This window comes from Callithrix jacchus, chromosome 12 (assembly GCF_049354715.1).
Source record: "Callithrix jacchus isolate 240 chromosome 12, calJac240_pri, whole genome shotgun sequence".
In the NCBI taxonomy this organism is placed as follows: domain Eukaryota; kingdom Metazoa; phylum Chordata; class Mammalia; order Primates; family Cebidae; genus Callithrix; species Callithrix jacchus.
Window position 1 is genome coordinate 57255161 of NC_133513.1, and position 227986 is coordinate 57483146.

Below are 227986 nucleotides of genomic sequence, written 5' to 3' on the forward strand. Positions count from 1 at the left end.
TGTCCATCAGGAGATAAGGATTCAGGCTTACTGAGACTGCTGCTGCTGACTTTATTTATGGTTGTAGAGGTCACTCAACCTCTTGGTGACTCTGGAAAATCAGGAAAATACTGATCATCTTAGGTTCAGAAAGAATTACTGAAATGCCTAGTTTTGAAATGTAGGCTTAAGGAAGATAGCTTAATTTGATAATATTTTTATAAAAATGAGTTTTAGAATTAAAAAGCTTCATACCTAGAAACAAAGGAAACATAGTTGTTCTGGTTTTGTTTTAAAGAATGAGATGCTATCCTTCAAAAATTGAATAAGTATTTATTGTTCCAGAAGGTACATTGCTTTTTATACATATTTCATAAATGATACAGGATTTTACACATGTTCAATAGTTGGCTATTTGTTTAAAGACTTTTCTCCATGTCCTCCCCTCCCTTGCCTCCCACACACCCCGAAAAGATTTGCTCATCGCACTGTGCTGTTTCTTCTTAAAAATCCTAAGCACAAACAGGATAAATGGTTTAAAAATAATTCACACAACAAAAATAAATGAGGGAAGGAGCTGATGACTGGGAGTGGTGGTGGGAGAAGGAAGTGGGCAGAGGGTGAGGAAGTGGAGACATGCATCCTTTCATTCCATCATGCCAATGAAAGGGGTGGTGGCAAGTAGCAGCAGCAGCAATCCTGGCTGGCCTTCAACCTTTGCAAGGCACCTGGAGTCTGGGTTTGTCATTTAAAGTTTTTCTTTTCATATACAATGATCCCAAAGGAGGAAGAAAAAGAGAAAGAAACTCCTTGCCACAATGAGGAAAAATGAATCATGTGAAAGAAAAGGCCAATCAGTGGTGTGGCAGCCCCCATCATTCTTTCCATCCTGCCCCTACAGCAGTTAAAAACAGGATATTAGACACAGATTCCTTTGACTCTTCAAGTGCAGATGTCATCTGGAAATATGGTAGAGAACGTTTTGACAAAGTATAAGATTAATTTTCTTTCTCTCAATTTAAGATAAGAAAACATAGGGTGAAGAGAGTAGGCTGAAGGAAGCCCTAGAAGTGTATTCCTGTATAAAGATAAATTGCACCCTTTGAGATCCACACACTTGATTTACAACAACTGAAGTTGTGGAGGTGGGAGGGCTTCCAAACAGTGTGGAAGTGTGTGTCCTTTGAGATGAACAAAGCCTCCAGACAAGGCAGTGCCATCTGGCTGGCCTAGAATGCTGTCACACAAACAGATTAGAAATAAAATGATTTGGGTTGAAATGGCTACAGAGCCATGATTTTTAGCCAATTTGTAAACCTTACATCTTCCTGATTTGGTAGTGCAGCTGAACGCCCCTCCTCTCTCTGACTTGTGTAGTGGAGGGAGAGGGGATTATAATAGATATGCATATAAAGGAGGGCAAATTTTCCTCCTGTGAAAGACTAATTAATAGAAAAATGAAACCAAACCAACAACTTCATGCAGTGTTGCCAATGATTTTTAGACACTGATCTAGAGCACTGGGCTATACAGACATTTAAGAAAGTATTAAGAGATACAGTATCAATTATTAAACAGTTGTAAGTTGGTTCCAATTATCAAATGGAAAAAAAATGAGTGTAGCCAAGAGGTACAGGTAGGTGGTCAGTAAAGGGGTGCAGGAGAGAGAGATTCCTGGTAACTCCGCAGAGACTAGGTCTGATTTAAAATAAATGCTAATGATATGCACTCAGTTGCCATCCACATTATCATGAGAATTTGCTTTTCTGGTATATTTATTTACTCCTATGTCAAAAATAGGGAAAGTTAAATTAAAAAAATAGAGCAGAGTGGGTGCTGGTGTGTTACTGTTTTGCTGACTCTGCAGAGAAGATGCAAGAAACAAACACCCCCAGTGTCATTTTCTCTTTATGAATCTCTCAACTATATAACTGCATCATTTTCATCCAGAAAGTGAGATACTTGGTTAAGACAATATTCACTAAGCCCTTTGATCTTATATTCCACAATGCCTGATCCTCAGATTTTAACATTTCCTTCTTCCCTCAGATCCTTTCTGTTTTTGTTTTATAATTAAAGGTAAAAATGCTCTACACCCACGTGGCTCCCAGCTTCCACCTGCAATGCTTTAATTAAAAAGGCAAACAGGTGTTCCTTCTGCTGGGATTCAGAGGCTCTTTGCAGATCAATCTTTTTCACCAATTTGTCGGAGAGGCAGATGTACTTGTAATGGGTCTCTCAGTCTCTTAAGGTCCATTTCTGCCTAAAATAGAAACAAAAGGTGAGAAAAACTGGCTAGTGAAGCTTTCAATGATATTACTGTCTAGTGAAAAAAAGGAAACTGTCTGTTCTCCATTACTGTGAGTCAGAGAGATCATCTCAATTACTCTCAAAATAAGAGGGCCTTGAAAGACAAAGCACTTTAACTCATGGCATAGGATGACAAAGGGTGAATCCAAATGGAAGCTGTCCTTGGCAGTTTCAGATATCAACAAAGCCTCCAGAAAAAGCAGCGCTATCAACAGGGTAGGACTCAGGGGCTAAGAATGTAAGGAGATCTGAGACATACATCTTGATAGTACCGATTCTACTATCAAGCATCTTGATGGTATTTTTCCAATGAGAAGCCCTTTTACAAACCTTTGCCTGGAGCCAGAACTTTATGCTACTCAAGATTTTAGTTATTTATCCAGTATCTGTTTAGTTCTTACTTAGCCAGTGAATTTTAAAACAGCGTGTGTAGTCAATTGTAGTACTTTCAAAACTCACACGTGCTTGGACTTCACCCTGGAGGAGTTGGACTAATGAGCAAGCCTAGGGTGAGACTGAAGCATCTGTAGTTCTAACAGCTCCAGAGATGATTCTGATGCATTCCCTCCAGTTTAGAGCCACCGTACACAGCAAAGGAAGACAGAAGTTCACTTAGGCCAAAGCAGGAAGATGGATTAAGCCTATTCAAAGCACAACCTCATCATCAAGAAGAGACAAGAAAGGCAGAGAAGAGCAACTAAACATTAAAGAGAATGGAAAAGCTTCTAGAGATTGCTGAAAAATCTCTAAAGTCACAAAGACTACAGAGAAAAGGAATGCGGGCTTAGTTACCAAAATAACAGAGTGAGGGAAGCACATACAGAAATTTGAAAGAGGTAGCTTTTATGAAAAATAAAAGGTATCAATCTTTTCCAAAAGCATTTTCTAGTTTAATAATCTCTAACCTGTCCCTGGCAAAGATTTCTAGCAGTCTTTCCCTCTTACCTGAGTTTTACTTTTCCCCACTGCTACCACACATTTATGTGAAAAATCTTAGATCAATTATTATAGAAATAATCAAAAAGCAGAGAGAAAAGTAGAAACAGACAACTATAAAGAAATAAAATGAAAAAAAAAAAAAAGGAAAAGTAGGCCTAAAAATGTCAATGTGCTGGTGTTAACAGGATAGAGTGAACCCACCATCTTCTCACTTGCTTTTTATAAAACTTTCTAGAGAAATGTCTGTGTCTAAAATAGTTGCTGTAATCAACTGAGGAATAATTTATACAAGAAGAAGGTTGGAACATTCTTTCCGTTTCCTCATTTGAAGAACTGTGGCTGTGGGTAATAATAATAACCATGCAAGATGGGGCCAGGATTTATTTTAAATTTTATAAAACTTACCTGAGCAATTGCATCCTTGAGTTGATTGTATTTCTCTAGGTCAAAACGTGACTTTTTGGCTCCTTTATGGAAAAATAATAAGTATTGTCTGTCTCTGGCTTCTGGATAAACATACTCCTAAAAAAATAAAGAAACTGAATTATTAGTCCTTAGCATACTATCGCCACAAAATATCTAACTGATGCTTAGATTTAATACATATGTACGCCCATGAGCTGACATGTGCTGTGTGAAGTATTTAATTACTGCCTGAACATTTCTACTGTGAAACATACAGAACAGTACACACAAAATGTATATCACAATGAACATGTTACTCATCACCAGATTTTATAAAAATAGAACACTGCCAACAATCCAGAAGCTCCCTCCTGCCCCTTCCCAATTACTCACACCTCTTTCCCCAAAGTAATCACTATTTTGACTTTTATGGTAATTGTTTTCTTGCTTTCTTTATAACGTACCTCCTTAAGCACGGATTCCTAAGCTTCACAATTTAGTTTTACCTGTTTTATGAAGATGGAGTCAAATGGTATATATTTACAAGGCTACTTTCACTCAATATTATGTTTGTGAAATTCACCTTTTGTGTGTAGCTGCAGCCTATTCATTTCCATTATATTATATTGTATGACTTCATCATAGTTTATTTAACCATTCTACTATTGATAAACTTTTGGGTGGTTTTGGTTCTTATGAATAATACTGCCAAAAACATTTCTGGATTTATCTCTTCTGTTGGAGATATACTTATGAGTGGAAATCTTAGATCACAGGGTATGCATGTGTTCAAATGTAAGAAGTGATGTTAAACAGTTTCCAAAATGGTTGTACCAATTCTACTATCAGCAGGATATGAGAGGTACCATCATTTCACATCCTTGCCAATACATGATATTGCCAGCTTGGAAAATGTTAGTGATTCTGTTGTGTACGCAATATTATCTCATTTAAAAAAAAAAGCTTTATTGATATATAATTCACATACCATAAAATTCACCCAATTAAAGTATAATACTCAATGGTTTATAATATAGTCACAGAGTTGTACAATCATTACAATTTTAGAACACTTTCATCACCCCAAAAAGGAACTCCATACCTTTCAACAGTCAATTCTCCTCTTCCCCAAAACTCCCAGTTCTAGGTAACTTCCAATTCTTTCTTCTGCCTCAATAATTTGTCTATTCTGGACATTTCATGTAAGTGGAATCATACAATATGTGGCCTTTTGTGTCTGGATTCTTTCACTTAGCATAACATTTTCAAGGTTCATCCATTTGTAGCATGTATCAGTATTTCATTTCTTTTTATTGCCAAATAGCATTCCATTGAATAGTTATGCCACATTTTATTTATCCATTCATGAGTTGATAGCATTTGGATTTTTCCATGTTGGGGCTATTATGTACAACCCTGCTGTGAACACTTGTGTATAAGTTTTTGTGTGGATGTATGTTTTCATTTCTCTTGGAGATACACAGCATTTTCCTGACCACTAAGAGGCTGAGAACTTTTCATTTAATATATTATTGACCATTTGCATATCCTCTTTTAGAAGTGCCTGTTCAACTCTCTTGCCATTTTTTTCTGGTGGATTGTCACTTTCTTGCTGATTTGTAGAATTTGTATATTCTGGATATAGATCCTTTGTTGGGTATACATACTGCAAGTATCTCCTTCCAGTCTGTTTACTCTCTTCATGGTGCTCTTTAATAAACAGATGTTAATTTAATGTAGTCTAATTTATCATTCTTCCTCTTTTGTGAGATGGGATCTTGCTATATTGGCTGGCCTTGAACTCCTGGGTTCAAGCAATCCTCCCATCTCAGCCTCCCAAGTAGCCAGGATTACTGGCACACACCACAGTGCCTGGCTTACTTTATCATTCTTATCCTATATGGTTAGTGCTTTTCATTCTGTGTAGGAAATCATTCTGTAGTCATTAAGATACTCTTATAGGAGCTTTATTACATTACCTATCATATTCAGATCTATAATCCACCTGGAATTTTTGTTTATAGTATAAAATGGGGTTATTTCATTTTTTAATATAGGTATTCAACTGTTGTAGCACCACTTATTGAAAAAGACTCTCCTTTCTTTGTAGGGTGGCCATCTTTGTACTCCAAGGCTGGAGTACAGTGGTGCAATCATAGCTCACCACAGCCTCAAACTCCTGGGCTCAAGCAATCCTCCCTGCTTGGCCTCCTAAGTAGCAGGTACCCACAGGTGCACACCGCCACACTCAACTGTGGCAATAGGGTCTCACTATGTTGCCCAGGCTGGTCGTGAACCCCTGGCCTCAAGTGATTCTCCCACCTTGGCCTCCCAAAGTGCTGGGATTATAGGCATAAGCCATCATGCCTGACCTGTCAACTTTTTTTTTTTTTTTTAAAGTGGTCAGGCGCATTGGGTTGGGCCTATAATCCCAGCACTTTGGGAGGCCAAGGAGGGTGGATGACAAGGTCAAAAGCTTGAGACCAACCTGGCCAACATGGTGAAGCTCCATCTCTACTAGAGAACAAAAAAATTAGTTGGCATGGTGGCATGCACCTGTAATCCCAGCTACTTAGGAGACTGAGGCAGGAGAATTGCTTGAATTGGTAGGCAGAGGTTGCAGTGAGCCAAGACTGCGCCATTTTGCTTCAGCCTGGGTGACAGCAATACTTCATCTCAAAAAAAAAATCAGAAGTTCATTTTTATTGGGTCTGTTTCTGTACTCTTTTATTCTACAGGTCTATCCTTGTGCCACTGTTATTGGAATGTTATAACTAAAGCTGTAGTCTTCAGATCTGATAGAGCAAATCCTCTTACCTGGTTTTTCTTCAAGAGTTTATTGGCTTGTCTTAGTCTTTTACACTTCCATATAAGTTTTAGAAGCAGTCTATTCAAATCTCTTCCTTAATCCCCAAATCTGTTGGGATTTTTGGCTGACTGGGATTGCACTGAATCCAATGGATCAGTTGAGTAGAACTAACATTTTTGCATAGAGTCTTATACATTTTTTATAGAATATATTTCTAGGGTTTTCCCCTCACTGCTTTGCCTTCTATTTGTGGTCTATGTATTTTTTAAAGTAATTTTAAGGTGCAGCTTTAAAATATTTTCCTTTTTTAAGCATTTGTTGATAACATATAGATATGCAACTGATTTACATACACTGACCTTGTATCCAATAACCGTATGAAACTCACTTATAGATTCTAGCCAATTATCTGTACATTTCTGCATTTTTTCAGGAACAAAATCTGTAAGTGTCAGTTTTCTTTCTTTCCAATCTTTACATTTTTCATATTCTGTTGTTCTTGCCTTCTACACTGGCTAGGGCCTCCTGTTCAAAGGTGAATAGAAGTGGTACTTCCACCCCCAGACAATGAAGGGATACTAGAACATTTTAAGTCTATTTACCTGCTCCAGACATATATGTCATTGTTGTTGCATATTTTATTTATTTGTTTGTTTGTTTTTGAGACAAGAGTCTCGCTCTGTCACCCAGGCTGGAGTGCAATGGTATGATCTTGGCTCACTGCAACCTCCACCTCCAAGGTTCAAGCAATTCTCATGCCTCAACCTCCCCAGTAGTTGGCATTACAGGCATATGCTACCATGCCCAGCTAATTTTTTTTGTATTTTTACTAAAGACAGGGTTTTGCCATGCTGGTCTCAAACTCCTGATTTCAAATGATCTGCCCGCCTCAGCCTCACACAGTGCTGGGATTACAGGTGTGAGCTACCATGTCTGGCCTGTTACTGCATATTTTAATTCTATATCTTAAATTCCATAAGAATTTATTATAATTGTTTTATACATTTAATATTTGTTTAGATTCATCACTCACAGGTTTATCATTTTTGTTGCTCTTTATTCCTTTCTGCTTTTCTGACTTTTTGTATGTGATAATCTTTCTTCTGCCCAAAGAACATCTTTTAGCATCTTCTTTAGTGCAGATCTAGTGGAGACGAATTCTGTGTTTTTCTGAAAATGTCTTTATTTTGGAAATATTTTTTTGCTGGGTATAGAATTCTAAGATGACAGTTATTTTCTTTCTAGAAATTGAAGATACTATCCCATTGTGTTCTGGCTTTCATTGCTGCTATTCAGAAGTCAGCATTCAGTCTAACAGGGACTCCTTTGAAGGCAAACTTTCTTCTCTCTTTGGCTGCTTTTAAGATTTTTCCATTTGGCTTTGGCTTTTGAAGTTCTACTACCGATGTGTCTAGAAGGAAATTTCCTTTTTAAATTTAAATTTAATTTAATTTTTAAATGCAGAGTCTGACTCTGTCACCCAGGCTGGAGTGTGGTGGTGTGATCTTGGTTCACTGCAACCTTCGTCTTCCAGGTTCAAGCGATCCTCATGCCTCAGCCTCCTGAATAGCTGGGATTACAGATGTGTGCCAACATGTCCAGCTAATTTTTGAAAGAGGCACTAACCATAGAAAAGAACAACCAGTACCAGCCACTCCAAAAACACACCAAATGGTAAAGAGCATCAACACAATGAAGAAACTGCATCAACTAAGAGGCAAAATGGCCAGCTAGCATCAAAATGGCAGGATCAAATTCACACATAACAATATTAACCCTAAATGTAAATGGGCTAAATGCACCAATCAAAAGACACAGACTGGCAAATTGGATAAAAAGCCAAAACTCATCGGTGTGCTGTATCCAGGAAACCCATCTCACACACAAGGATACACAAAGGCTCAAAATAAAGGGATGGAGGAAGATTTACCAAGCAAATGGAGAGCAAAAAAAAAGCAGGAGTTGCAATTCTCATCTCTGATAAAATAGACTTTAAAGCAACAAAGATCAAAAGAGGCAAAGGAGGACATTACATAATGGTAAAAGGATCAATGCAACAAGAAGAGCTAATGATCCTAAATATATACACACCCAATACAGGAGCACCCAGATATATAAGGCAAGATCTTAATGACTTACAAAGAGACTTAGACTCCCACACAGTAATAGTGGTAGACTTTAACACCCCATTGTCAATATTAGACAGATCAACAAGACAGAAAATTAACAAGGATATCCAGGGCTTGAACTCAGACTTGGACCAAGGAAACCTAATAGACATTTACAGAACTCTCCACCCCAAATCCACAGAATATACATTCTTGTCAGCACCACATCACACCTACTCTAAAATTGACCACATAATTAGAAGTAAATCACTCCTCAGCAAATGCAAAAGAACGGAAATCATAATCAACAGTCTTTTAGACCACAGAGCAATCAAGTTAGAACTCAGAATTCAGAAACGAACTCAGAACCGCACAGCTTCATGGAAACTGAACAACTGGCTCTTGAATGTTGACTGGATAAACAATGAAATGAAGGCAGAAATAAAGATGTTCTTCGAAACCAACACGAACGAAGACATAACATACCAGAATCTCTGGGACAAATTTAAAGCAGTCTCTAGAGGAAAATATATAGCAATAAATGCCCACATGAGAAGCAAGGAGAGATCTAAAATCGACACCCTATCGTCAAAATTGAAAGAACTAGAGCAGCAACATCAAGAAAACTCAAAACCTAGCAGAAGACAAAAAATGACTAAGATCAGAGCAGAACTGAAGGGGAGGGAGACACAAAAAATCCTTCAAAAAAAAAAAAAAAAATCAATAAACCCAGGATCTGGTTTTTCAAAAAGATCAACAAAATAAGACAGACCACTAGCCAGATTAATAAAAAATAAAGGAGAGAATAATCAAATAGATGCAATAAGAAACGATAAAGGGGATATTACCACAGAAATACAAACCATCATCAGAGATTATCACAAACAACTCCATGCACATAAAATAGTAAACCTGGAAGAAACGGATAAATTCCTGGACACTTGCATCCTCCCAAGCCTAAACCAGGAAGAAGTCGAAACCCTGAATAGACCAATAACAAGGGCTGAAGTTGAGGCAGCAATTAAGAGCCTACCACACAAAAAAAGCCCAGGTACAGATGGGTTCACAGCTGAATTCTACCAGACATACAAAGAGGAGCTGGTACCACTCCTTCTGAAACTATTCCAGAAAGAGGGAATCCTTCCCAAATCATTTTATGAGACTAACATCATCCTGTTACCAAAACCCAGCAGAGACTCAACAAGAAAAGCAAATTCAGGCCAATATCCATGATGAACATAGATGCAAAAATCTTCAATAAAATACTGGCAAGCCGATAGCAACAGCACATCAAAAAGCTTATCCACCATGATCAAGTAGGCTTCACCTGGGGGATGCAAGGCTGGTTCAACATATGCAAGTCGATAAACGTAATTCACCACATAAACAGAACCAAAGACAAAAACCACATGATTACCTCAACTGATGCAGAGAAGGCCTTTGACAAAATTCAACAGCCCTTTATGCTAAAAACCCTCAATAAACTACATATTGACAGAATGTATCTCAAAATAATAAAAGCTATTTACGACAAACCAACAGCCAATATCATACTGAATGGGCAAAAACTGGAAGCATTCCCTTTGAAATCTGGCACTAGACAACGATGCCCTCTCTCTCCACTCCTATTCAATATAGTACTGGAAGTTCTAGCCAGAGCAATCAGGCAAGAAAAAGAAAAAAAGGATATTCAAATAGGAAAGGAGGAAGCCAAATTGTCTCTGTTTGCAGATGACATGATTGTATATCTAGAAGACCCCATCGTCTCAGCCCAAAATCTCCTGAAACTGATAAGCAACTTCAGCAATGTCTCAGGATACAATATCAATGTGCAAAAATCACAAGCATTCCTATACACCAATAACAGACTTAAAGAAAGCCAAATGAAGAATGAACTGCCATTCACAATTGCTACAAATAGAATAAAATACCTAGGAATACAACTAACAAGGAATGTAAAGGACCTCTTCAACGAGAACTACAAACCACTGCTCAATGAAATAAGAGAGGACACAAACAGATGGAGAAACATCCCATGTTCATGGTTAGGAAGAATCAATATCGTGAAAATGGCCATACCGCCCCCAAAGTAATTAACAGATTCAATGCTATCCCCATCAAGCTACCAATGACCTTCTTCACAGAACTGGTAAAAACCACCTTAAACTTCATATGGAACCAAAAGAGAGCCTGCAAAGTCAAGTCAATTCTGAGCTAAAAGAACAAAGTGGGAGGCATCGCACTACCGGACTTCAAACTATACTACAAGGCTACAGTAATCAAAACAGCATGGTACTGGTACCAAAACAGAGATATAGACCAATGGAACAGAACAGAGGCCTCGGAGGCAACACAACACATCTACAACCATCCAATCTTTGACAAACCTGAAAAAAACAAGCAATGGGGAAAGGATTCCCGGTTTAATAAATGGTGTTGGGAAAACTGGCTAGCCATGTGCAGAAAGTAGAAACTGGTCCCCTACCTGACACCTTACACTAAAATTAACTCCAGATGCATTAAAGACTTAAACATAAGACCTAACACCATAAAATCCCTAGAAGAAAATCTAGGCAAAACCATTCAGGACATAGGCATAGGCAAGGACTTCATGACTAAAACACGAAAAGCATTGGCAACAAAAGCCAAAATAGACATATGAGACCTAATCAAACTCCACAGCTTCTGCACGGCAAAAGAAACAGTCATTAGAATAGGAAAAACTTTTTGCAGTTTACCCATCTGACAAAGGGCTGATATCCAGAATCTACAAAGAACTAAAACAGATTTACAAGAAAAAAACAAACAAGCCCATTCAAAAGTGGGTGAAGGATAGGAACAGTCATTTTACAAAAGAAGACATACATGAGGTCAACAAACATGAAAAAATGCTCATCATCACTGGTCATTAGAGAAATGCAAATCAAAACTACATTGAGATACCATCTCACACCAGTTAGAATGGCGATCATTAAAAAATCTGGAGACAACAGATGCTGGAGAGGATGTGGAGAAATAGGAACACTTTTACACTGTTGGTGGGAGTGTAAATTAGTTCACCTTTGTGGAAGACAGTGCGGCAATTCCTCAAGGACCTAGAAATAGAAATTCCATTTGACCCAGCAATCCCATTACTGAGTATATATCCAAAGGATTATAAATCGTTCTGCTATAAGGACACATGCACACGAATGTTCATTGCAGCACAGTTTACAATAGCAAAGACCTAGAACCAACCCAAATGCCTGTCGATGATAGACTGGACCGGGAAAATGTGGCACATATACACCATGGAATATTATGTAGCCATCAAAAACGATGAGTTCGTGTTCTTTGTAGGGACATGGATGAATCTGGAAACCATCATTCTCAGCAAACTGACACAAGAACAGGAAATCAAACACCGCATGTTCTCACTCATAGGTGGGTGTTGAACAATGAGAACACATGGACACAGGGAGGGGAGCATCACATACTGGGGTCTATTGGGGGAAACAGGGGAGGGACAGCAGGGGGTGGGGAGTTGGGAAGAGATAGCATGGGGAGAAATGCCAGATATAGGTGATAGGGAGGAAGGCAGCAAATCACACTGCCATGTGTGTACCTATGCAACAATCTTGCATGTTCTTCACATGTACCCCAAAACCTAAAATGCAATAAAAAAATAAAATAAAAAAGAAAAGAAAAAAATTGTTTTTTGATACTAACTGAGAAAAGATGTAGATAGTTTGGTTATGAAAGAAAGTAAAGTCAGAGAGGAGAGGTTGAAAACACAGGGAACACAACAAATAAACTGGAATAAGATTCTAGGAGGAAGGAATGGAACTAAGAGCATGTGGAAGGGCTAGCCCTAAATAGGAAAATGTCAACTCTTCTTGGAATTTGATGGATATAGTGTGAAATTAGGTACAGATATAGTTGCATTTACAGAGTTTTAAGAATTAGCTACTATCTGCTAACTTCAATTTTCTAAGAGAAGTAGGAGGCAAGGTTGAGGGTGGGATGGGGATCTTGATACGAAGTCTTAGAATAACTACTGTGGGGATATGGGGGAAGAAAATTTAATTAGAAACCACAAGCAGTTCTAAAAGATGACACGATTTTTCTCTAGCACTATTTAATAGCCTAGATGTAGGATAAAGTGCTAGATTAATCCAAGATTAGGATTTTGTAGAGTACATATTATAGAAAAACAAAAGGGCAGGGATGGAAGGATACTAAAAAGAAAATGGTGACACAGTTCAAATTGGAGGGAAAGGAAGCAATGCAGGAGGAAGCTGATAGTGAAAAGTTAAGAGAAAGATGCCAGTAGCTTAAAGGTCTGTGTGAGGTCAAAGGAGAAAGTGAGTGAATAAAAGGTCTAGAAAGAAAATAAATTATCAGAAATTAACATACTAATTTATATCATAAGAGGGACAGTTCGGCCATTGAAGTGGTTTGCTGGAGTACAATATAAATGACGGTTATTGGAACTGAGGAGGTAAAGGATATTAAAGGCTAGGTCAGTATTTATCAACACTTTTTTCATTATTGCCCCCCTAAGTAGCCTTTTAAGGCATTTTTTCCTGATTGCTCCTCCTCCCCAAAGGAGGTTTAGTTTAATATACTGTTTATCTGTTTATGCATTATAATATCTGATAGTTTTGACTCCGCAAGAATCAATGCTCACTCCCGTGAGGCAACATCCCCTCCACTGAAAAGGCATGGGCCGGATGGTGGGACGGCTAGTCCACGTGCACACTGACACAACTCCCACAGGCAAGTCTTACTGCCAGACTCCTTTTCCATATAGTAGAAATCAGTACTCAGGTTCTACTGAAATATTAATCAGCAAAACCCAATATTCCATTTGATTTTATGATTTCAAGGAACTTGCCATCTTAAAAAGATTCTTTGGAACTTAATATACTATTGTGATATATTTAGGTTGTTACCAAGTGCAGCAACTCAAGTAACAACAGTTTAGAAGAGTTTAAATGCCATTGAACAGGCATTTGCTTCAGGCATGTTCAAATGGATATAAGTTAGTAAAAGAATATTTAACATGAGAAACTATTTACATTTTATTTGATCACTGTTTTCCTAGTCAAAAGTGAATAGTGACTAAATTGTTTACCACTGCTATTTTGCAACTTGTCACTTGGGGGCAGCAAGACTATTTTGGGACTCAGAATGGAGCATTTGACTAGTAGGACAGGCAGGGCATTAAAGATTCTACAGCGTGAGGAGAAGGCAAAAAAGTGGTAACACTGTATTCAAGTCTAATACAGAAAACATTTACAAAACAGCTTTTTGCAAGCAGTAATTCTTCAATATTTTTTAATTTCTATTCTCTATTCTAATGATAGTGTTCAGAAGTTACTCCTCATAAATAAACAGAAGGCAGCATAAATTGAGTGGAAAGTGAGCAGCCTACAGAGCCACACAAATTTGGGTTCAATTCCGTGTACTAGATATAATGTTTGGGCAGAGTTTATTCTCTTGGAGACTCAGTTTCCTCATCTACGGAATGGGGATATATTAATACTTACAGGTTCAAGTGAAATATGTGAATATATGTACTTATAGATATAAAATGCCTGACACATAATTAGGCTTAGCAAACGGTACTTTATAGTAATGACCAAGCAAAAAGGATGGGTATCTCACAGTAGAAAGAATGCTTCACCTAGTAATCAAGGAAATGCAAAGTCCACAAGAAAATACCACCATCTTCTACCCAATTAATTAGCAAGAGATATATCAAGGGTGCTCTTTAGATTCAACGTATGACTGGAAAAATATTAGTGTTTGGTTGAAAACATGGCTGTTATTTATCTATTTACTTATGAGACAGGGTCTTATACTGTCACTGGAGAACAGGGGCATGATCATAGCTCACTGTAACCTCAAACTCCTGACCTCAAGCGATCCTCCTGCCTCAGCCTCCCAATTAGCTAGGACTACAGGCATATACCACTACACATCTGGTTAATAAAAAAAAAAATTTTTTTTTTAGTAGAGACAAGGTTTTGCTATATTGCCCATGCTGATCTCAAACTCCTAGCTTCCTCCTGCCTTAGCCTCCAAAAGTGCTGTACCATTTATTTGATATGTTCCGTTTACTCAGTCTTTTAGATATAAGGCACATGTTCCACAGTGATTTATATCTATATTCTCTTAGGCACTGTGTAACATGTAGTAACTTAGACTTAAGTCTTTTAGATCTTAGAAATAAAAACTGAATAAAATCAAATGTCTAGCTTTAAAAGATATTAGTCTAGTATAGAGAAAAAGACAGCATATAATAATTATAATTCAAGGTAGCATGGGATGAGTAAAATGAGAGGCACAATGTGGGTAACCCCCCTTCTGGGCACTAAGCAGACCCCGGCACAATTAGTGCTTGAAGAATAACTTACTGCTCATTTATTTCCTTTTATATAATCATTTTATAAAATCATATCTTAGTTTGTAGTTGGAGCAATGTCAAGATCAGACATGATACAGAGCATGAACTAGGGATAAAACAGCCATACCAGGACAAAAATCAATGACCCATGTGGTAGTGCCCCTGCCTGAAAGGGCATGCACTACATGGCAGGCTGGCCCAGGCAGCAGTGTTTAGTATTGTAAAGATACCTGCTGTATGGCAGGCTTGGCACAAGAGTCACTCCTCCTGTAAGGGAGTTGTAGTATCTTGCATCCAGTTCTTGTGGAAAGCTGGCCTCAGGCTGGCAATCCCGTGAACTTCGGAGGGCTTAAAACTCCTCTGGTATAATCATGCCCGCCTTGGCTCTATTCCTCGTCAGCTATCTTGCTATTGTGCTGACTCACAACACCCTCCTATAGAAAACCTTAGAAGTTGCCTGCCCCTAGATAAGAGATGTTGCACACTGCACCCTTCTTGCTGCACACTGCCCACCTCCTTGCCTCAGTGATCTAATGGGGATGGACCCCTTGTTTATTACTCATGTGATTGTCTTGACCCTATCATTGTCCTTAAGATGACCTCACTCACTACCCTTCCCCCAACCTATACCTAATAAATACAGCCTGGATGCTCGGGGTCTTGCCCATCTCCGCTTGTAAGTGGTGCTGGCCTGCTGAGCCCAGCTGCTCTTATCCAATCCTTTGGTGTTTTGTCTCCTTATTTCTCGGATCCAGCGCCTCAGCACAGTGATAGGGGACGCCCCATGACCCTACTAGGGTTAGACCCTACACACAATATGTTATAGGAATTTAGAAGAGGAAGTGATCAAAGTTAGCTACAGAGACTTGGTCAAATGTTCATGAAAGATAAACATTTAAGTAATCGTTGAAAGACGACAGGTAGAGATCAACAGGGAGAACTTTCCCAGTTGAAAGAATGAAGTGAAGTAAGGAACAAACGAGTGGAAAACTCAGGACGCTGTGTAGAATACAGAATATAATTTGGCTTGTTTAGAACACACAGAACTTACACAGAGGAGTTGAAACACATTTGGAAAGGACAGATAGCAACCAGTTATAAATACCCAGGGTAAGGAGTTTCGACTTAAATCAGTAGATAAAAAGAAACCATTAAAAGTATGCATCGAGAGAGAGAGAGAGAGCATAAGAGAGTCAGTGCTAAAGACAGATTTTATATATATATACACACACATAGGGAAAGAAATGTCACAGACAGACAGATGTAAGCCATGCCCAGAGTGGTGATCAGATAAGAATGAGGTGGCTGTTCAGTTCTGTTCACAGTGACGAGTATGAACCAGACATGCTACGAGGTGCTAAAAAGTCTGGACAAGCAATTGTAGGACATAAAACAGTTTACTTTTTTCTCTACTAGACACATTTGGGAGGCTAAGATAAGTTAAATAACATTCTTGTGCTGTCATTTTCCCAAACATAAATAGGCTGTGACCACTGATCTAACAGAAATAAAATGCATATGTTCAATAGCAGCCATATAAACATATGAGAAGCAACTCTCAGCTTTCTACTGATAACTAAGAAAACAGAAAAAAATTTTTCCTATGTCTGAGGTATTTCAAATATTTGATATTGAAGGAAGTGCTAGGTTGGACCTGTGGTGGTACATTATAATAATAAGTGAAAGTAATGATTAATCTTCATATTTTCTTTTTTTTCTTATTTCACTATACAGAAAAGTCTTCTGCCAGATAATCTTCATATTTCCTAAAGTGATACTGGAATACCAAGATATTTAAAATAGCATTGACAACAAAAATTAGTTCTAGATACTGGTATTCAATAAAGGAGCCTTGGTTGATAAAGAATAAACCAACACTACCCTGAACCACATAAACATTTGATACATTCCCTATCAAAATACCAATTACACTCTTCACAGAAATAGAAAAAACATTCTAAAAATTATACAGAACCACAAAAACCTTGAATAGCCAGAGCAATCCTGAGCAAAAAGCACAAAGCTAGAGGCATCACGCTACCTGATGTCAAAATTTAATACAAAGCTACAGTAAGCAAAATAGGATGGTACTGGCATAAAAACAAACACACAGAGGAACAGAATAGAGAATCCAGATATCAATACAAGCATTTATAGCCAACTCATCTTTGACAAAGGCACCATGAACCCACATGGGGAAAAGGTAGCCTTTTCAATAAATGGTGATGGGAAAACTAGATAACCATTTGCAGAAGAATGAAACTAGACCCCTATCTCTCACCATACAAAAAATATCAGATCAGAATGTATTAAAGACTTAAATATAAGACCTGGACTACAAAACTACTACAAGAAAACAATGGGGAAACGCTCCAGGACATTGGTCTGGGCAAAGATTTTTTGGTTAAGACCTCAAAAAAACAGTAAACAAAAGTCAAAATATACAAATGGGATTACTTCAAACTAAAAAGCTCTTGTACAGCAAAGGAAATAATCAACAGAGTGAAGAGACAACCTAAAGAATTGGGAGAAAACATTTGCAAACTATACATGTGACACACGATTTATATCAAAATCTACAAGGAACTCAAAACAACTCAACAGCAAAAAAATAAATAAACTATCCAATTAAAAAACAGGCAAAAGATCTGAACAGACATTTCTCAAAAGAAGACATACAAATGACTAATAGGTCTATGAAGAAATGCTCGGAATTGCTAATCATCAGGGAAATGCAAACCAAAACCACAATGAAATATCATTTCATTCCAGTTAAAATGGCTATAATAAGAAAGAAAAAGAATATCAAATGCTGGTGAGGATGTGGAGAAATGCTGGGGATGTAAATTAGTATAGCCATTATGGAACAGTAGGGAGCCTTCTTAAAAAAAAAAACAACTAAAAATAGAAATATCACACGATTGATCCGGCAATCCCACTAGTGAGTATACATCCAAAGGAAAGGAAATTAGTATGCTAAAGATATACCTGCACTCCCATGTTTATTGCAGCACTATTCACAATAGCTAAGATACAGAATCAACCTAAATGCCTATCCAAAGATGAATGGATAAAGAAAATGTGGTATATACATATAATGGAATATTACTCAGCCGTAAAATGAATGCTATCCTATCCTTTGCAGCAAATGAGCCTGGAAGACATGATATTTAATGAAATAGCCCAGAAGGACAAGTATCACATGTCGGCACTCATATGTGGGAGCCTATAAAAGTTGATCCCACAGAAGTAAAGAGGAGAGTAATCTTAACCAGAGGCTGGGAAGGGTAAAGGAGAGAAGGAGATAGAGAAAGGCCAGTTAATGGTACAAAATTGTAAGATGGGCGGAATAAGCTCTAGTGTTCAGTAGCACAATAGTTAATGATAATTTATTGCATATTTCAAAATAGCTAGAAGAAAGGATTCTGAATGTCCCCAACACAAGGAAATAATACATGTTTGAGGCAGATATGCCATTTACCCTGATTTGATCATTACACATGTATATATTGTGTACATGCACACACACCCCCAAAAATATGTACAATTAAAAAAAGAATAGACGAGTATAAGTAAGTAGGTATCTAATTATCAGCTCTCTTCCTTTATAGGAAACAAAAACAAAACCTCTCCTTTCAACATACTTAGAAGTAGTTTGGAGTTTAATTTAAGTATTTGATTACATAAAAAGCCAAGCAACGCAGCTGAACAAGTTATCCTACAGCTGACTACTCTACTCCTTTGTCCACTTATTGTATACCTTACTGTAGTATATTTTTATGAATTTAATGGATTTGTGAGCTCCATGAGGGTGGAAGCCATGTCTTATATCTACCTCTGTATCTACAGCACTTGCTTAGAATATTGCCTAATACACAAATGGCACGTGTGTGTATGTGTGTAAAGGATGAGTACTTAAAGAAAACTGGCCTGAGAAGATAAGAAAAAAAAGAGAACTATTTTGACAATCAAAACTTTATTATTATCTCATAAAAAGCTACTTGAAGAGGAATTCTTACCTGGCGTGTCATTACAAAATATGCATACATTGCCATGGCACTTCCATAAGTGATGAAGTAGGTGACTGGCTCCATGATGTCCCAGGAATACTCCCACCAGGTAAGCCGGGCCAAAATGCCAAACTGTGTGGCCATATAGGCAAGGCCACCCCATAGCACCAAAGTGGTCCTCTTCTCAGCTTTTCTGCTAATCTCAATTCTTACCTATTAGGCACACATAATTGATCGTAAGGCGTTTTGACATAGAACCAATTTTAAAATGCTTAAACTGTTCTATGTTCACTGAAGAAACAGGGCCCATAATCAAGACACAAGGATCAATTCTAGTAAACATAGCTTGTCTTCCTAAACAGTATTTGTAGTTTTCACTAAAAAAAAAATCTTAGGCTGGGTGCGGTGGCTCACATCTGAAATCCCAGCATTTTGGTAGGCCAAAGCAGGTGGCTTGCTTGAGCCCAAGGAATTCAAGGCCAGCCTGGGCAACATGGTGAAATCCCATCTCTAAAAAACACACAAAAATTAGCAGGGCATGGTGGCATATTCCTGTAGTCACAGCCACTCAGGAGACTGAGGTGGGTGCATCACTTCAGCCCAGGAAGCGGAGGATGCAGTGAGCTAAGATCACACTGCTGCACTCTACTCTTGGTGACAGAATGAAACCCCATCTTGAAATAAAATGTATACATATAACTACTATTCATGGTATTTGTATTTTATGTTTCACCCTAGAAGTAGGTGAAAATATGGGTGTGAATAACTCAGTTTTAACAGGTCTTCATCCAACCACAAGATAATCTTTGAAAGAGGGAAATGAGGTCGGACCTGGTGGCTCACACCTGTAATCCCAGCACTTTGGGAGGCCAAGGCGGCAGATCACCTGAGGTCAGGAGTTTGACGCCAGCCTGACTAACATGGTGAAACCCTGTCTCTTACTAAAAATAAAAAAATTAGCTGGGCATAGTGGTGGGCACTTATAATCCCAGCTACTCAGGAGGCTGAGGCGGGAGAATCACTTGAACTTGGGAGGTGGAGGTTGCAGTGAGCTGAGATCACACCATTGCACTCCATCCTGGGCAACAGAATGAGATTCCATCTCAGAAAAAAAAAAAAAAAAGAAAAGAAAGAGGGAAATGAAAACATACCTATATTCTTTCACTGCTGCATATGTGATTTAATCTATTCTCAGTTTTAACTCCAGTGGTATACCAGGGGCAGAACATGGACTCTGGATTTAATACAGTTCAGTTCAGAGCACTGATCTATGAATCAGCATTAACTTCATTATAAAGGTTTTTCCGAAGATTAAATAAGAGAATATAGGTAAAATACTAGCATAATTCATGATACATAGTAAATATTTTATAAATGATGAAAATTATTTTTCAGGAATCAGGAAATGTAAAATACTAAGAGTATTTGTTCCCCTTGTTATTCCTTATAATCAGATGTCTTAAGGTTGAAGTATCATAGGAAAAATAAAGGTTAACATGTTCACTTTAAACATTCAGAAAAGTGTAAAGAAAAATCAGTCATAATCCAATTACTGTATTTGTATTTTGGAATATATTCCTTCTGATTTCTTTCTCTGTGTGTGTATATATATAAACGGGTATATGTATAACACATTTAAAGATTGGATCATAATATGCACACTATTTTATAATTTGGTTTCTATAGCAAATTAAATGTACATAGTCACTTTAATAGTTGCATAATATTCTACATGCAGTTTTCTCTTGGTATCTGTGGTGAATTGGTTCCAGGATGCCCCCTGCTCCAAGATACAAAATACACAGATGCTAAAGTCCCTTATATAAAATGGCATAGTATCTGCATATAACCTATGCATATCCTCCCACATGCTTTAAATCATCTCCAGATTACTTATAACACAATGTAAATGCTATATAAACAGTTACTGGTTTTTAAAATTTGTATTTTTTTTTGTTGTTGCATTTTTTTTTTTTTTTTTTTTTTTTTGAGATAGGGTCTCGCTCTGTTATCCAGGCTGGAATGCAGTGGCACAATTTCGGCTCACTACAATTTATGTCTCCCAGGTTCAAGCAATTCTTGTGCCTCAGCCTCCTGAGTAGCTAGGATTATAGGCATGCACCATGACACCCGGCTAATTTTTATACTTTTAGTAGAGATGGGGTTTAGACATGTTGGCCAGGATAGCCTCGAACTCCTGACCTCAGGTGATCCACCTTCCTTGGCCTCCCAAAGTGCTGGGATTATAGCTGTGAGCCATCACATCTGGACTTGTTATGTTTTATTGTTTTTTTTTCCCTCAAATATCTTCTATCTGAGGTTGGTTAAATCTGCGAATGTAGAACCTAAAGATAACGAAAGGCCAACTGTAATATTCATTTTTAACTTGATTAAAATCATTATCCACTATACTTAAGAGCCTTTCCTGATCAGCAATTATTCTGATTTTAATTTTAAAGGTGGTAAATCTGGTTAAGGGCAATACATTTAGACCTGAAAGCTCTAAGTCCATCATCAAGGCTCCAAACGATTCCTTTTTAAGCTCTTTCTTAGCTTTGACTGAAACTTTTTTTATGGTTAAGTTCTATAAACTAAAGAACTAATTTGATTGACATGACTCAACTGCATAAAACTTAGAAAAAAAATCAGAAACATACATGCTCTGGAAAAAATACAGGTCAAGTGAAAAACCTGAAATTTGAAGTTTTACCTTTTCCAGGGGAGCCAGTTGCTCTTTGAGATCCTCTAGTCTTTCAATAAGCTCCCTTTCCTTGTTTAACTGGTGCTGCTCAATGCACAGTGTGGTATATAGCTGCTGGACCAATGTCTTTACATCATTCAGCGTTGCTGCATTTTCGTGACTTAAGAGGTCTGAAACAAAGGAGTTACATTTTTAAAAATGTATGCCTTATATGAAGAGTTGCTATTCCTGGGACTATCAAATGAGGCAGATTCATCTATTATAGGTATTTCACTTTCAGTGTTAAACTGAAGGAAAGTAATAGTTTTGTTTTGTTTTGTTTTGTTTTGAGACAAGGTCTTAACTCTGTTACCCAGCCTGGAGTGCAGTGGCATGATCTTGGCTCACCGCAGCCTCCACCTCCAGGGCTCAAGTAATCCTCTGGCATTAGCTTCCCAAGTAGCTGGGACTACAGACTACAGGTATGTACCAGCCACCATGCCTGGCTAATTTTTGTACAAACAAGTTTCACCATGTTGCCCAGGCTGGTCTCGAACTTCTAGGCTCAAGCGATCTGCCTGCCTTGGCTTCCCAAAGTGCTGGTACTACAGGCATGAGCCACCATGCCCAGCCAATAGTTCTTGTTAAAACAAAAAAGTTGTCCACAAATGTAAAAAGTAAATTCATATTTGGGTAACGTGAAAAATTTGAAACAAATATCCACCGTTATATTCCTAGAAATCTAACTGCTACAAATGGGGATATAATTAAGGTAAACATTAAGAAAAATAATACAAATAGCAGTGATCTTCATTAGATAAAGACAAAATTAAAGCAAATGTTAAAAACTAGTGGAGAGGTTTAGAATCAATCTGATTATGATGTTTATTAAAATGGTGATCTATAATTTATCTATAGTCCCTACTATTTTAATTGATTTTTTTCCCCTTAGTAAGTCCTGAGGGAAAAAGATATAGATTTCAAATTTGCAAATACAAAGGCATAAATAAAATTACCATCATCCTAATAGTCTTAACCCTCATTCTTCTTCTCCCTAGCATACCAACTTTTATTCATTCCTCTTGAGGAAAGACAGGGAATAGCTATATGGGCCTCAGTATCACCGTCTAAAGGATATGAAGTGATGAGAATGACTGAAAGGGTGAAACATTAAATTCTTTCATTCAATATCCTCTATTGTGAGTAGCACATATTTCTAGAAATCTAAAAATTATGTTTTCAGAATCAAAAAAAAAAACTCTGCTGACTACAGCAGAGTTAAAATTTTTTTTAAATTTAATTTTAATCAAAAAAAATTTTTTAAAGCACAAGTCAAGTTTTCATTTTAGAATCTTACTAACTTTAAATATTAGGTACAGCGTAAGGGTAGCCATCTTCTAAACTGAAACAAGCTACCGTCAGATCAGAATTAACCATATATTTCAAATATTCTTTAAGAATGTCCTTTAATATAGTTATCACAGAAGTTCAATCAATGAAAAAATTAAAATGAAGGTAGCAAATTGGATTAGAGAATAGCTGATACAGTAAAATGGGATACAGCACCTAGCTGGGTATCTTCTATGCCTCAGTAAATGTGTGCTGAATTGATGGGAACATAAAAGCAAGAGCACTTTGAGTTCCTGAAGTCATCTATGTCAACAGCGTCTTCCTTGTACCAAAGCTGCTGCCCACATTTGTATATAGCTTTAAACTGTCCAAAGTTACCAGAAGAAACTGCACTCTAGGAGGCTGAAGTAACTTGTCCAGAACATCACAATAAGGTGTAGAGTCCTGGTCTCCCGATTTCTAGGCCTGGAGCTTATTACAGTGCTTCTACTATACCAATATTAAATTTTTCTTACAAGCTCAGTCCCCTTTCAAAAAGTTAATTCCTCAAGTAGGCATAAATTACCTATGACCAATGAAACCCTCTTATATACATCTTCCCATGTTATCCTCAAGATAATAGCATGAGTAAGCTTGGTGCTCACAATTTATAAACAAGTATTTGAGTCCCAGACAGACAAGATTAACAAACACTTCTGTACTGATCTAGTTACCATAGAAGGAAAATAAAAAACCAAATAAGAGTTTCTCTCCCTAATGAGGTCTAGTAATGATATTCAAAAAGTCACAGAGATATTAAGGAGTGAAAAAAGATCTGGCCAGTGGGGTGGAAGAATGAGTTTCTGCCATCACACCTGACTAACCTTTTTTTTTTTTTTTTTGGTAGAGACAGGATCTTGACATGTTGCCCAGGCAGGTCTTGAACTCCTGAGCTCAGACAGTCCACCCACCTTGGCCTCCCAAAGTGTTAGGATTACAGGCATGAGCCACTGCGCCCAGCCTAGATTCTATCTTTTTAATTTTTACTTTGAATTTTAAATTTTTGAGACAGAGCCTTTGTCTGTCACCCAGACTGGAGGGCAGTGGCACAATCTTGGCTCATGGCAACCTCCCCCTCCTGGGTTCAAGCGATTCTTGTGCCTCGGCCTGCCAAGTAACTGGGATTACCGGGTATGCCACCATTCCCGGCTACCTTTTGTGGTTTTAGTAGAGACAGTGTTTTACCATGTTGGCCAGGTTGGTCTTGAACTACTGGCCTCAAGGCCTCAAGTCATCTACCTCCCTCAGCCTCCCCAAGTGTTGGGATTACAGGCATGAACCACCGCACCTGGCCCCTACACTGAATTCTAAATGAATGAGCCCTGTACCCTCAGTGCCTGGTGGAAGTGTATGAACTTAAGAGTTTATTGATAAACAACATTCATAGAGAATTTTTAGTTCTAAAGTGCTATCCATAAACAGGGAAAATAATAAATAGGAGAGAGAAGTGAAAGTTAAAGGCGGTAAAAAGTGAGGAGAAAAATTTGTGTCAAAAATTTATAAATTCTCCTAGAAAAGTTTTCTTTCATTAACTATTCTATTAGATAAAGCAGATTTGTTCCATCTTCCCCATGTATATGCAACATGTATATATAAAACCCTAGTATTAGCCTAGCGCTGCCTGTAATCTCAGCACTTTAGGAGGCCAAGGTGGTCAGATCATGAGGTCAGGAGTTTCAGACCAGCCTGGCCAACATGGTGAAACCCCATCTCTACTAAAAATACAAAAATTTGCTGGGCATGGTGGCGCACACCTGTAATCCCAGCTACTGGGGAGGCTGAGGCAGGAGAATTGCTCGAACTTAGGAGGCGGAGATTGCAGTGAGCCAAGATCACACCACTGCACTCCAGCCTAGGCAGAGCAAGACTCCGTCACCAAAAAATAAAAGAAAAAACCCCTAGTATTATTCTTCTTTAACATCCCGAACCTAATGCTTTCTATTTCTTTCCCCCATTTCACCTTTTCACTAAAGCGTTAAGATGTAGGGCAAAGGAACATGCTTACTCAACGAATGGCATCCCTCTTAAATACAGAATTTCAAACCACTCTCTTACTTTAGTCAACTGAAAAAGAGTGGGGGTACCTTGGACGCCCGCAATACCTTCCTGAACCAGGTAGAGAAAGATACATGGTAGAAACAAAATTTGAGCCTATTTTGCATTTTATCAAAAGAAGAAAGAAAGGTACTCTTTACTACGTTTAAAAACCAGTCTGGGAAACACAGGGAAACCTCATCTCTACAAAAAAATAAAAAATTTGCCAGGCATGGTGGCATGTGCCTTAGTCCTAGGTACTTGGGAGGCTGAAGTGGGAGGATCTGCTTGAGCTTGGAAGGTCAAGGCTGCAATGAGCTGTGATCACACCACTGCACTCCAGCTTGGACAACAGAGTGAAACCCTGTCTCAAAAAATAAAAATATATTTAAAATAAAACAAAACAAAGTGTTTATGGATTTAAAATCAAATTGAGATTCTGTGAGAGATGGTAGCTGATGGCATAACCTTTCACTAGCGAATAGCAGAACTAAGAGAGCTCTGTTCTGTGCATCTGAACATTAAAAAGGTCTTTTGAAATTCTACACCAATGCTGCTATTGAGCTACTAAAGTTGACACTTCAATTTATGATTATTTGCATGAATTAAAGATTTTTGACCCTTGCAAGCTTCATACCCTAGTTTACTTCTAGAGAAGCAAGGTAGATATTCCACAGTTCCTGAATACAGAGATAAAGGAAAGGGTTGTTTTTGGTTGCCAGATCACCAGGTAATCAAATAAAATCCCCTGTTTTTCAATTTCTACCTTTTCTTATTCAATTTGAGAAAAGTTTTAGTTTTTAAAAAACAAACGCTCATTTCTGCTTAAAAAATAGAGTTACTGGCCTGGCGTGGTGGCTCACGCCTATAATCACAGCACTTTGGGAGGCCGAGGCGGGTGGATCACGAGGTCAAGAGATCGAGACCATCCTGGTCAACCCTGTCCAGGATGGTGAAACCCTGTCTCTACTAAAAATACAAAAAATTAGCTGGGCATGGTGGTGCGCGCCTGTAGTCCCAGCTACTCGGGAGGCTGAGGCAGGAGAATTGCTTGAACCCAGAAGGCGGAGGTTGCAGTGAGCCAAGATTGTGCCATTGCACTCCAGTCTGGGTAACAACAGCGAAACTCCATCTCAAAAAAACAAAAAACAAAAAAAAACCAGTTATTACATAAATGGTTGGTATTTATTAACTGATTAAAATACCTTTAGTTTTTGACAATATAATATATGGAAACTCACATCTTAACTTTCCTGACTGTTATACTTAATATAGGAATATATTAGTCAACTTTCAGAATGTTACCAAAAGAAAATAAATAGATGAACTCCCTAGGTAATTCACACAAAAAGATACTAAAACAGAACCTGTACTTCTGTTATTTTAAACAGACCTTCTAGCCTGAGAATCAGGGACTAAAGAAGAAAAACATATTAGCATAGCTGATATATGGCTGTCTCTGGTCTACATGTTTCATTATTCCAACTTAATAAAATCTGATTCAATAATGTCTGACTACAGTTGACCAGTGAACAATGTTGGGGGGGGGTTTGGGGCACCATCACCTACAACTTTTAAAACCTCAAAAACTTAACTACTGGGGTCCAAAGTGGCTCCTGCTGGAGGTCGTGGCGCTTGCGAAGGTGAGGTCATGAGTTCAAGGCTAACCTGAGCAACCTTATAAGCTCAAACTGATTGTCAGAAAAAAAAAAAAAACTTAACTACTAACAGCTTATGTGGACCAGAAGCCTTACAAATAACCTAATTAACGAATGCTTTGTATATGTATTATATATAGTATTCTTACAGTAAAGTAAGCTAGACAAAAGAAAACATTAAAATCATAAAGAAGGGAAAATAGACAGTGCTATACTGTATTTATCTATATTATAAGTTTACATTGTCTGTTTACAAGATGAATCATCTCTCTGAAATGATGGGCAACCGTAGCTGCAGACCTCAGTCTATGGTACATATCAAGCAATCCAACTTTTCCTTGCAATGTCATGAATTTTCTCTGCTTCTTGGGAGCATTTCCAGTATCACTGGTAGCACTTTGTATGGGTCCCATGGTGTTATTCAAGGTGCACTAAACATAAAAAAAATACTCAAGAACTGCAAGAAATCACTTTTTACTACAATAAAGACAATTTACTGGAGAGATGAACTATCCATGAAGAGACGATTAGCAACACAGTGTTTTAAGCTGATATTAGAAACACTTGAGTTTACCACAATAGCAACAAGAGGTGGCCATGGAATTACTAGAGTAGTACACTATGTACTAGAGTTAATTTTACGTAGTTATTAATACTGCATCTTTACATTTGTTTACATTTCTCTCAACTGCAAATGACATAATATATGGTCTGTAAAAGTGTGCATAAGTTTTGATAATTTTGTACCACTGCATTCCAGTCTGGGGGACAGAGCAAGATTCCATCTCAAAAATAAAAATTAAATAGACTCATATCTATTTTATGCATTCATGACATACTTAACTTTTTCTTAATTTTTTTGATATATCTAGGTTATGTGGTTCATTTGCAAGTTTTTTGAAACGTGTTTTATTCAACAGTAAACTGTATTTAAAGAATATCTTTCCATTCTTACTATTTAAGGATACTTTTCTATACTTTCCCCCAGCTAGCTCCCTCTCATCTAGCTTAAAGAAAGTGAATATGGCCTCTGCACAATCAAAATGCTACCCAGTGAACACATTTAATTCACTCCATATAGAAGGAATCAGTGGGGAATACAAAATCACAGTGCCTTCCCTCAGAACATCTACAAAGAAAAAGACTAAGCAAAATTCAGAGAAGAGATTAACCATTTTTGGTTGGTCAGGGGTCAGAGAAAGAATATGATCATTAAAGGCTTACTGCAAGAGCCAATACTGACAATTTTGACTTGAGAAACAGGGGCTAGGAAGAAAGGCATCTTAGGCAGGAGAAAGTGAGCAAACAGTGAGATGGAAAAGAAAGGGGCATAGTTCAGGACACCATAAAAGAATACACAGTGGAGAAAAAGTAGGCAACGTGTAGGATGGAAAAAAAAAAAACATTTTAAAAGGTAGATGGGGACCACATTATAGAGGAATTTAATAACAGGGTTTCACTCAGAACTTTTCTATGTTAGACCCAATTCTTTATTTTTTTCTTTTTGAAAGATGTGTTGTCCAGGCTGGGTGCCACTGTGTTACCCAGGCTGGTCCCAAACTCCTGGTCTTAAGCAATCCTCCTGCCTCGGCCTTCCAAAGTGCTGTGATTACAGGTATGAGCCACCTTACCAGGCCTAAACCCAATTCTTAAAAGCAGGATCAAAAAGAAGGAATGTCCTACAGTAGTGGTCCTCCACCCCTGGCATGCAAACCAGTACTCGTCAGTGGCCTGTTAGGAACCGGGCTGCACAGGGGGAGGCCAGCAAGTGAGCATTTCTGCCTGAGTTTCACCTCCATTCAGATCAGCAGCAGTATTAGATCTCATAGGAGCACAAACCCTATTCTAAGCTGTGCATGTGAGGGATCTAGGTTGTGTACTTCTTATGAGAATCTAACTAATGCCTGATGATCTGAGGTGGAACAGTTTCATTTCAAAACCACCACCCCTGCTCCTACCCCCACTGTCAGTGGAAAAATTATCTTTAACATAACTAGTCTCTGGTGACAAAAAGAATGGGAACTGCTGTCCTATGGGGCTGGAGAAGGGAGTGGTAGAAAGGGCATTAACAACAGCAGTGAGTAACAATGAATATTAAGAGCAAACAGAGAAACAAGACCAAAAAAGGCACAACTCAAAATGCTATTTTAGAGGGCTACTTAGCATTGTACTTTGCAGAGCCGTAGGAGAGCCCAGGATGAAAAGAAATATTAGTAACATGGAAAGAAATATTAGCAACTCTGTCTTTATTTAAAATTGTGTTCATCGTGCATTTTCTGCATTAACTTTGTTTTTTAATAATAGTACATTAAAATACTATTTATCTTGCCGGGTGCAGTGGCTCATGTCTATACTCTCAGCACTTTAGGAGGCTAAAGTGGGTGGATAACTAACTTGAGGTCAGGAGTTCAAGACCATTCTGGCCAATGTGGCAAAACCCCATCTCTACTTAAAACACAAACTCTCTCTCTCGCTCTCTGTAGCCTGGCTGCTGGGTGCAGTGGCTCATGCCTGTAATCCCAGCACTTTGGGAGGCCGAGGCAGATGGATCACCTGAGGTCAGGAGTTTGAGACCAGCCTGACCAATACAGTGAAACCCCATATCTTCTAGCTTGAACCAGAGAAGCAGAGGCTGCAGTGAGCCAATATCATGCCACTGCACTCCAGCCTGGATGACAGAGCAAGAATTTTAAAAAAAAAACCTCTTTATCCTGAGTTTTTTGGTGCCTTCTTAAAATTCCTAGCCTATATATGCTTTTATGGGAAAAGGTAAGGTGCTCACCTCAGCACCTTACCTTTTCCCATAAAAGCATATATAGCCTAGGAACAGTGGTTCATGCCTGGAATCCCAACACTTCTGGGAGGCCACAGAAGGAGGAGTGCTTGAGCTCAGAAGTTCAAGACCAGCCTGAGCAACATAGACTTCATCTTTACAAAAAGAAAAAAAAATCTAGGCATGGTGGCACATGCCTGTAGTCTGAGCTATTCCAGCTGCCCGGGAGGATAAGGTGGTAGGATAACTTGAGGTCGAGGCTGCAGTGAGCTGTGATTATGCCACTGCACTCTAACCTGGGTGACAGAGTGAGACCTTGTCTCAAAAAAATAAAAAAAACACGCAACATGTCAGAAGTTCCTAAGAACTATTACTATTGTACAATAATTGACTTTCAGACTGCTGACCTTGAGCCATTAAAAAAAAAGTGCAATACTTGTTACAATGCTTAAGAGAACAGAGAAGCCTATAGCTTATTTTAAAAAGATATCCCCTGTAACATTATTAAAGTAGTATGTCTTTTGGCCTTCATGAAGGGAAGGAGCTTAAGTTATGTAGGACATTCATTTATGTGAAACAGAATGACAATGTCAGATAATAAAGCATTCTGGAATCTAGGCAGAATCTAAGTAATTTTAGTCAATGTACTAGCCAAGTGCCAGATACTCAATGAGCTCTTCAACTGAAATAGTGTCATCTGCATGTAAAACTTTCAGTGGTCTTTGAATATTGTCTGTTTCTTAAGGTTACCCAAGGAAAAAAACATAAAGTTCTTTCCAAAAGCCCTTCCCACATTTCTGTGACCTTACCAAGGTTACTATTTTACCTCTTTTTGGTGGTCGTACGTGATATGTTAAGTCATTAATGACCAGCTTAAAGTCATCAAGGAGGAGGAGATCTATCCCTGTTGAAGCAGCAACGCGAACACCATCTGTGAAAATTTTAAATGAAACTTGTCATATAGGTCCATAATTATTCAAGAATGGTTGGGAAAATTCAATCTTCAAAATCATTTTTTAAAATTACCTCTTCCCTTTTAAATTTCAGTTAACTTTTGGCCTCATTTCCCAGTTCTATTCAAACAAAGTTTAGGTTGTCTAAAACTCTGTTTTTAGGCCTCAAGTCTGTGAAGATTGAACAGCTTTTCCTGTTGAACTATATGAGCAAATGAAACAATTAATGGTCATAGTTCTATAGGTATACATTGGAAATCTAGGGTCACTGGGAGAGCTGTATGGACTCACATTGTCTATAATGGAAGCTGGTTGAGTCAAAAAAAAAACCAACAACAGTATTTTCTGACATAGTACTTTTCAGTATAGTCACTGATTAGTTGCCAATAATTCAGTAGAGACAGATGCTGGGGTTAGCAAAGTATTATACATCCACCATGCTGGTCTACTAATTATATTGCCAGATGAGTAGAAATGTGGTAATTGTTAACTTGTGAATCCAGGTGAAGGGTAAATAGGGATTTATTGTACTAACCTTTCGAGTTTTCGGTGGGTTTGAAAAAACTGTAGGTTGGGGAAAAAACTTAAGGCACTTAAAAAATAAATAAATGAAATAAATAAAATGGTAATTTTAGTGCCTTATTTTATATGCTTTTCAAATAATATATTTCTTTATTTTAGCAACCTCCTTTCCAGAGATGAGGGTTTAACTACTGAAGTATTTATTCTACACCTACTATAAAGATAGAAAGTCTCAATAATATATAACGTGATTAATTGTTCATCCTTGCCCATGGTATCATATGTGAGCTGCTTTTGAATAAGACTCCCTGTGCACACACATTTGCTAAAACCAATCAATTACATTCTGAGTATCACAGGGGGAGAAATCACTTTCTCTCCTGGTAAGTGCTAAGCAAAGGAAAAAAGATTTCTGAGGGGTTCTTTTGTAGCTATGTGTGTGTTGTATGTATGTGTCTAGGAATGGTGTTGGGTGAAATGAGGGGTAGATGGTACTTAATGATGATGATGACTATACCTGGTGAATAGACGGCAACTCTGTCAATTCCCCGATCCTCTTCTTGCAGTTGTCGTAAAAATACACCAACAGAGTCAGATATAGGCTTGAGTGTGAACTGACAGCGTTCACGCCGGGATGGTAGCCTCACAGATATCACAGGTAACCCATTTTGATAAACCACTGTAACATCTGAATGAAAAAGACCCACATACATAAGAAAATTGGATTTTGATGTAAGTTAAAGTCACATTATTACTATTCTTGCATGGGGGTCTATTTTAGTGTGATTTTAAATGTTTTCAAAGGTTTAAGAACATGCCCTTTAGCTTTAGTTGCAGGTTATTCTGGGAACTGGCTTATAAAAGATCAAATGGATCACATAGCGCATTTTGCAGACATTAAAAAAACAGGCAAGGAGCTGTCTTCTGAGTGGGTCAAGGAGAGGTTTTCCCAAAGATATCAGATGAAGTTCTTGATATTGATGAATACAAACCCTGGTTTCCATTTAGCAAGATTTTATTAAGCAGTCAGAGATTGCTGGGCCAGACTTTATAGCCTGTAGGACATGGCTCTCAAGATCCTGAGCTTTCAAAAAGTACACTAATAAGTGAGATTCTTATTCCAGGACAGTCAATTCATATATATATAGTACAATGTTATATCCAAACTGATAAGTGAGAAGCAAAAATAAAATCCTAAGCTCAACTGACCGAATGGGCCCCTTCTTGGCCAAGGGGACTCCAGAGTAACCTTTAAAGCTAAGTTCTCAGCCATGACAGATGGGAGGTCAGACACAACTCATTATACGCTGTCCTTGCTAGTAACCATTAGGCATTCTTTCCTAAGGGCTTAAGAGAAACTAGCCCTTTCTAAAGACTCCACCACTGATATTAACCAGTTAACTGCACAACACTGTTGGGAAAAGCAGCAAAGGAGAAAGGACTTACAGGGTGCCTACATAAATTGGTTATGAGTTACACATAAACAAGGAACAACAAACTGCGGAAGGCTGCAGGAGGCCTCTGAGGAGGAAGGCCTCTCTATGCCTCATGTTCTGGTGCAGGGTGACGAAGACTCTGTTACCATAAACATTGTGCTCAAGGACATGAAACCCCTTTGTAGCACTGCGCAGCCAGACTTGTAGGCTCCTTTTAAGGCCCACGTTCCATCAACTGCACATAGATAATAAGCTAAAGATAACCATATGTTCTTGTTTTGTGAAACTCCCAAACCACCACTGTTATCAATCCTTAGAATGACAACCAGTTCCGGCTCACTGATTCAGTTCCGGCTCACTGATTCATTCCACCTTCACCCTCTCCCCACCATCACTCCACCCCTACTACCCTATAGATCAAAGTGATTATAACCAATAAATAGTGTGGATGCTTGAAGATAACTTACAGACATTAAAGAAAAGAAAAAAACAACAGTGTGGATGATCAGAATTCGGGGCCTTCACTGTCTCCTCCAAAGTAATGAGTGATGGCCCCCGGTCCCATTCTATCTCTTAATCTGTCTTTTTCTCATTCCTTTGTCACCACTGAACATGGGGTACCCACAGGTGATGTAGGGCTGGTTCCCTACATTCTGGTGCCCAATGTGTGGGGCTCATAAATCCCTACACAACACTGCCCCTCTTTTTTTGCCTGACAAGAGGCCACCCACCATGGAGTGGTTCTGGCCAGTCTATGGAGAATGTGCAGTGAGGGTTTTCACACCCTCTGCTTCATCTTTTGACACCAGAGAGCTGAAAAGTCCACCCTCAAATCATGCTGATGCAGCTATTTGTATACACAAAACCTATGAAGGGGCATGAAGCTCAGTTGTGCATACACACGTTTCTCCTTTCGTAAATATTCAAGACCTCTCCTATAGTGTACTGAGTATGTGGATTTGGCCACCCTGCTCAGCATGCATTCCTGTTCTTTTTGCGTCTTCCTCAAAGTGTCTGTTTTTGGCTTCTGACTGGAGGCTACACTTCCCAGCCTGTCAGAGTGGCCACCCTGCAGGCTGCAACCTTTATGAGAAATAGAGGTCTCCATTCCAAATTTATGAACTTTGTCATTCTTCAGTTGTCATAAGTTAGTATTCTATCAAAAGCAATTCATGTTCTCTTGAACATCTTCATGAACTTGGCTAGACAGAACCCAAACTCAGTTGTTCAAGATTTTATAACAAAATATTATGAAGGGAAACATTATTAGGAGCTACAAAATAGAAGGGGTCATCTATAAAAGTATAGCATAGAATGCCTATTTCCTTATTTTTTCCCTCAGTATTCTTGATTTATAGGGCCCTAGTAAAACAAATATCAGAATAACCCTCTTTTGGAATAATGTGCAAATACATTTTTTAAATGCAGTTTTAAAATCAATTTTTTTACATAAGCAACTAATGATTTAAAGATGTTAGCACTGAGGGAAAAAACAGGCTTTGGAGTCAAATCTGGGACTGAATCTTGGCTTTGTAATTTTGGGCGTATTATGTAACTTCTCTGAGCCTCACGTTTTTCATATATAAAATGGGTTTAATCCCTAATTCATAGAACTGTTATGAAAAATGAATGAAATAAATAATTTAAAACACTTAGCACACTACATGATACATAAATGATAATGTTTCCTTACTAGCATCTTTTAAGAGTCAAAAGTTGGTCAGATGTGGTGGCATCTGTCTGTAGTCCCAGCTACTCAAGAGGCTAAGGTAGGAGGATTGCTTGAGCCCAGGAGTTTGAGACTACAGTGAACTATGATTGTGCCACTGCATTCCAGCCTGAGTGACCAAGTGGGACCCCACGTCTAAAACCTTTTTTTTTTTTTTTTTTTTTTTTGAGACAGAGTCTTGCTCTGTCACCCAGGCTGGAGTGCAGTGGCGTCATCACAGCTTACTGCAGACTCGATCTCCCAAGCTCAAGTGATTCTCCTCCCTCAGCCTCCTGAATAGCTGGGACTACAGGAGCGTGCTACCATGCCTGGCTACGGTTTTTTTTTTTTTTTTTTTTTTTTTGTAGAGACAGGGTTTTGCCATGTTGCCCAGCCTGGTCTTGAACTCCTGAGCTTGAGCAATCCACCCGCTTTGGCCACCCAAAGTGCTGGGACTACAGGCATGAGACACTGTGCCTGGCTTTTAAAAGCAATTTTTAAAAATAAAATAAAGAGTCTACGGGAAATATATGAGATTAATGTTTTGGAAATATATGAGATTAATGTTTTGGAAATGCCAAATGCATCACATTTTCCATAGCTGTAGTTGTAGACATTTACATCTTATTTCCCTGTCTATTCTAGTAATTTATAAGGCCTACATTATATACAAAAGCTTCACACTGAAATCTTTCATAATTTGAATTTTCAAGAAATAACCCTAACTGAGGCATAGTTTATAAATAACAAATACATTCTTATTTAAAATAAAAATTTGATGAGTTTTGACATAAGACTCAAAGAACATTTCTATGATTCCCCCAAATTCTCTGATCCCCATCCCAGTTAATCCCTGGGTAACCATTAATCTGATTTTTGTCACCACAGATTATATTTGACTTTTATAGAGTTTTATATAAATAAAAATCACACTATGGGCCCTTTTGTATTTGGCTTCTTTATCTTGGCATGATTATGAGAGTCATCTATGTTGTTAGTAGTTCATTAACTAACTACTTCATTAGTAGTCACTCATTTGTATTGCTGAGAAGGGTGTCATTACACAGACACACCACAATTTGTTTACCCTGTTGATGAACATCTGGGTTGTTTCCAGGTTTGGCAACTATAAATAAAACTTTTATGATTATTTACTTACAAACCTTTGTGTGACCTGTTTTCATGGTATATCTTTCCCTATCCTTTTACTTTATCCATGTTTACTTGAAATGTGTTTCCTGTAGAAAGCTTATGGTTGGTCTTTTATCCAATCTAACAATCTCTGCCTTTTAATTAAAGTGTGTATATCATTTGTATTTAATGTGATTGTAAGTATGGCTAGGTCTACCACCTTACTACTTATTTTCTATTTGACCCTGCTACTGTTCTTTCTTCTGCTTTTCCTTTATTCTTGCCATTTTTTTAGATATACTATCTTTTAATCTCTTTAAAAAGATTTTCATTTTAAAAAAAGGATTTTTTCATATAATAAATGTGAATTTAATCACATTCATTATAATTTAATCTATTTTTTTAAACTTTTATTTTTTAGGGACAGGGTCTTAATCTGTCTCCCAGCCTGGAGTGCGGTGGTGTGATCACAGCTCACTGCAGCCTTTATCTCCTAGGCTCCTACCTCAGCTTCCTGAGTGGCTAGGACTATAGGTACACGTAACTATTCCTGTGTATATATATAAATTTTTTGGTAGAGACTGGGTCTCACTATGTTGCCCAGGCTGATCTTGAACTCTTGGTCTCAAGCATTTTGACACCTCAGCATCCCAAAGTGCTGGGATTACAGGGTTGAGCCACAATGCCCAGGCTAATCTCTGTAATGACTTATTAAATATACCTTCTTATTTTATTTTTATTTTTATTGTTTTAGTACCTATAATTCCAACTATTAGGAAGGCTGAAGCAGGAGAACTGTTTGAACCCAGGAGGTTCCAGGGGTTCTTTTATAGCTATGTGTGTGGTCTACGTATATGTCTAGAAATAGGTACATACCACCTACTGCACCCAGCTAATTTTTGTATATTTAGTAAAGATGGGGTTTTACCATCTTGGCCAGGCTGGTCTTGAACTCCTGACCTCAATGATCCACCTGCCTTGGCCTCCCAAAGTGCTGGGACAGCTAATTTTTTTTATTTAAATATTTAATTTTAATTTTTGTACAGATGAGGTCTCACTATGTTGCCAAGGCTGGTCTCAAGCAGTCCTCTTGCCTCAGCTTCTGAAAATGCTGGGCTCATAGTTGTGAGTCACCATGCGCCCTCTGCTTTTTAACATTTTCCTTTTATCACTGGTTTTCAACAATCTGACTGTGGTGTGCTTTTTTTCTTTATGAATTGGTTGAGTTAGATGTTTTAGATTTGTGGGCTCATGGTTTTCCTCAAATTTGGAAAACTTTTGACCCTTATTCAAGTATTATTTTTTTTCTGTCTCCTACCCTTTTGGGATTCCAATCACACTTATGCTAGACCATGTGATACTGTTTCACAGGTCACTGAGGCTTTCTTCATACATTTCAGGGCTTTTTCTCCCTCTCTCAGTTTGATTTTGGATAGTTTTAATTGCAATATACCTTAACATCATGGATTTTTTTTCTTCTGCAGTGTCCAATTTCCTGGTAATTCCATCTATATAGTTTTTTTCATTTCAGACATATTTATCACCTCTAGAAGTTCTATTTCTTTTTATATCCTCCATTTCTTTTCACATTATACTTAGGTTTTTCTTTTTCTCTATGAGCATAAGGATCATATTTATAATAGCTATTTTAACATCCTTGGCTATTTATTCCATTATCTCTGACATTTCTAGATCTGTTCATTGACTGAATTTTTGGACGGTTTATTTTTTGCTTCTTCATATGCCTAGTAACTTTTGATTGGTGTTGAGACATTTTTAATTTTACATTCATGAGTGCTGAATCTTGTATAGTTAAATTACTTGCATGTTAGTTTGACCCTTTCGAGACTTCAAAAAATTCTTTTCAGACAGATCTAGAGAATCCTTTATTCTAGGACCAATTTGTCCCTACATCTAAGGTATGGTTCTTTTGAGAATGTCTATCAAATGTTCATGTGTTCAAGTGTATCTCTCTACTGAAACTAGAGGAGAGTAAAATCATTCATTTTATATTATTGGCAATAGTTATTTCCTAGGAAGTTGTTTCTAGCCTGGTCTTGCGGTTTAGAATTCAGCCAAAGCCTCACAGGATGCCTATGCAGATTTCTGAGACTCTTCTTTCTCTTCATAGCTCCTCCTTCGGTAAATCTCAATCTCATAAATTCTAGTTGTCTTGGCATTTACAAACTCTGATCTCTGTTTCTTCATCTTAACTAGATGGCTAAGCTCTGTTTCCCCTCTCTGTGATGCAGTTTAAAAGCTGCCTTAGGCTGTAAACTCAACCAATGCAGGGTTCAACTGATTTGTTCATCTTATCTCAGGCATCCCAGTCCTGTGTGCCTGCAGTCCAGTATCTAAAAACAATTGTTTCAGATATTTTATCTGGTGTTCTAGTTGTTTATAGCAGCACAGTAATTCCCACAGCAATTAATACTTCATGGATGTATGATTTAAATTTTTACATAAAAACTAAAAGGCAAAATCAGAAATCCCTATTGCCTTTTTCCTTCCAAAAAAAAAAAAGTCTATGTTTCCTAAGGAAAAGAGGTCAAAATAGTAATTTGAATTGAATATATAGCATGTACTATCTAAAGTCTGCAATAACAAAAGATATTTTAAACATCTGTCATATTCCTTTTTTTCTTCTTTTTTTTCTTTGGAGATGAAATCTCACTCTGTCGCCCAGGCTGGGGTGCAGTGGCGCCCAGGCTGGGGTGCAGTGGCACCCAGGCTGGAGTCCAGTGGTCCGATCTTGGCTCACTTCAACCTCTGCCTCCGGGGTTCAAGCGATTCTTTTGCCTCAGCCTCCCGAGTAGCTGGAACTACAGGCATATACCACCATTTCTGGCTAATTTATGCCTAGCTAATTTTTATATTTTTATAGAGATGGGGTTTCACCATATTGGCCAGGATGGTCTTTTGTCAGGTCTCCATATGCAAGCCTGGAGCCTTAAAGTCTGAAGTCCTGCACACCTCAGCTGATCATCGCCCACCCCCAGCCTGCCTTCGCCATTGTCCCTAATTGCCCAGTGGAGCTTCCTGGACAAGCCCCTCACCCCACCCTGCCATCTAACTGTTACTATGATAATACTCTTACCCCACCCGCCATTGTAAACTGAATTTATGGTAATGTATACTCCTTGCCCCTACCCCCACCACTGTAACGGATTTTACTCTGTAACTTTCCACTGCCCACTCCAAACCTATAAAACCAACTCCTATCCCAGTGCCCTTTGCTAATGCCCTTTTCAGCCTTAGCCTACCTGCACCCAGGTGAATAAACAGCCATGTTGCTCACACAAAGCCTGTTTGGTGTTGGGGGGGGTCTCTTTATTCAAAGTGCGTATTTTTCAACGGTCTTAACTCCTGACCTCATGATCAACATCCCAAAGTGCTGGGATTATAGGCATGAGCCTCCATGCCCATCCCATCTCCGATATTCCTTTTCTTTTCTTTCTTTCTTTTTTTTTTTTTTGAGACAGAGTTTTGCTCTGTCACCAGGCTGGAGAGCAGTGGTGCCATCCTGGCTCACTGCAACCTCTGCCTCCTGGGTTCAAGCAATTCTTCTGCCTCAGTCTCCCGAGTAGCTGGGACCATAGATGCATGCCACCACGTCAGCTAATTTTTTTGTATTTTTAGTAGAGACAGGGTTTCATTGTGTTGGCCAGGATAGTCTCGATCTCTTGACCTCATGATCCACCCACCTTGCCTTCCCAAAGTGCTGGGATTACAGACGTAAACCACTGCGCCTGGCCTCCTTCTTTTTCTAAAAGAATTCTTAGCAATTAATCTATTGTTTCCTTAAGTCAGCACCACTAACGTCAATATTTCTATGTGTTCTATAGGCAGTAATGATGATGAGGTCATTAAAATTAGTAACTTATCCAGTTATCCCCTTTCTATATGTGAAAAAGAGTAACCACAGATCAAGAAGTAGACAGTTGAATTTAAATAAGATAATCTGTGAGTCTGAAATACATTTGGAGGATCTTAAAACCGTCTTTGCAATAATTATAGAAGTGAGAAGATTATGACAGTGAAAGAGACCTGATCTAATCACCCCCATATTGTCTTTTTTTTTTTCTTTTTGAGACGGAGTCTCGCTCTTGCTACCCAGGCTGTAGTGCAGTGGCATGATCTCAGCTCACCGCAACCTCTGCCTCCTGGGTTCAGGCAATTCTCCCGCTTCAGCCTCCCGAGTAGCTGGGATTACAGGCACGCGCCACCATGCCCAGCTAATTTTTTGCATTTTCAGTAGAGACGGAGTTTCACCATGTTGACCAGGATGGTCTCGATCCCTTGACCTCGTGATCCACCCGCCTCGGCCTCCCAAAGTGCTGGAATTACAGGCGTGAGCCACTGCGCCCCGCCCTCATATTGTCTTTAACCTCCAAACTGCCCTTGGTCATGGACTTGGCCTTGTTAGCTTTGGGAGAAATTTAGTTTTTAGTTTAAATAATAGGCCTTTCCCCCAAATAAACTGCCTTCACAAAACTAATGAAAGAGTGCCAAGTTAGGAAGATGGGAAGAGGCTGAATTCTGCTAAAATACAAGTGTAAGAGATTACCAGCCATTATTCCAGAGGTCACAAGATTTGCAACTTCCCGACACTCACTCTTGCAGATAACATCATGGTTGCAGAACCTAAGATGGCCTTTTGAGATGTCCTTTCAGGCTGTGGCTCCCACCCAGAAAAGGACTCAGCACATGAGGATCATTTTCCATACCCTCATGATTGTATCCACAACTAATCAGCAGCAGTCACTCCCTTAGCCCCCTGCCTGCCAAACTATTCCTTGAAAAATTCTGGCCTCCAATTTGGGAGACTAATTTGAGTAATAAAACACCAGTCTCCTGTTCAGCAGCTCTGCAAGAATTAAACTCTTTCTCTATTGCAATTCTCCTCTCTTGACAAATTGGCTTTAACTGGACAGTGGGCACAGAGAACCTGTTGGGCAACTACAAATGCACTAAAACATCAGTTTCACAGGTAAATGCTTAGGGGTTACTGTTTTAAAATAACTGAGACAAAGTTAACAGAGAATATAAAGGTCTTTCGGACCCGGTTTAACTTTTTCCTTTAACGAGCATGATGCTTTTTTCAAGAAAATAAAATAAGAAAGCTTTTGAGAAGTTCTACAAGAAATAACACATTTCAGAGATGACAAGCCTTTATTATACTGCTTTTGAAATCCCAAGCTAGCTTCTTTCCCACACAGATTATAATGTCCACATTAGATTTCTTAGTTTGCAGCTCAGGAATAACAATTACCAAGGTTCCTCAGGTTTCACGATATAAATAAAAACAGCTGGTTATAGTGAAGTCACAATGGGTATTCACAAGCTAATGACAGTTGTCAGGTACTATTACCTAGAGACAAAATATTATTTTAAAGTATAAATTGTATCAAGTGGCTCTTTGGTTGGATTTTTTGATCTTTCGTTTTGATTTCCATGTGAATACAGTAAGAAATAATATAAGTATGTTCCAGAGCAACGTGCTTCAAAAAAGCCTAGAAATTACAGAGCATTCAACATGACTATTTAGAGCCAGAACATGATAACAGATTTAGGCATAAAAACAAAAAGCTATGGAATTGTGCAGACTAAGAAGATTAGTACAGGAACTACAAACGATTGCATTTGAAGAAGGAATACATTTAAAAAAATGCCTTTGAGGCATCAGAAATTGAAAAAGTCATAAAATATAAATGCTTATTATTTGGTAAAATACTTTAAGAATGCTTGTAAAAATACATAGTATGAAGTTTGGCTGGTGTTCAAAATGAGTAAAATCTCCACTAAAATAAATCACCTGTATATATCTTGAGGGCTTATTATGCAAGGGAACTGGTATAGTAAGGAAGCACATGTTGGGATTTTTCTGCAAAGCTACTTGGAGTAGAACTATAAATGATTTCAGGGGCCTATGATCTTAACATTGTCAATTTCCTCCCCACTTTCTGTAATATTCTGCAACATAAGTATGAGATATAATCATAGAATTTCAGTGTTGGAAGGCCAGAGAGATCATACAAACTAACACCCTTCTTTTGCAGCTAATAATAATAGAGTCTAGTAATGTTAGATAATATTCCTGGGCTGGGCACAGTGGCTCACACCTGTAATCCCAGCACTTTGGGAGGCCAGGCAGGTAGATGACCAGAGGGCAGGAGTTCAAGACCAGCCTGGCCAACATGGTGAAACCCCACTTCTACTAAAAATGCAAAAACTGGCCAGTGCGGTGGCTCACACCTGTAATCCCAGCACTTTGGGAGCCCAAGGTAGGCAGATGATGAGGTCAGGAGTTTGAGACTATCCTGGCAAACATGGTGAAACCCCATTTCTACTAAAAATAAAAAAATTAGCTGGGCATGGTAGTAGGCACCTGTATTCCCAGCTACTTGGGAGGCTGAGGCAGGAGAATTGCTTGAACCCGGGAAGCAGAAGTTGCAGTGAGCCGAGACCGTGCCATTGCACTCCAGCCTGAGTGGCAGAGTGAGATTGTCTCAAAAACACACTCACTCATGCACACATGCACACACTCAAAAGTAGCCGCGTGTTGTGAAGGACGCCTGTATTCTCAGCTACTTGGGAGGCTGAGGCAGGAGAATCACTTGAACCCAGGAGGGAGAGGTTTCAGTGAGCCGAGACCGTGCCATTGCATTCCAGCCAGGGGGACAGAGTGAGACTCCGTCTCAAAAAAACAAACAAAACACACACCAAAAATTAGCCAGGCGTGGTGGCAGATGCCTGTAATCCTAGCTACTCGGAAGCCTGAGGCAGAAGAATTACTTGAACTCGGGAGGTGGTGGATGTTGTGAGCCACAGTGCACTCTAGTCTGGGAAACAAGAGAGAAACTCCGTCTCAAAAAAAAAAAAAAAAAAAACCACCAAAGAAAAACATACTATTCCTGAGGTCACAGCAGTTCAATCCAATGCAATACCCTCTTCCTCTAGGTCACACATGACATTAGGTTGCTAAATTCAGTAGAGATTTTAGCTTTTAACTTGCTTGTTTTAGCAGCTTCTAATGACATTAATGATTCCCTCACTGTGTAAAAAGTTTTCCCTTTGGCTTTTACAATGCTTCTAGTTTTTCTTTCTGTCTAGACCTTCTAAATTTCCCCTCATGAGCTATTCTTCCTCTGTTCATCCCTTAAACGTTTCTAAGCACTTTGTCCTAGGCCTCCGTGCTTCTCAGTTCACACATTCTCTAGGCAATCTCATGTCCTCCCAAAGTCTCATGTAAATGCTGATGATATCCCAAGCCTATATTCAATTGTCTGCTAGAAATCGGGTCTCCCACAGCCATGACTCAAACTCAAAAGTCCTAAAAGTGAATCCATCTTCCCTAACCATCCATAATCTCAACCAATAACACCACCATTATTTATTTTTGACCAAGCCAGAAAATTACCTGGTATCCTTGACTATTCTTAGAGCCAGAATCTGACATTCCTCATATATAATCAGTCATCACTCCCTTTCACTCTATTTTTTAAATATCTCTAAGACCTCTGATACTCTCTACATTACCACCATTTTAGTCCAGGCCACCACCATCTCTTTCTTCTACCAGCTACACTGTAATTGGAGTCTTCATTACAGCCTTGCTACAGTTCAATTTTCTACACTGAAGCAGGGTGATCTTTTTCCAAATGAAGCCACTATCCTGAAATTGGTAGTTGGTGTTTTGTACACACACACACACACACACACACACACGCAGATACATATACACATGCACAAACATATATCTCAATACACAATATTTAGTATTGTGATAGCTGTCCTCCAAGAAGGTTCTCTATAATCCATGTCTGTAGGTATTTGCTATGGTTTGAATGCCTCCTCCAAAACTCACCTTAAAATTTAATTGCCATTGTAGCAATGCTGAGAGGCAGAACCTTTAAGAGGTGATTAGGTCATGAAGGCTCTGCCCTTCGTAACTGGATTTTTGCCATTATCACAGGAGTGGGTCAGTTACTGGGGGAGTGGGTTCCTGATAAAACAAAAATGGTTAAGTTCAACTCAACTTCCCCTCTCTGTCTCCTGTGTATACTTCCTCACCATGTAATGCCTTCTGCCATGTTACAATGCAGCAAGAAGACCCTCACCAGACGGACTCCTCAATTTTGGACTTCCCAGAACTGAAAGCCAAATCAGTATCTTTTCTTCATCAATTACTCTGTTTGTAATTGATACAGCAGTGAAGAAATGGACTAAGATGGTATAGATGCCTCTTGACTTGTAAGATTACCTCCTGTTAAACCCACTGTAAGTTAAAAATACATTTAATACTCCAACAAATCCATCGTAAAGTCAAAAAACCATAAGTTGAACCATCACTAAGTCAAGGATTGTCTGTATTCATGCCCTTGTGTATCCACATTAAATCAGGGCTGGTCTGCATAACCAGTATGATACAGCTGAAGTGATAATGTGTAACTTTTCAAAACTATGTCATAATACACTTTATAGCTTCTGCTTTGGTCTCTTGTACACTTGTTCTAGGGGAAGGACAATTCTGCAGCCCTATGGAGAAGTCCACATGGAGTGGTACCTTAAACCAAAAGTAAACTTGTCAACCATATTAGTGAGTCATCTTAGAATCGGATCTTCCAGCCTCAGTCAAGCTTTCAGATGAGATTAAGTCCCTAGCTGACATGGGGCTGCAACCTCATAAGACTATAAACTGCTGAGCCAAACTATTCCTAAATCCCTAATCCACAGAAACATGAGTGATAATAAAAGATCATTTTATGCTTCTTTGTTGTAATTTGCTATACAGTATTAAATAACCAAATACAGTATGACTTTGCATGTATTTATAATTTATAGTAGTATCACCTATCCATGGAGGATATGTTCTAAGACCCTCAGTGAATACCCAACTGCAGATAGTACAGAATCCTGTACATACATACCTACGATAAAGCTGAGGAACTGCCTATTTCTGGCTTCTGACTGGAGGCTATGCTTCCCACCCTGTTAGAATGGCCACCCTGAAGGCTGCAACCCTTTATGAGAAATTAAGTTCTCCTTTCTAAATGTATAAACCTTGGCATTCTCCAGTTGACATGATTGGCCTATAGGGATGGGATCTGTAAAGAACTCCAGGTTCCCCAATCCGAAATCAATATACAGGCTGGGTGCAGTGGCTCATGCCTGTAATCTCAGCACTTTGGGAGGCCAGTGCAGGCAGACCACTTGAGTTCAGGAGTTTGAGACCTGCCTGGCCAACATGGTAAAACCCGTCTCTACTGAAAATATAAAAATTAGCTGGTGTGGTAGTGGGCGCCTGTAATCCGAGCTACTTGGGAGACTGAGGCAGGAGAATTGCTTGAACCTGGGAGTGAAAGTTGCAGTGAGCTGATACTGTGCCACTGCACTCCATCCTGGGTGACAGAGAGAGACACCATCTTGAAAAAAAAAAATCAAAAACTTGTTTATTTCTGGAATTTTCCATTTAACATTTTCAGACTGCAGTTACCTCTAGGTAACTGAAATTATAGAAAGTGAAATCACGGAAAAAGGTTGGAGGAGACTACTGTATATAAAGATCACAGTGTATATTACCCTCTACACTTGCCTTTTATGATAATCATTGCTTTGAGGTTTATCTAAGTTGAATCATATTTATGGAAATACTTAAACTCCTACATATAAGGAAGTAGTAAATTAAAAAAAAAAACTTCTATATAGAATTTCATTCTATGAATACATTGCTTAACAACAGGGCTACATTCTGAGAAATGCATCATTGGTGATTCTGTCACTGTGTGAACATCATGGATGATAATTATAACACCTAGACGGTATACCCTACTATACACCTAGTAGGTATCTAGGTATTGCTCTTAGGCTACAAACCTGTATAGGCACTTTGGAAGGCAGTTTGGTGTTTTCTTACAAAAACAAACATACTGCTACCAATCACAATTCTTTGTATTTACCCAAAGGAACTGAAAAATGCCCATATAAAACCTTGCAAACAGATGTTTATAGTAGCCTTATTCATAACTGCCAAAACTTGGAAGCAACCAAGATATCCTTCAGTGGGCAAGTGGACAAATTGTAGTACACCCAGATAACAAGACTATTATTCAGTGCTAAAAAGAAATGAGCTATCAAGCCACGAAAAGACGTAAGGAAAACTTAACCATATCTTACTAAGTGAAAAAAGTTAATCTGGAAAGGCTACATACTGTATGATTCCAACTATAAGACATTCTGGAAAAGGCAAAACTATGGAGACAGTAAAATCATCAGTAACTGCCAGGAGTTAAGGAGAAGGGAGACATGAATAGGTAGAGCACAGGGGATTTTTAGGGCAGTGAAACTCCTCTGTGTGATATTATAATGCTGGACACATGTCATATATACATTTGCCCAAAACCCATAGGATGTAAAACACCAAGAGTGAACCCTAATGAAAATTATGGACTTGAGGTAATAATGATGTGTCAATGCAAGCTCATCAGTTTTAACAAATGTACCACCCTCATGGGAAGATGTTTATCATGGAGAAGGTTATGCAAGGATTTGGGGGCAGGGAATATATATTTCTGTACCCTTCTCTCATTTGGAATGTGAAGCTAAAATTGATCTTTAAAAAATAGTCCATTTTTTAGTATTTTTGGTTAATTAACCTCTTTGAGAATCTGATAAAGCTATGGATAAACTTGTTCCTCAACCCTATTTCCTGAAGAAAATCCAAACAGTTTAATACATAAAAATTGTAGATATAATTTAGAAAAATTATTTTATTTATAATATCATAATTATATTTTTTATAATTTATAAAAGTATTTTATTCTAATGCAACAATAATTGTATTGGAAACTGATTTTCTTCATAGTGCCATATTTTAAAAATAAATGTTTATAAAACCTGAAGGATTATTTCCCTAATTTTTGAATCAAAATTAATGGCCATTTCCTGTTTGTTAAAAAGAAATAAAGTATACAAATTAAACAGGAAATAAATGTTAATTCAATAGGAAAGAACATGTAAATTATAAGCTGCTATTGTTTGGTTAAAGAAGTCACATACTGCCCTAGTTTTGGAACACGATAAACTGAGTATTATATTTGGTAGCCAAACGTTATACACTTTCTGTTTTGATGAAAAGTAGTACTGAAAACTCCGAGAAAGGTATATGGTAACAAACAGAATCACAGCTCACTTTGCCAAATGATGCTAGGTTAGGCTTGTGCAAGGAACCCAAGAATTATCTGAGAATTGATTTCATATCACTGCTTAATACAATACCAAAAGTGAAAAGATTATAAATCCAAGTTTCAATTGTGAAGTTTTTGTGTGGAGGTAATCTTTAAGATCTCTACAGTTTTTATATATGCTTTCAGAGAAACTGACAAAACTTTTCATTCATGACTAGCCTATTCCAGCAGTGGAAAATTCACATGGTTGTCCATTTCTTTTTTCTTTTTGAGATGGAGTCTTGCTCTGTCGCCAGGCTGGAGTGCAGTGGCGCAATCTCGGCTCACTTCAACTTCTGCCTCCTGGGTTTAAGCAATTCTCCCGCCTCAGCCTCCTGAGTAGCTGGGACCACAGGCGCGTGCCACCATGCCCAGCTAATTTTTGTATTTGTAGTAGAGACAGGTTATCACAATGTAGGCCAGAATGGTCTTGATCTCTTGACCTCATGATCCACCCACCTCGGCCTCCCAAAGTGCTGGGATCACAGGCGTGAGCCACCGCACTCGGCTTGGCTGTCCACTTCTACAGGACTACAGGACTCCAGATGTATGCCACCATGCCTAGCCGATTTTTTGTATTTTTAGTAGAGATGGTTTCACCATGTTGCCTAGGATGATCTCAAACTCCTGGCTTTACCTTACTTAGCAGTAACTTGGCTAAGAGTTTACTACTTTTCTGCCAAATCCATAACAACTGAAAGACCTTGAATTAGAGTACTCATTCATAAAGCTCCAAATATCCCCAAGTAAAAATCAAGCCATGAATAAACTCCTCCTGTACTAATCTTTCTTTTCTCTTAAAAAGCAAAACTCTTGCCAAAAATTTAATCAAGCAAAGGAGAATTTTATATTTTTATCCTTTTTCTTGATAAAAACCTTGTTCTCATGAAATCGATTACTTCTGTGGCAGCAGGCAAAACTTTTAGGCCTTTTGGGAGAGTCTTTAAAGCCAGTATGCGGCAGTTAAAAAAAAAACAACAATGCATTATTTCAACCGGTGGAGCTGCTTTCTCCTCTGAAGCAGTCTAAGTATGCACATTGCTAAGTCTGGAAGATGCACCATCTGTGCGGAGTACTAAGATCTTTGTTATAGTCAAAAAATTTTTTTGGCCAGGCACGGTGGCTCAAACCTGTAATCTCAGCACTCTAGGAGGCCGAGGCGGGTGGATCACCTGAGGTCAGAAGTTTGAGACCAGACTGGCCAACATGGAAAAACCCTGTCTCTACTAAAAATACAAAAATCAGCCAGGCATGATATAATTCCAGCTACTTGGGAGGTTGAGGCAGGAGAATCACTTGAACTGGGAGAAGGAGGTTGTAGTGAGTCAAGATCACACCACTGCACTCCAGTCTGGCGACAAGAGCAAAACTGTTAGAGAAAAAAAAGAAAGAAAGAAAGAAAAAAATGCTAGTGGTTATTTTGGCAAAGAAATTTAAGTCTGTCAGAGATGCTGGCAGTATATTAACAGCCTTTGCAATTTCCACAAGAGACCTACGTATTAGGATTTTTTCTTTAATTGTGTCAACATGCATGCTAACCGACAAAAACTAGGAACTAACTGCTTTGAGCAGTATGAGTCATTTCATCAAGTTGCATTCTGGAGGAAAATGGGATAGTTTCCAGTTCCCTCAAAATTCACTTCAAAATATTGGAAAAAATGATGACAACCCTGAAGAAGATGGCATCACCTTAAATTTGACATAGAAATAGTTCACTGTCAGCACATAAAGCTTACGAGTCTTTCCCATTTCATGTGGCTTCTTTTCTTGGTAATGTAAAAGTCAGTCTTGAAGAATCCTTCAAGAAAAGATTCCGTGATGGAACAAGTTCATCCACATTTTGGTAAAGTTTCAAACTGTAACTACTACTTACAAAAAAAAATCCGAACTGTTCGATATACTTTTAAAATAAAAAAATAAGATGCTGCTGTTTTCACAACTTTAAGTTGGTGAGGCCTCTGCCACATTAAAATACTTAGGCTCTGTGCGCTATAATTTTTGGTGTGTAAGTAGCTTCAATGCTGTCATTTCTTTTTTGTTGTCAAATCTTTTTAAAGTTGGAGTGAAAGATATATAGTCGTGGAGGGTATAGTGGTGGGGTATGTGCCCTCAATGCAATGATGACAGAATTTCCAACTGTGTATAACAGTTAATAACATGACTTGACAAAAAAGTCATTAATAACATTTGTCCCCTTTCCCTCAAAACTATTTTAGAAACTAACAGGAAAAATTCTGGACTACATAAAGAACCCTTACAACTCAATAAGAAGAAGATAAATAGTCAAATGTTTTAAAAGATACTTTGAATAAACACTTTACTAAAGAAAATACATGAATGGCTAATAAGCACATGAAAAGATGTTCAATATCATTATCAGTGAAATCTAATTTAAAACCACAGTGAAGTAATATTACACATCCACTAGAGTGTCTACAAGCAAGACTGATTGTATCAAGGTTGGGAAGGATGTAGGGAAACTGTCACACTGATGTACTGCTGGTGGGAATGCAAAATGGTACAGCCACTTTGGAAAACAGTTTGCAGTTTCTTAAAAAATTAACCATATACTTACAATATAACCCAACCATTCCATTCATAAGTATCTATCCAAGAAGAATGAAAACATGTCCATACAAAGACTTACAGGCAAATGTTGGCAGCAGCATTGTTTTTAATAGTACAAAATGGAAAACAATCCCAATGTTCCTCATTTGGTGAATGAATAAACAAAATGTAATATTTCCATATACTGGAATACTACCCAGCAATAAAAATACGATATTATGAATACACAATACAACATGGATAAGCTTTGAAAGTACTGTACTGTGTAAAAGAAGCTAGATGCACAAGACTACATATTATACAAGTTCATTTATATGACATTTTTCGAAAAAGTTGAATTACAGAGACAGATTAGTGGTTAGCCAGGGTTGAGGGTGGGAGTGAAGATTAGAACTGGGGAACTTTAAAAAAAAAATGTGCTACCCTATCAACTGATTAACAAGCAAGCAGTCTAAAAAGATGGATTGTTGTGGCTGGCCATGGTGACTCATGCCTGTAATCCCAGCACTTTGGGAGGCTGAGGTAGGCGGATCACCTGAGGTCAAGAGTTTGCGATCAGCCTGGCCAACATGGCGAAAATCTGTCTCCACTAAATACAAAAATTAGCCAGGCAATGGTGGTGTGTGTTTGTAACCCCAGCTGCTAGGGAGGCTGAGGCACGAGAATCACTTGAACCTGGGAGGCAGAGGTGGCAATGAGCTGAGACTGTACCACTGCACTCCAGCCTGGGGGACAAAGTGAGACTCTATCACACACACACAAAAAGATGGATCGTTGGGATGGGTAAATTTTATGGTATGTGAAATATAAATCAATAAAGCTTTTTTAAAAAACTAAGAGCTGGGTGCAGTGGCTCATGCCTGTAATCCCAGCACTTTGGGAGGCTGAGGTGGGCAGATCATCTGAGGTCAGGAGTTCAAGACCAGCCTGACCAACATGGAGAAACCCCCGTCTCTACTAAAAATACAAAATTAGCCGGGTGTAGTGGTGCATGCCTGTAATCCCAGCTAGTTGGGAGGCTGAGGCAGGAGAATCGCTTGAACCTGGGAGGCGGAGGTTCAGTGAGCCGAGATCGCGCCACTGAACTACAAGCTAGGCAACAAGAGTGAAACTCCGTCTCAAAAAGAAAAAAGTAACAGGACAGAAAACAGAGAAAAAAAGCTGGGGCATATATCTGGTCCCCCAAACCACTCACAGACCGTAGGTTAAGAATATTATCTATTACTTGGGTTGACTAAACAGACGATTGTTTATTATTAAACAGAATTTTCAGATAGTTTCATTATTATTTGCCCTCAAACAATTTTTGTAGGGAAATCTTACATCTTTTGTTAAGTACAAGATAAACATAACAATTCTCTCTCTCTTGCGCTTTTTATTTTTGGTGAGACAAGGTCTCACTCTGTCGTTCAGGATGGAGTGGTGAGTTGGCAGGATCCTAGCTCACTGTTGCCTTGACTTCCCACCTCATTGCAGCCTTGACCTCCTGGGCTCAAGCAATCCTCCCACCTCAGCCTCTCAAGTAGGAGGGACCACGGTCACATGCCAACACGCCCAGTTAATTTTTGGTTTTTTTTTTGGTAGAGATGAGGTGTCTCTATGTTGCCCAGGCTGGTCTTGAATTCCTGAGCTCAAGAGATCCTCCCACCTTGGCTTCCCAAAGTGCTGGGATTACAGGCATGAACCACCATGCCTGGACCTAGCAATTCTTAATATAAGGCAAATTGAGTAGGATTACATTTCTGAATAAAGAAAGAAAAGCAGCTAGATAAGGTTATTTTTCTTGCTCTTTCTCTAGCTCACCTTTCACACTTTCCCAATAGCTAAAGTGAAGATAGCTCCTCGCCTATGTTATTAAAAAGTTATCAGGCCTTTCACTCTCAAAAGTGTTCTAGGTTGGATGATGATAAATTATACAGTCAAACCGGCTATAGCATAATTAACATGAAGGGAAACACCACTAAATAAGTATAGACCATATAACCATAAACACTTTACTATTAGTCATTTTACAGATGAGGATCTGGGGCACAGATAAATTAAAATAAGAAATCCAATACCACATGTTTTAGATTTGGGGTCTTTAACATGACCACAACCACTCCTTACAGAATAAGCACTATTTCTACATTTTTCTGTTGGAGGTATTAACTATTACTATCTACATTTCACAGATGAGAAAACAGGCTTTGATTTATTACTTGCCTGGGGTTATAAGGAGGTTAGTGGTAGAACTGAGATATAAACCTAGGTCTGCTTGACTCCAAAGCTGGTACTCTTAACCTTTTTAGGCAGAATGCCTGTCATAAAAGGGAACATGGGTGTGAGGATGGGTATGTGTTTGTTCCATGTTCGGTCAAGGGGAATCTGTATCATTATAAAATTATATGTAAAATTTTCTGTTTATATAAATTCTTCTAGAGAAAGAGTCTAGAGCTTTCATTAGATTCTCAGAAGTATTTACAATATTTAAAAAAAAAACCTCAAGAACCTGTTAGATTGCTTTGCTAGGGAGGTAAACATTTAAGATAATTTACCTATTTTATTAGCAGCTGTTACTGTCATAACCAGATTTGTCAAATAACATAATTAACAAGCAATTACTGAAAAGCAATATATATAGGTATACTTACTAAGTATATAAATATCATAATTGAAGAATGTGATATTTTAGATCCTGTACTTTAAAAACTGAGGGTCAAGTCATCATTTAATACTGAAGATGACCAGCAGTTACAACAAAGAGCAGGGAGTGATGGCAGAAATTTCTGTTACTGGTGACCAATCTCTACTTATTGGAGTAGCTGTGCATTAAGCAGTTTCTCACATGCTATACTGACCTGAGGTAAAATTAACTTAGAAGTACAAAATTAGAAAGACGTATAATTTGCGGATAGTAAGGACCTCAAGCTCTATTAAATCAAGTAACTGTGTGCTTTTATTTATTGATAACTAATATGAATTCGTTTTCTTAAGAAGGATAAATAGTGTTGGTAAGAATTTGGGGAGACACTCTTTCTCTTCTTAAGTTGATATCCTTCTAGCTTTTGTAAAAATAATTGCCTTCAAATGCGCATAATGGCAACCTATTAGCATTTATGTCCTCTGATAACATTTAGCCAGATACCCCAGTATAAATTACTGAAATATCCTCATATGGATAAAATACAGGTTATGTATAAGAGGATAACAGTAACTGTAATAAGTAGCAAAATTAATACCAATTCTAATATGAATTCATTAGTTCAAATTAATTGCCACTAAATATCATAACTACCAGTGGGACCTGACCTTCCTGATGTGGTATAACATGTGACTTGGTTGATATTAAGTATATATAACTTTATGAATAGATATTGATATGTTTTGATATTGAATATATGACAATGTCAAACAAAATCATAAAGACTAGAAATGTTTGAATGAAATAGTTCAGCAAAAGCTGAGTGGATTCAGCAATATAGACAATATTTTTTTACAGTGGGAGAAATTCTTTTTCTGGTTTTTTTTTTTTGAGACAGAGTCTCGCTCTGTTGCCAGGCTGGAGTGCAGTGGCGTGATCTCTGCTCACTGCAACCTCTGCCTCCTGGGTTCAAGTGGTTCTCCTGCCTCAGCCTCCCAAGTGGCTGAGAATACAGGTATGCACCACCACCCCAGCTAATTTTTGGGTTTTTTTTTAGAGATGGGATTTCACCATGTTGGTCAGGATAGTCTTGATCTCTGGACCTCGTGATCCTCTCACCTTGGCCTCCCAAAGTGCTGGGATTACGGGTGTGAGACACTGTGCTGGGCAGAGAAATTCTTTTTATTCAAAGTATCTAATGATGGTACCCTGCAGTGGTAATGAAATAAGTCAGAACCTGGGAGTGGTGCTGGCGTAGATGTGGACAGTCACCATTTGGCTATTTAATGGACCAAGACAGTGTCAGGAGGAAGAGAGATACCCACCCACTGCAATGAAGGAGCTTAAGGAGGGAAAGGAATAGGTAGCATAGCCAGGTGGCATTATGGTCCTCTGGCTCTTGGCCACGTAGAAAGTACTGCTATCTGGGTACATAGTGACTCTTAACTGGGGCAACATGGCTACCTTTCTAGCCACAACACAGTGCTAAATGCTGCTTTTTAATTTATACATTAATTGGTAGTACTTTATTAGTTTTTTGTCTTTAAGAGACTGGAAACAAAGAGCCAGCTAATGTTTTCCTTATTTTGATTTTGGTCTATTTTCCCCTTTTTAACCTTTCCATGTTGCAAATGAGTAACCACAAATGGATTTTTCTTCCAAATTTAGAAGATTTGGCAAATATGAGCACACTGTCCATAATTTCACAAAACAGCTTTCGGAGGTGATTCCGATAAAACTGCAAATACCTATACTGACTAAATGCTGGGGGATTCTAGCACTTTCATGATTCATCTTCTGGGCTGCTTTAGTTTTAGGCACACTTATAAATTTGCAGGATGTTCTTTCAATGGTTATACTTATCAATTAATGTTTCTAAGGTTGAAATCAGAGCTCTATCAAACTAAACTTTACACAGAGGAAACATATTTAACAGTCAACTCTTAAACTAAGCAAGCTAAACTGTAAATACACAAAATCGAGTAAAAGAAATGACAATAAGAGTTGTAAATACATCTCCCGTCACTACCATAAAAATAACCAAGGCTTGGATCCTGTTGCCAGGTTATAGCATCATAGACATTTACAAAGGATTGCATGTGGTCCCGAAGCATCTGTTTATCCCTTCTCACATCAAAGAAGAGTACTGCAGTCCTGTGCTTAAGCGGGGGAAAATACAAGCAAGAGCAGGAGGTCTCAGACTTTGAGTTCCTTCTGGCTAGGCTCTGGTACAAGAGGCCTGGAGTGTTTGATCATCATCCATAATGTGAAAAACCAATGGTTAGAAAACACCAAAGACGGGTGCTTCTGTGATCTTCATATTAACTATGTCACTAGTTTTAACAGATAAATGAGGCTGAGTGCAGTGGCTCACGCCTGTAATCCCAGCACTTTGAGAGGTTGAGGTGGGCAGATCATGTGAGGTCAGGAGTTTGAGACCAGCCTGGCCGACATGGTGAAACCCTGTCTCTACAAAAGATATGAAAATTAGTCAGGCGTGATAGTGCTCGCCTAGTCCCAGCTACTCAGGAAGCTGAGGCAGGAGAACTGCTTAAACTCAGGAGGTGGAGGCTGCAGTGAGCTGAGATCACACCACTGTACTCCACCTGGGCGACAGAGCAAGGCTCCGTCTCAAAAATGAAAGATAAAAGAACATTCCGATGATAGACTGGACAGGGGAAATGTTGCACATATACACCATGGAATACTATGCAGCCATCAAAAACGACGCGTTCGTGTCATTTGCAGGGACATGGATGAACCTGGAAACCATCATTCTCAGCAAACTGACACAAGAACAGAAAATCAAACACCTCATGTTCCCACTCCTAGGCGAGTGTTGAACAATGAGAACACATGGACATAGGGAGGGGAGCATCAAATACTGGGGTCTGTTGGGGGATAACTAGGGGAGGGACAGTACGGGGTGGGGAGTTGGGGAGGGATAACATGGGGAGAAATGCCAGATATAGGTGATGGGGAGAAAGGCAGCAAACCACATTGCCATGTGTGTACCTATGCAACAATCTTGCATGTTCTCCACATGTACCCCAAAACCTAAAATGCAATAAAGTAAAATAAAATAAAAAAAGAACATTCCATAACCTATGAAGTCCTGATGGATCTTAAGTGTTTCTTTTTGGTTTCTCCTCTAAGTTCACTAGATTCTCATCCAAATTGTATTTTCCTTCTCTAGCCCTCCTTTCTCTCTCAGACCCCTAAGCCCACCTTAAGTGGAAGAGTATAATTTATAAATTTTGTATCAGGTAGAGAATAGGAAACACTGAGCTAAGAGGGAAGTAATATCAGACATAAAAGATGGATTTGCTGAAACTCACCATCAGAGGGCACAACAGTACTGCAATAAACAACTCTCAAATTCTGCCAGGAAGAGAGCCTCTGGTGTACCTAGAAAATACAGGATACATCTACTGTCAGAACGAAACAACAAACATATACTTATGTGTGTGTATATAATAAATATATAAATATGATTACTTATACGTATGCTTTGTAGAAAACTTTAAAAATACAGATAAAAGTATTTCAAACTTCTATCATCCTAAAATAATAATAGTGAACACTTTGTTATGTTTTGAAGATTTAAGCAAACACATTTACAAATACAAGTATACATGTTGCATTAAACAAAATTATAATTATACAAATCATGTTTTAAAAACACTTAATATTGATGCTAGGTGCTATCAGGCCTCAAGTAAACTTTCTGGCCTTTTTTTTTCCTCTGGTTACCTTTCAGACCTGCATCTTCTTCATATCTTTTACCAGGTATAAGATAGTCATTAAGAATTTACTGTTATTGGGTAGACATCTGGTCTTTATGTTCACTCTCCTTTTTTAAAAACTTGGACAGTCAACCTTACTACTTGAGTCCTTAATCTTGACTGCTTCAGTGTTAGAAGAAATCACTCACACTCACACCCATCTCTACTACTTCCTCCAAGAGCAATGTCACTGTGGATGTGGATCTGGAACTTAGGTTCTCATAACTAAACCATGTCTCAAAATGAACACTGAATTCATTTCTCACTTGCCAAATGCTTAATTTATTCCTTTGTATCTTTTACTTTCCTAGCCCCAAAAAGTATCAAAGGAAGAAGGGCCTCAGGCATTAACTGAATAAAATCCAATATACCAGCTTCAGGTCTGACATATTCCATTCCACCAGCACAGAGAAAAATCATTTAGGACTCTGTGACAGTGCACACTTTAATATAGCTTAATAGAGGCACACTTACAGCCTTGATATCACTATCTTAATTTCCATCTCATTTCAACTTGAGAGAGCCTGAAGAAAGGTAAGACTGACATTTATAAAAAACGTAAATAAATCACTTAAAATTACTTGAGACTTGGCTCACAGTTAGTTTAGTTTTAAATTTTTGATTCATTAGGAATTACTTTTAGTCAAAGTTAGTAAGCAGAAATCTAACTTCCCTCTAATGACAACATAGCTGTCCCACACAGTGAATAATACATCTTTTCCTTTCTTATTGGAAATGCAATCTTTATAATTTTTCAAGTACTTATATGAATTTGGATCTATTTCTGAACTTCTATTCTGCTCATGCTCTAGTGGCCACATTGTTTTAACATTCTAGTCTTACCATATATTTCAGTATCTCGTAGGTTGGTTTTTCCTTATTACTTTTCTTAAGAAATCTCCCAGCTATTCTTATTTGTTTCTCCATGTGAACTTCAGAGTTGGTTTATCTACACACACACACAGAGCTATTCGTTTCAAAAAGCAGTATTGTGTAGCGGTTAAAAGCACAGAATCTGAAATAATCTTGCCTGAGTTCATATTGTGGTTCAGTAACTTTAACTGCAACTCTTGGGCAAGTTATTACCTTCTTTTTGCCTTGGTTTATTCACTGAAAAATGGGCAAAAAGTGATACTAACATTACCCATATAAAGTAGTTGTGAGGACTAAATGAGTCATACATATAAAGTCCCTAGAACATGGCTGGCATAGAGTAAATTCTCAATAAATATTAGCTTATGTCTTGTTTTGAGATATTAACTTCATGAGATAAAAAAAGGGGAAAATAACTTTTAAATGATTTTGATTTTTGCCAAAGAATCTTGTAAGTCTTTCCAGTTAAGTCTCTATTTGTATTTCTGAGAAGCACTTTAAACTTGTTTACATGCAGATCTTGTAGGCTCTTTTTCCGCATGCAATGATTTTTGTACAGTCTTGTCCAATGTTAGGAACGACCCCTGCACGTTTCAGTGTGCATATGCCTGTTCTTCAATTTTATTATTCTGAGTTTCTTTGCTTTCATTTTCTTAGTAATTTGATCTTGGAATGTTTTATAGAAGAGTTAGTCTATTTAATATAACATGCATATTTAATCTCTTATCAGTTATGATTTTATGTTATGCTTTCTAAAGTAAAAATAGTTTACTAGTGGCTAGGCATGGTGGCTCACGAAGGTAATCACAGCACTTTGGGAGGCTGAGTGAGAGGACTGCTTGAGCCTAGGAGTTAGAAGAAGCTGCAGTGATCTATGATCCTGTCACTGAACTCCAGCCTGGGCAACAAAGTGTGAGACCTCAGCTCTTAAAAAAACATTAAAATAAAATTACTGAGTGATTTGTGCATGCTTTTAGTTATGTATATATTCCTTCTGATAATAAGAAAGGTTTACTTTTTTGTTCTAGTAGATAGGTCAGAGTAAAAGTCAAAGTTCTTTTAATGGCCTTTGAAAGTTCAATATTCTCTGATACCCCATTATCTCTGACTTATCTCTTACCACTCTCCCTCCTATATTACTGCTTTAGCCCTTTAGACTCTTCCCTGTTTCCTGAACCCTGCTACGTTTTTGCTTCAGGGTCTTAGCAACAGCTACTACCTTTGCTTAGAATACTGTTTCTCTAGATAGCTGTCTGGTTCCCTCACTTCCTTCAAATTTTTGCTCAAATTTCATTGTCTGACTAAGGTCTACTCTGGTCAACCACTTCAAAAAAAAAAAATCTCATCATTGGGTATTCATAATCCTTTCATGCTGTATTTTCCACCCATACATTTAACACCTCTTAACAAATTATTTGCTTATTATTTTTGTTTCCTCCAACTCATGAAGCAAAAATTTTCATCTGTTTTGGTCACTGATTATGCTTGGCAAATAAGTCCTGATCAAACACACATTAGGGGAAAAAAAACCCTATATAGTTTTTTAATATTATAACTAACTAAAATTTTATTAAAAATATGCTTTAACATATAAAAATCCTATATCTATTATCAGCAATGATGAACTAATACAGTTATGTTTCTCTTTCTTTCCCTCTACCATTCGGTTTAGTTTACTATTTCTCGCAGTGATTACCTTTCACTCTAACCTACATATCTATGTATCAACTACAGACTCCCCTGCACTCCAATCTTAAGATTTTACTAGATTTATTGATTTCAAATGACATCTTTTGACAGGTTGTTATAAAATATGACAACATCATTTATTTCCTCTTTCTGACTTTCATTACTGCACCGTCAAGGTTTTAATGATTCATACTCTGCTCTGTAAATCTAATTTCCACATTTGTTTTAGTCTTAATTCTATAGATCAATGGACTCTATGTTCACTGCTAATACTTAGCTGTAGTTTCTCCTTTCATTTCTTGGTTGGCTGCACTTCTTCCTGTAGAAGTAGGACTCATGAGAGCTAAATTTCCTGCAGCTTGGCATGTTAATTTATAAATTAATCTTTCCTTGAGGATTTGAAAGTTAAAGGATCAGTGTTGAATGCTGCTTTGGAGAAGTCTGAGGTCGGCAGCTTCCTCTGGAGAACTGTGCTTGGCTGGCTTTGTCAGGGATCTGCAACCATAGGTGTCATTCCTCAGGGTTTTCCCACACACCTCTACTTGACCTTCACTGGATCTGGCAACCTTCCATTATATAATGTGTTTGGAATTGCAGAGATCTCCATAGTTGTGCTGAAGATGGGACTTGCATTTTTGTCTTATTTTCCTTCCTGTTCTAAGATGTGAGAAGAGAAGGGACAAACTACTGCCTTTACTGGGCCATTATTTGTTTAAATATTAACTTTTAAATACTGACATCTTCAAACACACACAGTAGAAAGCATAGTGTGAAGAAATCCTTTGAACCCATCATCTGCTTCTATATTTATTAACATTTTGTCAAATTCAGTTCATCTATATACCCAGTTTTTTCCTTTCAGTAGATCTTAAAAGGAAATCCCAACCATCATTATCACCTAAATATACATACAACACTGTTTTCGTAAATTATTCTTAACAATAATAAAAGATGTTTTTGTGGGGCAGAGAACCACATCAATGCATGGCTGCTTATGAGTAGTATTTGTTAGATGATACAGAACATGGGTTGGCAGGCTGGCTGCCTGTTTTTGTATATAAATTGTATTAGAACCTAACAAAGCTCATTCATTTACTTACTCTCTATAGCCCACTCAACTACTTTCACATCACAACAGCCAAATTGAGTAGTTGGTATATAGCTGCAAGAGTTGAGTCGTTCCAACAGAGACAACATGGCCCACAAAGTATCAAATATTTACAACCTGGCCCTTTAAGAAAATGTTTGGCTGGGCACAGTGGCTCATGGCTATAATCCTGGAACTTTGGGAGGTTGAGGGAGCGGATCACGAGGTCAGGAGTTCAAGACCAACCTGGCCAATATGGTGACACCCTGTCTCTACTAAACATATAAAAATTAGCCAGGTGTGGTGGCGCACACCTGTAGTCCCAGCTATTTGGGAAGCTGAGGCAGAAGAATTGCTTGAACCTGGGTAGCAGAAGAATCACTTGAACCCAGGTGGCAGAGGTTACAGTGAGCTGAGATCCACTGCACTCCAGCCTGGTAACAGAGCAAGACTCTGTCTCAAAGAAAAGAAAAGAAAGGGGGAAAGGGGGAAGGGGAAAAAGTGGAAAGGAAAGGAAACGTTTGCTGATATTTGCTTATAGAACAGTTTCTGTAGTTTTGGTATAATTCACTTTCCCAAAGTCCTTCCCACTCACTTCTGTAATGGCATTGGCAATTATAAAATACTACATACTAAGTGTTAGTAAACATATATACAAGTTCTTTCCTTTCTTTAAACCTTCCAGAAGCTTAGAGTCTAATAAAGACAACAAAAACAAACATTATTCTGCTCTTGCCTGTTTTCCCTGAAATATGGCAACAACAAACAAAAAAAACAAAAAACCAAGAAAGCAATTAATAAGAGCTCAAGATCAAAGAGCCATTGCTGTTCTAAACTCTTCCTTAAGTCCCCTAAATTGAAAATATTTCATGGTTTAAATTTTGTATTTTTAGCATATCACAAGAAAATAGTAAGTTTTTAAAAGTTTTTTTCCTTTACTGTTTAGGGTTTTCTTTTTTTTTACTCTTTATTTTCCTTGTATGCTTTCAATAAATATTTGACTGATGCTGAAAGTTTGAAAAATACATCAAGAAGTTTAAAAAAAGAAAAGTCAGCAAAAACATTCAGACAAATGGTGTGTAATATTTAAATATTTAAATTTCATAGGCAGATACCAAGATTAAAGTTAAGCAAAGTTAATTAAGTTAAATCTTGGCAGATGCAAAGATTAAATTATTTAGAAAGTATTTCAAAAATTATCAGGGAAAGGGAATATCTCTAGGAATTTTTTTTTTTTTTTAGACAGTGTCTTATTTGGTCACCAGGCTAGAGTGCAAGGGCACAATCTTGGCTCACTGCAACCTCCACTTCAAGCGATTCTCCTGCCTTAGCCTCCTGAGTAGCTGGGACTACAGGCAAGCAGCAACTATGCCTGGCTAATTTTTGTAATTTTTAGTAGAGACAGGATTTCACCATGTTGGCCAGGCTGGTCTCAAACTCCTGACCTCAAGTGATCTGCCCACCTTGGCCTCCCAAAGTGCTGGGATCACAGGCATGAGCCACCGTGCCCAGCCTCCCTAGGCATATTGGTGCCAAATGAATAAGGTGATTTGGTGCCGAGTCCCTTGAAAAGAAAGTTTTCAAGGCAAGTTTATTCTTTTGGTAATAAGTAACTTTAAGGAAGAGTAGGGGCTTGAAACTAAAAGAAAGTATAACGTCTGCCCTAGTATTATAATCATTTACCTGTAATCTTAATCCCTAGTGTTACCAATTTAGAGTCAGGCTACAAAACACTGTAATTTTATTTCCCCAAATCATAAGATTTAAACCAATAAAAATTAAACTTTAGAATGATAAAAAAGATATGCCTCAGAAAACTATTAAATTCAAGTCAAAATTTACTTTTAAATTCCTTACTATGATCATAAATTATTCAACTATATCTAATTCATCTTTCATAGTTCAAAAGAGCAAACTGAGCAGTATATTCCTTCCAGAACTTGAGAGGATTGTCAGATCTAAATAACCTGTCAATAGCCCCAAAATATTCACAGCCAATTAGACATCAGGCTAAAGGAAGGGAAATGGTGCGGGGGAGGAAAGAAGGGAGGGGCAGGGAGAGTGAGTGAGAGAAAGAGAGAGGGAAGTTAGTTCCTTATTAACCTAGTTCCTTTTAAGAAAATCTTGGGATCTAATTTCATTAAGAAACAAACACCTATTAATTACATCAAACTAAACTATATTAACTACATCAAATATCTTTACATGGAATAACTGTATCTATATACTTGTCCATGGCTAAAATTTTATTATAAATAGCCTTAGTATGCCTCAAGTTTGGGTATGTCCTGTTTGTATCTCCCTGTTATATTTCCCTAAACACAATATGGAATGCTTATAAAAACAAACCCCTTTCAATAATGTTTCAAGAATTTCCTTTCTAAGACCAGACTACCCATGTTTCAGCAACATTGCAAAACCTGTCTCAAAAATTCAGTGCTTATATGCATACTCCAATTAGCAGTGTAAACTATTTCAGTTTGGTCTAAAGCAAGATACACCTGTAACAGCTTCCACAACTTGGGATCCATTTTTTTTCATATCCCTGATACAGTAAAGTATTGAAGCATCATATTGGCAACATTTACTACTTCTAATCTACCAACATACTAAAATAAGAACTGTGGCTTTAAACCCTGGAGATTGGACAGTGGGGAAAAACACTGGAGTGGGAAGACTTGGGCCCACTTCCACAACTCACAATCTTGAATTTCATCTTTTAAGTCTCTGTTTCTTCATTGGTTTAATTAAAAATTATATAACAATGATAACAACACAACAATTTCACAAGGCTGATTCCACTTAAGGAAAGTGACAATATAAATGTGATAACACTTGAATGACTAATATTCTACAGAAATACAAACTCAAAACCAACCTTCAATATCCTTAAAAGATTGACTCAACATAAAGAATTTAATAAGTATAATACATTTCAAAAACCACAACTATCTCTAACAGAGGTAATATATATTATAAACATCTTATGATGTTAAAGGTAGAAATCTGAGGTTTTAAAAGAGTAACTTTGCAGATACCAACATAAAAAAATCTGAAAATTTGTTTTACTGCTAAGCTAGTCTGATAAATAAAAATTATGATTTCCGTAATCATTTTTTGATACATTCAGAGTACAAATTTCTTCTTATATATTAAACATCTGTTTTATTTTTGACTGATGTAGGTATAAATGCATTCCGTGTTGTGTTGAGATGGTCATTGAATGAATTGTTCATCATTACTTTTTAAAAACTATAAACCTAAATGCAAAGATCTTAAAGGACTCACTGTCACATAAAACCTAGCATTTGTACCTTTTAAAAATCAGTTATGCAATTCAAAGCAGCATATAGATTTAGACACAAGGGAATAAAGTCAGAATGTGAACTCCATGGGAACGGAAACTCTAAGTACAGTATTCTCCCGTTATCTGTGAGGGGTACGTTCTAAGACTCTCAGTGGAAGCCTGGAGCCACTGACAGTACCAAACCCTACGTTTTTCATATAAACACATACCTTACAACAAAACCACAGCTCACAGGAAGAAACACACACACACACACACACACACACACACCCCTATGGATAAAGTTTAATTTACAAATTAGGCACAGTAAAAGAATAACAATTAATAAAATAGAATAATTACAACAATATAGTATAATAAAAGTTATACAAATGTGATCTCTTAAAATATCATATTATACTGTACAAGGGATGATTTATGTCTTGGGTGGGACAAAGCAGGCCAGTGTAGGACAGTGTGAGATCTCACCACACTACTCAGGACAGTGTACCATCTAAAACTTAATTATTTCTAGAACTTTTCACTTTATATTTTCAGACTGCAGCTGACTGTGGGTAATGGAAACCACAAAAAGTGAAACAGCAGGTAAGGGGGAACCACTGTACTCTATCTGTTAAATGAATAAATGTGGTTGGCTTGAAGATGTTTTTATTGAGAGTAAAAATGGAACTTATTTGGTTGCTTGTTTTGACAGACAGTTCAGTTTGGCAATGGTTCTTTTCATTACCTGAATTCATATTTCCTTCCACAGTGCCATTAAAGCCTGTGAAATCTCAATGCATTTGTTGTCATAACAATATTGGGGAAATAGTCGCATCTGTAACAAGATATGGAGATAAAACTTCCTTTTAAAGTGCCATTAAAAGTTAGGAAAATACAAAGAACTTTTCAAAATATTTTATGGATAAACAGGTGTTAGTTACATTTGTCTCTATACCTTTTGGAACTAAAATAGCTTATATTTTTCAGTGTTTTTTTCTCCTTTGACGAGGCCTAGGGCCTGAGAAATCTGTTTGTTCTAGAAAATGGCTACTCAAAATGTAGACCATGGATCTGGGGCATCAGCATTACCTGGGAGCTTGTTCGAATGCAGATCTCAGGCCCCACCTCCGACCTACTGAATCAGAATCTGCATTTTAACAAGGTCACCAGGAAATTCACATGCACATTAAAGTTTGAGAAGCACTACCACAGTTCATGCAAATGAGTTCAAAGGGATGCATCAGTTAGCTAGGAACAGTATGCTCAGACCCTTCACCATTCTCATTTATCAAGACCCCAACATAAACAACCAGGGCTCACAGAGAAGAAACATGACATTAGCAGAAACCAATGCTTTGAGTTTCAAAGGCTAGATTTTAGTCTCATCTCTAGTTGCATGACCTTGAATCTTACTTCACATCTGTAAAATCTATGGGTTATGCAATATACATTGTAACCCCTTCGAACTCTGAAAGTCTACTAATTCATAAAAATAGATACCAATAGATTTTTTTCCTGACACGCACTATAAAGTAGTCTAGAAAAATGGTTCAACCATATGTGACAGAATAAGAAAGTGGGCCTACTTAATGCTATGGGGCCTTGTCTATCAATCACTTTGTATTTATTTGGTTCGAAAATCAACTTCTATCTTTGTTTTCCCAATTGGTTTCTGGAAGATGCAGAGTGGCGAATAACTTAGGAAGTGGGGGTTGCTATTAATAATTTCCCTCACTGCCTCCTCTGTTCTTGAACACTGATAAAACACAGGTAATAGGAGTCTGGAAAAATCAAAAACAAATTTTGTATTTTGTACAAGAGGATGCTATTGTTCTTAGAAAAAACATGGCTGAAATATTTAGCAGTGAAAGATTATGATGCTTGACATGGTTAGTAGATCAGGAAAAAATAAATAATATGCATATGTGTACATATACATGTATACGCTCATAGGCAGAGAGAAATAAAGCAAATATGGCAAAAGATGAGTAACTGGTTAGTCTAGGGAAAACGTATAAGACTGTACTTTATAGTCTTTCTGCAACTTTTCCGTAGGTTTGAACGTTTTCAAAATAAAAAAATTAAGGGAGAAAAAGAATTACAAATATCTACTGACCCAATTGTGCTCTGTTGTATTCTTCTCTTTTTTAAGGTGAAACATAACAGACTTATTTAATTTTCTGTAACCTTTAAAAGGCATCAGAAAAGCTAGGATAAAAGAAAAAAAGATCAGTATAGAGCACATTTCAGTAATCTACACTCCCATGTTGCTACTTTATTTTGACCTTGACTTACAGACTAACTTTTTTTCTCAGGTAAGGCTAAAATAAAAGGGGGGGGGGGGGACAAATGGTGGCGAGAATTCATCTCAACTCTCCTTTGAATTAACGAAGTAACAATTCAAACTAAGAAGTATGCTTTGTGTGACTTTCATTTTTGCTCTAGTTAATAATAAAAAGAATGCAGTTACCACTCACAAATATAAATAACTTTAGGCCTCTTTTATTCCCCTGCAATCAGAGGGATACAACAGCTGCTATAAAAATCACTCTCTACCCTCCCATGTGTTGTGTGAGTGTGACACTCATACCATGAAAAGAATAAAATATAAAAAGAGAGAGTTATAGCAAAGGAGCTGGTTTTATTTTAGAATTCCTTTTCCATTTACTGCAAGTTATTTTACCTAATTAAAAATAAAATAAATATGCTACCTGCATTTCTATCATAACTGTCTCACTTAGAAACCTCAAAACTAGAATAAGAGTAATAGAAATCATGGGCCAGGTGCAGTGGCTCATGCCTGTAATATCAGCATTTTGGGAGGCCGAGGAGAGAGGATCACCTGAGGTCAGGAGTTCAAGACCAGCCTGCCCAACATGACGAAAGCCCATCTCTACTAAAAAAAAAAAAACAAAAACCACACACACACACACACACACACCAAAAAGTAGCCGGGTGTGGTGGTGAGTGCCTGTAATCCCAGCTACTCAGGAGGAGAATTGCTTGAACCTTACTGTACTCCAGCCTGGGTAACAAGAGCATCTCAAAAAAAAAAAAAAAGAAATTATGTACGAGCTGACTAATAACATTCCTTCATTTCTTCCAGATTTTATCCAGTAGGAATACCATAAGAATAACAAATCACCTTTCATTAATTGGAGATTTTAAGGCATTCATAAAGCCCTTTTATGGGGGTATAAGAGGGTGGGGGGGGGGACAGGGTCTCACTCTGTCACCAAGGCTGGAATGCAGCAGTATGATCATAGCTCACTGCATCACTGACCTCCTGGGCTCAAGCAATCCTCCTGCCTCAGCCTCCTGAGTAGTTGGGATATGCCAGGTTTTTAAATTTTTGTAGAGATGGGGTCTTGCCTGTTGCTAGGGCTGGTCTTGAACTCATGACCTCAAGCAATCCTCCCAACTCAGCCTCTAATTAAAGTGCTGGAATTATAGCCCTAAGCCACTGTGCTGGTCCTTAAGTCTTACTTGTCTTTAACTCTTTGGCTTCATACGAATACAACAATTTTGACAGTTTCTATTCTTTCTCTACCTTTAGCTAATGGGATTTATTTTTATTTGCTTGATTTTTTTTTATTTTTTTATTTTGAAAGAGTCTCACTCTGCCACTCAGCCTGGAGTGCAATGGTGTGATCTCCACTAACTGCAACCTCCACCTCCCAGGTCCAAGCAATTCTTTTGCTCCTGAGTTGCTGGGATTACAGGTGCGCACCACCGTGCCCAGCCAATTTTTTTTTTTCCTTTTTAGTAGAGATGGGGTTTTAGGCTGGTCTTGAACTCCTGACCTCGTGATCCATCTGCCTCAGCCTCCCAAAGTGCTGGGGATACAGGCCTGGCCACACCACCCAACCTATTTGCTTGATTTTTTAAAAAAATACCCTTAACAAAGCCATGCCAAAGTGTAACTTCACATAATGAACACATTACTTAAGATTAATATCAAAGAATAATAGTTATTAAAGGTCTTAGTGCAGTATAAAGGGGAAGATCAAATAAGAGAGTTAAGATGATTCTCACAAATAATTCAAAACTGAAAACACTCAACCCAGAATAGTACTCAGCCCACTCTGCCTATGACTCCAGCTGATTTCTCCCATCTCTTTAGGGTTCATATGGGGACCAGTCTCTTAGCAAGCAATTCTAAGTCACAACTTTACAAGTTGAGAGACCAGCAGATGCTTATTTACATATAAAGAAAGAATACCATTACTAACATCACTACCATCTTCTGCATTTTCTAAGCATGCCCAGGGCCCAATTTGTGGTCTTTTTGTGACTGGTGTCTTTCACTTAGTATAATGTTTTCAAGGATCACCTATGTTGTAGCATATATTGGTACTTAATTCCTTTTTACTGCCAAATAATATTCCATTATATGGCTTTATGACATTTTGTTTATCCATTCATCAGTCAGTGACCATTGGGTTGCTTCCACTTTTGGCTATTATGAATAATGCTGCTATAGACATTCGTGTACACGTTTTTGTATGAACATTTATTTTCCTTCCTCTTGGACAAATAACTAGGAGTAGAACTGTAGGGTGCCATGGGAACTCTGAATTTGACATTTTGAGGAATTGCCATATTATTTATATAAAGTGGCTGTAATATTTTACATTACATTTACTTTTACAGTGAGGGTTCCAATTTCTCTACATCCTTACCAACACTTGATATATATATATATTTTTTGAGACAGGGTCTCACTCTCTTGCCCAGGCTGAGTATGGTGGTGCAATCATGGCTCACTGCAGCTTTGATCTCCTGGGCTCAAGCAATCCTCCTGCCACCATACCCAGTCCTATCTGTCTTTTCAATTATAGCTTCATTAGTGGATGTTAAATGGTATCTCATTGTGGCTTTGATTTCCATTTCCCTAATATGTAATGATGTTGAGCATCTTTTCATATACCTACTGACCACCTTTACATTTTCATTGGAAAAATGTCTATTCAGAACCTTTGCCCATTTTTAAATTGGGTTGTATTTTTATTATCACTAAACCTGTCGGTTTTTGGTATGTCATGTTACTCTAGGAATTTGTCCATTTTGTGTGAAATTTTAAATTTATTGACATAAAGTTGTTCAGAATACCCTCATAACTTTTTAATGGCCATAGAATGTATAGTGACATTACCTTTTTTTGTTGTTCCTGGAATTGGTAAACTATGCCTACTTTTTCTTTATCTGTTAAGTCTTGATTAAATTATTTATTTATTTATTTATTTATTTATTTTGAGATGGAGTTTCACTCTGTCACCCAGGCTGGAGTGCAGTGGCATGATCTTGGCTCACTGCAACCTCCACCTCTTGGGTTCAAGTGATCCTCCTGCCTCAGCCTCCCGAGTAGCTGGGATTACAGGAGTCGGCCACCATGCCTGGCTAATTTTTGTATTTTTAGTAGAGATGGGGTTTTACCATGTTGGCCAGGCTGGTCTTGAACTCTTGACCTCAGTTGATCCACCCACCTCAGCCCCCCAAAGTGCTAGGATTCCAGGTGTGAGCCACTGCGCCCGGCTATTATTTCTTCTTTGATGCACATTTCAAATACCAGATGATTTTCCAGTGAAAATGTAATTTCTGGCTGGACACAGTGACTCATGCCTGTAATCCTAGCACTTTGGGAGGCCAAGGCAGGCAGATCACAAGGTCAGGAGTTCAAGACCAGCCTGGCCAGCATGGTGAAACCCCATCTCTACCATAAATACAAAAATTAGTTGGGTGTGGTGGTGCATGCCTGTAGTCCCAGTTACTCAGGAGGCTGAGGCAGGAGAATCACTTGAACCTGGGAGGCAGAGGTTGCAGTGAGCCAAAATCATGCCACCACACTCCAGCCTGGGTAATAGAGCAAGAATCTGTCTCAAGAAAAAAAGAAAAAGAAAATGTAATTTCTATGTTAATTTCACTGTGGTTAGAGAACATACTCTGTGTGATGTAAATCCCTTAAAATTTATTAGGACTTACTTTATGGCCTAACTGTGGTCAGCTGGAAAACGTTCCATGTGCACTTGAAAAAAGCAAGAACCCTATGACATGTCTTTGTTGGATTTGAGATTGTCATGAACTTTTAATGCCAGCTGAGTTGAAGGTGACATTTGTGTATGTGTGACAAAGGGCTTACCTTTGTTTCTTCACAGCCTAGAGAGATGATATATCCTTGTAAAGTCAAGATTTTCAAGAAATTGTTGTGAGGAAATTTCTAAATATAATACGCTGCCACCCTAAATGCTGTAGAATAAAAGTTATGCAGAAAAACATGCTTGTTTGTTTCCTTTTGACGAAGAGATCAATTTCATGTTAAGAACTCAGGCATGCATATCAATCTTAATGAGACTAGAAAGAAAAATTGGACTGGGTTATTTTCATTCTCTAGACTTACATAATCCAACTGGTTTTTAAACCAGTTTTCTAGAAGGAATACATGTTCTTCAAAAACTTTCTCACAAATAATCCATAATATTTAAACATCACATGAAATTTAAAATTTGCTGACTACTTCACTACATTTTATATGAAGGACACATTTCATTACGAAAATGTTGATCCTTGTGCTACATTTAGGTCTCGAAGACCAAAAGTTTTAGTTAAAAAAAAAAATTAAGTCTTAAAAGCCTGTTTGACTTTTGTCATGGTCTTTGTTCCTTTTCTAGTTTGTTCCATACAATAGAGGAACCCATCACTTCTTTTAGCGAGGAGTAATGATCACAAAGAAGTTACAAAGTTAACAAAAACGGGACAATGCTTTAGAGATAAAGGAAAAATAAATTTCACTTAGCTGAATGGGCAATGAATCTAGGGATAGAACTGGAAGTCCAACATTCAAGTCCTAGTCTCAATTCTGAGCTGTTAAAGCGCAGATTATTCTGTGGAGTCTAGTATTATGTCACCAATTGGGGGGGGGGACCCAAAAACAGAAAGGGAACACTATGGAAAGTGGTAGGGAATAACTACTGACAAAAAGCACTGTTAGCTTCATTTTGTTATCCCATTAAAAAATACTAACCAGGCTGATGAAGAAGTTCAGCAGGATATCTGTGTTTCTCTTTCAAAGCAGAGCCAAAACAATTTTGAAAAATAATCACCTAAATGTTTACCCCACAGCAATTAGGAGCATGAGGTCAAAAGTGAAAAGAAATACCAAACTATCTATTTCCTTCCAACAATTAAGCTGGGAAGTTCATGTGTATAGCTTGTAGGATAGAAGACTGAGAAAAATTATTAAGAATCAAATCCAATAAATAGTTCCTATGGTACCTGGCACATACTTATTTTTTACTGACAAAATTATCTAGAAATGTTTGCAAGCAATAATGACAAAAACATAAGGTATGCAAATATATTAAAGTCACATGCACAGCACGAATGGAATATTCTTTGAAGCACAAATGTAAATGGACATTTTGTGACACATTCTCATTGATGAAAGATCCTTACTTCTACAATGATTATTTCTTCCTGCCCTATAACAGACATATATCACTCAATTTCCCAGAATAAATGGTACACACTTTTCCCTCAGACTTTTCTTCAATGGCCAAAAATGTATTTCCCATTGAGGTAGACAGAAGAAAAATTTTCCTTGAGTCAACAACTATCTCACTATATTTTTCAATAGACTATAATTTAACTATCCAATACTATCAACTAAGATAAATTTATTATGTATAAAAATTATATTATGATTATGTAAAAGAATGTCCTATTCATAGGAGACACATTATGAACTTTTTGTGAATGAAGTGTTGATAATGGCTCAAATGGCTCAGTGAAAAAAAAAAAGACTGGAAAAATGTTAACAACTACTGAATCTAGTAAAGGGAATTTAGATGTCAACTGCATTATTCCTTCACTTCTCTATATATTTGAAAATTTTCAAAATAAACAGAAAGAAAAGTATTTATTAAAAATCCAAAAATACTAAGGTTGATGAGTTATTACGGCCTAGGAAACTGAAAGTGAGACTAAGAATATGATTGTAAGCTCCTTTAATGTAAAAACTTTCCTCCCGCTTTATATTTAATAAGAATGCTGCTATCCAAACTTACTGAGGAAAAATAAAAAAATAAACTTACGAATGAGTATTCAGCATGTTGGGGTAGAGGGAATGTTGGGATACAGAAGTAGCAACAATTAATAAAAGGGTTGGCCAGGTGCAGTGGCTGACCCCGTAACGCCAGCACTTTGGGAGGCTGAGGCGGGTGGATCACAAGATCAAGAGTTCGAGACCATGCTGGCCAACATGGTGAAACCCTGTCTCTCTACTAAAAATACAAAAATTAGCTGGGCATGATGGCATGTGCCTGTAGTCTCAGCTACTCGGGAAGCTGAAATGGGAGAATCGCTTGAACCCGGGAGGTGGAGACTGTAGTGAGCCAAGATTGCACCACTGCACTCTAGCCTGGTGACAGAGCGAGACTCCATCAGAAAAAAAGGTGGGGGGTGGGGGCTAACAAGTTGTGTCTTAATTGTACGTGTGTAGCTGTCTTTTCTCACCCTTTTTTTTCTCTATTTCTACTCTGCCTTCTCACAAAAATGTCAGACTTGCCACAAAAGCTAATTCCTCAAAGTAGCACACTATGTTTGACTTTTAAGTCATAGGCTGTCCCTGGCTCACTTAATTTGTCAAAATAAGGAAAACTGATCTAAATCCCTTTCTCCTATTGATTTTAGAGATGTTGGTCAATTTCTAGACACCATTCTCCATGGACTTCTCCCCTGAAAATTTCAAATATCATTCCACAAAATATTTTATCTATTGTTCTGCCTTGCTCAGCAGAAGAAAGTATTAATAGAGACACAACAGAATAAAAACGGGCATCTCTTTATATACTGAATTTTATGTTTCTTAAAAAGGAGGGTTAAGAGCATTTAGAGTTAGAAGTAAGTTTTATTTCCAGAGTGTAATACTGAATGCCAATATGTTTAATGTCATTTAATAGACAATGTTGAGTCAGTACTTTTTTTTTTTTAAGACGGAGTTTCACTCTTGTCGTCCAGGCTGGAGTGCAAAGGCACAATTTTGGCTTACTGCAACCTCTGTCTCCTGGTTCAAGTGATTCTCCTGCCTCAGCCTTCTGAGTAGCTGGGATTACAGGCATGCACCAGCATGTCTGGCTAATTTTTGTATTTTTAGTAGAGATGCGGTTTCACCATGCTGGCCAGGCTGGTCCTGAACTCCTGATCTCAGGTGATACACTTGCCTCAGCCTCCCAAAGTGCTGAGATTATAGGCGTGAGCCACCACATCCAGCTGAGTCAGTACTATTTTTATGTCTTGACAACACAAGCTCTTTGAGAGGATGGCCACCTTCTTCATATTTAGATTCAATGCTACTAAATAATTCACTAATTGATCTTCAGTAACAACTGCCATAAATAAAAACTGGTCAGTTTTACCATCAGGGTGTGGTAAAGGAGTTCACGTTTCCAAAACAGAAATCACAGAAGTCAAGAAGGCCAAAGAACATCGGTGGCTTCTTCGAACAGTACTTTCTGCTTTCTTTTCATAGTATGAGTTAGCAAAACACTGTGAAATCATTATTAACCACAACAGAGCAATCATGGTTTGACCACACTTAGCCTCTCTCTTCTCACTAATCCTAGCTTTGAAGCACATGAAAATCTGAAATCACAGGTGACCTAGGTTAGAGAGGAACTTTTCATTTTAAATCACATTTGCAATCTAATATAGTCAGAAGACTTGCTTAATTATAAACTGTTTAAACTTTTAAGTTTTATGACTTAAACTTTCCTATCAACTACTTCTTTTTGAAGAGGGAAATGTAACATTCAGTTTTGCTTACTTTCAAGTAGCTATTTTCCATTTTACAAAATTCTTAACTGTGTGAGTCAAAATATTATTCACACTTAGACGTTAGAGTTAGTACTTGATTGGATTTTGTTAAAGTACTTAGTACATGCAAAGACACTCAATAAATGTTAATTTCCATTGGGACAAAAATCTTAGCACTCTCTCGGTCACTGAAGTCCATTAAAGTCTCTACTATTGTCTCCTTATTACTTTACTAATATAAAATGAGACATTTATAGTTTTACTAACATTAAAAATACTTATTGAACTAAACTGGGTGTGTCAGCATACTCTTCTAGTCCCATCTACTCAGGAAGCTGAGGTAGGAGAATTGCTTGTGCCTAAGAGTTTAAGTCCAGCCTGGGCAACACAGTGAGACTCCATCTCTTAAAAACAACAATAAAACAAAAATTTGTTGAACTAGACTGTAAAAACAGGAGCAGTGCATGTACTTCTATTAATGCTCATAGTAACCACTTAATAACTGTCATCTTAAAGACAATAAAATTCTAATGCCCAATGACCGTGGTCACTGCAAGCAAAGTCTAAAGAATAGATTCACCTGTTTATTCAAAATAATATCAAGTTTCCTTATACAGTATAGCAAACTAGACTACCTCAGGCTACCATTAAGAAGGAGGTAAGGTCAATAAAGTAAAATTGGCACTCTGCAAGGAAAGAACATGTGATGAGATGGAACTGACTGAAGGGTCCTATTATTGTATTGTGTCAATGGTGCCAGGTAGATAGGTAAAAAAACAAATATATCTCTAGGCTTTGACTCAGAACAGCTGTTTCAAAACATATTTATATATTAAAAATATATATAATATAAAAATAAAAATATATATATATATATAAAACTCTCCTCAGATATATATATCTAAGGAGAGTATATCTGAGGAGAGTTTACTCTCTTCTCCAGGGCAGAAGCTTGAAATTACTCTACTTGAAGTGTACATAGACATAGAGCATTTGCTTTGCAATACAGAAGTCTAATATTTGATACCATAGAAATTCCAGAATGAGTAATAGGTGAAAGGGAGACCACCAACCAAAAACGATTCTCCTGAATCCTTCTGGATTACATTAATTTTAAGGTGCATGTCAGGGGAGGAATATGAAGGAAACTAAGCCCAATAAGTAACTGTAAATTACTAGTAAAGAAACAGAAATACATTAGTAGTAAGTCTGCTGTAGAACACTTATTAGTCAATTAAGTTGTTAAATGCAACTATTTAAATAATGACATAGTTGCCATCCCTCATCACCTTTATATGAACTTGCTTGTTTGCCTGGCTGTCCAGAAGACTATTTTGTAATGAAGGTAACTGTACCAGGTTATGTATTAGTTTTTATTTGTTTTGTTCTGAGACAGTGTCTCCTGTGTCACTCAGGCTGAAGTGCAGTGATGCGGTCCTAGCTCACTGCAGCCTAGGCCTCCTGAATTCAAGTGATCTACTGTGTCAGCCTCTGGAGTAGCTGGTGATGCTTGCTACCACCCCAGCTAAATTTTTAATTTTTTAAATAGAAATTAAGTATTTCTATGTTGTCAGTGCTGTTCTCAAATTTCTGAGCTCAACAGATCCTCCTATCTTGGCTTTCTTAAGTGCCGGAATTATGTGTGAGTCTCTGCGCCCTGCTGATGTCTTAGTCTTAATCACTGTGTGTTGGCTATTTAAAACACACACACCAATTGGCTATAAAGGAATAAGTTTCAATTACTGAAGATCAGGAAGCCAGAGGAAACTTTCTTTTACTTAAATGATTATTGAAACTTTTACTGTACAACTGAATAAATCTCATCTTTGTTTTGCCCATTCCTATATGTTATTTAAAAAATATTTTAAAGTTGAAATAGTAGAAGAAAAAAAATCTGCTGTAAAACTAGACTTGTTAATGAGTGTTGAATCATATGACATACCAGTTCCTAAAAGATCCCTCCAGAGTTTATTATTATCATCATTATTATTATTATTATTATTGAGATGGAGTCTCACTCTGTGGCCAAGCCTGGAGTGCAGTGGTATGATCTCGGCTCACTGCAACCTCCGCACCCCTGGATTCAAGTGATTCTTGTGCCTTACCTCTGAAGTAGCTGGGATTACAGGTACCCGTCACCATGTATTTTTTTATTTTTAATAGAGATGGGGTTTCACCATGTTGGCCAAGATGGTCTTGAATTTCTGGCATCAAGTGATCCTTCTTACTATGAAGGAATGACATTTATACCTGCCTTCTACACCTGATTTATGCAATGTTTATAATATCAAGTTTATAAAGTTATAACCTATTCTGAAAGTATAATTTTCACTGAGGCATATTAGCTCTGTAATGAAATGAATTTAATTCTTATCACTGTTTTTTAAATCAGTTTATTTCTTAATTCTTTGATTCCTCTTTTGATTAAGTAGGTTTTTAACATGATATAATCTGTCTGAAAAAGATATCATGGGTATTAGATTTCCTGAGCTTTTCCACGCTAGAGCACATCTGTGTATTAATATTCATGCTTAAAGTGTTTCACTGGTTAAAATCCTGGGTTAACCTCAAGACATGGTCAACATTCCTCTATTGTTTTCTAACATTGTTTCTTGCTAAAGAGAAAGCTAAGCTAAGCCCAAGTCCTGTCCCCCATCCCACTACCTACCATGTCCACCAAATTCTTTATCCATTTAAGTTCTGTATTTTCACCAAGATATGCCTCGATATTAGTTGTTCTATATCAATTATTCCTGGACTACAGGGTAGTAGTTATTTTTGATTCAAGGTTTTAATTATTTCAGAAAAATTTTTCTCCTATTATAGCTCTAAATATTACTTCAGTTCCATGTGTTATTTTTCTCAAGAACAAAGGTCAGTGACCAAGATTGGGCAAAATCTGGCCCATTACCTGTTTTTGTAAACAAAGTTTTACCAGAACATAGCCATATATAGTGTATATGGCTGCTCTTCTACTACAAGAGGCAGAGCAGAATGCCTGCAACAGAAACTACATGGCTGCAAAGCCTAAAGTATTTACTCTAGGGTCCTTTACAAGTTTGCTGACCCCATGCATAGATGTCCTTTGTTTTCCCTTATCATCATCTCTATAATTTTTATATCTGTATTTTCTTAAATTTATATAATTTCCTCAAGCCTCTCAGCCATGTTTCTGATTACACTTACTTGTTGTTATTTCTGATGTGGTTTTCACTTCTCTAATGCTTTTATTTTTCTTTTATACTGCTTTCCTAAGGTTTTCCCACTGGTTTTTCATCTCCTATTGCCTTATTATTTCTTAACACTTGTGTTGGACAGATTCTTATTTTTTATAACAGATCATGTCTATAATTTGAGTCCATAAAAAACTAAATGTCATAACACTATAATAAAGATTCTCTGGTTAGACCTTTAAAATACCTTAATACTTAATTTTAGAGGAATCAGTACATTGCTTGGAATTCCCAGGAGGGGGTTCAGCAGCCTCCTATATGTGGTCTAGCCACAGTATGTATTAGGCAAGTTATGCTTTCTTGTTGGTATTTTGGGGCTTAGCTTTGTGCCTAGTTTCACTAATAATGGACTTCTTTTCTATTTTCCTGTCTTGTTTTTAGTGAGTTTCAAAAAAGAAAGGAAGAGTAAAAATTCCTTTATTCTCCTACTTGTAATTGAAGTCTCTTTCTCACACATTACATTTTAAGAGAAGCTAATCTTTAAAGAAAAAAATTATAAGTTTGATTGGTTTTAATGCACCAGGGAATGAAAGATATATATTATATATAAACCCCAACATCAGCAGTATGAAAGAATTGCTCAGAAGAATCCTGTGCCAGGAATAACATTTGTTTGGAGATCCGTTGCAGCAGCCGTGCCAAATCAGTTGTATCACTTGGATTCAAAGCAGTTGCAGAATGCTGTACTATAAAAGACTTCCATGGCATGCTTACAAATTAGGTTTTTACCAGTTTACCAGGATTAGGATTACCAGTTTCACCTGACCGTTACTAAAGTCCCTTGTTGTACTCTGCCACTTGACATCTGTTGACATATAACTAACTGCCTTTCCTTTTCCATCCCCTGACACATGGATTCAAATATCTCCTCCAATTTCAGAAGGTTAGATTAGGAGATTTTTAAGGTTTAAAATTCTTTGGGTCTAGGTATTTGAAATATCATGCTGTTAGGAGTTACAAAACACAATGTGTAGCAAGAACCTAAATCATGTTTTAAAAATATATTATGTATAGACTTGAAGGACATAGACTAAATAGATCTGCAGTTTATAATTTATGTATAGTTTCCAAATTGTTTACAACAATCATGTGTTGTTTCATGGTCAGAAAGAAAAATCACAAAAATATGCTATCCATAGTGCAGACATCAAGAGAGATGGTATTTGCTGGGTGCAGTGGTTCACACCTGTAATCTCAGAACTCTGGGATGCTGAGGTGGATGGATCACTTGAGGCCAGGTGTTGGAGACCAGCCTGGCCAACATGGTGAAAACCCATCTCTACTAAAAATACAAAAATTATTTTTTGTATTTTTACAGGTGTGGTGGCACATGACTGTAATCCCAGCTACTCGGGAGGCTGAGGCAGGAAAACTGCTTGATCCCAGGAGGTGGAGGTTGCAGTGAGCCAAGATCATGCCACTGCACTCCAGCCTGGATGATATGGCGAGACTGTCTCAAAAATATAAAAAGAGAGAGAGAGAGAATTTAAATTAACAGATCCTCTTACACTTTTTTCCCAAGTTTTACCTGATTTTTCATTACCTTCTATAATTAAAGGGTTAGGTTTCTGCAGTCTTCAGAGTTGTTTATAGCTGTGAATGTTATTATCAATTGTTGGTTGATGCCTTTGCCCATAAAAGGACACTGACTCTAAATGTTAATTTCCAAGTTGGCTGGTCAGTTATTGCTCACCAGGAGTCTGCAGCTAGCTGTACATCATTTGAATTTATGTTCCAATGGGTTCTACCTGCCTTGCCAAAGGCTTTTAATTCAGCTTCCTATAGGGAATCTGTTTGAGCAGACTCTTGCCATGCATGAGTCATCCTCACAGCATATATAAAAAAGCCAGAATGTTGGGCTAGTACACTGGGCTAGGAATTAAGACTGTATTCCAAATACTGGCAGCAAGGAGCCCTCATGTTATTTAATGTTTAGTACAGCTTAGAAAAGACAGTGATGAAAGTGATCCAGGAATCAGAGGTGACAGACAGTTAAAGCACATCTTGAAGCACTAAGCCACAGAGATGATTAACTTGTCAAGCTGCATATTTTGAATTTATTCAGGGCTGCATGCTCTTCTCCACCAACTTCCCACAGAACACTAATAACCAGACAACATAAAGCCAAAGCATTTGACAAAACAATACATAAAGCAGTAATGGGAAGAAAGCTTACTTGCTCTTTACATTGCTTTGCAACAACTGACTTCTGTAATGATAGAAAGTTATGTCAGAAAACAGCCCCTCCTTCTTGATGCTATTTTAAAGCATATCTCAGTAGTGAATACTAAAGATTACTCACTAACGACCATCCCTGAGGTTACTTTGCCCCTTTGCATCATGTCTTCAACCACTAAATCTCTTCATAGAATTCTGTTCTCTCTGGTCACTTTTCTTCCTTTTGTACTGTCTCTTGCTCTGCCTACTATTTCCAACTCCTGTCGATAACTAAGTATAAGAAATCTTGAGGCTGGGTGCAGTGGCTCATGTCTGTAATCCCACCACTTTGGGAAGCTGAGGGGCAGATCACCTGAGCTCAGGAGTTCAAGACCAGCCTGGCCAACATGATGAAACTCTGTCTCTACTAAAAATACAAAAATTAGCTGGGCGTGGTGGCAGGTGTCTGTAATCCCAGTTACTTGGGAGGCTGAGGCAGGAGAACTGCTTGAATCTGGGAGGTGGAGGTTGCAATGAGCTGAGATTGCACCACTGCACTCCAGCCTGGACAATAGAGCAAGACTCCATCTCAAAAGAAAAAAGAAAAGAAACCTTGAAATTACAAATTAAAAGCAATCTACTTTCCACAGGTTAAAAAAAAAAGTACTATAAACATCCAAAATGAATAGGTAAATATTGTTTCCTAAAATACGTTCAAATAGGAAACTGCTTTCAAGTGTATCTAGTACATACATGACAAGGAACACAGGGTTGGCTGAATAAAATTTATTTTTCAACTGAACAAGAAGGAAGACATAGGGAAATGTAATGAAAAAGAAAGACAGCATTTAGAATCCTATGTATATGAAAATAAAACTGAAAAACCCAGTATGGCCTTTTGGTAAAATTCTTTTCAAAACAGTTTTGTTATCTTGAGAAATTATCTTTTATGTTCAAAGATAAGTTAACATCAAGTTTATTTTGCAAAAAATTCAAAACATTATCATTATTTAGTCTTTTAATACAGAGACAGAAGGAGATCATTAAATGACAAGCTCAAAGATAACTCACACATTTTAATTAAGTGGGCCTTTTCAATCAAACTAAACTGAGTGAACTATTCCTTTCCTCCTGCTCTGGAATTCTGATGCGATCATTGAAAGAAAAGCAAAGAGAGATTGTGTAACTGCCTAGTTAAGAAAAGAAAATCCAACGTAAGAATAATCTGAAGGGACCCCATAGGTCTTACAAAACAAATCTTACTATTCAGATTAGTAGAGGGCCAAGTCTATTGGTTATATTGGCCCTCTTCTCATTGAACAACTACAACAGGCAGAAAAAAATGTTTATGTCATAAAAATGGCAACTCAGTTCAACAAAAAACACACATGAATACATTAACAAGGTCACAACAAATTTTACTTTGGCTCATTGAGTCTAGAATGTAACTTTCCTTTAACATTAATAACCTTTTTCTCAAACCACCACCACCAGAACCAAATTGAAAAGGTAATCTAGGCTTAAATCTCATCATCAATTATTTTATACCCTAATCTTTCCTACATTATAAATTATGCATTTTTGTTTTAAGAAACTGGCAGTAAAAGATTTAAGTTTCTCTTGGTTCAAAGGGTGACCCCAGTTGGTAAACTAATGATGTATACACTGAATTAGCTGTTTCTAAAAGCATGCACTGAACAGGTTTGAGGTTTCTTACTGAGTATAACCAAAAGAAGTTATCAAGTCTTTTCAATATTCTCCAGGGCTATTGTCCTTTCTCTACTACTATCTTTACACCCAATATAAGCCTTATTTTAACTGTGTTCTCTAGCATTTTGGCTTCCTTGACCTCCTACACCTACTTTGCCAATCCTTACTTTCTGGTAAATGTATTTCATCAACTCCTACTGTGGGATAAAGCAAAGCCTATGACAAAAATACAACAAAGGCTGAGTGGGGTGGCTCATGCCTGTAATTCCAGCACTTTGGGAGGCCGAGGCAGGTGGATCACCTGAGGTCAGGAGTTCAAGATCAGTCTAGCCAACATGATGAAATCCTGTCTCTACTAAAAATAAAATAAAAACTTTTTAATTAGCTGGGCGTGGTGGCAGGCTCCTGTAATCCCAGCTACTTGGGAAGCTGAGGTAAGAGAATCACTTGAACCCAGGAGACAGAGATTGCAATTAGCCAAGATTGCATCCAGGCTGGGAAACAAGAACAAAACTCTATCTCAAAAAAAAAAAAAGGCAACATAATTGTCTTAACTGATGCCACTACAAAATCATGTTATCCAATCTCAGCCAGATGACAAAGTTTACTTACAAATGCTTTCACATATGTCAGTGGACTCTCAGACTTCTTCCCTACAGAAGCTGTTTGGAACTGTTTCCTGACTCAGTAGAAGACCTTACCTCCTATTTTACTGAAGCCAATAAAACAGGAAATTTCTGAAATTCACCCCCATAATTTCTCTCTTCTCCAACACAAAGTTTCTCTCAATTTTCTCTTCTTTTATTCTATCATAGAAAAAGAAGTCTCCCCACTCCCTTGCAAGGTGAATACCTTTAGTTCTTCAGTTAGTTCTTTTCTCTTATATCTTTAATGTCTCCAACTTTAATAGCTCCTTTCTCCAACCTTAAACATGTCTAGTTCTACACTATGCCCACCCCATACAAATATACACACACACACACACACACAGACATATACACACATGCACACACAAGCATGCCTTCACTAATCCTACTTCCCACTGACATTTTCTCGTTTCTCATACTATTATACTTTTTTGGAAACATCTGATACTGCTGACTACCTCTTCCCTCTTGAAATTATTTTCTTTGAATTCTATGACACTCTAGGAATTTCTGAATTTACTTCTTACCCTACTGTCTTTGACCACTTCTATGTCTTTTTATTACTCTTGCTCTTCCAGCTATCTCCAAAATACCCATCAAGGCTTATTCTTTCCCCTTGTCTTTTTACACTTAATCTGTTTGAGAGCTCAACCATTCTTAGAATTTCAAGTTATTATCTCAATGAAAATGTCTTACGTGTTATTTCTGTACTGATTTTCAGATTCAAATTTGCAACTGCTTATCAGAATAGCTCTATCAAATATACCTCTAAGTCCCTAAAGCAAAATATGTTCCCAAACCTGCTCCACTCTGGTATTTCCTATTTTGATTAATTATAACTGAAACTTTTTGGTCAGTCTCTCAGGCTTTAACAACAACCAGAAAATTCTTTATGGACAAGCAATTGCTGAGAGATTTGTCTCACCAGGCCTACTTTACAAGAGCTCCTGAAAGAAGCACTAAACAAGGAAAGGAACAACCAGTACCAGCCACTCCAAAAACGTACCAAATGGTAAAGACCATCGACATAATGAAGAAACTGTGTCAACTAACGGGCAAAACAACCAGCTAGTATCAAAATGGCAGGATCAAATTCACACATAACAATATTAACCTTAAATGTAAATGGACTAAATGCCCCAATCAAAAGACAGAGACTGGCAAATTGGATAAAAAGTCAAAACCCATCGGTGTGCAGTATCCAGGAAGTCCATCTCACATGCAATGAAACACATAGGCTAAAAATAAAGGGATGGAGGAAGATTTACCAAGCAAACGAAGAGCAAAAAAAGCAGGAGTTGCAATCCTAGTCTCTGATAAAATAGACTTAAACCAACAAAGATCAAAAGAGACAAAGAAGGGTATTACATAATAGTAAAATGATCAATGCAAAAGGAAAAGCTAATGACCCTAAATATATATGCACCCAATACAGGAGTACCCACATACATAAAGCAAGTTCTTAATGACCTACAAAGAGACTTAGACTCCCACAAACTAATAGTGGGAGGCTTTAACACTCCACTGCCCATATTAGAAAGATCAACGAGACAGAAAATTAACAAGGATATCCAAGACTTGAACTGAGAGCTGGACCAAGCAAACCTAACAGACATCTACAGAACTCTCCACCCCAAATCCACAGAATATACATTCTTCTCAGCAGCACATCACACCTACTCTAAAACTGACCACATCACTGGAAGTAAATCAATCCTCAGCAAATGCAAAAGAATGGAAATCATAACAAACAGTTTCTCAGATCACAGTGCAATCAAATTAGAACTCAGGATTAAGAAACTAACTCAGAACCACAAAACTTCATGGAAACTGAACAACCAGCTCCTGAATGTTGACTGGATAAACAATGAAATGAAGGAAGAAATAAAGATGTTCTTTGAAACCAATGAGAACAAAGACACAACGTACCAGAATCTCTGGGACACATTTAAAGCAGTGTATAGAGGGAAATTTAGAGCAATAAATGCCCACCAGAGAAGCTAGGAAATGTCTAAACTCAACACCCTATCAAAATTGAAAGAGCTAGAGGGGCAAGATAAAAAAAAACTCAAAAGCTAAAAGACAAGAAATAACTAAGATCAGAGCAGAACTGAAGGAGATAGAGACAACCCTCAAAAAAAAAAATCAGTAAATCCAGGAGCTGGTTTTTTGAAAAGATCAACAAAATAGACCACTAACCAGATTAATAAAAAAGAAAACAGAGAAGAATCAAATAGATGTAATAAAAAATGATAAAGGGGATATCACCACTGACTCCACGGAAATACAAACTACCATCAGAGATTACTACAAACAACTCTATGCACATAAACTAGTAAAGCTGGTAGAAATGAATAAATTCCTGGACACATGTACCCTCCCAAGCCTAAACCAGGAAGAAGTCGAAACCATGAATAGATCAATAACAAGGGCTGAAGTTGAGGCAGCAATTAACAGCCTGCCTGTTAATTGTCCAAAAAAAGTCCAGGTCCAGATGGGTTCACAGCCAAATTCTACCAGACATACAAAGAGGAGCTGGTACCACTCCTTCTGAAACTATTCCAAAAAGAGGGAATCCGTCCCAAATCATTTTATGAGAGCAACATCATCCTGATACCAAAACCCAAGAAAACTTCAGGCCAATATCCATGATGAACATAGATGCAAAAATCTTCAATAAAATACTGGCAAACCGACTGCAACAGCACATTGAAAAGCTTATCCATCACGATCAAGTAGGCTTCATCCTGGGGATGCAAGGCTGGTTCAACATATGCAAGTCTATAAACATAATCCATCACATAAACAGAACCAAAGACAAAAACCACATGATTAACTCAATAGATGCAGAGAAGGCCTTCAACAAAATTCAACAGCTCTTTATGCTAAAAACTCTCAATAAACTAGGTATCAATGGAACATATCTCAAAATAATAAAAGCTATTTATGACAAACCCACAGCCAATATCATACTGAATGGGCAAAAACTGGAAGCATTCCCTTTGAAATCTGGCACTAGACAAGGATTTCGTCTCTCACCACTCCTATTCAATATAGTACTGGAAGTTCTAGCCAGAGCAATTAGGCAATAAATAAATAAAATAAAGGGTATTCAATTAGGAAAAGAGGAAGTCAAATTGTCTCTATTTGCAGATGACACGATTGTATACTTAGAAGACCCGTCATCTCAGCCCAAAAATCTCCTCAAACCGAAAAGTAACTTCAACAAAGTCTCAGGATACAAAATCAATGTGCAGAAATCACAAGCATTTCTATACACCAATAACAGACTTAAAGAGAGCCAAATCAAGAAGAAACTGTCATTCACAAGTGCCACAAAGAGAATAAAATACCTAGGAATACAACTAACAAAGGATGTAAAGGACCTCTTCAAGGAGAGCTATGAACCACTAATCAAGGAAATAGGAGAGGACACAAACAGATGGAAAAACATCCCATGCTCATAGTTAGGAAGAATCAATATTGTGAAAATGGCCATACTGCCCAAAGTAATTTATAGATTCAATGCTATCCCCATCGAGCTACCTATGACCCCCTCTTCACAGAACTGAAAAAAAACACCTTAAACTTCATATGGAACCAAAAGAGAGCCCGCATAGCCAAGACAATCCTAAGCAAAAAGAACAAAGCCAGAGGCATCACGCTACCTGACTTCTAACTGTACTACAAGGTTACAGTAATCAAAACAGCATGGTACTGGTACCAAAACAGAGTTATAGACCAATGGGAGGCAATGCCACACATCTACAACCATCTGATCTTTGACAAACCTCACAAAAACAAGCAATAGGGAAAGGATTCCCTGTTCAATAAATGGTGTTGGGAAAACTGGCTAGCAGTGTACAGAAAGCAGAAATTGGACCGCTTCCTGACTCCTTACACTAAAATTTACGCCAGATGGATTAAAGACTTAAACATAAGACCTAACACCATAAAAACCCTAGAAGAAAATCTAGGCAAAGCCATTCAGGACATAGGAGCAGGCAAGGACTTCATGACGAACACACCAAAAGCATTGGCAACAAAAGCCAAAATAGACAAATGGGACCTAATCAAACTTCACGGCTTCTGCACAGCAAAAGAAACAGTCATTAGAGTGAACCAGCAACCAACGGAATGGGAAAAAATGTTTGCAATCTACCCATCTGACAAAGGGCTGATATTCAGAATCTACAAAGAACTAAAACAGATTTACAAGAAAAAAACAAATCCATTCAAAAGTGGGTGAAGGACATAAACAGATACTTTTCAAAAGAAGACATATATGATGCCAACAAACATATGAAAAAATGCTCATCATCACTGATTATTAGAGAAATGCAAATGAATACCATATTTAAATACATCTCATGCCAGTTAGAATGGTGATCATTAAAAAATCTGGAGACAACAGATGCTGGAGAGGATGTGGAGAAAAAGGAACACTTTTACACTGTTGGTGGGAGTGTAAATTAGTTCAACCATTGTGGAAGACAGTGTGGCGATTCCTCAAGAACCTAGAAATAGAAATTCCGTTTGACCCAGCAATCCCATTATTGGGTATATATCCAAACATTTATAATAAATAAACAGTTCTATTGTAAGGACACATGCACATGAATGTTCACTGCAGCACTGTTTACAATAGCAAAGACCTGGAACCAACCCAAATGCCCATCGATGATAGACTGGACAAGGAAAATGTGGCACATATAAACCATGGAATACTATGCAGCCATAAAAAACGATGAGATTCGTGTCCTTTGTAGGGACATGGATGAATTGGGAAACCATCGTTCTCAGCAAACTGATACAAGAACAGAAAATCAAACACTGCGTGTTCTCACTTTTAGGCGGGTGTCAAACAATGAGAACACATGGACACAGGGAGGGAAGCATCACACACTGGGGTCTGTTGTGGGGAAACAGGAGAGGGACAGCGGTGGGTAGGGAGGTTGGGGAGGGATAACATGGGGAGAAATGCCAGATATAGGTGATGGGGGGGATGAAGGCAGCAAACCACACTGCCATGTAGGTACTTATGCAACAATCCTGCATGTTCTGCACATGTACCCCAGAACCTAAAGTGCAATTTTATTTGTGTGTGTGTGTGTGTGTGTGAATAAACATCTTACTTTTCATCTAATAGCTATCTATACCATGGATATTAAGAATGTACCAGAAAACAATATAATTTCAAGTCAAAATGGTGAAATATTTCTTTGGATTCTGCAATCATTACATGTTCCGTTGAACAAACTTCTACAGTAGACTCGTCTAATTTCAGGGCAAAGATTTACTTGAATCTGTTCTCATTTGGCTGGTAATGAGATCGGCATCAGAAGCCAAAGACAAGAGAAACTGGCTGAGTTTCAAAGATAGCAGGTGGAAGAAAAGGTAAGCCAACTGCTGAATATAATGATAAAGGAAACCTAATATCCATTAGTGGTGATAATATGGCATTGTAAAATGTAACTATTCTTTAAATTCAGGTTATTCTTTTAAAAAGTATTTCTTACAGAAATCATTTATTTACCATCAAGAAAAACAAGCTTATGAAAAGACTGCTATAAATTGTCCTATTTCATGTTGCTTACTGACTAGATTGCATTTAAGTGACTGCTTCTATTTGGAAAAGTAATTAGATGTTTAAGTAAGTAAACCGAATCTGGACAGAAATCAATTATTTTCCTTTATACTTTTTTCTGTTTCCTGCTAATAATTTGCAGGAAATACATATTAAGAGAATACATCATTTTATGAATAATAGATGTTCCTGGGTGAGAAAAGAAAAAAGATTCTCAGTGTCCTATTTTCTGTTGGCCATCCCCTAAAACAGCCAGTCAACACTGAATTAAAAAATACAGCATCAGGTATATTTTCTGAGCAAAGTTTATGTGTGTGGGAGAGAAGAGAGGGTGGGTGTGGGTGTATATGATGAGAGGAGTACAAGGAAGCAAAACAATCAAAGTATTAGATTCATTGTTCCAATGAACTATTTAGAATTGAGTTACCTGGAAGCTAAACTTTGGAGTTTGATTATACTATGATGACTAGCCTCCTTTTTTAATAACAGTGACAAATAAAAACAGAACTCATTGAACTTCAGCAAATTTCATTAGTTTTCTTGGCTTAGACCACATTAAAAGTTGCCATTTCCAAGAAGCACCTTTATATATATATTTTTTAAGATTTCAGAAGAAGTGTACTTGGCACAATAGGAAGCCATTAAAATGTTATCATTAACCTTAGGTAATATGCTCCTCAAAATTCTCATTCAAGTTTTAGTGCAGTTGACTCTACTAAATAACTAAATTACTGTCAATGCATCTTCTTTCCCCCTTCATTCTAAAGATGTATCACCTTATAAGTTTTTGTGGACAATCGGGTTTTCAAGCTCAGCTAAACTTCCACATAATAAAAGAAAATGCTACTCCTGAGTGTGAAAAGTAGTATAATAAATATTGTTTCTCAGCGACTTAAGGAACCACATTTACTACTAAAGCAAATGTCACTCTTCAGAGCTGTGTTATTTTGTGACTAATTCTATAATATGGTTTTATAGGTAAATGTTAGCTGTATGCCTCTCCCAACCTTATTTTGTAACTCTGACATCCTTACTCTTTATGTCACAGCCCATTGTCTTCTACAGTTACTTGAACTAGCCAAGCTTGCTTCTGGCCTCATGGCCTTGCATAATTTCGTTTGTCTGCCTGAAGTGTTCCTTCCAAATATTTTTTTTTTTATGATTGATTCCTTCTCATCATTCAGGTTTCACTAAACAACCCTTTCTCAGAAAGACCCTCTCTTTCCATTCAATCTAAAGTAGCTCAACAATCGCTTTAAACACAAGACTCTGCTTTATTTTATTGTTGGCACTTCTCACTATGTGATTCTTTCTTATTGATTTATTGTTCCCAACCTCTTCGCAGCTGCCTACACCACCACTAGAATGCAAGGTCCATGACTGATTCTGTATCTTCTGGCACCAAGAGAAGTGCCTGTCACATAAGAGACACATTCCCTCAAATAACCACTGCATATTTGAATGAATTAATGAATCAAAGGCCTCCACATAGCTGTCTTTAAAGCTCTTCATGGCTATTCCCTACCTATGTATTTGACTCCATCTCACATCAGCATTCTCTCTGTCCTTCACCACACTGGCTTTTTAAATTCCCTATATTCTTCATTCTCCTCTGTGGGCTCCAGGTCTTCCTGGTTAGAGAAAGATCCCCAGGTCACCCCTTCATCCAGTTAATGCCTACTCATTTTTGCAGACCTCATTCAATTACCACCTCCTTGATAAGTGGAATAGGTCAAATCCCTTATGAAATGTTCTTAAAGTTTTCTTCACATCTCTCTTCTAAGTGCTTATCAAATTAAAATTCTATATTTAATCGTGAGATTATTAGTGTCTGTTTATCTGCTAGACTATTACTCTATGAAAGCAGGAATGAGGTAATCTTTACAGTGCCTGTATATAACAGACTCTCAATAAATATTTATTAGATGGGTAAAGATCTAGGGAATGACTAGCAAATTCCACAGGGACTTTCTATAGCAGAGTTGAACTGGTTTATTCAACAAATAAATGGCAAGGGGAAGAAAGGGGGGTAAACTGTGAGCAAAGCATTGGGTTCTCATTGACACCTTAATCAATATTGAAGTTCTCTGTCATCAGAAATATACCGGGGCGGCTGGGCACGGTGGCTTACGCCTATAATCCCAGCACTTTGGGAAGCTAAGGTGGGCGGATTGCCTGAGCTCAGGAGTTGGAGACCACCCTTAGGCAACATGGTGAAACCCTGTCAACACTAAAATACAAAAAATTAGCCGGGCATGGTGGTAGGCACACGTAGTCCCAGCTACTCGGGAGGCTGAGGCATGAGAATTGCTTGAACCCGGCAGGCGGAGGTTGCAGTGAGCTGAGATCGTACCACTGCACCACTCCAGCCTGGCTGACAGCAAGACTCTGTCTCCAAAATAAATAAATAAATAAATAAAATTTAAAAAGAAATATACTAGGGTCGGGTGAGGTGGCTCATGCCTGTAATCCCACAACTTTGGGAGGCAGAGGCAAGAAGATCACTTGAGTCTAGCAGTTCGAGACAAGGCTGGGCAAGCCAGCAAATCCCCATCTCTACAAAAAATAAAAAATTAGCCAGGCTTTGTGGCACATACCTGTAGTCCCAGCTACTTGGGAGGCTAAGGTGGCAAGATTGCTTGGGCCCAGGAGGTTGTGGCTGCAGTGAGCCGTGATCACACCATTGCACTCAGCCTGATTGACAGAGTGACATCCTGTCTCAATCAATCAATCAACCAATAAATAAAAATATAGATATTGGATAACACATGGACACAATTACAATGCAACATATTTTTTTCATTTTTGTTGGGAATCACACAAAATAGAACTGATACTCTTCTGTTTGTAGTAATACTACAATGACTGCAACTGTGTGTGAATTTGCTAGTTTTTTTGGTATATGAACTATCTACAACAAAAAACAAATTTCAATCAACTATGCTAGGGAAAAGGCTGAATTAGGTTTATTCTCTATAAGAAATTATATTAGAAAGTCTTTGTCATATGAAGAAATGATCAAAGAGTATGAAGACAAAAACAGAAGGAATAAAAAGTATTATAGAGGTGTATCAGGTAATTAATTAAAATGTTTTATTTTTCTTCTGGATTTTGTGGTATTTGAGGCATTTGTTGACTTTAAAAAAAAGGTAACTTGGCCAGGTGCAGTGGCTCACACTGCACCTAGAACTTTCAGAGGCCAAGGTGGGCAGATCACCTGAAGTCAGGAGTTCAAGACTAGCCTGGCTAACATGGTGAAACCCTGTCTCTACTAAAAATACTAACAAACTTGCAAAGTGTGGTGGCAAGCACCTGTAATCCTAGCTACTTGGGAGGCTGAAGCATGAGAATCACTTGAACCCAAGAGGTGGAAGTTGCAGTGAGCTGAGATTGCGCCATTGCACTCCAGCCTGGGCTGCAGTCAAAAATATTTATGTATATATTGTAAATTGTTGGCACTCTTATATGTTTACTCACATTTAAAAAAAAAAAAAGAAGGAACCTATAGGTTAAGAAAGAATAAAATGTTTGGTCCTTGTTTGGATTCTGTTTAAAATGAGCTAACTATAAATTTATGGGACAATCAGAGAAATTCATACAATGACTAGACATTTTATGATATTAAAAATACTGTTAATACTTTTAGATTGGATGATGGTACTGTGGCTATCCTTATATGTCAGAGAAATATACTGAAGTATTTACAGGAAAACAATATAATAAATGATTTGCATTAAAAAAATCCCGTATTCTGCATGTGTGCAAAAAAAATGAGTGGGGGTAAAAATAAAATAAGATTGGCCATGTGTTAGTAACTGATGAAGTTAGGTACTGGGTACGTGGGATTCATTAAACCATTACTTCAACTTTCATAATAAAATACTAAGAAGAATAGAAAATGGAAGTTATTACAAAAAAATTGGAGAATAGAAACTGAAAAGTCTTTAAAAACACGTCTTTTCACAGACTTTACAGCTTGTATAAATAAGTTAATAGCAGAAGACACTACTGCAGAACAAATTAAAGAGGCCAGATTCATGAGTTTGAAATTTTTTCTTTTTCTTTTCTTTTTTTTTTGAGACGGAGTTTTGCTCTTGTTACTCAGGCTGGAGTGCAATGGCGTGATCTCGGCTCACCGCAACCTCCGCCTCCTGGGTTCAAGCAATTTTCCTGCCTCAGCCTCCCGAGTAGCTGGGACTACAGGCATGCACCACCACACCCAGCTAATTTTTTGTATTTTTAGTAGAGACAGGGTTTCACCAAAGTTTGGAATTTTTTCTATGTGACAAGCATTTGTCAACTGTTTCAATTTCTGCATTTTAAAATGAAAGTTCTGTAGCTCCTTAGGTTCACTGAGTATCACAATAGGTAAGCAGAAGATAGAGGAAAATGAGAGCCAACTGGATGAAGAAATACAAGAAATATATAAGGAGAATTGTTGCTGATTTTGTGAAGAAATGATTTCTTAAAAAAAATACAAGCAGAAAAAAAAAAAAACAACAAACAATCTACTGTATGAGCTATATTCTCCTCCACAATAATAAAAGCCAAAATGGATTGCCCAGATAGAAAAACCCACGTAATTTTGCTCCCCAAAATTATTCTGTTTTAAGCCTATCTTCTCTTAGAACAAAATCCACAAAGAAGAAAGGGCGGAAAGGAGTATTAGTCTATTTTAGGTGAAATACAGAAAAGTGATTCATGAGAAATACATGAAATAAGATGGAATTCTTTTGGTACACAATCTGATGGCTATACTGGTAATGAAACCACTATAAGCTATAAGCTATAAGCTTATAGTGGTTAAGCTATATATATAATGAAATGCTACTCAACACAATTACTCAGGAGTTATAAATATTTCAAAGTAAGTTTGAGTGGTAATGTTTTTGTAAAGGATTTAACAGATTTACCAGATCACCTTTCATATAGAATACGGGGAAATACATATAAACAAATATTGTTTTGGTCATAAAGCACAAACCAGAAAGTGAAACTTTAAGGATTATACAAAGGAATAGTATTCTATTTGCCCTTTAAAGCAAAGGTTGAATATTTTGTATGTATATACACACTGAATATATTTGAGCAAGGCAGGCTCTGAGAGCTGTGGCTATCCAACGGTCTACAATGGATAATTATTTACCTTTACCATAAATTTCCTTTTGCCCAGTTTCTGATGAAATTACAAATTTGTCAGACTTGTTCAGGTTCTTGTCAGTTTCACTGGAGAACTTTTAAGACATCATTCAGAAGCTCTGGCCAGAGTGGTTAGCTCTGAGTCGCTCATCTTTTCTTTTTTTTCACACTCAAACAGAGCTCATCTATATTTAAATTAAGTACAATTTTTTTTCTTTTAGAGACAGAGTCTCATTCTGTCACCAGGCTGGAGTGCAATGGCTCAATCTTGGCTCACTGCAACCTCCACCTCCCGGGTTCAAGTGACTCTCCTGCCTCAGTCTTCGGAGTAGCTGGAACTACAGGCACACATCACCACGTCCAGCTTATTTTTCTATTTTTAGTAGAGATGCGGTTTCACCATGTTGGCCAGGATGGTCTCAATCTCTTGACCTCATGATCCACCCTCCTTGGCCTCCCAAAGTGCTGGGATTACAGGTGTGAGTCACCACACCCAGCCCAAAATTATTTTTAAATAAAAATGAGGCCAATAAAATTTGTCTTGTTTATTCTTTATCCCTACTGTATACTTTATTGAGTCAAAAGACTCACTGAAAATGCTAAAGTTACTGAAGCAATGATATATGATTGTTTAAAAGGAGGCAGGGAAAGTACTCAGGAAACACTTCGAGCCTGCCTCTAGAGCCATGTGCCTCCTGAAGAGGTCCAAGTTAAACCTAGAAGGACAGCAGGAAATGCCTATTGTCGTTGAGGACAGAAAGGATAAGCCTTTCAACAATGGAAGTTTCCATTTTTGTGTTTAACACTTGGTAACACGATTTCTCAAAGGCCACATAAGTGGCTTAAAGGAAATGCCACACATGTAAAAACAATTAAGAGTTACCTAGGGCTGGGCACAGTGGCTTATACCTATAATCCCAGCACTTTGGGAGGCCAAGGTGGGTGGATCGCTTGAGCTGAGGAGCTCAAGACAAGCCTGGGCAACATGGAGAAACCCTATCTTTACCCAAAATACAAAAAATTAGCCAGGCATAGTGGTGTGCATCTGTGGTCTCGGCTGAGAGGCTGAGGCAAGAGGATTGCTTGAGCCTGGGAGATAAGAGGTTGCAGTGAGCTGAGATCACACTACTGCACTCCAACCTGGGTGACAGAATGAAACTCCATATTAAAAAAAAAAAAAAAGAAATACTTAGAACTAATTACCTAGACTCGTCAGGAAACAGGATGTTTTCTATTATCTATTTTTAGAATGAAGTAGCAATTTTCAAGACAACAAACTGGCAAAGAATTATCAAAAATAATCTGAGAAGTCTGGATCACAGTCAGTCCAAGCCTTTCAAAAGGAAGTAGGGTTACTGGGAAGAACATGAAACTAGAGTGAGAAGGGTAACGTTCTAATGTTAGCTCCAGTACTGGCTGGCACTTACATTCACTACACTGTACCTATAAAATCAACCAACTTTTGAAAATTCAGCAAAAAAAAAAAAATTAAACTGTTATGAGTTAATGCTACCTTGGAAATTACCTAATCAATGAGAACCTCTCATCATCTCCATTTCTACAGCACTTGAACCGAATAGTTACCTTAATAGGTGATAGAGTATAATAACATGAAAAGTAAAAAAATTAAAAAATTTTAAAAATAAAGTAAAAAGTACTACAAACGTTCTAGAGAACACTGCCCAAAGTATTATGAATATGGCTGTTACCTATCCCCTACCCCCACCAAATTAGTGAAAATATACTAAAATTTTTAGTTTCTCATTTTAGTGAAACTTTTTTTTTTTGAGACAGGGTCTCTATTGCTCAGGGTGGAGTGCAGTAGTGTGACTGATCATACCTCACTGCAGCCTTCAACTCCTGGGCTTAACTTAAGATCCTCCTATCTCAGCCTCTCAAGTAGCTAGGACTACTGGTATGTTCCACCATACCCAGGTCATTCAAAAATTTTTTTGTAGAGACAGGGTCTTGCTATGTTGCCCAGGATGGTCTTGACTTCTGGCCTCCCACACTGTTGAGATTAAAGGTGTGAGCCACTGTGCCAGGCCTCAGTGAAACTATTCAAAAAACAATCCAACACGTTAGATTGTGTATTTTACTATGTGTAAATTTTATCAATTAAAAATGCATGATGCAAGGTTTAAAAAGATCATTTAAACACAAATGAATTCAAAAATTTCTTTTTTTTTTGAGACGAAGTTTTTTGCTCTTGTTGCCCAGGCTGGAGTGCAATGGTGCGATCTCGGCTCACTGCAACCTCCGCCTCCTGGGTTCAGGCAATTCTCCTGCCTCAGCCTCCTGAGTAGCTGGGATTACAGGCACGTGCCACCGTGTCCAGCTAATTTTTTGTATTTTCAGTAGAGACGGGGTTTCACCATGTTGACCAGGATGGTCTCGATCTCTTGACCTCGTGATCCACCCGCCTGGGCCTCCCAAAGTGCTGGGATTACAGGCTTGAGCCACCGCACCCAGCATGAATTCAAAAATTTCTTTAGAAAAGCACAGCTTCTCTTTTATTCGGTATTCTGTTAGAGCATGTTTGCTTTTGTTATCAGTGATTCACAGCCTTTCAAATTGAGAGAAAAATTCAGAGGCTGTAATCTGTAGACAGGGTTTTTGGAAGATATATGGACTCATTAAATCATTCAGTAAATAAATCTTGATATATGTATGAGCAAGAGGCTTTTCCATCTTTTTTTCCATTACGGGTTGAGTATTACCTATCCAAAATCCTTGCAGAGGTTGCAGTGAGCCGAGACTGTGTTACTGCACTCCGGCCTAGGCAACAGATCAGGACTCCATTAAAAAAAAAAAATACAGTGGGTACCTTTGGGTGTTGGGATTATATTGTATAACTTTATACAATATTATAAACAACTTTGTGCAAAAAACAAAGTCTGTATACATTGAACCATCAGAAAGCAAAGATTTCAACTATCTCAGCCACCATGTGGACAATTTGTAGTTGCCTGGCATCACCATCATGCTGTGCTCGAAAAAGATTTAACTGGAGGGCACTAGGGGGTGGGGGGGAAGGTCTTTTTTCCCTTGAGATCGCTGGATAAACTGTGTGTTGTGCGCCTGTGTTACACGAGGTCAGGTGTGAAATGTTCCACTTGCCATGTCATGTCAGTGCTCAAGAAGTTTTGGATTTTGGAGTATTCCAGATTTTGGATTTTTGAATTAGAGACATTGAACTTGTATTTGTCAGACTGATTATTAAAAAATGAAATCATAATAGAAACTATAATCATCTAACCAAGTATTATATATCTAATATGTTTCAAAAGCAATGTATTATTACTTAACATATTATTTGTAATCCTTAAGATAGGTAATTCATAAAATAAGAAATACAAATGGCCAATGGCATTAAAGAAAAGCTTAATCTTAATAATAGTGACAATTATTAAAAACAATGACAAGAGTTTTGTTTGTCCTTTTCTTCTATCAGATGAGAAAAGATGAGAGAGATTTAGCAGTATCTATCTAATGTGAACTCTTAGCCCCACAAATTCTGCTTTCAAAAAATGTTCTGACTTTGGCATAGTGGCATGTACCTATAATCCCAGCTACTCAGGAGGCTGAGGTGTGAGGATCAGTTGAGCCCAAGAGTTCAAGTCCAGCCTGGGCAACACAGCGAGACCACATCACTTTAAAAAAAAGTTATATATTGAAATTGTCACAAGTACACAAAACTAGGAGTGCTTACTACAGAACAGCTTTGTGAAGGCTGAAACTTAAGATTTGTTTACCACAGTTTTCAACACCAAAAATAGTGCTTGGCACACAGCAAGTAATCATTAAATATTTATTAAATGAATGAATGTTCAATATAATACTATTAATTATAGTCAAATATTTGGAAATCATCTAATAAATTATGATATATCAATACAATGAAAACTATATAGCTTTTAAAAAGAATGAAGTTGATCCACATATACAACTGTCAAAGTATATTACAGAAATCTTAGGTATAAAAATTAAGTTATAAAATTAAATATACTTTGAAATATACAGTATGATTCTATACTTGAGCTTAAATTATATCCACACATTGTATACGCACAGAGAAAAGTCTGAACAAATGTATATCAAACTGCTAATGGGAGGGCTTTCACTTTTTGCTCTGTAACACTGTAATATTTTAATTTATAAACATCAGCTATTACTCCAGTAAGAAAAGATTTCTAAAAAATAATTTAAAAATCACTAAATGCATCTAAAAAAAAAAAAGTCCTGAGAGGAGCATAAAAATACAGTGGGGGCCAGGCACGGTGGTTCACGCCTATAATCTCAGGACTTTGGGAGGCCAGGGCAGGCGGACCACCAGGTCTGGAGTTCGAGACCAGCCTGGCCAGCCTGGTGAAACCCCATCTCTACTAAAATTACAAAAAATTAGCTGAGCACAGTGGCGCACACCTGTAATCCCAGCTATTAGGGAGACTGAAGCAGGAGAACTGTTTGAACCCAGGTGGCAGAGGTTGCAGTGAGCCGAGACTGTGCTACTGCACTCCAGCCTAGGCAACAGATCAAGACGCCATAAAAAAAAAAAAATACAGTGGGTACCTTTGGGTGTTGGGATTATAGTAATTTTTCCCCATTTACACATTCAGTTTAGTTTTAAAAATCCCACTGATTAATTTTCTGCCTTTATGTATTATGTATAGTTTTCTTTTCCTTTATATGCATTATAGGCACATTTTCCCCTTTATGCATTTATGTATTGTCCAAATTTTATACATCGAGTATGTATTACTTTTCTAATAGTAGAGAATAATTAAAACATTTTTAAACCTCAACATATTGAAGTACATGTTAGTACTGTTTTTTGCCAATCTGAAGCTCATAGAAGTTAGATAATATACAAGGTCTCACAGCTATTAAGGGGATATCTAAACTGTCCCCCTAAGAGGTATGATTCACAACTAAGATAGAACAATTGTGAATATATATGTGTCAAATAGCACAGCTATCGGGATGGTGCAAAAGTAATTGTGCTTTTTGCTATTACAAGTATATTATGGCCGGTCACAGTGGCTGACACCTGTAATTCCAGTACTCTGAGAGGCCAAGACGGGCAGATCACTTGAGATCAGGATTTCAAGACCAGTCTGGCCAACATGGTGAAACCCTGTCTCTACTAAAAATACAAAAAAATTAGCTGGGCGTGGTGGTGTACACCTGTAATCCTAGCTACCCAGGAGGCTGAGGCAGGAGAATCACTTGAACCCGGGAAATGGAGGTTGCAGGGAGTCGAGATTACGCCACTGTACTCCAACCTAGGTGACAGTGTGAGACTTTGTCTTAAAAATAAATAAATAAATAAAAAATAAAAGTATGTTATAAAGTAGAAACAGAAAGGGGAAACATCTATAGAAATATACTAGAAACAGGAGACTTCTACTTCTGAGACGATAGCAGTTCATGTAGACAAAAATAATGAGGCTATTTAACCTAGTTGATAAGCTACAATATCATGGGTGCATTCTGTGGCCTAAAATTAAAAAACAAAAATATTAACAAATGTCCATGGAACATTTATGAAAACTGAACACTAAGTTACAAAAAAAATCAATAAATTCTAAGAAGTAGCAAAAAATTTTTTTTAATTCCTTAATTGGCCAGGCACGGTGGCTCATGCCTGTAATCCCAGCACTTTGGGAGGCCAACATGGGTGAATCACGATGTCAGGAGTTCAAGACCAGCCTGGTCAACATGGTGAAACTCTGTCTCTATTAAAAATACAAAAATTAGCTGGGCATGGTGGCACGTGCCTATAATCCCAGCTACTTGGGAGACTGAGGCAGAATTGCTTGAACCAGGACCCAGGAGGCGGAGATTGCAGTGAGCTGAGGTTGTGTCACTGCACTCTAGCCTGAGCTACAGAGTGAGACTCCAACTCAAAAAAAAAAAAAAAATTCCTTAATCGTATTGAAATAAAACAAAATCAGAAAATAAAGTCATTCCACCTGGAAATTTTAAAACTCTGTTAAATAATTCTTGGTCAAGGAGGAAACAGAATTATTTAAATTCATCTGTTAAATGCCTGTAATCCCAGCACTGTAGGAGACCGAGGCAGGAGGATCACTTGAGGTCAGGAATTTGAGACAAGTCTGGGCAACATAGCAAGAGCCCATCTCTACGACAAACAACCAAACCAAAAAAAAAAAAAAAAACCTAAAAAATTAGTCAGGCATAGTGGTATGCACTCAGCAGGCTGTGGCAGGAGGATCACCTGAACCCAGGAGGATGAGGTTGCGGTGCACTATGATCATACTACTGTACTCCAACGTTGAGTAACAAAGCGAGATCTGTCTTTTTAAAAATAAAAAATTAGGCCAGGCACAGTGGCTCATGCCTGTAATCCCTGCACTTTGGGAGGCCAAGGCAGGCAGATCACAAGGTCAGGAGTTCAAGACCAGCCTGGCCAATATTGTGAAACCTCGTCTCTACTAAAGATACAAAAAATTAGCTGGGTGTGGTGGTGTGTGCCTATAATCCCAGCTACTCAGGAGGCTGAGGCAGGAAAATCGCTTGAACCCAGGAGGCAGAAGTTGCAGTGAGCTGAGATCGCACCACTGCACTCCAGTCTGGGTGACAGGCAAGACTCAGTCTCAAAACAAAAAGACCCACAAAATTAACAAAATAAAATTTCCTGTTAAAGCTCTGGCTTCGTATTCAATAGAATAGGATATCTCTTTAATTGTTGTTTGAAAGGTTTTTGTTGTTGTTGTTATTGTTGTGGTTTTTTAGAGACAGAGTCTCACTTAGGTTTCCAGGCTAAGTACAGTGATAAAATCATGGCTCCCTGCAGCCCCGAATTCCTGGGCTCAGCCTCCCATGCAGATAAGACTACAGGTGCATGTGACAACACACAGCCAATTTTTTCTATTTTTTGTAGGGACAAGGTTCCACTATGGTGGTCAGGCTGGTCTCAAACTCCTGTCCTCAAGCCATCCTCCCACACTCATCTCCCAAGGCGTTGGGGTTATAGGTGTGAGTCACCACAACTGGCCTGTTTTAAAGGTTTCTCTTTGAGAAATGTTAAAGTATGGCATGCAGTTTAAGGCAATGGTTCTAAGACTATGGACCTGGGTATCCTGGTGTTTTGTGAGAAACTCTTGGTGGATCAATGAGTGGCATTTTTTTTTCCTTTGAATGTAGTCTTGCTCTGTCACCCAGCCTGGGATGTAGTGGTGCAATCTCGGTTCACTGCAACCTCCACCTCCCAGGTTCAAGCAATTCTTCTGCCTCAGCCTCCTGAGTAGCTGGGATTACAGTCAAGCACCACCACATCCAGCTAATTTTTGTATTCTTAGTAGAGACGGGGTTTCACCACATTGGCCAGGCTGTTCTCAAACTCTTGATCTCATGATTGCCTGCCTCAGCCTCCCAAAGTGCTGGGATTACAGGCATAAGCCACCACACCCGGTCCCAGAATGGCATTTCTAACTACACTGTTCATTTGTGCCAAGAAACAGACACCACATAATAGATGCCTCATCAGAAGCCACCAACATTTTCAGTCATCAGGAGCTACGATCAAATTGTACCCATACTCCATTTCCCCCACTAATACATTGTTCCGATGCAAGTCCCAGAAATTACATAATGTTATACACTAATATTTTAATAAAAGATAAGATTTTTAAAAATCACCATATCATACACATATACACATTTCAAATTTTTGGCCGTTTTAATGGAAACATTTCCACAATTTACTCATTTTTCTTAAAGCATACTGAATATGAAAGAATTTTAATTTTAACCTGATAACCCAGAGTCAATATTCCTGGAAGTGGGGTGATCCCATATCAAAAACCAGAAATAGGTGGCACTGATAGAGATGGGATGGCAGGTGGAGGCAGGGTGGGCCTGAGGAAGGTGATGATGAAAACTTACAGGAAAGTGAGAAAAATTTTACTGGAAGCTTGAGTGGTGAAAAACTTGGCAATATAGTCACCTATGGTAATGTGGAAAATAAGAAATATACCCGACAGCTCAATGAAGAGATTTTAGGACAGAATTTTAAAGGTACTATTTGTCTTCTTCTAGCTGTCTATAGTCAAACAGAAGTGGAAGAGAGATGGTATAAATTTTAAAAACTCAATTCCAAGGAAAATTTTAAGGAAATATAAATAACCTAGGATTTTCTGGGTTTGAAAAATAAGCATTTTTTTTTCATTCAATACAGAAAGCAAACTATTCTCAAATGAAGAAATACATTCTGAGCAAATATAAAATCCAGAATGAACCTTTAAAATATTTTGTTAAGACCTCCGGGAAATTTACAGATCCTTTCAAATGGGAGGTAGGGGGAGCTATTTAAAGATCTTAGGGGCATGCCTCACAGGCACTCTCCATTAAACAGATTTCTAAGAAGTGATCTCACAGGGAACTCAAGGTAGACAGGCTTACCTTTTAGAAATTTGGGGGTGTCCGTTTGTCTCATGAAGTGAATTGATAAACTGATTCATAAGAAATCCACAGTGATTTAATAGAAATTATACCAGCTTGGACCGAAAGGAACAGAAACAGAACAAAATGAAGAGAGGCTTTTGGACTTCCCAAACTTCTGTAGGCAAGAAATAGGCCAAGAAAATAACTCAGCAGTAAAAACAGGTTACTTTTATATAGAAGCAAGGATGACTCAGCAAATGAAGAGCACAGAAGGCAGAACCAAGAACCTTAGAAACAACTCCCTAGACAGAAAGACTGATCCCAATCCCCATGTGTTTGGCTGGATTCCAGAAATGCTAACATTCAGTAACTGCTATGAATCCCATTTTCCCCCTTTTGAATAGGAGGGTCTGTAGTAGTGATCCTGTTTTTCCCACCACTGTACCTTGTGTGTATGTGGGGCAGGTAACTTACCTTGTTAGTTACAGGTCTTCAAATCAAGAGGAATGACTCCCAAGAAACTGGATGAAAGGAACTGCAACCGAGGAGCCTCAATGTACCTTGTGTGTATGTGGGGCAGATAACTTACCTTGTTAGTAACAGGTCTTCAAATCAAGAGGAATGACTCCCAAGAACCTGGATGAAAGGTACTGCGACCGAGGAGCCTCAATCACACATGGACTTTATTTTTCTAATTAAAAAAATGTTTAACAACACCTGCTAGAGTGGGATGGACTTGATTTCGATGATGAGATCCTAGACTTAGAGTTGATACTGTAATAGAATGTAAATAGGGAGTATTGATAGAGGTGCTGAATGTAATTTGCATATGTGAGAAGTGTGAATGTTTTCTAAAGATGGCCACCACAATACACCCCACGTCTCACATGCATGTGCTCAATAGCACGTCAAAATATGAAGCTGTTATTCCTCCCTTCAAGAAATGGATCTTGAATCTGAGTAGGCCCGTGAATATGAAAGAAGTGATGATATAACTTGTGAAGCTAGGTCATGAAAAGCAACATACCTGGATCTTTTGGGATGCTTACCCTTGGATCCCAGCCACCATGCAGTTAGGAAATCCAAGTCACACAGACCACATGAAGATATATTTGAGCCTACAGCCCCAACTGGGGGCCCAGCTCATAGTTAGCCTCAGCCAGATCCATGTAAGGAAGTCCCAGCCATCATCTGATTGTGACCACATGAGATATTCCAATCAAGAACAACCTTGGTGGGCCCAGTCAACCCACAACACTTTAAGAGATAATAAAATGATGGTGGTTGTTTTAGATACTAATTCTGATATGTTACAAAGCAATAGATAACCAGAACCCAGTATATCCCTGCTTTAATAAATGAAACCCTCATGTTCACAAAGGCATATAGGGCTGTTTGCCTATACAGTAAGTGGTCCTAAACTACTGAGTTTCTACAAAAATATTTTAATAGTCCTTCCACTTTTTCCTTTTGTTGGTTGCTCTGTCTTTTTAAGTGGTTTCAACATCTGACTTCTCATCTATGTCTTTATTTGCCTAAGTGAGGATCTGAGGCAGGCTCTCCCACACTTTGGGGACAATGCTTATTTCTAAGTACCTAGCTATATTGTTGCAGTAAGCCTTGAAAAGCAGTGTAACCAGGCCGGCCAGGGTGGCTCACACCTGTAATCCCAGCACTTTGAGAGGCCAAGGTGGGCAGATCACCTGAGGTCAGGAGTTTGAGACCACTGGGCAACATGGTGAAACCCTGTCTCTACTAGAAATACAAATATTAGCCAGGCATGGTGGCGGGTGATCCCAGCTACTTGGGAGGCTGAGGCAGGAGAATCACTTAAACCCAGAAAGCAGAGGTTGCAGTAAGCCCAGACTGCGCCACTGCACTCCAGCATGGGCAACAGAGTGAGACTCCATCTAAATAAAAAATTAAGAAAAGAAGTGTAATCATTATTGCCACAAATGTCTATTGGACACTAGCCCTATAATGCACCATACCTTACATGTATTCATGTCATTCAATCTGCAAAAACTGATGAGGAGGTCTTAACGTTATTAAGATGGAGCAGGGAGCCCCTTTTGGGAGAGCCGGTGAGAATGTGGGGGGTTGGGAGGAGAGTTATTGTGGGTGGGGCAAGCATAAAAATAAATAAAGGAAAGCCTGAGTTCCTTCAAGGGAAATTCCAGGTACCTGGCCCTGAGATGTAAATAAGTAACTTGATAAACAAGAAAGTGACAGGGAGGTTAGAGATGTTTGGTTTCCCTACAGAGACGGAAGATAACATATTAACACATGTCTCTGAGTTGTTTTTCAGAAACTCGGAGACCCACGGAGGACTCCCAAGGAACTGATCCACTGGCAGGTAGACCTCAGATATGAAAGAACTGAAGGCTGAACTCTGACCACCATTCTTTGTTCTAAATTTCTCCCTGAAAGGCCTTGAGGGAATCATCCCCATGAGCCTGTTAAACATTCTTTTCTGCTGATTCCAAATTTTTAAACAAAGCTTCTCTTCCTTAATCAATCACAAATCTAAAACTTTTTGACTCTACCTATGACCTGTAAGCCCCTGCTTCAAGATATCCTATCCTTTTAGGCCAAAACCACTGTGTACCCTCCATGCATTGATTTTTATGATTTTGCCTGTCGCATCTGCTTTCTTGAAATTTACCCCTGACTTTAAAAACCCTTACATGTAAGCTATCAAGGAGGTCAGGATTTAAGCATTAGTTGCCTGGTCCTCCTTGCTTGGTGCCCTGCAAATAAATGCCTTCTTTTCTGCCACTGCAAAATGTCCATGTGGATATCTGGTTTTACTGCTCCAGGCGAGTAAACCCCAGTTCGGTTTTATAAATTATTTTTGTATTCACATGGAGATACTGAAAGACTTTACCAAGGTCAAACATCTAGGAAGTGGAAGAGACAGGATTCAAACCTGACTTTAAAGTCCCCCCTCTTTAAAATCACTACACATATGCTGCTTTTGATAAAAGGAACTGAGGTAGCAATCTCTTCTGGATAGAATCACTTAAAAATCTTTTTAGTTTTTTGGCATTTAGAAAGAATTTCCTACATAAAACATGTTGGGGAGGGAAAAAAATTAAAAATAAATTATGTAGTTAATATTCTTACATAAAGATGCAGAAATAATTTTACAACCAATATACCAGTACTCAGTTACTAATTATTCAGATTAGTTGCACCGGTGATTTGCAGCATTTCAATAACTATGGGAAAGCACATTGGGCTGAAAGCCTTCCTGGGAATAAAAATAAAAAAAACTTCTCCTACATCTAAATTGGCAATATAACTAAGATTAAACCTCAAAAAAGAGAAAGAAAAGGCATAGACTTTTCAGCACTGTTTCTTGAAAAGAGAAACATCCTCTAAAGAGAATTCATCCAAGGACTAGCATAAAAAACACTGACATTCTTCCCCTGGACTGGGGCATAGATAGGGATGTTGTGAAGAGAGTAAAAATCAAAAAGAAGTGAAATAATGAATACTAATGGTTACCGTTGACAGTCTATACATGACATTAAAATTCTGTTTTGTCCTTTTTTTTTTTTGAGACGGAGTTTCGCTCTTGTTACCCAGGCTGGAGTGCAATGGTGCAATCTCGGCTCACTGCAACCTCCGCCTCCTGGGTTCAGGCAATTCTCCTGCTTCAGCCTCCTGAGTAGCTGGGGTTACAGGCACACACCACCGTGCCCAGCTAATTTTCTGTATTTTTACAATAATTTTACAATAATTTTTTGTATTTTTAGTAGAGACGGGGTTTCACCATGTTGACCAGGATGGTCTCGATCTCTTGACCTCGTGATCCACCCGCCTTGGCCTCCCAAAATGCTGGGATTACAGGCGTGAACCACCGCGCCCGGCCCGTTTTGTCCATTTTACACAACTTTTTAACTATGGTAAAAGAGAGCCAGCCAGCAGATGAGCTTTATACATTTGCTTTTAAGACACTATAGTCATTCCATAATTTAAAGGATCTAAAATGATATAATAATCATTAATTAGAAAGTGTTGGTAACAAGGCAGGGGAACAAAGGTAAAATGTGCCACCACTTGTTACCTTTTAACAATGAGAAGATGACTTTACTTTAAATTTTAATACATGTTTGCCATCCCTCTCCCCAACTTCTAAGACTATCAAAAATATAGAATATGAACACTATTCCTTCTGGGGAGAATCACACATTCTAAAGAATATCTACTAATTATATATGAAGAGAGCAAGGCTTTCAAGATTTTGAAATGCTTCCAAAATATCTGATCTGTCTATCTTTGTCAGACCACAATATGTTTCTTTGTTTCTTAGTTCTCTATAATAAAAATGAAAAGCACTATTATGATTTAAAATAAATACTGGGTTTGAGATTCTAGAAGATTACATTTTAACTGAAGTGGTGTTATTCACAAAAGAACTTCTGCAAAGCTTTCTGAGCACAGTGGCATAAAGCGTGCCTAGTAGCTTTTATTATATAGCACCAGTCTTCCCTAGATACAGAGCTATAAATAAATAAGTACCAGGGAATCCCAAGAATATCCAGAGTTGTTTCATCAAGCTATCAGATATTCAATTTAATAGATGTATATTTCAACTCTATACCATTTGTATCATCATCTCCATTCATCTGCAAGATAATAGAATTAAAAAATAAAATATATCAGAATTATGTTGCAGTCTTTTTCTTAATACCACAATTTCTAAGAGGAGTAAATATGAGTCACCTTAGATTTAATTCCACTCAAAATCTTTAGATGTTTGTTTAGGCTTCTGGGAGTTAAAAAATACATACAACATCCATGCAGTTTCTCCCTCAACCCCCAACTGGGGGTGGAAGAAGGAAGACAAAAGGCACTGGAATTACCTGAGAATCATTTCCTTTCTTTTTCTATAGAATATGCCAATATTCAGTGGGTACACACTCAGGGAATATCTTTTCCCCCCATTTTCTTTGCTAAATTTTGCAACATGAAAGATAGATTCTAGACCTACACCAAAATGCTGGTGTTGGGACTTGAATGCTGTAAAGTTAAGAAAGATAGAGTTCAGAATTCTGATGTGTATATCTACAGTTTAAATGTTCTATGATGTGCAAGGCACAGAACATGTTCCATATTAAAGTCTGCTAAATCAGACCACTGTCTGAATTAGAAACAAAGCCAGCAAATATATTAGAAGTGTATAAATAGAAATGGCTAGTGGACCATGTAGTGAGAAGAGGAACTGTCATCCTTTTTGAAGGTCTTTGATTATGCTAGGTGTTTTTCATATTTCTTTTCCTGTGCTCCATATTGGATGGTGTGATTTAAATGGCTTGAAATCTGAAATGCCTTTAAAAGAAGATACCTATTTTCATGCCAGAAGGTAGATTATAGAAATATGAATCTAATTTCAGAATCCCAGGAGGGTTACAAAAATTAAGATATTGATAGTCTTTTTCCTGGGTAAATATTTGATGAAGAATAATGAGGGAACAGGTCTTAACAGGGATTAATGGAGACAGAAAGGGCAAGCTAGGAATCCTGGAGATAAACTTTACCAATCTTACATTTGAGGTGAGCAGAAGAACTAATCTTGTGTGTCAAACATGGTTTGACCTTTTTTATCTGGATGTAGCATGAAAATGGCGCAGTTTCCCATAAAAGAAAAGTGAAAGTTGAAACAAGTTGATTAAAGAGTTGAAGATGATTAGACTACAGATGATATAAAGCTAGCATGATAAATTCTTATAAGCTCCTATACTTAACATGAAACTAAAGCTAAGGTATCTAAACATAACACAGAAGCTACAGACATTTTGGAAATGCTATATTACAATTATATGTAACAGCAACCACTCAAATTCAAGTCATATGACTCTGTTAGATACTAACCTGTATACATACTACCAACAAAAAAGCTTTGATTGCCTAACATTATTTATACTTAAAACATCTTGGCTGGGCGCGGTGGCTCCTGCCTGTAATCCTAGCACTTTGGGAGGCCAAGGCGGGCAGATCAAAAGGTCAAGAGATCGAGACCATCCTGGCCAACAAGGTGAAACCCCGTCTCTACTAAAAACACAATAAAATTAGCTGGGTGTGGTGGCACACGCCTGTAGTCCCAACTACTCGGGAGGCTGAGGCAGGAGAATTGCTTGAACCCGGGAGGCGAACGTTGCAGTGAGCCGAGGTCGCGCCACTGCACTCCAGTCTGGTGCCTGGTGACGGAGTGAGACTCTGTCTCAAAAACAAAACAAAACAAAACAAAAATCTTACTACCTATTGTGCTAAGATTATATTCTTCAAGTACCTTAGATGTTTCCAAAATCTCTAGCTCATTTTCAGAACTGGTCAAGTCACCCAGGGAAAAGGAGTTAGAAGTTATAAGCCAGCCCTCAAATTTTCCTCATTTAATACCCCAAATCTACTCCTTAAAGGCTCAAGAAGTAGACACAACCATTCTAGAAAGCACAAATGAACAAGTTACAGGACTCTAAGTATAGTCTTACCTTTTTCACTAAGAGAACACCAGAAGTCTTTAAGTGGCTTCAAGACATCACAGTCCACTCTAGACTGTTGTCAAAGGAAGGGATTGAGATTTATAGAGCAATTCCTCAGCAAATGTGAGGTTTATTCCAACAAACCACCTGGTTCACTGCGGTATCTTTTAAAATATGGTTTGTTATGGACTAGCAAGCAAGCACTTTATCAAGAGTCAACTATCCATGATGTGCTATTAGGTGACAATGCAAAATATGAAATGCTTTTTAAAAAGACATTCTCCTGTAGCCATCTCTTAGAAATATGGATGTTGTGTAAAATTTCCAAATAGAAAGCACGAGGTGAACTTTACTCATCACTAGTTTGTGGGTTTTTTTTTTTTTTTTTTTAAGACAGGGTCTCACTCTGTGGCCCAGGTTGGAGTGCAGTGGTGCATCATGGCACACTGCAGCCCCATCCAACTCCTGGGCTCCAGTGATTCTCCTGACTCAGGCTCCCATGTGGCTGGGACAATAGGTATGCACTACCATGCCTGGCTATTTTTCTTACTTTTTGTACACAGAAGGTCTCACTATATTGCCCAGGCTGGCCTTCAACTCCTGGCCTCAAAGGATCCTCTTGCCTTGACCTCCCAAAGTACTGGGATTACAAGCATGAGCCACTCATCACTAGTTTGTACGTGCAACCATTTATGCCAGTCTACTACTATGTGTTTTCACTACAATCCCATCATTTCAGTATTGCTGAAAAGCAGTCATTGAGTTGTTTAACCAACTGGAGTCATATACTCAAAGTCAACAACTATTTACTTGGGTAAGGGCTGTATACCTACTGAATAAATAAGCCAGAACTCCCCTACAAATTGAATACAGAAAAGAACCTGTTCTTGGTTCCCGTTACAACTTTCCTCAAGCACCAGGTATCAACTCGGTGCCCACAAGGTATTGTGAAGAAAATAATTCTAAGACAAGGTCTATGGCTGCTAAGAGGTTACAATCTAATTGGCAAGGCAGGATGCAATAATAAAAATAGACATACACTGGTTTATAACAATGCTTTAGTACCAAATGAGAGGTAAACTCAATGAAATTGGCTGGGCACGGTGGCTCACACCTGTAATCCCAGTACTTTGGGAGGCTGAGGTGGGCAGATCACCTGAGATCGGGAGTTCAAGACCAGCCTGGCCAACTTATTGAAACCCCATCTCTACTAAAAATAAAAAAAATTAGCTGGGTGTGGTGGTACACACCTGTAATCCCAGCTACTCTTGAGGCTGAGGCAGGAAAATCACTTGAACCCAGGATGGGGAGGTTGTAATGAGCTGAGATTGCGCCACTGTACTCCAGTCTGGGTGGCAGAGCAAGACTTCATCTCAAAAAAACAAAACAAAAACTCAGCGAAATTTGTATAACCAAAAGAAACAGAATTTTCGATAAGAAAAAATTTATTGTGGGCTGGAGTAGCCAGAGAAGGCTTCGTGGAGGTAGGACTTGAGCTGAGCTTAAAAGGACATCTTATTTTGTAACATGCAAAGGCAGCAGATTTGTCTTTCAAATTATGTTTTGTTTAGCTTAACATGAAAATAATTTTTATTACATTATTAAACTGACAGAAATTTACCCTTTAAGCTTGAGATTAAAATAAGTTCCTTTAAAAACCCTTCTCTCCCCATATATACATTTTCTTTGCTATTCTGCTACTTAACATTGGGGATGTAAGGATTCATAAGAGAGAGCAGAAAAGCACAAATTTGGTGATTTGCATAAGAACAAGTACTATGGGAAATAACCTAAATACTAGTATTCTACCAGTGATGGCATGTTTCCAGGAGGATTAAATTTTGTGAGAAACCTGAAAAAGCAATGCTTCTGTGCTTCAAAATTATTTACTTATTTTTACTTACTTATTTGTTTTAAGACAGAGTCTCGCTCTGTCGCCCATGCTGGAGTACAGTGGCACAATCTCCGCTGACTGCAACCTCTGCTTCCCAATTAGAGCAATTCTTCTGCCTCCTGGTTCAAGCCATTCTCCTGCTTCAGCCTCCCGAATAGCTGGCATTAAAGGCTCAGGCCACTACACCTGGCTAATTTTTGTATTTTTTGGTAGAGATTGGGTTTCGCCACATTGGCCAGGCTGGTCTCAAACTCCTGACCTCAGGTGATCTGCCCACCTCAGCCGCCCTAAGTGCTGGGATTATAGGCATGAGCCACAGTGCCAGTTGTGTTCAAAATAATTTAATCCCAACAAATCCGTAAATTAGTAACTTACATCCCAGTTCTTCCAATGAGAAAAACTGAGGCTCAGAGAGCACACAGAGCTAAGAATGAGCACAGCCAGGATTTGAAATCAAATATGTCTGATTCTCAACCCATCTCTTTATACTATGTGACTCATTTTTAGGTAACAAAAATAGTAACTTCTCACTCTATGTTGATGTGTTCAAGTATAACACAAGAAACAGGATAAAGACATTAAAAAAACAAACTAGCCCAAATTCCACAAACAGCTAGCCAGAACTACATTAACTAAACTGGGTGACATCTCTGGACATCAATCTCACATCTAATGAAATGATCTCCAGAGCAAATAGCCCATTATGTATTATACTATTCTTAAAATTTTATTGTACAGCATAATACCTTTTTTTACACAGTGTTTGTTCATTACTATTCTATGGACCACCTTCATCTCCTCAAATTGGTAAGAAACACCTTGTAGGCAAGGATATGTTATTCTTTAGAATATCTAAAGTGTGCAATACCTTCCCATAGTATATATTCAGTAAACACCTATTAAGTGTTGCTGAGCAACACTCCTTTGATTTCTATAAAAATCTCCTTTCCGAAAGGATTTTCTTCATCCATTTCTACTACTATACTGACAACTGACACTAAATTAAAACAAGTAGCTATATGTACATAATAATGTTTTTCTTACAAATTAAGCCAACATGAAAACTGCTGCCCTTAGAAGGGTCTTACTACAGATACAAGTCAAGAGATAAAGTGAGCCCTTATTTCCATGAAGTGAGCCAGCAAGAGAATTTTACATAAACACTAAAAGTGAAAAACTTGCAATTCTGGACTATGTGCCAACACACAAAAGAAGCTCATTTCAATCTGTCAGATAAATGCCTACTCAACAAGCATGACTTCCTGGAATATATTTGGCTGTTTTATATTCTGTTTCCTTAATCTGCCACTAACTGTGACAATCACAGAATGTTTTGAACTTTAGGATATATTTCTATTATGCATATTTTTTAAAACTCTAAAAGGTGTTTTAAAGATGCATATCTGGCTAGTTTCTGCATACCACAGGCAAGTTCATTAACCTAAGTGGTAGGGGGCAGCAGGAGGGGAGACAGGAAGACAACAGAAACAGGGAAAGAGAAAGGAGAAAGAAAGTTGTAGCTTCGGTAAATACCAACACTAACCTTGCTGCAGAGACACCAAGGTTATTAGAAAAGTGATGGCAGTAGCACTGCCAGGTTTGGTTGGAGCAGCCACCACTACCATTTGCTTCGCTGACTGTGTAATGTATGTGGAAATGTGGGAGATTCTCCTGCTAGATCATGAAACTGCATCTGCATACTAAATATGGGTCTAGAGACAGGAAGAGCCCTGGAAAAGGAAAAGAAGAGTAATCCTTATACTAAGTGCAAGCCTAAATTCCTTGACAACAGCATGATTCTGCTTGAACAGCTCTATCAAGCAAGTAAAAAAGACACTCACACCAGGAACTGGTTGACTGGTGCTTTGAAATCATTCTCTATGTGTGTTTTGCTCCTCATTCCAACAAGGGCGTTATAAAGAGCTGAGAATGCAACAGCATTTAGGAATTTCCCAAAATACTCTGGGTAGGAGGGATTCCCCACACCCAAGCCCATGAAAAAACCAAAGCTATTTATTTAAGCCAGAGAGGCAGAGTGCACAGCCAGCCCTCACTCACACACCCACGCACACCTAGGGACAGGCTTTCCCTAGCATCCTGCACTGAAGAAAAGGAGATTGTTCCCTCGACTCCCTGCATAGTGCCATATTAACATTTTTGAAGGCTAATGGATACACAGAAGGCTTTTCTGACAAACAAGGACAACCAGAGATCTAATCCCTGCTGACAACTGCTTTGCAGGACTTTTGGTCCTTTTAGACATACCTACTTAAACCTATTCTTTAACCTCTCCTTCAACCAAATGTAGCCAATTAAAAATTGTACTTACCTTCAATAAAACAGGAAAATTACTCACAGCTAGAAGATGCTTGATTTTAAGTAAATGAATCACATTTATATTACTTTAAAAACTACAATTATTATTTGCGTAAGAGACATGCTTTTAAGAGATCTATAAAAACAGAGCAACATTTTCGAAATTTGACAGTATTAATTGGATAGGATCTGAAAAAACAAAGCCTTTGTACTTCCCTTTTAGTCAAATTCAAAGTAATTTCTATCTGAATTACACATATTCTATATTGTTCTCAAGGAGCAGAAGAAAATCTTCTTTTGGAAAATGTCAACCCCTCATAGATCCAGGAAAGTGGATGTTCATCTTCGCAGCACAACATGAGGCGTTAAACAAGGAGCTACACCATCCAACAGTGCCCGGCTTTCCCCTGGCTTCCCTTGGATCAAGCGGCAGGGTTAATTACATGGAACAGCCAAAAAGGTACAACAGTAATTGGATACTAACTTTTGAGAGCTGGTAATTTCTACAGTGCCTATGGCTCTAGACTTCCTAATAAGGTTTTCCTTAATCTGCTTTTGAAACTAAAGAGTCAAGAACAAAGTAAAAGATGTTTTAAAAAAAGAAAGAAAGAAGCAACATCCTCCCCACCCACTAACATTTGGGGCTAACCATGGGGAAAATCCTTCCTACAGGCATTTGATTTTAGGGACTCGTCACAGTTTCTTTTCCAACTCTACTTCACCCCACTCTGCATTTTTCTTGGCATGATCTCTCTCCCTTCCTCTGAGAAAATAAACTGCATTTGCTCTATATTAACACTTCAGATACAACAGCTCCACACAACAAAATCTACCCTTTATCCTGGAAGGTTTAACCTGACATGTATTTTCCCCAGAAGAAAATGGGCTAGAAATCCCAGCACTGCTCCACTAAGTAAACTCTCCTAGGAAGAGAGGATTCACACCGCATATGCAAAGTCTCCTAGATGCTAAAGAGTTGAATGAGTAGCATGTGCCAGTTCCACACCTGAGTCCAAAACACATCCCTTCAGAGAGCCACCAGTATGATGTCCTCAATAATATTCTAAAATGAATAGCATCACACTGTTTTGAACATGAAGGTGATGGTTCTGAAGGGATGAGAAGGAATATAAAACATAATCTACCTATGCAAGATGACAAAATCTAATTTGAAGAGTCTGCACACTGACATTCTCTAGCCAAGGTGGAGCAAGTGTAATGCAATGGTTTCATTCAAACTATTCAATGAAGTACTTACGGTGAATATTGATTATGCTTAAAGTGCATTCCACAAAGACTTCAAACCAATTGAATTATTTCCTTTCTCCATGGCTGGAAACTCCCTTCACACTTTCCTATAAGAAGCTTAAATTTAAGTTCTCATATTTAAGCCTCAAATGATTCTGCAAATTGCTCAGGTTTGCCTTAGGTTCAGTGAAAGACATTATCAGTCACAAATATTTCTAAACTCCTTCTGCAGTATGTTAGCTCACAGTAAGACAGCTGCACTACAGTCACAATAACTTCTGCAGCTCATGGCCTTGCTGGACAAGATACAAATAATACATAAGCCTCATATGCAAGGAACTTACAAACTAGTAAGAGGAACTAGACACACATCCTTGTAAAGTTAAATAAGCAAAGAAAAGTTAAAATAAGTTCCACAGAACAGGCAGAAATTCAGTTTGATTTTAAGGATTATGGGCCAGGCACAGTGGCTCACACCTGTAATCCCAGCCCTTTGGGAGGCCGAGGCAGGCGATCAACTGAGGTCAGGAGTTTGAGACCAGACTGGCCAACATGGTGAAACTCTAATAATATACAAAAATTAGCTGGGTGTGGTTGCAGGTGCCTGTAATCCCAGCTACTCGAAAGGCTGAGGGAGGAGAATAGCTTGAACCTGGGAGGCAAAGGTTGCAGTGAGCCAGGACTGCGCCACTGGACTCCATCCTGGGCAACAAGAGCAAAAGTCAGTCGCTCTTGAAAGAAAAAAAAAAAGAAAGAAAAGAAACAAAAAAACAAACAGATTTACAATTTTAAGGATTATGTAGGAGTTAGAAAAATGGAAAAGAACAAGAAAGCATTTGTAGGGGGACAGGGTTAAGAAATGCACATAGCATGAAGGTATGAAGGTACCTGGCACTCTACAAGTAGAAATGGACAAGTTTAAGTATCATTCTACCTTTACAAGCACTCCACAAAGGAGTTTTGGGGCAGACTGAGGAGGAATATGGCACATTCTTTTGTACTGTCAATTGCTGTGTCCCTCTCATCTGAATGTGTAATCAGGGTGTTTTTTTGTGGAATCAGCAATGGTGAAGGAGAGCTCTGGGGCAGAGTATGGAGACTCATGATCTGGAGACTGTGGTCAGGAGTCTGCAATGTCTTGGTAGCATTCATTGGTTTCTTTCATGAAAGTGACCCCAAACATCTGATGAAGATGAAAAGGAGTTTCCCCTTTTTGCAGCCTATTCATGGTCACAAATCAGTGTCCTTGTTCTGTCAGAATTGACTATTTGGATCTTCCAGAAAGATCCTGTCACTAAAATGGATTCCAAGATCATTATTCCTCTGGCCAGGTTGCAAAGACCTTAAATATACTGCAGCAACGAAAGGAAGAAAAAAGAAATGACATAAAAGTGGCAGGTTCCTATTTTTCTGAAGTATATTTGGGAACTAAGCAACCTGTCACTCTCATTCTTCACCTAGGAATTAGCTCAGGCTAAGCTCTCATTTAAGCCTCAACTGCTTCTCAGGAAAACAAAACTTATCTGCTTAAATTTGGCAGATGCACATGACCATCTATTTCTGAAAACAACCATAAATTCTCACACTCCCCAAGGTTTGTTTTAACCAAACGTGGCATAAATGAATGATACTTCAAATACTGTTTACTCTGTGTATTTATGGTTTTGGGGAATCTTTACCACCTATAACCTGACTAAAATTTAAGAGATGACTTTAACTTTATGATTGATTTAAAATTAATAAATCTAAGACACTAAGGAGGCTGTATCAGAAAGCAAAGTGTCAGAGGCAAAGTAAAACATGGGGGAAAATTCTGAAAGCTTGCAGCCCAGGCTAAGAATATGATTAGTTTATACATATAAACAAAGATGTCCTATTGGCTCCAAGTAGCCTCAGCCTCAACAATTTCTTATCTCCAAACTCTGCCCAACAAATTCAGTTCACCACAATTATCCTGATTACCAGTAACAACACACCAGATTCTACATAAAATATTTTCCAACCTAAATATTTGCATCCATAGTTGCATCCGCATTCTCCCCAGTCCAGTGTTTCAATTCTTTTAAAAAAATTTTTTAAATTTTGAGTGTTCTAATTAAGGCAAAAATACACCAAAATAAATAAAATATTAATGGAATTATTGTCTCTCCATGTCAGTCAGACCAATTAAATGGGTATCGCAATGTCACCAAATTAAAACACCATTCAGTGTTTCATCATATTTGTGTTACATGTGCAGAATGATTACTATCACAAATAAGCCTGTGAATGTAAGCAAGACATTAACATTAGAGAAAACCAGAGATGCAGTAACATGGTAAGATTGGGAGGGGGCAGCAGGAGAGAAGCTCTGAGTGACTTCATCTAAATGAAGTAGCCCTGATGTTCCTGCTATGGTAAGAGATAATGGCATGTTTTAACAAGTGATGACAACAGTATCTCTCTTCCTCTTTTCCCAATTCATCCAACACACATGCGCGCACATGCGCATTCATATACACACACGTGTGTGCGCGTGCCAAAAATACTTTAGAACATTACTTCAAAATAATTGGCAGACTTAATTTTCCACTTCCTCATTCCACAGCTATTTTTAAATCTTTTTTAGATATAATCTACACACCATAAAATTCACCCTTTTAAAATGTACAATTAAGTGGTTTTTCATTTACAGTTAGGCAAGCATTACCACTGTCTAATTCCAGTACAGTTTCATCACCCCAAAAAGAGACCTCATACTCATTAGTAGTCACTCCCCATTATCCTCTACCCAGGCTCTGGCAACTACTGATCTACTTTTTCTCTGTGGATTTGCCTATTCTAGACATTTCAAACAAATGAAATCAGGTAATATGTGGTTTTTTTATGACTGGCTTCTTATCATTTACCACAATATTTTCAAGGTTCCTGTGGGTTACAGTATGTGTGAGTACTTCATTCCTTTCTAGACTGAATAACAGTCCATTATATGGATATACCACATTGTTTATCTATTCATCAGATAACAGATACTAGGGTTACTTCACTTTTGGCTATTTTGAATGCTGCTGCTATGAACATATGTACACATTTTTGTGTAGACATGTGCTTTTATTTCTATGGGATATATACATATTTACAAGTGAAATTGCTAGTTCTATGAGAAATATATGTTCAACATTTTGAGACACAAACTATTTTCCTAAGTAGCTGTACCATTTTACAATCCCAACAGCATTGAATGAGGGTCCAAATTTCCCCATATCCACACTAACGCTTGTTATTTTCTGTCTCATTATTATAGCCATACTAGTGTGTATAAAGCAGTGTTTCATTGTGGTTTTGATCTGCATTTCTATAATGACTAATGATGCTGAGCATCACTTCATGTGCTAATTGGCCATTTGCACATCTCCTGATAGAAACGTCATTTCAAATCATCCCATTTTTATTGGGATTTTTGTTCCTTATATTATTGGGTTTTAAGAGGCTTTTTTTAAAACAATTCTGGATGCAAGTCCTCTAACAAATAAATGATCTGCAAATATTTTCTCCCATTCGGTGGGTTATTTTGTTTACTTCCATAATGGCATCATTTTGCAGCACAGAACTTTTCAATTTTGATGAAGTCTATTTTCTCTTTTGTCACTTGTGCCTCTAGTCTTATATCTAAAAGATCATTTGACTAGTCCAAGACCAAGACCATGAAGGTTTACAACTGTTTTCTTCAGAGTTTTATTGTCTTAGCTACTACATTTAGACCTTTCCCAAAAAAACTATGAAAATATACTTCTGAATTCTCAATTCTATTCCATAGTCCATCTTTATGCAGGCTCCACACTGCTTCCATTACTGTTGCTTTGCAATAAGTTTTTTTTCCCCACTGATTTTTTTTTATTTCCAGTATTTACCATATATTGAAAACCCCTTTGTTGCTTAGTACATTATTTCAATGTGCACTTGGTAAAGACAGTGATGATTTTTTATATTAACAGTCAAAATATAGTTTGATCAGTTAGTTAAATATTCAGTTGTTTTCATTATTTCCATGCATGATGTTTTTCTAATGCCTGTGAAACATTTTAATTATGACTATTGGTTTATTACAAAACAAGGAGAATGTTCTTGCTGCCATGAATCAATTAAGTCATCAACATGATTATGCTTCCACTTTATATCCTTTTTTCCTCTACCCTGTGCCCCCCAACTCTGATCCTGTCACCATTCCCAGCCTCTGTAACTACCATTCTACTCTCTATCTTCATGAGATCCACTGTTTAAGCTCTCACATATGAATGAGAACATGTGATATCTCTCTCCGGGCTTGGTTTATTTCACTTAACATTATGGAAGCCAGTTCCATCCGTGTTGCTGCAAATGGCAGGATTTCATTCTTTTTTATGGAAAGTAACATCCCAGGTCTGTATATATACCACATTTCTTTATCTATTCATCCATTGATGGGCACTTAGGTTAATTTTGTATGTTGGTTATTATGAATATTGCTGCATTAAACTTAAGAGTGCAGATATCCCTTAAAAATATTGATTTCCTTTCTTTTGGCTATATACCCAGTAGTGAAATTGCTAGATCACATGGAGCTCTGTTTTTAGTTTTTTGAGGAAACTCCGTATTGTTCTCCATAGTGGCTGTAGTAATTTACATTCCCAACAACAGTGTACAAGGGTTCCCTTTTCTAGAAATACTCATCAACATTTGTTCCTGTCATTTTTAATACAAAACATTTTAACTGGGATGTTTTGTATTAATTTAATGGTGATATCTCATTGCAGTTTTGATTTGCATTTCTCTAATAATTAGTGATGTTGAGCATTTTTCATACACCTACTTGACCATTTGTATGTCTTCTTTTGAAAATGTGTTTGAATCTTTTGACCACTGTATAATTAGATTATTTGTTATTCTGCTATTGAGTTGTTTGAGCTCTTACATATTCTGGTTACTAATCCCTTGTCAAATGCACATATTTTCTCCCATTCTCTGTGTCGTCTCCTTACTGTGTTGATAGTTTCCTTTGCTGTACAGAAGCTTTTTAACTTGATGTAATTCCATATTTATTTTTGCTTTGGTTGCCTGTGCTTTTGAGGTCTCACCCAAAAAATCTTTGACCAATGTTCTGGAGGGTTTCTGCAGTGTTTTTTTTTTAGGTAGTTTCATAGTTCCAGGTCTTAAATTTAAAGTTTTAATACATTTGGATGTGAATTTTGTGAATGGAAAAGACAGGGGTGTAGTTGCATTATTCTGCATATAATTATCTACTTTTCTCAGTACCCTTTATTGAGAAGACTGACTTTTCCCCATTGTATGTTCTTGGTGCCTTTGCCAAAGATCAATTGGCTGTAAATGCATGGATTGTTATCTGGAATCTCTATTCTGTTCCATTGGTCTATGTGTCTGCTTTTATGTCAGTATCACGCTATTTTGCTTACTGTAGCTTTGTAGTAAATTTTGATGTCGGGTAGTGTGATGTCTCCAGCTTTGTTCTTTTTGCTCAGGATTGCTTTAACTATTCAAGGTCTTTTGTAATTCCATATAAATTTTAGAATTTTTTTCCCTATTTCTGTGAAGAGTATCATTGGTATTTTGATAGGGATTATACTGAATCTGTAAACTACATCAAGTAGTACTGTTATTTGAAAAATATTAATTCTTTCAATTCATAAGCATGGAATATCTTTCTGCCTTTTTTTTTTTTTTCTCCTGAAATGGAGTCTTGCTCTGTCACCAAGCTGGAGTACAGGCACAATCTCGGCTTACTGCAACCTCTGCCTCCTGGATTCAAGCAATTCTACTGCTTCAGCCTCCTGAGTAGCTCGGACTACAGGTGCATGCCACCATGCCCAGCGAATTTTTTATTTTTAGTAGAGATGGGGTTTCACCATGTTGGCCAGGGTGGTCTCGATCTCTTGAACTTGTGATCTGCCTGCTTGGGCTCCCAAAGTGCTGGGATTACAGATGTGAGCCACCGCACCTGACCCTTTCCATTTTTTTGTGTCCTTTTAAATTTCTTTCAACAGAGTTTTATAGTTTTCCTTGATCTTTCACTTCTTTAGATAGATTAACTCCTAGGTATTTTGTAGCTATTATAAGTGGGGTTGCTTTTTTGATTTCTTTCTCAGATTGTTTGCTGTTGACATACATAAACACTACTGATTTTTGTATGTTGATTTCATATCCTGCAATTTTACTAAACTCATTTATCAGTGCTAACAATTTTTTTTGTGGCATCTTTAGGTTTCTCTAGGTATGACATCATGTCATCTGTGAACAAGGCTAATTTGACTTTTTTCTTTCCAATTTGGATGCCCTTTATTTCTTTCTCTTGCCTAACTGCTCTGGCCAGGACTCCTAGTATTATGCTGAATAACACGGTAAGAGTAGCCATCCTTGTCTTCTTCCAGTTCTAAGAGAAAAGGCTGTCAACTTCTCCCCATACAGTATGATGTTAGCTATGAGTTTGTCATTTATACCCTTTATTATTTTGAGGTACCCTCCTTCTATACCCATTTTGATGAGGGCTTTTATCATAAAGGGGTGCTGAATTTTATCAAATGCTTTTTCAGCATCTGTTGAAAAGATGTGGTTTTTGTTCTTAACTTTGTTAATGTGACATGTCATGCTTATTGATTTGCATATGTTGAATCATCCTCTTGTATCACTGGAATGAATTTCACTTGACCATGATGAATAATCTTTTTAATGTGTTGTTGAATTTGGTTTCCTAGTATTTTGTTGAGGATTTCTGCATCTATGTTAATCAATAATACTAGCCTGTACTTTTCTTCTTTCTTGGGTCCTTGTCTGGTTCTGGTATCAGGATAATCCTAGCCTAAAGACTAAGGTTGGAAGTATTATCTCCTCTTCAACCTTATTTTATTTTTTTAAGAGATAGGGTCTCGCTCATGTTGCCCAGGCTGGAGGGCAGTGGTGTAATCATAGCTCATTACAGCCTCAAACTCCTGGGCTCAAGTGGTTCTCCCACCTTGACCTAGCACATAGCTGGGACTACAGGCACATGCCACCAAACTCAACTAATTTTTAAAACTGTTCTTACAGAGATGGGGTCTTGCTATGCTGCCCAGGCTGGTCTCAAACTCCGAGTCTCAGGGGATCCTCCATCATCCTCCCAAAGTGCTGGGATTACAGGTATGAGTCACTGCATCTGGCCCAATTTTATTACCACTTTGATCTCATTACTTGTTATTGATTTGTTAAGGTTTTCTATTTCTTCAAGGTTCAACCTTGGTAGGTTGTATGGTATCCAGGAATGTATCCGTTTCGTCTAAATTTTCCATTTTGGTGGTGTATTGTTCTTCAAAATAGTCTCTAATCACTCTTTTTATGTCTGAGATTTCAGTTATTATTCCTCCTTTTTCATTTCTGATTTTATTTGGGTCTTCTCTCCTGTCCAGTAGACTAGCTAAAGATTTATTGATATTGGTTATCTTTTTAAAACACGAACTTCTTGTTTCATTAATCTTCCATGGGGGTTTTTTAGTCTCTATTTCATTTATCTCTACTTTGATCTCGATTTCTTTCCTACTATTAATTTTGGGCTTGGTTTGGTCTTCCATTTCTAGTTCCTTGAGGTGCACTGTTAGGTGGTTTACTTAAATTCTATTTTTTTTTTATAGAAGTGTTTATTGTCATAAGCTTCCCACTTAATAATGCTTTTGCTGTATCCCATAGATTTTGATTACGTTGTATTTTTCATTTTCATTTGTTTCAGGAAAGTTTTTAATTTTAATTTTTAATTTTTTCATTGATCCATTGGTCATTCAGGAGCATATTGTTTAATTTCAATATGTTTGTGTATTTTCCAGGGTCCTTCCATTATTGATTTCTAGTTTTATTCCAGTGTGGTCAGAAAAGATACTCGTATTTTTTCTATTTTTAAAAATTTCTTCAGGCTTATTTTATGGCCTAAGAGATACCCTACTCTAGAAAACGTTTGATGTGCTAAAGAAAAGAATGTGTATTCTGCAGTAATTGGGTGAAATAGTCTGTAAATATCAAGTCTATTAGATCTAGTGTGTAGTTTAACTCAAACATTTTTTGATTTTCTCTCTGGATGATCGGCCCATTACTGAGACTGCGGTGTTAAAGTCCCCTACTATAACTGCACAGCAGTCTGTTTAAAACTATTTCCCTTTAAAACTATTAACATTGGCTTTACATTCTTAAGTGCTCCAGTATTGGGTGCATAGATACTTATAATATAATTGGTATATCTTCTTGCTGAATTGATCTATTTATCTTATATGGTGCCCTTCATTCTTTTTACAGTCTTAGATTGGTAGTCTTTATTATTCAATATAAATATTGCTACTCCTATAATTTTTTTGGTTTCCAGCTGCATGGAATGTCTTGTTCCACCATTCACTTTCAGCTTATGTATGTCTTTATTAGTGAGATGGGTTTCTTGAAGGCAGCACATAGTTGAATTTTTTTAATCTATTCAGCCACTCTATGCCTTTTCATTGGAGAATTGTCAATACTTACCTTCAGTGTTATTATTAATAAGTAAGGACTCACTACTGCCATTTTGTGGCTTATTTTCTGATTGTTTTGAACTGCTTTTCTTCCTTTCTTCCCTTGTGGTTAAGTTACTTTCTCTAGTAATTTGTTTTTCATTTGTTGCATTTTTAGTGAGTTTATTGTAGGTTTTTATACTCTGGTTACCATGAGGCTTACAAAAAACATCTTAGGGATATAACAAGTTATTTTAAAGAGATGAGAACTTAAGTCAAAAATACACAAAAAAAGGCAAAACAAAACAAAACAATTCTGTGTTTCAACTCCATCTCCTCTACATTTTGACTAAATTTACATGTTTAATATTACCCACATTACCTGTCTCTTAACAGGTTGCTGTAGCTATTACTGTTTTTGATAGATGTGATTTTTGGGCTTCATATTAGATAAGTGTACTGCACACCACAATCGCAGTAACAGAGTATTTTGTATTTGTCTATGTACTTAATTTTACCAGTGGATTTTATATGTTGAAAAGTTTTCTTTTAGCATATAGTGAGTTTTTCTCTTTCAGATTGAAGAATTCCCTTTAGCATTTTTTTTTTTTCCTGAGATGGAGTCTCACTCTGTCACCCAGACTGGAGTGCAGTGGTGCAATCTTGGCTCACTGCAACCTCTGCCTCCCAGTTCAAGAGAGTCACCTACCTCAACCTCCTGAGTAGCTTGGACTACAGACATGCATCACCACGCCTGGCTAATTTTTGTTTTGTTTTGTTTTTTTAGTAGAGACGGGGTTTCACCATGTTGGTCAGACTAGTCTCGAACTCCTGACCGCAGGTAATCCTCCCATCTCGACCTCCCAAAGTGCTGGGATTACAGGCATGAGCCACTGTGCCCGGCCCCCTTTAGCATTTCTTGTAAGATGGGTCTAGTAGTGAATTCTCTCAGCTTTTGTCTGTCTGGGAAATACTTTGTTGCACCTGCATTTTTGAAGGATACTTTTGCAAAATATTCTTGGGTGGCAGTTTTTTCCTTGAGAATTCTGAAAATGTCATTACACTCCCTCTTGACCTGTATGGTTTCCACTGAGAAATCTGTCGCCAGACTAACTGGAGTTCCTTTATATGTTATTTGCTTCTTTTCTTTACTGCTTTTAGGATCCTCTTTTTGTTCTTAACTTTTGAGAGTTTATTATATGCCTTGGGGTAGTCTTATTTGGGTTTAATCTGTTTGGCAGAGACTTCCCTGTGCCTGGATAGTTGTATCTTTTTCAAGTTTTAAAAAGTTAGCTGTTATTTCTTTGAATAAGCTTTCTATCCCTCCTTTTGTTCAGCTCCCTCTTGATCACCAGTAAGTCTTAAATTTGGCCTTTTAAGGTAATTTTTTATATCTTGTATACACTCTTTGTTCCTCTTCATTCTTTTTTCTGCACTGACTGTATATTTTCAAAATAGCCCATCTTCAAGTTCACTAATTATTTTCTCTGCTTGGTCCATTCTGCTATTGAGAGCCTCCATAGAGTTCTTCAGTTAGGCAAATGTGTTTCCCATTTCCAAGATTTCTGTGGGGTTTTTAAAAAACTATTTCAATCTCTAGGCCGGGCGCAGTGGCTCACGCCTGTAATCCCAGAACTTTGGGAGACTGAGGCAGGCGGATCATGAGGTCAAGAGATTGAGACCATCCTGGCCAACACGGTGAAACCCTGTCTCTTAAAAAAAAAAATTGTTTCAATGTCTTTATTAAATTTCTCTGATAAATTTCTGAATTGCTTTTGTTATTTTGGAGATCACTCCATTTCCTTAAAACTCCTATTTTGTGCCGGGTATGGTGCATCATGCCTGTAATCCCAGCACTTTGAAAGGCCAAGGTAGGGCCAGGCATGGTGGTTCATGCCTGTAATTCAAGCACTTTGGAGGCCAAGGCGGGTGGATCACCTGAGGTCAGCAGTTCAAGACCAGCCTGAACAGTATGGTAAAACCCCGTCTTTATTTAAAAAAAAGAAAGAAAGACAAAAAAAAAATGAAAGACCAAGATAGGAGGATCACTTGAGTCCAGGAATTCAGGACCAATCTGGGCAACATGGTGGGACCATCTCTACAAAAAATTCAAAAATTATCCAGGTGTTGTAGCATGTTCTTGTAGTCCTATCTACTTAGGAAGCCAAGGTAAGAGGATAGACCGAGCCTGGAAGGTTGAGGCTCAGTGAGCCATAGTCGTACCACTGCACTCCAGCCGAGGTGACAAGGCAAGACGAGACCCTGCCTCAAAACAAACAAACAAAAAACTGCTATTTTAAATTCTTAGAAAGCTCACAGATTGCCATCTTGTTAGGGTCAGTCACTGGATTTTTGCTTTGTCTTTTAGGCAGGTCATGATTCACTGTTATTTTTTATGGGTATACCTTCTATGTCTTTGCATTGAAAAATTTGTTATTCCAGTTTTCTCTGGCTGGCTGGTTTTGATTTTGTTTTGTTTTGAGACAGGATCTCACTCTGTCACCCAGGCTGGAGTGTAGTGGCACAATCTCAGCTCACTGCAACCTCCGCCTCCCAGGTTCAAGTGATTCTCATGGCTCAGCTTCCTGAGTAGCTGGGATTACAGGTGCGCACCACCACATCTGGCTAATTTTTGTATTTTTAGTACAGATGGGGTTTTGCCATGCTGGCCAGGCTGGTCTTGAACTGCTGGCCTCAAGAAATCTGCCCACCTCAACCTCCCAAACTGCTGGGATTACAGGCGTGAGCCACTGCACCGGGCCTTGTTTTGATTTTTATTAGATGTATCTGCTTAATCAATATTGTTAAGTTACTGCCTCCTTTTCAGCTTTAGGAAATTATTGAACAGCTGTCTAACCCGAATTGGAAGGCCTCAAACAGATTATCCCAGCAGTGTGTCAAGGCTGGCTAGGAGTTCGGGCCCATGGCACTTGTGGAACATACCTCCTATAGCATGGTGCTGCTGAACAGCCACTTTGATTTGGCATTTCCTTTGATTAATAGAGTAGAGTTTCCAGGGCTGAGGATGGTAGTCTCACGTCCCCACTTTGTCTCTGCCTTTCCTCAGATATTTTCTCCCTTCAGGCAGCCACTGTACTTCCCACAGATTAAAGCAAGGACAGGTCTCCCAACAGGGAAACCCAAGATGGTGGGGAAGTTTATTGACTACCTCAACCTCACTGTTTCCAGTGTAGAAGCCATGATTTGGGAGGAGATTTTACAAACTCTTGGTCCTGGGTTGAATGGAGTAGTTGGGCAATGAAGATGTGAAAGGAAGGCTGATTCTTACCATCTGCTTGGAATTGTTCACTTCCCTGTAGCCCCGGGATACTCTCATCTTTATATTTGAAATCTGGGTTGTTGCTGGTTAAAATCTTAGTGCCGTATACTAATTTTTGTTGCTCTGTGGTGGTGATGGTGGGGGGCGCTGGGGGTCTAGGGTAGTTAAGCCAACTTGCTTCCACAGTGTCGTTTTGGAACTAGATGGCCATCTGTTAACAATATTAAGTGTTCTGATCCATAAGCATGGAATTTTTTTTAAGGTTTTCTTTCTTTCAGTGTTTTATAGTTGTCAATGTATAAATCTTGTATTTCTTTTCATAATTACATAGTCATTTTGGTCACAGAGACACGGTAGAATCAATACTGGTTTCTAAGTATTTTAATGGGCCTCACTGTATTTGGTTCGAATGTGTATATACAAATTTATTCTCTTTCATTTTTATTTTTCACCCATTATACATTCACATTATTTGAAACATTATGTAGTCTGCAAATCTTTAAAAGCCAGTAACCCATGACCACCATACCTACTCCTAGCCCCCACATCACCTCTTCTTATGCTCATAGGAAATCACTCTCAACTGTTGCCTTGGGTGTTTTCTTTCATAGCTCTAAATAACACACACATACTTTTCAGCTTCATACATTATCTACTGACTTCCCACTATAAAGAGAAATAAAGGTTAGCTCTCTCTGATATGTACACCTTCCCACTGCCCCACTCAGCTTGTCTTCTCTAAATAGTTATGCTGTTATTCTTTGTTGTGAGGGGCTGTCCTGTGCATTAAAGTATGTTCACAAGCAGGCTGGGTGTGATGGCTCATACCTGTAATCCCAGCACTTTGGGAGGCCAAGGCGGGTGGATCATCTGAGGTTGGGAGTTTAAGACCAGCCTGGAGAAACCCCATCTCAACTAAAAATACAAAATTAGCCAGGCATGGTGGCGCATGCCTGTAATCCGAGCTACTTGGCAAGGTGAGGCAGGAGAATCGCTTGCACCTGCAGGGTGGAGATTGCGGTGACCTGAGATGGTGCCACTGTACTCCAGCCTGGGCAACAAAAGTTAAATTTGGTCTCAAAAAAAAAAAAAAAGTATGTTCAGAAGCATCCCTGGCCTCTACTCACTGATGCCAGTAGCACAGTCCTGGCACTGCTGTCACCTCCCACCAGTTACTGACAACTAAAAATGTCTCCAAACATTGCCAATATACCCTGGGAGGCAAAACTGTCCCCTATTTGAGACCACTACCCTACTGCAATTAGACAGTATGACTGTTTTTAGTTTCCTGTTTAAAAGGTACTCTAATTTCATTTAACTTCATACTTTATCCTAGTCTAAGATAGTGAGACACCATGAAATGTGTATATATACTTGCTACCATTACTTACAGGAATAGCTCCCTAGTCATAGACTCATGGTAGAATCTTAGTGATCCAGTTAAGAGTTCTCAATATGGATCACTGCTCAGGTCTGTGGCTGTATACTCAACAGTTCAGGAGAACTCAAGGAGAAGTTTTAGGCCAGGTGCAGTGGCTCACATCTGTAATCCCAGCACTTTGGGAGGCCGAGGTGGGCAGATCACTTGAGGTAAGGAGTTTGAGCCAGCCTGGCTAACATGGTGAAGCCCCATCTCTACTCAAAATACAAAAATCAGTTGGACATGGTGGCAGGCACCTGTAATCCCAGTACTCAGGAGGCTGAGGCAGGAGAATCACTTGAACCCGGGAGGCAGAGGTTGCAGTGAGCTGAGATTGTACCACTGCACTCCAGCCTAGGTAACAGAGCGAGACTAAGTCTCAAAAAAAAAGAAATTGTTTCAAATTTCAAGCCTTTAGCATCTTTGAAAATTTGGGTACTCTAAATGAATACTTTAACTAAGTTCTGCCAGGATATGTGTGTGCCCACATGTTTATTTACCAGCACAGAAAGTCATCAGATTCCCTTGCTTACCTAACTTAATAAGAAAAGCAGAGAGGCAGGCAATACAATTAAGACATTAAAGACCAAATGATATCATGCTGCACTGAGTAAAAGATTTACAACAGTTTTAACGGAAACACAATGGTAGGCAAATTAAATTATCAATTCACACAATGATCCACTTCCACTTAATTAATAGTAAATATATTTTCTCTTCCATTGGTTTTCTTAATAATTTTATTTTTTCTAGCTTCAGTATATAACACATACAGCAAGACCCTATCAAAAAAATCTATCTATCTATCTATCTATCTATCTATCTATCTATCTATCTATATGTTATTAGAAAGGCTTCTGGTCAATAACAAGTTGTTAATAGTTAAGTTTTGGGGGATTCAAAAGTTATACATAGATTTTCAACTATGGAGGGTCAGTGTCCCAACCCCCAGACACTGTTCAGGGTCAAGTGTATTTCACCTTCTGCTAGCTCATGCCCAAAGGCTTTTTCTCTTTGATAAAAAGTAACAGCAATAAAAGGTTGTAATCTCAAGTGCCAATGTTGGTATAAGTTAATCACAGATTCCCTGGATATAAAAAATACTTCACTGCAGTCCACAGCCAATAAAGCCCAAGGACAAATGGCTACCTATTTTCAGTATTTTCCCCTGTAAATGCGTATTGGGAAACAGTGAACTAGATACTCTCTCTGTATTTGCTGTATATTATTCACCAGCTCATAACATATATACTAACAAATAAAAACCCTAAAGAAAATTACTGAGACTTTTCCCATCTTAAACTATGCTGACATTACTATGCATTTTGGAGGTAGCCAGATAAAATAATAATGTACCATTACACTACCTGTAAGTAGGTTGTATACTTTAGGTTTGTAAATAAGTTGTAAAAAGCTTGAGATACTATCAATCCATCTTTCCTCAGGCCAGTCAAAGCTATACAACTACTAGTAACATGGTTTAAATTGAATTTGAACTCTCTTTCTCCCATGGCAACTATTGTTATCTGAAGACAGGAATGCTGGAAATTAAGGAAGATTTCTTTAACCCCACGATTTTTAAACACATTGCTATACCCTCCATATCAACTAGCACTAGTTCATATATGCAAAATATCCTAAATTAGATCAAGGAGTACTTTTGTTCTTACCAATACTTTAAACCAGATAAGCAAAAAATGGTTTTACAGCTGGGCACGGTGGCTCACGCCTGTAATCCCAGCCCTTTGGAGGCCGAGGCGGGCAGATTGCCTGAGGTCAGGAGTTCAAGACCAACCTGCCAACATGGTGAAACCGCATCTCTATTAAAAATACAAAAATTAGCTGAGCATGGTAGCAGGTACCTGTAATCCCAGCTACTCGGGAGGCTGAGGTATGAGAATCACTTGAACCTGGGAGGCAGAGGTTATAGAGAGCTGAGATGGCGCCACTGCACTCCAGCCTGAGGCATAGACCAAGACTCTGTCTCCAAAAAAAGAATAAAAATAATAAATAAAAACACGTTTGTCACAAAACACAGAGAAATGCTGGATAAAAAATTAACAAAGGGCTGGGCATGGTGGCTCATGTCTGTAATTGCAGCACTTTGAAAGGCCAAGGCAGGAGGACTGTTTGAGCCCAGGTGAGACCAGCCTGGTTAACATGGTGAAACAGTCTCCACAAAAAGTTTTTTAAAAAATAAAAATTAGCCAGGCATGGTGGCACATACCTGTAGTCCCAGATACTCAGGAAGCTGGGTTGGGAGGATCACTTGGGCCCCAGAGGTTGAGGCTGCAGTTAGCTGTGATCACACCACTGCACTCCAGCCTGAATGACACGGCAAGACCTTGTCTCAAAAATTAAAATTAAAAATATATAACAAGAGCTGAGTGCACTGGCTCACACCTACAATACCAACACTTTGGGAGGCTGAAGTGGGAAGATAACTTGAGGATGACATGGAGGATCACTTGAGGTCAGAAATTTGAGACCAGCCTGAGAAACACAGCAAGAACCCATGTCTATAAAATACATTTTTAATTAGCCAGGTGTGGTAAGGAGCTTGAGGTTACAGTGAGCAATGAATGTACCACTGCATGCCAGCCTAGGTGAAAAGCGAGACCATGTTTCTTTGGGGGAAAAAAGCCTAAAGCATAACAGAGTACATAAAAAAAAATAAGAACAAAACTTGCCATGGACCTACGATTGAATTGGGAACTGAAAACCAGAACCATGGGGAAAAGTTCCTTAGTCTGGTAGTATGCAGCCTGGGGTTTTAAAACAGAGATTCAAACAGATATTTGTACACTCAGGCTCACAGCAGTATTATTCACAAAAGCCAAAATGTGATAACAACCCAAATGGTTAAAGACAAAAGAGTGAATAAACAAAATATGGTATGTATATGTGTGTGTGTGTGTGTGTGTAATACACACACACACACACACATACACACATAATTCATGGATGAATAATACAACATGGATGAACCTTGGAAATGTTATGCTAAGTAAAAGACGCCAGATACAAAAGGATAAATATTGCATAATTCTACTTTTAGGAGGTAGTTAAAAACAGTAAAATTTATAGGGCAGAAAGAAGAACCGTGGTTACCAGGGGCTAGGGGTAAGGGTAAAGGGAAGTTACTGTTTACTTGGTATAAAACTTCCATTTGAAATTATGAAAAAGTTCTGGAGATGGATTGAGGCTGAAGTGCAAAGACTGCTTGAGCCCAGGAGGTGAAGGTTGCTGGAGCCAAGACTGTGCCACTGTACTCCAGCCTGGGCAACACAGCAAGACTCAGTCTCATAAATAAATAAGAAACTGGGCACAATGGTTTAGGCCAATAATTCCACAACTTTGGGAGTCCGAGGTAGGAGGATTGCTTGAAGCTGGAATTCAAGACCAGCCTGGGCAACACAGTAAGACTCCATCTCTACCAAAATAAAACATTAAAAAATTAGCTGGGCATAATGGGGCATATTTGCTGTTCTAGGCTCAAAAGGCCAAGGTAGGAGGAATGAAGTTTGAGGCTGCAGTGAGCTATAATCATGCCACTGGACTCTAGCCTGAGTAACAGAGCAAAACTCCAACTCTTTAAAAAAAAAAAGGTTAAGATGGTAATGTTTGTGTTGTGCATATATGTATGAATGTGTATATGTATGTGTATATATATATATATATACATACATCTGTATATGAAAATGAAAATAAATGGGAAAATATAGATCACTTTCAAAGGAATACTAAAAATGACACCAGTCCACATAGCCAAGTCAATTCTAAGCAAAAAGAGCAAAGCTGGAGGCATCACACTATCTGACTTCAAACTATACTATAAGGCTACAGTAATCAAAACAGCATGGTACTGGTACCAAAACAGAGATATAGACCAATAAAACAGAACAGAGGCCTTGGAAGCAACACCATACATCTACAACCATCTGATCTTTGACAAACCTCACAAAAACAAGCAATGGGGAAAGGATTCCCTGTTTAATAAATGATGTTGGGAAAACTGGCTAGCCATGTGCAGAAAGCAGAAACTGGACTCCTTCCTGACGCCTTACACTAAAATTAACTCCAGATAGATTAAAGACTTAAACATAAGACCTAACACCATAAAAACCCTAGAAGAAAACCTAGGCAAAACCATTCAGGACATAGGCATAGGCAAGGACTTCATGACGAAAACACCAAAAGCATTGGCAACAAAAGCCAAAATAGACAAATGGGACCTAATCAAACTCCACGGCTTCTGCATGGCAAAAGAAACAGTCACTAGAGTGAATCGGCAACCAACAGAATGGGAAAAAATTTTTGCAATCTACCCATCTGACAAAGGGCTAATATCCAGAATCTACAAAGAACTAAAACAGATTTATAAGAAAAAAACAAGCCCATTCAAAAATGGGCAAAGGATATGAACAGACACTTTACAAAAGAAGACATATATGAGACCAACAAACATCTGAAAAAATGCTCATCATCACTGGTCATTAGAGAAATGCAAATCAAAACTACATTGAGATACTATCTCATGCCAGTTAGAATGGCGATCATTAAAAAATCTGGAGACAACAGATGCTGGCGAGGATGTGGAGAAAGAGAAGACTAAAAAGAGTATTCCTGAGTTCAGAACAAACCACAAAGGTTGGCCTCAAAACTATTCCTGTAATGAAACCCAAATTTAATTGCATCAGACTGTGGAAGAATTTATACCATATGGAAAGGAAAAACTGGTATCAGTCACTGCAAAAACACACCAAAATAAAAAGACCAATGACATGATGAAGAAACTGCAATCAACTAATGTACAAAATAACCATATAGCATCATGATGACAGAATCAAATTCACACATAACAATATTAACCTTAAATGTAAACAGGCTAAATGCCCCAGTTAAAAGACACAGACTGGCAAGGTGGATAAAGAGTCAAGACCCATTGATATGCTATATTCAGGAGACCCATCTCATGTACAAAGACAGACATAGTCTCAAAATAAAGGGATGGAGGAAAATTTACCAAGCAAATGTAAAGCAAAAGACTTTAAACCAACAAAGATCTAAAAAAGACAAAGAAGGACATTACATAATGGTAAAGGGATCAATTCAACAAGAAGAGCTAACTATCCTAAATATATATTTACTCAATGCAGAGGCACCTAGATTCATAAAACAAGTTCTTAGAGACTTACAAAGAGACTTAGACTCCCACACAATAATAGTGAGAGACTTTAACACCCTGCTGTTGATATTATACAGATCAATGAGACAGAAAATTAACAATGATATTCAAGACCTGAACTCAGCTCTGGATCAAGTGGACCTAATAGACATCTACAGAACTCTCCACCCCCAATCAACAGAATATACATTCTTCTCAGTGCCACATGCCACTTTTTCAAAAATTGACCATATAATTGAAAGTAAAACACTCCTCAGCAAATGCAAAAGAATGAAAATCATAACAGTCTTTCAGACCACAGTGCAATCAAATTAGAATTCAGGATTAAGAAACTCACTCAAAATCACACAAGCACACGGAAACTGAACAACGTGCTCCTGAATGACTATTGGGTAAATAATGAAATTAAGGCAGAAATCAAGAAGTTCTTTAAAACCGATGAGAGCAAAAAGACCAAGTAATAGAATCTCTGGGACACAGCTAAAGCAGTGCTAAAAGTCACATTTATAGCACTAAATGCCTGCATCAAAAAGCTAGAAAGATCTCAAATTGACACCCTAACACAATTAAAGGAGCTAGAGAAGCAAGAGCAAACAAATCCAAAAGCTGGCAGAAGACAAGAAATAACTAAGATCAGAGCAGAACTGAAGGAGACAGACACATGAAAACCCTTAGGAAAAAAAAAAAAATCAATGAATCCAGGAGCTGTTTTGTTTTGTTGTTGTTGTTGTTGTTTTTTGTTTTTTTTTTACAAAATTAACAAAACAGACTGCTAGCTAGATCAATAAAGAAGAACAGAGAGAAACTCAAATAAACACAATAAAAATGATAAAGGGGATATCATCACTGACCCCAGAGAAATACAAACTATTCGGCTGGGCACAGTGGCTCACACCTGTAATCCCAGCACTTTGGAAGGTGGAGACAGGCGGATCCCAAAGTCAGATTGAGACCATCCTGTTCAACATGGTGAAACCCCATCTCTACTAAAAATACAAAAATTAGCTGGGTGTGGTGGCACACGCCTGTAGTCCGAGCTACTCAAGAGGCTGAGGTGGGAGAATCACTTGAACCCAGGAGGTGGAGGCTACAGTGAGCCAAGACCACACCATTGCACTTCAGCCTGGGTGACAGAGACTCTGTTTCAAAAAAAAAAAAAACAATTCAACATCCCTTCATGTAAAAAATTCTCAATAAACTAGGTATTGATGAAACATCTCAAAATAATAAGAATTATTTATGACAAAACCCACAGTCACTATCATACTGAATGAGCAAAAGCTGGAAGCATTTCCTTTGAAGACTGGCACAAGGATTCCCTCTCTCACCACTCCTATTCAACATAGTATTGGAAGTTCTGGCCAGGGCAATCAGGCTAGAGAAAGAAATAAAGAATAGGAAGTCAAATTGTCTCTGTCTGCAGACAACATGATCCTATATTTAGAACTCCATCATCTCAGCCCCAAGCTCCTTAAGCTGAAGCAACACCACCAAAGTCACAGGATACAAAATCAATGTGCAAAAATCACAAGCATTCCTATATGCCAACAACAGACAAGCAGAGAGCCAAATCATGAATGGACTCCCATTTATAATTGCTATAAAGAGTATAAAATACCTAGGAATACACCTAACAAGGGATGTGCAGGACCTCTTCAAGGAGAACCACAAACCACTGCTCAAGGAAATAAGAAAGGACACAAAGGAATGGAAAAAAAAATAAAAATAAAAACTCCATACTCATGGATAGGAAGAATCACTATCATGAAAATACCCATCCTTCCTAAAGTAATTTATAGATTCAGTGCTATTCCCACCAAGCTACCATTGACAGTCTTCACAGAATTAGAAGAAACTGCTTTAAATTTCATATGGAACCAAAAAAGAGCTAGTATAGCCAAGGCAATCCTAAGCAAAAAGAACAACGCTGGAGGCATCATACTACCTGACCTAAACTATACTACAAGGCTACAGTAACCAAAACAGCACGGCACTGGTACTGGTACCAAAAAAGATATATAGACCAATGGAACAAAACAGAGGGCTCAGAAATAACACCACACATCTACAACCATCTGATCTTTGACAAAGTTGACAAAAACATTCAATGGGGAAATGATTCCCTGTTTAATAAATGATGCTGGGAAAACTAGCTAGCCATATGCAGAAAACTAAAACTGGACCCCTTCCTTATACCTTATACAAAAATTAACTCAAGATTGATTGAAGACTTAAATGTAAAACCCCAAAGCCATAAATACCCTAGAAGAAAACCTAGGCAATACCACTCAGGACATAGGCATGGGCAAACTTCATGACAAAAGTACCAAAAGTAATTGCAGTGAAAGCCAAAATTGACAAATGGAATCTAATTAAAGAGCTTCTACACAGCAAAAGTAACTACCATCAGAGTGAACAGGCAATCTATAGAATGGGAGAACACTTTTGCAATCTACCCATCTGACAAAGTTCTAATATCCAGAATTTACAAGGAGCTTAAACAAATTTACAAGAAAAAAATAACCCCATCAAAAAATGGGCAAAGGATATGAACAGACACTTCTCAAAAGAAGACATTTATGTGGCCAAAAAACACATGAAAAAAAGCTCAACATCACTGATCATTAGAGAAACGCAAATCAAAACCACAATGAGATACCATCTCATGCCAGTTAGAATGGTGATTATCAAAAAGTCAAGAAACAACAGATGCTGGAGAGACTGTGGAGAAATAGAAACACTTTTACATTGTTGATGGGAATGTAAATTAGTTGAACTATTATGGAAGACAGTGTGACAATTCCTCAAAGAACTAGGACCAGAAATACCATTTGCCCCAGAAATCCCATTACCAGGTATATACCCAAAGGAATATAAATTATTCTACTATAAAGACACATGCATATATATGTTTACTGTAGCACTATTTACAATAGCAAAGACATGGAACCAATCCAAATGCCCATCGATGATAGACTGGATAAAGAAAATGTGGTACATATACACCATGGAATACTATGCAGCCATAAAAAAGAATGAGATCACGTCCTTTCCAGGGACATGGATGAAGCTGGAAGCCATCATCTTGAGCAAACTAACACAGGAACAGAAAACCAAACACTGCATGTTCTCACTCAAAAGTGGGAGTTGAACAATGAGAATACACAGACACAGGGAAGGGAACATGATACACTGGGGGCTGTTGTGAGGTGGGGTGCTAGGGGAGAAATAGCATTAGGAGAAATACCTAATGATGGGTTGATGGGTGCAGCAAACCACCATGGCGTGTATATACCTATGTAACAAACCTGCAGTTTCTGCACATGTATCCCAGAACTTAAAGTATAATAATAATAATAAATGAAGGCAGATAAGACATTCCAAGATAAAAACTGAAAGAATGTTTTGCTAGCAGATCTGCATTACAAGAAATAGTAAAGGAAGCTATTCAGGACGAGAGCACATGACCCCCAAAAGTAATTCAAATACAAAGGGAAAAAAACAAAGTGCTCCAGCAAAGGTAATTATAGTTATAAAAGACAGTATAAATGCCTATTTCTATATTAACTATTTAAAAAGCAATTATACAGGACAATATGTATATAATTGTATTATTGGGTCTGTAACATTTAGGAATGTAATATATTTGACAATATCAGCACAAAGAAAGTAGAAGCAAACATGTATTGAAGTAAGGAAACAACATCAAAAGGTAACTTGAAAGCACAGAAACAAATGAAGACAACCAGAAATAAGAAGATGAATATTAACAAACTCTATAAAAATATCCTTGCTCTCCATATTTCTCTTGGTTTCTTTAAAACATGTAAAATTATGAAAAGTAACAATTAGACCATTTGTAACAACGGTGTTATGAAGGTAAAACGTGTAAAATCATGCAAAGTTACAAAATTATACCATTTGTAACAATGGTGTTACACCATTGTTAAGTTTATAACATAAATCTATAATACATAATAATAATAATAGCACTGAAAAAATGTAATAGCACAAAAGAGAAAGAGGATATAGAGACAAATTGGAGTAACTTTTTGATACTTGATATGAATTGAGTTAGTACAAATCTGAAGTGAATTTTGGTGAATTAAGATGTATATAACAAACCCTAGAGCCCAATAAGAAAATAATCTTTAAAAATAGTGAAAAATATCATAAGAAGAATTTAAATGTTACATTAGAAAATATTCACATAATGCAAAAGAAAGCAATACGGGAAAACAGAGGTATAAAAATATAAGACATCATATGCTAGACCATAAAACAAGCCTCAATAAATTAAAAAGGATTGATATAATAAAGTATGCTCTCTGATCACAATGGAATAAAATTAGAAATCAATAACAGAAGTAAATTTAGGAAATTCACAAATATGTGGAAATTAAATACAATACCAATAACTAATAAAAGAAAAAATCACAAAGAAAAACAGAAAACATTTTGAGATGAATGAAAATGAAGACAATATAACAAAACTTACAGAATGCAGCTAAAGTGGTGCTCAGATGGAAATTTATCATTGTAAATGCCTATATTTTTAAAAATCTCAAATCAATAACCTAAACACCCACGTAACACCACACAATGTATTATTCCATTACAGAAATGTCCACAGTAGGTAAATCCATAAAAAAGGAAAAGTAGATTACTGGTTGCCTAGGGCTGGGAGGATTGTGGGGAAATGAGAAGTGACTGCTAATGGATATGGAGTTTCTTTCTGGAGTGATGAAAATGTCCTAAAATTGATTGTAGTAAAGGCTGTACAACTCTGTGATTATACTAAAAAACATTTTAAATGGGTGAACTGTATGGTTTGAAATTATCTTAATAAAGCTGTTAAAATCAACATACTTCTACAGCCAGGTACAGTGGTGCATGCCTGCAATCCCAGCTACTCAGGAGGCTGAGGTAACAGTATCACTGGAGCCCAGGAATTCAAGATTGGCCTCAGCAACATAGAGACCTTGTCTCAAAAAACAAACAAATAAAAATGAAAAATAAATAAAAATGGTAATGTTTTATCAATATCAAAATCTTTCCTCTCTATATTTTAACATGTATGAAACCAGGATGCACCTACCTGCAGTGAAATCTCCGGCAGCAAAGCAGCAGTTGTGACATAGTTGTCATTGTTTGTGTGAGCAAGAACTCAGTTTTATTCTTCATGGCATAACTGGTTACCTACAACCCTTTGACAACAAACCACTTAAAGTTCATTTTAGGAGGAAATAAGAGTCCTGTTGCTTAGACATTCCACTGACACTGAGAGCAAGAAAGTTCCAAAAGACCAAAAAGTACAAAACAGCTGGGCATGATGGCTCACCCCTGTAATGCCAGTGCTTTGAGGCAGGAGGATCATCTGAGTCCAGGAGGTAGATACCAGCCTAGGCAACATACCAAGACTATCTCTTAAAAAAAAAAAGATTAGCTAGGTGTGGTGGTACATGCCTGTAGTCCTAGCTACTCAGGAGACTGACGCAGGAGGATCACCTGTACCCAGGAATTCAAGGTTACAGTGAGCTATGATCGTACCACCCTACTCCAGCCTGAGCAACAGAGTAAGAAGACCCTGTCTCGAAAACAAAAACCATGCAGAACATGTGTCAGCAGCTTGGAAGAGAACTCCTGAGACAATAGTGGTGCATTTTACAAAAACACAGGATAACACTGTATTGGAAAACACAGATATCCACAACTACGGGTTTAAAAAAAAAGAAAGAAAGAAATATTCACAAGACATGGGCTCTGAAGATGAAGAAGTTTTAAGGTAACTTTAAGCTATTTATTTAACTTATATATTCCTTTTTATATGTGTCAAAAGTTATATGTATTATTTTTTTAAAAAACTAAGTTGTTCAATAAGCATAAAATAAGAAATCTGCGTGACAAAGCACTGCCATCTTAACTGTAGTTTTTCTTACTGCTAATAAAATAATGGTGTGTCTTACAACTGATGGCATCTTAGAGGCAATGAAATATGGTACAATATATTAGTAATGACAATCAAGGTGAGTGAACTAACCTCACCATTTAAGAGGGTGAAACTATCATCTTGCTGAATTCTATGCAATCTTCTGAGTCCATGTTGCAACCACTGTATAGATGTACAATATTACAAAAGAGGTTTGATAACTTCTCTACTTAGCATAGAGTTCAAGATTGATTTGCCTAATTCTAACTTACTGGAATTTTAACATGAATATTAAATCCTAAATTGAAAGGGATTATATAAATGTTTTCAAAAATAAGAAAAAAATTTCCAGAAGCCTTTGTAGACATTCTTCAGAATCTTACTATTGACTGCACACCAGATGTCTATCTCAAAACCTAGGCAAAATGGGTTAATTAATAAAAAAACAAAATGACTTCATAGTCAAGTAGTTCCACCTAAAATTCCAAGTATTCCAGAAACAGAATTTAAGAAAGATTCTATGACAATTTTATTTTATGCAAAAATAAATGCAACTTTTTAAAAGTATTTTTTGTTTTTTTCTTTAGTTCAAAGATAACTGCTCTTTATTTCATGATCCTTTTATTTTACTCTTGGAAACTTTTCACCTTAATGGACAGTACAAGTCATTTTAAGAATCTTGACATTTTCTGCGTTCCCTCAGATACTGTTTTTCCAAGTTAATCTGATCATCTAACATCTGCCTAAATTAAAAGAGCCTAACAAGATTAAGATGAAACAACCAGTAAAATTTATCCCAAAATTAAACAAACTCCTGTCCAATCATATATTCTTTTTTCATTCCTATAAGACTATGAATTATTATTTCATTTTACAGATCAGAAAACTAAACTTCACTTAAGTGACTAAACCTTTTGGCCAAAGTCATCCCCCCAAAAAGGGAAAGACTCAGCACTCAAACACAAATCTTAAATCCTTAATTTCTATCCTTTATAAATTCATCAGAACCTAATATGCCGGAGACAAGAGAGCTGAAATGGGCCAGGTGCAGACTTGTGCCTGTAATCCCAGCACTTTGGGACGCTGAGGCCAAAGGATCACTTGAGCCCAGGGGTTCAAGACCAGCCCGAGTAACACAGTGAAACCTCATCTCTACAAAAAAATTAAAACAAAGTTAAATTAAATTAAATAAAAAGAGCTGAAATGAACTAATTTGATATTAAAAACGACGAGGTCAAATCAGAATATTTTCATTCTCCTCGCAAGACTTCCAACCGAGCTCCTTTTCAACAAACAAGAACTCTACATAGTCCTATGTAATCTCTGAGCCTCTGTAATACCTGTGTCTCGGTTTTCTTTACTATGAATTGCAGTTAAGACCTTTCCTAGGCAACTTCAGAAATGAGAGGATCATGACAGACAGCAAATTAAATTGTTTTAATTTAAAACTCCTTAAGTCTTAAACCAAAGTAATCCATTAAAATTTTTAAAAAGACATAAAATAATCCTTTCCATAAAATAATGAAGAGACAAATTTATATACAAACTCTAAAACTAATTTGTAACGACATAAGACAGGTACCTTTGTAAAGCAGTACAAGGGAACTTATGGAATGATAAAAATGTTCTGACCAGGTGCAATGGCTCATGCCTGTAATCCCAGCACTTTGGGACGCTGAGGCAGGTGGATCACAAGGTCAGAAGATCGAGACCATCCTGGCTAACATGGTGAAACCCTGTCTCTACTAAAAATACAAAAATTAGCTAGGCATGGTGGCGCGCACCTGTAGTCCCAGCTACTCGGGAGGCTGAGGCAGAAGAATCACTTGAACCCAGGAGGCAGAGGTTGCAGTGAGCTGAGATCGCACCACTGCACTCCAGACTGGTTGACAGGGCAAGACTCCTCAAAAAAAAAAAAAAAAAAAAAGTTCTATGTACTTTATTGTGGTAGTAGTCATGTATAATTTTCAAACCTATTACTTGTACACTTAAAATAGGTTTAATTCATTACATAAAGTTGATTTTAAGAAGATCAAAAGATACAAAATCAAAGCTAGCTCCTATAGAAGAGTTCTCCCCAGAAGAACAATCTCTTCTATTGCTTTTCATACCTAGGCATCTTTGGGAAATGAAATTTATTTAAATCAGAAGGAGCAAACAGTTGTTAATAAATAAAAGTTCATTTGAAGAATGAAAAGAATATTAAACAACCTCGCTTTCAATCATAATTGATCAATAAGTATCAGGATCAGAAGGCTATGAAGTACCAATTTTAAACAGAGAGAAATCCAAGTACCAGGAAATGGGCTATGACCTTGAATGTTCAGTTTTAATACCCTTGCCACAGGATTCTGCAATCTCCTAATGTACAGATGAGAAAGGAATTTTTTTTTTAGTTAAAGGTAAAATTGAAAAATACTCAAGGGTTCCAGTAGTCCAAGCAGCTCTGAGGTACAGATTGCTAATTCATCACTTCAATGATCTATGTGCAATGAATAAACATAGGTCTTCTTTTCTTGCACATTTTGTACTTAGCAATATATAAAAGCCATTAAAAGAACTGAAGAGATGGCAAACCTTGACTTTTGCCATAAATTACTAATGCTAATTAAGACAGGTTGGGTTTAATCTGAGATTCAAGAAAATCTAGTCTTGTCATGCTTATACTATAAAAAGAAAGACAAGAAAAAGGAGCCACACAAAAGGTACTTGAAATTTGCAACTTTCTCTTTATTCCAATTGATATGAATGTCAAGAAATGAAAAACAGTCAGTCATAGTGGCTCATGCCTACAATCCCAGCACTGTGGGAGGCCATGGTGAGAGGCCATGGTGAGACTAGATGCTCAAGACTAGTCTGGGCAACATAGTGAGACTGCCCCCACCGCTACAAAAAATTTAAAAACTAGCTAGGTATGGTGGCACACGTCTACAGCAGTAGTCACGGCTACTCGGGAGGCTGAGGCAGGAAGATCACTGGAGCCTGGGAGGTGGAAGCTGCAGTGAGCCATGATCTTGCCACTGCACGTCATGTCTTCCAGCCTTGGCAACAGAGCAAGAGAAAGAAAGAAAGAAAGAAAAGGAAGGAAGGAAGGAAGGAAGGAAGGAAGGAAGGAAGGAAGGAAGGAAGGAAGGAAGGAAGGAAGGAAGGAAGGAGGGAGGGAGGGAAGGAAGGAAGGAAAACAAAATAGTTGTCTGAATTGTTTTTATTCTGTAAAGTTTTAGAGCTACTGTAACTCATTGGTAAGAAAAGGAATTTTTTTTTTTTTTTTTTGAGATAGAGTCTGGCTTTGTCACCCAGGCTAGAGTGTAGATCATAAGTTACTGCAGCCTCAACATCCTGGGCTTAAGCAATCCTCCTGCCTCAGCCTCCAGAGTAGCTGGCACCATAGATATGTGCCACCATGTCTGGCTATATTTTTTATTTTTTGTATAGATGGAATCTTGCTATCTTCCCCAGGCTGGTCTTGAATTCCTGGGCACAAGCAATTCCTGCCTTGGCCTTCTAAAATGCTGGGAATACAGGTGTGAGTCACCATGCCCAGACTAATTCCTTATTCTTGCTGGAGGTATTTGCCTTAATAATATCTGTAACAGAAAGCCCTATACATTATTAAAATAATAATCTTTGAAATATAAAACATGACCTAGGAAATACAACTTTACAGGAGGAGCTAGCATAAAGAATAAAAGGCTAATAAAACCTTTCCCTCCTACTCATTACCCTCTTCTATCATCTCCTCTTTCATAGTACTTCTTATGAAACCATTTACAGATTTTGCAACATTTTATGGGCAAAACTATTTTAATTAATACATTGCTAAACAATCAAATAGTTGTAAATTAACTGTACTATGCTATCAACAACTGAATTTATAGACTGAGGTTAACAAGCAAAACACAAAATGTATTCATTAAAACGCTTATTCTATACGCCCTAACTCTCTCTCTCTTTTTTAAGAGATGGGGGTCACCACATTGTCCAGGATATTCTTGAACTCAGAATACTCTTGGGCTCAGGCAATCAATGGGGGTCACCACATTGTCCAGGATATTCTTGAATTCAGATATTCTTGGGCTCAGGCAATCTGCCCGCCTCAACCTCCCAAAGTGCTGAGAATACAGGCATGAGCCATCACTCCTGGCCCCCCTAATATTTAATTCTTTCTAAGGGCAAAAATCACATCAATATAAGTCATATGTTTCCTCTTCCTATAACTATATAGTCAATAGTGAATCTATTAATAATTTCCCTTTCTATAAATAGTGGCTTTCTCAAAGTATTTACAGTTAACTTGTGCTATAGAAATTCAGACCATTCTTGATAAACCTTATTCTCTTAATACAGCCAAAAGTCATACACATCTACTTAGAACTTCATGGCAATACATTTCTTAGTTACTCTGTGTAGACTGCGGCCCATATCTCAATTAGAAATATTAACATTATAACCCCAATCTGTTTAGGGGAATGCAATATTTTAATTTCAAATATAATTCTTCCCTACTGCATAGCCTTCCAAATAAAAAAGTATACTCACCATTTAAACATTTTATAGTTTTAGCAGTATATGTAAAACTCTCAGTATATGTGCTCAAATATGTTATGCTACCTTTTAGCTACCGGGCCAACCACAGAATCATCTTTCAAAATAGCAGAATTTCTAGGTATGCAATACATTAGAATGCTGCAAAACCAAAAGGTTTTTTAATACCAAGTCTACATGCAAATTCCACTCCCAACCAGTAACTATGTCCCTAGGATTTTTTTTGATATCTTCAAGTAACAAGCTCCTTCTGCAGCCAAGATTATACTGTCCATTAATTGAATAATGGACTATTTGGCAAGCCAGAAACTGGCTCAATCGTCACAGCAAAATGAAGGAGAGGAAAGTAAACTGGAATGGACTTGTACAATGCCCTAATTTCTTTAATCATCTAGTGGAACTGAAAGCCACAGGGCAGGAAAAGACAAAATATGTGTCCAGGCAACATTATGTAAATGTGAAAGGGACACTAAAGGGAACAAAGTCAACTCTTGAGAAGGGAAAATATAACAGTTCAACCTAAACTGTTCTGCTTATTTATTGACAGTAAGCGACTACTTTTAGAGAAAAAAAATTAGGAATTTAGGTTGACTCTAATAAAGGTTCCTTCTTTCTTTGGCTCATGTGCACACGTGTGTGTGTGGGAGGGGAGTGTGAAGAGGAGGGTATTAACATTACCTTACATCTCTCACACCTTTCTTTCTGTATTTTCCTATCTCAGATGGCATGACTCAGTCACCTAAGCCAAAAATTTAATCAGCTGAATTATATATAAAGATACCTGAACTATAGTAACAGCCTTTTCAGTCTCTTTACTGCCAGCCTATTCCCACTTCAGACAGTTGAAAATGATCTACCTAAAGTGAAATCTAATCAAGTCACTCCCCAGTTTCAAATCCTTCAATGTCATGCCACTGCAGGATAAACTGAAGCTGTGAAGCACGGTATGCAAAATCCCATCATAATCAAACCTTTCTCTCCATCCCTACCTATTCGCATGCCACCATCTCTTAATACATTTTTACTAATTTTTGGTTCTTTAAAAAATAAAAATTTAATTTTATAAGCCATTATTTTTCACACCTCTATATATACTCATGTAGCTCCCCTTAGCTCAAAGGCCCTTCCCTCACTCATTTGATACCCAGCCAGCAGCCACTCATACTCTCACTTCATCCAGTTTGAGACCCGGCTGATCTGCTCCTGGAAGCTTTTCTTGGGCTCCTAAACTGGGTTAGGTGCCAGACTCTTTCAGATTTCCTTACTATGGTAGGCGAAATAAGGACCCCAAAATGTGTCCATGCCCTACTCCTCAAAATTTTTGAGTATGTTACCTTACATGGCAAAAAGGACTTTATAGACACAGTTAAGGACTTTGATGTAAAAATGTAAAGTTTGCACCCAGGATTATCCAGGTGGGCCCAATCTAATCACAGTGATTTAATCAATTAAAATCAGAAAACCTATTCCAGTTTCTGAGAACCAGAGAGATGGCAGCCTCAGAGGAACCGAAAACATGAGCTTTGAAGATGGAGAAAAAAATAATGAACCAAGGAAATGTGGGTAGTTTCTAGAAACCAGAAAAGGCAAGGAAACAGATTCTGCTCTCACAGGTCCGGAAATGAACACATTCCTACTAACACTTTGATTTTAGCCCAGTGAAACCTCTGTCAGATTTTTGACCTACAGAAATGCAAAATAATAAATTTGTTATTTTAAGCCATTAAACTTATGATAATTTGTTACTGCAGGAAAAAAAACGTAATATATTTCGGGACAGTTTTATGACACTATACTACCACTATGCCTGCTCCCTGACTAAACCCTAATAATATTGAAGGCAAAAACTCTATCTTAAAACTGCATTCCCAGTACCTAGCATAGTTCCTGTACATAGAGATTTGCTCAATAGTATTTTAGAAGTGATACGTTTATAATTTAATTCCAAAGATTCTATTACTATAATTAAAACATCTTTCTTCAATCCAGAATCTTAGTTGGCAATATGAGTTTCTTTCACATTCCGTCACCAATCCTTCCAGTTTACCACTTCTCACATGTCTCTTTTTATTAACAGGACAAATATTCACTGTGACCCTGTATTTCCATGGAAGTTGCATGTATGTAGTTTCAAAACAATCCCTGTTCCTCTATTATATCAGATATCATGTATTTTTAAAAATCATAATATATATTGTCATTAGGTACATACTTTTAGTTCTATCAATTCCAAGATCCATTAAGAACTATTTTGTTTATCTGAAGTGCTTTGTCCTTAGGCCCCTTAGGCCCCCTGAATATCTGACAAAATATGTTAGCACTGGAAGTCCAGCCCTTACATCAAGGATTTAGAAATCTTCAGAAAGTACCAAAGTACCATTTTATAACCCCCTAAAATCGAAACATACAAACCTGCTAGATTAAATCAGGAAGAAACAGAAACCCTGAACAGACCAATAACAAGCAGTGAGATTGAATCAGTAATTTTAAAACTGCCCATCACAACAACAAAAAAGCCGAGGACCAGATGGATTCACAGCTGAATTCTACCAGACATTCAAAGAAGAAGTGGTACCAATCAATCCTACTGAAACTATTACAAAAGATTGAGAAAGAGGGAATCCTTCCTAAATCATTCTATGAAGCCAGTATCATCCTGATGCCAAAACCAGGAAAGGACACACACAAAAAAAGAAAACTACAGACCAATATTCCTGATGAACACAGATGCAAAAATTCTCAACAAAAATGCTAGCTAACCAAATCCAAGAGCACATCAAAAAGATAATACACCATAATCAAGTGGGTTTCATCCCAGAGATGCAGGGATGGTTTAACATACACAAGTCAATATATGTGATACATCACGTAAGCATAATTAAAAACAAAAACCACATGATCATCTCAATAGATGCAGAAAAGCATTCGATAAAATCCAGTGTCCCTTCACAAAAATTAAAAAAAACCCACAACACAGAAGAGATTTATCTCAAAATAATAAAAGCCATATATAACAAACCCACAGCCAACATCAGACTGAATGGGGAAAAGCTAAAGGAGTCCCTGTGAGGCATGGAACAAGACAAGGATGCATACTTTTACCACTTCTATTTAACACAGTACTGGGAGTCCTAGCCAGAGCATTCAGGCAAGAGAAAGAAAGAAAGGGCATTCAAATTGGAAAAGAGACAGTCAGACTATCACTGTTTGCCAATGATATGATCACATACGTAGAAAACCCTAAAGATTCCTCAATTTGATAAATAAATTCAATGAAGTATCAGGTTGCAAAATCAATGTACACAAATCACTAGCACTGCTGTACACCAACAACGATGAAGCTGAGAATCAAATCAAGAACTCAGTCCCCTTTACAACAGCTGCAAAAAAAACCCAAAACAAAACGAAACAAAAACCCTAGGAATATACTTAACCAAGAAGGTAAAAGATCTCTGCAAGGAGAACTACAAAAACACTGCTCTGAAATAAATCATAGATGACACAAACAGAAACACATCCCATGCTTACGGATTTGAAGAATCAATATTGTGAAAATGACCATAACTGCCCACAGCAATCAACAGATTTAATGCAATTACCATCAAATATCAACATCATGGCAGGTGACGTGGCTCAAGCCTGTAATCCCAGCACTTTGGGAGGCCGAGGTGGGTGATCACTTATGGCCACAAGTTCAAGACCAGCTTGGTCAACATGGCGAAACCCCATCTCTCCTAAAAATACAAAAACTAGTTGGGCATGGTGATGTGCACCTATAATCCCAGCTACTTGGGAGGCTGAGGCAAGACAATCACTTGAACCTGGGAGGTGGAGGTTGCAGTAAGCCAAGATTGTGCCACTGCACTCCATCCTGAGCATCAGAGCGAGAGACTCTGTCTCAAAAAAAAAAAAAAAAGAAAATATTATTTTTCAAAGAATTAGAACCAAAGAAATCCTAAAATTCACATGGTACCAAAACAGAGCCAAACTAGCAAAAGCAATCCTTGACAAAAAGAACAAAATCTGGAGGCATCACATTACCTGACTTCAAATTATACTGCAAGACTATGGTTATTGAAACAATATGGTACTGGTATAAAAGTAGGCACATAGACCAATGGAACAGAATACAGAACCCAGAAATAAAGCCAAATACTTACTACTAACATCTTCAACAAAGCAAACAAAAACATAAATTACAGAAAGGGCACCCTATTTAATAAATGGTGCTGAGAAAACTGGCTAGCTACATGTAGTAGAATAAAACTACATCCCTAACTCTCACCTTATACAAAAATCAACTCAAGACAGATCAAAGACTCACATCTAAGACAAGAAACCAAAAAAATTCTAGAAGATAACCCTGGAAAAACTCTTCTGGACATTGGTCTAGGCAAGTAATTCATGACTAAAACCCCAAAAGCAAATGCAATAAAAACAAAAATAGACAAATGAGACCTAATTGAACTAGAAAGCAAAAGAAATAATCAACAGAGTAAACAGACAACCCACAGAATAGGAGAAAAATTATGTGCAAACTACGCATCTGACAAAGGACTAGTATCCAGAATCTACAAGATACCCAAAACTGCCAAGAAAAAAAAAAAACAAATAATCCCATCAAAAAGTGGGCAAAGGACACAGACAGACAATTCTCAAAAGAAGACATAAAACTAGCCAATAAACATATGAAAAAATGCTCAATATTATTAATCATCAGGGAAGTGCAAATTAAAACCACAATGAGATACCACATTACTCCTACAAGAATGGCCATTATTGGCCAGTGAGGTGGCTAACACCTGTAATCCCAGCAATTTGGGAGGCCAAGGTCGGTGGATCACCTGAGGTCAGGAGTTCAAGACCAGCCTGGTCAACATGGCAAAATTCCATCTCTACTAAAATTACAAAAATTAGCCAGATGTGGAATCTGAGGCAGGAGAATCGCTTGAACCCAGAAGACAGAGGTTGCAGTGAGCCGAGATCGCACCACTGCACTCCAGCCTGGGTGACACAGTGAGACTCTGTCTCAAAAAAAAAATACAAAATACAAAATAAAAAGAATGGCCATTATTAAAAAGTCAGAAAACAATAGACATTGGCATGGATGTGGTGAAAAGGGAATGTTTATACACTGCTGGAGGGAATGTAAATTGGTACAACCTCTATGGAAAACATAATATAGGTATCTTAAAGAACTAAAAGTAGATCTACCATTTGATCTAGCCATCCTACTACTGGGTATCTACCCAAATGAAAAGTAGTTATTATATGAAAAAGACACATGTACATGCCTGTTTATTGTAGCACAATTCACAATTGCAAAGATATGGAACCAACACAAGTGCCCAAGACCAATGAGTGAACTAAGAAAATATGGTATATATTTCACACACACCAAGGAATTCTACTTACCCATAAAAAGAAACAAAATAATGTATTTTGCAGCAACTTGTATGAAGTTGGAGGCCATTATTCTAAGGGAAGTAACTCAGGATTGGAAAACCAAATATCATATATTCTCACTTAAAAGTGGGAGCTAAGCTCTGAGTACACAAAGGCATAGTGTGATATAATGCACTTTGGAGACTAAGAGGAGGGAGTGTAGAATAAAAAAAACTACACACTGGGTGCCATGTACACTATTCAGATGATGGGTACACTAAAATCTCAGAATTCACCATTATATACTTCATCTATATAACCAAAAAACTAGGTAACTATCTATGTTACAGGTGGTTATAACCAAACCACCTGTAGCCCAAAAGCTATTGAAAGTAAAAAATAAAGGCCAGGTACAACGGCTCACACCTGCAATCCCAGCACTTTGGGAGGCCGAGGTGGGGGGCGGGATCATGAAGTCAGGAGATTGAGACCATCCTGGCCAACATGGTGAAACCCTGTCTCTTAAAAAAAAATTTTTTTAAGAAATTAAAAGTAAATTTCTTAGATCGACATGTATGTCATTCATTCCACTAATCAAAACTAGAATTTGGGAAAAGTGTTGAGAAAAGAACTTGCAAAAAGACAGGTCCCCATGAAGGCATAGCAGTGGCTATCAAAAAATACCAAATAGTACCATCATGTGACAAGGTAAGAAAAGGTATTCTGGCCATAAAACAATTTCATTTTCTTTGTACCTTAGAATAAATTTTCCAAGATGAAAATAGGTCTGTAAATTATATGCCAGTCCTGTCTTTCTTATCAACTGTTACTTCCATCCTCTGGGAGACACAAAGAAGGAGGATTACAAATGTAGGCCTCATTTGATGGCATTGGTTAAACCCTTGTTCAACATTTTGATGCTTCTCATTACTAAAGGTTAGCATTTACACAGGCTTAAAAATGAACGGCAAAACATAAGTAGTATTGATCTTCACACTTCACTAACTAGCTCTAATCTTCAGTCACTTCATTAACTCTCTGGACCTTGGTTTTCTCATCCATAAAATAAGAAAGATTAGATCAAGTCTACAATTTTTTTCCGACTTATAACATTCTAAGGTGGCATTAACTTTTGTATCTTGCCTGGCATTCTACTGAGTCCAGTACAACTAGAAGAAACAGAAGGAATCAGGACCTAATTTAAAAGCTTTGGAGAGACTATGTTTGAATTTCAGCCCCATCATTTACTAACTGTAGGACTTTGGGCTTTAGTTGCCTTGCCTATTGAATAGAAATGAAAATATCGATGAGCCTGGCACAGTGGCTCATGCCTGTAATTGCAGCACTTTAAGAGACCTAGGTAGGAGGCTTGCTTGAGCCAAGAGTTCAAGACCAGCCTGGGCAACATAGTGAGACCATTTCTCTGCAAAAAAAAAAAATTTAAGTAACCAGACATGGTGGCACACACCTGTAGTACTAACTATTCAGGAGGCTGAGGAAGGAAGATTGCTTGAGCCCAGGAGTTTGAGGCTGCAGTGAGCCAAGATCATGCCACTGCACTTCAGCCTGGGTGACAGAGTGAGACCCTCTCTAAAAACAAAAGAAAACCAAAAAATCTATGACCTAGAGTTCTTTTGAGGACTAAATTATAAAATATATTTTTAAATGCATCTAAAACAAGCCGTGGTGTTGAGTAAGTGCTCACTAAATAAATATTCCTTTCTCTTAAAGTATAACTTTAGAGCATTATAATCTGGTTTCTCAGGGAGCCATTCCTTTTGAATAAAGATTTCAACGTCGTGGCTGGGTGAGGTGGCTCACACATGTAATCCCCATACTTTGGGAGGCTGACTGAGATAGGAGGATCGCTTGAGCCCAGGAGTTCAAGATCAGCCTAAGCAATATGGTGAAGACAGTGTCTATACAAAAAAATAAAATAAAATAGCCAGGCATCATGGTATATGCCTGTGGTCCTAGCTACTCAGGAGGCTGAGGTAGGAAGATCACTTGAACACAACACAAATGGTCGAGGCTAGGTGAGCTGTGATCATGCCACTACAACTCCGGCCTGGGCAACAAAGCCAGACCCTGTCTCAAAACAAAACAAAAATTGAAGTTTTATTGAATTTAAAAATAATGTAGCATCAGGAGTGTCTGCTCAGGTTGTCAAAACAAAATACCAAAGGGTGGATAGCTTCAACAACAGAAATTTATTTTCTCACAGTTCTAAAGGCTTCTAGAGCTAGAAGCTTCAAATCAAGGATTGGTTTCTAGTGAGGGCTCTCTCTTTGGTTTGCAGGCAGCTACCTTCTCACTGTGTTCTCGCATGGTAAAGAGAAAGAATTCTGCCATGTCTTCTTCTTATAAAGGCACCAGACCTATCAGATTAGGGTGCCACCCTTATGACTTCATTTAACCTTTTGTCACCTCTTCACAGGCCCCTATCTCCAAATAGTTGCATTGGGAGTTAGGGTTTCAACCCTATAATATATAAATGTATAATGCAAACATTCAGTCTGTAACAAAGAGTATTTATTTTTGTACCGAGAGTCTTTAATTTTAAAGCAAATTTCATAGACTTCATTTAAACTTCATGCTAAGTTTGTAAGATGATTATCCTACATGCAGCTGTAAGAAACAGACATAAAGAGGTCCAGCAACATAACCTTAATAATACAACTAAATGGCTGGACATGGTGGCTCACACCTGTAATCCCAGCACTTTGGGAGGCCAAGACGGGCAGATCACGAGGTCAGGAGATCAAGACCATCCTCGCCAACATGGTGAAACCCTGTCTCTACTAAAAATACAAAAATCAGCTAGGTGTGGTGGCACATGCCTGTAAACCTAGCTACTTGGGAGGCTGAGGCAGGGGAATTGCTTGAACCTGTAAGACAGAGATTGCAGTGAGCCGAGATTGCATCACTGCACTCCAGCCTGGTGACAGAGAGACTCCGTCTCAAAAAATAAAATAAAATAAAAAATAATAATACAACTAAATAAGTACAGAGCTATAAAAAGAACTTGAGCCTTTTTATCTTGAAGATCATTCCATTAAATAATACTACATTTTTTCAAACCTTTTCTAAGTGTATTATCATTGTCTTATTCCACACTACTAGTTAAATCTGTCTTAAAATTGTGTTTCCAATAGAAAACTTAAGTAACATTATGGAAAAGAGATTTTTTTTAAAAGCCTCAAACACTAAATTTCTCAAAGACAAAAGAAAATAGATTAAACAGAGTCATGAAAACCAGTGTTTAATTAGCTTTATGATTCTGTGATTTGTTTTTAGGGAAAGCCAAATCACTGACACATTCAGCAAAGCATCAGTTTATTTCTTGACCAATACTCATCAATTAATCCACCCACAAGCAGGCTGATGTGAATTATTTCTAGTAACTGAAAGCTGCATATTCATGCTTTCCGAAAGGAGAAATAGACTGCTTTAGTAACTCTTTCACTTTCTCTGGGTGGCAATTTCTCTGAGGTTTCATACGCCATCAGTTCTCTGAGATTTTATACACTGTCTCTCTGTGTACCAGCATAAAACTTTATCTGTGGACATGATATAGTACAGAGGGTTGTAAAGGAAGCCAGAATATATCACCCCAAAATATTCCTTTTCGACATAAATATTTTAAACTTAAGAAGCAGGTGCAATGGCATGTATCTGTAGTCCCAGCTACTTGGAAGGCTGAGCTGAGATCACTTGAGCTTGGGTGTTTGAGGCCAACCTCGGCAACACAGTTAGACTCTCTTAAACAAACAAATAAAAAGTCTATGAAGAGTGAGTTGAGAAAAATTAATGAATAAAAAAATTAAAATTAAAATAAAGGCAATTAAGAAGTGGCAAATAGAGGAAGAGTTCTTTCTATCCTCCTCTTCCACTTTTCCATCTAAAGATATAAATTCTTCTTTACTGGAGACAACTTATCAGTTCAGATATGGCACCAGAGGGATCACAAATCTTACTCCACTAGTTTACTGCCATATATTCACCTTTCCTTCCCATAGTTTCCTGCCTTTGGAAGTGTTAGCCTGCTTTCCTTTCTCTTGTCACTTTAGGAAAATTCATTGCTCTTTGCTGAAGATGCTACATTTGCAAGTGTTCTAAGCCACTACTTTGAATTACTTCTCAGTGAGGTTTCTCCTGCATCATGTGCACTGCACACATGAATACACCTGCTTTTTTTTTCACTTCTTAATCTGTCATTTGTCACAAAGGTCTATTCCCAACTATGAACTTATGAAGGTTAAAGAAAAATTACTTCTTCTCTGATAACTGCTTCAAAGAACATTCTCATGGGAGAGGACATAATTATTTAGTTGGGGAAAAACATTGGCTTATATTATCAAATATCTCTTCAAATTATTTTTTCAGATAACTAGGCAAAAATTCTTTCCCTCTCTTTAGAGATTAAAAAAAAACTGTTAAGAACTAGGTGATGTTATTCCAATTTTTATGGACTCTTAAAAAACTACTTTTATATTTTAGCACTGACACACAGGCTGGCACCTCTTAGAAAAAGTAAAAAGCTTCCATTCAAAAAACAGCAACTTTTACAGAGCTTTCTGTATGTTCTTTGGCTGGGGGTTGGGGGAATAGGGAAAAAAGGAAATGAAGCACACTGTACTTGCCCCAAATTATATTTTTCTTTTTCATGTTTTTCCCTGAAACAATAAAGTTTGTACTCCCTATACAATAATGTCACATCTCCCTTATTTCTTCAGCTGGAGGAGGTGGTGCTGGTGACTTCCTGTTGCTAATCTCTACATTACCTCACCATCTCCTATTTGGTTCTCAGCTCTTTCACTACCAGTGTTAAAATTTTCCCTCATCGAATTCCTTGGGCTGTAAATGCCTGAGATGGTTTCTGTTTTCCTAGTAAGACCCTGACTGAATGTACCATTTACTGCTTTTTGAAATGTTAACTAGCTTTTTCATATACTTACATACTTTCATATGGTTCTTTTTTTTTTATTTTTCCAGATGGAGGTCTCATTATTTTATCATTCATGGCAGCAAGTTCATGGCTCTTGGAAGCTATGATAGCGTAGTCATTGCTTGCTGCATTCATGGTCACTAACCTTCTGATTTGTTTTACTAGTAGTTTTGCCGTATTCAGAGAAGAGCTCAATCCGAGGAGACGCCTTGATTTGACCTCACTTTGAGATAGCTAGCGTATTACCTTAACTTAGCTTTTGCCATCCATTTTCTTCCCTGACCTTCCCTGTTGACATTTGGGCTGACCCATACTCCTGATTTCAAACAATCCTCCTGCCTCAGCCTCCCAAGTACCTGGGACTACAGGTGTATGCCACCAAGCTCAGCATCACATGGTTCTTTTACAAATAAAAAGCAAAAGCGGCCGTGCGTGGTGTGGTGGCTCACGTCTGTAATCCCAACCCTTTGGGAGGCCATGGTGGGTGGATCATTAGGTCAGGAATTCAAGACCAGCCTGGCCAAGATGGTAAAACCCCGTCTCAACTAAAAATACAAAAATTAGCCGAGAATTCCTTGAACCTGGGAGGCGGAGGTTGCAGTGAGCCAAGATGGCACCACTGCACTTCAGCCTGGGCAACAAAGGGAGACTCTCTCTCAAGGAAAAAAAAAAAAAAAAAAAAAGGAAAAGCCTGGGTTCATGGACTCTGAGATCAAAACTCTAACTTTTTAGTGCTAAAGAAGATGGTTGCAGGGGGGCAGAAATTGGGGAAAGAGGAGCTGGACATGGGGGGCATAAAACATCAACAGGGAAGGTCAGGGAAGAAAATGGATGGCAAAAGCTAAGTTAAGGTAATACGCTAGCTATCTCAAAGTAAGGTCAAATCAAGGCGTCTCCTCGGATTGAGCTCTTCTCTGAATACGGCAAAACTACTAGTAAAACAAATCAGAAGGTTAGTGACCATGAATGCAGCAAGCAATGACTACGCTATCATAGCTTCCAAGAGCCATCAACTTGCATTCATCCAGTGAATTATGCAGTTTCTCCTGAGAGGCTCCCCAAATTGGCTAAATAACCCAAAAGAACATTTTTATGTATAAGTGTTAGTGGCTATAACCTAGAGCAATCTACTGAAAAATGTAGTTCTTAAACGATAGCAATCCAAACACAGATTGACACCACAACACGGTGCAAATAGTACTGTTTCCAAAAAAGAAACAGAATACCATATGACTGTGTAAACCTCTTTTAAAAATTGATTTGGGCTGGGCTCACACCTGTAATCCAGCACTTTTGGAGGCTGAGGTGGGAAGATTGCTTGAGCTCACAAGTTTGAGACCAGCCCAGGCAACATGGCAAAACCCCATCTCTAAAAAAAATAAAAACAATTACCTAGGTGTTGTGGTTCACACCTATAATCCCAGCACTTTGGAAGGCTGAGGTGGGAGGATCCACTTGAGACCAGGAGTTCAAGACCCACTTGGGCAACAAAATGAGACCTTATCACTACAAAATATGTAAAATAAAAACAATTAGCTGGGCATGGTAATGCACCTCTGTACTCCCAGCTACTCAGTAGGCTGAGGTAGGAGGACTGCTTGAGCCTGGGAGAGCAAGGCTGCAGTGAGTTATGATCACACCGCCACACTCTAAGCCTGGATGACAGAGAGACTCTGTCTCAATGAAAAAAAAATTGGTTTCAGTTGGGCTAATACCCCTAAAGCAAGTACTTTGGCACAATCTTTGAAAACTCTTATCTGGCAAAAAACAACAACAACAACAAAGGTTGAAGAAATGCCATATTTAGATGATCATTTATGCTTTGGTCATTCAAACTGCTTTGAATTATAGGCTACAAGTGCAAACTCATAGTGATCTAATATCAATAACAATAACAACAGTTAGCACTTAAATAGTACTTAATGTATTTACTATATTTATGTGCAAAGCATTATTCTAAGTGCTTCACATATTTAACTCATATAGTACTCACAACTCATTGGCTAAGTATAATTGTTCCCCACTCTACCCACAACATTACACACCAGGCTTAAAGACATAAAGTAAATTGTCCAAGATGGCTGGGCATGGTGGCTCATGCCTGTAATCCCACCACTTTGGGAGGCCAAAGCAGGTGGATCACCTGAGGTCAGGAGTTCAAGACCAGCCTGATCAACATGGTGAAACCCCATCTCTACTAAAAATACAAAACTAGCTGGGGTGGTGGCACATGCCTGTAGACCCAGCTCCTTGGGTGGCTGAGGCAGGAGAATTGTTTGAACCTGGGAGGCAGAAGTTGCAGTGATCAAGATCATACCACTGCACTCTAGCCTGGGCAACAAGAGCAAAACTGCCTCAAAAATAAAATCAATTAAAAAATAAATAAATAAAAGCCCAAGATCACCTATCTAGTAAGAAATAGCTAGAATTTGACCCCAGGTAGTCTGAGTCTACAGCTCCTAACCACTAAACTTATTATATTCCCTTCTTAACTTGGTCAACGTCACACAGCTAACTAGGTGGTAACACCAGGAATTCAATACAAATCTTGTGCCACATAAAAACACAGTTGATTATGAAACGTGAGGTTATAACTCTGTAGTTCTACCCTTCTAAGTCCTAAGAAATTTTTAACATGGCACACAAAAAAATGTCTGTAAACTGGGCCCAGAATAGTATGGGACTTCATTTGTTTGCCTTTTTGTTGTTTTTGAGGCAGTGTCTAGCTAAGCTCTGTCATCCAGGCTGGAATGCAGTGGTGCACTCATGGCTCACTGCTGCCTCAACCTCCCAGGCTGCTCAAGTGATCCTCTCACCTCAGCCTCCCAAAGTGCTGGGACCACAGGTGTGTGCCAACATGCCTGGCTAATTCTTTCATTCTTTGTAAAGACAGGGTCTCACTATGTCTCACAGATTCATCTCAAACTCCTGGGTGTCATCTGTAATTCAACCAACCTGCATGGTATATAACAGAAAGAGGAAAATACTGATGGTCAGAAAATCTTGCTGAAGTCTTAACTTTGCCATTGATTGGCAGCATGCTACTAAATAGAATATAAACTCTGGGGACTCAGATAGATCTGGATTGAAATCTGGGCTTTAAGACCTCTGGGTAAGGGTGGCTCAGTTTGCCAGGTACAAAGGCACCAAGGAAGCAAAATAAGGCTGAAATTCTGCCCATGTTGAGCTCACAGATGCTGAAATAATGGCATCTAAGCACAGGTCCCCAAGTCACTGCTTCAGAGGAAGTCTGGCTTCCTCATTGGTTCACCACAGGAGGTAACTTTTCTAATTCAAACAAAAGTCTCTCACAGTGCATAGTGATGGCTCTGCCTCCTCTGCTACTTACTAATAGCAATGTAATCTATGGCAAGTTACTTAATCACTCTAAACCTCGGTTTCCTTACCTGGGAAATATGGTTGAAAACAGTACTTGCCTCATAGTGTGGGTGTTTTTTGTTTGTTTTGTTTTTTGTTTTTTTGTTTTTTTGTTTTGTTTTGTGTTGTTGTTGTTGTTGTTGTTGTTGTTGACAAAGTCTTCTTGCTCTGTCACCCAGGCTGGAGTGCAGTGGTGTGATCACAGCTCACTGCAGTCTCAATCTTCTAGGTTCCAGTGATCCTCCCACCTCATCCTCCTGAGTAGCTGGGTCCAGAAGTGCATGCCACCACCACACCCAGCTAATGTTTTGTACTTTTCATAGCAATAGGATTTTGCCATGTTGTCCAGGTTGGTCTCGAACTCTAGACTCAAGCGATCTACCAGCCTCAGCCTCTCAAAGCACTGGGACTACAGGCATAAGCCATCACCCCGGGCCCATTGTGTGGTTTTGAGTATCACATGAAATGATACAAGTTAAGGTGCCAGGTACTTAATAGGTTCTCAATAAACTGTAACCCTCAGATTCCTCATGTGCTGAAATGAATACCACCTACTGCACAAGACATTTCTGAGAATGTTGAATGGAATTTGACAAATGAACAGGCAGTTTATAAACTATATCATACAATGTAACAATGAGTAAATACAAAGGGTTCTTGGTAACTAGAACTCCATGTATTAATACGATGAAATGTCAAGTAATACTGTTGCTGCTGGAATTAACTCATTTAAAATTTTTACATCATATATTCTTACTTTGAGTGTTAACTTATTTAAGGGAAGATACGCTCACAGATCACTTTAAACTGTGAGAGAAAAATTATCTCATAAGGGAAATACGTAAACAATAAAAATCTAAGAGGCCTAAGGTTAACTGGTGTCCAGTCCAAAAAAGAAAAATTATTCACTCTATAATATTTGAACAAACTTTTTAAAAAGTCGCCTCAAACACTGAACTTTCTTGCTTTAAATTAGGGTCTCTCAAGAGAAAAGATAGTGTTTTATATCCACATGTCATGCAGAAACCAGCAGACTGTTATGATGTTATGATGGCATAACTGCATCTCGTTTGAACTTGGAAATGGCATTCTTCAGAGACTGCCTGTTGATTCATTTCAACTTCAAAATGAATATTTGACCTTGCTTCTTTAAGAAGCGCTCCATCCACCTTTACTGTAATGTTTGGGATATTTAAAGCTTCCATTATCATAAATTTGAAACTTATAGTCACACGGCAGCCATTATTCTGCTGTAAGAAATACACACCACAGGCCTACAAACGACAGAATTTTAACAGGCCTCCAGTTCTATAACTCAATGTTTCCTGTGACCCATGCAGCAGGCAAAACCCCAAACAAAACTAACACCAGATCCTATATTGTCCTTCGTGTCTCTCTAGCTTCCAAATGTACCCTCCGTTTTGTTGTTGCTTTGTGGCTATTCATGTTTATTACTACCCCCCAAAAGCTAGCTGCACATTTATCAATATAGTACTAAGAAAAGAATGTTTACAACTTCATTAATGCCTGTATATTCTTAGCATTTAGACATAAAGCACATTTCTATATTTACTGTGGATTATTTTGCCTATTCAAAAAACACTTTGAGGGCAGGTGCAGTGGTTCATGCCTGTAATCCAAGCACTTTGGGAAGCCAAGGCAGGCAGATCACTTGAGGCCAGGGGTTCAAGACCAGCCTGGCCAACATGGTAAAACCCTGTCTCTACTAAAAAAATAATAATAATAAATAAAAAATAAAATCTGGACCCGTCACTTTTGTCCTCAGCAGATTATTTAACTAATCTGCTCTGAGATAATGCATGAAAAGCATTATCTTCTAAGGGCTGACTTCAAATTAAAAAATAAGTTAAGGATATAAATGGGCAGCCAGACACAGTGGCTCATGCCTGTAACCCCAGCACTTTGGGAGGCCAAGGCAAGTGGATCACAAGGTCAGGAGATCGAGACCATCCTGCCTAACATGATAAAACCCTGTCTCTACTAAAAATACGAAAAATTAGCCCGGTGTGGTGGCGAGTGCCTATAGTCCTAGCTACTTGGAAGGCTGAGGCAGGAGAATCACTTGAACCCAGGAGACGGAGGTTGCAGTGAGCCAAGATCACATCGCTGCACTCTTGTCTGGGCAAGAGAGCAAGATTCCGTCTCAAAAAATAAGCAATACACAGTAGGAGCAACATAAACAGCTAATAAATTTAATAAAATATTCTACTTCACTCAGTATCAGGAAAATAATTTTAATGATTATAAGAGTCCATTTCATACCTATCATGTAGATACAAAATTAAAAGTCTAACAGCACCCAGTGTTGAAAATAGTATCCTCAAACAGGACATGGAGCAGTATAAACTCTTACAACAAGAGTAAACTGGTATGACCATTTTGGGCAACACCTGTAAAGAAAGATATGCAATCCCTATACCCTTGCAATCCTAGTCATAGGCAAATATAAAGAAAGTCTGGGCCAGGTACAGTGGCTAACGTCTGTAACCCCAGCACTTTGGGAGACCGAGGCTTGCAGATCACGAGGTCAGGCGTTCGAGATCAGCCTGACCAACATGGTGAAACCCATCTCTACTAAAAATACAAAAATTAGCCAGGCATGATGGCATGTGCCTGTAATCCCACCTACACAGAAGGGTGAGGCAGGCAGGAGAATCGCTTGAACCTGGGAGGTGGAGGTTGCAGTGAGCTGAGATCGTGCCACTGCACTCTAGCCTGGGTGACACAGAGAGACTCTGTCTCAAAAAAAAAAGAAAGAAAGAAAGAAGGAGAAAAAGAAAGTCTGCCACATATACCCAAGCAGACCTCCACAAGAATGTTTACAGTGGCATCTTTATTACAGAAAAAAGTTGGAAATTAGCTGCATAACTAGCAGCCGAGAAATTAATGTTAAAAAAATTTTTGCTGAGCCAGACACGGTGGCATGTTTCTGTATGCCAAGTAGCTGGGGTGGGAGGATCGCTTGAGCCCAGGAGTTCTGAGCTGTAGTGCACTATGCCAATTGGGTGTCCACACTAAACCCAGCATCAATATAGTGACTCCCGGGAGAGAGGGACCACCAGGTTGCCTAAGGAGGGGTAAACCAGCAACCCGGTGGTCCCCTGCTCCTGGGAGGTCACTATATTGATGCTGAACTTAGTGCAGACATCACTATAAAAACTAAAATAAAAATTAATTTAATTGTTGCTGAATGAATGACACTGAGGGATTAATAGTGATGTCTCAAAGGAAGCCAGGCCCTCATGAACCTGTACAACAACAACATCATTAAGAATAGAAAGAGGTGGGATACAATGCCTCACACTCATAATCCCAGCACTTTGCATGGCCAAGATCGGTGGATCATTTGAAGCCGGGAGTTTGAGACCAGCCTGACCAATATGGTGAGACCCCATCTCTACTAAAAATACAAAAATTAGACAGGCATGGTGGTGTGTGCCTATAGTCCCAGCTACTCAGAAGGCTGAGGTATGAGAATCACTTGAACCCAGGAGGCAGAGTTTGCAGTGACCCAAGATTGTGCCACTACACTCCAGCCTGGGCAATGGAATGAGACTCTGTCTCAAAAAAGAAAAAAAAGAAAGAAAGAAAAGAAGAAGAGCAAAAAGAATATGGTACAGAAAAAAAAACATTTGAGGCTGGGTGCAGTGGTTCATGCCTGTAATCCCAGCAGTATAGGAGGCTAAGGCAAGTGGATCACTTGAGGTCAGGAGTTTGAGGCCAGCATAGAGAAACCCTATCTCTACCAAAAATATAAAAAATTAGCCGGGTGTGGTGGCATGTGCCTGTAATCCCAGCTACTCAGAAGACGGAGAGGCAGAGATTGCAGTGAGCCAAGATTGTGCCACTACACTCCAGCCTGGGCTACAGAACGAGATTCCGTCTCCAAAATAAAAAGGCTGGGCATGGTGGTTAATGTCTGTAATCTCAGCACTTTGGGAGGCCAAGGCAGGCAGATCATGAGGTCAGGAGTTCGAGACCAGCCTGACCAACCTGGTGAAACTCCATCTCTACTAAAATACAAAAATTAGCTGGCCTTGGTGGCACACACCTGTAATCCCACCTACTCAGGAGGCTGAGGGAAGAGAATTGCTTAAACCCAGGAGGAAGAGGTTGCAGTGAGCCAAGATTGTGCCCCTGCACTCCAGCCTCGGCAACAGAGTGGGACTCCATCTCACACACATACAAAAAAAAATTTTTGAAGAAATAGCAGCTTAAATCTGGTAAAAGACAAACTATGGTACATCCATATGAGTGAATACTATGCAGCAATAAAATTTTTTTAATATCAAAGAAATAGAAACATCAGCACTTTGGGAGGCCTAGGCAGGTGGGTCACCTGAGGTCAGGAGTTCAAGACCAGCCTAACAACATGGTGAAACCCCGTCTCTACTAAAAATACAAAAATTAGCCAGGTGTCGTGGTACACGCCTGTAGTCCCACCTACTCGGGAGACCAAGGCATGAGAATCACTTGAACCTAGGAGGTGCAGGTTGCAATGAGACAACATCACGCCACTGCACTCCAGCCTGGGCAAGACACTGTCTCCAAAAAAAATAAAAATGAATTAAAATATCAAACTACTGATACACGCAACAACATGGATGAACCTCAAAGGCACTGTGCTGAGTGAAATAAGCTAATCTAATCTAAATAAGCTAACGTTATAAATCTTATAAACTATTTGATTTCATTTATATGACAGTTTACAAAAGTCAAAAGTATAGAAACAGAACAAATGAAAGGTTGTCAGGGGTTAGGGATGAGAGGAGGAACTGAATTCAAACGGGCAGCACAAGAGAAATTTAGAGGCAATGAAAACTGTTCTGCACTCTGATTGTGAAGGTGGTTATACAAATCTATGTAAATTCATAGACATGAACACCAAAAAAATCAGTATCTCCTCCAAATGATACATATCCAAGACACATGATATCACACGCATCACATACCCACTTCCTGAAAATGTAGCCTACTGATCATGCAGTTAGATGGCCATCCACATAAATACTAGGATATCTCCCTCAAAGATGGTTAACAAAAAGCCTAAATAGGGTTACTGAACAATGCTCTTAAAAATCAAATATGTAATCAATGCCTTGCAACAAAGTTTTCTTAGAGCTCAGTTTTTGTACCTATTTTATGATCTTAATCTAGAATTTAAAAATAATAATATTACACAATAAAAAGGAAACATTCTCTGTCACACTGGTTTTCATGCATGTAAAACTTTCTTGCAGGGATAGGAGAAACTGTTCATCTATTAAATTAAAATTCTTTACCTTTTCCCTCTTACTCAATCTCTCTAGTTCAGTGTTCCCTGAATAAAAAGTAGTCTAAGCTCTAAAATGAAGAAGACCTCACTCACAGATTGGGAACTTTACACTGATAAATTCTGTGATTTCACTTTCCATAGCCTACTAGGATTTCCCAAAAAGAAGGTAGCAAAAGCCAGGCATAGTGGCTCATACCTGTAATCCCAGCACTATGGGAGGCCAAGACAGGTGGATCACCTGAAGTCAGGAGTTCAAGACCAGCCTGGTCATGAATCTGTGGCGAAACCCCATCTCTACCCAAAAAAAAAAAAAATTAGCTGGGCATGGTGGCACACCTGTAGTCCCAGCTACTCGGAAGGCTGAGCCAGGAGAATCACTTGAACCTGAGAGGTGAGGTTGCAGTAAGCTGAGATCATGCCACTGCACTACAGCCTGGGCAACAGAGCAAGATTCTGTCTCAAAAAGAAAAAGAAAAGAAAAAAAAGAAGGTAGCAAAGCTACAAAAGCACACTTTAACTAGGGTGACCATATGTCCCAATTTGCCTGGGATAGACCAGCTTAACACCTGCTGTTGTAACATATTTATTGTCAGCACTCTCACTCAAAAGACACTGCAACTTAGAGATGACTTACATGGCCATCCTAAACTCCTTTAAGAACCTAACTTAAAAAAAAAGGAACCTAACTTTTAATCCTTTTCTATCACTAAGACAGGGAAAGGAGTTCTTACAAACAGAAGTCCCTATACTAGGTCAAAAAAGGCAGAAAAATTTAATTTGATCAACCTAATGTGTTGTATTTATTTTGTAATTACAAGCTAATAAAATTCTATTCTTTGGATTATATAACTACATATAAATAGCTTCACGCTCAAGTAAATACCTTATACCTACCTTATACCTTAGAAGAGAAGCTCCCATTAGTCAGGTTGGAGAAAAATTAATCACTCATTTAAAATCTCTACCCATATCTCTATTCTCAAGTTGGTCTTTGTTTTTAGAGACAAGGTTTCACTCTGTCACCCAGGATGGAGTGCTGCGGTGTGATTATGGCTCACTGTAGCCTTGACCTCCTGGGCTCAAGCAATCTTCCTATCTCAGTCTCCCAAGTAGCTGGGACCACAGGCATGTGCCACCATGGGGCAAATTTTTTTTTTTTCCAATTATTGGGAAAGACGGGATTTCACCATGTTGCCCTTGCCCAGGCTGGTCTTGAACTCCTGGGCGCAAGCAATCCTCCCACCTTGGAGGGCATCTCAGAGTTGACAGGGATTAGAGTCCAAATAAGTTATTTTTTTTTCCTAAACCCTTGGCCTCCCAAAATGTTTGGATTATAGGCGTGAGCCATCACAATCCAACATTCTCAAGTTTTACAGCTATTTGATAGTGTGGAATAGTAAGTGCTTTACATCCCAATTTAGAATGCTGTGTGGCAAACTCTAAGAAAGATAAATGATGCTGATATTTTAATCCCCAGATGCAAAGTTTACCTGTTTCCTTACAGTAATACCATTGTCAAGGAAAGAACAGGTTTCAAATTATAATTTTCTTGAGACTGTAACAAACATGGACCAGATGTCCTTCCTTTAGAGATTATCTTTTTTTTTTTTTTTTAAAGATGTAGTTTCGCTCTGTCACCCAGGCTGGAGTGCAGTGGCACGATCTCAGCTTACTGCAACCTCTGCCTCCTGGGTTCAAGTGATTCTCCTGCCTCAGTCCTCCGAATGGCTGGGATTACAGGCATGCGCCAGCACACCCAGCTAATTTTGGTATTTTTAGGAGAGATGGAGTTTCACCATGTGGCCAGGATGGTCTCAAACACCTGACCTCAGGTGATCCACTCACCTCGGCCTCTCAAAGTTTACAGTAGTTTATCTTTTTTTTAAACAATGAAGTATTTCTTCAGAGAATACATTACCCAGACTCCTTATATCTCCTTTTTAAAATTTATTATCATTTTTACTATTTGTAGAGATAGGGTCTCCCTATGTTGCCCAGGCTGGTCTCAAACTCCTGGGTGCAAGTGATCCTCCCTGCTAGGCTTCTCAAAGCACCAGGTTTACAAACATGAGCCACCTTGCCCAGCCATTATCCAATCTCCTTGACATTCAGTTTGGATAGTTCACTAGACAGAAAAAGTTATTACTTATCACTCCTTGTTAATGGATCTGATGGGGAAAGATAATAAAATGCAGATCACTGTTCAATATGTCAGTCGCATTCTTTATTAAGCACTTGAAATGTGTCTAATCTAATGATAATTAAGATTGTTGTGGTAAGACTCCTGAAAATTAAGTATGAAAAAAAGAATGTAACTCATTAATAACTTTTATATTGAATACACAGTGAAATATTTTTATATTATGTTAAATAAAATGCATTATTCAAATTAATTTTACTTGTTTCTTTTCACTTTCTAAAATATGGCTACTAAAAAGTTTTAAATTACATATTTGGCCATATTATGTTTCCATGGTTTGGTTTGGTTTGGTTTTTTTCCAAGACAGGGTCTCATTCTGTCAAGTCACTGGCATGATCACAGCTCACTGCAGCTGCGACCTCCCAGGCTCAAGTGATCCTCCCACTCTGCCTCCAGAATAGCTGGGACCACAGGCATGCATCACCACGTCTAGCTTTTTTATTTTTCTCCTTTCTTTTTTTGGTAGAGACAAGGTCTCCCTGTGTTACCGTGACTGGTCTTGAACTCCTGGGCTCAAGCAGTCCTCCTGCCTCAGCTTCCCAAAATGTTAGGATTACAGGCATAAGCCACTGTGCCTGACCTATTTCTATGTTTTGATGTGTTTGCAAAATAATTTTAGTATTACCAATAGTAGGCAATACAATGACTGTGACAAAGTGAAAAGCAACAAAATTATCTGTAACAAGAATGGTCCTTATTACTTCATAGTAACAAGTACTATACATTCCTTAACAGATTTTTTTAAAAGAACAACAAAACTCAAGTAAGTTTTTAAAATGCACTACTCCTTACTTTTCTGGTTCCGAGTGTATTCTTAATCATCTAAAAATTTATTAAGCATCTATAACATTCATGGCCAGGCGCGGTGGCTCACGCCTACAATCCCAGCACTTCGGGAGGCCAAGGCGGGTGGATCACAAGGTCAAGAGACCGAGACCATCCTGGTCAACAAGGTGAAACCCCATCTCAACTAAAAAAACAAAAATTAGCTGGGCATGGTGGCACACGCCTGTAGTCCCAGCTACTCAGGAGGCTGAGGCAGGAGAATTGCTTGAACCCAGGAGGCGGAGGGTGTGATGAGCCGAGATTGAGCCATTGCACTCCAGGATGGGTAACAAGAGCGAAACTCGATCTCAAAAAAAAAAAAAAATTCATAATAGACATTGTGTGATCCCTGAAATATCTGAAAACAACCCAACAGTGGATTTTGGAAGACCATTACGCCAGCTTGGGAAACCCACGGCAACAGAGAAGGAGTGCAATGAGGAATGAGGAAGCAAAAGATGAGCTTCCTAATCTTTTGCTAAACATGGACTAAAAGCAGCAAGTAGAAACAACCAGAGTTAAACCAAAACAAGCACCTTTGCCCTACATCTAGTCCCTAAACTTTTCCTTATATTTTTAGCTGGTTTTGGTCACATTTCCAGGGTTAGGCTGAGAAGGCTTAAACAGTTTCACTGTTAGGTTCGGAATTACTTTTATATTTCCAAATTTCAAACAGACTAAATTCATGCTTAGCAACCTACCATTAAGTGTTTACCAAACTTCTAGATAGAAATCATAAATCAGTCACCTCCTCAATTCCCTACATAGTAACTACAAGTCTTGATATCTCAGAGTTGGCAGAGGTTAGAAGTCCAAATAAGTTGGTATTTTGTTTTCTAAACCCTGGCGTACCTTCCATGGAAGCAATTATAACAAATTTGGCATCAAGTTTACATTTCAGATGGCTGCTAAACATTACAATTATGCAATTAGCACAGAATACCCAAACATATAGGGGCTACTGTAATTTCTGTTCAGAGACAATTTCAGACATTTCAAACACTGAAGTCTTATTACATACCCTAGAACCAAAAGAATGCCTGAAAATAACAGACTCCAGCTTGCTGCTTAGGAAATTGTTCTAATAGATACATTTCAAACATTCTACCTAATTAGAGCACGTAAGTCAGATTTATCCAACTGAAAAGGGAGGTAGTATTTACATAGAGACAGATGACATTTATGCCTCTTTGATACTTACAGTTGAAATGCCAGTACAAAAAAATTTTGTTTTGTTTTTTATAACCAGAAAAAAAACTTCTGATTCTCCAGATACGTGATGTGACTTGGAGCTTCTGCTCAAATATTTTTTCATTTTAAGCCAGACCATGATTCAAACATTTTATAGAGGCCTTTTCTTTTTGGTTTTTGAAATATTACTGCAACGCCAGTGTGGCTGGTATCAGACAGTCTTATATTTGAATACTATGACTATAGTTTTCCACTAGGTTCCACACTATACTGTGCACACAAAAGATGCTCAACAAGTATTTGTTCAGTGAATAAATGAGAAGAGGAGAAATATATCCACTACCACTGAGCTGCAAAGAAAAATTGGATGCAAGGAAACAAAATACAGGCAGGAGCAGCTGGGATGCTCTTCCACCGAGGAACATTAAAAATAGCCATTCAGTACGGGATGATGAAGGAGAGTTCTGGAGGTGGATGGGGTAATGGTTCACAACTACACGAAGGTATTTAATGTTAATGAACTATCCACTTAAAAATGATTAAGATGGTAAATGTTATGTTATGCATACTTTACCACAATAAAAAAAATTTTTTAATAGCCAAGTGTGACATTTGTCACGGGAAGACACTGAAGCTAACATGAGGAAGTCTGGTCATGTAATGATATACAGTATACTACCCACATATGGTAATATACCATTTTTGCATAATGACATATGAAAATATACCATATTACAATATATGGTAAAGAAAAAAAAACTTGCAAATAAGCAGAAAGGCTCTCGGTGAAAACACTGTACTATGAGAAAATTCTACGTGTTTGCCATATCCCTGTGATGAAAGTAGCATGCTATAGTAGCTATGTATAAAATACTGAATAGTGGCCGGTAGGGTGACTCATGCCTGTAATTCCAGCAGTTTGGGAGGCCAAGGTGGGCAGATCACCTCAAGTCAGGAATTCGAGACCAGCCTGGCTAACATGGTAAAACCTGTTTCTACTAAAAATACAAAAAACTAGCCCAGCGTGGTAGTACAGTGCACACCTGTAATCCCGGCTACTCAGAAGGCTGAGGCAGGAGAATTGCTTGAACCCAGGAGGCAGAGATTGCAGTGAGCCAAGATTGCACCATTGTACCACCAGTTTGGGCAACAAGAGCAAAACTCCATCTCAAAAAAAAAAAAAAAAATTACTGAATAGTATTCCACTGGAAGAAAAACTAACTTTAGGTAAATGTAAAATATGAACCTTTAGAAATAAACCTGCTTAAGAAAACTGAAGTAAATTGTTTTGATCTAAGTTGTCCATAAGCCTTGACAGTTTACAAATACGTTTTTTAACGCATGTAGAAGACAAACCCAAAAACGATTTTATAATATTAATATGAAACACTTATCTGTGGGCATTATTATACAAATGCAAAAGAAAATCTGAGCAGTGGATCACATTAAGGGGAAAAAACAAAAACAAAAAAAAACCTCTATCTTAAACTAAACACCAAAAGGTTTAAAAAACAAAAAATTAAGTCTCAACTGGTGACACAGGGATTATCTGCTGACCCCAGAGGTCTAATCATTCCTTGAATGATCTCCAACTCAGAAACAGGTCTGGCAGTAAGAAGTCTGCATGGTAGCTCAAAGAGAGCTGACAGAACCAGATGTTTTTAAGAAAGGAGAGCAGACCTACCCTTCTGAATAACCACCGGCTGTGTTGCTTTATGTTCCATCCTAAAGCTGTGATCAGTCTGCCAAAAATTCTAGCATTTTCTCCTCCCTAAACTCCTGAATTTAAGGAATTAGTTAACAAAGTAGTCTACCCTTGCTGTTTTGTGTTCTGCTCCAAAGCTGAGGTCAGTGAGCCAAAAATTCTAGCACTTTTTCCTCCCCACCAAACTCTTCTGCATTTAAGGAGCTGGTCGGCAAACTGAAGTCAATCTATGCATCAAGCCTGCACTCAGTATGTCACTACATAGGAATAGCACACTACCGCTATTTCTCCAAAATATTACCCATCCAAAAATCTGAATTTTAAAAAAAAAAGCTTATCTGGATATCTGAAAAATGAAGCCAAAAGATCAACTATATAGTTACATAGTTATTCCATAATATAGAGAAAGAATTTATAAACTATACAGAAAATACCTTCTATATTAAGAGTGGGTTAAAAGGGAGACACATGTATATTTTATATATTTATGTATCTATTAAGAGTGAGTTAAAAGGGACACACATGTATATTTTATATATTTATGTTATATGAACATATATTTATGTTTTATATATATATAAATATATATAAAATACACATGTGTTGACCCCAGAGGGGTCATACATATAGAGTTATATAGACATAAATATATATATATATACACACATACATATATACATAAAAACTATTAAGGAAGAGACATGAAAATGATGAGCTACAGCATAACCTACAAAACACAAATGGCTGGATTTCTGGAAAGAGGGGCAGAGTTTAATTATGCTATAGAACAGTACCCTCCTCAGCTTTTCATGTAGAAATACACTACACAGAACTAAGGTTATTTTCAAGTCTAATTAGTTGGTCTCAAATTCCATTATACACATACAAATTTTTCATGATTTCCTCATAGCAACTCTTCCAATGAAAGCATCTACCCCTCTAGGTGATAATGCAAAATAAATCTGTATTTGTCAAAAGTTTCTTTCATTTGCTTCTAAGTTCGTAACACACTAATCTTCATAAGCTTCTAGAAGTAGAAACATGACTTGCACAGTGCCTTAAATGTACAAGTACAGAAAAAATATGCTTCTAATAATTAGAAGAGTGCATGATATACAGTAGGTACTCAGTAAATATCTGATGAATAAATAAAGGATTAATCCTAGTGAATATTACTATCTCCCCCTCATAAAGATACCTATATTAAAGGCACTCCAAAAACCCTCACTTTTTTTTTTTTTGGAGATGGAGTCTTGCTTTGCCACCCAGGCTGGGGTGCAGTGGTGCAATATCAATTCACTACAGCCTCTGCCTCCCGAGTAGCCAGGGTTACAGGGGACCGCCACCACATCTGGCTAATTTCTTTGTATTTTTACTAGAGATGGGGTTTTACTGTGTTGACGAGGCTGGTCTTGAACTCCTGACCTCAGGTAATCCACCTGCCTCAGCCTCACAAAGTGCTGGATTACAGGCGTAAGTCACCACGTTTGGCCCAAAAACCCTCAACTTTCTCTAAACGGATAATGACAGGGCAATGTCATAAATACAACATGATCAAGCCTCTCCCTCTCTCTGACCCTCTCTCTTTTGCATACTCTCTCACCACACTCTCACACACAGTCTCACATACCCACGGACACTCTCTCACACATGTCCATTCAAATACCAAATACACATTACTTGTTACCCACCTTGCCCTGACTTCCTACCTGGAATAAAACCCCTAGCAGCATTTATAGAATTACACCTCCTAGGAATCACCTCAGGAGGTGCCCAAAGAGCAAGCTACCATTCTAATTTCATTTTCAGGAGAAAGGCTTTTCCTAATTTGGGTTCTCTAGTGTTTTCTGTCTCCCCTAATGGGTATAGTCAAGCCCTGCAATTTATCTATAGTCCAGGCCCTGCCCATGGGCCACATACTCTTAAAATTAATGGCTCTTCATTATTAGGCACACTTATATGTGTGAAAGTTCCGGGGCAAGACATGTTTGACTTATCTTCCACTATGACCTAATTAAATCCTACTAGATATGATTTTCACATAATCACTCTCTCCAATAAACAGGCAAGCATCCAAAGAACACATGAAAACCATGGCTATAAGAATCATATTCATTTCTGAGCATTATTTACTGAAGTCCAAAAACAATAATATATTATTGTTATTTTTATGTTTTATGAATATATTATTTCATATTCATTTCTGAGCATTATTTACTGAAGTCCAAAAACAATAATATATTAAAATGCTGAGAACCTCTGGGGGGAAATGGTAACACAACAGAGTATACATAAAATAAAACTGCAAGTCTGAAAAAACCCTATGATGACAAAGATGGACACTGTGCAGTCCTGTACTTCTTCACAATGGGGATATACTCTGAGAAATGCATTCTTGGGCAATTTCCTCATTATGCAAACATCACAGTGTACTTATACAAACCGAGATGGTACAGCCTACTACACATCTAGGATATATGGTATGTCCTATTGTTCTGAGGTTACACACCTGTACAACATGTTGCTGTACCAAATACTACAGGTAACTGTAAGACAATGGTATTTGCGTATCTAAACATAGAAAAAGTACAGTAAATATACGATATTATAATCTTATGGGGCCATCTATATATGCAGGCTATGGCTAACTGTAATGTTGTCATGCAGTGCATGACTATACACAGAAAAGGATAAGAAGACTAATCAGACAGAAGTTTTAGATACCCATAACCTACAATCCATCATCAACTTGGAAGCATAATACAGGAAATATCAACACTGGTGACAACTGACCACAGGGAACATGAACACTCTTCTCACCGTTCAGATGCCTCTCACTTTACCTGGCATGGAAATATCTTCTAATGTCAAAAGAAGACTGTCTCTCTATGTTTATCCTTTTCAGTAAATGTCAACAAATTAGAGGGACATATTTTTGACATAATTTGCTTATGCTTATTGAAATCTATATTTAGTTATGGTCAAAAAAATACTACTCTCACATGCACAGTGGCTCATGCCTTTAATCCCAGCACTTTGGGAGGCCAAGGAGGGCAGATCACCTGAGGTCAGGAGTTTAAGACCAGCCTGGCCAATATGGTGAAACCTTGTCTCTACTAAAAATACAAAAAATTAGCCAGGCATGGTGGTTGGCATCTGTAATCCTGGCTACTTGGGAGGCTGAAGTAGGAGAATCACCTGAACCCAGTAGGCAAAGATTGCAGTGAGCCAAGATTGCGCCACTGCACTCACTTCAGCTTAGGGAATAGAGTGAAACTCCATCTCAAAAAAAAGAAAAGAAAATGCTACTCTCTCAAGAACTCAATTATAAACTCATTATTGTATCTGAGAAAAAAAAAGATTGTTAATTGTATTTACAATTAAATAAATGAATAAGTAAATGCATGACTAAGTAAACATTAATATATTGTTAATAATTATTAAAATACAATGGAAAAGCCTATATTATGTTAAACACAGCTGGAATCTTTTTATGTATCCCAGAAGTCTTTGCCTATGAGATTTAGAAATTTTTCTCTCAAAACCATGCTCTCATCTCCCCTCTGTCGCAACTGTATTAAATGGATCTTTCCTGAGAGCTCAATGAGACACAGCCACACCTAGCAGCAGCACACTGGCTGCTGCCCCAACAAAGGAGCAAATGACTCATAGCACCTGCTGGTTTGAACTCAACCCTCGTACTACATTAGCTTTTATGACCTCACTGGAATCAAAATCAGAAATCGGGAAAACAACATCCAAAATAGGAATAAAAGTCAGAAGTCAGAAAGAAATATAGAAATAAAAATCACAATTCTGAAGCTTCCTTGTTCAAAACATTCCAAAAACATTGATAAGAAGTTTGATATTGGAAAACCATCTCTAACAATATATTCTAGTCATTTATTAACAAATTACAGTGCTTCCTATCTTGAGATAATGCAAGAGTCACATTCACACTAGAAGTGAGATCATGAGGATGGCACTCTTTTTCCAGCTAGCCACGGAACAGTAAGCAAGAGAGCTATTAACCAACACACGGTAATGAGAAAAGATAATGACTGATGGGATCATAAGGGAGGAAGAAAAGAAAAATTGTAATTTTGGGCCAGGTGCAGTGGCTCATGCTTGTAATCCCAACACTTTGGGAGGCCAAGGCAGGCACATCACTTGAGGTCAGGAGTTCAAGACCAGCCTGGCAAACATGGTAAAACCCCATCTCTACTAAAAATACAAAAATTAGCTGGGCCTGGTGGTGCATGTCTGCAATCCCAGCTACTTAGGAGGCTGAGGCAGGAGAATTGCTGTAACCCAGGAGGTTGCAGTGCAGGCTGCAGTGAGCCGAGATCATGCCACTGAATGCCAGCCTGGTCTAAGAAAAAAAAATCTTAATGTTCTTTATTGGTGAACTTCATATACCAAGCCAATTTTAGACGAAAGAGGCTGAATAATCACAAACCCCTAAAGCTATTCCCCTGGAAAAAGTCAGACTTTGGGAACATGAGAATTTAGCTTTCTTTAAAATGGAAAATGTTTCTCTGTTTCATAAACAATAAAGTCCTGGACTACTCCAAGGAAGGCCATTAAAATGCTAAATTTACCTAGAACTAAAATTAACACTTTTAAGCTGGAATTCAAAGGAAAAAAAGCACATATATAGTCTGACTTTTATTGCTCTTCCAATTCCCAATGCAGGATTTTTTAAACCCTATTTGATGTAATGCAATTCAACGAGATTCAAGTTGTGCTAAACATAATTCTAAATGTTATTTTTAAAGTGCATAGAAAGGAATGGTCTACCACAAATCTGAACATGAACTTCACAGTAAGGTAAATTGGTCATTCCGGCCTTTTCTTTTTTGAAGATTAGTCACTAGTACTCAAAAAAAATTTTAAGGTACATTACACCTAGACTCTCCCAATTCATAGTTTCTACTTCAGTAATTATAATTTACTATACATCTATAATGCAGAAGGCCAGGCACAGTGGCTCACGCCTGTAATCCCAGCACTTTGGGAGGCCAAAACAGGCAGATCACCTAAGGTCAGGAGTTCGAGACCAGGCTGACCAACATGGAGAAAACCCATCTCTTATTAAAATTACAAAAAATTAGCCAGGCATGGTGGCGCATGCCAGTAATACTAGCTATTCGGGAGGCTAAGGCAGGAGAATGGCTTGAACCCAAGAGGCAGAGGTTGTGGTGAGCCAAGACTGAGCCATTGCACTCTAGCCTGGGCAAAAAGAGTGAAACTCCATCTCAAGAAAAAAAAAAGAAAATATGTGGCATGACATTTAAACCATAATGTTTACACTGTTTAAGTGCACATAGTTATGTGTCTTCAAATACACACCCAAATATATTTTTGTCTCTAGTTGAATATAATAAGTGTCCTAATAATAGTATAAACAAAAGAGTTGAAGCCAAAAAAAAAAAAAAAAATGAGCATTTTTGACCAGCAGAAAAGGAACAGGAGGATATCCCACACAAAAAGATGTAAACAAAGTCCGAGAACCATAAGGCACATCTCAGGAATCCAGCACAGCAAAAGGCTCCCTTGTAAAAAGGAAAGGAGGAAAAAAAACGCCTGGAAGTCTAGGCTGAGTTCAACCATCAAGGGCTTTCAATACCAAAGTTCACAGATTTTAAGCTTCATTCTCCAGGCAACAGGCAACAGAGGATTTTAAGTAGAGGAGTGACCACTATAAACTGAGTGCCAAATATAGCATTTCCACAGATAAGAAACTCTAAGTTTTACATAACATTTCCTTTTGCTCTGTTATTTATAACTCTTAACTATTAAAAAAAGGGGGGGGAGGGCTGAGATGTCAGCATCATGGCTATCAGCACTCAACATTTCTTTTCTCAAGGCAATTAAAAATCCACATTTCCTTGCTTAGCATAAACTTTCTAGAAAGGGTCTTTGTCTTTCCGCCCCACTTTAGCTAAAACAAATAGCACAAACCAGAGGAAAAAGAGTCTTTTCTAACATTTGTTCAATCTAAAAGCTAAAGCTAGCATGTAGGATATACTTACTTTATTGCTATTGACTCTCTTCTTCACTCTAGGAGGCTATTTTTGATTTGTTGGATATATAACTAAGGAGGAAAGAGTGGGAGGAATTTCTCAGAGCCATCAGGATACTTATTCATATAACTTTACTCCTACTTCCCCTTTATCTTCCCCCAAATAAATTCTTGATTACTGTAATCATTAGTTTTGTAATATTAACAGAATTTGAAAGCTTTTTCCAGTGGTTTTTACTTATAACAGACTATAACTCTGTTCCCAGTTCCAGTCTAGGTTTTTTCATTCATTTGAAATATTCACCTGCATTAACTTGCAAAAGCCTGTAAGTCCTAAAGACTACTAAAGCAGCAATTGTACCTAAAGATAACCCCAACTATTCCACTGTTCATCCCTGCTCCCATGACAGCTTAAAAGCCGAAGAATATGGAGCACCTATGAATATAATAAACAGCTTGTTGCCCTGGTGCCTACATAGCTCACTCTTGAACTTCAAGTCAAAGGTAGGAGACAGAAAAAGGGGAAACAGGCCGGGAGTGGTGGTCATGCCTGAAATCCCAACACTTTGGGAGGCCAAGGAAGGAAGATCACTTGAGGCCAGGAGTTCAAGACCAGCCTGACCAACATGGTAAAACCCCATCTCTACTAAAAATACAAAAAGTAGCTGGGCATGGCGTCATGTAATCCCAGCTAATCGGGAAGCTGAGGCACAAGAATCGCTTAAACTCAGAATTTGCAATAAACTGAGATCGCACCATTTCAATCCAGCCCGGGCAACAGAGCGAGACACCATCTCAAAAAAAAAAAGAGAGAGAGAAAGAACAAGGGGAAATAATACCAACTTTCCTTCTAATACATACATATAGGGATGCTTCCCTTATCCCCACCCTTTACATTTGAAATTATCAATCCATTACAAATATGCTCTTTAAAGTCTGGAGCCAAGGCCTAGCAATGGGCATTTTACAGAGAAGGTACAAAATAATAATTTTTTTAAAACAATTATTTCCTGAATTGAGGCTCCGGCTCATCTATATTACCACTTTTATTCCTATATTGCTAACGTTTCTGCTATTAACATTAGTGACTTTGTTCTTCCTGACCTCAAAGATACTAACATATGCTGAAAACTCATGACTGGAAAGTCTGAAATACACAACTACTATGGTACCAACAATTACTATAGTATCAACTAAAGAATTTTTGAAGTTTAGAGAAAGCAAGTTAAGAGTCATATTCAAGAAAAATGTTTGTGGCCATTTAGAGTTTAAACCACAATTCATATGCCCCACATGCTTCACTACAGGGAACACTGTAGTAAATTATAAACAGTCTTGTAGAAACTTTTTTAACCACTGAAAGCGACCAGCCTGTGAAACCTCTTTTAGCAAATGCTGACACATTTTTCCTAGTACTACCATCGCAAACAGCAAACAGCTTTATGTTGACAGCAAGCAACAATGTCCAAGACTGTCCACCATTTAGACTTCTAAATGCCTGCCCTAAAAAATCATCAAAAAGGCACTACTGAGCTAAGGCAAAGAAGCATATTAATAAATCTGTTCACTACAGGAAAGAACTACAGTATTTAAATAATCAAGAAGCTAAGCAAACATTTACTAAGATAGTAATGGCGGGAGGAGGTGTGGCTCAGTTTTTGTTTACCATCTATTTACTAAAGCAGCTTAGCAACATTTCTCCTAAACATCTCCAGGAGGCAAGTGTTGGTCATAATCCTTCTTTCCTAATAAGCATAAAGGGCCAACCCTTGGTCTCTGGGGGATATAACAGAACCACCTGGGGAAGAAAACAAAAGATGTCTGGGTTAGAAAGAAATATTTTCCTAAGAATGCAACAATTTTTTCCACTCTCACTTCCTTTTAGGACTAAGCCTTTTTGGACAGGGGTACGAGGCAGCAGCAGTCAGGGCCTTATTGTTTAGTTATCTGATAATCCAAACCTTGGGGCTGAAGGTAAATCTGAGGACGTAGAATGATCTGTCAAAGCCCAGCTAACACCCATTGTCACCAACCAGATCAACTACAGAAAAGAAAAAAAGGCTCATTAACCAAATCAGTCTTCCAATGGCAAATAAAAAAATCCATATATTCCACATTGATGCATACACAAATCTGTCAATATTGAGGGTTTCTAAACACTTAAATTGTTTATAGTAATTTACTAAGTTACTTTTGAAAGATTTTTAAAGCATTAATTTGTGTTGATTTGCAAGAGTATTTGATTTTTTTTGCACCAGTGTCACTAGCCAAGAAACAAGTATTTACAACTGTTATTGACAGAGTGGCCAGGCGTGGTGGCTCACACCTGTAATCCCAGCATTTTGGGAGGCCAAGGTGGTTGGATCACAAGATCAGGAGTTCGAGACCAGCCTGACCAACATAGTGAAACCCTGTCTCTATTTTAAAAATACAGAAAATTAGCTGGATATGATGGCACCCCCCCGTAGTCCTAGCTACTCGGGAAGCTGAGGTGGGAGAATCACTTGAACCCAGGAGTCAGAGGTTGCAGTGAGCTGAGACCATGCCATTCCATTGCACTCCAGCCTGGGTGACAGAATGAGACTCCCTCTCAAAAAAAAAAAATAATAATAATAGAGCAATATATACTCATTGTAGAAACTAAAATTAAATACAAAAGTACATAGCATGGAAAATAAGTCTCCTTTCCCATCCCCCAGAGACAACCACTATTAACACTTTAAACCCCAGTATTCTGCAATGTTCTATCAATTATAAAATATTAATATCAAGGTTGAAGATCCACAAAGATATTCTATATAATTAGGCACTTTCTCCATTCCTATACCCAACTAGTGATACTAAAATACACCCTGTGACATAGATCTGATTACCTCCACAGGGTGGGTGTAGAGGAGAATAGAGAGTGACTGCTAATGGGCATGGGTTGTTGTTGTTGTTGCTGCTGTTGTTTTCCTGGGAAACATTCTGGTTAGAGTTGCAGAATTCTATGAGTACCTTAAAAACCACTGAATTGTATACTTTAAAAGGGTAAATGTTATGCCTCATGAGTTAATTCTCAATAAAGCTTTTTAAAAAAGAGAGATTCCTACCCTTTGACACTGAAGTTAAGGACAGCTATAGCTTTCCAATATCCATTCCTTGGGCACTCAGTGACCAGAATATTTACAATGAAAGGATCTAAATCTGAACAAGTGAAGTTAATTTATATTTTCTCACAGGCTTGATCTCTACACATCCCTATTTTTTTTTTTCCTAGCCATTTAAAAAGAATGAGGCAGCCAGGTGCGGTGGCTCACACCTGTAATCCAGGGCTTTGGGAGGCTGAGGTGGGAGGATCACTTGAGGCCAATTCAAAACCAGCCTGGGCAATATAGTGACATTACATTCCTACTAAGAAAAATTTTTTTTAAAATATTAGCTGGGGGCCAGGCACAGTGGCTCACACCTGTAAATCCAACAATTTGGGAGGCCAAGGCAGGTGAATCCCTTGAGCCTAGGCATTTGAGACCAGCTTGGACAATATGGCAAAAATCCATCTCTCTAAAAACAATAATAATTTTTTAAACACCGACTGGCTTAGGCTAATCAGAACTCACACCTGAGGCTAGGGTCACTGCAGAAACCATACTGCTGCACAATGGGGAAAAGGCAAAATAGTTGTTGCATAATCAACCACTGCATTGCCCACAGTGCACTACTGCATACATAATCTTATCTGATCTTACAAAAGAAGTATTCAAAAAATCCAAATGACATACACAAGGGGAAAAGGGATTTTGTCTTCTCATTTTAAAACTATGTTAAAACTTTCTGCATATTTAAGATAAAGAGGTCATATTCTGAAACTGTTCACACAGGGTGTGGTCATCAGATATCATTAGAAAGGACCAGTAGGCCAGCACAGTGGCTCATGTCTGTAATCCTAGCACTTTGGTAGGCCAAGGTGGGCACATCACCTGAGGTCTGGAGTTCGAGACCAGACTGGCCAACATGGTGAAACCCCATCTCTACTAAAAATATAAAAATTAGCTAGGCATGGTGACACGTGTCTGTAATCTGAGCTACCCGGGAGATTGAGGCAGGAGAATCACTTGAACCCGGGAGGCTGACTGGTACATTCCAGCCTAAGCAACAGAGCAAGACTTCATCTCAAAAACAAAAAAGAAAGGACCAATAGGAGAACACATTTTAAAAGAATGCTGAAGGCTGGGCATGGTGGCTCATGCCTGTAATCCCAGCATTTTGGGAGGCCAAGGCAAGCAGGTTACTTTAGGTCAGGAGTTCAATACCAGCCTGGCCAACATGGTGAAACCCCATCTCTACTAAAAATACAAAAAATAGAGGCTAGGTGCAGTGGCTCACACCTATAAGCCCAGCACTTCGGGAGGCCGAGGCGGACGGATCACAAGGTCAGGAGCTCAAGACCAGCCTGGCTAATATGGTGAAACCCCATCTCTACCAAAAATACAAAAATTAGCCAGGCATGGTGGTGTGTGCCTGTAGTCCCAGCTACTTAGGAGGCTGAGGCAGGAGAATTGGTTGAATCCAGGAGGCAGACGTTGCAGTGAGCCGAAATAAAACCACTGCACTCCAGCCTGGGCGATAGAGTAAGACTCCGTCTCAAAAAAAAAAAAAAAAATTAGCCAGGTGTGGTGGTGCATGCCTATAGTCCTAGCAATTCAGGAGGCTGAGGCAGGAAAATTGCTTGAACTCCAGAGGCCAAGGTTAATGGTGAGCCAAGATCACACCACTGCACTCCAGCCTGGATGACAGAGCCAAACTCTGTCTCAAAAAAAAAAAAAAAAAAAAAAAGAGACAGAGCAATGGTTCTCAATCACAGGTGATATTTGGCAAAGTGTAAAGATATTTTTGGATATCAGCTAGGGAAGGAAGTGCTACCTGCACCTAGTGGGTAGAGGCCAGGGATGCTGCTAAACATCTTACAACACACAAGAGAGCCTCCCAACCACCAAGAATTATCTGAAACAAAGTATCAGTCAGGCCAAGGTTGAGTAACTCTAAGTATCACCACTTATGTCTGAAGTCCAGCTCATCTGAAGTCTAAATACCATGCCACAATATGAAAACATTAGATAAATCTATCTGTTCTGGCATGAGGAGCTGAGTTTCACAAACAAAAAAGAGTGAGCAAGAAGCAGAAACTACTTCAACCAGAGCGGTTACTCTTCTAGCATTCCAAAGGCAAATTTAAAATTTACCTCACTTATTTATAGGGTTGATTTATTTTTTAAAAGGAATATAAAAAGCAGTTTTCTTTTCTTTTCTTTTCTTTTTTTTTTCTGTGAGACAGAGTCTTGCTCTGTCACCCAGGCTGGAGTGCAGTGATGTGATCTCAGCTCACTGCAACCTCTGCCTCCCAGGTTCAAGTGATTCTCCTGCCTCAGCCTTCCAAGAAGCTGGGATTATAAAGCACCTGCCACTACACTGGATTTTTTTTTTTTTTTTTTTTAAATACAGATAGGGTTTCACCATGTTGGTCAGGCCAGTCTCGAACTCCTGACTTGAGGTAATCCACCCACCTTGGCCTCTCAAAGTGCTGGGATTACAGGCATGAACCACCATGGCCGCCTAGAAAACAGTTTTCTATCACTATACTATATAATGCTATTCTTTAATAGGAAAGATATATCAGTGTACATTTGGGCTTAGAGCCTTTTGCTATTGGGAAGCAGTCCTGAAAGCTAGCACAATACAAGTAACTGCAACCGTAATACACTGTTCCTGGATACTAAGGTAAGAAGAATGAAGAAATAATTCTTTTCAAGGCCCACCAGGTTTGGACACTAGAATAAAAACAGGTTTCATTCCTCTACCCACTGGAAACAGTCTTTCTAGTATTTCTTACCTTTCCTGGATCCCTCATGTTGTTCTCCTCCTAAACAAACATACAAATAATTTTAGTTCCTCCATGGTATCTAATAGTTCATGGGTTTAATAACACAGGAATGCCTTTCTTATACATATACATATAATTTCATCCCTACTCTCAACAAGGCATTCTCAGAGTAGGAAAGGAAATCAGCTGAGTGTCCTCAAACTTATGTCAAAACAGAATCTTCTCCCCAGTGTTATCTCATACTATACTCCCCCTCACTCCCACATTACCAACACATTAGCCATCCTGCTGTTCTTTCCTGTTGTGAGTATAAACTCATGTAATAACCAAGCCCTAAACCCTCACCCCAATCTCAAACCAGGGGCTTTTCACTTGTTTCCTCTACTGAAATACTCTTCACCTGTACCTTTCTTTACATGGATTTCTCCTTGCCATACATGTCTCAGCTTAATTATCATGAACTCAGAGAAATCTTCTCTGACTGCTCAAATCTAAATTAATCCTCCAATCACTCCACTGTATGAAATTTCCCATAGTTTAACTATTAATAATTAACCAGTTAACTATTCAGTAACTTTAAACGGCCTTTCTTGTTTAGTGAATTTCTCATCCCATAAATACTGCCTCCTCAAAATAAAAGTCAGAAATTCAGTTACCCAGCCTCTCTTGCAAACAGGAAGCAGGTAATTGACCTATGCTATGCCAATAAAACACATTCACATGATATTTCAATTAGGAAGCAAGTGATATAATGGAGACAATACGTGAAATCCACTTTAAAGATCATTTTTGAATGATATCAGCTTTCTTTCAGAAGCAGAAATAGCAGAGGTCCAAGCAATGGCATCTTATACTCAACACAGACAGTTACAAGTTCTAAAACCTATTCCCAGTGGCAAAAGCCGTAGTCTCCAATGATCTAGTTCAGTGGTATAATTTGGGCATTTTTCCTGGCTAAGTAGACTCCAAGACTGGTTCTCTGGCATCCCCGAAGATGCTGTGAGCTATCTAATATCCTTTAAAAAGAAAAACAGTATTTTTTCTGCTTAAATTAACTACTGGGCTTTGCCATTTCCAACTAAGAGATCTGATTCATTCTTTATACATTTTTTTTAATCAGATTCTTACTGATATTTTCTTAATTATGTATTAGCTGTCTCTCCCCACAAGAATATAAAACTTGTTAAGGACAGGGACATTATCTATCGTGTTCATTCCTATAAACCCAGTATTTAGCTCAGTGCTTCCCATACAGGAGACACTCAAAAAAAACTTCCTACTGCTACACAAATACACACACACACACACACACACACACACACACACTCGGGAACCAGTAGGAAGAATTCAAAATATCAGTACTCCAGGAGTTAAGAGCTAAAAAGGATCAATGTGGACTAGGAAAAGCAAAGAGGCTTTATGAAGGTGAAGACACTTGAGTGGAGTAGTGAAAAGGCAGATTGTAATCAGGAATGTAGAAAGGGAGAGATGTGTCTTCCAAAGATAAAACAAATGTCTGGCACTGGTAATGAATGTAGCAGGCAGAGAATAAAGTGGGATTAGGGAAAGGTAAATTGGGTTCGATGGGAAATATCAGACATGCAAGATGAGCAAGATTATGAATGGTTCTGAATGCTAGGCTTGGAGAATGTTCCATTTGATGATGTTTCAAGAACACTAATCCTCAATGAGTATTTTCATCTGTTCTTTATTCTAGATGTTATCTGCTGTGTAAAACTACAGCAGCTACCCACACGTTCTCTACAGCATTCCCTCTCTGAGCATTGGTTCTCTATATTTATCTGTTCAAGCTGAGAGACTACAAGAGGAAGAGATTCCTATAATTAATCCTCTTGCAACCAAGTGGATACCCACTCTAAAGACAAAAATCTATTGGCAAAATGGCCTTCATTTTCTGACCCCCATCCCCAAAGCCATATATTAAAATCTTGTCTTAACTCAATTTACCTTCTAGCCTATGTTTGTTTGTTTGTTTTGAGATAGAGTCTTGCTCTGTCACCCAGACTGCAGTGCAGTGGTGAGATCTTGACTCACTGCAACCTTCACCTCCCAGGTTCAGGCAATTCTCTGCCTCAGCCTCCGGAGTAGCTGAGATTACAGGCGCCCGCCACCATACCCAGCTAAGTTTTGTATTTTTAGTAAAGACAGGGTTTCACCATCTTGGCCAGGCTGGTCTTGAATTCCTGACCTCGTGATCCACCCACCTCAGCCTCCCAAATTGCCGGGATTACAGGCATGAGCCACTGCGTCTGGCTACCTTCTAGTGTATTAAAATATTTTCTGGGTACTAGAGCTTTGATGAAAGACTTTTGTTTTATTTTATACTAAGGTAACACAGTCATTCAGAAGATGATCAATTTTATAAATAGAACTCTTAAAGTCTTGAAGAATCCAGAAAATCCTATAAGAGGACTATATAATTATATTTTATGGCCTTACATGAACCAGAAGGGATCTTGGAACCTCCAAAAGTTGGTTAAGAAAAGCAATCTGGCAGTAATTATTAAATACAGGTTGAGTATTCCTCACTGGAAATGCTTTGGACCAGAAGTGTTTCGAATATTGAATTTTGATTTTTTTCAGATTAGGAATACTCAATCTATATTATTAAATACACATATATCTACATACACTTTGAACCAGAAATCCCACTACTTATCTCATAAACCTACCTGTAAGGATATGTACAAGATGCTTATTACAATGTTCCCAGTGACAAAAAAGAAAAATAGAAACAAAGTGAATGTCTACCAGGAAAATATCAACTGAATAAACAAAAGTACAGCTGCACCATGGAATAATCCCATACGTGATGATGTATTTACAGCCACTGAATTAATGACTTAGAGCTATATCACTTGACTTAGAGGAAGCTCTATTATTACTAGGTGAGAAAAACAAAATACAGGAAAGAATGCTAATATGACTCAATTTTGTAAAACAAACTACACACACACACACACATAAACGTGTGTGGTGACAGACAGACAAAAACACAAACAGGGTGGAGCCAGGTGCCAAGGTCAATGCCTATGGTTCTATCTACTCTAGAGGCTGAGGTGGGAAGATCACTTGAGCCCAGGAGTTCAAGACCAGCCTGGCAACAAAGCCAGATCCTATCTTAAAATACATAAATAAAAACAGGTAGGATAATCATTCAAGTATGAGGGAAAATATGGAAGGATATATATATATCACATGGTTACCTTGGAGGAAAATGGGAAGGAGAGAGAACCAGGCAAGAAAGGAGGAAAGAGCTGGACGTCGTGGCTCATGCCTATCATCCCAGAACTTTAGGAGGCTAAGGCAGGCCGATCACCTGAGGTCAGAAGTTTGAGACCAGTCTAACCAACATGGAGAAACCCCGTCTCTACTAAAAATACAAAATTAGCCGGGCATGTGGTGCATGCCTGTATTTCCAGCTATTCAAGAGGCTGAGGCAGGAAAATTGCTTGAACCCAGGAGGCGGAGGCTGCAGTGAGCTGAGATCATGCCATTGCACTCCAGCCTGGGCAACAAGAGCAAAAAAAAAAAAAAAAAAAAGGAGGAAAGAAATATGATTTTCATTATATGAAGGGCAGTATGTATAAAACATGCTTTTTCTTTTTTTTTTTTTTTTTTTTTTTTGAGACGGAGTTTTGTTCTTGTTGCCCGGGCTGGAGTGCAATAGTGTAATCTCGGCTCACTGCAACCTCTGCCTCCTGGGTTCAAGCGATTCTCCTGCCTCAGCCTCCCAAGTAGTGGAGATTACAGGTGCCCACCACCATGCCTGGTTAATTTTGTATTTTAGTAGAGATGAACTTTCACCATGTTGGTCAGGTTGGCCTCGAACTCCTGACCTCAGGTGATCCACCTACCTCTGCCTCCCAAAGTGCTGGGATTACAGGCATAAGCCAATGTGCCTGGCCTACATTAATATTTTTTAAATGAAAATAGTATGAGCCAAGCACAATGGCTCACACCTGTAATGTCAACCCTTTGGGAGGCCCAAGTGGGAAGATCACTTGAGCCCAGGAGTTAGAGACCAGCTTGGGCAACATAGTGGGATTACATCTCTATGAAAAAATTTAAAAATTAGCCAGGTATGGTGGCATATGTATGCAGACCCAGCTACTTGAGAGGCTTAGGTGAACGGATCCCCTGAGCCCAGGAAGTCAAGGCTCAGGGTAGTAAGCCATGTTCGTGCCACTGTACTACAGCCTAGATGACAATGTGAGACCTTGCTTCAAAAAAATAAATAATAAACACAGTATGAAAGTTATTTAAAAACCAGCTAATTCAACCATCCAGTTGCCCCAAAGATTCATTTATTCAACACTAAGTGCTTATTTTTTGTAATGAACTAGGGAAAAGGCTGGCATCTCCTTTCCAATAACAAATCTAGTAACAAAGAATCCATGTATTCCCAAGGATGTCCATTCCATTTTGAAACTGATCTAATGAGAGAAAATTCTTCCAATGCTGAGCTGTAATTTGCTTCTCCATAAAGAATGAATCTAATCTAACCCTCATCCACACAGTTGTCTTCAAATATATTCATGACTAATAACTGTGTTTACTTGGCAACATTTACAGATAGTTCCCTACTTTCATATATAATACAGCCCTTTAAATGTCCAGATTCAGACTTAAGGGACTTAAAATGTTAAAAAGTGACAAACTTGTGTTAGGGGTTGGGGTGAGGAAGAAATGCAGCTAAGATCACAAAGCATTAGTTTCCCTAATATACAAGAGCTTCTACAAATTACAAAGAAAAAAAACAACATCTCTATGAGTTTTAAAAGATTTTTAAAAGATGCTCAACTTCACTTCTACAAGAAATAAATATTAAACCTACACTGAGATACCATTTTTTCACCAGTCAGAAAGTTTAGTACCACACTGTGTTGGCAAAGATGTCAGCAGATAGTAATTCTGATACCTTCTACTTTTTTTTTTTTTTTTAAGATGGAGTCTTACTCTGTCACCCAGGCTGGAGTGCCGTAGCACAATTTCGGCTTGCTGCAACCTCTGCCTCCTGGGTTCAAGTGATTCTCCTGCCTCAGTCTCCCGAGTAGCTGGGGTTACAGGCGTCCACCACTATGTCCAGCTAATTTTTTGTATTTTTAGTAGAGATGGGGTTTCACCATGTTGGCCAAACTGGTCTTGAACCCCTGACTTTGTGATTCACCCACCTAAGCCTCCCAAAGTGCTGAGATTTACAGGCGTGAGCCACCACACCGGGCAATACCTTCTACTTTTAGGAACACATTCTATAAACTCATACACAAGCAATGATGAATGCACAAGGTTATTCACCACAGCAATGCAAATAACTGCAATAGACTTGGAAACAACATAAACGTGTAACAGGGAATTGATTTTTTTAAATATACTATATCCACATAACTATATTAAAGAATCATAAGCTATTTCTTAACATTCTTCATGAGCAAATCTAGAGACAAAAGGATGGGCTTTCCAAAGACTTAGAAGAATCCAAAAGTTTGTGTTAAAACTTCTCAAAGATACCATCTGAAACAGATACACTTTAAAGATGTTCTGAATAACATTATTATAATTTGTGGCTGCTACTTGTGAGTGTACAAGAACACGGTCAGGGCCGTAACCTATTCAATTTGCAAAAAAAAAGCTACAAACAAAAGTCATCAGGTGAAAATGAGAAAAGAATATTTACCTTTAAAATTCTCAAATGTGCTACCAAAACCAAAATATATTTTGAAAAGCATATTGCAAGCACAAATATTGATACAGTCACTCTGGAATGTTATGCTGCCATTAAATGTGAATGACAAGTTTGTTAAATACTTGGTATAATGCTGAGCAAAGGAAGCAAAATATAGTTACACGGGTTTTCTCCCTTGAGTCGTCTTCAACGGTAAGTTACATGGTTTTATGTTATGTATAAAAATGATCTATTCCTTTATGAAAGCAAGATGAATTCCATTAAAAAAAGTCTAGAAGAAAATACATAAAAATGTTAACAATGGTTGTCATTAAGTAGTAATTTTTCTTTCTTCTATTTTTCTGTACATCTCAATTTTCTATGATAAGATTTAGCACTTTTATCATAAAGAATTTTTTTAAATGAATGATTCTGAATGTTAGAAAAAAATCATAGCATCGTATACACAAACAAAAAATTAAGTTTATTAATTTAATCTTTGTTCTCTCTGGTAAATTTGGTAATTTTTAAAAACTTAATTGTAGAAAAAAAGACTAGAAAATAAACTTTTTAAAGATAACAGTAATAGAACAAAGGGAATTAAGCTTTGATAAGGAAAAGGGACTTTTTCTCCCATGTCCAGTACTCTTGAGGAGAGAAATAATGCAAATTTTAGTTAAAATGTCACCCAATAAAGTAACAAAAGGCCTCATAGAAAAAGAAATAGACTTTTTCTCTATTTCTTAATCATCTTTGAAAAGAAGTAACAACTTTCATTTCAAGCTACTCTCTTCTTTGACTTATAAATCAAACTCCCCCCAAAAATGGGTTATCATACTTACCCCTGAAAGATTAATTTTTAAAAAGTAACTATAGCTATCAGGTTTTCATCTCTGGTTACATTAGAACTTTGCTTGTAAAAAAGTTAAGTGCAAAAAAAAAGAAAAAAGAAGAAAGTGGCAATAACTACAACTTAATCTTGTTACCTCACTGTAATGTTGGCTACACCTAGACTAAGTCAAGTGGAAGGTTAAAGTTCCTTAATAAAATAGAAAAGAAAAAGAAACAGCTGAGGTTAAGGGGAAAAGGTGGCATCTAGTTCTTAAGAAGTCACATACCTTTTTTTTTTAAGACAAGAGTTTTGCTCTTGTTGCCCAGGCTGGAGTGCAATGGCACAATCTCAGCTCACTGCAACCTCCACCTGCCGGGGTCAAACAAATCTCCTGCCTGGGCCTCCCAAGTAGCTGGGATTACAGGCACCTGAACCTTTTTTAAAATATAATAAATCAGTAAGTTATACTAATCTATGTATTTTAATATTTATACTAAAAATTCCTTATAAACCCACTTTATATTCAAATAAAACGTATAAATTCCATGTTCTCATTACTTAGCACAGATCTTCAAACCCACAATGATGTTATTGTGAGAACAATACACTACCAAACATACACTTAACCATAAATATTATTGCATTCCCCATAAGGAGCTTAAGCGAATAGTAATTCAAGTTGCAATTACCAGTAAGAATTCCAAACTGATTTGTTTATACATATCACAGATATTTTCATTACAAACAAAATGAAATGCTTCTTTTTAAGTCTCAACAGCAAATATAACCATTATATCCACCCACAGAAGACGCAGCCTAGAAATAGCAGTAATGCATCACTACAGCACGGCATCAGACAAGTACAAAAACACTGTTGTGTATATTAAAATCATCTCCGAACAACCAATAAAATAAAAATTTCATGCAGGGAGATCATGAAAGACCTTTTTGAGAATACAATATTTGAGCAGAGACTTGAGAGGGATAAGAAATAAGAAAACCTGCATATATTCAGGAGAAGAGCGTTCTAATGATAGAAAACTGCAATGCAAAAATCCTATGAGGTGGGTGCATGTTCAGCATGCTTGAGGAATAGCAAGGAGGTCAGTATTACAAAATGGAGTGGCCAAGAGGGAAAGTGGCAGCAGATGGGAGTCAGACAGGGAGCCAAATGTTCAACAGTGATGTGCTGAAGCCGACGCTGGCTGGAGAGCAGATTGCTGTACATTCTAGAACTTTGAATCAGCCAGAGTGGGAGTAATTATACCAGGAAAACAGGCAAATGCTACAAATCAGAAGCTTTTCCATCTCCAGAGAGCCAGTTTATCGTCACTATCTATAGGCCACTTGAAGAACTTTGTCTTTTACTGAGTGAGATCAGAAGCTACTGGGTAAGTCTCCTTCTGCCTGAAGTCAACATTTCCACTACTGAGTTATGACCACAGGGAAGAAAGGACAAAAGCAGGGAGACTAATTAGGAAGCTTTTTATTTAATCCAGATGAGATACACTGTTAGCCTGAACAAAGAGCCAGTGGTGAGACAATGAATTGGTTACTTCTCCCTGTTGTGAGACACTGGCTCTTGGTTCAGGCTCTAGATACAAAGAACTATTCTGATTTGGAACAGTATGTAGCAACAATTACTAAGCTTCCTATCCAGAAAACGTTATCTAACTCTAACCGAAACATGTCATTCCTAGTTCTGAATTAAGACTGTTAGTTGGATGTATAAGGTACTTCAAGAAGCTCAACCAAGAGTCTTAGATACACATTACATATCTTCAGCTATTAAGGATTCTATTATCATTTCAACTGATCAACATATACATTTAGTGAGCATCTACTACATTATAAGACACTGCAGAAAATACAAGTAAAATCCATAATCCAAGCCCTTTCCTCAAGGAGGAGGTTACAATCTAAAGTTTTAACTAAAGCATCCATATAAAAAAAGATAGATACAAAGCAGTGAAAGTAGAAAATGTGTGACAGGACTAAGGAGTATTCTATAAATTGGAGTCAGGGAGGAAGAAATCACTGAACAGATGGGACTTGAGCTGTGCCTTGAAGGATGGGTAGATGATGAGTAAGGGCCTAATAGGCAGTGGATCTGCAAAGTGAAAGAGCTAAAACAAAAGTGGGAATGTACCTGGCGATTAAGGAATAATCCACTCACACCATTCAGGAGAATAGGGAAACAGAGGTTACAACTGGGAAGTATGCAGACGTATACCTGAATTCCTAATTCCATCACTTACTAGCTTGGGCAATTTATGTAGAACTTCCTGTCTTTATTTCTTCAGTAGTAGAAATTACAGTTCCTATTTTACAGGAGTGTTGCACAGAATAAATGAAATAAAATCATATACGTATGGCATGTCACACAAACTGAAAGTTAGTAAGCAGTCACTGGTTATCAAAAACATTATTGGCCAGGCACAGTGGCTCATGCCTGTAGTCCCAGGCCAAAGTGAGAGGATCACTTAAGGCTAGGAGTTCAAGACCAGCTGGGCAACCCAGTGAGACTTCGTCTCTACAAAAACAAATTTAATTAGATAGGCATAGTATTTTGTACCTGTAGTCAGTCACAGCTACTCAGGAGGCGGAAGTGGGAGGGTCACTTGAGGCCGAGAGCTCAAGACCAGCCTGTTCAACACAGCAAGACTGCCATCTCAATCAATAAACTAATCAATCAACAAAAATTCTTTGGAAGTGGCAATGATTAATGGGTACAAAGTAATTAAAAGAATGAGTAAGACCTACAATTTGATAGTACCACAGGGTGACTATAGTCAATAATAATGTAACTGTATATTTTAAAATAACTAAATAATATAATTGTATTGTTTCTAATACAAAAGATAAATGCTTAAGGTGATTTATCCTCAAGTCACTGGAAAAACCAAAAGTGACAATAAGTCACAAAAAGGGCTCTGTTTGGGAAAAACACTCTAAATTCTGGTTACGTGTGAAGTGATACCTTAAAAGCCAAAAGAACATGTAAAATACACACACATGCAAGACTGCAGCTCATTTGCTGATATAACAATCAGTGGGAAGGAAAACATACCAGCACTCATAAACACACGAATATTCCGAAGGCACAACTACTTGGCTGATCATTCTTTACTGTAGTAAAAGAATAGATGAACGTTTTGACTTGGTGACTCAAAACAGACCAAAAAGAAAAGATGTCCTCGTTTGGGGCATCCCAAAAACCTGGTTACAATAAAAAGAGATCATTAACATCAACTACTTTATTCTTCTTATAACACAAATAAGACTGTAACGCTCCAGTAACACAATGGTACATTGATAATCCTATAATTCTGAGAGCATATATTCTTTTTTTTTTTTTTTTTTTTTTTTTAATTTTTTATTGGATTATAGGTTTTGGGGTACATGAGCAGAGCATGCAAGACAGTTGCGTAGGTACACACATGGCAGTGTGCTTTGCTTTTCTTCTCCCCTTCACCCACATTTGGCATTTCTCCCCAGGCTATCCCTCCCCACCTCCCCCTCCCACTGGCCCTCCCCTTTTCCCCCCAATAGACCCCAGTGTTTAGTACTCCCCTTTCTGTGTCCATGTGTTCTCATTTTTCATCACCCACCTATGAGTGAGAATAGAGAGCATATATTCTAAAAGCTTCATTTGTTCAATTGGTTCTCCATATATCCTTTAAATGTTAACAGTGAAATGTGATTTTTTTCCAGAATTGCTAATACTTTTAATACTTTTGTATATACTTTTTGAGTAACATGCAAATGAAAAAGTGTAAGCTTGATAATTTTTGACAAAATGAACCCACCCATGTAACCAATGCTTAAACCAAGAGACAGAACATTACTAGCACCCCAGGAACCCCCTTCATACCCTCTGTCAAACACTCTCCCCATTCTCCAACAAGGGTAATCAATCTCCTGACTTCTGACACTATTGATTAGTTTTACCCGCTTTTGAATTTATATAAATGGAATCATGTGCTGTTAGTGTCTGGCTCCTTTTTTTCATCATGCTACTTGTGAGAACCATGTATTTTTATATGTAGCTATAATCTGTTCATTCTGATCACCGTTTAATAATCATTGTGTGGATATGTCTAAATTATATACTTATTCTACTGATTTTTTGTTTGTTTTGAGATGGAGTTTCGCTCTTTCACCCAGGCTGGAGTGCAATGGCGCAGTCTCGGATCACTGCAACCTCCGCCTTCTGGTTTCAAGCGATTCTCCTGCCTCGGCCTCCCAAGTTGCTGGAATTACAGGTGCCCACCACCCCACGCAGCTAATTTTTATATTTTTAGTAGAGATGGGGGTTTCACCATGTTGATCAGGCTGGTCTCGAACTCCTGACCTAGTGATCCGCCCACCTCAGTCTCCTAAAGTGCTGAGATTACAGGCGTGAGCCACCGTACCTGGCCCCCTTATTCTACTGTTGATGGGCACTTGGAAAATTCCAGTTTGGACTATTAGTCCTGCCATGAACATTTCTGTCCATGTCTTTTGGTGCATATAGATACATAATTCTGTTTTGTATAAATCTAAAAATGGAACTACTGAGTCATAGGGCATGCATGTGTTCAACTTTTGTAAATAACTAATGAACTTTTCAAGAAAAGTATCTTAAAATCTTCACAGGGGGCTGGGTGTGGGGACTCACACCTGTAATCCCAGCACTTTGGGAGGCTGAGGCGAGCAGATCACCTGAGGTCGGGAACCAGCCTGACCAACATGGAGGAAACTCCATCTCTACTAAAAACACAAAATCAGCCAGGAGTGGTGGTGGATGCCTGTAATCCCAGCTACTTGGGAGGCTGAGGCAGGAGAAGAGCTTGAACCCAGGAGGCAGAGGCTGTGGTGAGCCAAGATCGCGCCATTTCACTCCCACCTGGGCAACAAGAGTGAATCTCTGTCTCAAAAAACGAACAAACAAAAAAACTTCATAGGCAAATACGAGTGATTAATAGATTCAACAGAAGGTACAGACCCCAAAACTACTTTCAGAGGGGAAAACTTATTGATGTAGGATAGCTGATCCACATCATTCCCAAAGGAGGCAATTTACTTTGGAAAGTTTTCACCAGTAATTTAGCATATGATACTTAATAACAGAAGTAACCAAATCCATCTTGTCCTTTCTGAAATTGATGATGCTAAAATTTACAAACAATTGAAGAGCCATCACTATCAATAAGTAACAATTTTTTTCCCCACGTTACAGGAGAATATAAACATTACAAGTCCTAACTTTGCCTAGTGTACTCATTTAAATAGACTCTTCGAAACTGAAAGGGACTTCAGAACTAGCCTAACTTTCAGGTGATCATATAAATGCCCTCTACTTCAACGAACATGCTATTAAAATTTGTTTAATACAAGAACAGAAAAAGAACAGTAGGCAAAAACTAAGGGAATCTGAATACAGTATGTACTTTAGTTAATAATAATGTATCAAGATTGGTTCATTAATTGTAGCAAATGTACCAAAGTAATGTAATATGTTAATAATAGGAGACGATGAAGGACATATGGGAATTCCGTGTATGATCTTTGCCATTTTTCTGTAAATCTAAAACTGTTCTAAAATAAAATTTATTTTTAAAAGTCCAATTAAAACTCTGCAACATAATCTGCAGATTGTGATACACCTGCTAAACTCCTTTCAGAATGCAATCCAGATGCACTTTAAAAGCTGTTAGACACACATACCCACACACATATACAAATATACTTTCCAACTATGGTCTTAGATACATAGATACATGAGGAAAGAATTCTATCTATGCCAATTTTAGTTTTGCTCCTAGCCTCAAAATTATGAACAAGGGCTCTAACTTCTTTTTTTATTCCATCTAAGCCAAGCTTTCTGAGTATATACTATAAGCACTTAGTGACTCATTAACAAGCAATCCCCTAGTTATCTTCAAACAATAAAAGCATCCAAACTCCACGTAAGACCCATACTCTAACAACCATATCTTTGTAGTTCAAATCATTGAGTCTTTGCTTTTACTTAAGGGGAAAAGGCGGGGGGAGAGAGGGAGAGAGGGAGAGAAAGAGAGAAAGAGAGAGCGCACGGCTAGGAAATAGCCTTTGCACCTTTCAACTAGTAGGAAAAACAAGAATCCTCTAATATGGTGTAAGAACCCTAGGAAAGCAGGCAGGAGACCTAGCCTCTGGTTTCAGTAGTAGGATACTAACTTGCTCTGTGATCCCTGAATAACTCTGGTCCTCAATTTCCATTTACCTTGAGGTAAATCTGAAGGTCCTTTCTTTTCTTTCAGAAACAAGGTCTTGCTCTGCCATCCAGATTGGAGTACAATGGTGTGATCACAGCTCACTACAGCCTCAAATTTCCTGGGCTCAAGCAATCCTTTCACCTCCTGAGTAGCCAGAAATAGAAGGGCATGGTACCATGCCCAACTAATTTTTTTTTTTTTTTAATGGGGCCTCACTATATTGCCCAAGCTGGTCAGGTACTCTTGGACTCCAGCAATCCTCACAACTTGGCCTCCCAAAGCATTCAGATTACACATGTGAGCCATCATGCCCAGCATATGAACCTTTAGAGAATCCATTAATAATAATATCCTGTAACTGAATGAATGCCTACACCCAGTGAGAAAGCAAAATAGAAAGAGAGATAAGAGTCAGTGCGAAAGAGAGAGAATATAATGAATGAAATAAAAGATAAAGAAGCTGGACTGCCATCATAGCTTTCCATTTCATTAACCTTGTATTAGTAACCATACCACTATACATACTGCAAATATTTACTTGCTAGTCAGCATTATGACACAGGTCCTGGCTTTCCTGGTTTTTTCTATAGAAGCCAATTTGAAAACAACTGTGGTTCTAGCAAGCTTATTTCTAAACACAATTTGAAGTTTGGTCTGCCTCTAGTAGGAGTTGGCAAATGTTTTCTTAAAGGGCCAAATAATAAATATTTTAGGCTTTATGGACCATATAGTCTCTGTTGTAAAAACTCAACTCTGTTGTTACAGTGCCAGGGCAACCATAGACAATCTGTAAACAAATGGATATGTCTGCGTTGCAATAAAACTTTCTTTACAAAAATCAAGCAACCATTTAGGCTACAGTTTGTCAACACCTGTTCTACAGTAATAGGGGGCAGAAAAATCAACTGGCAATATAGATTTCATAAAACCACATGAGTTCACACCAAAATAAACTGTTTTGCTTGCAGGGAGAAAATGCTTATGAATCATGATCTTCACATACCTGCGAGTGTTCAAGTTTCCCCTGCGTGAACAGGTCACATCACCAATACCTAAGACAGAGCAGGAAAACACTCTCCCTTACATGGTTGTTATGACATACAGGGGATGTGTTAATTTATACAGGCAAAATTTACAGGATGACCTGCAAAAGTAAGATACCAGGTTTTATCAACTTCAGTGATAAACAGAGAAACCTACACCTGATTAACATCAACCTTTACTTCTTCCATATATTAAGCCAAATTAATTAAGATAAAGGTCATTGCCTTTCCTAGGAGAGCTGCCCTGTTTCCATGCAATCTGCTTGGTTTATACCAGCAAACCCTTGGTCATCCATACCCTATTAAATTTCCAGGAGGCAGAGTAACTGTCTGAGACAGCATAGTTCTGATTTATTGGGGTTGTTCACCAATATGGTCTAAACAGGCTAACATCAGATCTATCATCCCTTAGGTTCTACCATAGTAAAAATATTCCATTGTGCAACAGTCACCTCACTAAAGTCAGCCCCATGTTAGCTACCAGGTGTTCAACAGCAGGCTGGAGCAAAGAGCCAGCCCACAAGGATCAAGCAAGTGCCTTTTTAAAAACTAATCTTAAGAAGCTCCTCTACATGGCTTTGCAAAGTAAGCAAAAACCATGCCAAATAGTAAAAAAGGCACTTACTTGACTCCCACAGGCCAGCTCCACATTCTAGCAGCTAAGATGTCACTGGCATGGTACATGGAGAGTGAGGTGGAAACGATATCTTGCCAATCACTGTAGGAATGGTAGTGAAAGACCTAAAAAAATAGAAAAAAGTAAAGTAAATGTCAAAGATAAAGGCCCTCCTGAGCCTGCTAATGTGGGTACCTCAGGATATAATGCCAAAGAAGAAAAGAGAGTCTAAAAAGACCTAGTTTAGGTCATTCTTAGCCACTAATTATTGCAGTGACCCTTAGGACAAGAGAGCACTTTTAAAACAAAGAGTTGTAATCTAGAATAAGTCTAGATTGACTCTAAGAAATTCTGGAATACTTTTTTCAGAAATAAAGTATTAAATATTTGGACTGGGCACAGTGGCTCAGGCCTGTAATCCCAGCACCTTGGGAGGCCAAGGCGGGCAGATTGCCTGAGGTCTCGGGAGTTCGAGACTGCCTGACCAACATGGAGAAACCCCGTCTCTAATAAAAATACAAAATTAGCCGGGCATGGTGGCACATGCTTGTAATCCCAGCTAGTCAGGAGGCCGAGGCAGGAGAACTGCTTGAACCTGGGAGGCGGAGGTTGTGGTGAGCTGAGATCCCACCATTGCACTAAAGCCTGGGCAACAAGAGCAAAACTCCATCTCAAAAATAAATAAATAAAATGTTTGATCATCACATAATAAGCTCAACAGATATAAAAATTGGGAGTTAGCTGGGTGTGGTGATGTGTGCCTATAGTCTCAACTATTCAAAAACCCGAGGCAGGAGGACTATTTGAGCCCAGAAGTTCAAGGCTAGCCTGGACAACAAGCAAGATCCCATCTCTTTAAAAAAAAAAAGGTGGGGGCAGATCTGAAGTAACAATTCGTAAACTAATTCTTTTAGAAATATTTTTAGGGTCAAGCACAGTGGCTCACACCTGTAATCCCAGCACTTTGGGAGGCTGAGGTGGGCAGATCATGCAGTCAGCAGTTCAATACCAGCCTGGCCAAGATGTTGAAACCCCGTCTCTACTAAAAATACAAAATTAGCTGGGTTCAGTGCACCTGTAATCACAGCTACTTAGGAGGCTGAGGCAGGAGAATGACTTGAACCCAAGGAGTGGAGGTTGCAGTGAGCCAAGATTGCTCACTGCACTCCAGCCTGGGTGACAGAGTGAGACTCCGTCTCCAAAAAAAAAAAAAAAAAAAAAAAAAAGAAATATTTTTAGATTAAAGAAGGAAAAAAAAAATTGGTCAGGCACAGTGGCTCACACTTATAATCCCAGCACTTTGGGAGGCTGAGGCAGGCAGATCATGAAGTCAGGAGTTAGAGACCAGTCTGGCCAACACAGTGAAAGCCCGTCTCTACTAAAAATACAAAAATTAGCCAGGCCTGGTGGTGGGGGGCTGTAATCCCAGCTACTTGGGAGGCTGAGGCAGGAGAATTGCTTAAACCCAGTGAGCCGAGATTGTTGCAGTGAGCCGAGATTGTATCACTGCACTCTAGCCTGGGCGACAGAGCAAGACTCCAACTCAAAATAAAAAACAAAAAGAAGGAAAAAATTTTTCACCCCATCTCTGTGCTTCTGGAATATTAAAAAAACTGATAGAACCCTAATAAACAATGAAGAGGTAAATTTTTTAAATAAAAAAAGACAGGCTATCCACTAATTTCAGGCTTTCACTAGTTTCAGAAACAAATTTACAAAATTTAGAAATCTTGGTGCACTAAATTTTTTTTAAAAATTGTGGTTCATTTGCCAAGCCACACAACTTTCTGGTTTAGGGGTTCTGTTTGAAAATGATTAGAAACCACTCCAAAACAAAAAAAAATGCAAAAGGTCCTTTCACATATCACTATCTTTTCTCCCCATACCTATACTTTTCAAAGGTAAAATAATTTGTGAAAATTATTACAAAAGCATAATTTATGTAGTTGCAAGAAAACCAGCACTAGTGAAAAAATAAATCATTCTGAATTAGCAATATTCTCTTTCCTCATTCCATGTAATCATTTCTACCAAAAATAAAAAACCTCTTCCATTACTGGAGGTCCATTCAGCACTCTTTCCCTTCAGAACAATGGAAGAAACAAATCGGCAGCTGAGTTTAATCATTGCTGAGGCACTGAATAAAAGCAGCAAAAGTATCTTTTCATTCTAATTATGTTTTAGCCAAAAGACTATCATACAATCTCTAATTAAAATATGCTTCAAATTGGTCACCATTTCTAACAATCTTCAAATTGTACAGCTCTCAAACAATTTAATGAAAATGGAAGATTCACTGTTAATAGCATATCTGGCCAGACTTATATCTTGTGTGCCTAACTAATGTTTTCTTTTTAATTTTGGCTTGTGTTTGCTTGCCTACAGTCCCCAGAAACCATTCCATTTATTAGTGTTTCCCTTGCTACCTCAGCATTTCTGGTTAATGCACTATAGCAAATCATTTGGAGGGACAACCTGAATGAAGCTCTGCACCATGTACTCTGCAAAAATGCTCAAACCATTATCAAGAATGTTGGAAATGAAAGACAACAGCATGAAATTGAGAAGATAAAAAATTTTATCAGATTGTCTTTTTAAAACAATGACTTCAAAGTAAGAATATACATTGACTAATGCATACAGAAGATTTATTATTAAAACAAATATTTATTTCACACCAACTATCTGTCTCAAAAAGTGTGTCCTCTCATACCTACATCTTTTTCTTGTGCTTGCCCCATGAAACCATAACACAATTCAAGAACAGCCTTTTTACCATAAAAGGCACATCTCCTTTTACAAAATAAAGCATATAGTACCCAAATTTCAGATAATTCCAAACACACAGAGAAGAAACAATGAATTAATGCCAACAAATTTCCACCCACAGCTTGTCTGCACTTGAAAAATCTGAGAATTTTAGTAACCCAGGCTTTTGTTGCAGCAGCTCAATCCCCTACTAGCTCACTGGATTGTGGCAGATGCTGCTCTGCATTTTGCACAAGACATGTTCAACTGTGTAATAAAACATTCTTCTTCTCTGCCTTCTCTCAGGAAGTACAAAGGATTTTCCCAGGAATATGATAAATGAGGACATTCCACACCAAAAAAGGAAACTGGCTTTTTTGAAAGTCAAAACAACATTCCTAGTCTAACTTTAAAAATGACATAATAAATTCCTCTTTCCTGTCCCCCAGAATATTCAGTAAAAAGTCTGTCAGTCAATAGATGTTTAAATATATAGAATAGAGACAGAAACGCCACAAGGCAGTTAAAAATGAATGAACCAGAACCACATGTATCAACTAAGTAAGTTTTTTTTTTTTGGTTTTTTTTTTTTTTTTAATTTTTAAGAAACAGAGTCTTGCTCTGTCCCCAGGTTGGAGCACAATGGCCCAATTATAGCTCACTGTAACCTCAAACTACTGGCCTCAGCAATCCTCCCACCTCAGCCTCCCAAAGTGCTGGGATTACATGTGTGAGCCACTGTGCTAGCCTAATATTTTTTTTTTAAGTATTAAGAAAAAAAAAAAAAGGACCAGGTATAGTGGCTTATGCCTGTAATCCCAGCACTTTGGCAGGCTGAGGCAGGTGGATCACTTGAGATCAGGAGTTCAAGACTAGCTTGGCCAACACAGCAAAACCCGGTGTCTACTGAAAATACAAAAATCAGCCAGGTGTGGGGGCACACGCCTGTAATCCCAGCTACTCAAGAAGCTGAAAGGAGAATCACTTGAACCCAGGAGGTGGAGGTCGCAGTGAGCCAAGATCATGCCTACACACTCCAGGCTGGGTGACAAGAGAGACTGTTCAAAAAAAAAGATTTGCAGAAGGATACATACAGTGTAATACCTTTTTTTTTTTTTTTTTTTTGAGATGGAGTTTTGCTCTTGTTGCCTAGGCTGGAGTACGATGGCTCAGTCTTGGCTCACTGCAACCTCATCTTGGCTCACTGCAACCTCCGCCTTCCAGGTTCAAGTGATTCTCCTGCCTCAGCTTCCCAAGTAGCTGAGATTACAGGTGTCCATCATCATGCCCAGCTAATTTTTATGTTTTCAGTAGAGACGGGGTTTCACCACGTTGGCCAGGCTGGCCTCGAACTCCTGACCTCAGGTGATCCACCCACATCAGCCTCCCAAAGTGTGAGTTACAGGCGTGAGCCACCACGCCCAGCCAGTGTAATATGTTTTGCACAAGGTTTTAAAACGTTCTTATGAAACTATATAAGGGGTGTGTGTGTGTGTGTGTGTGTGTGTAACAAAAGGATAAACACACTCATGCGATGGCAAACATCAAATTCAAGAGAATGTTACTTTTGGAAGAGAAGACTAAGGAAGGGGACTTGGGGGCAGCAATTATAATTACAATGTTTAACTTTTCAAGCTAACGAGTATACATTATTCCACTTCTGTTTATACATATGACATACTTCATAATTTAAAAATAAAAGATTTATTTTTGTATATCTGATTGAACATGTAATTTCCTTATGAAGGACCACCCCACTTCCACCAAAAAAGAAAAAAAAAACTCAGGTGATAGAATGGCCTTTCCAAGTGAGCTCCTTTGAGAATATTCCCATTAGTAGTTTACTTCAGCCTTTTCTTCCACTAGTGCTGTGACTTTCTAATGCTGGCTGTGATGTGACCTTTGGATCCATAACTCAGGGTCTCAGCTTGTCTCTACTTTTCATCTTACAAAGAATACCCATTTGGGGCAAGAAATCTATTACAGTTTCCTTTCATTTTCCACTTTTTCATGTTAAAGGTCCTAGAAATCAGCCCGGGCACGGTGGCTCAAGCCTGTAATCCCAGCACTTTGGGAGGCCGAGGCGAGTGGATCACAAGGTCAAGAGATCGAGACCATCCTGGTCAACAGGGTGAAACCCCGTCTCTACTAAAAATACAAAAAATTAGCTGGGCATGGTGGCGCGTGCCTGTAATCCCAGTTACTCAGGAGGCTGAGGTGGAAGAATTGCTTGAACCCAGGAGGCAGAGGTTGCGGTGAGCCAAGATCGTGCCATTGCACTCCAGCCTGGGTAACAAGAGCGAAACTCCGTCTCAAAAAAAAAAAAAAAATGGTTCTAGAAATCATTAAAAAGAAAGCCATTAGCCAGGCAAGGTGGCTCACACCTCAAATCTCAGCACTTCGGGAGGTCGAGGCGGGCGGATCATAAGGTCAGAAGATCGAGATCATACCATCTAACACAGTGAAACCCTGTCTCTACTAAAAATACAAAAAATTAGCCAGGCGTGGTGGCACATGCCTGTAGTCCCAGCTACTTGAGAGGCTAAGGCAGGAGAATCGCTTGAACCTAAGAGGCGGAGGCTGCAGTGACCTGAGATCACCCCACTGCACTCCAGCCTGGGTGACAGAGCGAGACTGTCTCAAAAAGAAAAGAAAACCATTATATATTTAAAGTTCACCCAATTTTGTGGCAATTGGCCACACTAAGAACTTGAATTCATTCTGAGTCAAATACCAATACAGGATGAGATACTAAAATTAAAGAAAGCACTAACTGGAGTTCGGCTCTCCATTAAGTAAATGAATATTCCAAAATTCTGTAATATGTTACACTAAAATTCTATTTTACTATCTCAACTGTGCTTAGTTAGATGGCATTTTAACATTTAAGTGACAGCTGAAAATAAAAAGAAAACAAGATTTTATTTTCTTTGGGGTTAAAACAAAAAAATAAAGAAATAAAACCAAACTAGTAACATCTCTATCTAGTCAGATACTCACACAAAGTATATCGTAGGAGCCCCCTCTAAAAGTAAAAAAACACCAGAAAATCCATTTTTCCTGTCTATTCAGCAGTGTCTAGCACCAGCACTCAAATATCAGGAAAAAGGGGGAAAGAGAGAAACTAACAGATCAAGAGAGACATAAGTTGATATTCTCCTGTTTACAAAAAAAAAAAATGTAATGCCATCAAAAGCAAATGAAAACTTTCAATCTTCTCATTAGGTTTTTACTACTTCTTCCATTCCACTCAATCTATCTTTAAATACTTCTTTAAAGTATTCTGACATCTATATTCTGTTTTGAAATGAAAAATAGGTTTTTATCACACTGGCCACTTGCCACAGCCCTGCTTCATGGCAGCTATCAGAATTCTGGCAGTGCAAAATACAGGATACGGTGGGGGCAGAATGGAAATACAGAAGATTAGTTCCAAAATAAATACTTCCAAAAATCTGTCTTCTTTGGAAATATATATATACAGAAAGAATCTACAGTTGGCAGCACCTCTTTCAAATAGTTCCTTTCTCTCTTCCACAATGCCTAGCATGGCCCACACCCCCACCAATACATCCCAGGTAGATGCCACTGAATCCATTTCTCAATTTTTTTTTTAAGAGACAGGGTGTCTCACCCTATCACCCAGGCTGGAGTACAGTGGTGCAAACAAAGCTCACCGTAGCCTAAGTTCAAGTGATCCTCCTGCCTCAGCCTCCCAAAGCACTGGGATTACAAGTGTGAGCCACTAAGACTGGCTTAAATTACTTTTAACATAATAGCTCTACAGTTTTTTTCCATTACTACTTTTACCTAGCATTTTAAATAGTCCTGCTTGTTTCAGCACAATTGGAACTGTTTTAAGAGTATTAGCTGCTTCATGAATCAAACAGAAGTCATTCCTTCTTGACATTCCCATAATTCCCATCACTGTAGTATCTGGGCACAGAGAACAGATGATCTACAGCTGTGTTACTTACAGGGTTGAAGGATTTAGACAACAGTCTCTAGGACTAGTTAACTCACTAACTCTCATTCAACCAACATGGACTGAGTTTGTGTGTTACTGACACTATACTAGGCTCAGTTCACAGAGCTGAAAGAATTTAAGGGCTACTATACCTACAGACTACTGCAGGCAACTAATCACTTAAGGTTTTCACACTTAGAATTCCTATAGTGTAACTACAAAATAAAACATCTTCTGCTTCAGGCTGGCAAGGTACAGCTCGAAATTAATAAATTACTAGCACAGTCCCATCTAACTTCAACACTCTGGCCTTAAGTGCTTCTTCCTTCTCTCAACTCTCCAACTCTCTGGGCTTTCCACATCTTCACCTCTTCCTCCACTCCTTTCAGCAAATTGGAATAGAGAAAAGAAAACAAAGGTGAAAGATGAAACTAAAGGCATAATGAACTGTTTAAGGGGAATACAAGGTAAATTGTTCATTAAGATGTCAGAAATAATTATGAAAACTGTCCTAAAGAGGAACCTGAAGGCTGTTTTTCTACATTTCAAGCTCTTGGCCCTTGTGAGAATAAGCAAATAATACCTGGGTTTATGATTTTATACAAGCCACCTAATGAAATAACATAATTATTTGCAAAGTATTATATAAAAATACATGTTTTATAATTTTAAAAGCTTTTTTTGAGCTGAACGTGGTGATACGTGCCTGCAGTCACAGCTACTCAGGAAGCTGAGGCAGGAAGATCACTTTAGCCCAGGAGTTCAAGACCAGTCTGAGCAACATAGTTGCCCATCTCAAAAAACTAAATAAAATAAAAAGTAAAAGCCCTTTAGGTTCACCTAATCAAGTATCCTTATTTAACTGACAAAAATATTAAGACCAAAATGGTTAAGTCACTTGTCCAAGATCAAAAAGCAAGTTAATGGAACAAAGAAACAGACCCAGTTACTGTTATACCACTTGGCACCAAATTCTCTTCAATTACTTTTGTTTCGGTGGGAAATACACACACACACACACCCTACTCACCATGACCATCTCTTCATTTATTTAACTATCTCAGAAAACTAATAATAAAAATATTCTGTGATGGTACAGCAATCCTTGGTTTCCATAAGATTTCAAAAGGGGACTCAGGCGCGATGGCTCATGCCTGTAACCCCAGACTTTGGGAGGCTGAGGTGAGTGGATCACCTGAAGTCAGGAGTGCAAAACCAGCCTAGCCAACATGGTGAAACCCCATCTCTACCAAAAATGCAAAAATTAACCAGGCATGGTGGTACACGCCTGTAATCCCAGCTACTTGGGAGGCGGAGGCAAGAGCAGCACTAGAAATCCAGAGGCAGAGGTTGCATTGAGCTGAGACTGCCTCCAGCAGTCTTGTGGGCGACACAGCAAGACTCTATCAAAAAAAAATTTTTTTTCAAAAGGCTCACCAACAGCATTACAAATATAATCTCTCGTCTAGTAGAAAAGATACTGTAGTCTGGCCAGGCACAGTGGCTCACACCTGTAATCTCCAGCACTTTGGGAGGCCAAGGTGGGTGGATCACCTGAGGTCAGGAGTTTAAGACCAGCCTGGCCAACATGGTAAAACCCCGTCTCTACTAAAAATACAAAACTTAGCCAAGCATGGCAGCATGTGCCCTTTAGTCCCAGCTACTCAGGAGGCTGAGGCAGAAGAACTGCTTAAACCCAGGAGGTGGAGGTTGTGGTAAGCTGAGATCGTGCCACAATGGACTCCAGCCTGGGTGACAGGACAAGACTCTCTCTCCAAAAAAAAAAAAAAAAGAGAGAGAAGATATGTCTTTATAATGTCTCTAAAAAATTTTATAGTTATCAAAGAAATAAATACCTATACTTTTGTACTGCAATAACTAGAAGATGAAAGAATGTGTATTGTCTAAACAAAGCAATCTAGTAAGATACTTGGGTCAATTAAAATGCTAGAATCACTCCAAATAATTTGTTTTCAATTATATATTTTTATAACTTCTGAGTCACCGGAGTAGCAGAGCAGTAGGAATCTCATATATCTACATTTCTAATGTGGAGGGGAAGGCTGCTACAATTTTACTAAGAAAAGGTTTCATGCTTAGTAATGGCTACTTTAAAAAAAAAAACAAAGCGATAAGACCATCATAAAATGCTCAGTAATAGTCTCCAAAAGGGATCAAAACAAGTTAAGGCCATTAGAAAGCTCTTTATCAACTTATATATTATAAAAATGAAAAATTAAAGAGAATAAAGTCAAAGAAAATTACTCAAAAGTATTCCTCTAATTAACAAACATAAAATTCAGTTACAGCACAAAGCTTCAGAGAAGTATAATAAACAGAATATACCCTTTATTTTATTTACTTTTTTGAAACAGAGTCTTACTCTGTCGCCCAGGCTGGAATGCAGCAGCTCAATCTCAGCTCACTGCAACCTCTGCCTCCTGGGTTCAAGCCTCCCAGATTCTCCTGTCTCAGCTTCCTGAGTAGCTGGGATTATAGGCACACACCACCACACCCAGCTAATTTTTGTATTTTTTTAGTAGAGATGGGGTTTCACCATGTTGGCCAGGCTGGTTTCGAACTCCTGACCTCAGGTGATCCACCTACCTCAGCCTCCCAAAGTGCTAGGATTTCAGGCATGAGCCACCATGCCCGGCCTCACATGTTTCCTCTTAAGCAAGACCTCTTCTGTGAATCCTTCCTCAGGTCTCACAGGTAGGTCCCAAATGCTCCCACTGAACATTCTTTAGAAAAAAAAGAAGCACAACCACTTATAGTCTGTTTTTACAGTGTCTCCTGGCCAGACTGTGAACTCCTTTAGAACTACCACAAAGGCATCTCTCTCCCCAGGGCAGTGCCTCACAAAATGTAGGAGTTCCACACATATTTTCTGAATGTCTCCAGGTTACCGAACCTTTCTAAATCTTTACTTTCCATCTGTACCATGGGAATAGTATTTTGTCTGAAGAACTATTGTAGAGTACACTAGAGAATGTTATAAAAGCATCTGGTATAGAAGCAACTCAATAACTACCAGGTTTTTTCTTTTTCTCTCTTTTTTTTTTTTTTGAGACAGAGTCTTACTCCAACACCCAGTGCAGTGGTATGATCTTGGGTAACTGCAACCTCTGCCTCCCAGGTTCCAGTGATTCTCCTGCCTCAGCTTCCCAAGTGGCTGAGATTATAGGCACCCGCCACCATGCGTGGCTAATATATTTTGTATTTTTAATAAAGATGGGGTTTCACCATGTTGGCCAGCTGGTCTCGAACTCCTGACCTCAAGTGATTCACCCACCTTAACCTCCCAAAATGCTGGGATTACAGGCGTGAGCTACAGTGCCTGGCTGGATGGACGTTTTAGAAATCCAAACTAAGTTATCAATATTTCCAAGAGGCAAATACCTGAGACCGCTAACAGCTAACACCTGGGGGAGGGTGAGGAAAGACATTTAAGAAATGTAGTCAGTGGAAGGACATCAAGATCTCTTGAAGGAAAACTGCAGGAGATGCTTGAGGAGGAACATGCTAAAGGAGCAAAAATGAAAAGGAAGGACATTGACACCTAGAACAGTACAGTTTTCATTCTAACCAGACTTATGCTTAAATACAAAACATCTGTCCTGTCTTTCGGTGCATCCCTAGCCCTAAACCAGTTTATGACACTTTATATAACTGGGATAATACCCCTCCTAGGGTTATGGTAAAAATTCAATGAAGAAACAATCCCCTCAGGTCTTAGACAGTTTCTTCTATATCTATTCCTTTATCTATAGAAGCCAGGTGGTTCAAGCTAACCTATGTGCTCTCTTATTATTTGACAATTACCAGTCATACTAACTTTCTCTGAACTAAAGTTTAAAGGAGATATTAATACAGTGCTCTTAAACATCCTCTAACATTACTTACTATAGAAAAGAGGTACAGGCCAGCGTGGTGGCTCACTCCTGTAATCCCAGCTCTTTGGGAGGCCAAGGCAGGTGGATCACCTGAGGTTGGGAGTTTGAGACCAGCCTGACTAACATGGAGAAACCCCATCTCTACTAAAAATATAAAATTAGCCAGGCATGGTGAGGCATGCCTATAATCCCAGCTACTTGGGAGGCCGAGGCAGGAGAATCGCTTGAACCCAAGAGGCAGAGGTTGCAGTGAGCCAAGATTGTGCCACTGCACTCCAGCCTGGGCACCCAGAGCAAAATTCCATCTCAAATAAAAAAAGAAAGAAAGAAAAGAAAAGAGGTACAAAGTAGACCCATCTCAGAAGGCAAAAAAGAAATTTAAATTATATTGACACCTACAAGGCAATACAGTTCAGAACTGTACTTTTCTAACTGTCTTCTATAGTCTCAAACATCTTATGTACTCCTCAGCAATTTTCTGATGATTATTACAAACACTCTCCAAACAATAAAGTGGATAATAAATAGCAAAAAAAAAAAAAAAAAATGAAAACTTTAGGAACAAAGCATAAAAATTAACACCCACTCTTCTGGATTAATAAATATTAGTAATGTCATAAAAGAACCTTTGGAAAAGGTTCATACCTTTGAAATGTCAAAATGCAATGTCATATCATCCAATTACTCCAGAACGGCTTTAGAAAAAGTTCAGCTTGCCAGGTGCAGTGGCTCACACCTCTAATCCCAGCACTTCGGGAGGCCGAGGCAGGCAGATCACAAGGTCAAGAGATGGAGACCATCCTAACCAAGATGGTGAAATCCCGTCTCTACTAAAAAATACAAAAATTAGCTGGGTGTAGTGGCGCGCACCTGTAGTCCCACCTACTTGAGAGGCTGAGGCAGGAGCATCACTTGAACCCTGGGCGGCGGAGGATGCAGTGAGCCAAGCTCACGCCACTGCACTCCAACCTGGCTCCTGGCAACAGAGCAAGACTCTGTCTCAAAAAAAAAAAAAGTTCAGCTTTAGTACACTTTAGACCCAATTGACCATATAATTTATGAAGTTATATTTTTATCAATATAAAAGATTCAAGTGTGTACACAGTTTATGGGCCAATAATTCACTAAACTTATAAAATTAATTTGCTTGAAGTCAACTTTTTTTTTTTTTTTTTGAGATGGAGTTTCGCTCTTGTTACCCAGGCTGGAGTGCAATGGCGCAATCTCGGCTCACCACAACCTCCGCCTCCTGGGTTCAGGCAATTCTCCTGCCTCAGCCTCCTGAGTAGCTGGGATTACAGGCACGCGCCACTATGCCCAGCTAATTTTTTGTATTTTTAGTAGAGACGGGGTTTCACCCTGTTGACCAGGATGGTCTCGATCTCTTGACCTTGTGATCCACTCGCCTCGGCCTCCCAAAGTGCTGGGATTACAGGCATGAGCCACCACGCCTGGCCAACTTTCATTTTTACACAGGCTCTCTAACTGTAAGCATTTAACAGAGTGCAATAAAATAAATAAATACATTGTTTCCCTTTTGTGTTCAATCTACAGAGAAAAGGTTTTTTAACAGATATTATCAAGTTTGATCTAAATCAGAGTAATTGATCGAGACTGTTTTTGAGGTAAGGTACTTTAAGAATTTGAGGTTAAGTACTTTAAGAATAAAAGGTAACCTTGACCTTAATTACAGGAAAACAAACAGTAATTTTTAAGAAAATCTACAGGGATACAAACAAAGCTAAAATATAAGAATAAAAACATCCTAGCAGCTGACAGCAAATCATTTTTTGTTTTAGGGCTACCTAGGGTTTGAAGTTGAAATGAAGGACTGGCCATGATCATATACAATAGCGCTTCATTGATAACACCATCTGAATGATTTCCTACCAATGTATTGCCTTCAACTCACACCACTCTTAATGCTGTATTTTCTATTTAGATTTCATGTTTGAAAAAGGTCACATGAAGCATTAAAAAGAGCCACTTGGGACTTTAAAAATTAAAATAATCAGAATCTTAAGAAATCCAAGTTCATTCATTCAGATATTTTATGAGTTATAAAATAAGCAAGATTTTGTGCTGGATATGGTAGCTCATGCCTGTAATCACAGAACCAGCCTGGGAAACATAGCAAGACCCTGTTTCTACCAAAAAAACGTATTTATCCATAACTCTCAAAATCTTAATATAGAATAAACCAACAAATGTGGAATCTGATTCAAACATACAATAATCTGGGTAATTACTGTACTTTTGCTGGCTATTGTCAGAAAGCTAGTGACCATGGCTGAGCTAATCCAATGGTACCAACTCTTTCCATCACTCCACCATAAAGAGTGTAATATACAACCAAAGACAACACTGGCAATACTAAGCTTAAAGCAATTCTCCAGATGTGGCTACCTAAGCAAGGCTATAAGGCAAGCCAAACTGGGGGCAGGGAGATAGGGAGAGAAGATAAAGGGTATATCTTTCCCCTAGCAAGCAGAAAAAGGGGTGAACAGCTAATTCACGCTTGTCTGAGTGTCACCTATGTACCCAGTATTGTGCTGGAGTCTATGAGATACAAAGATAATAAGATACACGTCGTTGCTTTATCTCCCCAGTAAGATTAGGTGCCCACAAATAAAATATTTAGAAAACATGTCTGTGTCAATCCATGTCCAGAAGATAATAAATCCCATCAGAATTCAGAGAGGACAGAATAAACAATAGAAAAGGGTTAAGAACCAGGAATTATGCAAATCGAGATTCAAACTAGGAATCTTTTTTCTCTACACATTTAGAGAAACTTTTCTAGTAATGAACTATAGAAATTATCCCTGATGGCCAGGCACGGTGGCTTACGCCTGTAATCGCAGCACTTTGGGAGGCTGAGGCGGGTGAATCACAAGATCCAGAGTTGAAGACCAGCCTGGCCAACATGGTGAAACCCCGTCTCTACTAAAAATACAAAAACTAGCCAGGCATGGTGGCAGGCACCTGTAATCCCAGCTGCTCAGGAGGCTCAGGCAGAGAAATGCTTGAACCCATGAGGCAGAGGTCTCAGTGAGCCGAGATCGCGCCACTGCACTCCAGCCTGGGTGACAGAGCCAGACTCTGGTCTCAAAGGAAAAAGAAAAGAAAAAAAAAGAAATTATCCCTGAAAGCCTAGGAATTTTAGGCCAGATCTTCACACTAGGAATTCTTGAATCCATCTCCATTTAAAGGAATTTTAGGCCAGATGTAGTAGATTAAGGCTATAATAATAGCACTTCAGGAGGATGAGTCAAGGAGTTTGAGACCAGTCTGGTAGAAAAACCCTGTTTTTACCAAAAAAAAAAAAAATTTTTTGTTTTAATTAGCTGGGCATGGTGGCGTATGCTACTTAGGAGGCTGAGGTGGGAGGATAGCTTGAGCCCAGGAGTTCAAGATTGCAGTGAGCTGTGATAGCATCAATGAACTCCAGCCTGGGTCACAAAGTGAGACCTTGTATCAAAAAAGAAAAAAAATTTTAAGGAATTTTAATCCTTGGTCTGTTTGTAATCACAAGCATAACAAGTCACTTTCCTCAGTTTATTATGTTTGTTTCCTCATGTGTAAAGCGCAAATGTTAGCTTCAAGAGGAGTTGTACATCATAGTCTGTAAGCTGATATGGACCTTAGAGGCTAGAGGTGATAAAGGCTGAAATTCAGCTACAAAAAAAAAATCCATAAAGGTTTAGAATGGATGTATGGGACAGTGCAGAGACTGGCTTAAGTAAAATGGAGTATTAGTGCTGGGATGAATCTGGCATAAGAGTGGTCCAGACCATGAGGAGCTCAATTAAAGCATTAGGACCTGCCTCTGTGTCAGGAAATGTAACCTGTTAAAATTTTCAGGTTAAGCTGAAACAGTATCATTGCCAAAGAACTATGATCTGTAAAGTAGAGTAGGTCAGCCACAAACTATAACAGGACAATGACAGACCTAAGTAAAAGATGTAGTAATTCATCATAGCCCTCAACCGCTAGAAAATGCCAAGAGTGAGGCTGTCATAATCAGAGATAAGACAGTTTGTTTTAGCAATGGAATTACACAGCTCACAATGAAAGGCAGTTCCTCTTCAAAGAATCCTCCTTAAAAATAGCAGCCACTTTCACTAACCATACAAAAAAGCATGCAACAAATAATTTACATAAGTTTTGGTTACAGTCACAAGCTGGAGAGAAGAAAAAAAAATTACACTAGATGGTGCTAAAAATATTGAATAAGCCCCTGCACCTTTACTGTTATTTACTCAGTTGAATGATGTACTAATGGGGAAGGGGGAGGGGACAAACTATGTTTCTAACTTCATAATTGCACTTATCAACTAGCTGAACTACTGTATTGCTTTGGACTCATTCTTGAAACTTGGCATTTCTCATACAAAAAAGTAAGCAGTGCTGTAACCAGTTATGCCCCCCTGATTGTAATTTACCATACCTACTACAGCAGAACAAAAGTGGCATAAACTGGATTTGTGATCCAGTCCAATGCAGACTGCCATCTGCTGCACATACACAGGATGTCTCCCAAGCAAGATTCAATCCAAGCAAGATTCAGAGTCAACCTAGTGTCCCTCTGGGACCTTTATCAGAACATCTATTCTTTCTGGCAAGTTGTTTGTTCACCTAATATATGTACTAAAATCAACACCTACTTACAGGAGAATTCCCATTCATGGAGTTTTGAAATACCAATACTTTCCTAACAGACAACAGTAAATTTTATAAGGGATGAAAGAGACATAAAGGAGCATTTGCACTTTACAATAAAAATAACACATTAAGGGGTGAGAATATCCCAGATGGGTGGGAGTCCTAAAACTGTTAGCTAATGTAACCTTGGCCAAACTGTTTGTTAGCTAATGTAACCTTGGCCAAATCTCTCTCTTTTCTGGGCCTCAATACCTTTTAAATGGAATGTCTTGTAAGGAATCACAGACTGTCATATGGAAACAGCTGTATACATGATGGCTTCGGAAGAATTGTAGAAAAATAGACAGTCTGTTTACATATTTTAAATAATCAAGTTCAACTTTTTTCGAAATCTTACCATTCTAAATTCATTTAAAAGTCATTCCTTTAATATTCCTGCCCTTCAGAAATAACTGTTTTAATTGTGCTTTCAGTTACAAATTCAGCACTTCACTTTTACTCACCCTAGAATAGCACAGAGAACACTTTCATGAAGTATACCCACAAGGGAGACACTCACAGCCTGACAAACTTGCATCGTGGAAAATATAACAGGCACAAAGTTATTTTTTCTTTTATTTATTTAAGGCACAATTTTTTTTAAATACTCAATGACTATCACACCCAAACAATCTTAAAAACTGTGAAAAGTCAGAAAATGTCTTATCAAAATACAGACTTAAGGACAACTTGGGAAGTCTTTAAATAGTTGGAGGTAAAGAAAAATGCAATCAAAATTTGGGGTGGCCTTACGTTTTTAAAAGAACAAAACACCTAACTGGAAGCTATGAAACATGTAAATTAAATTGAACTGTGGAAAAGCTCGGCTCTCACCCAAAAGCTTCATCAAAGCAATATGCCAGTATGCCAGTATGCCAAATAAGAATGAGGGTAGGGTCCACACCTATGACTAAGAAGAACAATACAACTTTGCTTTGGCAGAGCATTAGGTGTTTTCATAGCTCTTTCAGACACTTGATTTTGATGTTGTCATTGCCTTTGGAGTATGCTCTCTGAAAAGCTCCAGTTCAGTTTCCTCTTAAGAGCTATGATCAGAACAAGGCAGGTGATGTGTTTATTGAGGGTTGAAGGTACTATTGTTTCTCCTATCAGGCTGTTTGCAGTGATCCTCTAATGACCACACTATACAACTTAGCCCCAGGAAATACAAACTACATTTTTCTTCCCTCAGAGCTGGCCAGAGACCAACACATACAGGTCTAGAGAGTCCAAGGGAAGGAAACCTCCTGACTTATTAGGTCAAGAACTCCATGACAAATTCATCTCTTGGAATTGAAAAATGAAATCTCTCTCACACTCTGTCTCTCACACACACACACTCACCTAAGAGTGTTCAAACAGAAATCCTCTTTCTCTGCCAGCCAATGAAACCCAGCAACAACTGGTTAATACAACCACCACATCTCTGCCTCTGCCAATAACTTGTCATATTTGCTTCTCCTGTGCCTGCTGCCCACCCTTCCCGCCTCAGGCACGAGTGAACACGCTTATACAGCAGCCCTCAAAAGGACCCCCGAAAGCACCTTTAAGGACCCGAGAGGTTGGAGCTTGCCTCCTGAAGCAATGCAGCATCCATCTCGAGGGAGCTGGTTCCCCACGCGCGCGCGCGCGCGCGCACACACACACACACACACACACACACACACACGAAGTCACAGAGGGGGATAAAGTTTGATTTTCCTTCTTGCCCGTCCCCTCAGGGCCGACAGAGGATGAGGGGCGGCCCCGCCGGGGTCCTGGGTTGCTCTCCCGGGCAGCTCCCAGCAGCATGGCACTGCCACGCTCCTGGCAAACACAAGGCAGCCGCGGCAACTCAGGACTCCCCAACCCGCCCGGAGGAGGGAAAGGGGACAACTTGCACCGGGCTCCGTTCGCGAGACTTGGGGCAGGGCAGTTAAGAACGAAGAAGGGAGGGACCGAGATTGGGGGCGGATCGGGGAGAGGTTCAAGTCCCTTGCCTTCCCCGCCCTGGTGTCCCCAGTCCTGCGGGAACATCCCCGCCGTCGCCCCTCCTCCTCCTCTCGGCTTCCTCCCGCCCGCCCTCCCTTCCTGGTCGCCGCCGCAGGCGCCTGAAGGGCACGGCGGCTCCCCGGTGCCCGGCAACCTCGGGAGCGGCCGGGAGTTGAGGTAACTCGCCTGCTGCCCGGGCGGCCTGCCCGCCAGCGGCTCCCACACGCCAGCGCCGCCCCGCCCTCCCCGGAGCCTCCGGGCGCGCCTGCTCACCGTCCGGTGGTGCTGCTGCTGCCGGTGGCGGCTGACGCCCAGCCCGGGGAAGCAGCCGGCAGTCAGCGCCCCGCAGCCGCCGGCGCCCCCGCAGCCGCCCCGAGAGGAGAGGAGCAGCAGGAGCGATCTACCTGCGGCGGCCGCCATCTCTCAACTGGAAACGGCGCCGACCCAGGCAGCGCAGCGGACGGCCGGGGCGGAGCTAAAACCCGCCACTCATCGACACCGAGCCAACTGCCGCCCTTGACTGAGTTGATGAGGCGGGGCTTCCTGCAAGGCCCAATCGACAGGCGGGAGAACCACATTGGTAGCTGCCTGTCACTTCCAGAGTTACCTATAGTGGGACATAGTCAATTACGAGCAAATTCTAGGGAACCGGTAATTGGCACCCAAGCCCGTGAAAATAACAGCAATAGAGATGGCATGTTCAGTTAGGCTAATCTTCACCAACGATAGAGCTATGATAAGGGTAACGGGGGAAATAGATGTTTGTGAAAAGCTTTGTTCTGAGTTCTGAGTGAGTGTTCTAAGTTGGCAAAATAGGCACCAAATTAGTAACCATTAACTGTGTATGCTGTAACTCTCGACTATACCGCCAGTTATCATTCATAACTGATAATATTTAGATATGCTGAAATTAACTCTACATCATGAAGCGATCTAATGACTGTGATGTATAACAAAATATAGAAGGGGTAGAACGATTACAATATCAAAGTTTCAGAATGAGTACATACCATCAGAGTGCACTGTATACATCTCAAATACCCAATTCATTTTTACAGCACCTTTATACTGATATTCTTATACTCTCCAGAAACAGCACTATTTTACCACTTTTGACCTTGTGTGTATTTATAGAAACAGAACACGTTAATAATGTAATTAAAAAAATTTTTAAAGGCTATTTTAATGAAGTCTCATAATTTTGCCAAAATAGCTATCAGAATACACTTTGGAATAACAATCACTTTCCCTTAAACTTCTTTCCACTTAAACTCACAATGAGGGCTCCTTGAATACTGCCTAAGAAAGATTTCCCTAAAAGAGGATTTCTTTGCTTATCTGTTTATTATTATGAGCTGATTCTCAAACCTTTTTTAAAAATCTAGGGCACAAAAATAGTTTGGGAAGCAAATACAAGCATTATTCTAAATTTTGGAAAACATCTTTGTAGTGTAAATTTAAAACGAAAAACCAAACACAAATGAATCCGGAGAAAATGTTACCACTTGTTCTAAGAATAGTCTTTAAAGTTTGACTGAAATGGTACTTTCTTGGTCAAGAATAACTAAAAAATGAAGTGGAAGTTTTTCCGTTTGTTTAATTCTTATGCCCCACCTACCCCAAAAGAGTGAGATGACTGGCTTCTCCAGGTGAGATATCATGTCACTCACACAAAAGGTTTTATTGCCCAACAAGTGGAACTTGAGACCTCAAGAATGAGCCCCCATTCAACAGCTGCACACAGTAATCCCCCTACTTGGAAATCCATGACATTCCTGGAACAATTTCCCTTACAATCATTTTCCACCCATCTATATTTATCCCAACTGCATTTGATGTATTTACTCATGCTGTGCCATTTTCTCTCTCACTCCTTCATGCCTTTTTAGAGAGATCACCATGGATTTTAGTTTTGTTTTTATTTTCTGTGTCTTCATCAGCTCTAGCTATGGATCAGGATTGTTCCTTCCATTTCCACTTTCCACTTTGAGAAATTTTACTGGAATCGCCTTTACTCTATTTTTCCAAGTATGAAAATTAGATGTGTATCCTGCAGTACTGAGATTTAATCATGTACATTAGCAAAAGAACTAAGTAAATAATATTTTTTAAGTGCAAAAACATGAAACTGGAGGTATTAGCAAAAGTTTTCTTCCTACTTATTTACCAAAATGTGTCATCATCTATCTACTAAGATGAAAACACTGATGCACCAGAGGTAGGCTGTATAAATCTGAGGATCCACTGACTATATTCTGTTCTGGGTGTTAATAATCCAAAGCTAGTAATTAATTTAAACAAATATCAATTATCTCCTCACAGAGAAAAACTTTTCCATAGCTGCAAAGGACATATCTCATATGAGCCGGTTGGCCAAGCCTGGTAAGGACAAGTGTAGATAACGCAACAAAAAGTCATTCTCAAACCTAAAAAAAATTATGTGTGTGTGTGTGTGTGTGTGTATGTGTGTGTGTGTGTGTGTGTGTGCATGTATATACACACGCATTATGTAGAGAGAGAAGGAAAGGGAATTAACATTCATTTACTACCTGCTATATGCCAGAGATGGTGCTGATCACTACAGAGATACTACATTTAAAAAGGATGGCAAGACAACCATAGGAAACTTTAAAAAATTGTAACTTTCATGAGAAAGAAGTTGAAGAAAACCTCAATCTCTTCCAACAGGGAATTAGCTAAATACATTAGACACTAACTTTGTAACAGAAAATTATTCAAACATTAAAAAATTGAGGGCCGGGCACAATGGCTCATACCTGTAATCCCAGCTCTTTGAGAGGCTGAGGCAGGAGAATCACTTTAGACCACGTGTTTGAGACTTGCCTGGGTAACACAAGGAGACCCTATCTCTAAAAAATATATTTTTTACTTAGCTGGATGTGGTGGTGCACGTCTGTAGTCCCAGCTACTCAGGAAGCTGAGACAGAAGACTTGCTTGGGCCCAGGAAATTTGAAGTTACAGTGAGCTATGAACATGACACTGCACTCTAGCCTGGGTGACAGAGTGAGACCCTCTCTCAAAAACTTACTCTATCTATACTTTTTCATTATATATATATATTTATAAATATTTATATCTATCTGTATATATAGATATAGAGATATAGATAGAGAGAGAGACAGAGACAGACAGAGAGAGAGAGAGAGAGAGAGACGAAGTCTCACTATATCCCCCAGGCTGGAGTGCAGTGGCATGATATTGGCTCACTATAACCTCTGTCTCCCAGGTTCAACCAATCCTCCCACCTCAGCCTCCTGAGTAGCTGGGACTACAGGTGTTCCACCACCACGCCCAGCCGATTTTTGTATCTTTAGTAGAGATACACCATATTGGCCAGGCTGGTCTTGAACTTCTGGCCTCAAGTAATTCTCCCACCTTGGCCTCCCAAAATGGTGGGATTACAGGTGCTATCTATACGTTTTAAAAGTAATAATATAAATAACACAGTCTAGATAATATTTTTAAAGTAATTTATATATATGTATAACTTAGATAGATAGTAACTTCCAGAAGAAAACATATTACCTCTGGGAAGTTTTAAGGGGTAGATATTCTTCTGAATGGTTTAAAGTGTTCTCATCTGCTTGAATTTAATATGTATATATGTATGTATAATCTTACAATTTTTATATATATGAAAAGTAAATTGTTCTCACCTGCATATTACTTTATAAAAACATGGTCACCAAAACCAGCATGGCTGCAGAATTGTTTTCTGTGCCAACACTTAAACACAGGTTGATTTTTTTTAAAGCTAAAACTAATCAGAACAGACTTCCTGGAGCATGAAATCTTAACTAGATTCTCTACTAAAATGTACACTGACGTCAGCTCTCAAGTATGACTCAACTCAGTGGAGTATTTGCCTAAGCATTCCGGAATAGCTAGGGTAGGTGATACACACAGTTCATTGACACAATCAAGAAAGCATAAAAAGAATCTGTCCGGAAGTCTGGGGGCTGCATTTCATTGTTTACTGATAATATGAATTATTATTCAAGTCAAATCAACAGTATTTAAAAATCAGGAAAAGGTACCCGAAGAGGAAAACCAAAAGGAAAAGGTTTCCCCTTCCAATACTCATCACAAACCACAGCCTAGACCTGTTTGCTGGCTATGCTTTATTGTTTTTCTAGATGTTTTTATTCCTGTTTCTCCTCATATATCCACCGGCAGTCATCCCTTCATCACTGCCATACCTGTTCCCTTGACTTTCTAGTTTCTGCGATCGTTTCTGTCTTTTTTGTGTCAGCTTCTCGGGATCATAAATATTTCTAGTCAGTGTAGCTGAGAAGCGCTCTACTCTTTTTTGTTTGTTTGTTTGTTTGTTTGTTTGAGACGGAGTTTCGCTCTTGTTACCCAGGCTGGAGTGCAATGGCGCGATCTCGGCTCACCACAACCTCCGCCTCCTGGGTTCAGGCAATTCTCCTGCCTCAGCCTCCTGAGTAGCTGGGATTACAGGCACGCGCCACTATGCCCAGCTAATTTTTTGTATTTTCAGTAGAGACGGGGTTTCACCATGTTGACCAGGATGGTCTCGATCTCTTGACCTCGTGATCCACCCACCTCGGCCTTCCAAAGTGCTGGGATTACAGGCGTGAGCCACTGCACCCGGCCCTTTTTTTTTTTTTTTTTAGGCAGAGTCTTGCTCTGTCGCCAGGCTGGAGTGCAGTGGCACCAACTTAGCTTACTGCAACCTCCGCCTCCCGGGTTCAAGTATTCTCCTGCCTTAGCCTCCTGAGTATCTGGGACTACAGGCTCCCACCACCACACCTGGCTAATTTTTGTATTTTTAGTGGAGACAGGGTTTCATCATGTTGGCCAGGATGGTCTCGATCTCCTGACCTCACTATCCACCTGCCTTGGCCTCCCAAAGTGCTGGGATTACAGGCGTGAGCCACTGTGCCTGGCCAGGACTCTACTCTTAAACTGCAGTACATACCTTTTCCTGTCTATCTATATCTATTCTCACTACACACACACACACACACACACACACACACACACACACACGTTTTTCCTTCCTCATTTTTGTTTCTTTTTTCTTCCGCCAACACTCCCATTTCCTTTACTCTAATATAGATTGTGAAACTACAAGCCTGTGCAACATAGCAAGACCCTAACTCTTAAAAAATTAAAAATTTTAAAAAATTAGTCAGGTGACTAAAGAGGCTGAGGTGAGAGGATCCCTTAAACCTAGGAGTTGGAAGCTTTGTAAGCTATGATAGGGCCACTGCACTCAAACCTGGACAACAAGGTAAGACTCTGTCACAAAAAAACAAAAAAGGAAGTAAAAATAATAAGTCAGAGATAGATTCATATAGTCCCTGTAAAATGTTTTGTGTGGCAGGAGGCTCATGTCCTGGTCTCCAAAGGATGACAGACCCCATATTCATTTTATAACTTAGTGACCTTATAATCTAACATTCTTTTAGGTCAGGAACATCCAATCTGCAAGTGTTTTCTGTTGAGAGTTGAACTCCAGGAAACACTGAATTGAGAAGGGAAGGGCTTGTTCAAATATGATTGTTTTTGTTCAAGTTTCTTTGAGAGTTTGGCAGCAAACTTTAAAGCTGTACTTTTTGGGTTTTATTGACTTGTAGCCTCTGGTAATCTTCTGTTTACTAGACTTCTTGATATAGGAAGTCTTTTGTCTCTATCGGAAGTGATTCAAGGGGTGGGACACTAATTTTACACTTAAATAAACCACACCTCCTAAGTGCATAAGAATTCAACTCACATTATTATGGAACCCAACACCATCCATTCCAGAGTATTCAAAAGTGCCCAAAGATCATAGTAACTTTATCTAATAGGGTTGAACTACAACAAAATTCCAAAATGGTAAAGTAGCTCCTCTCAGTAATCTTCTGCCCATATAGCTTTTTTTTTTTTTAACGGAGTCTCGCTCTGTGGTCCAGGCTGGAGTGCAGTGGCGCGATCTCAGCTCACTGCAACCTCTACCTCCTAGGTTCAAGCAATTCTTCTGCCTCAGCCTCCTGCGTAGCTGGGATTACAGGTGCCTGTCACCACCCCCAGCTAATTTTTATATTTTTAGTAGAATCAGGGTTTCACCATGTTGACCAAACTGATCTTGAACTCCTGATCTCAGGTGGTCGACCCTCCTAAACCTCCCAAAGTGCTAAGATTACAGACATGAGTCACCATGCAGGCCTTCTGCCCAGGTATCTACTGCCCATACCCTGAACGTGCCCTGACACTTCCAACCTCCACTCTTTGCTGCTGTTCTCCCTACAGCCACCTGTCCTGCTGTTCTTTTGAATACCAACCTGGTCTCATCTGTGAGTAAATGTCCCAGTAAAATTAAACTCTCCCTCTTGTATCTTCTCATAATTTGCTATTTGACTTTCTATCCCAGTATCTTGGTCCTGGATCTGAGCTGATCTGACTGTGAGGTCTGTCATATGCCTTTATTATCAGATCTATTTAATTAGGCTATTTTGGCTGGCTGGGCCACAGTTCCCTTTTTTCACCATTCCATGTGTATTTCATATCAGAATTGTTTATGTTACTATCTTTCTCCTACAGAGCTCTTCCAGGTTAGGGGTGCCGATCTGGCAAATTAATTGAAGCTAACTTTAGATGATGTTGGTTACTTCTTCGATTGCCTCTTTTATAAAACACTTATATTTATAGGAGCTTCCAATGCTGATATCTAAAAGAATTTCACAAAGTATGGCAAGTATAAAAAATTATTTTGGTCCCTTAAAGGTCTTCAAAAATTCATCAAATACTGAGCCATATTAATCTACCTTCTTCAAGGTCAGATACATCCTTATATTATGCTGGGTTTTGCCCAAATTTCAGCTTCCCTGAAACTAAACTAATATACTGTCAAAATGCTATATTTGGGGCTAGATGCAGTGGCTCACACCTGTAATCCCAGCATGTTGAGAGGCCAAGTTGGAAGGATGACTTGAGCCCAGGAGTTTGAGACCAGCCTGGGGGCAACCCTATCTCTACAAAAAAATTTAAAAATTGGCTTAGTATGGTGGCACATGTCTGTAGTCCCAGCTGTTTGGGAGGCTGAAGTGGGAGAATCACTTGAGCCCAGGAGACTGAGGCTGCAGTGAGCCATGATCATACCACTGAATTCCAGCCTGGATGACACAGTAAAACTCCACCCCACCCCAAAAAAAGCGATATTTGTTCTCAATTTTGATATAACGTGTATACTCTTCATCAGTACTTGTCTACACATGAACGCACAGACTCTGGGCTATGGGTTGTACTTGGTGGGAGGCAGGGCCTAGAGGAAACCACAGGCATGAGATCGGTCATGCCAGTTAACAACAGGTGCGAACACTGCTCTTTAAATTTAGCCATTGCACTTGGCGTCTTGTCTCTCAGCTATGACTTATGGCAAGAGCTGCTGATTTGAAAAGGATCAAGGAAAGGATGACAGGAAGGGTCACATTTATTAAAAGGCAGAGAGAAAAACGTTTTTTTCTCTTTTATTTAATGAAAACCAACCTAAGGAATGAAAAATGGTATGAAGACTTGGAAAGTGTAAAGACATCTTAAAAGAATAGAAGGGGGAAGGAAATTATTCGGAGATAATTATTAACAAATTGTTAATTAGGCACTTTAAAAACCATTCCAGCTGTCAAAAATTGGGAGCAAAAGCATCTGAAAGCACTGGTTAAAGCTCAGAAAACAATTATTATTAATTCAGAGTTGGGATAAGAGTAGAGGACAGACCTGGATTGATATAATTTACTCTTTCACTAATTGGCAGTCAGTCAAGAAAACTGTATTGAATAGTAGATGCCAGGCAATACATGAGAGGAGAAATTTTCCAAAATTTGCATTCCCTATATTGTATATTTCCTTTTCTGAAATATTCATCTAACCACCATAACCCTGACCTTGAAATGGAATAAATTCTTCCTATAACTTTGTAGTCCAACATTTATATTTCACTCCAAAGAATGAAAGATCCCTTGATAATCTCAGAGCGTTAACATAACATAAATTTAAAACATATCACCAATGTAATAATCATCACATTCAATGACTTTATTAAGAAAACATGAAGAAGTCGGGCATGGTGGCTCATGCCTGTAATGCCAACACTTTGGGGGGCCGAGGTGGGTAGATCACCTGAGGTTCGGAGATTGACACCAGCCTGACCAATATGGTGAAACCCCATCTCTACTAAAAATACAAAAATTAGCTGGGCGTGGTGGCATGTGCTTGTAGTCCCAGCTACTTGGAAGGCTCAGACAGGAGAATTGCTTGAACCAAGGAGGTGGAGGTTGCAGTGAGCCAAGATAAAGTCACTGCACTCCAGCCTAGGCGACAGAGTCCAGAAAAAAAAAAAAAGGAAGACATGAGGAATAGCCAGGTACAGTGGCACACCTATAGTCCCCGCCACTGGGGAAGACAAGGCTGAGGTTGGAGGATCACTGGAGCCCAGAAGTTCGAGACTAGCCTAGGGGCATCAGAGTGAGGCCCTGCCTCCATTAAAAAAAAGAGAGAGAAAGAAAAAGAAATTGTCGTTTTTTTCCTGTCAATGTGTAGTAGAGTACAATTCTATTTAAATAGTTTAAAACTACTATACTGCCTGGGGTATAAACTAAATTTCAGTCTCAGAGAATTATAAGAAGACATTGTATTACTTTTTTCATGGCTTACTCTGCTAAGATGTATATATTAGGTTGAAACAGGGACCTTTGGGTTACTCACTATCAGGGGAAATAACTAAACTAACAGTCTTGTTAAAATTTAAGCAGAGTTTTTAGCATCTATAAATCCTGCTACTTTTAGACCCTGAAGCAATTATGCCTATTAGCTATTTGATCAAAACATTTTGCTTATTGCCGAGAAAATTTTCACATAATACCACTAGATGAGTAACCCAAGACAGCATGTGAAAGGTCCTTACTCAGAATTCTGAATTAATTTGGAAATATTTTTATTATTACTTCCCACAATATAGATTTAATATCAAAGAGGATTTGATGAAGATTGTAAAGATTGATTTAACGGTTCTTTTAAAATCAGCCTTTGTAGGCGTCAACTGAATTAAAGGATACCAAGAAAAAAATAAAAATAGGCAAACTTGCAGCTGTCTCAGTGCAATTTTCTTTTAATAAAATAAATAAATAAATAAAATCAGCCTTTGCTGCTTTGCTTTCTTACCAGTTTTGCCTTTTGGAAGGTGAAAAAATATGAAGACACAAATAACTTCTCATTTGCCAACCAGATCCTTTTTCCCAGAAATAGTCCTGGGACAGGCTGGGCGCAGTGGCTCATTCATGCCAAGCACTTTGGGAGCCTGAGGCATGAAGACCATTTGAGCTCAGGAGTTTGAGACCATCTTGGAAAACACAATGAGATTTTGTCTCCACAAAAAATAAGCAAAAATGGTGGCACAGGCTTGTGGTCTCAGCTACTCAGGAGGCTGAGATGATACGATTGCTTGAGCGTGGAAGGATGAGGCTGCAGTGAGCTGAGATAACATGCCTGCACTCCAGCCTGGGCAAGACAGCAAGACCCCATCTCTTAAAAAAATAATAATAATAAGTCCTGGGACAGAAATGCATCTTTTTGAATTAAATTTTACACATAAGCTAATAGTAAGCAAGCCAATTTTGAAAAGTAAAGCCCTAGCTAATCATTTCTAGAATGCATCCTTTAGAATGGACTTCTCAAACTTTGTTTCATCTTGACAGATACACTTTTTTTTTTTTTTTTTTTTTTTAGACAGGGTCTTGCTTTGTCGCCCAGGCTGGAGTGAAGTGGCACGATCTCAGCTCACTGCAACCTCCACCTCCTGGGTTGAATTGATTCTCCTGCCTCTGCAGTAGCTGGGACTACAGGTGCATGCCACCATGTCTGGCTAATTTTTTGTATCTTTAGTAAAGACAGGGTTTCACCGTGTTAGCCAGGATGGTCTTGATCTCCTGACCTCACGATCCACCTGCATCAGCCTCCCGAAGTGCTGGGATTATAGGCGTGAGCCACCACACCAGGCCTTAGTTCTCTAGAAGCTGTAATTCAGCATTGCTTTTATATGTCCCAGGCCATTCAGTTTGCAATGGAAAAAAAAGCAATACATAATGTTAGAACTGAAAAGAGTTGAAAGAGTGTCTAATTCAGTCTCTTCGTCCACAGTGGAGCCATTGAGGTCTAAGCACATAACTGACTTTCCCAAGGCCACGAAGCTATTTAGTGGTGAAAGCAGGAATATAATCCAAGTTTCCAAACCCTCAAAGCAGTTCTCTTTTCACTATACCACAAAATCTGCCCCTTCTACATTCTTTTCCTCTGGGGTAGGAAATAGGTCCAAAGTTCTTGTTGACTCTTTGAATGGACTGGCTGATATGGCCAGGAAGGATTGGTCATTACATGTACGCAGCTTCTACTTCCTGGTCTATATGCAATACCACCTCCAATGTTATACATTAGCAGAGTGGGCAGGTAGGATATGCTGTGTGAAAAAAAATCCTGTTTCCTTTTATTGTTATTATTATTTGAGACGGAGTCTCACTCTGCCACCAGGCTGGAGCAAAGGTGCGATCTCAGCTCATTGCAACCTCTGCCTCCTGAGTTCAAGCGATTCTTTTGCCTCTGCAGTAGCTAGGACTACAGGTGCATGCCACCATGTCTGGCTAATTTTTTGTATCTTTAGTAAAAACAGGGTTTCGCTGTGTTAGCCAGGATGGTCTCGATCTCCTGACCTCACGATCCACCTGCATCGGTCTCCCAAGTAGCTGGGACTACAGGCTTGCACCACAATGCTCAGCTAATTTTTGTATTTTTAGTAGAGCCGGGGTTTCACCATGCAGGCTTGCACCACAATGCTCAGCTAATTTTTGTATTTTTAGTAGAGACGGGGTTTCACCATGTTGGCCAGGCTGGTCTTGAACCCCAGAACTCATAACCTGCCAAAGTGCTGGGACTACAGGCGTGAGCCACCATGCCTGACCAAAAAATCCTGTTTTAAAACTGCTTTGCTATATTAGCTTTGTCTTGATACCTCACACCCTCACATTATTTGCTCCTGTGGGTTGGAGCACTGGAAACCTCTGTGAAAATGCCAATGGACATTATAACTAAAGAAAGGTCTTGTCAATACCTCAGCTGAAATTTATTTTTGCAGTTAGCACTTGCCTCTTGGAAGAGTCCTGAAGGAGTGGGACTCAAGAGATTAGGATTTTTTTCTTTTTTAAAGACATAGTCTCGCTCTGACACCCAGGCTGGAGTGCAGTGGTGCAATCTTGGCTCACTGCAAACTCCACCTTCTGGGTTCAAGTCATTCTTCTGCCTCAGACTCTTGAGTAGCTGGGATTACATGATTACATGTGCCCACCCCCAGGCCCAGCTAATTTTTTGTATTTTGGGTAGACACAGGGTTTCACCATGTTGGTCAGACTGGTCTTGAACTCTGACCTCATGATCCGCTTGCCTTGGCCTCCCAAAGTGCTGGAATTACAGGCGTGAGCCACTGTGCCCGGCCGAGATTAGGATTTTCATGCTGAATCAAATGGTACAGATGGCCTAATATGTATAAGGTAGGCTACAGTGGGCACTGCAGTGAGGGATCATGGCATGTAAAGTCATTGAGTTCCTGTGGAAAGTGGGAAGAAACAGAAAGTGAGGCAGAAACAAGGGTAGAGAATGGAGCACTTTTGTACAAATTAGAAAAAGAGGCCCCGGCCAGGTGTCATGGCTCATGCCTGTAATCCCAGCAGTTTGGGAGGCCAAGGTGGGTGGATCACCTGAGGTCAAGAGTTTGAGACCAGCCTGACCAACATGGTGAAAACCCATCTCTACTAAAACATACAAATATTAGCCAGGTGTGGCGGCATGCTCCTGTAATCCCTGCTACTCGGGAGGCTGAGGCAGGAGAATTGCAGAGGTTGCAGTGAGCCGAGATCATGCCATTGCACTCTAGCCTGGGTGACAGAGCAAGACTCTGTCTCAAAAAAAAAAAAAAAAAGAGGCTCCACAACCTGGAGCACAGACTGGATTTCTACCCACAGTGGTCCCCTTTTAGATGCTAGAATAACATTGTTTCACTCAGTGTTGTTTTGTTACAACGTTGATGGGGCAGGACTAGGAAGAATCAATTCCTGGCTGTGGCCACTGCCTGTGCAGAGTTTGCACATTCTCCCTGTCCCATGTCTGCCTGGGGTTTCTCTAGATAGTCTGGTTTTCTCCTGCATCTCAGAGATGTTCACATGAAGTTCATTGGCGTGTCCACATTGTCCTAGTCTGAGTGAGTGCGTGCATGTGTGTGTACACTTGCGTGTGTGCCCTATGATGGGATAGCATCCTGTCCAGGGCTGGTTTTCACTTTTTTCCCTAAGCTGTCAGGATAGGCTCCGGCCCCTCAGGACCCTGAACTGGAATAAACAAGTCAGAGAGTGAATGAATGAATACAAATTATTGTATAATAAAAATTCATAAAGTAGATGATAATCATACAAATACAAAATAAACAATGAGGTATGAAAGCACTCAGGGAGCCTGCTGAATCTGTTCTTGTTTTTAAACTGTGTGGTGGGAGGAGTTGCTCCTTACAATTTTCACTCTGCACACATTTATTCCTTGGTTTAACCCACCACCACTATGGCCACTCTTACTCACTGATTCACCAAAATTAGGTAAATAATTATCTTACTTGTTTTTATTAATTTCTTTCTTTTTTCTTTTTTTTTTTGAGGGGGTTCTTGGTCTGTCTCCCACACTGGAGCACAGTGGCACAATCTCAGCTCACTGCAACCTCTACCTCCCAGACTCCTCAAGTGATCCTTCCACCTCACAGCTGAGACCACAGGCGCACACTACCATGCCCAGCTAATTTCTGTATTTTTTGTAGAAATGGGGGTTTCCCCATGTCACCCAGGCTGGTCTTGACCTCCTAGACTCAAGTTATCTGCATGCCTTGGCCTCCCAAAATGCTGAGATTATAGGTATGAGCCACCTCACCTGGCCCAATCTTTCTTAAATGCATGTATAACTCACATTTATTTCAATATTTAATATTAGAAATGTTTTGAGTCTTTTGTTTTTTTGAGATGGCATCTTGCTCTGTTGTCCAGGCTGGAGTGCAGTGGCATGATCTCTGCTCACTGCAACCTCCGTCTCTTGGGTTCTAGTGATTCTCCTGCCTCAGCCTCCCAATTAGCTGAGATTACAGGCTGACATCACCACACCTGGCTAATTTTTGTGTTTTTAGTAGAGACAGGGTTTCACCATGTTGACCAGGCTGATCTTGAACTACTGACCTCAGGTGATCTGACTGCCTCAGCCTCCCAAAGTGCTGGAATTATAGGCATGAGCCACTACGCCTGGCCTAAGTCTTTATTTACAAGTTTGGTGATGTTTCTGTGACCAGGAATATGCCATAGGAACTTACCTGTTGTTTATATCAATTGGCCTATGGTAAAATTGATTTTATCGTCAGTTCACCTAAAGTCACAGCTTCTAAGAATCTATCAACAGCATGAAGTGAGAACTTATTGTGCACTGAACAATTTGTGACCAATTTGTATCAAGCACATACATCCTAAGGTTGCTAAGGGACTGCCCTGACTGCACTCCTGCAGTTGTTACTCTTTAGCCATAGAAAATGAGAAGGGAACTAGTATTCACAGTACCTAGCTGCAGCCCTCACTGAATCTACTGAGCCCCTACTCTGTGCAGTCACTGTGATCACAAAAAATTCTGTGAATTGTATAGCCTCATCCCAGTTTTACAGATGAGAAAAATAATGGTCCAAAGAGCTTAAGTAGTTTCCCTAAGACACATACTAAGAAATCATTCAAAGAGGCTAAGCATTACGTGCTGAACTGAGTCAAATTGAGGTCTTCTGACTCATGCTTTTCTTGTGTCACTCTACCACACCCTGTCACCGAAAATTGCTTCCTAGAGTTTGTGTAGTTGCCCATTCTCATTCTCAGTTATGTGAACCCCATTTACTCCACTGCATTGACCTTCAACGGTCTGATTTATCACAGGTGAGCTGTTGGCTTCTCATTTGTAAGTGGGCCATCTGGCAAGCAGCATATGGGAGCAGACCCTTTAACAAGGTCTTAAGAAGGTGAATTGACTCTAGATTTTAAACCATTCTTCTAAAATCCGAAAGAAATAAATACTGTTTGATGTTGAGTACCAGCTATTAGTAAGGTGTTGGGCTGGGTGCTGTGTAAATATTACATTGTAACTTCTTGTTGTTTAATCCTCACAATATCCCCATGAGAAAAATACTACACTAGCCCCCATTTTTCCAGTGAAAAACAAATGTGACATTGAGAAGTAACTTGCTAAAGATCTGTTGAGCCCAGGAATTTGAGGCCAGCCTGGGTAACATGGGGAGACCTCATCTCTATAAAAAATTATTTTAAAAACATCAGTTAGGTGTGGTGGTAGCTCCCCTCTAGTCCCAGCTACTTGGGAGGCTGAGGCGGAAGGATTGCTTGAGCCTGGGAGGTTGAGGCTGCAGTGAGCCAAGAATCACATCACTGCATCCAGCCTGGGTGATAGAACAAACCTGTCTCAGAAAAAAAAAAAAAAAAGGTTTGTACCTCAGTTAATTCCCTAGCATCTTTCTCCACCTTGTTTAGAAAGCAAAGGAAATCATTTATAGCAAGTCAACACACAGTTCTAACTTCAGAATCCTGCCTGCAACTATAATGTTCAACTTGGAGTACCCTTGGTGAACCCCAAACAAATAGGCATATGGTACCCAGACACATTTGAAGAAATGCATTTCTACCTTATTGCAAAAAAAAAAAAAAGATTCACAATCTGATGTCTAATGGTCTAATGTTTATACATTGCTGAAGAAATGTACAATGAAAAAAAAAGAAGCAAAATAAATATTCTTGCATTCATTTCTCTCTCAAAAAAACATCAAGTAAAAAGTTTATCTAGAAACTGCCTCAGGCAGAGTGTAGTGGCTCATGCCTTTAATTCTAGCACTTTGAGAGGCTGAGACAGGAGAATGTCTTAAGCCCAACCTGGGCCACATGGTGAAACCCTGTCTTTCCAAAAAGTACAAAAATTAGCTGGGTGTGGTGGCACTTTCCTCTGGTCCCAAGTATTTGGGAGGCTGAGTTGGGAGGATCACTTGGGCCCAGGAGATCAAATTTGCCATGAACCACGATCATGATACTGCACTCCAGCCTGGACGACAGAGCAAGATCCTGCCAAAAAAAAAAAGAAAAAGAAAATAAATTACCTCAAAGGTAAAAATAAAAATATTGCCAAAACCTTCTAAGAAAAGATAGATAGAATATTCAAAGTGGTTTTAGAGACCTAGATTCTAAATCTAGATCTAGTACCACACAATCTGTGTGACCTTTGGGCAAATTGCTACTCAACTTCTGCTTCCCAACCTGTAAAATGAGAATACTCAATTCTCTAGGTTGTTGTAAAGATATAAAAGAGAGAAAAGAACAGAAAAAGAGATAATGTGCATAAAGCTATATGACACCCTAAAAGATGTCAGTTTAATTAAAACCAGGAATGTTTTATTAGAAACTAAAAATGTTTCTTTATCTTCTAATTTGTTGTAAAAAACTGAGAAAGAATTATGAAGAAAATGAGATCTTTGTTCATTTGGCTCCTACCTTTCTGGAATTCTGATTTAAATGAAAAGTTTCACTGTTGAGGAAGTCTATAGGAGCTTTTTATCCCTCTGAGCAGGCAAATGCCTGTCCACTTGAAAATACATGTATGCCTGAGGAAGGGACCAAGTGTCAGCTTATATAATGAGAACTCATCTCACTGGCCAGGCATGGTGGCTTATTCCTGTAATCCCAGCACTTTGGAAGGCCAATGTGGGAGGTATTGCTCACAGCCAGGAGTTCGAGACTGGCCTGGGCAACAAAGCAAGACCCCCCCCATCTCTAGCCCCCACCAAAAAAATTAATTAAAATAAAAAGAACTCATCTCACTGTATTGTATCTCTTAGAATCTTTTTCAAATTAGGTGAAAATCCTCATGATTTCTGACTGGTTTCATTTTTCCATATTTATAAGGTTAAGCAACAGATGTTTTAAATGTAGGACAAAAGACGGCCACCCTCCTCTTCTATTTTCTCCTCTTCTCCTGTGGTCTATTCTCAGAGCTTGAAATGGACCACGTTACCTTTCAGACTGACACAATAGACTAGCCAACGCACTGAAAAACACAGCTCTCTAGCTTGCTGATTCACACCTTCTTTAAGCAAAGAGATGATTGTTTTTAACTTGTAATGTCCTTATTATTTCCTGACTCCTAACAAGCTTCAGTCAACCGAGATCCTTTTGTATCACAAAAACAAATACTGAAATAGAAAAAACATGTCCAAAAAGAATTTTAATTTGAAATTTTTTTCCCCTTAGGTAGGTTAAAAAATGAATTATTCTGGGGGTCCAAAGTGGCACCCGCCGGAGGTCATGGTGCTCGCGAAGGCGAGGTCATCAGTTCAAGGCTAACCTGAGCAACCTCATAAGCTCAAACTGATTGGCAAAAAAAAAAAAAAATGAATTATTCTGTTCATCTATAATGAAAAGTTAACTAATGCTGGTGAGCCTCTCATAGCATTAGGGTAACACTTGTCAATGAAATTCAATAATTTAGTCTTGCAGCTTAATGGCAGGATCAATGAACAAGGAGTTAGAAGGCTTGGACTCTATTTTCAGTTCTATCTCTGGCTCATTACCATCACTCTGCCCTGACCGTCGCCTATTATTACTGGGAATCTCAATTGTGTTAGCAATGAAATTTGGGAAAAACATTCTGTAAGCTACCAAATAATGGGATGCAACAATCTCATTTCTGCAATTGATATCCCATTGTGTTCTCAGACAAGAAATTGGCCAATTTGGTACCCCAGTTTCTTTATGAAAAAAATGATAAAGTATTTGCTCCTCTTCCTTCCCCCTCCCCCACAGGAATGTAGTAATGATCAGGGACTTGGTATCAATGCTATAAAAGATCTTGGATCTCTCTAGAATGTTTCTATATAAAGAAGAATGTGCCTTCAATTATTTCTACTGGCATTTGAAGTACTTAGTACTCACTGAGTTTCAGCCAGATCAATTTTATTTGGAAAAGATTACTATTTATACTATCATTCTTTGCAGAACGTTTGTGGAAATAGAATAGGCTACAGAGAACAGGCTTTAAGAAAACGAAATTATTCCACAAGATTGTTGACAATTTAAAATTCTTCAGATTCACATTATTATCCCTAACCAAGAAGCAGCTTATTAATTCAGAGCTGTCCATAGCCACGTTGTCTAGGTAACAAACACCAGCTATGGAAGGAGGATACTACTCAGTTGATCCTAACTATTCCAGGGTTTTTGCAAAGTGCTTCGAAAAGGTGTGTTTGTAGTGAAGGATCTTAAACATCCAACAACAGTTGACAGAGAACTTAAAATCTGTTTAGTTTTGTGTGTGTGTGTGTGTGTGTGTGTGTATGTGTTAAACCTAGGATGTAAAGGGGTATTCATCAGTCTCACGTAAATACCAGAAGGGTAAAAGATCATAAGTAATGTCCTATCAGTAAAACAGTTATTATCCTTATAATATCCATTTTAATTTTTGAAGATTGTGATGATTATGAATTTTGTTATATAATCACTTGGTCACATTAATGAGTAATACTGGATGCAAAAGTCAAATGGTGAAGGGAAATATTCTTGGATTGAGATGTGAAGTGCCGTTAATTGAAGGATGAGTCTGAAACAGAAAGATCAATTTATGGGGTAAAAGGAATAGAGGAATATAAGTACCAAAAAATCCCAACCAAATAAGCCCCAAGATATAGGATTTGGCTGGTAACTGACAGAGCTCCTTATAGGCAGAACAGAACTATAGATGCCTGACAACTAGTATTGGAAATTAGTCAAGGAAACTGGAGTTAAAAGGTAGAAAATCCAGTGACTTTGGTTACAACAGGTACCCATAGAAAACCTATAAACTGGCTGGGCACAATGGCTCAAAGCACTTTGGGAGGCCAAGGTGGGTGAATCACCTGAGGTCAGGAGTTTGAGACCAGCCTGGCCAACATGGTGAAACCCTGTCTCTACTAAAAATACAAAAATTAGCTAGGCGTGGTGGTGCATGTCTGTAATCCCAGCTACTAGGGAGGCTGAGGCAGGAGAATCACTTGGACCTGGGAGGCAGAGGTTGCAGGATCTTGGCTCACTGCAACCAAGATCTTGGCTCACTGCAACCTCTGACTCCTGGGTTCAAGTGATTCTCCTGCCTCAGCCTTCTGAGTAGCTGGGATTACAGGCATGCGCCACCATGCCTAATTTTTGTTATTTTCAGTAGAAACATGTTTCACCATGTTGGCCAGACTGGTCTCAAACTCCTGACCTCAGGTGATCCACCTGCCTCAGCCTCCCAAAGTGCTGGGATTACAGGTGTGAGCCATCGTGCTTGGTGCAATTTTATTTTATTTTTTGGGAACTGAGTTTCGCTCTCATTGCCCAGGCTGGAGTGCAGTGGCACAATCTTGGCTCACTGCAACCTCTTCCTCCCAGGTTCAAGTAATATTCCTGCCTCAGCCTCCCAAGTAGCTGGGATTACGGGTGCCCGCCCCTATGCCCAGCTAATTTTTTGTATTTTCAATGGAGTCAGGTTTTCACCATGTTAGCCAGGCTGGTCTCAAACTCCTGACATCAGGTAATCCACCCACCTCAGCCTCCCACAGTGCTGGGATTATAGGTGTAAACCACTGTGCCCAGCCTGGGGTTGCAATTTTAAGCAAGGTGGTAGGGAAGGCTTATCTGAGAAGGTGTTATACAAGCAAAAACTTGGATGAGACAAGGAGGGAGACAGTCATGAAGATATCTGGGGAAGAGTGTTCTAACACATCAGATACAAAGACTTTGAGGCAAGATCTTGCCCAGTACATCTGAAAAAGAGTAAGGAAGCCAGATATTTGGGGCACAGTGAGGAAAGTGGAAAAATAATAGATAATGTCAGAGAAGTGAGCAGACACACCAATAATGTAGAGCCCTATAGACCATTTTTAGGACTCTGGCTATTACTTTTCAGTGAGAAGAGAAACTATTAGAGTGTATTGAGCAGAGGAAAAGCACCACATGACTTACAGCTTAAAAAGATCAGTCTTATTTTTGGTTTGAGACTAAACCATTTAGGATACTGTTGCAATAATCCAGGTTTGTAAGAATGAACTCACACAGACTGGTAGTGGTGGAAGAGTCAGAAGGATCACTTGAGCCCACAAATTTGAGACCAGCCTGGCCGACAATGGCAAAACCTGATCTCTACTAAATATACAAAAAATAGGCCTAGCAGGAAAGTCTCACGAATATGCAGTCATTGTTCATGACATTGACTAGTCCTAGTTTTCTCCTCACCCCCTACAATGTCAAATATACATATAAGCAGTCCAAAGCGGCTAATCTCCCTCATTAACAGCTTGTAATTTGGTACAGGTTTAATTCTATTAAGTAATTGATTGAATGTAGATACTCATCTCTCCTAGCAATCCCTAGCTTGGTCCATATTTAAGACTGCTCTTTTATTGTGTGGCATTCCTTGCATGTCTCTCTCCTCCTATTCCTTTTTCCTTTTTTCTTTTTGAAACAGGGTCTCACTCTGTT

General features: G+C 38.5%; 1 protein-coding gene across 5 annotated transcripts; it reads right to left on the bottom strand.

Annotated features, from left to right (window-relative positions):
* Positions 1-295: 295 nt before the first annotated feature.
* On the bottom strand, positions 296-208795 carry MCU (mitochondrial calcium uniporter). Of its 5 annotated transcripts, none has more exons than XM_078345616.1 (8): positions 208634-208789; positions 54990-55059; positions 31478-31648; positions 30312-30416; positions 21662-21822; positions 18961-19164; positions 3634-3750; positions 296-2238 (listed from the first exon to the last, which is right to left on the bottom strand). In XM_078345616.1, exons 1-8 carry the CDS (start codon positions 208778-208780, stop codon positions 2218-2220), a joined length of 996 nt encoding a protein of 331 aa, XP_078201742.1. In that variant the 5' UTR covers positions 208781-208789; the 3' UTR covers positions 296-2217. The 5 variants fall into 5 exon arrangements, 2 of the variants coding, with proteins under 2 accessions (XP_078201742.1, XP_002756297.1); XM_002756251.6 differs by having other exon boundaries at positions 296-2242; XR_013524919.1 differs by lacking the exons at positions 296-2238; positions 3634-3750; positions 18961-19164; positions 30312-30416; positions 31478-31648 and adding exons at positions 190419-190467; positions 191084-191199 and having other exon boundaries at positions 21775-21822; positions 207934-208795.
* Between the last annotated feature and the right edge of the window lie 19191 nt (positions 208796-227986).

Bases quoted from the DNA above. Each gene is read 5' to 3' on its own strand.
- MCU (XM_002756251.6), bottom strand. From the start codon at position 208,780: ATGGCGGCCGCCGCAGGTAGATCGCTCCTGCTGCTCCTCTCCTCTCGG. The intron at 19,165-21,661 runs GTAAAACTTCAA...TGTGCCTAATAG, and splicing joins AACTGGCTCCCCTGGAAAAG to GTAAGAATTGAGATTAGCAG. The intron at 3,751-18,960 runs GTAAGAATTCCT...TTATTTTTTTAG, and splicing joins ATTTTGTAATGACACGCCAG to GAGTATGTTTATCCAGAAGC.